General features: G+C 43.1%; 8 protein-coding genes, 1 long non-coding RNA gene, 2 other non-coding genes and 2 pseudogenes across 27 annotated transcripts; 4 read left to right on the top strand and 9 right to left on the bottom strand.

Annotated features, from left to right (window-relative positions):
• Positions 1–314: 314 nt before the first annotated feature.
• On the bottom strand, positions 315–12,695 carry MIP (major intrinsic protein of lens fiber). Its single transcript, XM_004312012.4, has 4 exons — positions 3,549–12,695; positions 2,901–3,065; positions 2,382–2,462; positions 315–638 (listed from the first exon to the last, which is right to left on the bottom strand). The coding sequence occupies exons 1-4, from the start codon at positions 3,906–3,908 to the stop codon at positions 453–455; spliced, it is 792 nt and encodes a 263-aa protein (XP_004312060.1). The 5' UTR covers positions 3,909–12,695; the 3' UTR covers positions 315–452.
• On the top strand, positions 12,684–14,778 carry SPRYD4 (SPRY domain containing 4). Its single transcript, XM_004312013.4, has 2 exons — positions 12,684–12,793; positions 13,161–14,778. Exons 1-2 carry the CDS (start codon positions 12,709–12,711, stop codon positions 13,697–13,699), a joined length of 624 nt encoding a protein of 207 aa, XP_004312061.3. The 5' UTR covers positions 12,684–12,708; the 3' UTR covers positions 13,700–14,778.
• GLS2 (glutaminase 2) lies at positions 14,011–28,079 on the bottom strand. 3 transcript variants are annotated; one of them, XM_033866455.2, is made up of 18 exons: positions 27,672–28,079; positions 23,095–23,194; positions 22,533–22,654; positions 21,786–21,915; positions 21,175–21,254; positions 20,927–21,090; positions 20,654–20,712; positions 19,327–19,359; positions 18,987–19,045; positions 18,385–18,451; positions 18,188–18,238; positions 17,790–17,966; positions 16,962–17,093; positions 16,756–16,848; positions 16,525–16,586; positions 15,926–16,002; positions 15,573–15,636; positions 14,011–15,426 (listed from the first exon to the last, which is right to left on the bottom strand). In XM_033866455.2, exons 1-18 carry the CDS (start codon positions 27,851–27,853, stop codon positions 15,270–15,272), a joined length of 1,809 nt encoding a protein of 602 aa, XP_033722346.1. In that variant the 5' UTR covers positions 27,854–28,079; the 3' UTR covers positions 14,011–15,269. The 3 variants fall into 3 exon arrangements, with proteins under 3 accessions (XP_033722346.1, XP_073644595.1, XP_033722347.1); XM_073788494.1 differs by lacking the exon at positions 27,672–28,079 and adding an exon at positions 26,673–27,412; XM_033866456.2 differs by lacking the exons at positions 20,927–21,090; positions 23,095–23,194; positions 27,672–28,079 and having other exon boundaries at positions 22,533–22,882.
• Positions 28,080–54,295: 26,216 nt separating this feature from the next.
• Positions 54,296–116,977, top strand: RBMS2 (RNA binding motif single stranded interacting protein 2). Of its 5 annotated transcripts, none has more exons than XM_073788495.1 (16): positions 54,296–54,311; positions 54,618–54,654; positions 54,782–54,847; positions 92,776–92,942; positions 97,484–97,542; positions 98,411–98,502; positions 99,576–99,733; positions 103,767–103,846; positions 103,980–104,089; positions 104,553–104,599; positions 105,139–105,232; positions 109,336–109,413; positions 109,753–109,863; positions 110,471–110,551; positions 110,995–111,080; positions 111,186–113,909. In XM_073788495.1, the coding sequence occupies exons 4-15, from the start codon at positions 92,800–92,802 to the stop codon at positions 111,073–111,075; spliced, it is 1,134 nt and encodes a 377-aa protein (XP_073644596.1). In that variant the 5' UTR covers positions 54,296–54,311; positions 54,618–54,654; positions 54,782–54,847; positions 92,776–92,799; the 3' UTR covers positions 111,076–111,080; positions 111,186–113,909. The 5 variants fall into 5 exon arrangements, with proteins under 5 accessions (XP_073644596.1, XP_004332751.1, XP_033722350.1 ...); XM_004332703.4 differs by lacking the exon at positions 54,296–54,311 and adding an exon at positions 55,747–55,833; XM_033866459.2 differs by lacking the exons at positions 54,296–54,311; positions 54,618–54,654; positions 54,782–54,847; positions 111,186–113,909 and adding exons at positions 55,637–55,833; positions 116,469–116,977.
• On the bottom strand, positions 68,701–81,391 carry LOC109552890 (RNA-binding protein 7 pseudogene; annotated as a pseudogene).
• Positions 116,702–150,945, bottom strand: BAZ2A (bromodomain adjacent to zinc finger domain 2A). 8 transcript variants are annotated; one of them, XM_073788487.1, is made up of 31 exons: positions 149,498–149,548; positions 145,922–146,007; positions 135,754–135,891; positions 133,782–134,170; positions 133,577–133,691; positions 132,517–132,702; positions 131,799–132,017; positions 130,856–131,368; positions 130,650–130,710; positions 129,488–129,596; positions 129,216–129,317; positions 128,836–129,046; positions 127,469–127,569; positions 127,128–127,193; positions 126,714–126,947; positions 126,322–126,576; positions 124,866–125,080; positions 124,502–124,576; positions 124,125–124,305; positions 123,961–124,020; positions 123,600–123,744; positions 122,413–123,071; positions 122,031–122,253; positions 121,757–121,912; positions 121,492–121,643; positions 121,015–121,304; positions 120,790–120,922; positions 120,529–120,675; positions 119,895–120,121; positions 119,637–119,780; positions 116,702–119,549 (listed from the first exon to the last, which is right to left on the bottom strand). In XM_073788487.1, exons 3-31 carry the CDS (start codon positions 135,887–135,889, stop codon positions 119,384–119,386), a joined length of 5,670 nt encoding a protein of 1,889 aa, XP_073644588.1. In that variant the 5' UTR covers positions 135,890–135,891; positions 145,922–146,007; positions 149,498–149,548; the 3' UTR covers positions 116,702–119,383. The 8 variants fall into 8 exon arrangements, with proteins under 8 accessions (XP_073644588.1, XP_073644589.1, XP_033722338.1 ...); XM_073788488.1 differs by having other exon boundaries at positions 130,856–131,344; positions 149,498–149,544; XM_033866447.2 differs by lacking the exon at positions 149,498–149,548 and adding an exon at positions 150,784–150,945 and having other exon boundaries at positions 133,577–134,170.
• On the top strand, positions 145,762–202,387 carry LOC141275862 (uncharacterized). The gene is made up of 3 exons (XR_012324347.1): positions 145,762–145,847; positions 148,514–148,615; positions 202,361–202,387. It is a non-coding gene; the product is annotated as an uncharacterized lncRNA (long non-coding RNA).
• ATP5F1B (ATP synthase F1 subunit beta) lies at positions 152,639–158,216 on the bottom strand. Its single transcript, XM_004316125.3, has 10 exons — positions 158,056–158,216; positions 157,410–157,592; positions 156,993–157,167; positions 156,327–156,448; positions 155,895–156,079; positions 155,221–155,379; positions 155,009–155,131; positions 154,101–154,313; positions 153,486–153,687; positions 152,639–152,907 (listed from the first exon to the last, which is right to left on the bottom strand). The coding sequence occupies exons 1-10, from the start codon at positions 158,180–158,182 to the stop codon at positions 152,810–152,812; spliced, it is 1,587 nt and encodes a 528-aa protein (XP_004316173.1). The 5' UTR covers positions 158,183–158,216; the 3' UTR covers positions 152,639–152,809.
• LOC117314355 (small nucleolar RNA SNORD59) lies at positions 156,171–156,241 on the bottom strand. Its single transcript, XR_004529102.1, has one exon. It is a non-coding gene; the product is annotated as a small nucleolar RNA SNORD59 (small nucleolar RNA).
• LOC117314354 (small nucleolar RNA SNORD59) lies at positions 157,265–157,339 on the bottom strand. Its single transcript, XR_004529101.1, has one exon. It is a non-coding gene; the product is annotated as a small nucleolar RNA SNORD59 (small nucleolar RNA).
• PTGES3 (prostaglandin E synthase 3) lies at positions 165,453–190,712 on the bottom strand. 2 transcript variants are annotated; one of them, XM_004316126.4, is made up of 8 exons: positions 190,580–190,712; positions 172,723–172,836; positions 172,500–172,569; positions 171,852–171,950; positions 169,555–169,644; positions 167,574–167,636; positions 166,660–166,684; positions 165,453–166,358 (listed from the first exon to the last, which is right to left on the bottom strand). In XM_004316126.4, coding segments are annotated over exons 1-8 (483 nt in total). In that variant the 5' UTR covers positions 190,582–190,712; the 3' UTR covers positions 165,453–166,338. The 2 variants fall into 2 exon arrangements, with proteins under 2 accessions (XP_004316174.1, XP_004316175.1); XM_004316127.4 differs by lacking the exon at positions 169,555–169,644.
• Positions 177,124–178,902, top strand: LOC117314213 (heterogeneous nuclear ribonucleoprotein A1-like; annotated as a pseudogene).
• A 14,474-nt stretch (positions 202,388–216,861) lies between the features above and the next one.
• NACA (nascent polypeptide associated complex subunit alpha) lies at positions 216,862–228,631 on the bottom strand. 3 transcript variants are annotated; one of them, XM_033866445.2, is made up of 9 exons: positions 228,489–228,631; positions 227,540–227,611; positions 220,338–224,831; positions 219,061–219,146; positions 218,428–218,505; positions 218,000–218,146; positions 217,519–217,647; positions 217,184–217,306; positions 216,862–216,991 (listed from the first exon to the last, which is right to left on the bottom strand). In XM_033866445.2, exons 2-9 carry the CDS (start codon positions 227,607–227,609, stop codon positions 216,977–216,979), a joined length of 5,142 nt encoding a protein of 1,713 aa, XP_033722336.1. In that variant the 5' UTR covers positions 227,610–227,611; positions 228,489–228,631; the 3' UTR covers positions 216,862–216,976. The 3 variants fall into 3 exon arrangements, with proteins under 3 accessions (XP_033722336.1, XP_019773853.1, XP_019773852.1); XM_019918294.3 differs by lacking the exon at positions 220,338–224,831 and having other exon boundaries at positions 228,489–228,555; XM_019918293.3 differs by lacking the exons at positions 216,862–216,991; positions 220,338–224,831 and having other exon boundaries at positions 217,142–217,306; positions 228,489–228,551.
• Between the last annotated feature and the right edge of the window lie 1,308 nt (positions 228,632–229,939).

Here is a 229,939-nt window from a genome sequence, read left to right as displayed (position 1 = left end):
AACTGCTTCCCTGCTCCCTCAGAAACCTAGAGCCATACACTTGACCAGCAGCAGGGTAAAGGCCAGAAACTTAAGGTCTTGGTTCCCTGTACTTACCACACTGGGTTGGGAGAGGAAGGTATAGGGTGACACCTCTTTTCCCTTCCCTACCTCTCTGCCATGCCCCAAAACTCAGACACGGTCACATTCACTCACAGTCATACGCACAATCATGCACACACAGCGGCGAAGAGAGGTGGGATGGGGAGGAAGGGAAGTTTGCACCAAACAGCTCATGAATGCAACTTGAAAGATTTCACACGGCAAAAGGCAAAAAAAATAAAACACACACATAAATTTAAAAATAAAGAAGTACATGCCCCTCCCCACAGTCTCTTTCTTTATCCAGGGGCTGGCTCAGCCCCTCCATGTAAACCCAGAAGCTTCCTATTCCCTCTATTCAGCTGGAGCTTTTACAGGGCCTGGGTCTTCAGTTCAACAGGTTCCCCTGTGCCCTCTGGTTGTCCGTTGGATTCACTGGGCCTGGCACCCTTGAGAATAGACAGTCTCTCAGAAACACTCTTGAGCCGGGGGAAGAGGAGAAAGTCATAAAGGAGACTGCCCAGGCCTGCTCCAATGATTGGGCCCACCCAGTACACCTGCAGGAAGAGGAAAGGAATAATCAGGTTTGGGGAGGGGACCAAGAGCAAGGCTGCTCTTTTTCCAACCCCATTGTTGTAAAACACACATCCTGCACTTGGCAATTACAGCTGGGCACTATTTAAGTAGAAATCAGTGTTTGTTTGTTTATTTTAAAACTTTAGACTCCTGCACTGCCTGCACCACAGAACTTACCATTTCTTTTCCGACTCATTAAATTATACCTTTATCCCACACATTCTTAGCACATGTATATTCTATTTTTTGCTATAAGTTTGTACTAGTTTCCATATTGCTTTGAGAATTTCTTTTTAATTGTGGTAAAATACACATAACATGAAATTTACCATCTTAACCATTTCTAACTGTACAGTTCAGTAGTGTTAAGTATATACATGTTGTTGTGCAGCCCATCTCCAGAACTTTTTCATCTTGCAAAACTGAAATTCTATACCTATTAAACAACTCCCCATTTCCCCCTCTCCCCAGCCCCTGTTACCTACCATTTTGCTTTGTTTCAATAAATTTGACTACTCTAAATACCTTGTATAGGTAGAATTATATAATATGTGTCTTTTTCTTTTCTTTTATCTTTTTTTTTGGCTGCTTCTGGGTCTTTTGCTGCCTGTGGGCTTTCTCTAGTTGCAGAACTTGTGGGACCTCTCTAGTTGCAGAGAGCGGGGGCTATTCTTCATTGCGGTGTGTGGGCTTCTCATCGTGGTGGCTTCTCTTGTTGTGGAGTATGGGCTCTGGGCGCACGGGCTTCAGTAGTTGTGGCTCGCAGGCTCTAGAGCGCAGGCTCAGCAGTTGTGGCGTATGGGCTTAGTTGCTCCGCGGCATGTGGGATCTTCCCGGACCAGGGCTCGAATCCGTGTTCCCTGCATGGCAGGCAGATTCTTAACCACTGCGCCACCAGGGAAGTCCCCAATATGTGTCTTTTTCTGATTGGATTATTTCACTGAGCATAATGTCCTGAAGGTTCCTTCATGTTGTATATAGCATGTATAGAATTTGCTTCTTTTTGAAGGCTGAATACTATTTTATTGTATGTATATACTACATTTTGTTTATCCATTCATCTGTGAGGGACACGTGGATTGCTTCCACATTTTGGCTCCTGTAAATAATGCTGCCATGAAAATGGGTGTACAACTCTGAAAAATTTTTTGAATTATTTCCATACGTTTAGCTGGTATATGGCCAAACAACACAAAAATAGCCAATTTTTATTGAGGACTTATTCCATATCAGATTCTGTGCTAAATATTTCACACATATAATTTTCACGTTTATTTCTCATAACATCCCATTTTGTAGTTAAGGAAACTGAGATGCAGAATGATTGAGTTATTTGTCATGGTCACACATGAAGCTAATAAAGTGCGAGAACTGGGGTGAAGCCCAGGCCCATTTGTGCTCATACATATCCTGGTCTCTGAGAGTAGAAGCTTCTGTCTTCCCGATCAGTATTCTGTCCTCTTAGCTCCTAGTTTGGAATCCAGTGAATACTTAGTAAAAATCCCTAACTAACTAGTGAAGGAACAATATGAACAAGAGCCTATCTTTCTAGCAAAATAATGAATCCTGCTCACACAGGCATGCAAACTCTGTGCAGCCCCCTTAGCTGAGTGTTGGTAGAGCAGTCAACACATCCAGATGGAAAGCAGGAACCAAACCTGGGAACCTGCAGTCCACACCCATGCAGGAGGGCCTCAGGATCTTGCCCTTCTCCTCTCACTCACCCAGTGGTTGGTGAAGTTTCTGGTAAGAATGGCAGGAGCAAAGGAGCGGGCAGGGTTCATGCCTGCACCAGTATAATACATCTGCAAAAGACACAGTTGTAACTGAGACACTTCCCGCCCACTCCACCCTGGCTTCTCTCCCACCACCCACCTGCCCACCAAGGGTTGGCACCTTGCCTCCAGCCAGCAGCAAGTAGGGGAGAACAACCTGCATGGAAGTCCCACAGTGGGGTGAAGTCACTAATGCCCCATCTGGGGACAGACTATGGATCCCCCGGCAAAACCCACATCTACCCATGACGCATGCCTTTCCTCCTTGGGGTCAAGAAGGACTAGATAAAGCCATCACAAGAGAGGAGAATAGGGACTTCCCTGGCAGTCCAGTGGTTAAGACTCCGCGCTCTCAATGCAGGGGCACGGGTTTGATCCTTGGTGTGGGCAAGAAGAATGCTTAAAAGTCGACAAAGGCTTGGGGGACCGGGAATCCTTAAACAAGAGTTGCTCCCCTCTCCTGCTTACCCCAAAGAGGTGCCCCAGGGTGAGGGAGAAGCCAACGGCCAGGGCCACGGAGCCCAGGCGGCCATTCCGCCTCTCGTCGTATGTGGCAAAGATGCAGAGCACGAACTGGAGCGTCAGGAAGATCTCCACTATGGTGGCCTGGCCCACACTCACCCCAGGGTGCAACTGGGCAAAGGAAGAAGAAGGGGGGCAGTGCATTAGGGCTGCCACAGCCTTACCTACTCAAGGCTTCCCCGGCAGGTACCCCCTTACGGCATCCATTCCATGGAGAGGAAGGATAATACAACCTCTTTCATAGTAATTGTATTTGCTCCTTAATTTCTCCTAATAATACTCCTTCATAGTAGAAATAAATGTACCCACTAATATGGATGAGGAAACTGAGGCCCCATAAGGTAAAATAAGTTTCTTCAAGAACCTGCAGGAGTTGGAAGAAAAGCTGGGACCTGAACTCAGGTCCAGGGCTCTATGACTTCCTTATCCCTCCACAGCACCTGTGATCCTCCCCACCCTGAACACACACACACACACACACACACACACACACACACACACACTGTCCCAGACCCCTGGGGAACTGATCTACCTGCACTTCAGGAAGGAAGTCAGGGCACCAGGTTCCCCCAGCCCCACTCAGCCAACCATTACCGTGTTAAGTGCTAGGTTTCCTCGGACGGCAGTCGGGGTAACACTGTACAGCACGGCAGCCCCAGCCACGGCCCCCAGGAGTTGGGCTGCCATGTAGCAGAAGGCACGGAGCAGGGACATCTGGGAGCCCACAAGGAAGGCAAAAGTGACTGCAGGATTGACATGGGCTCCACTGATGTGGCCCACAGCCTGCACCAGTGTAGCCAGGGCCAGGCCAAAGGCCAAAGCCACCTGCAAGATATGCAGTGGTCCAGGGGCCCAACGCAGTGAGGCCCCTAGCCCGAAGAAGACATAGAAGAGGGTGGCAAAGAACTCAGCAGATATGGCCCTCCAGAAGGAGGCTGACCGCAGTTCCCACATGGCACGGGGGATAGGCACAATGCCTGGGTCCCTGATACCCCCCTGGCCTGATCTGGATGGACAGCCCCCTTTATAGAGGACTTTTAATCCCTGGGAGGGGCAGGCTGAGGTGGCTGGCCCAGCCTCTTAACCCCTTCACAGCTGCAGGGGGCTGGGACCACTCTTGTGCATCCGATAAAGCTGCTGCATTTTCCCCTCCCTCCTCAATTGGGAGATGAGCACAGCCATGGGTGTGAGGGTGGGGATAGGGTCAGGGCTTATGTCAGGCTCTGAGAGAAAAGGACTAAGAACAGGGAAACTGGAGGAATCTGTCTTTCTCAAGTCAAAGTTGGGGTTCATAGTCCTGACTGACATCTATATTAGAACATTCCTCAACTCTGCTTGGGAGGTTAGTGAAGCTGAGTTCACTTCATGGAGTATTTGACTGCTCCTGGGGGCCTCCAGGTTCCTCTGAACAAGCCGGGGTAAGGGTGGGGGTGGGGATCAAGAGTGGGGTCCAGCAGGGAAGTTGGATAGTTGAAGAGAATCCTTTAGTTCTCTGGGATTAGAGGGCCTTCTCCCATTGGCTGGTTTGGGCTGGAATCTGTGGACCCTGCAGCTCTGGGACAGAATAGTTCTGCTGCGTCTGGCTTTCTCTGAGCCCGGGTTCCCTCCCCCTGACCCATGCCAGCACCTCCCTTTCCAAACCCTCAGCCTGGCCTTTTATTTTTATTATCTGTCTATCTATCTATCCATTTATTTTTACCACACCGCACAGCTTGCAGGGTCTTAGTTCCCAGACCAGGAATTGAACCTATGCCCCCTGCAGTGGAAGCTTGGAATCCTAACCACTGGACCGGACTGCCAGGGAATTCCCAGGCTGGCCTTTTAAACCACAGGGTAGAGAGCAGGAAAATGCTATCTTCCATGGATAGGCTGAGAGTGGGGTTGGGGAGCTGGGGAGGGGAAAAGGGGTGAGTAGTTAAATCTCAGACTCAGTTTGTACTTCATCTTTCCTAACTCTAAGATCGTAGCAGGAAGTACTGAGAGGAAGGAAACTGAGTCATGCCTATGAAGCAATGGGAGTGTCTAATTCCTCCTAAACTGGCTGTGATCAGGACACTGGAGTCCTAAACCTCTATGCCTAGGGAAAGGTCTGGGGGTGTGGGTATCTGGGGAAGCAGGCTGGTCAAGGAGAGAGGAAAGGACAAGATGAGGAAGAAAAGCTTGGGGAAAGAGGTTCAGTTGTGGACAGGCTTAGTGAGGGACTTGGGATGTAGAGATGGGGGCTATGTGGTGGCGGAGAAGGCAGAATGGGACACACTGATAGGCTCCACCATCTCCACATCGTGGCAAGTCACAGAGATCACAAGCTGTTCCCGTGTGAAACACCGGAATTGGGAGTCACATATAGGCTATTGAGAAGGGGATGTCATGAACAAAGGACTATTCTGTGCACTTGAAATCCATAAAGAATAGCAGTAACAACAAAAATCCTGGCTTTACCACTTTCTAGGTGGGGAAGTTACCCCACTAGATACAAACTCCAGGAGGGCAGGGACTTGTCGATTTGCATGCAAACCCCATGCTTGACACACAGTATGCAGTAAATAAGTATTTGTTGAATAAATTAATGTAAGCTCTCTGAGCCTCAGTTTTCTCTGGATCAAATAAGGTAATGTAGGTACAAGCCCAGGATGGTGCCTGGCACAGAACAAAGCACTTAATAAATTGGAGCCATTTGATGAGGGTTTTATCAACAGGAACCATTAACCCTATAGCCTCTTATAGTAAGGAATAGAAGGGCAAAGAGCAGCTAATTTGGTGCCCTTGTAGACACCAAATAAAATGGTTAAATTTCCTTATTTGGAGCTACCAACCTCTCTCCTTCACTCTTTTAAAAAATTAATTAATTAATTAATTTTGGCTGTGTCAGGTCTTCGTTGCTGTGCAACAGGCTTTCTCTAGTTGCTGCGAGTGGGGGCTACTCCTTGTTACGGTGCGCGGGCTTCTCATTGCGGTGGCTTCTCTTGTTGCGGAGCACGGGCCCTAGGCACCCAGGCTCAGTAGTTGTGGCACGTGTGCTCCATAGTTGTGGCTCACGGGCTCTAGAGCACAGGCTCAGTAGTTGTGGCACACGGGCTTAGTTGCTCCATGGCATGTGGCATCTTCCCAGACCAGGGCTCAAACCTCTGTCCCCTGCATTGGCAGGCAGATTCTTAACCACTGCGCCACCAGGGAAGTCTGTCCCCTTTACTCTTTATCAGATGTTGATAAGAACCCCATGGAGAACTGAACCCCAGCCCATTTCCCTTCACATCAGCCTCCCTACTTAGCTGAATGCCAAACTTTCAAACTAGGGATGAGCTCTCAAAAGTGCACATGAATTTTTGCATATCTTTACATGTAATTAGCATACACAATGTTTTCTATTAGCCTAGCCTCCTGAAGGAAAAAAAAAAAAAAGCTGTGTCTCCTTTGAGGAATGGAACCCAGCCTTCCCCAAGACTGCTGCTTGGTATGGGTGGGGTTCTTATCTATGCCAGTACTCCAGAAGTCACTGAGAAACCCACTGCCAGACTGCCTGGTCTACCTGCTGGTGAGCCACGGCAAACTGGAAAGTGGAGAAGAACTTCATGCCTTGGCCCTGGCCTATATAGCTCCTCTTGCTCATCTGGAAGGGACCAGAGATGCTAAGACCAGGGGTGGAGGACACATACATCCCTCCCACTGGCCCACAGCTCCCACCATCTATCCACAAAGGCAGCTTTGAGCAGAATCTGCAGCAAGTCACCCAAATTCCTGAGCTGCTGAACCTGACTCGTTGGCCTATTGCATCGTATTGAGTGGCTTAATGAGAGGATGCACAGAGCAGGGCTGCCCCCTCTTTTGTTCATTCCGTAAAGTCCTAGCCATCCACCCTCCTTAACTACCTAATGTCGTCCTACTCAGGGAGAGGGGCTGCTGCTTACCTGAGAGACCAGCTAGGCTGCAGTCACCCATGGCAGTACCAGGTAGAGGAGGACTGAGGCCAGGATGGCTGCTGTGTCTGGGCCAGAACATAGGATACCCGCTGGAAAGGGTCAAGCCATTGGGCCCAGAACAGTGCCAGTGGCAGGGCCGGATTTGTCTGGGCCCCACTGACCTCATCAAAAACCTGTGCCAGGCTCACCACTACCAGCCCTCCAGGCAGGGGGTGAGAGACTGTGCCTGACACGGAGCTCCCACTGGGGCATGATGCCCTAAGGACAAACCCCATAAAGATCAGGGTATCCAGGCCTTCAGCCAATACCTCTCTCCAAAACCGCCGGCTCTGTAGGTCTTGGGGGAGAGGAAGAAGGGAAGGCGGCAAGATCATGCTGTCTTCTCCCCACTGTTCTCCCACCCCTCTCCTCCTTAACCTCTCTCTGTCCCCATCCCCTTTAACAAACTCTCCCAACCAGGCCTCAGCCTCTTCATTCTGTACCTACTGACCCCCAACCACCTGTTGTGAAAGGAAGGAAGAAGGACTAAGAGACAGAATAAGGAAGTGATCAGAGAATAAGGCCCCCTTGGTTGGACTGGGATTTATTTTATTTTTTGTTTTACTATTTTTTAAAATTATGAGGCAAAATATTTTTATATTTATTTATTTCCTTTATTTTCTTGGTTGCGTTGGGTCTTACTTGTGGCACGCGGGATCTTCATTGCAGCATGAGGGATCTTTTGTTGTGTCGCGTGGGCTTCTCTCTAGTTGTGGCATGCGGGCTCCAGGGCCCGTGGGCTCTGTAGTTTGAGGCACGTGGGCTCTCTCGCTGAGGCTTGCGAGCTCAGTAGTTGTGGCGCGGACTTAGTTGCCCTGCGGCATATGGGATCTTAGTTTCCCAACCAGGGATCAAACAAGCGTCCCCTGCATTGGAAGGCGGATTCTTTACCACTGGACCACCAGGGAAGTCCCTGGATTGGAATTTAATGGCAGAGAAGATGAAATGTCTTGGCTTCAATGGGAGAAGGATGGAGTCTATAGAAAAAGATGGTGGTTCCTCCTCTCTCCAGGAATCTGACCTCCCAGGTCACCATTTTGCCAGCCTGGTCTGGAGTCTCTGTTGGGTGTCCTGCTCCAGTTTGGAGACTGCTATTCTAGGCCTAGGTGGGTGGAGTTGGGAGATGAGGAACAGTTGTTTCAGGTACTGGAGAAAGAGGCAGCCAGAGAGATGAGAGCTCTGCTCCTGTGTCAGGGAACATCCCTCATCTCCTTCCTTCAGCCAATACAGAGGAGCCTCATCCCTCAACCTGCTACCCCTAACCCCAGTCACTGCCCTTCCCAAGGCAGCCTTCGACATTTGTACTCACACATTCTCACACCTAGGCATCCACTCTCCCCAACCTCGGCGCTTCTCTCTCCTACCAAGCTTTTCTTCCTCCTTAGCCCTTCAACCCCAGCCTCACTGAGTGAGGGGCTGGAGCTTGTAATGGCTTCAGTCAACCAGAGGTACTCACAGTGAAAGGAGAGACTCATTCTTTCACTCCCTAATCATCTCTATGAACCTGGGTTTCAGGAGCCAGAGAGGTAAAGAGGAAAGCTAATGTGTGGATCTGGAAGACAATGAAAAGAATTCCGGGGAAGGGGAGGTAAGGCCATTCCCATCCCTCACCAGAAACAAAGTCAACCAGTGAGAAAGTACCAATGCTGAAAGAGCACTTGGGCCACTGGAATGGGCAACGGAAAGCACCTGTGAGGAATTGCCTGGGAGTGCAGGGGATTCTTGGGGTCAGCACTCGGGATCACCCAGGACACACCCTAGTTCATCTTTGGCTTCTTTTCTGGCTAGTTCGTTCACTTTTTTGCTACCACTCTACTCTACTCTTGTATTTGGGGCTCTTTTCAAGGATTGCCAACGAAGTTTACTTCTAGATTCTCCACCTTTCTCTCTCTGGCCTTAAGTAAACATATAAACATTTTTGAAGTTTTTTCCACTAGGAACTGCAGAAATGGATAAAAGGGATTTGTAAAGTAAGAAACTTGGGGTAGTTACAGAGTTATTTTAAGTCTTACTGGCTTGTGGTAGTAAACATCCTGGAGTCTCATCTAGCTCTACACTTGATTTATCTCTTGGTTACTAACCATCAGCCTTTCAACCTATTTATATTCCTGGAGCTAGTGATCCTAAGTTTACTCCCCTCTTCAATAAAGAAGGCCCGATTTCTGTCCCATAGAGGTGCCATAGGAAGCATAATCCACACTACTAGGGATCAAGTGAGTCTATAAAGCTTAGGGACTCTTCAGGCAGAGCTACTGGTCTTGCTTCATTTCTCCACAGTGGGTCCCATGTGATTACCCACTACCTTTCTGAAGCTACTCCCTAGCCAGCCTGTAACACCAGGACCTAAAGAATAACCCAAGTTTGAGTTCCATAAAAACATCTACTGACCATACAGGATTGTACGAGGATCAGATGAGATATGCCCAAGCAATATACACAAGTTGGCTGCCTTAAAGTATAAATGAACTGATTCATGAACTAATCTGATATAAACATGATTTATGATTTAGTATCGACCACCCTAACAATTACAACGTGGTTGAACAGCGATATGGTCCTGAGGGGCTGGGTGGCCATCCATCTCTGCTTCTACCATGTGGAATCTCTATCCCAGCCTCATATTTAGAGTGCCAGGTCAGCATGTAACCCAACTCCATTGTGTGGACAGTTTCACTAGGACAAAGGCTGCAGCATAGCACAAGCTAGCAGCCCCTTTGGCTAGCTCCTGATGGCCCCCCTTCTCTCACTTTCTCTGGTTATGCTTTGCTGACTGCTGACTCCTGGCAAAGCCCAGAACAATCACCAAGCTCTGAGTGCATCATCCCTCTCCCACTCATAGCACTTAGAAAAGACCAGGGCCCCCACATGTTAGAAATGGGGTAATCCAAGAAATAAAGAGTAAACACACTGGCCTATCCTGTCCTTTCCTCCTTCACTACTTTCTTTCCTGTGGAGTCAGATACAACTCCAAGCCAGGCAGACCAATGCTCACTATGGGTCAGGTCCTGTTCCAAGCACTTTATATGTGTTATCTCAGATACTGGTATTCCCTTGGATTGCACCTTCAGTTTATTCCCTAATTACTCTAGTTTACATCCTCTCCTTGGATGACTTCATCTAAGTCATCTCCTCCCTTGAAATTTATATCCATATATCTATGGAATGGTTTACCTACTTGGGTATCCCACTGACCACAAATTCAGCCTGTCCAAAACTGAACTAATTATTTTCCCCCATCCAAACATGCTTTTCCTTCTGTATCCCCTCATTAAGTCAGAAACCTATGTATCAATTTTCCTTCCCCCATCCTCTCACTCCCATCTAACAGTCACCAAAGTTCTATCAGTTCTACCTCTTGGATAGCTGAACCCACACCATGTCCCACCTAACTCTAGTGGCCTTGGACCCTGCTTAACAGTTTCTAGTCTCATCCCCTCCAATTCATTCTCCATGCTGCTGCCAGCCTGACGTTTGTAAAAGTACCTGTAATTTGTCACTTCCCTGTGTTCCCTTCAACAGCTTGTGAATGTCTGAAAGACACTCTTATCAGGGCATACATGACTCTTCATCATCCAGCCTCAACTTTTCTAACTGCTCTCCTCATCTCCTTAGCATGAAACTCCAGCAATACTGTGCTCCTTGTTGTTCCTCAAACACCCACTCTGCTTCATAACCCAGTGCTTTAGTCTAAGCTGTTCCCTGTAACTTGAATGTCTCTTCCTCTTTCTTCTGTCAGGTAAAATTCTATCACTTCCTAATTATTATGCATGGAAATGTTAAAGAGCTAATTACTTGTTCATTAGCAACGAGGCAGGTAAATCATCAGAATGAGGGTGAGTTTATCAGATGGATAGTCAGTCTGTTAAAGTGAAATAATGCAAGCGATGACAGTTAAGACACTATACCCTGAGCAGGGAATAAAGTAATAGAGTTGTGTCTAAGTGACAGTGTAAGGAATGTGCAGTGATTGCTTCAGCTCTCAGGACCAAGTGGAACCGAGGGAGAAATCCTACAGAAACAGTCCTGGAACTCTTCTCTCATTACTACCAAAATGCAAAGTATTGACAGAGCAGGACTTTACTGAAGGAAATGTCATCTTCACGCCTTTCCTCCCAGGATTGAAAAGAATAGAAACCTCTCTTCTCACATACTAAGTAGGATGAAAAGGCTGGACCAGGCTGACCCCTGGTGGAAGGAATGAGCTATTGCATGCAAGAATCAGCACAAAACTTCCTTTTTAAAATTTTTAAATTATTTTTAAAATATTTATTTATTTGGCAGCATCGGCTCTTAGCTGCGGCATGCAGGATCTTAGTTGCGGCCTGCGGAATCTTTCGTTGTGGCACGTGGGCTCTCTAGCTGCGGCACACGGTCTTAGTTGCCGCATGGCATGTGGGATCTTAGTTCCTTGACCAAGGATTACTCCCGTGTCCCCTGCATTGGAAGGCAGATTCTTAACCCCTGGACCACCAGGGAAGTCCCAAAACTGCTTCATTTATTCATTCAAAAATAGTGGACTTCCATGGTGGCGCAGTGGTTAAGAATCTACCTGCCAAAGCAGGGGACACGGGTTCGAGCTCTGGTCCGGGAAGATCCCACATGCCGCGGAGCCTGCTCGGCAACAAGAGAAGCCACTAAAAAGAGAAGCCCGCGCACCGCAACGAAGAGTAGCCCCCATTCACCACAACTAGATAATGCCCAAGCGTCCAGCAACGAAGACCCAACGCAGCCCAAAATAAATAAATTTATTAAAAAGAAAAAAAAATTCACAACCTAATGATGAGGTAGGTAGCTACCTCTTTAAATGTTCCCACAGCAGCACTGGGGAGAAGGTAAGACCAGTTAGAAAGCCAGTGCAGCAGTCCAGGGTAAAAATAATGTGATAGGGATTTAATAACAATCAGATATGTGAAGTGAGGGAAACAAAGAAGTGAAGGGCTTCCAGGTTTCTGGCCTGGGCAAAGGGCTGGTTGTGGGTTGCAGTTCACCAGTCTGTGTAGAAAAACGAAATTAGCTTTAGACATGTTAAATTTGAGGTGAATGGAGGACATTCAGGTAGAAATGTCCAATAAGCTTTTGGATATACAGATCTGGAACTCAGGAGAGAAATATGGAGTAAAGATTTTGAGAGTTCTCCAATAGGTGATAGTGGATTCTGCCTTCGGGGAGAAGGCATTAGATGAAATCTTAAGCAAACTCGGGTTCCTCCACCTGAGAAAACCAAATATTGAGTTAAACCTTCCATTGCCAGTCCTGAAAACACAAAACCAACACTTATTTATTAGAACAACTGCCACTTACCCAGTGACTGCTATTTGTCAAGATGTATCCTAGGTAATTCTCTCGTTTAATTTTTACTACGGTCTGACGGCTAGACATTTTTGTTTTACAAATAAGAACATTAAGGCTCACAGAAGTTAAGTGATTTGCCCAGTCACACAGAGGAGCCGGGTTCGAATAATACAATTATTGTTTAATTCTGAAATCTATACCTTTAACCATCTTGTTACCCCATCTTTCTAAACGTCCTATTTAGTTAAAACGTGAACAGCATTCCTCTCCGCGGAAAAATTGAATAAACTGTTCCGAACGCAACCAGAACAGAATTCACTAAAATGGCGGCTCCCTGCGGGGCGCTGGCTCTCTTACGTCATCACACTGCGCTGCTGCCTCTCGCGCACAAAGTGCCAGGAGAGCAGGCGGGCAGATGGAGGGGTCTCAGCCAGTGCGGAGGGGGGCGGGGCGGGGCGGGGGGCGGGGCGGGGCGGGGGGCGTGCCCTGTTCATCCGTGGCGTAAGATGGCGCTGCCCTTTGGTCGTTCGCTGTGCTTGAGCCGTTGGGGAGCCAAACGATTGGGGGTTGCCGCCGTAGATGCCCGCAGAGGTAGGATTATATCATTTTACTCTCTTTTACTTCCAAAATAGTTTCCGTCTGTTATTCCTGGAGCCCGCTCGGAGAAACAACTCCAGCCCCTTCGACTCATTCCTCCTCCCCCACCGCGTTGGTCTTGAGATTCCAAACCTGGGACACTCTCTGGTTTCTTTAAATTCCAGGGCTTCCCCAGTCCGAGTTTTTCGGATCCTTGGGCTGCCCATACTAAAGCGCCCCCATTCTCTTACCCGCTTGACGTTCCGACTCTTCCGTGTTTCCTCGTGATCTCTTGACTGCCTGTTTCAGATCGGAATATGTACGTCACTGGTTCTAGAGTTCTAGCGTACGTCATTATCCAGCCTCTTTGCTCTGCCCGCAGGCGTCAGTTTCAAACTGGAAGAAAAGACCGCTCACAGCAGCCTGGCACTCTTCAAAGGTGACACAGGTGTCAAATACGGCATGGTGGGATTGGAGCCCACAAAATTGGCCCCGAATGTGGAGCGCTTCCGGGAGTGGGCAGTGGTGCTGGCAGACACAGCGGTTACCAGTGGCAGGCACTACTGGGAGGTGACAGTGAAGCGCTCCCAGCAATTCCGGATAGGAGTGGCAGACGTGGATATTTCCCGGGATAGCTGCATCGGTGTTGACGATCGTTCCTGGGTGTTCATCTATGCTCAGCGCAAGTGGCACACCATGTTGGCCAACGAGAAAGCCCCTATTGAGGGCATTGGGCAGCCAGAGAAGGTGGGGCTGCTGCTGGAGTATGAGGCCCAGAAGCTGAGTCTGGTGGATGTGAGCCGGGTTGCTGTGGTCCACACACTACAGACAGATTTCCAGGGTCCAGTGGTGCCTGCTTTTGCCCTTTGGGATGGAGAGCTGCTGACCCATTCGGGGCTTGAGGTGCCTGAAGGCCTCTAGTATGTCCATCACTGGAGTCCCTAATCACGCTCTTGGCCAGCCTCCTGATCCAAGTGTCTGAAACCTTTTAACTGTGCCCCAAGCAACTGCTAGCTCCCACAATTCAGTGATGGATCCTCTGTGCAATATCTGTCAGCTTCCTCTCCCCTACCTTGTGAAAGCTAGGCATACAGCTACCCTCTCCCCTCCCCCAGACTATTGCCAATTTCCTAGGCTACCATGAATGTACTTTCTCTGACTTGCTTCCTTCAGTCTCTCTGCCTCCCTGTGCCCAGGACTTTCTCAGACTGTATTCAGTCCTAGGGTCTTACTTTTCAGCTTTGTTTGAATTTATTCATCACTGTGCTACTTCTCCTTCCCTTTGCCCACATGTAACCTGTTTGTTTTGGGGGCTCTACCGAATCTCTCCAGAGTAAATCCTTTCTACCTCTGGCTGGAGGAGTGGTGCAGTGAATGACTTTGCCCTTTCTGTACAGCACGTACAGAGTCTGGGCTCTGGCTCCCTCAGGTAGTGCTTTATTGACTGTGTCAGAAGGAGAACAGAGCCCTCCTTGCCTAATACCTCAGTGTTACAGACTCTCAGCCCCAGACAGCTGCAGCTCTCCTCACCCTGAGTCCATCTGCCTTAATTTGCACACCTCTGACACTTGGTCAATCTGTTGCAATCATTGGACCAGTTACAACCATGACCAAAGGGGAAGAGACATGTGGGGATTAGTACTAGAAACTTTATTCTTGAGAGGTTCCATCTTCATTTCTGCTATAGTTGTAACTTGCAGAGGGAGGAGGGAGGCCTGAAGTCTTGCACAATCCATTTTGGGGCCTGTTCAGACCCAAGCACTTGTCCCCACTTAGAGCAGAATACACTTAGCCTAAAGCAGTATTTGGGATTGAAGAGAACCTAGTGGCGTGAGTATATATGTGAAATATGTATTCTTTGGGCTCTGTATGACCCTGTGGTTCCATCTTACTCTACCTTTATGATGGTGATGCAGCTGGATGGCCCTGGGGGAGAAAGAGAAGGACTGGGTCTAGCAAAAATAATAATTTGTGTAATTAAAGTTTATTTGAGCACAAAATACTTCCTCTGTCTATAAAATTGCTGTTAGCAGTAGCAGCACCTCCTGGTCAAGGGGGGCAGATCTCTCCAGACGACTAAAGCCTGGTGCATAGCTCCTCTCTTTCTCTGTGGATATATACATGTGCGTGGTGGCTAGAGCCCCTTACCAGAGTATCTCTCTCTCATAATGGCTTCTTCAGAGAGAGGAAGAGGGGACCTGCGTGAAGACCTGGGATGATCTGGAGTGGGCTAAGCCATTAGGCTGTCCCTTAAAGAAGCCCACAATCTTCATGGATAGCTCTACTGCAGGAGTCCACAAAGGCACTTCTCTATACTCTGTCTGCCAAGGGAATGGGGTATTTTGACTCTCACTGAAAGCACTGCCCCCCCCGCCCCCCCCCCCCACCACCACTGAAGCAGTGCGGCCCTCTGTAGCATGTTTGGTGGTTATATGTTAAGTGTGTGGCCAGCTCGTGCTTCTCTTATGCAGGGACTGTGCATGCCCCATGCTCACACCATGCTCTCTAAGTTCTCTTTGGACAGGGCCTCAGCTGTTGCTTCAGCCTGAGTCTCAGATGGTGTGTATGAGTCCTGGTAATCTTGGAGCAGTTTAACCACCTCCAGGTGGTTGAACTGCACAGCATCATCCAGGGGGATGTTGCCCCACCTGAGAGGAGGAACAAAGACCATGATCAGGCAAAGAAGACATCAAGAGTGCCCTGGTTATATACATAACTGTGGTGGCTGGAGGGCCGTGGTGGAGAAGCTGCTGCCCACCTCCCTTCCCCCCACTTTCAGCTTAATCCTACTCACCTGTCCTTGACAAAAGGATTCACTTTGCAAGCCTCAATAAGGAATTTAACAACTTCAGTGTGTCCTAGGAATACAGGCAGAAGGAAAATGAGAGGGTATAGATCCTGACCCTTTTGGTGTTAACGTTAGTACAGACCCTTGGCAGCTGGAGTCTGAACTAAAAGGGGAGGGGGGAAAGGCCTCTTCCCATTTTCGCTCCCTGCAGCACCCAATAAGAGCCTGCAAACTGAAGCACAGCTGGACAAAACTAGTTGCTGCCCTTGTAACCTTGAGGGCACATACAATGGGGGGTACTCTTGGTAGAAAAGAAAGGTCTTAGGATCTGCTTCCTCTCTTATTTAACCTTCAGATACCTTCAGCTGCAGCAACATGCAGGGCTGTGCGGGAGTCATAGTCTTTCTGTTCCATGTCCATGGCTGACAAGGCAAACCTGAGAGGAGTGGAAAGTAGCTGGAGTTACCCAGATCAGCCTAGAATCACTGGTATCCTTTCTGAAGTGGGGTCAGACTGGATGAGTTCCAGAAAAAGCAAAACAGAGCTTATACCAAGATCTGTAGACCGTGTACAGTCTGTGTTCTCTATCCAGATGAGACTGTTACTCCTACGTCAGAGAGATGGGAGTGTGATGGTTCCAGAAACATCACTGCCTACCTGTAGTAGGTGCCCAGTACATATTTGTTGATGTTGGTAATCCATTTGAGGCAGGGTCCTTACCAGCCTCCTAGGACTCTGCTTTTAACACCCAGGTTAATCATAACGGTGGCTACCATTAATTAAGTTCTTATCACATGGCAGTCACTGTACTTTTTTAAAAAAACTCATTTAAATGTAGTCTCTGACCATTCAGTCTGACTCTAAGGCTGAAGCACTTAACTATATTGCTATGTTGACGGCTAATGAGATCTCTGACCAGGAGTATTTTATTGTGTTTATTTGGTCAGAGTAGAAGTACCTTCGAAGAGCTGAGACATCTCCACTATAGGCAGCAAATAACAGGTTCACCACAGTTTTGTTCTGGAAAACAAATCATACCCACCTGAGATTAACTGTGACTTTGAACCCACCCATGCCTAGCTCTACCCTGTCGCCCTCCCCCATGGATGCTTAGCCAAGGGTTTTACTGAAGTGTTACGGAATATTGTCTTCTGAAATAGTCTTACAAGCCACCTGGGGTTTTCCTTACCCGAACTTCTCCTCCTTCACGCCGTGGGTCTAATTTCCGAGCGCAGTGCCTCAGGTTGTCATAGTTGTGGAAATTGAAGAGAGATACCAACTTCTAGGATTGTAAGGCAAAAAGATTGTTTACTTCCTCCCTGCACTTAGTAGGAGCTCAAAATTGCTTTATTTTCTCATTCAAAAATATTAAGTACTATATGCAAAGTGACTTACTTGGCAGAAGCTGACACCCCTATAGCTGTTCCCCAGCTTGTCCAGGGGAGGTGATAGACACATCATTCCCATGATATTGGGCACCACCAGGAGGATGGCTCCTGACACAGCTGACTTGGCTGGCAGGCCCACCTTGGGGACAAAGTTGGAACTGTGGATGAGCAAGAGGTGCCCCAAGTCTGTGTTAACAAGTTAGTCTATCCCAAATGACTTCATGGGCAAGGCCACAGCCATCTCAACCTATTGGCTTGTTAATTAGCTTTTCTTACTCCTGTCCTCCCCTGCCCCCTCTTAAATTTATGGCTTCAGTAAGGAAATATTTACTGAGTATCTACTCTGTGCCTGATGATGTGCTAGGACTAGGACAAGGTCTCTCAGTTAACTTACATTCTGGTGGTAGGACAGAGACAATAAATAGGTAAACAAACAAATAGACAAAAATAATCACAACTTATAATAACATGTTAGGAAAAAAGGAGGGTGCTGTGATAGAGAATGATGTGGGAGGGAGAGCCCAGTGGAGAGAGGGTGGTCAGAAAAGCCTCTCTTTGGAAGTGACATCCTGTATGAGACCTGGAAGAGAATCACCAGCCATGTGAGGGGCGGCAGAGGAGTGGTTCTGAAGTTGCACTGTCATGTGTTTATGTGTTTGAGGGACTTACTGTGTTTGACAAACTCCCCTAAGGATTCTTGGCCTAATTGCCCGGCTGGAAGTTAGTGAGTGAGAGGCAGGAACAGGTGTCCACCTCTCCACCTTCAGAGACTCGGTGTCCCCTTTTCTTGGCTCTGGGCTCATGGCAAATGGATGGCAGGGCCAGAAGCACTCACATGGAAAGCAAACTGGCCCGAGAGGTCATACATGCCGCAGGAGTGCATGAGGCTGAGGGTGTTGCGCACTGCTTCAGCGCTCAGCACGCTCTCGCCTGTGATGGGGCAGATCCCGCCATTGGCCAGGGTGGCTGCCATGACACTGCCTGATTCACAGGTCACCTCCACGGAGCACAGCTGTGGAGACGAGGCAGAGGTGAGGGTCCGGTGTGGACCTGAATGCTGTGCTCTGAGGTGTAGAGCAATGTTCTTGACATCCTGATCCTTCAGTAAGTTCCCCTGGTGTTTCTGAAGGATGCCAGAACCACTGGAGATGAGTATCCCTCTTGTGGGTCAGAGCAAGGAAGGCAGTGTGTCCCATTCCCTTGGCGCTGGGCTGAAGGGCGGCATCTGCTTACCTGGAAGTAGAGATCCAGGGCAGCCATCATGTCCACCCCTTTAGGAAAGCACTGCAAGGAAGAAGAGGGGAGAGCGTTTCTCAGGCCATCAGCAGCCCCTGTCACACTGCCAGGACCTCAGCCGAAGTCCCCAGCCCCCATCGCCCTTCCACCAGCCACAGAATTCCCAGGGACTGGGACCGGCCTCTCCCAGTTACCTTCTTTTCCTTTAGATAATAGCCGATGGCATAATTCCGATCCCCTGTTTCCTTCTCTGACTGGAATCTGAAGCAAACACCCAATTTAGTACTTGACATTTGAGGGGTGGGTGTGAGGAGAAGGGGGAAAAATACCTTCCCTGAGAGAGACAGAACTAGATCACACATGTCAAACTAAATCAGCCCCTTTATTAATTCTCACACTTACAATGGAGAAAACTTCTGAACCTGAGAAAGCACTGGGTCCAGCTTTATTGTAAAGTGTGAAAAACAAAACCAAACCCAAAATGATCTAGTCATTTAGTCTAGGAAAATGAGGTTTTTGGCTTTGAGAGACTTGGCAAGAGAGGGCCCAGGTGCAAACTCTCACACTGTCTTTCTCATTAAGTACCAAATAGAAATGGAACAGATCCTTTTACAAAGCAAACAAATGTCCATGAAGGGGCTCAGAGGAAGCTGAAAGGCCAAGGTTCCCCTGGGATTTCTTCTTCCTAAGATTCTATCCTCCTCCTCCATTCCCCGCCCCCCACATACGTATACACACACACACTCAAACACACATCCCCACACACATTCAGCCAATCCCGTGAACAGGGCCTTACGTGGCATTGCTGAAACCCATGTATTCATTCCCAGCCATTTTATTCAGATACTGCAAGACCTGGAAGAGAAAAAGGGGCATGGGAGGCACCCCATGCGTAAGGACCCCTAGTAAACACATAGGCTGATTAACCCTTCTGCACTCCTCAGTCCTTATCCCAGCAGGGACTTCAGGAGGCTTTCTTCCCTCATGCCAGCAGATTCCTACACCTCTGGAAATAAGGCTTCTAGTATGGGCTGGTACACCATCAAAGTGGGGTTAGAGCCAGGCACTGGGGCAGCTGGAATGGACAACATGCCATGGAGAAAAGCAGCCAGGGGCTGAGCAGTGAGGGAACTTACAAAATCAAACTTCTCTGCTTTGTTACAGTCCATCTGCAAGGAGACAAAAAGAGATATCAGTATTCTAAGCCTAGGAGGATGACAGGGAGGGTCAGAAGGATGTAGTGGAGATAAAGTGTTAGACCGGTTTTGCTACTGGGTGTGTGTTGCATTTTACAATTTTTTTTTTTTTAACAACTGAGACTTTTTTATATCCATGCATACCTAGTGATCTTAAAAAACAAATCATTTAGATTTTATTATCAGGTAATGAGTACAGATAAGCTCACCCCAGCTATGAGTCTCACCCATCCCTGAGTCTCACTCTCATTTCCATTCTCAATGCCAACCATCATCCCTGACTCCCACTTTCATTTTCCTGATTCCAATCCTGTTCCCAAGCCCCACCCCTATTCCTGGTCCCCATCCTCATTCCTTACACCCCAGGCTGGAGGCTTCCTCTATCCTACCCCTGACTCCCATGGCCATTTCCAAGACTGGAGTGAGTGATGGGAATGGGAGGACGGTGTGTGTTGCATACATTATAATATTCAATTATATCAATTATATTGATAACTGAAATAAAGCTAAAGATTTTAGCTAAGAGTCAAGTCAGTAGGGCCTGTTTAGATGGGAATGGGATGAGGCAGGCCCCAGATACAGGGCTGTAGATAGAGCTATCCCGGAGCAAGGGGAGAGCCTGAGCCTGGTCCATCCCCCTCCCCCCACCCCACAATTGCTTCCTGTACTCGTCAGCTATAGTGTCAACACCACAGGGACTCTGACACTTGGGTCCCTGGGGGGAGGGTTCCTAACACCACCTTCCCCAGGAAGGTTTGTGATTGGCTCTGGATTGTTGCTGCCCACACTGCTCTCAGGTTCTTGCTCAAGCCCTGGGAGACCTACAGCTGACAGGCTGGCCAGACACCCTTGCTCAAGGCCAACTCACAGCTCCAGGTGACGTGAATAGCTGCCCTGTTCTGGCCATTCACCCTTCTTTCCATGTGTCCCTCACCCACAAGTGGCCAATCAGTACCTAACAGAGCTGTCCTCCCCCTGTGTGTGGCATTTGGTCCTTCGTGCTAGGCTGGGGTCAGGACCTGCTCACTTCCCTCAGAGCCAGGAAGCTCTGGGCTCCAGACTCATGGGTAGGAGCTGGGATACAGTTCCATTTACTAACATCCTCAGCATAATTTGTGAGTCCCTGCTGTGTCTTCACTGCCTCCTGGGCACCCTCAAAGGAATCAAGTCCCCACCAATCTCCCTGGAGAGACAGGCAGATACGAGGGATATAGGAACAAGGGGGTTTAGAGAACAGTACCTTCCAGAAGGCTAGGGTGGCACTGACCTTGATCAGGGAGCTCACAACAATGGCACCAGCATTGACCATGGGGTTATGGGGGATTCCTGGGGAAATACAAACCACCCAGAGTCTTACCAGCCACTGAGCAAAACCTTTACCGCCTGCCCACTCTGTAGGGTAAATGGGAAAGATCTCTTTGCTGGGGAGGATGGAGTGACAGAGCTGATCAGGAAGGGCAGAGAAACACACACCCTTGGGAGGAGGGTAGGGTAAGAAGGGGGCATCTGTGAGTCTGGTCTGAGCCCAGGGAGTGCTCACCTTCCTCATTGAGGGAGAGCTTATTGTAGCGCAGGCCGCTGGGCTCCTTGCCCACGAACTTGTGCACGTAGTCAGTGCCTAGGGTGCTTATGGAGATGGCATAGGTGAGGGGCTTCACACAGGACTGCAGGCAGAAGGGGATCTTTGTGTGGCCCACGGAGTGCCTGGAGGCAAGCAGGTGCCATGAAAGGGGTCGGACTATGCTCTGCCCGTGTGCCCTGCCTCCCCTTCCTCACCCAGCATCTCACCGCTGACCGTCCACAGTGCACAGGGAGACGCCCCACAGATCTGGATTTGACTTGGCCAGCTGAGGGATGTAGGCCGCCACCTGGGTATGAGTGGGTAGAGAAAACAGACAGGATGAAGACATGGATGTGGAGAGGGGGAACAGAGCTGAGGTTCGGGTCAGGAGAATCTTTTAGATAAAAGCTAAAATTCTGTCTTCTGCAAGACAAACAGGGTTCCCTCCTGCCTGTTGTTCCTAGAGACACCCAAGCCTTAAGTCCTAGAAGGCCTTGTATTTCTGCAGCCCCACTCCTATAGAGATGGCAGTAAAGCCCATAGAAGGTATAAAGAGAATTCTGGGGTCAGCTTCCCTTTTCTGCTCTTAGGCTTAATTACCCTGTAGGTCTCTTTCAAAGTTCTATTGAATCCTTATGTCAGCTGTCTCCATAAAAACTTCAGATTCCCTCACCTGTTCTAGAAATCACAGGTAAAATACATAAAGCCCTTGTCCCCATTTTTAGAGGTTCTGCTTCTCATCACTCATCCACTGGATTCCCAGCCCCAGGAAATCTCTGAGAAGCAAGGTATATCTGGTCCAGAGCCCTTGCCCATCCCTCAGTCCCCTGGCCCTCACTTTGCCTCCAGTGAGCTCTTTGGCATCCTCAAAGATGCGGTCCACATGGCTCGTGAACTCCTCAAAATCAGGAATGACGAACTTCTTTCGGAATGCCTGGGTCAGGAGCACAATGTTCCTGCTCACACACCTGGATCCCAGACACGATTGGGTTAGGGGGCTGGAGAGATGCAGCTGTGACTCACTCTGGAGCCATGGAAGTTGGGAATGAAGAAAGTGTGAGTGGTCATTGGGTTTGGGACCAACAGCTGTGTAACCTTTGGCATATCACTTGATCTTTCTGGGTCTTAAGTTTCTATGCCTCTAAAATGAGGGGTTGTAATGATATGTAAAGATATTCCAAGACACAGTGTCTTGGGATAGGAGAAAAAATAAATACCTGAATAATATGTATGGTAGGTCATCTTTATATTTTAAATCTTAAATTATACAAGTATGTTTACATATATTCCTATATATATATGTAAATGCTTAGGACATTATCTAGAAGATATCTACTAATCTGTTAACAACGTTTACTTCTGGGAAAAGGGACAGGGATGGGGAGAGAGGGAAAGGAGAACATGTATTTCTCTGTTGCTTGAACTTTTACAATATGTATAGGCATATATATGTGTTACTTGTGTAATAAATAAGTAATAAAGTTGAGGGGTTGAATTATCCAATCCCCAGTATCCCTTCCTGCTGTCAAAGTCTGTGTCCAAAGAACTGCTTTGAGAGCAGTGCCCTTGTTTCCGGGGCCCTCACTTTCGGAAGAGATCTCGGTCCAAGAGGCCACCACTGCTGGTCTCTCGAACCATGCGGCGCATCTGGCTCATGCAGTCCCGGAGCCGGGGATCTGACGTCTGCAGTCCAGTGGCCTTCAGTGCCTTCAGGGGAAAGGAGCCTGGTAAGGTCAGCTACAAGGACAATAATCTAATCCTAATCATTTTTCCCAATGGATAACAATTAACTCAACCCCAACTACTACAACAGGTGGAAGAAATGGGTTTGCAGACCAAGAAAGGATGGAATATAACAGTTTTGAAGGCTAATAGGGGTTTCCTGCCCTTTTTCATCAAGGCAGCTGGTTTCTGAACCCCTTGGGTCAAAGTCGCAAACCAAAAAGATGGGCTGAGTCAGAGGGTTGAATCATCCCACCTGGGGCAGGGATGGGATTGCCTCATCAGCCTAGGTATCTGCTATCATCAGCTATTCTTCATCCTCATGAAGCAACCCATTAGCTGCCCTGTACTTGTCCTACCTTCCTTTCCCCAGTTTCCAGAGATCCTAAGGGATCAGTGTTCTGAGCAGGTAGAGAGGAACTTACAGTAGTGAACTTGTGGATAGGGATTCGTTCCTGTCCCTCAGCAATAGTGTAGAAGAGCAGATCACCCAGACGGGACAGCATGCCACTCTCTGACGAATCACTGTTTGGGGGCAAACACAGGGGAGGAGGACAGGAACCTGAGAACTCCTCCCTGCTCCTCCTCCTAGAACAAGGGCTTAGCAGCAGGTAGGTGTCCTCAGTCTACACCTTCTCCCTGAACCATCTGATCTACCCCTATAATTCCAACCTTCACATCGGTCCTGAGAAGTCTTAAATCCTATTCTCTTTCTTTTGTTCCTAAACTTCAGACATTTATTTCTAGTTGCCTTCTAAATACTTCCATTTCTAGATATCCCATAGGCACTGCAGACTCAACATGTCCAAGCCTGAGATCATCTTGCCTCCCTCCCTCTGCTCCTCCTCTTGTGATTCCCATTTGGATTAATAGTGTTACCACTTACCCGGGGGCGGGGGCAAGCCGGAAATGTGGAATCATTTGGATAATTCCCATACCTTACATTCATAACCAACATTGGATGAATCTACCTCCATAATGTCTCTCAAATCCACCCTCTTTTCTTCTCTTCCCCTGTGCTAGCATGGTGTTGTAGAAAGAACCAGTTTGCCTTTAATAGCTGTGATCTTAATATGGATAGTAAGTCAGGTTATTTAATAAAGCTGAACCTGTTTCCTCATCCCTAAAATGAGGGTTTAACATCTGCTTCACATGGGTGATGTGAGGTTTAATTTAAATGCCATTCCATGAAAAACCATCTTTCACAAAGTAGATGCTCAGTAGCTCCTTGTTGTCTGTTACCTATCTGCTCCTACACTCTCTTGACTTGCAACCCACCTTCCACAATGTGCCAGTTATCTTTCTAAAACTCAAATATCATTTCTCTACTCAAAAACCTTTGATAGCTCCCCAGTGCCTACAAAATAAGTTCTTATTCCTTGGTATGGCATTCAAGGCTCTTTAAAACCTGTCAATATTCCTTTCCTATTCTCCACTATGCCCCCATACTCCAGTTATGCCAGGTAATAAATAGGTGGCCTAGGCACTGTCAGGCTTCCTGGCCCTTGTTGTTTACACTGAAACTTCTGCATGGAAAGACCTTTTCCTCCTTCACCTGCACAGTCCTGCTTATCCCTCAAGGTCCAGATCAAATGTTACTAACTCTGTAAAGCCTTTCCCAAACTTCTTGATTTTGCTTATGCTGCTGGTATGACACAACATACCATCTTATTGACAGAAGACAATCTCCCTTGCTCCACTGTTATGTCTTCGTGTTTTATACATCTTTGTCTTCCTAGAACTGAGCAAAGTCCCTAGCACACTACGGATCTTCAATAAAGAATCACCAAGTTACATTTCTAGGAATACCCCTGTTCCCTAAAGTATCTCTCTCACTGGATTATAGCACCTAAAAATACAGGTACTAAAGATTTTTGATCTTCAAGATTTCTTCTATTAATATGTTAACAGATTTAGAGGAATTATTTTATCAGCTCATTCCAAATATGATAACTATGAGATTAGACCCTTCAAAACCCTTAGATCCAACAATTTGACTTCCAGGTATTTACCATATAAGTGTATTCACGTACCTACAAGGTAACATATTCACAGTCATTCATTGCATTGTTAGTAATAGTAACACTGGAAACAACCTAAATGTGCATCAACAGGGAACTGGTTAGGTAAATTAGGGTATATTCATATGATGGAATATTATGCAATGTAGAAAAAAGAAATGAGGGCGTGCTTTAAGTATTGATATGGAATGATCTTTAAGATGTAATATTAACTAAAAGAAGAAAGCTGTAGAACAGCGTTTATAGTATATGGTACTATTTATGCTTAAAAGGGAACATATATATGTATGTTTTTTCAGGCACAAAATATTTCTGGAAGGATATATAAGAAACCGGTAAGACTGATTTAGCTCCCTCTAGGGAGATGAAGCAGGTGCTGGGCAAAAGAAGCAAGAGGGATGCTTCCCACTACATATCTTTTTATATATTTTGAATTTTGAATCATACAAATATGTACATTTTACCTAATGGATATGATATATTGATATATGATGAATATATTATCTATTGAAACAATGCATTTAAAAATAAAAAGCCTCTCAAGGAACTTGGTATAGACTAGGCATGTGTGTGTTTTGGGCCAGGAGGAATACCAGGAGAGGGGGAAGTTCTTCTGTTTCTGAAGAAATCCAGTTGTTATAATGAGGCTGGTGCCTATAGGGAGGAAAGGATCCATGTGGTGGCAGAGGAAGGGAGGAAAAAGCTATCTGAGGAATAACTCAAGAAGGAAAGTACGCAGGAATATTTTGAGGCCAGGTCTCCTTGCCTGGAAAATGAAGGAAGACAGGAAACAATGCCACACGGCTGAATGTATCACAAGCATTTAAAAAAAAATTGCATACCCTTTGACCAAGATATGGATTGATCTGCAAGATAATGTTGGGGGTGGGGTAAGGTGCAGAATAATATGTATAGTATGATACCATTTGTAAAAAGTGGAAATAATATCATCATATATTTGCTGATATATGCATAAAATATCTCTAGAAGGTTATACAAAATATCAGTGACATGTCTCTGGGGAGCAAAATTTCCTAGGAATTTAAGAAATAATTGAACAAGTGCATAAGAATATGGAGTAACCAAATTGAAGACTGGTTAAATAAACTGATACCTCATACAATGGAATCTTAAAATGGCAAAATGGCATTAAGATGACATTAAGATGACATCATGCATGCCCACATTAAATCATATTAACAGCTGTTCATAAATGGGAAATATAGGCTACCAAAGAATAAGAATACTATGATCCTATTTTTGTTCAATTTTATATATACATATAGAGTATATATATGGGTTTAAATCATGGATAGATATTAAATATGGATATATGGTTCCCTCTAATATTGGGATCTTGATTTTCTTCTTGATACTCTATTTACCTGGTTCTTTAATAATTAGAAATAAAGTTAAATATTAAAGAAACAAAACAGTAACCTAAATAACAGGGCATTTTCTCTTTGCTGCCCTCCTTATCCACCAAGAACACTTCCCCTCATGGTGTCACACTCCCAGAACCCATCCCCCTCCATGCCCTCAACTCCTGCCCAAAGGAGCATTGGTCCAAGGCCTTTACCAAGAAGTCCCTGGGAGCACAGGCAGCAATAGGCAAGAGGATTAAGGTTCCTAAAAACAATTCCAATTGTAAATCAACTATAGGCCAATTAAAACAGCAACAACAAAACAAACCACTTCCATCACCTGACACTACAGGGTAAGGAAGGGTGTGTGTGGAGGAACCAGGGATGCTTCTTGCTCCCCATCCCACAGAAGGTGTGAGGGTGAGGGAGGTTAAGCCTTTTCTCTAACCCACCACCATTTCTCCCAAGGTGATTATTTGGGAAAAGTCAGGATGGAGAGTAGACCAGGAGAGAGAGGGTTTATTCTTTAAAATTTAAACATTTTGTGTCTCCTTGAGAAGAGGCTGATGGAAAAGTACAGCATAATAATAATTCTCATTAATAATAAATAGATAATACCTTATTGGATGTTACCTATCCAGGACAGGGACTCCAGTGGTGGTGAGGTAGAGGACAGAGCAGTCTGTCTGGCTACTTTAATTATGGTGTGCATGTCTTTCTGAATGTCATCAGTAGATATCAATGACAAGGGAGATGGTCCATTTCCTGTTCCTGCTATAAAAAAGCAGGGGCTACTTGGATAGTGTCTATGTTGGCTTCTGGAGAGGACAAAATTCCCTGCTCAGCTCCGTTTCTGCGTCTCGAAGAAGCTCAGCCACCAAGTGTTCCAGGGTGGTGGGGGAGAGAGGTGCAGCCTCTCGGGCAGAGTAAGAACGCAAGGGAAGAGAACCCCTTAAATCAGGGAGCCGCCTGAGCAGCACATAAAACGGCTCTGACTGGCTCTGGTTTGGGAGATCTGCGTCTTATGATTCTCCCCCCCCCCATTATAAAGATTTTCCTCCTTCAAAAACCAATCGGAGAACCACCCTTATTCTACAGATTAGGGAGCCCTGATAACGTACACACCCAACACATACGCAAGTATCTGCGCACCAGTAACACACGAGCATCACACACGCCGAAACACAGATCGACCACACACAGACCCAAGAACACTGGGACTCTAGGCAGGCTGTTCTATACCCACGCATCCCCTAATATACACACGAGGACAGGGGAGAGAAGGAGGATTAGGATGGGCGGTGCGCACACAGCCCTGCACTCAGACACGCGCACCAAGCAACACTCCGCACCCACCTGCGCTCCCAATTAAGTACGCACCTTGGACAGGCACCATCCCGAGGACCGACCTGCCCAAACGCCTTGCCGGGCGGACGGCACGTTACCGCCCGAGCGCGGCGGACCCAAAGCCCCAAATCTAAAGGAAAAGGCATCGCAGGCCAGTAAGCGAGGAGAGGAGAAGGGAGATGCGAAGCGCTCCTTGAGGAAGGGGACTCGGAAGCTAGTGGGAACGACAGTGAGAGTGCCTGTCCTCTGCCCCTGTCCCGCGAGCCTTACTGATCCTGATGCTGCGGCTGGTGGCTGTGTGGCGTCTCCCTGCCCTGCGCCGCGGCCTCACTGAGGTGGTGCCAGACGCCCCCGCCAAGGAGGGGGCTCCGGCTCAGGTGACCCCAGCCTCCCCGCCGGCAGTAACTGCCGGCCCCGCTCAGCGCATTCTGCAGAGCCTTGATGGAGCGCATCCCCCCAGCGCGCCGCCCGCTCGGCCAGAGCTCCCAGGGCTTCTGAGCGGTGGTCGGAGGGAGGGGCGGAGGAAACGCGGACCACGTGGGGCGAGCTAAGCAACGGAATGCCGGACCTGCGGGGTGGAGAGGTGAGACCCGGTAGGTGGGGTTGGAGCAGGAGGAGGGGCCGGTCCCTACAAGGCTCGGTACACTGCCAGGTGCACCCAATCCTCGCCTAGACAAGGCGTCGATGTGGAGTGCACGCGATAGGGAACACAGAGCGCAGGGTGTCTAGTGGCTGGTGAGAAGTGGGCGGTGCCTGAGAGTTGGGATGGACAATGCCCAGGCCCAATCATTGAGAAAGTAAAAAACTTGGGGGCGGAGATTAAACGAGGCTACCCAATGAAAGCAAGGCGGTGGGCCGTCTACAAAAATCCGGCGGATTCCTCCGCGTTCCGGCTCGCTGCGGCCCGCCGTGCGTGCAAGCGCCGAGGGCGGGAAAGCTGAGGTGGGGCAGTTGTGAAGGCGGAGGACGCGGCGGCGTCAGAACGATGGAATTCTCGGAAAGAGGGGAAAGCGGTACCTCTCTACACTCGGATAAGAGTGAGCCCTGCTCAAGAGGCCTCTTAGTGACCTCCGATATTCGAAGTCCAAAACCGGCCTTCAGTATCCGGCCTTGTAGCGCGGCGTGGAGGCCCAACGAATGCCTTGTTTCCAGCACGCGGTGTTGGTGAGTGAGGAGTCATGTGGCAGGAAATTACCCCGACCAGAAACAGCGCCCAGGAACTTCAGTGAGATCATGAGGCGGAGGAAAGGTCATCCTGGGCTGCTAGGGTGCCTGGGTTCTCGTTTTACCTCTGCCAATTATTTGGTGTCTGTTTAAGACTTAGGTGTCCTTAACTCTGAGCCCTTAAACATTTTATAAGCCGTTAGGTGTCCCCTAAATTTTAGCTAATTTAATTGCTTGCCTCTGTATTCCTCACAGGCAGAAAAGATGTACAAAAAGAATTTTGAAAACTAAGCACATTCGGGAATTTTATCATTTGCAACTAGGAGAACATTCACCTATATCTTCACAGCATCCGTATTTAGTAGGAGCTCATGGAAATAATAGCTGTTATGGTTTGTCAACCACTTTATATAGTGTGTCTCTCCCTCTTACCAGAGACCTAAAGAATAGTTATTACTAGTCCCATTTTGAAGATGAGGAAACTAAGACTCAGAAATTAAGACTTTTTCTTTTTTTTAATATTTATTTATTTATTGGATGCATCAGGTCTTAGTTGCAGCATGTGGGATCTTTTGTTGCAGTGCGTGGGCTTCTCTCTAGTTGTGGCGCAGGGGCTCAGTTGTCCCCCGGCATGTGGGATCTTAGTTTCGCCACCAGGGATCCAACCAGCGTCCTCTGCACTGCAAGATGGATTCTTAACCAGTGGATGACCGGGGAAGTCCCAAGACTTTTTTGAATAAGATAACCCATCTAATAAGTACCAGAGTCAGGAATCAGACCCAAGTCTCTGACTACAAGGCTCTCTCCATCATGCAGCTCATCCCAAAATTAACCACTGAATTATTCCAGTTGCTCCTAAAGGAAGCATTTACGTCGAAGCAGTATAATACGGTACTGAGAATTGGCTAGAGGCTGGCTGTATCACAAAATGTCACTTGCTTTTCTTTTTGTTTTTGGATTAAAATGAGCATCAAGGGTAACTGTGGGAAAAGAAATATCAAAACGATACTCTGGTGTGTTCTGTGGAAAGGCAGTTCTCCTTTGGCTTGGTTAAGGTCAGAGGGTTTATTTAGTTTGAAACCAGGTAGGGTGACCTTCCTTTTGTTTTTGTTTGTTTGTTTTTCCCTTCTGTAGTTATTCCTTATCTGCCCTATCCATTCTCCTATAGGTAGGACTCTAATTCAGGGACTCCAGCTTACCCTGGCTGCCTTATTAATGGCTTTGCCCATTACTTCTTTAAGAAAGTTCTGGGTCTTAATACTTAGTATAAATGTGAGCCAGCATTAACTTTTCCAAATGTAGTAGGCTAATCTTATCCTTGTTTCATAGGAATGTTATATCTCTGAAGTTTTTTGAGCTGTCACGAGAAAGATAACATGTGTTAGGGAATTTCTAAACATTACCCAGGTGTTTGCTTCCTTTTATTTCCTACCCCTGCTTTTTTGAATTAGCTTTAATTATAATCAGTAACAAGTTCCTCACTCTTTTTCTTCCCAGGTCTCTCTGATAGTAGGAACTGGTTGGGCAGTGAAGAAAGTCTGCCTGTAGAAGGGGAGGTTCTTTGCATAGAGATCTAGCACTTTGACCTTTGGACTGATTCTTCTTCCACTATAACATTGCTACTTTTGTATGAGGATGGAGGGTGAACCGGTGACTTGGGAGGCCCACAGCATTGTGTAAAGTATAAGATATTTAAGAACAAGTTTGTCATCCCAGGTGGTTAGAGTTTGGCAATGTTAAGTTCTTTTTTTTATTTCTGATTTGAAAAGGTCCTATCCAGTTAAATCTTTGCAAAAGTACTAGCCAGCTGTGACATGGCCAGCTAAACCTGAAGCTTTTCATAAGCTTTCAGGTATCTCTAATAGTAGGTTTTTAGGCCAGTCCCTTGTTGTGCTAGAGTTTTGTGGTGTATGGGGAAGGATTTTGAATTTTTAAATCAGAAAAGCTATATCCTCTGTGGTACAAAATTGGAAACTTGATGCTTATGTTTGGAGGATGTATGTTTGTTATGATTTACAGACTGTCATTTGTTCTCTTTAGATTGTAGTTAGAATCTTAATTAGTCAGAGTGAAAGATTATTTCACATAAGTTATTTTTTTCATTAGCGTTTGTTCTGCAGAAGTTACTCTTGGTGCACATTCCTTCCTGCCTTAGTTTCTCCATTTGTAAAAGATAATCTTGTCTTTTACTGGGTAAAATATAAGTACTGGGAGCTCTGACATAATCATCTTCAGTTCATTCAATGAATATTTATTCATTGGCCTATAGTGTGCCAGGCCCAGTGCTAGGAAATACAGAAATTAAAAACAAAAAACCAGTTTCTGATTATTGGAAGAAATGAGAAAGCCAGTGTTTAAAATTCCTAATGAAAAATGCTGAGGTGAAGAGATATGAAAAAGGAAGTAGAAAGAAGGGGCATCTAACTAGGCTCGGGGTGAAGGGTAGCTAAGATAAAGGAGGAGGGGCATCAAGGGAGGTTGGGGGATTGGAGCCAACTCTTTTTCTTTTTCCCATTCATGGATGGGTTTTTTAAACCCACTTTTTAAAAAAAATTTATTTTATTTATTTATTTTTGGCAGCATTGGGTCTTCGTTGCTGCACGCGGGCTTTCTCTAGCTGCGGTGGGTGGGGGCTACTCTTTGTTGTGGTGCTCAGGCTTCTCATTGCGGTGGCTTCTCTTGTTGCGGAGCACGAGCTCTAGGCGTGCGGGCTTCAGTAGTTGTGGCGCACAGGCTTAGTTGCTCCGCAGCATGTGGGATCCTCCCGGACTAGGGCTCGAACCCGTGTCCCCTGCATTGGCAGGCGGATTCTTAACCACTGCGCCACCAGGGAAGCCCTAAACCCACTTTTATTCGTTAATTGTAAGTAGTACAGATATTCCAAAAATATAAACAGACACTTAATGGCGTCCTACATTTCAAGTGTTGGTTTTTTTAAAATTTTTATTTATTATTTATTTTTAGTTTTGGCTGCGTTGGGTCTTTGTTGCTGTGCGCGGGCTTCTCACTGCAGTGACTTCTCTTGTTGCAGAGCACGAGCTCTAGGCGTGCGGGCTTCAGTAGTTGTGGCCCGCGGGCTCAGTAGTTGTGGCCCACGAGCTCTTGAGCGCAAGCTCAGTAGTTGTGGTGCACGGGCTTAGTTGCTCCGCGGCATGTGGGATCTTCCCTGGGCCAGGGCTTGAACCCGTGCCCCTGCATTGGCAGGCGGATGCTTAACCACTGCGCCACCAGGGAAGCCCCTCAAGTTTTTGAATACAACAGGTTTATCAAACCATGAACCTGTGAGCAAGGTAGTCAGAACCCCACAGCCCAGTCACGTTGGGAAGCAGATCTCCCCCACCCTCCAAACGGTATCTTGAAGGGGGTTACGTGGCACGACATGGAACATGTAAAATCTGAGATACTACAAGCAAAGAAGCTCACGGGGCGCAAAGAGGAGGGTCTGCTCCAGGGGCAAACCCCACAGCAGTACAGGAATGGTGCAGGGGGCCAGACCCCTGCCTTCCCTCCCCTGCTTGAATGCAAGTATTTACCAGTATTAAAATAAAAGGACAAAACTAAAACCCCATTTTACAAAAAAGGCGACTGAGGGGCAGTAGTGGCAAGTAACCGACTGAAGACCTGAAGGGGAAAACAGGCTTACTTTCCACAGACACTTGACCTTTCTGGGACATGGGATACAGGACAGCCTTACGGGGGGGTTGCCTTATTGAATGAGGCCTCATGAACAGGGTAGGGGTAGCAAAACAGGACGGGATCCCTTTCCCAGGGAATGACTGCCTTTAGACTTCCCATGCTTTTAGCACAGAGAAGTTTCTGCGCCACTGTTAACAGAGGTGAATTTGTAAAATGGTCAAAATCTTTGGGAGGCAGGAGGGAATTAAACAGAAGGTCCCAGGTTAACTGAAGGCAAATTTACTCAACCTCGCTATAGTAAGGGACCCATGGACCTACAGTGTCCCCTCTACAATGTGCAGAGTGGAAACTCTGACCCTTTCCAAATTGGTCCTGTGTCCAAAGCTCCCCCTATGAGAGGGACACGAACATCAGGCTTTTGATTTAGAAGCCCAATCAGAGAGACACACTGTGTCCCTGAAGAGGCACCTTAAAGAACTGAACCTGGCAGGTGGGCAGATTCCTGGCACGGTGTGAACTGGGGTCGACCAGGCCTGGTGGCCTATTGCTTCCCGAAGACCAGCCTCAAACAGGAAGGGCTGGTAGGAAACCCCGGAAGAGATCCTGGGGTGAACTGGCTCTCTCTCAATCTTGCCTTCCTCCAAAACTGAGTCTGGCCTGATTCCTCTAAGGAGCACGTCTTGCAGTCATCTCTTGCCCCTAACACACTGTGAAACTGGAGACCAGAAGGTGCATAATGACTTCAGGCTGGCTCTGGTCCACACTGATGGACCCTGCTTAGACCTATTTGGCTGAGCTGCCTCTCCAGGGAAGGGAGGAGAGGGTGAGTGGGGGTGTGGCATTTACGGTGAGGAACTGCGTGGGGGCAGGGCAGGGCTCTGGCGAGAACGAGGCCTATGGAGCCAGGCTTCATGCAGAAGCAGCGGGGACACTCCCACCAAGCCATGCTGGGCTCTGGTCATGAGTCCCTTGGAACACTTGGACAAGTCTGATAGGAAAGCGGGTGGCACCAGCTCTTCCTTCACCTGGAGGCAAGGAGACCCAAAGCAGGGCAGAAAGGGGCCTCGGAACTGGATCAGCTTAGAGCCTCTTATTGCTTATTTAGTCAGAAAAGCATAGCTGGACCCCATGGCAGATTTGGCCCAAGGGCTAATCCTTAGGATGGGGCTTGGGAGAGAGGTCCCTCCTGCAATATTAGGATAGAGGCCTAGGCCAGGGCCTTAGAATCAGAAGCTCCCACTTTCCTTCAGGAGGTGTCGCTCCTGGCCAGCCCTGGAGCCCTCTTCCCCTACCTGCATGAAGCAGGATCCCACAGGCACCAGGGAATGATGCCTGGGAAATGACCACATGGGCTTTGGGGACCCTGTTCTACTCATGTGACACCAAAGGGAAAGACAAAGCCTCACAACCTTGGGACAAGGAGGGGAGGTGGCATCACAATGCTAGAGAAGGATGCTAGGCGCTCAGAACGCCACGCTGCTGCTCCACCACCTGGTCCCGGCTAGCTCCTCACACTGCCCTAGTGTGTGGCCAGTCTGAAAAGGATAATGGGGGTAAGTCCTGAGTGGGCGGTGTTCTTGCACCTGAAGCAACTTACAAATGCTTTGTGACATCTGCCTCCAGGGAAAACAGAGAGGGGGATAGGAACCCCTTCCCACCCAAGGGAGGGAGGGGAAGCCATGGTTAAGGCAGTGATGCTGAAGTGAGGCTTCCTCTGGGGGATCCCTTGTGTGGAGCCAACTCATAAAGGTTGAGAGATGTTTGCAGGCACATAAGGAGAAAGGTGTTCCAGACAGAGAGCTCTGCAAGAACAAACATCATGAGAGGAACAGTTGAGGGACTCTAGATGAGTTTGGTTGGAGTGAGTTTGGTTGGGAGTGAGAATATGTGGACCAGTGAAGCTGAGGATATACTGGGGGCTGCATTATGAAGAGTTTTGAATACTGTGATAAGAATATTCAGCCACAGCCTAAAGGCAACTCCATAGTAAACCTTCTTTTAAAGCTCCTTTCATTTAAACTTACCATCCCATTGCTTCATAAAGAAGCCCTCAATTTGCCTGCCATTACACTCATAACCAACATCTATCTCTTCAGATACTATTTAAGAGGACTCCTTCCTCCACTCTCAGGTTAATCTCTCTACTTACTTTGCTCTATTTTTCAACTTCTTCTGATGACTCCATCATTCAGCATTTAAATATGCTCAAGACTCTGCCATCTTAAGAAACAGCCACTATATTTTGACTCTTTTTGTGTGTGATTAAATTAAAATATATTTCAGTTAAGTAGCTTTATGCAATTCAGATTTTCCATCAATATTGCTTTTTTTTCTTTTTTTAAAATTTGAGATATAATTGATATATTTTTACTCTTATCTGTATTCCTTCCATCACCAAGTTTTTTGAAAAAGTTGTTACACTTACCACTTCTTTATGCTCAGTTATTATTTATTATGGTGAAACTAAGCTGATGCTGCCATTGTGTTGCTTTAGGCTCATAGGCTTTAAGGGATTCAGTGGAGTTGAAAGTTTAAATAATAATTCATCAAGGTCAGCAAATAGATTAATATGTTTAAAAACTCCTAAGACATCATTAGTTAAGCACGTGTATTGGAATAAGATTTTTTTTTTTTTTTTTTTTTTTTTGCGGTACGAGGGCCTCTCACTGTTGTGGCCTCTCCCGTTGCGGAGCACAGGCTCCGGACGCGCAGGCTCAGCAGCCATGGCTCACGGGCCCAGCCGCTCCGCGACATGTGGGATCTTCTCGGACCGGGGCACGAACCCATGTCCCCTGCATCGGCAGGCGGACTCTCAACCACTGCGCCACCAGGGAAGCCCTAAAAATTTTTTTTTTTAACTTTTTATTTTATATTGGGGTATAGCCGATTAACAATGTTGTGATTGTTTCAACAGAATTTTTATTATTCAGCATATAAGCTCAAGCAGGGAAAAAATATAGGTCATAAAACTTATCAATTAGCCAACTCATTAATAGGACCATTTTCTTTTAAAATTTTATTTATTCATCTGGTTCAAAGTTCAAAAGGTACAAATGGGCATATGGTGAAGTCACCCTCCTGTTTCTGTTTCCTAGCTACCCACTTCCCCTTTCCAGTGGCAAACGTTGTTATTGGTTTTCTATATATCCTTCCAGATATATTTTATTCATGTCTAAGCAATTATATTTTTCCTCTTTTACACAAATGGTAACATAATATAAGCACTGTTTTATATTTTTCCTTAAAATTTTTTTTTTTTACTATACATCTTAGAGAACCTTCCAAATCAGTGTATAATGTGCTTCCTTTTATGGCTATGTAGTATTCCATTGTCTGGATGTATCATTATTATTTAAAAAATCCCCTATTGGTGAATATTTGTATTGTTTTCCATCTTTTGTTATTATTAGAATGACTTCATTTCCTGGTTTGTTTAGGACAGTCTCAGCTATGCCAATTGTCCCAGCTTAAATTTTTTTTTTCTTTATTGGAGTATAATTGCTTTACAATGATGTGTTAGTTTCTGCTTTGTAACATAGCGAATCAGCTATACATATACATATATCCCCATATCTCCTCCCTCTTGTGTCTCCCTCCCACCCTCCCTATCCCACCCCTCTAGGTGGTCACAAAACACCAAGCTAATCTCCTTGTGCTATGCTGCTGCTTCCCACTAGCTATCTGTTTTACATTTGGTAGTGTATATATGTCCAGCTTAAATATTAATAGTGTCCCTTTCTCTTATAAAAGTGTCCCGATTTGGACAAAACAAAACAATTTATTTTATGGTTACCTTAGCTAATACAGTGCTGCAGTGAATAAGATTATATATCCTTTTATTTTGCAAGTTTGCAAATATAACTGTAAGTTGAATCCTAGAAGTAGAATTGCTGAGTCCAAGAGCCCGCATGCAACAACGAAGACCCAACGCAGCCAAAAATAAATAAATAAATTTATTAAAATAAAAAGGTCTATACATTTGTAATTTTGATAGATGTTGCCATATTGCCTTCCATATTGGTCATACCATTTTCCAGTCTCACCAACAATCAGAAGAGTACTTGTTTTTCCACCCTTACCTCAGTTCATTATCACTTTGGTTTATTTATTTATTTATTTATTTATTTATCTATTTATTTATTTATTTATTTATTTATTTATTTATTTATTTATGGCTGTGTTGGGTCTTCGTTTCTGTGCGAGGGCTTTTTCTAGTTGCGGCAAGTGGGGGCCACTCTTCATCGCGGTGCGCGGGCCTCTCACTATCGCGGCCTCTCTTGTTGCGGAGCGCAGGCTCCAGACGCGCAGGCTCAGTAGTTGTGGCTCACGGGCCTAGTTGCTCCGCGGCATGTGGGATCCTCCCAGACCAGGGCTCGAACCCGTGTCCCCTGCATTGGCAGGCAGATTCTCAACCACTGCGCCACCAGGGAAGCCCATCACTTTGTTTTTTAATGTTTGTTTTTCCAATAGGTATAAAATGCTATCTCAGTGTTTGTTTTTTTTTTTAGTGTTGTTTTTATTTTACTTTTTAAAAATTACCAATGAGGTTGAGCATCTTTTTATGTGTTTAAGAACCATTTGTGTTTCCGTTTTTATGAATTATTCATGTATTTTCCTATGTTTTTGTTGGATATTAGCCTTTTGTGAAATGAGTTGCATACATTCCTCCTCCTCCCAGTTTATCATTTGACTTTTGGTTTTCCTTTTGCAGTTTTGCCATGTAGGAATTTTTTATCTTTACGTAGTCAGATTTCTTCATCTGTATTTTCTATTCAATGAATATCAAAATCCATTATTCAGCAGGAATCACATGTAATCTTTGATTTCCTCATCCTTCAGATCCTATAATAGGTCTCAAATCCATCTACTTCTCCCCATTCTTACTATTCTAGTTAAGCTTCTTAATTCAGTTCTCCCTCCCATCAGTTTCACTCACTTCTATTCTTAACAGCATAGCCACAAGTGATCTTTCAGAAATGCAAATCTGGTTACGTTGTGTTTTTATGGAACCCATTGATGATTTCCCAAATCTACCATAACTTAAAATATAGAGAAAAATGAATGGGGAAAAAAACAAATGAGAGATGAGGACACTTAGCAAATGTAGATTACTCTTTTTTTAAAAAAAGATTTATTTATTCATTTTATAATTTTTTATTTTTGCTGCGTTGGGTCTTTGTTGCTGTGCGCAGGCTTTCTCTAGTTGTGACGAGTGGAGGCTACTCTTCACTGCAGTGCGCGGACCTCTCACTGCGGTGGCTTCTCGTAGCGGAGCACGGGCTCTGGGTGCATGGGCTTTAGTAGTTGTGGCGCACGGGCTCAGTAGTTGTGGTTTGTGGGCTCTAGAGCACAGGCTTAGTAGTTGTGGCACATGGGCTTAGTTGCTCCGTGGCATGTGGGATCTTCCTGGGCCAGGGGTCAAACCTGTGTCCCCTGCATTGGCAGGCAGATTCTTAACCACTGTGCCACCAGGGAAGTCCAGATTACTCTTGACTATGGGGAAAATTAAAAGAACAGGAATAGCTAGAGAAGAATCTGTAGTTCAGGGAAGGGGATTTTGTTTGTTTTGCATGTTTGTTTTTGTTTTGTCTTTTTAAGAAAATCATCATCTCAGTATGCTGAGGAGGAAAGCCAGTAGAGATGAAAAGGTTGAAGATAGCAGGTGAATATTATATGCTAAGATTATAGGGAGAAAAAGTGAGGTAGAAAGCTTGAGAATGGTAAATATTTAGAATAGCTTTTGTAGAAGTAAGAGAAGGCACTAACTAGAATCTTGTAGGAGTGTTGGGAAATATCTAAGAGCCTGTTTGAGATGAGAAGTTTGTAGTTTAAACATTTACGCAGAAAAAAAAATACAGATAGTTTTATGTGGGAGTGCTGTGAAACTTTCAATGGACAGATAATCCCAATCTTATGCACTTTGTTCCATGAAATAGAAAAAGAAGAAAAACTTTACAACTTGTTTTGTTAAATTACTGTATATTTTAAAACCAAAACCAGACAAGGACAGTTTAGGAAAGATAATTATAAAGACATAGGTGCAAAAATCATAAAACATACGTTTTATGATCAAGGAATTTTTATCTCAAGGATGCTAGAATGGTTAACATTAGAAAATGTGCATAATTACCAAATCAACAGATTAAGAGAGAAAATCTATTTGATCCTCCTGGTCACTGCAGAAGAAGTATTTGATAAAATTAAATACCTATTCATCTTCAAAGTTCTTAGCAAACTAGACAAGGAAAGGAATATCCTGATAAACCTGACAAAGGGTTTTTCAGGTAACAGGCCTGGTATCACAACTTCTGTTAAATATTTTATTGGAGGTCTTATTATTGTCCAGTAAGACAAGAAAAATAAACAAAAGATATAAAGGTTACAAGAAAAGATACAAAATTGTCATTATTCACAAGTGATATTTATGAGGAAAATCCAAGTGACAGGTAAATTGTTGGGGCTAATAAGAGAGTTAAACAAGGTTGCTAGATAAAAGATCAGTATCCAGAATTCAATAGCATTCCTATATTGAAGTAATAATTATACCTATTTCTTATGGCATTACAAACTGAGAAGTGCACATGAATAAACCTATTATAGGATGCGTAAGAATTTTAGGGAGAAATTAGTTAATGGAAAGGTATACCGTATATTGCAAATTCTAAGCTGGCTCCCATGATCCCCGCCTCCTGATATTCATGCCTTGTGTAAACCCTTCCTCTTGAGTATGAATGGGAGCTGTGATTTGCTTTTTTAAATTTATTTTTATTTATTTTTGCTGTGTTGGGTCTTCGTTTCTGTGCAAGGGCTTTCCCTAGTTGTGGCAAGCGGGGGCCACTCTTCATCGCGGTGCACGGGCCTCTCACTATCGCAGCCTCTCTTGTTGCGGAGCGCAGGCTCCAGACGCGCAGGCTCAGTAGTTGTGGCTCACGGGCCTAGTTGCTCCGCGGCATGTGGGATCCTCCCAGACCAGTGCTCGAACCCGTGTCCCCTGCATTAGCAGGCAGATTCTCAACCACTGCGCCACCAGGGAAGCCCTGATTTGCTTTTAAGAAATAAAATCTGGCAAAGGTTACTCTCCCTTGTTGGCATTCAAGAAGCAAACTGCCATTTTGTGAGCTGTCCTAAGGAGAAGGCCACATGATAAGGAACTGAAGGCAGCCCCTAGCCAACACGCAGCAAGAAATTGAGGCCCTCATCCAACAGCCTGCAAGGAACTGAATGCTGCCAAAAATCATGTGACAGAAGTGGATCCTTCCCAACTTGAGCCTTAGATGAGAACTCAGCCCTGGCCAACGCTGACTGTAGCCTAGCTAAGCCATGCCCAGACAACTGACCCATAGAAACTGTGAGATAATAAATATGTGTTGTTATATACTACTAAGTTAATGATAATATTTTATGCAGCAATAGACAACTAATATACTGTGTTAAATGGAGGGAAACAATCAAAAATATGGAGGCTCTCCCCAAAGTAACTTATAAACTTAATACAATTCCAATTAAAATCTCAACAGGGTTTTGCACAGAATTTTCATGAATCCTAAAATTTTATTGATAGTAGAAGACAAAACAGAAGCCAAGATAATTTTGTAAAAGAGTGAAGAAGGGTCTGGACTTCTCTACAGGATATCAAAACTTTATAAAGCTATGTGGTAAAGATGTGATTAACTTTTTAAGAAACTGCCAGTTTTCCAAAGTGGCTTACCATTTTAAATTCCCACCAGCAATGTATGAGAGTTTTGGTTTCTCTGCAGCCTCATCAACACTTACTATTGTCTGTCTTTTTTATTATAGCCATTCTAATGGGCATATAGTAGTATCTCATTGTGGTTTTAATTTGCATTTCCCTAAAACCCAATGATTCTGAACAGCTTTTTATGTGCTTATTAGTCATTTGGGTGTCTTTGGTGAAGTGTCTATTCAAGTCTTCTGTACATTTTTAAATTGGGTTATTGCCTTATTATTGAGTTATAAGAGTTCTTTGTATATTCTAGATACAAGTCTTTTATCAGATATGTGATTTGCAATATTTTCTTCCAGCCAGCGGCTTGTTTTTTCATTTTGTTAATTGTATCTCTTAAAAGTCAAAAGTTTTAAATTTTATTGAAGTCTAATTTATCATATTTTTCTTTTATGCCTCATGCTTTTGGTGTTGTCTCTGGGAATTCTGCTAGCCCAGAGTCATGAAGATTTTCTCCTGTTTTCTTCTAGAAGACTATAGTTTTAGCTTTTTCATTAATTCTGTGATCCATTTTGAATTAATTTTTGTGTATGGTATGAGGTAAGGGTCTAAGTTTTTCTTTTTTGCATGTGGATATCCAATTATTCCAGCACTATTTGTGGAAAAATTCTTTCCTCATTGAATTGTCTTGACACCTTTGTTGAAAATCAGTTGACCATTAATATAAGGGTTTCTTTCTGGTCTCAAAATTCTGTTCCATTGATCTACATTCCTATCTTTATAATAATACCACATTCTCTTGAGTACTTTAGCTTTCTCATAAGCTTTGAAATCAATTACAGTTAGTGTAAATCTTTCAATTGTTCTTTTTCAAAATTGTTTTGGTTCTCCTAGGTCTTTTGCACTTTCATCAGCTTATCAACTTCTACAAAGAACCCTACTAGGATTTTGAGAGGAATTGCATTGAAACTATATATCAATTTGGGGGAAATTACCATCTTAACAATTACTTCTTTAGTTTCTCTCAGCAATGTTTTATACTTTTTGGTGTATAAATTTTACATTTGTTTTGTTAAATTTATTCCTATTTAATTCCTTTTGATATTATTATGAATGGAATTGTTTTCTTAATTTCATTTCAGTCTGTTTATTGCCAGTGTATAGAAATATAGTTGATTTCTGTATATTGATCTTGTATCCTGTGACCTCCCTGGACTCATTTACTAATTCTAGTAGTTTTATTGTGGGATTTTCTACATAGACTGTCATGTCTTGAATAAGGACAGTCTTATTTCTTCCTTTCCAATCTGGATTCCTTTAAGCTATTTGTTTTTGTTTTTGTTGTTTGTCTGCTTTTTCTTAGGGCATTGTCTAGAACTTCCAGCATAATGTTGAATAGAAATGGTGAGAGCAGACACCTTTGCCTTGTTCCTGATTTTACAGGGAATGCATTCAGCCTTTTAGTGTTAGGTATGAAGTTAGCTGTAGGGTTTTTATAACTTTTTTTCTATCAAAATGAGGAAATTTCCTCCTATTATTAGCTAGGAGATTTTATCATGAATGAGTATCAGATTTTGTCAAATGCTAGTTCTGCATTTACTGAGATGATCATGGGGATTTTGCCTTTATTCTTTTAATATGCCAAATTACATTACTTGATTTTTGAACATTTAACCAGCCTTGGGTTCCTGGCACTAACTGCAGTTGATCATGGTGTTTACACCTTTTTTATATGTTCCTGAATTCAGTTTGCTAATATTTTTTAAAATAAATTTAGTTATTTAATTTATTTATTTTTGGCTCTATTGGGTCTTTGTTGCTGCGCGTGGGCTTTCTCTAGTTGCGGTGAGTGGGCTTCTCATTGCTGTGGCTTCTCTAGTTGCGGAGCATGGGCTCTAGGCATGTGGGCTTCAGTAGTTGTAGCATGTGGGCTCGGTAGTTGTGGCTTGCGGACTCTAGAGCACAATCTCAGTAGTTGAGGCACAAGGGCTTAGTTGTTCCGCGGCATGTGGGATCTTCCTGGACTAGGGCTCGAACCTGTGTCCCCTGCATTGGCAGGTGGATTCTTAACCACTGCGCCACCAGGGAAGTCCCTTGGTTTGCTAATAATTTTGTTGAGGTTTTTTACATCTACATTCATAAGGGATATTTGTATATAGTTTTTTTCCTTATGATACCCAATCAGATTTTAACCTAATGATTTTTAATAACCTTTGATAATCATTACCCAAATGAACGGTTTCACTAGGGGTTGCAAAGTGTTGCTATTCTATCATTCCTTATTTATTATTTTAAATTCTTCTATAAATAAGGACTTTGCTTTGTCAACTATTTGGTCATTCAGGGATACAGTTCATATAGAAAAGGTAGGCTGTATATTTGATCTGTTTCTCTTTATTTGCTAAGTTATAGAATAATAAGTTGGTTCTGTAATATCCTCCAAAGGTTATCAGAGTTTTCAAAATTATTATGATTTTGAACAACTATGATATGTTTACATTCTTTGCAGTTGTTATTCTTTTTGATGCTCAAATGTCCCATCTCTGGACAGTGGGAGTCCCCTCAAGTTGACTCTTGAATTCTTTGACACAACCCCAAGTAGTTTTGTTTTGTTTTTTTGATGGTTGACAGATCTTTTATTAACAGTCGAAAGACTTCACACTTGTTACAATAGGAGAATAAGTGTTTCTTTAATGAATAATTAAATGAAAACTACCTAGGACCTTATAGGATTTTTAATGTGTACTAGGTTTGATACATATCTTAGAAGATAGGACTAGCTTGCTGGAATCATGAGGGTATGACCGAAAATTAGGAACAGTAATTTATAAAACATTCACCTAGATGCACCAGAGGGCAGACAGCAGAAGCAAGAAGAACTACAATCCTGCAGCCTGTGGATCAAAAACCACATTCACAGAAAGATAGACAAGATGAAAAGTCAGAGGGCTATGTACCAGATGAAGGAACAAGATAAAACCCCAGAAAAACAACTAAATGAAGTGGAGATAGGCAACCTTCCAGAAAAAGAATTCAGAATAATGATAGTGAAGATGACCCCGGACCTCGGAAAAAGGATGGAGGCAAAGATTGAGAAGATGCAATAAATGTTTAACAAAGACCTAGAAGAATTAAAGAACAAACAAACAGAGATGAACAATACAATAACTGACATGAAAACTACACTAGAAGGGATCAATAGCAGAATAACTGAGGCAGAAGAATGGATAAGTGACCTGGAAGACAGAATGGTGGAATTCACTGCTACAGAACAGAATAAAGAAAAAAGAATGAAAAGAAATGAAGACAGCCTAAGAGATCTCTGGGACAATATTAAACGCAACAACATTCGCATTATAGGGGTCCCAGAAGGGGGAGAGAGAGAGCAAGGACCCGAGAAAATATTTGAAGGGATTATAGACGAAAACTTCCCTAACATGGGAAAGGAAATAGCCACCCAAGTCCAGGAAGCACAGCGAGTCCCATACAGGATAAACCCAAGGAGAAACACACCGAGACACATAGTAATCAAATTGGTAAAAATTAAAGACAAAGAAAAATTATTGAAAGCAGCAAGGGAAAAACGACAAATAACATACAAGGGAACTCCCATAAAGTTAACAGCTGATTTCTCAGCAGAAACTCTACAAGCCAGAAAGGAGTGGCATGATATACTTAAAGTGATGAAAGGGAAGAACCTACAACCAAGATTACTCTACCTGGCAAGGATCTCATTCATATTCAATGGAGAAATCAAAAGCTTTACAGACAAACAAAAGCTAAGAGAATTCAGCACCACCAAACCAGCTCTACAACAAATGCTAAAGGAACTTCTCTAACTGGGAAACACAAGAGAAGAAAAGGACCTACAAAACCAAACCCAAAACAATTAAGAAAATGGTAATAGGAACATACATATTGATAATTACCTTAAACATAAATGGCTTAAATGCTCCAACCAAAAGACACAGTTGCTGAATGGATACAAAAACAAGACCCATATTTATGCTGTCTACAGGAGACCCACTTCAGACTTAGGGACACATACAGGCTGAAAGTGAGAGGATGGAAAAAGATATTCCATGCAAATGGAAATCAAAAGAAAGCTGATTTTATCATATCAGATAAAATAGACTTTAAAATAAAGACTGTTACAAGAGACAAGGAAGGACACTACATAATGATCAAGGGATCAATCCAAGAAGAAGATGTAACAATTATAAATATATGTGCACCCAACATAGGAGTACCTCAATACATAAGGCAACTGCTAACAGCTATAAAAGAGGAAATCGACAGTAACACAATAATAGCGGGGGACTTTAACACCTCACTTACACCAATGGACAGATCATCCAAAATGAAAATAAATACGGAAACAGAAGCTTTAAATGATACAATAGACCAGATAGGTTTAATTGATATTTATAGGACATTCCATCCAAAACCAGCAGATTACACTTTCTTCTCAAGTGTGCACGGAACATTCTCCAGGATAGATCACATCTTGGGTCACAAATCAAGCCTCAGTAAATTTAAGAAAATTGAAATCATATCAAGCATCTTTTCTGACCACAATGCTATGAGATTAGAAATCAGTTACAGGGAAAAAAACGTAAAAAACACAAACACATGAAGGCTAAACAATACGTTACTAAATAACCAAGAGATCACTGAAGAAATCAAAGAGGAAATCAAAAAATACCTAGAGACAAATGACAATGAAAACACAATGATCCAAAACCTATGGGATGGGCTTCCCTGGTGGCGCAGTGGTTGAACGTCCGCCTGCTGATGCAGGGACACGGGTTCGTGCCCCGGTCCGGGAAGATCCCACATGCCGTGGAGCAGCTGGGCCCATGAGCCATGGCCGCTGAGCCTGCGCGTCCGGAGCCTGTGCTCCACAACGGGAGAGGCCACAACAGTGAGAGGCCCGCGTACCGCAAAAAAACAAAACAAAACAAAACAAAACCTATGGGATACAGCAAAAACAGTTCTAAGAGGGAAGTTTATAGCTATACAAGCCTACCTCAAGAAACAAGAAAAATCTCAAATAAATAATCTAACCTTACACCTAAAGGAACTAGAGAAAGAAGAACAAACAAAACCTAAGGTTAGCAGAAAGAAAGAAATCATAAAGATCAGAGCAGAAATAAATGAAATGGAAGCAAAGAAAGCAATAGCAAAGATCAATAAAACTAAAAGCTGGTTCTTTGAGAAGATAAACAAGATTGATAAACCATTAGCCAGACTCATCAAGAAAAAGAGGGAGAGGACTCAAATCAATAAAATTAGAAATGAAAAAGGAGAAGTTACAACAGACACCGCAGAAATACAAAGCATCCTAAGAGACTACAACAAGCAGCTCTATGCCAATTAAATGGACAACTGGAAGAAATGGACAAATTCTTAGAAAGGTATAAGCTTCCAAGACTGAACCAGGAAGAAATAGAAAGTATGAACAGACCAATCACAAGTAATGAAATTGAAACTGTGATTAAAAATCTTCCAACAAAAGTCCAGGACCAGATGACTTCACAGGTGAATTCTATCAAACATTTAGAGAAGAGCTAACACCCATCCTTCTCAAACTCTTCCAAAAAATTGCAGAGGAAGGAACACTCCCAAACTCATTCTATGAGGCCACCATCACCCTGATACCAAAACCAGACAAAGATACTACAAAAAAACAAAATTACAGACCAATATCACTGATGAATATATGCAAAATCCTCAGCATGCAAAAATCCTCAGCAAAATACTAGCAAACAGAATCCAACAGCACATTAAAAGGGTCATACACCATGATCAAGTGGGATTTATCCCAGGGATGCAAGGATTCTTCAGTATACGCAAATCATCAGTGTGATACACCATATTAACAAATTGAAGAATAAAAACCATATGATCATCTCAATAGATGCAGAAAAAGCTTTTGACAAAATTTGACACCCATTTAGGATAAAAACTCTTCAGAAAGTGGGCATAGAGGGAACCTACCTCAACATAATAAAGGCCACACATGACAAACCCACAGCAAACAATGGTGAAAAACTGAAAGCATTTCCTCTAAGATCAGGAACAAGACAAGGATGTCCGCTCTCACCACTATTATTCAACTTAGTTTTGGAAGTCCTAGCCATGGCAATCAGAGAAGAAAAAGAAATAAAAAGAATACAAATTGGAAAAGAAGAAGTAAAATTGTCACTGTTTGCAGATGACATGATACTATACATAGAGAATCCTAAAAATGCCACCAGAAAACTACTAGAGCTAATCAATGAATTTGGTAAAGTTGCAGGATACAAAATTAATGCACAGAAATCTCTTGCATTCCTATACACTAATGATGAAAAATCTGAAAGAGAAATTAAGGAAACACTTCCATTTACCATTGCAACAAAAAGAATAAAATACCTAGGAATAAACCTACCTAGGGAGACAAAAAACCTGTATGCAGAAAACTATAAGACACTGATGAAAGAAATTAAAGATGATACCAACAGATGGAGAGATATACCATGTTCTTGGATTGGAAGAATCAATATTGTGAAAATGACTATACTACTCAAAGCAATCTACAGATTCAATGCAATCCCTATTGAATTACCAATGGCATTTTTTACGGAACTGGAACAAAAAATCTTAAAATTTGTATGGAGACACAAAAGACCCCGAATAGCCAAAGCAGTCTTGAGGGGAAAAAATGGAGCTGGAGGAATCAGACTCCCTGACTTCAGACTATACTACAAAGCTACAGTAATCAAGAGAATATGGTACTGGCACAAAAACAGAAACATAGATCAATGGAACAAGATAGAAAGCCCAGAGATAAACCCACGCACCTATGGTCAACTAATCTATGACAAAGGAGGCAAGGATATACAATGGAGAAAAGACAGTCTCTTCAATAAGTGGTGCTGGGGGGCTTCTCTGGTGGCACAGTGGTTGAGATGCAGGGGACACGGGTTCGTGCCCCGGTCCAGGAAGATCCCACATGCCGCGGAGCGGCTGGGCCCGTGAGCCATGGCCGCTGAGCCTGTGTGTCCGGAGCCTGTGCTCTGCAACGAGAGGCCACAGCAGTGGGAGGCCCGCGTACTGCAAAAAAAAAAAAAATGGTGCTGGGAAAACTGGACAGCTACGTGTAAAAGAATGAAATTAGAACACTCCCTAACGCCATACACAAAAATAAACTCAAAATGGGTTAGAGACCTAAATGTAAGACCGGACACTATAAAACTCTTAGAGGAAAACATAGGAAGAACACTCTTTGACATAAATCACAGCAAGATCTTTTTTGATCCACCTCCTAGAGTAATGGAAATAAAAACCAAAATAAACAAATGAGACCTAATGAAACTTAAAAGCTTTTACACAGCAAAGGAAACCATAAGCAAGATGAAAAGACAACCCTCAGAATGGGAGAAAATATTTGCAAACGAATCAACGGACAAAGGATTAATCTCCAAAATATATAAACAACTCATGCAGCTCAATATCAAAGAAACAAACAACCCAATCCAAAAATGGGCACAAGACCTAAATAGACATTTCTCCAAAGAAGACATACAGATGGCCAAGAAGCACTTGAAAAGCTGCTCAACATCACTAATTATTAGAGAAATGCAAATCAAAACTACAATGAGGTATCACCTCACACCAGTTAGAATGGACATCATCAGAAAATCTACAGACAACAAATGCTGGAGAGGGTGTGGAGAAAAGGGAATCCTCTTGCACTGTTGGTGGGAATGTAAATTGATACAGCCACTATGGAGAACAGTATGGAGGTTCCTTAAAAAACTAAAAATAGAATTACCAAATGATCCAGCAATCACACTACTGGGCATATACCCCGAGAAAACCATAATTCAAAAAGACACATGCACCCCAGTGTTCACTGCAGCACTATTTACAATAGCCAGGTCATGGAAGCAACCTAATGCCCATCGACAGACAAATGGATAAAGAAGATGTGGTACATATATACAATGGAATATTACTCATCCATAAAAAGGAACAAAATTGGGTCATTTGTTGAGCCGTGGATGGATCTAGAGACTGTCATACAGAGTGAAGTAAGTCAGAAAGAGAAAAACAAATATCGTATATTAACGCATATATGTGGAACCTAGAAAAATGGTACAGATGAACTGGTTTGCAGGGCAGAAGTTGAGACACAGATGTAGAGGACAATTGTATGGACACCAAGGTGGGAAAGCCGCGGGGGGGTGGGGATGGTGGTGTGATGAATTGGGCGATTGGAATTGACAGGTATACACTGATGTGTATAAAATGGATGAGTAATAAGAACCTGCTGTATTAAAATAAATAAATAAACAAACATTCACCTAATAGCTTTCCTAAACATTAGTTCCCCTGAAATTAAATCAGGAAATAAAATTTCTGTTTATACCCAGTTTTAGATATGATTCATAACAGATGTTAATTTTATAATTTTTTTTTTTTTTTGCGTGCACGGGCCTCTCACTGTTGCGGCCTCTCCCGTTGCAGAGCACAGGCTCCGGACGTGCAGGCTCCGGACGCGCAGGCTCAGTGGCCATGGCTCACGGGCCTAGCCGCTCTGCGGCATGTGGGATCTTCCCGGACCGGAGCACGAACCTGTGTACCTTGCATCGGCAGGCAGACTCTCAACCACTGTGCCACCAGGGAAGCCCTAATTTTATAATTTTGATGCTACCTTTTTTTTTTTTTTTTTTTTGCTGTACACGGGCCTCTCACTGCTGTGGCCTCTCCCGCTGCGGAGCACAGGCTCTGGACGCGCAGGGTCAGCGGCCATGGCTCACGGGCCCAGCCGCTCCGCGGCATGTGGGATCTTCCCGGACCGGGGCATGAACCCGCGTCCCCTGCATCGGCAGGCGGATTCTCAACCACTGCGCCACCAGGGAAGCCCCTGATGCTACCTTTTTAAAGGTACTCAATAAAAATTCAAATCTCATTTTTTAAGATTACGAATTTAAAGTGTGCAGTAAAACAACCCCAGTATTCTTTGATAGCTTCCTTGCTTACTGGTCTGGATATGCATTGTACATATTGTTTTCTCTTATTTTTGCCATTATATCTTTGGAATATATTCCTAGAAGTAGAACTGTTAGGTTGAAGGGTAAAATGATATGTAATTTTGCTAAATAGTGCAAAAGGAGTTATGCTATTCTCTATTTCCACGAACAATATATGACAGCCTTTTTACTACAGTCTCTCCCACTTGTTTGACTACTCAGATTGTTGTCAAGCTTTTGGATTTTTGCCAGTCTGGTAGGTGAGAAATGGTATCTCCAAGTAGTTTTAATTTTAACATATTTTTCTGTTCAACAACACATTTCAATAAGTTAATGATAGTGAGTCCACATTAACATATAAAGAAAGAAATTTGCCATTAGGCATCTAAAACTTTATGAGTTGGCTCTGATTCTCAAGCTGAAGGTTATTTACTTAGATTTGCGGTAAGGAATAAGATGGATTTGTCTAGACAACTATTATGTTAATAAAATATTCAATAAAAAAAAGATGGATTTGTTATACTCAACATGGCATAGTAAATATCAACTCTGGTCTCACACTTGGAAAATGCTTTGTAATCAATAGAGTACTTTTACAGTCATTATCTAATTTGACTGTCATGATTATCCCTGAGAAATAGAACAGATACTATGCCCATTTTGTAGAAGGGGAAACTGATGTTTTAAAAGATTGAGATTTTCCAATTTAACACAGCAAATGATAGAGCTGGGTTTAAATTTCAAAGTTCTGATCTACTTACAAATTCTGTGCTTTCTCTTCCTGGTATTTGCTAAAGGGTGCATGACCTATATAATCCAGGCGGTGGCAGTGTTCTCTTAATGTTCATTGAGATTCACTTTCCCATTGGAGATACTTAAAAGAAATTGGGGCTTCCCTGGTGGTGCAGTGGTTGAGAGTCCGCCTGCCGATGCAGGGCACCCGGGTTCGTGCCCTGGTCGGGGAAGATCCCACATGCCGCGGAGCGGCTGGGTCTGTGAGTCATGGCCGCTGAGCCTGCGCGTGCGGAGCCTGTGCTCCACAACGGTAGAGGCCACAACAGTGAGAGGCCCGTGTACTGCAAAAAAAAAAAAAAAAAAGAATAGGCCAAAATATTAGGTATCACTGCTTTAACACTTAAGATAAAAAGCTGATTTGAGGAAAATGGTTGAACTTTCACCTCTGAAATCCTAGGATTATTTCTTTATTATTTCTGACCCCGAAAGATATATATATCAGAATTCTAAATTTTACAGTCAAATCAGATTAGTATGGGAACAATGTTGAATTGAGACAGAAAGTCTGGATTCTGGTTTCCGATATTTGACCCCTATGACCTTATGCAAGTGAGTTTACCTTTCCGGGTTTTTTTATTTTCAATCTGAAAATAAGAGAGGACAAAGGAAAGGAACTATCCAATTCATCAGTATTCTGACTCATCATCTCCACAGTCTCACCTTTCTTGCAGTGTTAGATTTAACCATATGAAATTACCAGTATTTGACTATTTGAAAAGATTTATATTTAACCTACATAAGCAGCCATTTCATTTGGTTCTAATTGTTCAGTTCAGTTGTGGACGCTTATGGGGATCATCTGAGCTATTTATTTTAGGGATAGCTGAAGCCAAACAAAATTAATGTCTCAAGTGTAAAGGAAACATACATTTGGAGACTATAATATTACCCATCAATGCAGTCCATTCTGGGTATGCATAGAAACCAGTCTAGTCTTTTCTTTCTGCATTATACTAATTTTCTGGTCCAGTGATTCTAGAAGATTTGATTCCTGTATTTCTTTAGTGTCTGGCAAAGGAAAAGTCTACTTGAAAATTTTGTTAGGATATTCTCTGTAGTAAGTTTTGGCCAGAAATATCTGTTGTTATAGAAGAGGAGAATATACTATTAGCACTGATATCCAGGGTATGAGATAAATAATTCTTCAGAGTTGCCTGTCTTTTCCCCTGTTTTCCAATGAGTTAAGTCAAGGAGTCGAGAGGCCAAACTTTCCCAGTTTCTAGTTTTAGACCAATTTTGTCATTCCATCCTACATTCGAAGGGGACAGGGCTAAGCTTTTCTAGTTGTTTGATTCAGATCCTTAAATTTTCCTACTTAAGGAAGCTGATGTGTTAAACTTTTTTTTTTTTACTTCTTCTTAAGGCATTACCTCATCTCTTTACCATTAAATAAATTGAACTTTTTGGTTTTTTTTCATGACCTAGACTTTTGGGCACAAAAGTTAATCAGTGGGAGGAAAGATAATCCACAGAGAATATATATATATATATATATATAAAACATATATTTATATAAATATAAATTTATATTATATATTTATTTGAAATATATATATGTATGTTTTTTGGCCACGATCTTAGTTCCCTGACCAGGGATCAAACCCGCACGCCCTGCAGTGGGAGCGCGGAGTCTTAACCGCTGGACTGCCAGGGAAATCCCCACAGAGAATATGAATAGCTGGGGAAAAAAAAAACCCTTGGCCTTAATATATTTATTCAGGTCTCTGAACCATATTCAGAGCTCCACTAACAAACTTGGTCCTGTCTCACTGCTGGCAGACACATGTGCTACATCAGCCTGGCTCTAGTCCTATAGTTAGGGTCTGGCATATCTGCAGGTAATACATTCCTTGAGTTCTCCACTCTGATGTGGAGGGCCCAATAGTTGCATGCAGTCATCTTTCAACATACAAGTAAGGGTTGATCTGACCCCAACTGCTCTGTACCTGAGACACATACTTAAACGTGTTGTTTTGTTACCAAGTCCAAGCTCGTGCTGCTTGCCAAAGGACAGGCCAGTAAACTGAGAGACAAGTTGTTGGGGCAAGGAATAGTGACTTTATTTGGAAAGACAGCAGACCGAGAAGTGGTGGACTAGTGTCCTAAAGAACCATCTTACCCAAGTTGGAATTTAGGCTTCTTTTTTACTCAAAGGGGAGGGGGTGTGGTTGGTTGCTGCAAACTTCTTCGGGTCAGAATCCTTTGTTCTTGCATCTGTCCAGGTAGGTCAGGTCATATTGTTCCTGTAAACCTCCAACATGACAAATGTTATTCTCTGTTCTGCAACTTTTTATCTCTGTAGGAATGGAAAAGTTTTATGCCTTTAAAGGTCAGAGCCTTGAGAATGGGCTATCGTGTATATTTCAGGCTATAGGCAACATTCTTAACTTGTAGCAAAAGCAATAGAATACAAAGGTTAAAGTAAAAGGAACAGGTCCAACATGGAGTCAGATTTGTTCTTCCCTGTTACAGTTTTTCTGGAGAAATCACAAACCAGTCTATATTGAATCTGAGGTATAAATGTCTCCGTCCAAGAGATGTTCCAAATAACTTATTTTACTTTTTCCCCTCAAAACAACTTTTGGGTGCTGGGCTCAAGAGAACCAAGAATTTGAGAGGCATTGACTAAATCTGGAAAAATGTAAGCAATATAACGGGCAAAGCAGATGGGGGGTGGTGATCAAAGTAAACACACTGGAAGAAATAGGATTCTTCCTCTTCTCATATACTTCCTGAATATAACCACAGAACTCCATTACCTTCTCTGTCACTTCCACAAGATTCCATCACCTCCTTTAAAAATATACTTACCATAGTAAAGGTTGTAGTTTCCAGTCCTGTTGGTGCTCTTTGACATAATTGACCTTTGGCATCAGTTCACCAATCTGGGTCATTTTACTTTTATGGCCCTAAACTTATAATCAGAGTATAAACATACAGGTTTTTGTATTAGTAAATACATATGGAATTTATTTATATAGAATTTATAAAATAGAATTTATTTAATTGGATCTTTTTTTTTAAATAAATTTATTTATTTATTTATGGCTGCGTTGGGTCTTCGTTGCTGCGCGCGGGCTTTCTCTAGTTGCGGCGAGCGGGGGCTACTCTTCGTTGTGGTGCGCGGGCTTCTCATTGCAGTGGCTTCTCTTGTTGTGGGGCACGGGCTCTAGGCATGAGAGCTTCAGTAGTTGTGGCATGTGGGCTCAGTAGTTGTGCCTCGCGGGCTCTAGAGTGCAGGCTCAGTAGTTGTGGCACGCGAGCTTAGTTGCTGCACGGCATGTGGGATCTTCCCGGACCAGGGCTCGAACTCATGTCCTCTGTATTGGCAGGCGAATTCTTAACCACTGCGCCACCAGGGAAGTCCCAATTGGATCGTTCTTTATCTCCCTTCTGATACTTTCTACTTTTTCTAGATCTATTTCAATTTCTTAGAGTAGTAGGACTCTAGAGAAATGGGAGCTGGGATGTCTTGTCTAGTGTACTTTGATTCTGTACTATTTTGTTTCCTTTTTTTCCTAGAGATAAGAGATGATCCACCAATTTCCAAGAGATTGGGAGTTATGAAAAGAATTTACAAATAATCGGATTGTTTGCTTCTAGAAGGCAGAGAAATGAAATTGGATTGGGTGATTTCTGAAATTTCTTATTCAGTATTTTCACTTATATAGTTTCGCCTGCCTAGTCCTAGTATGATCTTTTGAATGTAACTAAGATACTAGTTTTTGGAAATGTTCACTTCAGATCATAAAATCTGGGTTATACAATACCCAGAGGGATACACTGGGAGACAGTAGGGTAATTAATCAAAATGGAGCTAACATCTGTTGAATGTGTACCAAGTGCCAGATACCTGCCTAAGGGCTTTATATACATTGCCTTATTTCATTTCACTACAATTTAGGAAGCAGAGACTATTTATTTTGTATATTTTACAGAGGAGAGAAGGTTCAGACATGAGGTAATTCTCCCAGTGTCACTCAGCTTGTGAGTGACAGGACCAAATCAGAACTTAGATTTGATTCCAAAGGCAAATGAAGTAGGTATTATCTCCATTTTGGAAATGAGTAAATTAGAGATGTTAAGTAACTTGGCCTAAAGTTACATAAACAGTAACTAACAGTGGTGTCAGAATTTGAACTCATGTCTGCTTCTCTCTAAAACTTACGGTTTTAACTATATTAAATTCTAAGATATCATTGAGCGTTAAGGAATACAGTAAGAGAACACAACACGTTGAGAATATTAGAAGTTTTAAAAAATTAAATTAGGTTGACTGCTATTATAAATCCCATTATAAATCAGGCCTTAAAAATGAAGAGTTTTTACCACATTGTTAGGCTTAGGGAGAAGACATCAACCAAGGACCTAAATGGCAATGATAACTTGGCATATCATGAATGAGAATCTCTGAGGGCAGAAAAGGGACTTTAAAAAAATATGGTATCACTGAGAGATGCCTTTATTGATTTATTGACTGCATTTGGCTGCTGTGCTTCCAATCTCAGTTGCAGTTCCCACATTGAGGCTGTTCCCACCCTTCCTGTGTCCCTTGAGCTGAGCAGGAACTTCCTGTCCTATTGGAAATGAAAGTTAGAGATTGGGGGTATGGTATGTGTGTATTTACTCTGCAGACTGTTGGTACTGTCTGTCCCATTATTATAGCAAAAAGGTGACAGGAAAACTAGAATAGAGACTGGGACTTCATTTAAGGGACGGTTTGGGCTTAATGTTTTTTGTGGCAAAGCAGACAGCGTTAATTTATTATTTAGAATATCCACTATGGCTGTGAGGGGGCCTTAAGAAGTGATTTGAAGGCTTTCATTCTATATCCCTCTTCTACTTCGACTAGATTGGTAAATTACTGGGTATCATTCTTAAATTTTTGTTTTCCAACAAGTTTCTTTTATTGTTAAGGTACCTTCTACAGGACATTCCTTTGAAAGTATTAGAGGTGAGTGTTGCAACTGTGTTCAATTCTTGACTCTAAATTAATGTTCTTCTTTCCTAAGAACTTTGTATTTTTCTTCTCTGTGAAGCATATGTTTTTAAAATAGTTATTTATTTATTTTTTTCTACAGTTCACAGACAGCTTGAAGCAGACATCCCAACTCTGAACTTCAGCTTGGGCATAAATTTCAGGTTGGGTGAGTAACTAATTGTTCAGCTTCATAGACCTTGAAGACTAGGAAATAGTGGGATAAAGATTCAAATAAGATAGCTTACAATTGAAGAAATCACTAGGCAATTATATCTCAATAAAGCTGGGGGAAAGAAAAAAGAAAGCACTAGGCACCAAGTTTCATGACATAGTCCAGTTTGAAAATTCCTTCTCAAGTATTAAGTCATAGCTGGGAGAATCTGAAAAGGATTAAGAGACATCAGCCCATCAGCATAACCTAAGAGGAGTAAAACTATCCAAGGATCTGAAACTAGTTATTTCCCATCCTCTGTTTTGCTTGTTTCTGCTCTTTGGTGAGCTCTTCTGTTTGTTCTTTCTTTGTGTGTTAAGGTCGCTCTAAATATAAAGTGGGGGGTAAGTCCTGAGCTCACCTCACATATTCTTTTTCAGTACTGTGATTTTCTTCACATGTTCTCCAAAGCAGTGTCCCAGTGGCCCCTTTAAAATCAAGATTGGAATCTTCTTATAGCTGAGATCTAAGGAGAAAATACCCTCATTTTTTCATGGGAATCTGAACTTGTTCATATAGGAAAGGTGATGGAGTTGAAAGGGGTAGACTTAAGAACTTTTCTTTTGCTTTAACTGCTAAGCCTGTGGGGGAAAACAAAAAACTAAAAAACCAAAAAAACATCTTGGGCATTAGGACCCAGTGGAAGAGCCTCACTCAGACTCGGGGTTAAGTTCTATCAGTGACGTAAACAAGCAGCCCTAGCTCATTCTTTACTCCCCCCTCCTTCTCTCCCCCTTTCTCCTCCCCCTCCTTTCTCCCTCTCCCTTCTCTTCCTCCCTCCCTCCTTCCCTCCCTCTCCCTCTCTCTCTTTCCTCTCCCTTTCCCTCTCCTTCTTCCCCTCTTCTGTCTCTTAGCTTCCTAACATTAAAGAGAAAATGCTGCTATCAGTGACTTCCAGGCCTGGGATTTCGACTTTTGGCTATAACAAAAACAACAAGAAGGTAGGGAAAAGTGCTTTTTTGGAATCCAGCTACTTCCTTTTCTGGGGATCGGGAGTGCCCTTGGCTTTAACATTCTCCTTAAGAGGGGAACGGGATTCCTCTCCTCTCACCGCCTCTCTTTTTCCATCACTTTTTTTGGCATCTTTTCTCACCTGGTTCTGAAGTTTTAGGAATTTATAGTCCCTGATGTGAGGCCTGAAGGCAGTGGAATTAAAAACAAATTAAGCTTTGCAAGTTTGTATCTTTGTGAAAGGAAGTTAGTTTGACTTCCTGCTGATGTATCCAATTTTCACAGGGAAAATATGTCACCTCAAACCCTGGCCCCCAGCCTACCACCTCCAAGGTTATTTTGTCATTTTGATTAACTGTTTGCATTCTCCCCCCAGCCCACCTTCTTTCCTACCATTCCTCCAGCATTATCAGGTAGCTGAATACAGTCAGTGAAATCACAACAGCTTCATCTGAGGACTGAGTCTACTCTTCTAGCTTTGATAAAGACCCTACCCCACCCAGCCTGTAGGGAAGGAGTTTTAAGAGAAGACGTACCTTGGGAATTAAGGCAGAAAGTTCTGTGATTCTTTGGGGTCTGCTGCTGAGCTGGGCCTTTCTGCTCTGCAGATAGCCAGGCTCAGCAGAGATATCTGGAGTCTATGCTTGGGCACAGGGGCAGTCTGGGGAGAGGTGTACAGGCATCCCCACAGTTGCCAGGGAATATCTTGGGCAGTTTCTTGGCATTTCAGTGCACACTGTGCTGATTAGGAGGAACTGTATGCTGTAGCAGAAAGACCATTTACCCCGTCTCTTCTTTTTTTTTTTTTTTTTTTTTTTTGCGGTACGCGGGCCTCTCACTGTTGTGGCCTCTCCCGTTGCGGAGCACAGGCTCCGGACACACAGGCTCAGCGGCCATGGCTCATGGGCCCAGCCACTCCGCGGCATGTGGGATCTTCCCGGACCGGGGCACGAACCCGTGTCCCCTGCATCGGCAGGCAGACTCTCAACCACTGCGCCACCAGGGAAGCCCTATAGCTGTTTTTTGAAGAAAAAAGGTGCCTTAGACATTTAAGGATCTTTTGCTCATTTGATGGACTGTTGGGCAGTGGGTAAGAATTCCTGATGCTTTCTTATACACCTAGGGAGACTGTTATAGGTGAACAAAGTATCTGATCAAGGCATTGGTAAATGTTTAGACCCAAAACACCTAGTGTTAGTTTATGGGTGTTAGTTTATGGGCGTTAGTTTATGGGTGTTAGTTTATGGGTGTTAGTTTATGTGGTATTCATTCTGTTACATCCTTAAGAAATATGGGTTCATATTTGTTATCAATTTTATATGTACAGACACACACACATAAATCAATATGATTTTGATAGATATCTAATCTGTCTTTATTCTTTTCATATCTTGTATAGTACTGTATGAAATCTCCTTCCTAATTTTTTCCCTCCAAGTCTATCAGGTTACCCATTAAAATACAGTAAAATGAATTCCAGAAATTGGTTTTTTCCCTATTAGCGGCTTCATGTATTTGATGCTATCTAAAATATTCTCTTTTCTTAGCTCTCCACTCCCTTTCCCGCTTGTTGTATAGGAAACATTTAACCAGCTTCTAAATCTAGGATAGTGTAGGGGACAAGAGGTATGATTGCGGACTGGGATTCAAATCTCATATCTCTTTCTGATAACTTGTAAGGTTTGAGAAACACATTAGGAAACCTGGGGTAAGGGTAGATACATACTTACTAGTGTATTTGTCAAGTATTCTTTGAGTTCTTACAGGTCACTGCTATGATGACATCACTTTGTGACTATATCGATGACTCCTTGTGTGTATATATAGGTTTGTGGGTGTTGGGTATATTTAAACTAATTGATTACTACACTGCTCTTTGTCTTTTTGTTTATATGTATGGCCTAATGTGTTCATTCATCTTTTGGGAAGAATGTTTCGAGTGAATTTGCTCATGTAATTTGTCCATTTTTATACTGAAAATTAAATTTTTAAAATAACTTATTAGTTTATAGTAATAAATGTAAGACATGTCTATTTTTAAAATTTAAGCATAAAGAGGCATATAAAATAAAAAGTCAGGTCTTCCCTTCATGTCCTGAAGTTCCTTACCTAAATCCCACTCCTTAAGGGAAATAACTAGTAGCAGTTTGCTCTATCTATTCTACCAGACTTTTTTCTATGACAAAGTAAAGTTTTAATTTTGACATTGGCTTATTTGCTCAGTTCCTCAAGTAGGACAAGTCTGTGTAAAAAAGTTCTTAGACCTGTCTGGAACATTTAAAAAACTGAAATAAAAAACAAAATTCTTAACTTCTGAAAAAGTACACATAAATATGTGCTTTTATTGTCCATCATTTTGTTATACCAGAATCTGGAAATAATAGATTTGCAGAAATCTGCCTTCTTTAAGGAACATTTTTACATCATAATTTACTGTAGTCATCACTTCTGGTTGGTGGAATAAAAATAATTTCCAGTGAGCTCAGTTTGAAAAGACATTTGTACATTACTGTTGTGACTTCATTAGTTTTATTTACTTGTCCTTATTATTTATTTATTTATTTATGTCTGCATTGGGTCTTCGTTGCTGTGCGCAGGCTTTCTCTAGTTGCAGAGAGCAGGGGCTACTCTTGGTTGTGTGCACAAGCTTCTCACTGAGGTGGCTTCTCTTGTTGTGGAGCACGGGCTCTAGGCCCGCGGGCTTAAATAGTTGTGGCACGTGGGCTCAGTAGTTGTGGCACACGGGTTTAGTTGCTCTGCGGCATGTGGGATCTTTCCGGACCAGGGCTTGAACCCGTGTCCCCTGCATTGACAGGTAGATTCTTAACCACTGCGCCACCAGGGAAGTCCTGCTTGTCTTTAAAAAGTAGGATTGGGGCTTCCCTGGTTGTGCAGTGGTTGAGGGTCCGCCTGCCAATGCAGGGGACACGGGTTCGTGCCCCGGTCCGGGAAGATCCCACATGCTGTGGAGCGGCTAGGCCCGTGAGCCATGGCCGCTGAGGCTGCGCGTCCAGAGCCTGTGCTCCGCAACGGGAGAGGCCACAACAGTGAGAGGCCCGCGTACCGCAAAAAAAAAATAATAATAATAATAAAAATAAAAAGTAGGATTGTCTGGGGACTTCCCTGGCAGTCCAGTGGTTAGGACTCGGCGCTTTCACTGCCATGGCCAGGGGTTCAGTCCCTGGTCAGGGAACTAAGATCCTGCAAGCCCTGCGATGTGGCAAGAAAGATAAGTAGGATTGTTTTATTTTGAAACATATTTGTATACTTTATCAGGGAAGTTGTTAACTGAGGAGCCCAGGACAATTATCATTTTCTTATTCTTTTTTGGCTGTTGTAAATATAGGCATACAATCAGCAAATATATAATGCCTGATAAAGGCACATTCTTTCTCAGGATGTAGTGTTGAATATCCTTTCCTTTCTTTGGAATTAAAATAGTCACAGAAGGGGGAAAATGTGGATTTCAAAGAGAGATTCTGCAAAATTATGGTACATGAAAAAAAACACATCTATTTTAACGGCCTTCAATTATTCTTTGTTCTTAAAAAAAAAAAAGATCAGAGTTCTAGGGTCTCAACACTTCCTTCAGCTTTTGAAAGAGTTGCCTCAGTAGAGAGATTTGAGTATAGGTGAGATTGAAAGAGGAAGTGTTTGGGACTAAAGGAATTTCAGACTTGTAAAGAACCTAACCACGCCTTCCCTGACATCATCTTCCTGGCATGTGTTATTATAAGTTAACTCCTCAGAGCATCAGCAACCATTCCCTTTGGAAAAAAAGAAAAGGGACTGTGTTTAACTTGGGATAATTTGCCTTCCCCAACCTATTTTGCATAAATTTCTATTTCTTCTTGATTTTAACATATTGAAGACCATATTGGGGCTGGGAGTTGTGGGGAGTGGAGGCAATGATGAGAGTAGAAGTGACTGGTAGGCACTGCCAGACTTTCACTCTTTAAGAAGTTTGAGTTACCTGAAATTTTTGGAAGAATTTACTCAGGAGAGAAGAAAGTAGGAAGCAATACTAGAATTGTTTATACTTCTAACAGGGAGAGAGAATTTTTCTGTGTTTACTACATTTTCATCTAGTTTCCATCAAATCAAATTTAGTAGAACTTTTAAAGTCTAACATCTCTTGACTGGGGGCAGCTAATAGTTCTGTTATCAGTAATAAAGTTAACTCAGTTGGTTAAAGTTTAGTAGTAATGTCTTTCCATTGATTCCTCCTTTTTTTTTTTTTTAAGCTCTACTACACTAACTTATGCCCTCATTACCACAGCAATAAACATTCCGCATGATCTCCTTGTCTCCTATTTCTCCACTCCCTACCCCTTGACTCCAAGTAATTTTATACCTGCTACCAGAATAATCTTCCAACATTCCAGCAGTTTAGTGCTGAGCATTTCTTATATACAAACCTTTAATGGCTATGTATTACCTGCTAAACAAAGTCCAAATCCTTAGCCCAATACCCACTGTTTATCCAGCCTTTCCTTATCTTCCCCACCTCTCCTGTATGATTTCATCACATTGACTCTGCTCTAGCCAGTTGTGTTACCTGCAGTTCTCTGGATATAACCTTTGGTTGTCAGTTTACATTTCTCATCCCATAAGAAAATATGCTATATAATAAAACAGAAAAATATAGAAAAGAACAGGACAAAATAAAATATAGATTAGAATAGGAAGTCAGGGGCTTCCCTGGTGGTCCAGTGGTTAAGACTCTGTGTTTCCAGTGCAGGGGATGTGGGTTCGATCCCTGATCGGGGAACTAAGATCCCACGTTCCACGTGGTACGGCCAAAAAAAAAAAAAAAAAGTCAGCTGGAATTAAAATGCAGATGTGCAAACCATAGAATTAATCCTGGAAGATGAAGGCTGATGAATAGTCATTGATTTTGTCAGTGTAGAGGTGGTTGGTGACTTTGACATGCAATTTCAGAGCGGGGGAGCAAAAGCAGGGTTGGAGTGGGTTGTTGAGTGAAAGAAGGTAAGGAAGTATAGATGGTATATATAGACTAATCTTTTAAGAACTTTGATTAAGATGAAGAGCAGAACCCAATTTAAAAAATGGGCAAAAGGTCTGAATAGATATTTCTCCAGAGAAGATCTACAAATAGCCATGAAAAGATGTTCAGCATCATTAGCCATCAAGGAGTCAAAACCACAGTGAGATACCACTTCACACCCACAAGGATGACTGTAATCAAAAACACAGATAATAATGTGTGGTGTAATTGGACCCTTATACACTGCTGATGGGAATATAAAATGGTGCAGCTGCTTTGAAAAACAGTTTGGCGGTTCCTTAAAAGGTTAAACACACTCCTAGGTATATACCCAAGAGAAATTAAAACATGTCCACACAAGAGCCTGTACATCATTGTTCATAGCAGCATTATTCATAATAGCCGAAAGGTGGAAACAACCCAAATATCCATCAGCTGATGAAAGGATAAATAAAATATTATATATACCCATACAATGGAATTTTGGAATTTTATTCAGTGATAAAAAGTAATAGAGGGACTTCCCTGGTGGCACAGTGGTTAAGAATCCGCCTGCCAATGCAGGGGACACGGGTGCGAGAAGATCCCACATGCTGTGGAGCAACTAAGCCCGTGCGCCACAACTACTGAGCCCGCATGCCACAACTACTGAAGCCTACAGGCTCTGCAACAGGAGAAGCCACTGCAATGAGAAGCCTGTGCACAGCAACGAAGAGTAGCCCTTGCTTGCCGCAACTAGAGAAAGCTCGCGCAGCAATGAAGACACAACACAGCCAAAAAATAATAATAATAATAGAGTACTGATACATTCTACAAAATGGATGAACCTTGAAAACATTATGTAGTGAAAGAAGCCACTCACAAAAGAACACATACATTTGACTCTTGAACAATGCGGGGCTTGGGAAAATCTATGTGTAAGCTATAGTCGATCATCCATATATACATGACTCCTCTATATCCATGGTTCTGCATCCTAGGATTCAACCAACAGCAGGTCTTGCTGTAGTGTAGTATTTACTATTGAAGAAAATCCACATATAAGTGGACCTGTGCAGTTCAAACCTGTGTTGGTCAAGGGTCAACTGTATTTGATGCTTCCATTTATATGAAATATCCAGAATAGGCAAATCCAGAGAGACAGAAAGCAGATTAGTAGTTGCCTAGGGATGGAGTAGGAGATGGTTGGGGGGAAAAGAGGAGTGACTGGTAATGGGTATTGGGTTTCTTTCTGGGGTCATGAAAACGTTCTAAAATTGACTATGGTGATAGTTGCACAACTCTGTGGTCCAAATACCATTGAAATTATACTTTAAATGGGTTAATTACATGGTATATAAATTATATCTCATAAAGTTGTTATTTTAAAAAGATAGGGAGCAGAGAAATGAGATAAAGCCTGAAAGAGGATGGTGGTAGTGTTGAGAAAATTTCCTTAAAGATGGGAGATATGGGAGCCAAAATGTAAAAAGAATCATGATGAGTAACTTGATACTTACTTTCCAAATATATATGTTCATATTCATATCCCTCCTACTCTCTGATTCTTTTGTCATTGTGCCTCATGTAGTATTCAGCCTCTGATCCTTTTGTTGTTGTTGCTTCCTTTTGGAATGGCCTTTCTGTTCATTTGTTCACTCTGCCCACATTCGTTAAATAGCTCCAGAATGCTAGGACCTGGGGCTAAGGCATGATGGTGGCCATTCAAGAGCTCACAGTCAAAACTGTCTTTCAAAACCCTAACTACGCTTTAGAAGTTCAGCTGAAATGTTACCTCTTCTATAAAGCTTCTCCTAATCCCTCTACCTCCTAACCCCAAAGGGGACTTTTTTTCTTAGCCTCCATAATATTTTGTACTTCATATGTGGTATTTATATAATTTTGCATTGTATTGGAATCATTTAGGTGATTGTCGTATCTTCATTGCTGTAGTGTAAACTCTGTAAAGGTAAAGACAGTGTTGTTCAGTTTGTTATCCTCTGAAACACCTGATATAGCATCTTAAGCCTATCTAGTAGATACTTAAAATATATATCCTAATAAATGTAATTAAACTAATGTTAGGCATTAGATTAAGAAAAGGAAAGCAGCATTTTGTTCTATACAAATTGTGAAATTTCGAAGGGGGTGGGAGGGAGGGATAAATTGGAAGATTGGGATTGACATATACACACCACTATATATAAAATAGATTACTAATAAGGACCTACTGTATAGCACAGGGAACTCTACTCGATACTGTGTAATGACCTGTATGGGAAAAGAATCTAAAAAAGAGTGGATATATGTATATGTATAACTGATTCACTTTGCTGTACACCCGAACCTAACACAACATTGTAAGTAAACTAGACTCTAATAAAAATTTTAAAATAAAATAAAGTTGTGAAATTTGGAGTTAGATCTGAATTTAAATATGGCTTTTGTCACTTATTAGATGTGTGACCTAGTTCCAAGTTTCTTAGGCTCTCTGACCTTGAGTTCTTCATCTTAAAGTACTGATATACTTTATTGGGTTATTTTTGAGGATTGGTAATATTTGTTAATATTTATAATCATATATCAGTATGTAAATAGACTGTTTCATCAAAAAAAAACCCTTTTTCTTGATGCCATTTCTTCCTCCACCTGCTGCCCAATTTCTCTTTTTCCCTTTATATAAACTATCTGAAAGTGTTGTTTATTCAAGAGTTATATACTTGCTGTCTCCAATTTATTTCCTTCCATTACTTTTTCTTTTATTATCTTTAATATATTATTTGATAATACAAAAGGTTACATGTAACTCTAAAGCATAATCATAAGAGGAACACCTGTAAGCCCATCTTCCAACTCAAGAACTAGAATCATTGCTTGTAAATTGCATATATTCAGGAGTTTCTCCCCATCCCATCCCCTCCCTCCTTCCCTTCTAGAGGTAACCACTCTTTTAAATTTTATATTTATTATTCTATTGCTTTTTTAAAACATAGTTTAAAGTCATGTTTAATTTGCTTGTTTACATTGTTCTAAGTACTTTATGTATAATTATATATATCATTTAATCCTTATGACAATTTCATTATTATTTTCCCTGTTTCACAGATGAGAAAAAATGAACTACAGAGAGTTTAATAATCACTTTGCTAGTGAACGGCCCAGCTGGGATTTGAACCCACATAGTTTGGCTCCTAGTCTATGCTCTCAACCACTACTATATTGTCTTATTGCAATTAGACAAACAGTCTTCTGTTTGTTTCCATTCAGTATTACATCTTCATGATTAATTCATGTTGTATATAGCTGTTTTATTCATTTTTTCATGTTGTATAATATTTCATTTTGTGAATATACCATAATTTATCCATTCTCCTGCCAATGAGCTTTTGGATTAATCCAGGTTTGTTTTTGCTATTCCTAACATTGATGCTCAGAATATTATCATTTATGTGGTACATTTGTGTAAGAATTTCTTTTGGGTTTATACCTAGGAGTGGTATTGTGCAGTATAGGTATGTGAATGTTCACTTTTAAGAGATAATGCTATGGAATTCCCTGGCGGACTGGTGGTTAGGACTCTGCACTTCCACTTTAGGGGGCACGGGTTGGATCCCTGGTTGGGAACTGAGATCCTGCATGCTGCACAGCATGGCCAAAAAAATTAATTAATTAAAAAAGAGATAATGCTAAATTGCTTTCTAACTATACCACATTTGTTTCCATCAACAGTGTAAAATTTACTGTAGACTCACATCCTCTCTACTTGTTGATAGTGTCATACCTCTCAGTTTCTCCTAAACCTAATCCAGTTAGGCTTTTACTCCCACCACTCCACCAAAACTGCTCTTATGAAGGTCTGCAGTGACTTTCACGTTCTTCAGTGGTCAGTTCGTAGCCCTCATCTTACTTTTAATCTATTAATCTATTGTCAACACTTGACACGTTTGATCACACAATTCCTTGGAACACTTTCTTCTTTTGGTTTGCAGACCACCATACCCTCCTGTTCCTCTAGTATCTGTGGCCTTTCCTCTTCAGGCTCCTTTGCTGGTTCCTCCCAATTTTCCTGATCTCTAAACCTTGGAGATCCCCAGGACTCAGTCCTTGTTTCTTTTCTATCTACACTTCTTCCTTCATAATTTTATCTAGTCTCGTAGCTTTAAATATCACCCATATCTAATGGAAAATAGAAACCCTGCTGGATCCCATGTCTCCTGCCAGTTACTGTCCCATTTTTCTGATCCCTTTTATAATCCACCTTCTTGAAAAGTAGTTCCTACCTATAGAATCTCTACTTCATTACATCTTACTCTCTTTTACTTAGTATTTGGGGTTTTTTTAAAAAATAAATTTATTTATTTTTGGCTGCTTTGGGCCTTCGTTGCGGTGCGCGGGCTTCTCATTGCGATGGCTTCTCTTGTTGCAGAGCATGGGCTCTAGGCACATGGGCTTCAGTAGTTGCGGCATGCAGGCTCAGTAGTTGTGGCTCCCGGCTCTAGAGCGCAGGCTCCGTAGTTGTGGCGCACGGGCTTAGTTGCTCCACGTCATGTGAGATCTTCCAGGACCAGGGATCGAACCCGTGTCCCCTGCATCGGCAGGCGGACTCCCAACCACTGCGCCACCAGGGAAGCCCTCCATTTTTAAGTATACAGTATAATAGTGTTAAGTACGTTTACATTGTGCAACCAATCTCTAGTAGAACTCTTTTCATCTTGTGAAACTGAAAATCTACACCATTAAACTTCCCATTCTCCCCTCCCTGCAGCTTTTGGCAACCACTATTCTATGTTCTGTTTTTATTAATTCTCTAAGTACCTCATATAAGTGTAATCATACAGTATTTGTCTTTTTGTGATTGGCTTATATCACTTAGCATAATGTCCTCAAGGTTCATCCATGTTGTAACATATGTCAGAATTTCCTTGCTTTTTTTTCCTTTAATTATTATTTTATTTATTTATTTTTGGCTGCATTGGATCTTCGTTGCTGTGCATGGGCTTTCTCTAGTTGTGGTGAGCGGAGGCTACTCTTTCTTGCAATGCCGGGGCTTCTCATTGTGGTGGCTTCTCTTGTTGCGGAGCGCGGGCTCTAGGCTCGTGGGCTTCAGTAGTTGTGGCACATGGGCTCAGTAGTTGTGGCTTGCAGGCTCTAGAGCGCAGGCTCAGTTGTTGTGGCACACAGGCTTAGTTGCTCCGCGGCATGTGGGATCTTCCCGGACCAGGGCTCGAACCCGCGTCCCCTACATTGGCAGGCAGATTCTTAACCACTGCGCCACCAGGGAAGCCCCAGAATTTCCTTGCTTTTTAAGGCTGAATAATATTACATTGAATGTATTTACTTCTTTTTTTTTTGGCCACACCACATGTCTTATGGGATCTTAGTTCCCCAACCAGGGATTGAACCGGGGTCCACGGCAGTGAAAGCCCGAGTCTTAACCACTGGACTGCCAGGGAATTCCCGCATTGAATGTATATACCACATTTTGTTTATCCATTCATCTGTGAGAGATACTTGAGTTGCTTCCATCTTTTGGCTGTTGTGAATAATGTTGCTATGAACATGGGTGTATAAATATCTCTTCAGACTCTGCTTTCAATTCTTTTGGGTATATTCCCAGAAGTGGAATTGCTGGATCATATGGTAATTCTATTTTTAATTTTTTGAGGAATTACCACATTGTTTTCCTCAGCGGCTGTACCATTTTACATTCCCACCAACAGTGCACAAGTTCTGATTTCTCCAAATCCTTGCCAACACTTATTTTCTGTTTTTTTTTGATGGTAGCCATCCTAATGGGTATGACAGGGTATTTCATTATGGTTTTGATTTGCATTTGTCTAATGATTAGTGATGTTGAGCATCTTTTCATGTGCTTATTGGCCATTTGTATATTTTCTTTGGAAAAAATTTAAGTCCTTTGCCCATTTTTTAAAATGGGATTGTTTGTTTTTTTGTTACTGAGTTGTAGAGTTCTTTATATATTTTGGCTATTAACTCTTTATCAGGTATACGATTTGCAAGTATTTTCTTTTTTTTTCAAGGAATGAATTTTTTTTTCAATCTTTTTAAAAATTATTTATTTATTTATTTTTGGCTGCTTTGGGTCTTCGTTGCTGCGCGCCGGCATTCTCTAGTTGTGGCGAGCGGGGGCTACTCTTGGTTGCGGCGTGCGGGCTTCTCATTGAGGTGGCTTGTCTTATTGCAGAGCACAGGCTCTCGGCACGCAGGCTTCAGTAGTTGTGGCACGTGAGCTCAGTAGTTGTGGCTCGCGGGCTCTAGAGTGCAGGCTCAGTTGTTGTGGTGCACGGGCTTAGTTGCTCTGTGGCATGTGAGATCTTCCTGGACCAGGGCTTGAACCCGTGTCCACTGCATTGGCAGGCAGATTCTTAACTACTGGGCCACCAGGGAAGTCCCTAGGAATGAATTTTTATAAACAAGTTCTACAATGAAAAGTAAACAGCGTCTGTTTTTTAAAATTAACTAATTATTTTTAGTTTTGGCTGTGTTGGGTCTTTGTTGTTGCACGCGGGCTTTCTCTAGTTGTGGTGAGTGGGTCTACTCTTCGTTGCAGTGCGCAGGCTTCTCATTGTAGTGGCTTCTCTTGTTGTGGAGCATGTGCTCTAGGCGTGTGGGCTTCAGTAGTTGTGGCACACGGGCTTAGTAGTTGTGGCTCACGGGCTGTAGAGCACAGGCTCATTAGTTGTGGCAGACGGGCTTAGTTGCTCGGCGACATGTGGGATCTTCCCGGACCAGGGCTCAAACCCGTGTCCCCTGCATTGGCAGGTGGATTCTTAATCACCATGCCACCAGGGAAGTCCTGGAAACAGTATCTTGATACATAAAAGTTTTGTTAAACAAGGTTTTAAAGTTTTTAAATCAGAAAGTGTTTAAGACTAAATTCTCAAATGTTCAAATAAAAACAAAAAGCAACCTATACAATTTCAACAATAAAATGTGTCCTTGTGCACTTGTCTTGGGTACTTTGAACATGTTAAAATTTTAGAAGTTTGAGTTATAGAGGCAGCATTTAAAGGTTTTGTGAACCATTTTTTCCCCAAAAAAGTATACTTTTAGTAAAACATTTTACCATTTTATCTGACCATGCATTTACATTTTTATTCTTCCAGAATAAGGGGATTTACATTAACACTGTATTTTTACTGTAAAAAAATACATTTAGAGATATTTAACTTACTGAGTGGCTTCAGTCATACATCAAACATGATTTAATGAACAAATTCTAAAATTTTATAATGAAATAGCACATGTAGATATATACTTGTATGTTCAGTTATGGTAAAGTTCAAGATTATGTCACAGAACTTACACTTAAGTTCTCTAAGAAGTTAAATAATATGATTTATCCTGAAGCTTTACCAAACAGCTTTCTGAAATGTTAGTAAAATGAATCACTGAAGTTACATTTTCTCATTTATTAACAAAATATTGAGTCATTTCAGACTATCAACTTGAATGTTTTCTATTACACCAAAAATCTGATTCACTAACAAGAAACTTCTTGCAGTACAAAAAGATAACAGATAATTAAAATATTTGCTCCATAATACAGCTAATCCATATAATACATCCCTTCCTCAACTATCTAAAGTGATTAGGAATTGTGGCACCTTCGTTTGCATAAAACCCTTGCCTCCTCTTAAAACCCTGAGGTGAAAGGTTATTAATGTAATAAAACTAGAACCACAATTCTTCTCGTTTCTGTATTGGACTGCTGTTAGGTTTTAAAATTTTTATAAAGAAATGTGGCGACTTATAAAGCTGTTCTATACAGTTTTTTAAGAAAACAGTCCCAGACAAATTAACAAAAAGGGCCTAGAATGACCTTATGAAAACATCCTTTTATCACTTGTTAGTGTCGAGATGAGCACCATTTTCCTTCTCTACCACTGTCTCTTCTGTTATCATAGTCATGGCTCCAGCCATCGTGATTCCTATCTTCATAGAAGAAATCATCTCTGTTTTCTCTGTAATGATGGTCAGACCCATGATCAGTGGTGTAACACTGTTTACGGCTATAATGTCTATCTGCTATGTAGGAATGAGAATTCTGACTTTTCTCTGTGATAATGTGTATCTTGGCGCCACTGGGAACTTGAAGATTGGTTAAAAGTATGATTATGTGGGGGACTTCCCTGGTGGCGCAGTGGTTAAGAATACACCTGCCAATACAGGGGACACGGGTTCAATCCCTGGTCTGGGAAGATCCCACATGCCACAGAGCAACTAAGCCCGTCTGCCACAACTACTGAGCCCTCGTGCCACAACTACTAAATCCCGTGCGCCTAGAGCCTGTGCTGTGCAACAAGAGGAGCCACTGCAATGAGAAGCACGTGCACCACAAGGAAGAGTAGCCCCCACTCGCCACAACTAGAGAAAGCCCGTGCATAGCAATGAAGACCCAATGCAGACAAAAATAAATAAAAAAATTTTTTTTAAAGTATGATTATATGACCGAACTGATGGGGAAAATCCTGATTGATCCAGATATGGAGAACCAAATTTCCCTCCATGTGACATCTGTCTCAAAACACTGTTCATCACTGCTTGTCTCTGAAAATTTTCTGAAGAAGAGAAAGATCTTTGAATTATCTGTGCTGATCGAGTCATTTTAGCTCCTTTCCTACCTACTAGGAGATGTGGAAGTAGGGCTTGAATTTCCAACATGATGCTGGGGATATGACAAACTGACCTCCTGTGAGGCATGGTTACTTCCTAATCTAATCTGAATTTTGATGGGCCTTCCAAAAAGCTTGATTCCGTAAAGTAGATTCATGGCATAAGGAGCAGATACTTTATGTTCGAAATTCACAAACGCAAACTGCTTTGCTTTACCATCCTTATCTTTTGGAATTTTCACTTTTATTACTGGCCCAGCCTGGTGAAAAAGCTCAAAAAGGAGCTCCTCTGTGACTTTGTTTCAAGGTTGCCCACAAAGAGAGTGTGATTTGCTTTGGCTCGCAAATATTTTCTTACATTCTGTAGGCTGCCTTTTTACTCTGTTGATTGTGTCCTTTGAAGCATGGAAGTTTTAAATATGGATATAGTCCAATTTATCCGTTTTTTTCTTTTGTTACCTGTGCTTTTGGTGTCATATCCAAGAAATTGCCAAATCCAATCTCATGAAGTTTTTCCCCTATGTTTTCTTCCAAGATGTTTAGGTCTTTGATCCATTTTGAGTTAATTTTTGTATAAGGATAATTTTTTACCCTTACAGTGTAAGGTAAGGGTCCAATTTCATTCTTTTGCAGGTAGATATCCAGTTTTTCCAATACTATTTGTTGGAAAGGCTGTTCTTTTCTCATTGAGTGGTCTTGGCACCCTTGTCAAATCATTTGACCATATGTGCAAGGGTTTATTTCTGGCTCTCTACTGTGTCCCATTGGTTAGTATGTCTGTCTTTATGCCAGTACCACACTGTTTTGATTACTATAGCTTTGTAATAATTTTTGAAATGAGAAAGTTTGAGACTTCCAGCTTTGTTCTTCTTGTTCAAGATTTGGCTATTCAGGGTACATTGAGATTCCAAATGAGTTTTAGGATGGAACTTTTTATTTCTGTAAAAAACCCACAACATTGTTTTTCATTTACTTGTGTCTCCTTCCATTTCTTTCAGCAGTATTTTGTAGTTTTCAATGTACAGATCTATCACCTCCTTGTTTACTTTATTCCTATTTTATTTTTGATGCTATTGTAAATGGATTTTCTTTATTTCTCTTTCAGATAGTTTGTGTATAGAAATAAAACTGATTTCATTGTTGGTGTATAGAAATGGAACTGATTTTTGTATGTTCGATTTTTGTGTGTGTGTGTGGTACGCGGGCCTCTCACTGTTGTGGCCTCTCCTGTTGCGGAGCACAGGCTCCGTACGCGTAGGCTCAGTGGCCATGGCTCACGGGCCTAGCCGCTCCGCGGCATGTGGGATCTTCCCAGACCGGGGCGTGAACCTGTGTCCCCCGCACCGGCAGGTGGACTCTCAACCACTGCGCCACCAGGGAAGCCCTGTATGTTCGATTTTGTATCCTGAAACTTTTTTTAAAATTTTATTTTTGGCTGCATTGGGTATTTGTTGCTGCACATGTGCTTTCTCTAGTGTGGCGAGCAGGGGCTACTCTTCATTGAGGTGCACAGGCTTCTCATTGCAGTGGCTTCTCTTGTTGCAGAGCACGGGCTCTAGGTGCATGGGCTTCAGTAGTTGTGGCTCATGGGCTCTAGAGCACAGGCTCAGTAGTTGTGGCACACGGGCTTAGTTGCTCTGCGGCATGTGCGATCTTCCTGGACCAGGGCTTGAACCCGTGTCCCCTGCATTGGCAGGCAGATTCTTAACCACTGTGCCACCAGGGAAGTCCGTGTATCCTGAAACTTTATGGAACTTGTTTATTAGGCCTCACACTTTTTTGATGGAGTCTTTAGAATTTTCTGTATACAAAATCATGTCATCAGCAAACAGGCAATTTTACTTCTTCCTTTCCGATTTGGATGCCGTTATTTCTTTTTCTTGCCTAATTGCTCTGGCTAGGACTTCTAGTATTATGTTGAATAGGAGTGGTCAGAATGTTCACCCTTTTCTTGTTCTTGATCTTAAAGGAAAAGCTTTCAGACTTTCACTGTTGAATATGATATAAGCTGTGGGCGTGTCATATATGGCCTTTATTATGTTGAGGTATGTTCCTTCTGTACCCAATTTATTGAGTGTTTTTATCATGAAACGATGTTGAATTTTGTCAGTTGCCTTTTCTGCATCTATTGGGATTATCATGATTTTTGTTGTTCTGTTAATGTGCTATATCACATTTATTGATTTGTGTATATTGAACCATCCTTGCATCTCAGGGATAAGTCTCACTTGATCATGGTGTATGATGCTTTTAATGTGCTGTTGAATTTGTTTTGCTAGTATTTTTTTGAGAATTTTTGCACTTATGTTCATCATGGATGTTGATCTCTTGTTTTATTTTAATGTCATCATCTGGCTTTGGTATCAGGGTAATGCTGGTCTTGTTAAATGAGTTTGGAAGTGTTCCCTCCTCCATTTTTTTGGAAGAGTTTGAGAAGAATTGGTATTAATTCTTCTTTAAATGTTTGATAGAATTCACATGTGAAGCCATCTAGTCCTGGAGATTATCAGTCTCTTTACTTATTAGTCTGTTCAGATTTTCTGTATTTTTATTATTAAGACTTGGTAGATTGTATGTTTCTAGGAATTTATTCATTTCTTCTAGGTTGTCCAATTTGGTGGCATATGATTGTCCATAGCAGTGTCGTATGATCCTTTGTGTTTCTGTGGTATCAGTTGCAATGTCTCCTCTTTCATTTTTAGTTTTATTTCTTTGAGTCCTCTCTCTTTTTTTCTTGGTAAATCTAGCTAAAGGTTTGTCAATTTAATCTTTTAAAAAAAAACTAACAGTTTTCCATTGTTTATCTATTCCGGATTTCATTTATTTCTGCTCTGATCTTTGTTATCTCCTTCTTTCTGCTAACTTTGGGCTTAATTTATCCTTTGTCCAGTTCCTTGAGGTTGTTTATTTGAGATCTTTTTCTTTTTCTTCTTCTTAATGTAGGCAATTATCACTCTAGACTTCCCTCTGTGCTCTATTTTTGCTGCATGCCATAAGTTTTGGTATGTTGTGTGTCCATTTTTGTTTGTTTCAAGATATTTTTTGATTTTATCTTTGACCCATTGGTTGTTCAGGAATGTGTTGTTTAATTTCCACATATTTGTGAATTTTCCAGTTTTCCTTCTGTTATTGATTTCTAGTTTATATCATTTTGGTCAGAAAAGATACTTGGTATGATTACAGTATTTTTAAATTTACTGAGACTTGTTTTGTGACCTAATGTGCTCTATCCTGGAGAATGTTCCAGGTGCACTTGAGAAGAAGGTGTGTTATGTTGTTTTTATTTTTTTTATTATTTTTTAATTTTTTTTTTTTATTATTATTTTTTGCGATGCACAGGCCTCTCACTGTTGTGGCCTCTCCCGTTGCGGAGTACACGCTCTGGACGCACAGGCTCAGCGGCCATGACTCACAGGCCCAGCCGCTCCGCGGCATGTGGGATCTTCCCAGACCAGGGCACGAACCCGTGTCCCCTGCATTGGCAGGCGGACTCTCAATCACTGCACCACGAGGGAAGCCCTGTTATGTTGTTTTTAGGTGGAAGGTTCTGTATATGTCTGTTAGGTCCATTTGATGTAAAGTATAGTTCGAGTCCATTGTTTCTGTATTGATTTTCTGTCTGGGTGATCCATTCATTATTGAAAGTGGAGTATCGAAATCCTCTGCTATTACTGTATTGTCTGTTTCTCCCATCAGATCTGTTAATATTTGCTCAATATTTTAGGTGCTCTGATGTTGGGTATATACACATTTACAACTGTTAACATCCCCTTGATGAATTGACCCTTTCTTATCATTATATAATGACTTTCTTCATCTCTTGTTACAGTTTTTGACTTAAAGTTCTTTTTTCTGATATAAGTATAGTTATCCTTGCTTTCTTTTGGTTTCCATTTGTGTGGAATATCTTTTTCCAACCCTTCACTTTCTATACACGGGCCTCTCACTGTTGTGACCTCTCCCGTTGTGGAGCGCAGGCTCCGGACGCGCAGGCTCAGCAGCCATGGCTCACGGGCCCAGCCACTCCACGGCATGTGGGATCTTCCCGGACCGGGGCACGAACCCGCGTCCTCTGCATCGGCAGGCGGACTCCCAACCACTGCACCACCAGGGAAGCCCCCAACCCTTCACTTTGTTCTTATGTGTGTCCTTGTAGTAAATGAGTCTTCTGCAAACAGCATAAACGTTAGACCTTGTTTTTTATCCATTCAGCCACTCTGTGCCTTTTGATTGGAGAATTTAATCCATTTACATTTAAAGTAATTATAAGTAGGTAAGGACTTATTATTGCCATCTTGTTCATTGTTTTCTGGCTGTCTTGTAGTTCCTTTCTTCCTTTCTTCCTCTCTTACTGTCTTGCTTTATGAATTGATGATTTCTGATAGTGGTATACTTTGATTCCCTTCTCTTTATCTTATGTGTATCTGTTATAGGTTTTTGTTTTGTGGTTACCCTCAGGCTTACTTGAAACATCTTATAGATGTAACAGTCTATTTTAAGCTGATAACAACTTAACTTTGATTGCATACAAAATCTACCCTTTTACCCCCACCCCCATTTTATGTTTTTCATGTCACAATTTACATCTTTTTATATTGTGTGTCCATTAACAAATTATTGTAGCTATAGCTATTTTAATACTTTTGTCCTTTAACCTTTATACTAGAGTTAAGTGGTTAACACCACCACATTACAGTACTAGAGTATTCTGAATCTGACTGTATGTTTACCTTTACCAGTATGTTGTATATTTTCATATGTTTTTGTGTTACTAGTTAACATCCTTTCTTTTCAGATTGAAGAGCTCTTCAGCATTTCTTGTTAAGGCAGGTCAAGTGGTGGTGAACTCTCTCAGCTTTTGTTAGGGAAAGTCTTTATCTTACCTTCACTTCTGAAGGACAACTTTGCTGGGTAAAGTATTCTTGTTTTGCATTTTTTTTCTTTCAGCATTTTGAATATATCATCCCATTCTCTCCTGGCCTGCAGGATTTCTGCTGAGAAATCTGCTTATAGCCTTATGGAGGCTCTGTTGTATGAGAGACATTTTTTTTTTTCAAACTGACTTTTAATTTGTCTTTGATTTTAGATGATTTTACTATAATGCATCTTGGAGAAGGTCATTTTGGATTGAAACTTTGGAGTGAGCTATTAGCTTAATGAACTTGGATGTCCACATCTCTCCCCACATTTGGGGAGTTTTCAGCCGTTATTTCTTTGAATAAGCTTTCTACCCCTTTCTCTCTCTCTCCTTCTGCAGCTCCAGTAGTTCGTAGCTTGTTTCTGTTATTATGCCCCGTAAGTCCCATAGGCTTTCTTCATTCCCTTTCATTCTGGTTTTTGTTTGTTTGCTTGTTTTTTTGTTTTCCTTCTGGCTGGATAAATTCAAATGATCTCTCTTCAGGCTCACTGATTCTTTCTTCTGCTTGCTCTAGTCCATAGTACTTTTAAGTTGCCCAATCCAACTAGTGTTTTGTTTGTTTGTTTTTTAGTTTTTATCTTACATAACCTCTTAGTGGCATTGCTGGAGTTGACTATTCCCCATTTCTTGAAACTCTTGTCTTTTGTTGTCTCTGGTAACACAACCTTCTTGGGTCTTGCCCTTTTGCCCTCCTCTTTTGACCTCCTTGTCAGTTACTCCACTCAAATTCTGAGTGTTTATATTTCTTCAGGCTTTCTTGCCTTCTTTCTAAATATACTTTATTCCTAGATTTCACTTATTACTATGCTAACAGATTTACAGATAATTGCTAGATCAGACTTCTCCTCTGTGTATCCAACTGCTGAATTGATATTTTTTTCCTAGAAATCTCACAGGTTATTAAAATTGACATATTCAAAATGTAATGATTGCTTTGCAGTCCTCAAATTGGCTCTCCCCTCCATCTCTACAGCATTAGTGAATGATACCATCATCCAGCCAGTTACTCAAGCTAGACACTATACTTTCCTGCATCTAATTTATAAGCAAGTCCTTTGATTCTACCTATAAACTACACCTCAGATCTTTCCATTTCTCTCCACCTTTACAGCCATCTCTCCAATTATAGACTATATTGTCTCTTGTTTGGACTATTACAGTGGCCTCCTAATTGAGCTTGCCATTTCACCCCCTGCCTCACTCTTATTTATTCTTCCCATAGTAGCCAGAGTAATATTTTCAAAACATAGATCAGATCTTATAACTTCTCTCTTGCACAAAATCATTCACTGACTGTCTATTGTGTTGAATGAAAGCCAAGTACTTTAACACAGCCTGGAAGTCTCTGCCTACCCTTCCATCCTTCATTACACTCCAGCTTCACTGGCCTTCTGTTTCTTTCAGATTCAGTAGAAAATCTCACTTTGTGTCTTTTGCCCTTTTCTCTTTCTGGAATGATCCTTTATTTCATTCTCTGAGTGGCTAGTCTCTGCTTCTCCTTGAAATCTCACTTAAATGTCACCTTTCTGACTATACTAACTAAAGTAGGTCACAGCCTTCTGTTCTTTTTTTTTCCTAGCCCATTTATCACACTGGGTAATTATACAATTACTTTGTGATTATTTGATTAATGGCTATATCTCTACTAAACGCTGAATTCTGTTAGAACCATGACCATCTCTAGTCTTTGTCTTAGACCATCTTTAGCTTGGCATTGTGTCCTTGCTGTCAGACATAGTGCCTGGTGCTCTAAATCGGGCATTAAGTATTTATTGAATGAATGGATGTGAGCTCCTTTTATATTTCAGGCACTATAAGAGCTTTATATGTATTTATTTCAATCCCCACACTAATCCTATTACATAGTTGCTGTTACTGTCTGCATTTTGCAGGTAAGGTTAAGCAACTTACCCAAAGTCACAGACTAGTACATGGCAACACTAGAATTAAACTATAGTCTTTCATTTTTGAGCCCTTGTGTTTTAACCCCTTTCTGCTAGTTAATGGGCTCTATAGTCAAGAAATATACTTTTGAAAAAACATTTAGTAAACACTGATTCATTGCCTACTCAATTGCTAAATGAATAGTGAATAACTGAGTGCTTATATCAAAACTGAATCTGATTTTTCCTCATTTGTGAAATAAAGGTCTTACATTATAAATGAAAATGATTTTCTTTGTTGTCCCAAATTGAATTATTACTAAATCATTATTTTACAATTATAGGATTTGTAAACTGGTAGGGCCAGGCACACTAACATTTTACCCTGGCCTCCATTTCAACTACCAGAGGAAATACTTGCCTAGCCCTTAAAGACTGCTGGGGTTTGCGGGTTTCAAAGTGAAGCATCCTTCTTCCTCCACTCCAGTTGAGAAATAAGAAGAAAATTGACAAATGGAAATAAAAAGAACAACTTTATTACTGATAACACTAATATTCAAGAAGGTAGCTTGTATCTGTGGGCCACTGGATTTCCTACTACTGCCAGAATTAGACAGATTTCTCCATCTAGGTGCAAGCAGTGATCAAAACCAAACCAAAGAGAAACTACAGACTTCCCCTGTGGGGCAACCCCTGTGAAACCTCACCAGTGTGTAAGGTAGCAAAGCTGAGTGTGTGCTCCCTTCAGGCAGTTGAACCCCCAGAGCGAAAGAGGACACAGCTGTGCTGCTGCTTCTAGAGCTGCCTGCACAGCAGGAGCGATATGCTGATGTCTGTCCCTCTACACTGAAGGGAGCAGTGGAGTGGGCAGTAAGTGTTTTCTCCAGGGAAAATGATGATCAGATTCCTCAGTTTAGTTCCATTTTCACATATCAGACCAGTACTTAAATCTAGTAGATATTTTGATTATTGAGGTAAAATGATAAGCTAAGTTTCTTTATCTGTTTTTTTGTTTTTTTTCTTTTTGACCACACTGAGTGTCCTGTGGGATCTTAGTTCCCTGACCAGGGATGGAACTCACGCCCCCTGCAGTGGAAGCGCAGAGTCTTAACCACTGGACCACCAGGGAAGTCCCTCTTTACCTGTTTTCTGGTGTCATTTTAGACTGTTGATTTGAACACATTTTAGAAATTGATCTCTTAAAAAAATAATTGGAGCTAATTGTTGACCTTGCTTATAGTTCGTGAAAGCCATTGCTGTTCCTGTGTTTAGACAAACAGCAATGGAAAGGATGCGGACTTGGGAACCAGATGATCCTCAGTCAAAAATAAGATTCTACTACTTATTAATTATGTAAACTTGGGAAAGAAAGAACTCCTCTGAACCTTAATTTCCATATCAGTAAAAATGAAAACGGAGGGAATTCCCTGGTGGTCAGTCCAGTGGTTAGGGCTCAGTGGCACTTTCACTGCCGTTGGCCTGAGTTTGATCCCTGGTCAGGGAACTAAGATCCCACAAGCCGTGCAGTGTGGATAAAAAAAAAAGAGAAAAGAAAAGAAAATGGAAATTATACCTATCCCATTATCTCATTATCATTTTTTTTAAACAAACCTCCACCTTCCTACTTTCTAAATTTCTCTTCTACTGTCTCTTTTATTTATTTATTTTAATTTTTAAATTTTTGGCTGCATTGGGTCTTCGTTGCTGTGTGCGGGCTTTCTCTAGTTGTGGCAAGTGGGGGCTACTCTTTGTTGTGGTGCGCGGGCTTCTCATTGCAGTGGCTGCTCTTGTTGTGGAGCATGGGCTCTAGGCGCGTGAGCTCAGTAGTTGTGACTTGCCAGCTCTAGAGTGCAGGCTCAGTAGTTGTGGCACATGGGCTCAGTTGCTCCGTGGCATGTGGGATCTTCCCGGACCAGGGCTTGAACCCGTGTCCCCTGCATTGGCAGGTGGATTCTTAACCACTGTGCCACCAGGGAAGCCCTCATTATCTTCTTTGTAATGATTATATTAGATAACAAAATCCTATGGGGCCTGGAATGTGGTAAATAGCCAACATTTGTTATTTTCCCTTCCCTTCGCCTGAGAAAAAGATAATAAAATAAAAGGTCAGTTGACTATTGAGATTAACATCAATAGTCACTAGAGAAGCTATGTTGTTACTAGGAAGTTTTGTTTTGATTTTATGTTTTTATGTCATTGTTCTGTTTTTGCATTCCATCTTGTGCCTTTTGAAGGCCAACCTTTTCTCTCATTTTGCATTTCTTCATAGCATCTCCACATGCTACATATTAGATACAATAGGTAATTGTTCAGTTATAGATTCTTTTTTCTATTCTCCAAATAGTACCTACTTAATAAATTTTTTTTCAAAAACAAACAACTTTTTATTGACATATAGTTGACTAGTAATGTTGTGTTAGTTTCAGGGGTACAGCACAGTGATTCAGTTATACATATATATGTATTCTTTTTCAGATTCTTTTCCATTATAGGTTATTACATGATACTGAATATAGTTCCCTGTGCTATACAGTAAGTCCTTATTGTTTTATTTTATATATAGTAGTGTGATTTATTTTATGTATAGTAGCATGTATCTGTTAATCACAGACTCCTAATTTATCCATCCCCCACCCCCTTTCCCCTTTGATAACCATAAGTTTGTTTTCTATGTCTCTGAGTCCATTTCTGTTTTGTAAATAAGTTCATTTGTATCATTTTTTTAGATTCCACTTATCAGTGATATCATATGATATTTGTCTTTCTCTGTCTGGCTTACTTAACTTAGTGTGACAATCTCCAGGTCCATCCAGATGGTTGCAAATGGCATTGTTTCATTTTGTTTTATGGCTGAATAATATTCCATTATACATTTATATACTGAATCTTCTTTATCCATTCATGTGTTGATGGACATTTAGGTTGCTTCCGTGTCCTGGCTATTGTAAATAGTTCTGCTGTGAACATTGGGGTGCATATATCTTTTTTTTTTTTTGGCCACGCTGCATGGCATGCAGAATCTTAATTCCCCAACAAGTGATCAAACCTGTGCCCCCTGCATTGGGAGCGTGGAGTCTTAACCACTGGACTGCCAGAGAAGTCCCCTATATCTTTTTTTTAAATAAAATTTGCCATCTAAACCATTGTTTAAAATATTTATTTATTTATTTTTGGCTGTGTTGGGTCTTCATTGCTGCGCGCGGGCTTTCTCTAGTTGCAGTGAGTGGGGGCTACTCTTCATTGTGGTGCGTGGGCTTCTCATTGTGGTGGCTTCTTTTGTTGTGGAGCACAGACTCTAGGAGCGTGGGCTTCAGTAGTTGTGGCACGTGGGCTCAGTAGTTGTGGCGCACGGGCTTAGTTGCTCTGCGGCATGTGGGATCTTCCTGGACCAGGGCTTGAACCCGTGTCCCCTGAATTGGCAGACAGATTCTTAACCAGTGTGCCACCAGGGAAGCCCCCTGCCAATATCGTTTTGAATTAGTTTTCTCTGGATATATGCCCAGCAGTGGGATTGCTGGATCATATGGTAACTCTAATTAAATGGTTTTTGAATGGGTTAATTTTTATGCTGGTACAAACATAAGAATTTCCTTCACAATAAATTGCAAGAAATAGGGGACTACCCTTGTGGTCCAGTGGTTAAAACTCCGCACTCCCAATGCAGGGGGCCTGGGTTCAATCCCTGTTCGGGGAACTGAGATCCCACATACCACAACTAAGCCCACTCGCCTCAACTACTGAGCCCATGAGCTCTAGAGCCCGTGTGCTGTAACTAGAGAGCCTGTGCAGTGCAAGGAAGATCCAGCACAGCCTAAATAAATAAATTTTAAAAGTTCTTAAAGAAAACTGCAAGAAATAGGAATGGATAGGGAACTTGTCGATTAAAAGATGTGTCAGCAACCAGTGACAGTATGTGGACCTTACTTGGATCCTATTTCAAACAAATAAACTGGCGAATTCCCTGGAGGTCCAGTGGTTAGCACTCCATGCTTTCACTGCCAAGGGCCTGGGTTCAATCCCTGGTCAGGGAACTAAGATCCCACAAGCCGCACAGTGTGGCCAAAAAAAAAAAAAAAAATTCAAATAAACTGTAAAACAAAACAAAACAATTCTGACATATATAAGACAATTGGAAATTTTAACTCTATTTTATAAAATTAAGGAATTATTAATTTTTAGATGATATAGTGTTGTTTGGGTTTATATTTTTTTAAAGAGATTTTTCAGAGCTACATGCTGAAATATTTTGTAATGAAATTATATATTTGCTTTGAAATAATATGGGAGGTAAGGAAATAGGTGGAGTTACAAACGAAGCAAGTTTGTCCATGAATAATTGTTAAAGCTAAGTGATAAATGTGTAGGGATTCATCATACTCTTCTTTTGCCTTTGTATGTTTTCCATAATTAATAGTAAAAAAAGTTATTCTTATTAAACTTTGCTTCTCATCCTCTGAACCAGGACTGTCTTTTTTTTTTTTTTTAATCGGTTAAGATATGAGCAACTTTAATACCACAGCCAGGCTAATTATTACTTAAGGATATCACTGAATGCAACTGTCAGGAGTAAGCCTAAGCAAAGATAGAGAAGAAGGGAAAAAATGGAGGAAGAATGGAAAAGAGCAAGAGAGAGGATGGAGACTAGAGAAAGGGAAAGAAGTGAAGGGGTAGTAGAGGGTTGCCTCTAAGCTATAAGTCTCTTATTCTCATTCTAAATTTTCTTCCAATTTCACCTCCAAAGGATACCAGAGGTAAGTAGGAACCTGAGATTCTGCTCTGTAAGTTCTGTCAAAACTTTTTGTAATAAGGAGAAAGAAAAATCGCTGTTTTGTTTTAATATGTCAGCCTAAAAGAACAGGGATTCCCTCTTTTCTATATTCTTTATGGATTAAGTATACTGTAGCTATTATATAAATAGTATATCTTTATGTGGCTATGGGTACTGGACCTTGCAAAAATTCTTACATAACCTTCCACATTACTATCCAGGAATTAGATAGAACTTATAGAACTTTCTCTTCCTCTTTTGGAGACCTTATCACTTTGTTTATAGTTGGCTTTTGGTATTCAGTTCTTCGGCAATCAGTCCTCACCTCCACCCCTTACCTCCGACTTCTGCCCCATTCCCAATTGTAGTTTAAGACCATGAGTTTGATAAACTAGGTTAACACTTTGCCAAGGACTAGTTCTGTTCAGATCACTGTCTTTTTTGAGATTCAGAGTATGTTAGGAACTATGAGAGCATGGGTCCAGGAGTCAGGCTGTATGGACTCAAGTGTTTTAACATTCTATCCTAGTTTTAAAAAATTAGTATGTTGGACCTTGAAACTTTTTCTTTTGTTTTTAAATAGATAATAGATGTATGGACTTGGTATAAAATATAAAAGGTTCAAAAAGTCTGTTTTCACTCCATCTTTCATATACCTAGTTCATCTTTTTAGCGGCCAACATTATTAACCGTTTCTTGTGAATCTTTCTGGACGTATTTTATGTATATTATATCAGACTTTGAAAAATTATATCTGCAGTTCTTTGTGACTTGTAAAAAGCAGACTAGAGGGACTTCCCTGGCGGTCCAGTGGTTAAAGACTCCACGCTTCCAGTGGAGGGGATGCGGGTTCGATCCCTGGTTGGGGAACTAAGATCCCACATGCCCTGTGGCGTGACCAAAAAAAGGCAGGCTAGAATAAGGATTAAACTTTATATACCTAACGTAATGCTAGGTGGTTGCATGTATACATTTTATTTTGATCTGAAAATAGACTAGGCATATATACCTTCCATATTCTTTGGTTAGGTTACTTTCTTCAGGTGTGTAGTATTGCCAGTGTTTATTGTTTGGTGAATCAAAAATATTTCTATAATGGTCACAGGAGCAGAATCTTTTCATGACTTTGAGATTTTAGGCCTTGATAAAACCAGATCCCTAATCTACCAATCTGGGAATTCTTTGTATAGGTAGTATAAGGGTGAAGAAGAGGAGTGCTGGTGTTTCCTCACTTCCTATGAGTTTGTGATCTCTGTATTTCTGACCACAATAAAATTGTGTCAGATGATGAAAATAGGGTAAATGACAAGGTAGGGCAAAATAAACTGTAGGCAGGCATTATCTTTTCCTATATATTTTCTCTATCTGAGGCAACTTGATTGTGGAAGAGAGGCACATATACTTCTCTGCAAACTCTGAAGCTCCAATGATGCCGTTATTCTTTTTCACTTTGCAACTCCTTCTCAGGCCATACGATGATCCACCAGCTAGGCTGAATAGTGGAGGGGTTGTGTAATTCAGAGTAGCACTCCATGGGGGCTCAGTTGTATCCTACCCGTGTTCTCCACAAGCAGTTGGTGGTCATGTTCAGACTTAAGCTACTTAACCTTCAAAGATCCTTTTTCTGTCCTGAGAATTAATTAAACTTTTTGCTTTATGGTTCCTGGTACATATGAGATATTGCTGACATGTACCCACAAACTGGTGGCATAGTTGGTTATTCCTTGGGATAGAGGCATGGGATTGTGCTGCCTAAAAACACTGTGCCTAAAAGGGCTCTGCCCCCCAATAGAATTGCCCATATATTTCAATTGAGGGCTCTTGCTCTAGTAAGTCTATGTAAGCACCAGTCTTATGTAGGTTTTCCTCTAATTTATTTGGTTCACAATTCAAATGCCTTTGTTCCTTAAATGTTCTACTTTGACTAGACATTACCTATGGCCAGGGAACTTAGAACTGTTTTCTTTCCAGAAGGGAGAGAAAGGATGTAGGGTCATGGAAAGGACTGCTTTACATGTTTACTCAGCTGGTTGACTTGGTTTGGATACTGTCAGTATTAAGGTTTCCATTACTTGGTTCTGCTTAACAAAAAGTGAAGCAACATAACAGAGGGAATGTTGAAATAAAACTGAACCTCAGTTTCTGAGTTTTAGAAGGGAAATAACACATCACCTGCTCTACTTCACAAAGTTGTCTGGAAGATGATATGAAATCATAAAGTTAAATCAACAGTTTAACTTAAGATACTGTTAAATTGTTGGACGAAAAGAATTCTGCATCAAACTGTGCCTTGAGGATTTTTGCCCAGTGAGGAGGTTCTTTATCCAATCTTAAAGAAAGCAGAGTTTCTCAAGAGTTTCTGGTACATACTCTCTTTTGTTTTTTGGTTTTTTTTTTGCGGTACGCGGGCCTCTCACTGTTGTGGCCTCTCCCGTTGCGGAGCACAGGCTCCGGACGCGCAGGCTCAGCGGCCATGGCTCACGGGCCCAGCCACTCCGCAGCATGTGGAATCTTCCTGGACCAGGGCACGAACCTGTGTCCCCTGCATCAGCAGGCAGAAGCTCAACCACTGCGCCACCAGGGAAGCCCTGGTACATATCCTCTTGCACCTGAATCTTTAAGGTAGAATGGTTTGTTCATTGTTTAGGGTCCTAAAAGGAAACAGATGCATACCCAAACGGAGTAATTTGAGAAAGATTTAATAAAGGGACTATTTACAAAGGGACTTAGGGAAACCAGTGAGAGGGAGTAGAGTACCCTATGGCCAGCAATTACAGAGCCTACGTACTCTATATCTAAAAGGTCAAAGAACTGAGAGAGATTACCGGAATCTAAGAGTGTATGGAGAGAACTATGGGCTTCAGTAGAGGTATGCAGCCAAATCACGGTATTCTGGCAGGGAAAGGAGCTAGGAAAAGAAATACTCTGGTCTCATTCTCCTCCTGCCCTTTGATATCCTACTGGTATATATCTGGTTAGCCAAACCCAACTGGAAGCCAGAGGGCAAGGGAGCCTGTTCATACACTCTATATGGTCAGCTTCCAAGGCATAAAGCAAGGTGGACAAGAGTGGCTAGTGCATCTGGAAGGGTGAATGGATTCTTGAGCAATGTGTTTGGCTGTATGCTTAACTGAGGATTCTTTAGTTATTTTGACTTAGGGTTTAAAAACATCAATTTTATACTTGAGAACTAGTTTGAGTATCACCTGGTATGAATGTAAAAACTCCCTCTGGTATTAAAGGGATGTAGACAACAGATTGCTACTGTAGTGGTAAGAGCCATGAAAGAGTAGGGGGGAGGAGATGAGGAGCTGGAGATGGTGTCAGGTTTACTTGAGCTAAGAGGAAGTAGTAGAAGTGCTGAGAGTCAGCTTTGAAAACCAGGTATGGGGGCTTGCCTGGTGGTCCAGGGGTTAAGACCCTGAGCTCCCACTGCAGGGGGCCCCGGTTCAATCCTGGTCAGGGAACTAAGATCCCGCATGCCATACCGCGTGGCCTAAATAAATAAATAAATAAAATAAAACCAGGTATGGTGGGCAGATCCGTGGTATGGGTTCTCTGGCTCAGGTGCTGCGTGTTCCAGAGATAACTTTCTGTTTTTGTTTTGTTTTTAATGTTATTTTTTTTTTCAGGGAGGAGGATTACAGAAAATATTCCTTTCTTGCTCTGATATGATTTAATGTCTAATTCATATTTCCACTTGAATTTCAATAAAATTTATTAATCTTATGAATTTTCTGTCTGGAAATGAAGTAGGGTGATGCCAACCTAGGCTGAATCCTGTGCTAGGTCATACTAGCCTGTGATAGCCTAACATATCAAGAAGTTTTCAATGGTTGGAATGTCCTCTTCTCGCTACCCATCTCTATCAAATTTTTATAACGGCTTTATTGAGATATAATTCACATACTATACAATTCACCCATTTAAAGAGTACAGTTCAGTGGCGTTTGTATATTCACAGAGTCCTGCAACCATTACCATACTTTTAGGACATTTTCATTACCCACCCCCCAAAGAAACTCTGCCCACTTAGCTATCACTTCCCAGTTCTTTCATTATCCCCCTCTCCCAGCCATAGGTAATCACTAATCTACTTCCTGTTTCTAAAGACTTGCCTATTATACACATTTCATATAAATGGAATTATGTAATCAGTGGTCCTTTGTGACTGCCTTCTTTCACTTAGCATATTTTCAAGGTTCATATTATAGCATGTATCTGTACTTCTTTCCTTCTTATGACTGAATAATAAGCTCATGTATAGATATACCACATTTTATGTATCCATTTATCAGTTGGTAGACATTTGTGTTGTTTCCACTTTGGGCTATTATAATGCTGCTGCGAAATTCGTGTACAGGTTTTGTGCAGACATATGTTTTCAGTTCTCTTGGGTACATACCTAGGAGTGGAATTGCTGAGTCATGTGATAACTCTGTGTTGAACCATTTTAGGAGCTGCCAAACTGTCTTCCAAAGCAGCTGCATCATTTTACATTCCCACCAGTAGTGTACAAGGGTTCCAGTTTCTTCACAGCCTCACCAACACTTGTTCTTTTAGCCGTCAAAGTTACTTTTGAGTAAAGTCATAGTCTTTTTATTACAGCCATCCTAGTGGATATGAAGTGGTATCTCATTATGATTTTTTTAAATAAATTTATTTATTTTATTTATTTATTTTTGGCTACATTGGGTCTTCCTTGCTGTGCATGGGCTTTCTCTAGTTGCAGTGAGCGGGGGCTACTCTTCCTTGAGGTGTGTATGCTTCTCATTGCGGTGGCTTCTCTTTGTTGAGGAGCATGGGCTCTGGTCGTGTGGGCTTCAGTAGTTGTAGCACGCGGACTCAGTAGTTGTGGCTCGCCGGCTCTGGAGCTCAGGCTCAGTAGTTATGGTGCATGGGCTTAGTTGCTCCGCAGCATGTGGGATCTTCCGGGACCAGGGATCGAATCCATGTCCCCTGCATTGGCAGACGGATTCTTAACCACTGAGCCACCAGGGAAGTCCCTCTCCTTATGATTTTGATTTGCATTTCCCTATGGCTCCCTATTAAAGGTTTAATATCCTACTCATCCTTCAAGGTACAACCCAAACATCTTACTTGAGAAACTTTTCCCTCAGGAATTGTTTCTTCTTTCATGTTCTTATACCATTTTGCTTGGATCCCTATTAGCACACATATTTTTTTCTGCTAGTTATCTAGATTGTACGCTCTGGTTTGTGAAGTACTTAATGGCTTCTTGTGAGTGTGTGTTTAAATTTATTATGAAATATTTCACTTACACTCTTACTCATCTGTGAGTCCCCACTGCATCAAGCAGGGCTTGGACATATTTGCATTCAGATATTTATTGAATGATTCAAATAATGCAAAGGGTCTCATGAGTGAATATTAGGAGGTCTGTTACTTTGCAGGGAAAGTGGACTTTCTCTTATTAGGAGACATTATGACAGAACTCAGAAAATAATGTATTTTTAGACAAAAATGTTCAGATGTGTTATATGTCCCAGAGACCACTGGCTTTAGGAACTTGTCTTGTGGATCATCAATATCCAGGTTGTAATAGGAATTTTGATGTCAGGCCACTGGATTGTGTATCTGTGAGACTTTCTTAGGCGTTTATTAAGATGATACACAATTAGCAAATCCCCTAAGTTTATTTTACTCCTTTTAGCAAATATCCATGCTTATACTCTATGCCAGGAACTTCACTGGGCACTAGACATGGGATGGAGTTTTCTCCTGCTCTGGTGACAGTAAGAGTTAAGGGCTTAGGATGGGGATAACTTTGATAGCAAATGAATGGATACAGGGTTTGTGAATTTTATTAAACCAGGCAAAATGAACACTTGATCAGAGAACCGTATTTTCAGAATAAAGACAGTGTTTCAGTTACATTAGTTTTTAAGTAGCTCATCTGACTAGATCATTCTTTTAAAGATCTGATGAAAACTTAGTGATTGGGAAGTAGGCCTTGTATCACTTCTACCATTATGATCTCTTGCAAGAGAGCAAAAGGAAGAATGCCCTCTTGTCTCCTAGTTTCCTGTAACTCAGCAAGACAGGAAACATAAAGTTCCTTGCTACAGGAAGACGGGAGTTTGATTTTTCTTTTTCTGGATGAAGATGAAGGAGTTATATATTTCTCTATCCCCATACTATAAGCCCTTCCCCGGATTATTATCCCAGAGATTCTTATGGGATATTTTATAGGACAGTTCTCTAACCATCCTTCAAATACCACCCCACCAATCTTTAGGAAATTAAAGTCTCTTCAGTATTTTATCTAAAAGGCCTCAGCCCTAGACAGTAAAAGAAGAACAAAACATAAGGAATCGTTTTATAATCTAGACATAAGTAACTTTCTGAGGAGGTCAGAGAGAGGTAGTTCTGAAGATGGTCAGGGCCTGCTTACTAAGTAGTTATCTCGCTGCCTGCCTCATAGGCTCAAATCTCTTCATGTGCTTTACATAAAAACATCTATCCAGAGTTTTCCTGGATCCTTAAGAACTTCTGGGGGGTGGGGGGACTTCCCTGGCAGCGCAGTGGTTAAGAATCCGCCTGCCAGTGTAGGGAACACGGGTTTGAGCCCTGGTCCAGGAAGATCCCACATGCTGTGGAGCAGCTAAGCCTGTGTGCCGCAACTACTGAGCCTGCGCTCTAGAGCCCGCGAGCTGCAACTACTGAGTCCATGTGCCACAGCTACTGAAGCCTACACACCTAGAGCCCATGCTCTGCAACAAGAGAAGCCACTGCAATGAGAAGCCCACACCGCAATGAAGAGTAGCCCCCGCTCGCTGCAACTAGAGAAAGCCCACGTGCAGCAACGAAGACCCAATGCAGCCAATAAATAAATAAATAAAAATTAAAAAAAAAAAAAGAACTGCTGGGGAAGCATCAAGTCTCTGCAGACAAATAACAGCTCAACTTGGGTGAGTTATCCATATTCTGCAAAGGAAGGAGAATTTTGTCCTTTAATTATAGAAGAACTCCATTTTTTAAAAGACTCCAAATTTTAAAATAATAACGGTTACTGACAGTTTATACTTGCTGTATGCCAAACACCATGTTAAGTACTTTATATCCATTAACTCATTTGTCCTACCTTTCTTTGCCTTCTTTCAGCTTTTATGTATGGCTGTTTACTATGCAAGGGGAGTGGCCCTTCTAGGAAACAGCCAAGTCCTCTCCCTGCTAGTGTTCTCACACACCTTTTATTGATAGATTCTAGTCTCCAACCAACCTCAAATTTGGTGTTCCCTAGCGTTTGCATTCAATCAATTCGTCTTTGCAATCCAGTGTTCCCTGTTCTGCCTTGGTAACGCATTGCCCATAGGCATCTGGGTTTCACTGGAAGATCCAAAGCCAAAAAGTCCTTGCCCTGAGATTGCTTCCCACCTTTAGCTATCATAACTGAGTTTACTCCACTTCCCAGAGAAGTAGTGCAATACTAGAACTTTCTAAAAGCATTAATACCGCCTTTATAAGCCTATATTTCTAAGGTGGTGTGTTAACTTTTAGCTAAGAAATCAAACTTCCAGGCTCTTCCATGCTAACTACCAGGCTTTTCACGCCTTCCCTGCATAGTATTTTAAAGGTATTTAAATGTTTACTAACTGAATAAATTAACCAGTATTTATTCTAAAAGTATTCAGCATATATCCATCAAGCAGATAACTTCAAATTCTGCCAGTCTGAATTTAACTTCTATACTTTTTCCTGACCTCCCTTCATGTCTAATATCTCCTAACTAGTCTTACCACCTCTGGTCTTCTACCCCTCCGAACCAGCTGGGATAATGCACCTAGTGTTAGCTTTCTCAGATATATGTTATCATGTCATTTCTCAGCTTATAAACCTGTTCATGTTTCCCAGTCAGAATTAAATCTCCTTCATGAGAAGACTCATACCTAGGGACTTCCCTAGTGGTCCAGTGGTTAAGAATCCACCTTGCAATGCAGGGGACGGGGTTTGATCCCAGTCAGGGAGCTAAGATCACACATGCCGCAGGGCAGCTAAGCCCCCATGCTGCAGCTACAGAGCCCTCGAGCTCTGGAACCCGCCCACCAGAACTAGAGAGAAGCCCACGCGCCACTATTAGAGAAGTCCGAGCGCCGCAAGGAAGAGCCCACGTGCTGCAGCTAAGACCCGACGCAGCCAAATAAATGAATAAATATTTTGTAAAAAAGACTCATACCTACCTTTTCTACTCGATAACTTTACATATTTCTTTGCTACGTGATAATATGCTACCATCCTTTATTTCTAAAGGCAAATCTAATACCATCCCAGGTGTCTAAGATTCTAGGACAAATATGAGGGCCTTGTTTTAAACAGTTCAAATCTTGCTCTTCATTTTTTAGCTTAGACTCGGACAGAGAACCAGTGGCCTCAGAGAACCATTACAGACCAACAGGAGTCAAGAGAGACAATACTGCCCCACCCTTCTCTCGCCCAGTAAGAATATCTCTCAGTCCTCTGAACTCTCATATATACTGCCCTGTTCTCTTTTATGTACATAGGTAAACAAGGATCATTAGTTTACATTAGTTATTATTGTCTCTCCAAATAGTTTCTTTCGGGAAGCCAGATAAGCTTTACTTAGAGGCTTTCTTGACCTTTTTTACTGAATTCTCTTGAAAAGAGAATATTTTTCTATTTTTTCTCTTTGGAGACTATATAGTAGTTTCAGAAGCTGTTTGGGAATAGCAAAAGAGAAAAGTTTTGGGTTTTTATTTTCTGAACTACATCTTTTTTTCTAGGAATTTTTCTGGCCTTGCAGCAAGTTTATCATTGACTAAGACATATTTTTAGATTATAACTAAGACATTAGTGTTAAAACCAAGGTTATAACCATGGTAGTAAACCAAAAGCTTCTTTTCAATTTATTTCTTTCCTCAGTTACCCTTGTGTTCTTATTTGGACAGTCGTAGCATCATTGATAACTTCCTCTTAGGAATATTCTCTCACATTAGGCAAGGGGATAGATGAACTCTAGCTGAGGCAGGTGATCTCATCTGCCAGTGCTTGGCACATGATATGATGCTGCTAGAGTTGCTTCTGCTATCATTGTTACTGTTGGCATCATCATCACCCACAGGCCTAGAATCTCTTATTTATTTATTTATTTATTTATTTAGGGGCGGGGTGGGGGTGTGGCACACTGTGCGGCTCGCAGTATCTTAGTTCCCAAAACCAGGGACTGAACCCAGGCCCCAGCAGTGGAAACGCCGAGTCCTAACCACTGGACCACCAGGGAATTCCCTAGACTCTCATATTAGAAGCAGCTTGGCTTTCTCAGCTAAGGATCAATAATGGCAATTCCTTAGAGATGAGGAAAGGCATATCTTAGTGAATGATCTCCAGCAGTGATCTTATTCTGAACTCAGGAACAGCCATGATTAGAATATAGTTGATAATCTTCTTGGCCTCTACTTTATTTATTTATTTTTTAAATATTTATTTATTTATTTGGCTGCGCCCAGTCTTAGTTGTGGCATGTGGGATCTTTGTTGCTGCATGCGGGATCTTTAGTTGTGACGTGTGAACTCTTAGTTTTGGGATGTGGGATCTAGTTCCCTGACTGGGGATTGAACCCGGGCCCCCTGCATTGGGAGCATAGTCTTAGCCACTGGACCACAAGGGAAGTCCCTTCTTGCCTCTACTTTAAATCAGATGGTGCACTTACAACAGTAGTGATAATGGAGGGGGCGTAGACCACTAGTATTTGATTATTATTACATGTCTACTAATTCAGTGGAGATTTCAACATCATTCTTAAAGTATGTACTGCCATTTCTAGCACTGAATGTATGACTTTTAGGTTTATTTGCCCTGTTTTTGTCTTGTTTTCTGAAAGTTGCTGAAAAACATGCATGTGCCCTACCCTGCACTTGTCGACTATCACTACCACCACAGAGGAATAATTCATATTCTTCTGGCACATGGATTGTTCTATATGGAAAATCCTAGTGTAAGTGCTGGCAAAGAGAGGGGGACAAGGATAGGAAATATAAAGGGTGTATCAAGAGCTACAATAGGTCATGAGGCTTTGGGCCATTCCAGAATGTGGTATTGGGTTTCTTCTTTGCTGCAGGATAGAGCTGAGGAATGAACTGTGTATTTGCAAATGGGTACACATTTGTGATTATGTATAGTGACAGAAATAGGTAGATACTTGCTTCAACATATTTATCTTGAGCAAAGATTTTTATTTTAAAGTTTGCTAAAGATCAGAGGCATGAAATGTAAGAGGCACATTTCACATTAAGATTCTTTGGGGGGAAGATTTCCCCTCTTTGATATTCATGTTTCCCTTTTTCTTCTGTTACCACTCTAATCCCTTACTACTACTACCAAAGAAGAGAGAGAGGGGGAAGACCTGGAGATGCATCTAGTATTTTATAGGGAAGTAATTCCAAACAGATTTACACTACACAGTGCTTTAAGCCAAGGGAGAACTGGAATATGAGTATGATATAGTAAAATGCACTATGTTATAGGTAATTATGCAAATTTAGATGATTATGAACCACATATATCTATATACACTAGAAGCCTGATTAGAGCATAAGGGTATAAAATATGCCATGAAAGAAATGGATCCATGTTCCAGTCAACCTGGTAATTTTTCTCTTAACAGAAGTACCCCCCTACAGAAGGGGCCCCAAAATGTAGCAGAGTCTGGTTGCCTGTCCTGGTATCAGTAGTGAAAAATTACAGATGTTTCACCCCAAATGCTGGATTTCCTTAACCATACTTTATCTATTATTCATTCATATTTAAACTTTTAAAAACTTGTAAATAACTTATGACTAAACCCCTATCAGCATAGTAACAAATTTCATTTTTTACTACCTGGCGTGGTAATTAGTATTTCATTTTGTTTGTCTAATCTTATAATAATTTTCAAGTTCCTGCAGGTATTTTGCAGTCTCATATTCTACAGTTTTATGAATAATCTATGTTCAACTTTTCTATACCTTCATCATTTAATAAATTTTTATTAGTTCCTCTGTGATTTTTGAATGGAACCTAGATTTTATTAGTCTTGTCTCATTACACAGTTTACTTAAGAGGCATACATTAATTGTGTCTCCAGCATCTGTATGATAAAAACGTTCCTCTATAACTAAGTACCTTTTTTCAAAACCTTTATCAAGCTTATTTTGGCCTCTCATTTCCCCTGAAAGTTAGGTAGGACAGTTAAATATTTTCTTATTTTATGGCAGAGAGGAATTCCTTTAGGTTTCTTTTTTAACTCTCTTTTTAAAAAATTAATTAAGGGCTGCATTGGGCCTTTGTTGCTGCCTGAGGGCTTTTCTCTAGTTGCGGCGAGCGGGGGCTACTCTTTGTTGCAGTGCACAGGCTTCTCATTGCGGTGGCTTCGCTTGTTGCAGAGCACGGGCTCTAGGCACATGGGCTTCATTAGTTGTGGCATGCAGGCTCAGTAGTTGTGGCTCACGGGCTCTACAGCGCAGGCTCAGTAGTTGTGGCGCACAGGCTTAGTTGCTCCGCAGCATGTGGGATCTTCCCAGACCAGGGCTCGAACCTGTGTCTCCTGCATTGGCAGGCAGATTCTTAACCACTGTGCCACCAGGGAAGCCCTTTTAACTCTTGTGATGACTTCATTGCTGTTAAAGTTTGGAATCATTCTTTCCAAGGGGCCAAGATCTTCCTCACTCTTCAGCATCTAAATGTATAATTCTTCTGACCTTCTGTTCTTCATGTCTCCCTGCAGCCATATGTGTCGTTGTCTCAGCCAATGGCACCACCTAGTCCAAGCAACAGCACCCCTAACAGCAGCAGCGGGAGCACTGTAAATGACCAGCTGAGTAAAACCAACCTCTACATCCGGGGATTGCAGCCAAGCACTACCGACCAGGACCTAGTCAAGTTGTGTCAGTCGTAAGTTGGGGTACATAGGGGTAGGTCTCCAGGGACAGTACAGATTTGGTGATACTGGCTTCTTACCAGATACTCTTATCCTGAAATGCAATATTATCAATATTTTGCTTCTACCCCTATAGTTGCAAGGTTTCTCAGCAGCCCCTCTTAGAGAAATTCTACCTACTACCAATATATAAAACTTTTATGTGTTTCTCTGAGGAAAGCTGGATAGGGCTGACCTTTGAAGCCTAGTTAGTATGTGACTTTGTTTCCAGCATGTACCCAGAACTGATGGTCTTAGTGGAAATATTCCTTTCCTTACACCTTGAATAGAAATGCTCAGTATCTCTGAAGATATTGATTAGTAGATAGTGAAAACCAGCAGTAGGGATAGAAGAAAGTGGGACTAGCCAATCGAATTATACACTTAGGAGAGTTTCTGCTGCTAGAGTTATTCTCAGTGACCCAGAGGAGCCCTCAAATTAGTGGATAAAGAAGAAAATGGAGAAAGAGTTGTCACTTGGCATCTACCCCCTAAAGATCTTTGGGGTTTCTTCAGCATAGATTTGAGTCATGAGGTGGAGACAACTACCATGGAATTAGCCCAATTAGGAAAGCTGGAAAAATTGCAAGAATGCAGAGAGGCCAGCTCAATTCCATTTGGCAGAAATATGTGTTTCAAATCATTTATATGGGGGACTGATTAGAGGCAGAAGTCTGGTGGGATGGTAATATTAATGGGGAAGGGGAAATCGAGTTTAGAAAGAAATAAAAATAGGAACCTTAGTCTGTGTAAATTTACCATCTTTTAAAACTCTATTGAAGTGCACAAATCAGAAGTGTTTATAGAACAGTGAATTTTCACAAGGTGAACACATCCTTGTAACAGTCCCTGGTAACCAGATCAAGAAATAGAACACTACCAGCTCTTCAGAAGCCCACCTCCCAGTGACAGTCTCTCTCCCACCCCCAAAGGTATCTACTGTTTGGCTTCTAAACGATTGATGTGGCTTGTTTGAACCTCATATAAATATAATGATATAGCACGTACCGTTTTATGTCTGGTTTCTTTTGTTCAGTGTTGTTTGTGAGATTCATCCACATTGTTGCATATAGCAAAAATTTGTTCATTCTTATTGCTTTATAGAATTCCATCATAGGAATATACCACAACTTATTTACTTGTTCTGCTGTTGCTGGACATTTGAGTTGTTCCCAGTATGTGACTATTATGGATACAGATAGTGCTGCTATGAACTTGTACATGTCTTTTGGTGCATGTGTATAAGTATATACATTTATGTTGGGTATATACCTAGGAGTAAAATTACTAAATCATAGGATATACATTTGTTCAGCTTTTGTAGATACTAGTAAACAATTTTCTAAAGTGGTCAAAGTAACTCAAACTCCCATAACAGTATGAGTATGTGGCAGCTGTTCCAAATCCTGAAGAGGGAGAACATTCTCCCCTCAAAATGTAGTTGTATGCGGCATCAGAGGTACTCTATAAATCCCTTACTCTACTGAGGTAGTGGCTTTTGGAAGTTTGCTAGCACCAGGCTGCACAAAATCAGTCTCTAAAGGCTAGATGTGTGTATAAAATCTGAATCTGTTACCTCGGCTTACCTTGCTTTAGAAGGCTATTTAAATGGAACTCAGGGAACTTAGTCTAGGACTAGTAATTTTTTTGAGGGAATGGGAATTGGCAAAAATGTTGTTTTATGAGGGAAAAGAGTATCATATCAGTCTAGTTCCTTGATTTCTGCACCCTGTATTTCTTTTTTTATTTTTTTTGCGGTACGCGGGCCTCTCACTGTTGTGGCCTCTCCCCTTGCGGAGCACAGGCTCCAGACGCGCAGGCTCAGCGGCCATGGCTCACGGGCCCAGCCGCTCCGCGGCATGTGGGATCTTCCCGGACTGGGGCACGAACCCGCATGCCCTGCATCGGCAGGCGGACTCTCAACCACTGCGCCACCAGGGAAGCCCCACCGTGTATTTCTTGTACTAAATATAATGTGCTGCAAAAATCAATCCTCTCACTCCACAAGACAGAGAAAAAACTCAATTCTACTTCACTATACTTTTAGACTTTCATTTTGCCCTTCCCAATAGTTGCCTTACCTTCTGCTATGTCTGAAGGGATGAGAATAGTCAGGGTCAGCATATACAATAAGATGGAAGTAAGGAGCCCAGTAGGGGACCATAGAGAAGTAGGAATGAGGAAGGGAAAGAATAGGTGCTAGATGAGTTATGATGAAAGGGAAGCTGTGAAGAACTGGTGGGTGGAATCCTCATGGGTGTGTGAGCTGGGAGGGACACCTTTCTGTGAAGGGTGTTTCCCATGCATAGGACTTCCTGCCTTTGTCCCAGTTATCTCTCTAGGTTGTACGGGAAGTAAATGTTGCTGGATCCTAAGCCCTGGTGGGCAGGAAGGAGAGGCGTGGAGTCTGGAACTGGAACTCCTGGTTCTCTTGGAGGGGCTCCTTCGGAGGAGGAAGCTGCACGATCCAGCTGTTGCCAGCTGAAGTGGAAATTCTGACTCAAAGTCTCAGGCTGCTCAGACCACAGCAAGCTCCACCCTGGGGCCTCGTTAGGGATAGCAGCGTGTGTGTCCTCTGGCTTACAGTCTCTTGCATCCCTTCCTTTCCTAAATTTGGGAAAGAATCCAAGTATGTAGCCCTGAAGGGTTAGGTTCGCCACATCCATTCTGGCCTCCAGGGCATCGCTTGGCTTATTCTGTCTGATCCAGTGGGTCACAGAGCTCCTCTACAACAGTCAGTGAGAGGCTGCCAAGGAGCGAAACAAATACATCAATCATCATATGTTCTTTAGGGATGGGGTGAGAGGAAAAGTAGAAAAAAATGCTTGTTTCAGGTATTCGTCTCAAATTCAGTCCCTGCCAACTGTTTTCAGTTAAATTTTATACTTCTGACTTTGTTAGTGATTTCTGTTCTGTCTCTCTAATATTTTCACCCTCCTGGGTGGAATGTAGAGACTTCTTTATAGTAGAACACTTCTAATATAATCCCTGACCTGTGATAGATACTCCACTGCTCAAGTTTGGGGAACTCCACATGAATCTGCTGCCAAAGTATAATTTTCAGAAGGTTGAGAAACATAACTCTGCTGCAGATACAGATGAACGCATGCCAGATATTTATTTTACTCATTAGTGAGCGAACTAGCAGGATGGTAAAATGGGTTCAAAGAGTATTTGAGGGACTGAAGAAAGAATGTTGGAATAAGATTACTAGGTTACAGAGAAAACTGGTTCATACCCTATAGGACTATAAAACAGTAACCTTTGGGATCATCTTTTCTAATGGACAGAAATTATTTGTATTTCTACTAGATAAAAATCTACAAATTAATATGTATCGTCACAAAATCTGGGCCCTCATCAGTAATAAATAGTAACTGAAACAAAGAAACATCCCCCTAGATAACAGAATATACTTTGAATGGGCCTTGTAGACAGTGTTCCAGAATGACATTGAAAGAATGTGCAATCCTCATTTTGCCTTATCGTCAAGTTTTGGATAATTTTCTTAACACAGCTGTTGCATTTGCTTTTATGCCCACTCTCCTCCCTAATACACTGAAATCTTGACAATAAGAAATAGAAATCAGGGAATTCCTTGGCAGTCCAGTGGTCAGGACTCGGTGCTTTCACTGCTGGGGCCCTGGGTTTGATCCCTGTTTGGGGAACTAAAATCTCATAAGCTGTGAGGTGCAGCCAAAAAAAAAAGAAAAGAAATAGAAGTCTTAGAGATTAAAGCAGGAAAGAGCCATTTGGTTAAATGTTGAGGTCCCATGAATATAATAATAATATAATATAACATATAATAATAATAATAATAGCAGTTAAGAGTGTTCAGGTGTTTACCATTTGGTAGACATTAATACTTCATATTCATGCACTCATTTCATATTTCCAACAATCCTATCTCCATTTTACAGATGGTGAGACTGAGGCACAGAAAGGTTAAATGACTTGTCCAAGATCACACATAGCTATAAAGTGGCAGAACCAGGATTTGAACAAAAGCAGTTTGGCTCAAGTTGACCTTCACTCAGGGGGCCAGTAGAAGGGTGAAGAGTGGGTGTCAGAGAAGAGAAACAGTTTTTCATGGGAGGAATGGTGTTTCTTCAAAGGAAAATAAATAACATCAAGGATTATTTTTAGTCCTCAAGGAATTCTAGCCAGAGCTCTGGCCTTACACACTGCTATGTGGACACCACCAAGCTTCTTTCCCAAAAAAAGACAGTAGTCTTTTTCTAACTAGTATCTGAGTCTTATTTGGGGAAGAAGAGAGAAATGTGTTGATAGTGTAGGGACTGCAGTTACCGTATTTCTTGTAGGTACCTTTGGGGAATAGGTTTATATGATAAGTGTGACGTTTTAAATTCATTTCTTCTTTGTTCTAAGGTTTGAGTAGGGACAGTTTTCCTAGTGGGAGTGAAGACAGGGCATGGATTCATCTAGATGTTTCAATCTCTGTCCTAGTCTAAATCCCTGTCCCCAGATTATCACTTTGCATTTTCTTCTCCCTTAGATATGGCAAGATTGTCTCCACTAAGGCCATACTGGACAAGACCACAAACAAATGCAAAGGTAAGAGAACAGCTGTTCTTGGTGGTGGAGAACAGCTGCTCTTGGTGGTGGAGAACAGCTGTAAGTGAGGCCATCCCTTGCCTTTGCCCTTTATTGCTGCAAGTCCCTGGTTTCCAGTGCCAGGGAGGAGTCTTCAGGGTTTTCAGGCTTAAAAGACTAGTAGGTATTTAGATTATTTGTGACCAGATAGCTAGAGCTGAAAATGCTGTTTTGGGGACTCAAGGCTAGAAGCCTGCACAGAGTGCCTTTGAGTCCCCTGGGCCTACTTTGGCTGTCATGTTTCCCTGGATTGGATGGTAGATATTCATTCATAGGTGAGTTTATTTCTACTTAGCAAAGCACTGTAAATGCTTTTTGTTTGTGGAGGTGGGTTGGGTTTGTTGGGGTTTTGAGCAATTCTAGGTGGGGATGGAAGAGTGGAAGGAGGGGAAAGGGCTGTACATTGGGGTGAGGAGGGGCTTCTTCCAGCAGGTGGCTGATGATCTGCTGTGGAGAGGCTGTATTTCCTACATGCCTAGCATTTCTGCGGGTGTGCCTAGAAAAGAGAAGGGGGTTCTTTTGGAAATAGAGGGGGCTGTGAATTATTAGAGGAGCCTAATTCTTGAAACCTAGGATTTCTTAGGGGAGAGGGAGGAAGGCAAGGATACCATAAAGACCTCATTGCCCTTGGCATTCTTAGCTATAAAGTAGCCCAAATCTCACAGGGTTTGAGGAGCACGTGGATAACCACCTGAAACCTCTTCATTTCTCTTCCTCCCTACCACTTCTATTGCGTGGATCGTAACTCCTCCTCTGTTTCCTGAAAAGCCTGGGCCTCCTACCTCCCTCACACCCCCCACCTCCCAGTGATGCTGTTTCCCTGTTCCAGGCTATGGCTTTGTGGACTTTGACAGTCCTTCAGCAGCACAGAAAGCTGTAACAGCACTGAAAGCCAGTGGTGTGCAAGCACAGATGGCAAAGGTAAGGGTACTACCCCGTGTCTGTTCCTCTGAGGGGTTGTAGTTAGCACCAAAGGCTTCCAGAGGTTTAAGAGCCATGCGGTTGATGGGCAAGGGCTATCTGCAGTGCTTTTTAATTTATTTAGTTAGTTAGTTAGTTATTTAGTTATGGCTGCATTGGCTCTTCGTTGCTGCGCGGGCTTTCTCTAGTTGTGTTGAGCGGGGGCTACTGTTTGTTGCGGTGCATGAGCTACTCATTTCAGTGGCTTCTCTTGTTGAGGAGCATGGGCTGTAGGCGCGCGGGCTTCAGTAGTTGTGGCTTCCGGGCCCTAGAGCACAGGTTCAGTAGTTGTGGCGCACGGGCTTCATTGCTCTGCGGCATGTGGGATCTTCCCCGACCAAGGCTCGAACCCGTGTCCCCTGCATTGGCAGGCGGATTCTTAACCACTGCGCCACCAGGGAGACCCTCTCCCACCTCTTCTTGAGGAAAGTCCTCTGACATTAGAGTGACTTTAGACTTCCTGTGAGACTAGAACTTTCAGGGCTCCGTGGTGACCCAGTGAGCTATACATCTGGCTCTTAGTGCAACCCTCAGCACATTGGCTTCCCTTTTCCCTTCTCTTCTCCTCCTGCTTTCCCTCCATCAGGGAGTGTACAGGCATTCCTACTAAGAGGAGTCTGCTGTGGCTGGAAGAGCGGAGTGGGGGGATTACCCAGAACAATGCAGCCCGGGAAGCAAAGGCAGTCCAAGAGAATCCAGCCTCTGGGACAGGCTGTTGGGCTGTTGGATAGGAGAGAAGAGCGCTGCTCTGCCTAGTTCTTAAAGAGACAGCCAAAAACTTCATTGATGGCTTGTATTGTGGGCTTGTACAGTACTAGAAATATTAAATCTGTGGGTTTTTTTTGGCCCGGACTCAGTTTATAACCCAAGACCCATGATAGTGGGACCAGGTGTTACAAATCATTAAGATCCTCTTTGTTTATGTGCATGCCTCCCTGCTCTCTCTTTTCTGAGATGTCATTTTGTGGCTGCCCACTGAGGGTGGGAGAGGGTTAAGAGATATGAAGTTCATTTTTTCACTTCTATTTCCATAGCAACAGGAGCAGGACCCCACAAATTTATACATCTCAAACCTCCCGCTGTCAATGGATGAGCAAGAACTGGAGGGAATGCTGAAGCCCTTTGGCCAGGTTATTTCCACTAGAATCCTTCGAGACACCAGTGGGACCAGCAGAGGGGTTGGCTTTGCAAGGTGAGGGATGCCAAGAATGGGAAATGATGAGGTTAATAAGGAATGTCACTTAGAAGGTCACCAGAAAGTCTGTGCCCTGCTCCCCCCAGGACCAAACGATTAGTCGAAAGTACTTGACAGTAAATCAAAAGTTCATTTAATTTTAGGTCACAATACTCACAAACCTATTTTCTCCCAAATCTTTATCCTTTCCCCATTACTTTCTGCTATTCTAGCCTTTGTTTCTTTGATTCAGACCTAACCAGAATAAAATAATTCCATACCTTCTTATAGTTTACTGAGTATTTATCATTCTATTATTTAATCTGCGAAATAAATATTAATTCTCCATTTTATAGAAAAGGAAACCAAAATTCCCAATATGAAGTGATTTGCCCAAAGGTCTCACAGGAGCAGAGCCCTTATCCTTCTGGCTTCAGGATCAGCAGGATGAAATGGAAGATTTGGTACCTTTTCAGATCTGTTGAGAGTCGTAGATTCTAGAACCAGCTCTGCGACTAACTGCCCATGCGATATCAGATCTTTATGAGCCTTGGTTTACTCTATGAAGTAGAGATTTAGATGAGTGATTTTCTTCAGGTGTTCCCTAGAGCGGCAGAGTTTTTCAGGGCACCTTCTTCTGAGCTTAGGGTCACTATTGTAGGGCTTCAGCCTCTTCTCGCCGACTTAGGAAATGGTTCTGCTTTTATTTAAGATTTTGCTTGAAAGGAGATTCTGTTGCCTTTCTAAAAAGTTTGAAAAGTATTGGAGTAAGTGATCTAAAAGTCCCTTTTTCTTTTATAATATCTTCTCTGGTCCAAGAACATTCCTTCACTCTAGAGTGTTTTAGACCTTGAGAACAAGGAATAGGACCTTTTCCCTATAGCCAACTCAATCTTGGTGGCACCACCTGCTGGCAATCCCAAGTATAACTAAAGGGGAGTTTCTAAAGTTTGTGATCATCAAACTTTTTTGCTCCATACTCTTAAAGCAAAAGCTCCAGTTCATGGCACCTTAGTTGTCTCGATAATTTTTTAGCCCTAGACAAAAGAAATACTTAACAATTTGCTTTATTAAGTAATTAAATGGTCTAGACAATTCAAAAAGTGTTTAATAAATATCTTAACAACTTTGTAGTTATTTGAAAAATACATTGAAAGAGAAAATATTTTTATTTCATTCTTAAATAACTATACTTTCTAGTGAATGTGTACCTGTTGGACACTACACAACTTCTCAAACCTTGGAATCAGATTGGACACTTACACCCTCATTTCCTGTTACACATTAGTTTTCTTATGGTACTTGCTTTTGTCATAGCAACCACTGAAAAACCAGCTTTGCAAAAATATGTTATCTAAAGGATTGTAGGGTGATCTAATGTTGAAATGATGAACTGTTTAGAGTTAGTCTTCTTTACAGTAGATATCCAATAGGTATTGCTGTATTTTCTTCAGAAAGTTAAAATATCCCTTGTTGTGCCTCTGTGAGCTCATCACAATGGCCCAGGGTGCCTCAAAGCCCAGTGTGGGAAATATGGCTTTGAAAACTTAAAAAACTATGAAATCTCTTGCATGTTTCTACATTAATACCTACAGATTTTCTTCATACATTTAGATTCTTGCAAAGTATAATTTCCAGCAATTTATAAATATTGACATTTTAAATAAAACTGTCATATCATTTAAAAATGTATCTAAATGAGATCTAAATGTCATAGCAATTTAATACACAAAATCATTTTAAAAATTCCTAGGGCATTTTTTTTAAAGTCATAACTCTTACACCATTCTTATAGTGTTCTGTTTTTCTTCTTGATCTTGTATTTCCATTGTATTTCCCTACAGAATTGTATTCTAGTGTAAAATACTTTTTTATAGTTGAAAGTCTTTGTATGAATCATTGTTATACTTCTCTGCAATGAAAATATGTATATAAATTTTTTTCCTGTGGCCCTGAGTCTATATGCATTAATCCATAAGAAAATTATCTTTATAATTAGTTCACAGTTGCCCCAAACAACATAAATATATTAAAATGTTGATACAAAATTGTTTCATATAAAGTAAATTTTATTGGAAATGCTCCTTTTAGATTTATATAATTAGATCATGTAGCCATCAGTGAATATTGTTTATTGCTGTAACAAGACAGAGTTTAGTACCAGCTCTGTTCCTGTGTTTTGTTTTCATGGTGAGGAACCTTGTTCACATAAATAAGTAAATGGGAATGGAAAGAGTTTTGCTAAAATAGGAATTCTTTGAATTCCTTCTGAATTATATGCCAAGACCAGGGTGATCTATCATCCAAAATGACTTTTTTATGTGTCAGTTGACAACTTGTTGAGTCCTCTAGCTTGTGGGAAGGAAGAATTGGAAACATCTGACTTAACAAAAAGATTTGTAACTTAGTCCTCCATGCCTTGTGTTGAGCTTTGGGATGAGTTCGAAGTATATTGAGAAGAGTGGTTGTAAGAGGGGACTTCAGCCTTGATCATTAGTGATCACAGGCTCTCCCTCAGGCACATCAGTTTTAGGAAAGAGTTTATGAGGAAGCTGAGGTCCTGAAAGTGATTCTCTTAAAACCCTCCATGCCTGCTCACCCTTTTGAAAGACTAAGGAGTAGGAGTAACCCAACTCAACACTTTTTGCTCTAGGACACCTAAGGTTATTTTCTCTAAAAGTTTCCATTTGAGGCCTTTTTTAGTAACTGCCTTCATAGGAATGGTTCATATCTTTAGTGGTTATTGGCATAGAAAATATACTGAGACTTACTTTAAATATGGAAAGAGGGGAAGATACTGTACCCTGTATTATATAGATCTTTATCATTTTAAAACACATTTATATGCATTATCTCATTTGATCTATACAGCCCTGTGTAATAAGGTAGATGGAGATTTGAAGCAGAAATGAGGAATGAGTCAGAAGGGTTTTTGTGCATTTTCTAACTCACAGAGACTTTGAGCGGTGAACGGGTGCTGGAATCTAGATTTTCTGATTTTTACTCAGTCCTCTTTCCCCAACAAGACACTTTAACTCAGTAGTTCCTAACATTGTTTTTTCTATCACTCTGGACCATAAACCCTGTCTTAATACTCTTTCCTCCCACAGACTCATGAAATCTTTTTTTTCTCCCATTTTTCAAAAAAAGTTGAAGTATAGTTGAATTACAATATTGTGTTAGTTTCTGGTATACAGCAAAGTGATTTATATATGTATCCTTTTTCATATATATGTATACATATGTGTTTATATGTATATATAGATAATATATGTATACATATACATATATATTCTTTTTCACGTTCTTTTCCATTATGATTTGTCACAGGATATTTAATATAGTTCCCTGTGCTATACAGTAGGACATTGTTGTTTATCTGTATTATATATATTAGTTTGTATCTGCTTACCCCAAACTCCTAATTTATCCCTCCCTGCCCCGACTCATGAAATCTTAATGATGTTATCAGTAGCTATTTAGACCTTGATAATTATAACCAGAAGCAAAAAATAAATATTGGCAAATTCTTAGCTTGTACAGTTTTATCAAAGTGAGGGAAGAGGGGAACCCCTGGTGGTCCAGTGGTTAGGACTCGGCACTTTCACTGCTGTGGTCTGGGTTCAGTCCCTGGTTGGGGAAGTAATATTCCACAAGCTGCACAGCGTGGCAAAAAAAAAAAAAAAAGTGAGGGAACAATTTCCATTAGGAATTTTGTAATAAAAAATAATGGTAACAGCATTGTATTCTTATTTAGGGACCCAGACACAACACTAGGTCCATCTATCAGTGTCTTCTTTGGAATATTCATGGTTTGAAGACCTCCATTATTCCTTTCAGGACCCCTATAGGAGCCAGTTGAGAAAACCTTCATTAGAAGCTGGGGTTGCCTCTTTAAGATACCTTGACTTTGTGTGGAGGAAACTCTGTATTTCTGTAGCGACAACTTTTGGAGCATTTGTGGGGCTGGGAACTTAGAGTTTTCTCTTCGAGTATAAGGAGAGTACAGATCCTGGAGAAGGTAGACCCTAACTCCTCTTGTGCTCCTTAGGATGGAGTCCACAGAGAAGTGTGAAGCCATCATCACCCACTTTAATGGAAAATATATTAAGACACCCCCTGGAGTACCAGGTGAGGCATCTGGGAATCAGGCTGAGAGGGCCACAGGTTATGACTTCCTGTGAAGATTCTGGAGGATTTTTGCATGAGTGAGTGGACTAAGTGAGGTGGGACTCAGCTGCCTGTCTGCTTTCTCTCTTGGCAGCCCCATCTGATCCCTTGCTTTGCAAATTTGCTGATGGGGGTCCAAAGAAACGACAGAACCAAGGAAAATTTATGCAAAATGGACGGGCCTGGCCAAGGAATGGAGACATGGTAAGAGGCCCTCTAGGAGACAGGAATACTAAGGACATTAAAATGTAATGGATGGGGCTTCCCTGGCGGTCCGGCGGTTGGGACTCCGTGCTTCCACTGCAGGGGGCACAGGTTCTATCCCTGGTTGGGGAACTAAGATCCTGCATGCCAAGCAAAGCGGCCAAAAAAAAAAAAAAAAAGAGAAAAGTGGAATGGAAATTTCCATGGCCTGATTTCTGTGGTAAACTTGAGAGCTACAGTATGTAACAGAGATGCTGGCTGCTTAACATGCTCTTCAGTGTGGATCTTGAATGGAATTTTGCATCCTGCACAACCAGAAAAACCCTGGAACAGTTGTAGTGGGATTAGTTCAGACTTCATTTTTAATCAGTTGAACCAAATACGTCCTCAGCCTTGAAATTCTGGGCTTGTTCCTGTTCTCACTAAGGGCTCACAATGTGCGTGCTGTGTTCTTTCTTTATAGGGTGGTATGGCCTTGACCTATGACCCCACCACAGCTCTTCAGAATGGGTAAGGGTGTTTTCTGTAAACAGGCCACCTGAAAATGACAGAGGCCTGTGTCCAGGCACTCGGATGTTTCATCTTGATATTTAAAGAGTAGTCAGTGGTGGGACTTCCCTGGTGGCACAGTGGTTAAGAATCCGCCTGCCAATGCAGGGGACACAGGTTCGATCCCTGGTCCGGGAAGATCCCATATGCTGCGGAGCAACTAAGCCCATGTGCCACAACTACTGAGCCTGCCCTCTACCGCCCACGAGCCACAACTGCTGAGTCTGCGTGCCACAACTACTGAAGCCCACACGACCAGACCCATGCTCCACAACAAAGAGAAGCCACCACAATGAGAAGCCCACACACCGCAACGAAGAGTAGCCCCTGCTCACAGCAACTAGAGCCCGCACACAGCAACAAAGACCCAACGCAGCCAAAAATTAAATAAACTTATTTAAAAAAAAAGAGTAGTTAGTGGGAAATGGCTGTGTCTATCAGTGGGGGCCCTTGCCTTGTAGTTTCCTGTGACTCCTTACTGATGAGGTCCCTTCCTACAGGTTTTACCCAGCTCCTTATAACATCACCCCCAACAGGATGCTTGCTCAGTCTGCACTGTCCCCGTATCTTCCATCTCCTGTGTCTTCATATCAGGTATGTTGTCTTCATATCAGGTACGTTCATGCCCAGAAAAGGGTGTGGTGGTTTCCCCTACCATTGTGTTTTAGGCTGGGAACTACTTGTTGTTCTTTTGTTTTTTCCTTTATACATACTATACACAAATAGTTTTACATAAAAGCATAACATGTGATCACACTACATGTATATAGACTGTTGTAGAAGCATCCTTTTACTCTCCACCACTCCACAAGCAAACCCATGTTAATTTCCTACTAGTTTCCATATTTTTTGTTATCTGCATATACACATAAGTATAGGGTTTTGGAAGTCATTGTTTATGTTACAAAAATTTTCCATATTAAATATATATTTTTACACTTTACTCTTCTCATTTAAACCAGTGATTCTCAAAGTGTGGTCCCTGGACCAGCAATATCAGCACTACCTGGGGATTTTTAGAAACACAAATTCTTGGACTCCACCCCAGATTCACAGGAACTCTGGGGACGGGTCCTACCAATCTGAGTTTTAACAAGCCCTCCAGGTAGTTCTTATGCAGCTCTGTTCTAATTATTTCCTTTTTAATAGTAACATATTTTATGCTGCACATATACCAGAATTCTTCCACTATACCCCAGTGAAAGGCATTCTTTGGATTTCAGTTTTTATCTGGTGCAAATAATGCTCTAGTAAACATCCTTTTGCCTATATCCTCACATATGAGTGCTTTTGTTTCTGGGGGCTAGAGTCTGAGGGGTGAGGTTGTTAGGTTGAATAATACACGGACTTTCAGTTTTATAGATGTTACCAGATTGCTTTCCACAGAGACTGTGCCAATTCACATTCCACTGGCAACATATGAGAGTACCCATTTCCCTCCAGCCAGAGGTGACATTGCCCTTTTAAAATTTTTTTCTATCCTGATAGATGTAAAGTACATTGTTACTTTAATTTGCACTTCCCTGACTGCAGCTGAGTTCAAGCATTTTTTTGGTCATATTTTTATTTGCTCTTCATATACTTGGTCCTTTTTCCTGTTTGACTATTTGTTCTTTTCCCATCAACTTATAAAAACTATCAGTATTATTGGGACTTCCCTGGTGGTCCAGTGGTTAAGATTCTGTGCTCCCAAAGCAGGGGGCATGGGTTTGATCCCTGGTCGGGGAACTAAGATCCCACAAGCCACACGGGGCAGCCAAAAAAAAAAAAAAAAACTGTCAATATTATAAGTACTGATCTTCTGAATGTTATCTTTGTTACAAGTTTTTTTTTCCAAATTTAATTGTTTTCCGTTGACTTTATGGTCCTCAAACTTCAGCTGTGCATCAGAATCACTTATTAAACCTAGGTTACTGGGCACCACAGCAAGAATTTCTGATTCAGCAAGTCTAGGGTGAGAGGCAAGAATTTGTATTTCTAACAAGTTCCCAGATGCTGCTCCTGCTTCTGCTGCTGATCTGGGGACCATACTTTGGGAATCACTAGTTTTTGCCATACAAAAGTTTTAAAATTTGTGTATAGTTAAATATGTCTGCTTTTTTACTTACAGCTTTTGCATTTCTTGTCTTAATTTAAAAGGTCTTTCCAGTCCCTATATTGTACATATGGTCCCCAAGATGTATTTCATTGTTTTACATTTAAATGTATAATAACCAGGAATTTATTTTTGTATATGACATAAGATAGGGGTTCTATTGTATTTCCTTCAAAATGTTCACCAGTTATCCTAGCACCAAATTATTAAATAATCCATCCTTTTCCCACTGAATTGAAATGCCACCTTTGTCATATAGTAAACACTGGAATCTTTTTCTGTATCCTTTATTCTCTTCCAGTGATCATTGTGTCTCTTCCTATTTCAATAATGTATTGATTTGATTACAGTGGCTTTCATAGTATGTTCTAATATTTGATAAGACAAAACCTTCTCCACTCTTTCATACTTTTCTTTGCTATGTTTTGGCATTTATTCTTCTGTATAAGTTTATGATCATTTTATCTAATTTTTAAAAATCTGTGAGGGAGAATTTTAATTGGAATTACATTAGATCTATATATTAAAGAGGATTGACTTCTTAAAAAGTACTAAGTCTTTTCACCTAAAATATGGTATTTCTTTTTATGTTCTCAAAGTTTTATGTCCTTCAATAAGATCTTAGTTTTATTTATGTAGGTCTTATGTTTTTCTTGTTAAATATACTTCTAAGTGTTCTGTAATTTTTATAAGCATTTCTAGATGCTTATTGATACACTGAGAAGTTACTAATTTATGTTCATCTATCTTGTATACTGCTCACTTACCAAATCCTCTTATTACTACTAGTTTTTTTTTTTTTACTTAAATCTCTTAGGTTTTCTAGGTATACAGTTATATCATTGATGCAAAATAATAGTTCTCTCCTCCTTTTCAATTTTATGCCAACTGTGTTCTTATCCAATTGTATTTATTTGACCCCACTACCTAATAGGTTACTATAATTGCAATGGTTTTAATATTTCTCTGTTTGGGTTAAGGTTTGCAGATAGTTTTTGGTAATAGCTTTTAATATATGTAAGTAGTTTCTTTCTAGTCTCTATTTTACTTTGTGGTTTTTTTTTTTTTTTTTTTTTTTACGGTACACGGGCCTCTCACTGTTGTGGCTTCTCCCATTGCGGAGCACAGGCTCTGGACACACAGGTTCAGTGGCCATGGCTCACGGGCCCAGCCGCTCCGCAGCATGTGGGATATTCCCGGACTGGGGCACGAACCCGTGTCCCCTGCATCGGCAGGCGGACTCTCAACCACTGCACCACCAGGGAAGCCCTGTGGTATTTTTTAAAATTTATTTTCTGGTCGCACCTCGGGGCTTGTGTGATCTTAGCTCCCCAATCAGGGATTGAACCCGGGCCGCGGCAGTGAAAGCGCTGAGTCATAACCACTGGACCGCCAGGGAATTCCCTACTTTGTGATTTTTTTAAAAAGTAAATGGCTGCTGAATTTTCTAAAATGTCTTTTCAGCATCTAATATTACACTATGTCTTTTTTCCTTCAATTTTGACTTATGTTTGTAGAGCTTCTGATCTTGAACAATCCTTATATTTGTGGAATAAACCTACTTGTCTATCAAGATGCATTTCTAGCTTCTCGTTGCTTTTTTTAATTTTAAAATTCAGATATAATTTACAGACGATAAAATTCATCCTCTTAAAGTGTACAAGTCAGTGTTTTTTAGTATATTTATAGAATTATGCAACTGTCCCCATTATCTAATTCCAGAACACTTTCATCACCTCAGAAAGAAACTGTGTACCCATTAGTATTTATTCCCCATTTGCCCTTACCCCTAGCCCGTGGCAATGACCAATATACTTTCTACGTCTATAGATGTGCCTGTTCTGAACATTGCATATAAATGGAAGCATACAGTCTATGTCTTTTGTGTCTGGCTTCTTTCACTTAGCATGTTTTCAAAGTTTATTCATGTGTAGCATGTATCAGTACTTCATTCTTTTTTATGACTGAATCACATTCCATTTTACGGATATGCCACATTTTGTTATCCAGTTATCAGTTGATGGCCGTTTGAGTTGTTTCCACCTTTTGGCTATTATGAATAATGCTGCTCTGAACTATTGTGCACAGTTTTGTGTGGACATATGTTTTCATTTCTCCAGGGTATATACCTAGGAGTGAAATTGCTGGGTTACATAGTAACTCTATGTTTAACTTTTTGAGGAACTGCTAAACTGTTTTCCAAAGCCCCTGTACCATTTTACATCCCCACCTGCAGTGTATAACATTTGTTATTGTGTCCTTTTTTAATTATAGCCATCCTGGTGGGTATGAAGTGGTGTCTCATTGTGGCTTTGATTTGCATTTCCCTAGTGACTAATGTTGAACCTGTTTCGTGTGCATGTTGGCCATTTGTGTATCTTAGAGAAATATCTACTCAAATTTGTAGCCCAGTTTAAAATTGGATTACTTGAAGTGTAAGAGTTGTTAATATTTTTTAAACAGTTTATTCTTAATATTTACAGTTTCTGGGGGGGCACACTCCAACCTTATGTGGGTTTTGCTGAACATTATCAGATCATTGGGCGAAATAATAGTCTCTAGGCAATTAACATTGTTGTTTGTTTATTTTCGCTTGCATTAGAGAGTAACTCAGACATCTCCTCTACAAGTACCTAACCTGTCTTGGATGCACCACCAGTCATACCTCATGCAGCCTTCAGTGAGTGTTCAGAAGTGGGCAAAAGCCAAAGAGGCAATTTGATGTAAAGAAAAACAGTGGGATTTGATGAAATGAGATAAGGGTGTGAGTTCTGGCTCAGTCGCTTGTGTAACCCAGGTGTTTGACCTTAAATTCTGTGAGTTTGCTATTCTTAGACAAGGATCCCTCCAGATTGATGGGCAGTGCCTGTTCCTGCTACATAGCTGGGTCGTTGCTCACCTATCGTTTCCCAGGATTTTTAAATGTCTGTCTTCAGTGGTTCTGGTAGCCATGAATCACCACTTCAGGCAGCCTCATAGGATGCTGCCAACTAACCCTGTCCTTTGTTGCTGCTTCTAGGGTTCAGTTCTGACACCAGGAATGGATCATCCTATTTCTCTCCAGCCTGCCTCCATGATGGGACCTCTTACCCAGCAACTGGGCCACCTCTCGCTCAGCAGCATGGGCACAGTAAAGCAGGATATTTTTTTATTATAAAGAATACCTATGTAGTACTCTTAGGTTTAAATACTCTTGAATAAGGATGGGAATCACTTCAGTGTCATCGAGGGCACACTCAGAAAAGGCGATAAACTAAAAAGATAATAATCCGTGAGCTAGGAATACAGCCATTCTGCGGTTTAGCTCATTCATTTTAACCGATTCCTACTCATGCAACTAAATAAATGGTGTTCCTACCTACATATTAGTTTATCTAGTTCATACACTTTCCTAGAAGTCTTTATCAAAGTAGTAACAGGAAGAACGGGTGAAGCTCATTAGTTTTCTTGTAGGTCGGATGCATTCTGATTTGTTCAGGAAGGCTTAAAGCAGAGAAGGCGTTGAGAAAAAGCAGAAGACAGGAAAGAGGAGGAAAAGGTAGTCATGTACGTAGAAGCCTCTCTAAGCCAGTGTACTTTAGAGTCACCTGAAGTGCTTTTAAAAAGCACAATTAGGACAATTAAATTAGAATCTCTGGGGACAGAACAATAGGCACTGGTAGTGTTTACAGCTCCCCAGGTGCTTTAAATGTAGCCAAGAATCACTGCTCTAAGCCTATTGATGTATCTCATTCCAGTATATGCCAACAGCTGCAGCTATGCAAGGAGCGTACATCTCCCAGTACACCCCTGTGCCTTCTTCCAGTGTTTCAGTTGAGGTAAGAGCTTTATAATCTCTTTGGATTGAAGATTGGAAAATGAACAGAGGCAGATTTTCCCCTGATCAAAATCTTCCTCTCACAGTGATGCTGATTCTGTGTTCACAAATAGCTGGTAGGGATGTGAAGGATGTAGGAAGGAAAGACTTAGTTTGTATCTTTGAATGAGGCCCTTCCTCTCATTTGGCAGACGGTAGTTAATCCCAGGATGCTGGCTTGTATCGACTAGTGGGTCCTGGGAAGAGGATGGGCTGCTCTAAACGTTGGGGAAGTGATGCTCTGAGTGTGCGTGTGTGTGTGTGTGTGTGTGTGTATGTATGTGCACTCACACAGGTGTGTGGGAATGGGTTGGTTGGGGAGGACATGCAACTTAGCTAGGCTGCTTCAGTGGGAGGTGAGGAAAGGATGCACAAGGTGACTCTCCTGCCTTGGCTGTGGTACAGGAGAGCGGCAGCCAGCAAAATCAAGTGACGGTGGATGCTCCCTCAGACCATGGGGTCTATTCTTTCCAGTTCAACAAGTAACAGTGGTAAGAATCACATACTGAGGGGCGGGGTGGGCTGAGCAGCCTGAAATCAGACTCTCATGTTTGTCATTCCCCCTCCCTACCCTCTCTGGCTTATGCCTCCTTTAGGATTTCCCTCCCCATCTTTGTTGAGTATATAAATGAATTCTTGGAGATGCTGATGCTCCAGACTCCAGAGGGCTGACCAGGAATACAGCCCCTCTGTGGGCCCAGCTGAGGACTAACACTTGGTCATCGGTTTTCACAGGCCTGGGCCTGGAAAAAGAAGTCTCTGCACTCCTGCCCTCTGCTCTTCCTCCACTCCTGGTGGAGTCTGGAGGAACTGTCACTTTTTGTGTGTGCTACAGTCGAGGAGACCAAAAAGACTTCTTTTATTTTGTGAAGAAAGTTTTATGTTTTGTTTTAAACTGCAATATACTCTTTCCCTACCCCAAAGAGACACGGTGCCTGGAGCTTGTTCTCATCTTTATGAAAAACAGTTTTTGATGTGTTGGACTTATTTGGGAAGGCTTTTTAAACAAATTATTTTCTTAAAAGAAAAGAAAAAGGTGTGGTGCTAGAACACGGATGGAGTCCTACTGCGGGCCCTACTTACTGAGTTTAGTTATGGACCTTTTGGTGGGGGTGTAAGAAAACATGCAGACTTTTAAAGTTTTGTTTTATAAAGCTCTTAGATCACACATCCCATCTCTTCTTCACATACATTTTATGCCTTCTTTCTCTCATCCAGAGTGTTCTTTTTCTCTTTTCCATACAGCAGAACCTGCCTACTTTGCCTCTTTAAGTTTTTAGTTTTGTGAATTTCTTTTTTGAATGAAATTTCATATGGAATTTTGGGGGGCTGGGCAAGGAACAAGGTAGAACACTAAGCAGGCAGTGGAAGTGGCTTTTCCTCCCTCTGACCTGCCACATCCTAGGAGGAAAGACTAGACTTTGCCCTCCGGAAGCAGAGATGTGACCTAGGCTCACTAAGGAGACAATCCCACAGCCTTAGGAAGCCATCCTTGATCCAAATTCGGATGAAGACTAGGTTTTCCCTGGCGAGTTCCAGAGGAGTGGACCTACTGACTTCTGACTAACTCTTCTCACTGCCGAGGCCAACACCACACCCTCTGAGAAAATGTCTTCCCCTGTTACAGCTTTTCAGGAATACCTGCTTTTCTGCTTCCTAGAGGATCTTTTCTGCCCTGGGGCTCAGGTCCCCTCTCTTCCCTCTCTCACATCGTTGCTGTGCTCAGGGCCTTTGCGTTTGTGACCTTGCTGAATCCATTTAGGTTCCTTCCCCACCACGGACAATCAGCTGCTTTACCTCTAGACCAGCGATTCTCAAAGAGGTGGTTTTGTCGCCTAGAGGCCGTTTGGCAATCTCTGGAGACATTTTTGGTTGTCACGCCTGGGGGTGGGGCTGTGTGCTACTGGCAGCTAGTGGCTGCAGACCAGGGATTCTGCTAAACACCCTGCAGGGCACAGCAGAGCCCCAACTCCCCCAGCAGAGAATTGTCTGGCTCAAAATGTCAGTAGTACCAAGGTTAGGAAACCTTGATGTAGACAGTGTCATCCCTGCCTCCTGTACCAGAGGACTTGGTAAATTCCCATCCCCACCCTGGACGCACGGTGCCTTTTGACACTCAGGCAGCTAGTCGAGAGGGACGGAACTGAGGTTCTTGAATTTTCCCCAGGCTTTGAGCTGTCCTTGAAAGGCTTGTGCCATGTGCACACACACATCCAGAGGGATAGAGGTGGGGACTGTTCCGCGTGTGTGTGCCGTGAAGGGGCGAGAAAGGACAAAGCTCTTTGTAACTGTCCAGAGCAACCTGCCCTAGTGTGTTTGGGCCCCTTTTCCAGGCAATCAGGACATCAGAAATAATCTTCCTGCTTGTGGAAGGACAGCAGGGAGCTGGGATAGAAAAGGGCCATAAACCCCATCTCACTATTTACAAGGTCAGGAGTCCTTCAAAAAAAGGCTATAATTTGCTCTTCAACTCCATCACCTTCTGCAAGACCTGACTGTGCACACGGAGACAGATAGGAGGAAGCCTTTGTCCATCTTCTAGGAAATAAGATCCTGCACCTGTCTCTTCCCAGTCACTCCCTTCTGCACTGAAAGGAGCGTTCTGCTCCCCTTCACTTCAAGGTCAGGTGCCTTTCCACCAATCAGACAGAAAGCCAAATGATGGAGAATGGAGAAACAGGTGTTCAGTAGGCTGGCTGTAGGGAGAGGAAGGAGATGCTGCTGGGCAGGAAGAAGCTGTATTATCAGTTGTTGTACCTAGAGCTTGGGCCTAGCTTTCCCTCCCCTCCACCCATCCCAGAGTTGAGAGTCCTAATGCTCCCTCCCCACAGAGTGTCCTTTTGTACATCCTGGGGTTAAGGGAGTAGGGGTAGGGGACAATAGGTAGGATGTGAAGTATAAAGGATAAAATTGCCACTATTCATTTTCTCACGGGTACTTCTCCAACCTCAGGAAGGGTTTATCTGATGTAAAACAGCCCCAAACCGAGTAACTTTGTAGAAGGTTTTGCCTGGGCAGGTATCTCTTGTTTCTGAGTCTCTACTCCTTAGTCAAGGAAAATACACCATATGTTTCTTGTCAGTGGCCTTGAAGAAAAGGAGAAAAATCTGGAATCCTGTTCATTTAATTAATAGTAGTTTAGGGGAGCCTTGCTTTGCTAGGAGGCTTAGTGAAATGAGGGCCTTTCATGTGTACAAACTGTTGATGTCACTGCTGCCCTCCTCTGCCTCCCAGAATTCCTGGTTCTGTCTACTTTCTCTGTATTTAAATGTTTAAATGGCTGTAATTTTGCTTTGTTTTGTTTTAAAATTCTGAAGTTACCTTTTGTGTGTTCTCATGTGAATCTGCTTAATGGATTTTATTAATGGGTGTTTCTGGTTTGGGAAGGTTTGGGCATGGGAAGTGACGGAGAGCCTGAAGTTATTTTTGTAATGGTTAATGGCATCTTGGAATTTTGTTTGGGCCTTTTTGGGTTACACTCATGATACTTTTTGCCTAATTGTTAGTTCATTTCTAACAGTTCATAACATGGGTGAGTGATTGGAAAAAGGAGACAAGGAATGAGGGATACTTTTTCTCCCATGAAATAGCCCCATTGGTGGCAGTGGTGGCAGAGGAATTGTAGGGGGAGCCTTCAAGCTCACAGCCTAGGGCTGGGCTCTTTAAACACTATGCTAGTGTTTTCTGAATCCTGTATTCATGGAGCCAGGTCATAACTCTCTCTGTACTTCATATCTCACCCCCACTCATTACAGATGCTCATAACATTCTTAAAATATTTTAGTACTTTGTATTTTTCTCTTTTCAGTCAAATGGAACATACTAGATCCCTTTCTCAGATGATACAATCCTTTACTAGCCTCAGAGCCTGCCCATCCCATCTCATGCGGTGTTATTACTGCTCCTCTCTCACTCTGAGATGATACTCAGCCCCGAGGCTGATTAGAGTTTTTGGAGGAGGGTGTGGGTCGAGGTTAGGGAAGATGTGGGAATGATGATGGGGAGAGATGTTATTTTTAAAGTGTGTTTTTAACCAAAGGATTTGAAGAGTTGTCTAGACTAGGAAACCTGGTGACTCTGAAGAGGTAATAAATAGCCCTTGTCAGTAATAGATGGGGGTAGTAGGGGGACATGACTAGCACTCGGTGTGAGGACTGTGCTGCTCTACTGACCATCCCTGGATTGGGCCACCTCAGCCCAGTTCGTCTTCTTTCCTAACTTACTGATCAGTGAGCTCATTCAGCCCCGTCGTGCCTGCCTGCATTGCTTATTCCCTGATGCTTCAGTGTCTACCGTTTGGGGACCTACATGTGGGTTGTTACTTTGCTCCACAAAGGTGAGGTGAGAGGCCTTGCTGGAATGGAATGTTGCAGGGATCCCCACAGAATCATCTTCTAGGGAAAAAAAAAAAAATCGTTGCTGTTCTCTTATGCACGTTCTCTTAGGGCAATAAACTTGGGTCAGTGATCAGATCTAAACTTGTCCTCAGGCTCTACTAGACCAGCTTCATTCAGAGAAGAGGGTGGGTATTATGAAAGCTAGTCTGTAAGGGCTAGGTCTTAAACCTTGGGCCTTGTCACACTGGTCCTTCCTGAGTCCCTCTTAAACCAACTACTACATTTCTACGCTACCTGCATTTTAGGTCTTTCCCAGCGTTAGCAGATCCCTCATTTACTCAGCTTTTACTCCTTCCTTTCGTAGGAGGGTCTTCCTCCAACAGCTGAGATGGGCCTGAGAGCTCTATCACCCTGCTCGTCTTTGCTGAATTCTGCTGCATCTCCCTAGGGGTGGTCCCCACATGACTGTAGTAATGAGAAAGCTAGGTGCCCTCTCACCCCAGTTACCACTGCTCCTTCTCCCTGGCATGTCCACGTCTGTTTTGAATGAATCTTCATTCTCCAGGTGTGTCCCAGAACTTTCTTGTCTTTGTTAAAGACCTACCTCACAGTTTCACAATTCAACAGGGGCACCTGGTTCACTTCTTTCCTTCCTTTACTCTGTCCTTGCCTTCATGAGGGTTAGGAAGATGGGGGCTACAAAGGTCTCGTGATCAATTGCAAAATCTCTTGGTTATTTGTTTCTGGAATGTCTTCTTTGAGATTTTGACCTCCTTTATCACCCTAGAATAGTGTGAACTCTTCAGTTAGGTCTTGCTGTGGTATGCCAGGAGGATAGGCTGAGTAATGAGTGCTTAGAATATTAATTAATGCTTGGGAGCCACCCCCAGGAACACCAACATGGGAGCAGAGCTCAGAACTTGAGAGGATAAGAGTTTGCCAGTGGCTGCCATGAGCTGAGAAGTAAACATGCACCAGAGAGGGCATCTGGGATTTTTATAGGGCTGAAAGCAGAGATGCTCCTTCTCCGCCTATTCCAGTTAGTTTAGAGGGTCACCAAAACAAAACTTCCAGCCTGGGGTGTGATAAGCTTTCCTAGCCTGAGTAAAGAAAAGTTCTTGCCCCATTACTGGTGTCCACATCCCCCAACACACACATTTTTTTTCGGGTGGCAAGTGCTCTCTAGCATGCACTTATCACCTTGGACAGGAAATAAGTTTAATTTATACTCAAAACACATTTTTTCTTTATCCAGAAGTTTCCAGTTTTATACTCTTGCCACGTCTGTGCCAATGCTACCCATTCTTCTGACTCTTGGTATTCACTTGGTCCTTCCCTACAATTGGGTAGAACTTTGTCTTATTTCAACTTTTGAAATAAAACACAGAAGTCTACTTCGTGGTGTCTTATCCATGATTGGAAGCTGGGAAGGTGGTGATGAGCACATATATTTGCTATAATGGGAACATAGGTGGCAGCTTAGGAAGCCAAGGCCATGTCTCACAAGGCAGGAACTAGGGACACTTGAATCCTTTGTTGCAGCCCCTCAGCCAGGAGCACCTGTTCCACCCACATGAGCACAAATTCTGCCTTGGATGCCTCTTGCACAGGAAGGGCCACGCCTGGAGGTTCAGAGATAAACGTTGAAGTTTAGAGGCATAGTTCTCCCCGGCCTGTGGTCTCCTACATCAAACCAGTCGTACTCACCCTAACACCCAGCCTTCACCTTTAGGCAAGTATGAAAACCTATGTTGAAGGAAGATGAATACAGACTCTTTTGAATCTCTATCAAATGTGGTTTTTATTCAACTGACAAGCACTTTTCTACAGCTGCACTTGTGGAACATCACATGGCAAAAACAGGAGTTTTTTTCTCTAGACTTTTTTTTCCTTTTTTTACCTTATTAAAAATGAGATTGGTCCTAAAAATATAGAAAGAAATAAATTTAAATTCACAAAAAACTGTACATTATCAAAAAGTCACTAAAACACCACATTTGGTTATATAAAAAGTCAAGTCCCTTTTGTTGTAAAAGGAACGTGGAAATTTGTTGGTGTTGATGGTGTGGTTTCTTCCTGTTACCAGACTGATAGGGGAGGGGAAACAAAGGGGTAGGGGTGGGTTTTATTTACTTTTTTAACTTGCCTTCCCTACCAAATACTCTTATTTGTCAAAAAGAGAAAATCCACCTAGCTCAAGGGGCAGTGAAGATGAGGAAAGAAAAGTGAGAAACGGCCCCTTTGGTCATGCCCTCCCCCCGCCCCCCATCAACCCTCACTTCAAATTGAGGCTAGGACTCCACCCACCCCACCTTAAGAGTGCCTGGTCCCTAGGGAAAGAGATGGAGCTGGGAGAGGAACACAGAACAGGAACAATCAAGATTTCACTCCCCCGTCCACCTAACCTCCAACAGTAGAATTAATCTGGAACATTTTATAGCAGGGTAAGACTGCCGTGGGGAAAAGAAGAGCCCCCAACTACAACAGTTCCAAATGTCTGACTAACACAAAGTTTGTTACAGCGCAGTTATTTAGATAAAATATAAATATTTATGCATAATATAAAGTCAATTCAAATATTCTTCAATCCACCTCTTATTTAAAAGCAAAAAAAAAAAAATCTCAAATAAAATTAAAAGTTCTGAGGTTTATCTGACAGAAAAGGCGACTTTAGAAATAGGCTATGGGGGAGAAGGGGCATAAAGGAATAAGAAAGGGGCTGCCCCGGGACCTGTACTGCCCCCTCACCCCCTTCAGTGGCTATTCAGTGCTGCCAGAAGCACAAGGAATGCTCCCCTCACCTGGCACCCCTCTCCCACCAATGGAACACTTCTTGGATGCCTCAGCGCTCTGCTTGGGCCAGCCAGCAGCCACCTCCCCAGTGCAAGTACCCGTAATCTCTGATGGGAGGGGCTCTGCTGAGCAGGAAAGCAGGGGCCAGGGGCCCATGGCTATAGCTGGGAGTTAGCAGCTTTCCTCTCACAGGTTGGGGCTTAACTTGGGCACAGTCACATGTAGGGCAGTGGTGGACCCAGAACCTCTCCTCCCTACTCTCCTGTGTTCTGGGGTCTCTGCTACTGGGGAAGGGGTCCCAGGATATGAAGTAGATAAGGGAAGGAAAGCACTACTAAACCCACAGAAGCTCATGGGATTAGGAAGAGATCCAGTTCTACTCCTCTCCCTGCAAAAGCTTAAGACTCAGAGCTACTGAAAGGAGAGGGAGTTCCTGCTGAAAGATTGCACAGTTTGAAGAGGCTGGAACAGAAATGACTGGGAGAGAGGGGAGAGACACAGCCTTGTACCCAGAAAAACTGTTCCTGTGGTTTCCCAAAGACAAAGTGATGGTGTGAAACAATGGGAAAGGTGTTTCAATGGTTGGAAACAATGGGAAACAGATACTTGGGGGAAAAACTGAATGGATGCCACCAAACAAAACAGGGGCACAATCACAGCATCCTCTCACTCACTCACTCTCTCACACACACACACACCTCTCTCTCTCTCAGGCCAGTCGATTGCTACCTGGCCTCCATCTTGGGGGTGTGCCCAAACTCAGCAGTAGTTGTCCCTGAGGAGTTCCCAAGAAGGAGGTTTGGGTAAGAGGTGGGGAAGGAGGCTGGAAGGCCCAGGGTTCAGGGTGCCTCCCTGCCGTCTCCCCAGTTTGCTAAGTTTCAGAAAAGGCTAGAAACTCAGCATTTGAGGAGTATCCAACATTATAGAGGGACTAGCTATTGGCAGGAAGATGAGGACAGAGAGAAAGACAGGGACCTCTGAACTTCTTTTTCCTTTGAAGGGAAAAAAGATTTGGGGGAAAAGGATGGAGGAACCCGTACACAACAGTTTTACATTATTGGATGAGAGAAAATCTGAAAAGGGGGCGGGGGGGAGGGATTGAGAGAGAGAAAGTGAAAAGCAGGGGAGGGACTGAACATGGAAGCAGCATGTTCAGGGCCCGGTGTCCGGCTCGACACACTTGGGAGTTAAGTCCACTTTACTGGCCGTCACTGCGGGTCCACACACAGTACAGAGTGTTTCTTGGTTTCACACATTCACTAGAACTATTGCTATTGTTAAATAGCCCCAGAATGCTGGGGCACGAACAGGGAAGGTGAGAAAGCTGGGAGGAGGAAGTAGGGGCTTCTTTCATCCTCCTCCTCTTTTTTAATTAGGAAATAAAACAGAAAGGAAAAATTATTTTTTCTTTTTTTTTTTTTTGGCTTTCAGTCCAGAAGGACCTCATCTCTGCCCCTCTTATGTGAGGAACAAGAGGAGGAAAGGAAGAAAGGGGTGTAGGGATAAGAAGATGTAGGGCGCTGCCAAAGGTAGGGTCAAAAATCAGGGTTCTACCTCTGACTCAAGTCTGGACCCAGGGCAGCATCAGCAGGTGAGAATGGCAGGGTCTGTCTGTTTGGAGGGCAGAGAGCAATGCCACAAGGTGACTCCCCACCTCCCTTGCCTCACAGATTGGCCTGTTTTCCCTGATAAAACTCCTCCCAGCGGCTCTCGAAGAAGCGACGCATGATGTGCCCAGCCTTGCCCACTTCAGAGTCATCCTCATTGAATGTCTGGCAGTTGTCAAAGACCAGAAGTGCATCAGCCGCAAACTCCTCTGAGCTGGTGTACCTGGGCAGGGGTGGAGACAGACCTGTGAGCTGGGTACAAGTTACGGCCGTAACAGAAGAGCCGGGACAGTTACTGAAGTCTACTTACCCTCCCCGGAGCAGCCGCTCCCGCATGGTGGAAAAGTCCATAGGGTTTTTGATGATGCGCCGGTACCCACTCACCAATCGTGGGTTCACAGGCTCCAGGAAAGGCCAGGCTGCATCATGGGACTCCATCTCCATCAAGATAATCCTATTAAGAAAGACAGTGATGACTGCACTCTCAGGAAGCAAACACACTGACCCCTCCCAGCCCTTTACCGTGGCAAAGATAGAGCCAGTTGTCCCCAGAATTCACTCAACTCACTCGCAAAACGTGAGATCACTGTGGTGGTTCCGCATGGAGAGCCGCCGCCGCTTTGAGGGGGACTGTCCTCCTTCTGAGCACCGAGGCACTGCCGGGCTTTCTCGGCCCCTCGACAGCAGCCGGCGCCGGCAGCTATCACCCTCTGGGAAGTTCAGCACATAACTACTTTTCCGCTTCTGGCCTCGTTTTGGGAAACCTGGCCTCTGAGTCAATTCTCCCTCTACCTGCTGAAGATAAGAAAAAGGTAAGATCAGCAACAGCTGGAGATGTACTCTGCTTGCCCTTCACTTTATTACAATCCCAACTTGTCTAAGTGTGACTGAGGCTTCACAATACTTTCATGCATGAGCCAGCATGTGAATTTATTCACATAACCCAATACGGCAGGTGAAAGGGAAAGTATAATCATTCCCATTTTATAAGGAAAGTAAAAACAAGTAAGGTTATAGAATTTAAGTGACTTGTCCAAAGAAGGATCAGAACTCAGGTCTCCTAGCACTTAGTCTGGAGCCCTTTCCCAGGAGAGACTGAGGCATGGTAAGAATGATATCTGTAGGACTGGTGGTAAATGGGATGAGAAAGAAAATCTCTGACTTTTGCTTGGGAGTGGAATGAGAGGGAGCAGAAGCCTTACCTGGGCCAAACAGACAGCACAGAACCAGTCTCCTTCTGGGACAGCCTCCATCTTGGGCCGAAGGCAGTAAATATGGCAGCCACGGTCACACCCATCACAAAGTAGAAGAAACTCATCGTTGTCACCCTTCCGACAGACTAGACAGGTCTGGACCAAGGTTGTGAGGAGGCAGAGTGAGCCCTCAAGCCTCTGCCTGCCACTTACCCCACCCACGCCAGCTGGCCATCTTGTCAGCTCCCCCAGGCTCTCCAGGCCTCTTACCACTTTGTTGACAGACTTCTCCCAGGCAATGGACCTCTCCAGCTGGCCCAGGCACAAGCAGACCTGGGCCGCGCTCCAGCACCGCTCTAGCGTTTGGCGCCAGGCTCTAATGCGAGGGGTGATCTCATATGATCTGGAGGGAGAAAGTGGTGATCTGGGGATGAGGAGCAGGGTCCATTAAATTTATCCCTTCTCCGCAAGACCAAGAAGGGGGGAGCCACTCACATCTCTGTAGTGGCACACTGTGGGGCACTGCTGGGCGTGCCGATCAGGGCCTTCTCCAGCACAACCTCATGAGCTGGCCATAGGGGCTCCCGCAGGTACCGCCGCTCCACATTCTGCTCCAGGGCAGCAAGTCGCATCACTGCCAGGTCCAGGGGGTTGGTAGTTTTACGCTGGGGTGCCAGTCCTTCCTTGCCTCGACCCCGCCAGGTGATATCCTCCTGGGAGTCAGGTAGATGCTCACAGTAGGCCAAGTCTTCACGAGTAGAGTCTGGGCTGGGACGTGTCCAGCCCTGCAGGTGGGAGAGAGGAATAAAACTCATTATAAAGAAAGAACATCAAGCATAGAAAATGATGTGAACCATTTAGGGTCACGGGAGGTCACTTGTGAAGTGGGAACCCCAAGTTTTCCCTAACAGGGTACAGGAGATTAACACCCTCTCGTCAACAACCCCCTACCCAGTGCCAGCTCAAGTGTACCCGAATCTGCAGATCAGACAGGATAACCCGCTGTTCCAGCTCCTCTACCCACTGAAGCACGGCCAAGTCTGTCTCATATGTCTTCTCTTTGGGGGACCAGCTCATGATCCCTTCTTGAAAGGCAAGTAGCTGACTAGGCTCAAAGATAGGGTCTGAGAAGACAGAAGGCAGAGGGAAAAGCCCATCAGGCTATTTCGTTGTCCACAGCAGCAGCTCAACGTTTACCTGGGCTCTGCAGCTCAGGCTGGTTACGCATCTACCTTACCAGTTGAGGGCCGTAGGCAGACTTCCTGTAAGAAGTCCCTGTGCTTGTTTAGGTGTTTGTGAAGTGCCTTCTCTCGGATGCCTCGGGGGTGCAGGGCCTTGAGCATGGCATCCAATGTCTCAGGATCTCGGATCCACCACCAGCCCGAGCGCATCTCTGTGAAGACAGTTTATGTGTGTGGGGTGGGGAGTGGGAACCAGCTGTGAATCACATGGTCCACATCTGATGCCACTCCTACCTATATCTCACCCCATTCCACCCCAAAGTCACTCACCAGGGGGGACGGGCTGGGCTGTCAGCTGGGTTAGGTAACGCTGCTCCATCTGTTTGAAGAACTTACTGGGAGGTCTCCCTCTCCGTTTTGGCTGTCCCATCCCTGTGGGGCTCTGTGGTGTTTCTCTAGGGTCTCCTCCTCGCCTTTTAGGAGCCACGCCCAGCAAGGGGGTGGAAGAGAGCTGCACTGGAGAATAGGGGTTGGCAGCACTGGGTCTACTCACCTGTGAATGACGAAACATAAGGTGATGAGGGTGTTTTCATGTTGACAGGACCCCAGTGGCCCCATCCCTTCCCCCCAACTTAAGCAACAGCCCACAGCCAGGCAACAGGGCCTGTGGCAAGATGAAGATAAGTGCATACCACTAATTCTGGCTACTTACTGGCTTGGAGGAGGCAGGTAGCTGAGGGGAAGGAGTGGGCTGGTCCTCAGAAACTGCAGGGGGTGGTGTAGGGGCAGCACTGCAGGGCATCTGGGCTGAGAAGTTAAACCAGGGAGCTTGAGAATCGGGGCTGGCTTCTCTCTCGTCAGGTTCTGGCTCCTCCGGGGGCCGTGATGGCATTGGGTCCAGTTTTCCGGGGCTGCTATCAGGTGTGAGGACTGAGCTACTGAGCAGGGAGCCATGGCTCTGAGTCTGGCTCAGCCAAGACAGGAAGGCTGACTGGCTGAGGTCGTGCTGGCTCTGACCCAGAGACAAAGGGGAGCCCTCTGGCTCTAGGAACCCATTATGGGAGTGAGGATGGGACTGAAGCTGGGGCTGGGGCTGGGCATGAGCCTGAAGCTGAGGATGGGGCTGAGTCTCGGGCTGAAGCTGGACCTGCAGCTGTTCTGAACCTTGACTCTTGACAGGAGATTTCAAGTGCCTAGGTTGCACAGATCCAGGCTTAGTTTTCCGAGGTCGGCCTCGGGCCCGGGCAGGAGAACTGGCAGAGGTGCTGGAGCCAGCTAACTCCCTCTTCAGAGAGAAGGAGGCTGGGCTGGGTGTTGAATGGGTTGCCACTTTTAAGGAGTCAGTTTCCTGCTTTATCACATCCTCAGGAACTGTAAAGAAAAATGAAGAGCATAACACATACACAGATATAAGGGGAAAGAAAGAGGGTGTACAAACACAGGACATATACTTTCTTTTTCTCTTGGACTTCATACCCCCCTTTTGGAGACTGCACTGGGAAAAGCTTATATGCCAATGAGCATAGTATCTGGAAAAGAAACACTATGCTCCCAAGTAATCATCATCAGCATAATCATAAGCTAACATTTATTGAGAACCAGCTATAAGTTAAGCATTATTCTAAGAGCATTAACTCATTTTAATCCTCTCAATAGCCCTATGACGTATACATTCTATTATTAACTCCATTTTACAAATGAAAAGACTAAAGCATACAGCTGGTAAGTGGCAGAGCAGGTAGGTATAGGCAGTCCTACTCCAGAGCCTGTGCTCTTAACCACACTGTGCTATACTGATTCTCATACAATGAAAGAAGCCCAAGACAACTAGGTAGAGGAAAAGGAATCGTTTAACTTTTGTTAGACAGGACTCAATTCAGGGTCCTACAACACACCTACCTAAGCTCCCCTCTGTTCCTTCCACAAAGATACCAGTCAAATAGGGCAACACCCAGTAGTTGCGTCTGTAGCGGTCCTGACCCAAGGAGACTGCCCGAAGCATCTGGGATGAGTGAAGCAGCTTTTTGCGAAAGAAGAGCTGACGCTGGGTAGGCAGTGGAAAAGGAAGATGAATGAAAAACACACTTCCAGGGACTGGAAGTCCAGCTTCAGTCCCAGTGGTGACTTCATCCAGTATATGGGAGAAGGGCAATGGCTCTCAGCTTCCCTATAAAATTGATACCATCTGGGCCCTACTCATAAGGAATCAATTCTCACCCAGCCCCTATCTCCAGCTCCTGGGAGGTTAGAAGCACAATACCTTGCTGAGTTTTTCTATCTGGCGCTCTAGCTCTGGGATGCTAGATGCTATGACATCAACCTGGAGAAGAAACAAGTAGACACCAAGAGAAAGGGAATCATCAGATTCAAGCAAAAGAAATAATCTGTTTTCCAACTCCCACTTTCCTTGGTCTGGGCTAGTACCTCTCCATCTCTTCGACCCCTACGGCCATGGACAGCAGCTGTAGTCTCCTCCTCTTCTTCCTCTTCCATGCCACTGGTCTCCTCCATGATCCGAGAACTGCGCCTCCGCCCCAGGCCTTCCTCCGGCCCCTGCAGCTCTACCTCAGGTCGCCCAGTTCGCTTGGCCAAAGCAGTTTTCAATCTTGACGTAGACAGATTAAGGGAAACCGTGGTGAGGAACATGATACCACCACAAAAGGAACACCGTGAATCTAAGCAATCCCAGGCCCTGGGGTAAGGTCCCAACCCCAGAGGAGGGGCTGAGGACACTGAGTTCCAAGCAAAAGTCCTGGCTACGCTTCACTCTTTCCCCCTTCTCTCCTCTGTCCTGTCCATACCTCCGGAGCCGGCCTTCAACAATCCACTTGTTTTTCCTGTAGCTGGACATACTCTCCAGAGTCTTGTCAATCTCACTGCAGGGGAACAGGGAATGGGATTTTGAGGGAGAAGTGGCAGCACATACACAAAAGAAGGGAGGCTCAAGGGTAAAGGGAGTTTCATCCTAGAGCCTAGATTGGATGAATGGCAGAGGAAGGCTTGGATTCTCCCAGGGAAGAAAATTAGATTCAGTCCTAAGTCACACCAGCACGTCCAGAGCATGGCAGTGGACACACATCGCCGAGGATTTCTAAATGGCTAACCCCCTCCCCCATCCCATTCTGACCAAGGCACACAATAACCATCCCCACCCCTGCCCCTCACTTGATGATGAGGGTGGAGCCATTGAGCTCATGCACAAGGAAGGCCAGGACAGCAGCCTTCTGCTGGGGCGGCTGGGCTTGAAAAGGCTGGGTGCGCAGGCTGTCGCAGAGGGCTGGCTCCACTCCATACGCCATGAGGAAGCAGCGCAGGATCTCAGACACATTGTCTCTTGTTAGTGGGATCTCGGACACCTTCTCCCCCAAGATCTTTAAGGACTGTTTGGAGGAGAGCATGATAGGAGTTAAGAGAGATAGAGGAACAACTCAAGTTGGGTGAATCTGGAGCAGGAAAATACAATAGAACTACGGGGTTAAGATAGGAAAAGAAGAAAAGAATGAAAGTTGATAGGACAGATGAGAGAAGGAAAAGGACAGGTGCAAAAGAAAAGGAGCAAATTAAAGGAAAATGAACAAAGTAAGCAGAGGGAGGTCAGAAAGAAAAAGAAATAGAAGAGAAAAAAATATATGGAAAACAGAAACAGGAAGAAACTACAGATCTTCCTCCACTTGTCCCTGGAGAGAATGACAAGAGTCAGGACCTAAAACCTAAAGCAGTGAGTAGAAGTAACCTAGGAGAAGATGCAATAAATTACCAGAAGGGCTAGCATGTAGTATATAGATCTTCCTCAACTTATGATGAGGTAATGTCCCAATAAACCTATCGTAAATTGAAAATATTGTAAGTTGAAAATGCATTTAGGGCTTCCCTGGTGGCGCAGTGGTTGAGAGTCTGCCTGCCGATGCAGGGGACACGGGTTCATGCCCTGGTCCGGGAAGATCCCACATGCCGCGGAGCGGCTGGGCCCGTGAGCCATGGCCGCTGAGCCTGCGCGTCCGGAGCCTGTGCTCCACAACGGGAGAGGACACAACAGTGAGAGGCCCGCGTACCAAAAAAAAAAAAAAAAAAAAAAAATGCATTTAATACACCTCATCTACAGAACATGATCGCTTAGCCAACCCTACCTTAAACATGCGCAGAACATTTAAATTAGCCTAGAGTTGGGCAAAATCATCTAACGCAAAGCCATTTTATAATAAAATGTTGACTATCTCGTGTAATCTAATGAATACTGTACTGAAAGTGAGAAATAGAATGGCTGCATGGGTATAAAATGGTTGTAAGTGTATCAGTGAACACATGGCTGACTGGGAGGTGTGCCTTGCTGCCGCTGCCCAGCATCATGAGAGAGTATCGTACTGTGTTTCTCTAGCCCAGGAAAAGATCAAAATCAAAATGTGAAGTACAGTTTCCACTGAATGCGTAACACTTCTGAACCACTGTAAAGTCGAAAAATCGTAAGTCAAACCACTGTAAATTGGGGACCATTTGCATATCTCCCTTCACTTGTCCTGATCACTTTGGGAAGGGGCTTTCATGTGTTTAACTTAAACAGAAAGCAAAACTGAGAAAAGCACGGATTCCAGGCCCTCTGAACCTGCCCAGGAAAGGACCTCACCTGACAGTAGGAAGGCAAGCCAGGATCATAGAGCGCAGCTTTCAGGAGCCGCACCAGCAGATCTTGCACCTCGCCCAAGCTGTCGCCTTGACACAGGAGTCCCTCCTGCAGGACCCCCAGGCTAGGTACATCTTTGGCAGGGTCAAAGCCCAGCACCTTGCCGAAGCTGTGCAGGAACTCCACAATGGTCAAGCAGTCTGAGAAGGCCCCACTAGGCAGGATCAGACCAGGGATGCGTGAGAAGTCAGGCAGGGGCTGTAGAGAGAAAAAGAGGTAGGGTGTTCTGTCAAACATATGGGAAGGCAACAGTCTGGATATCTAGGAGGCTCTTCCTTTCACAGAAGTGTCTTCATGGATGGCCCCTCCAGGACCTGTTACTCTCCCCTCACTACCTGGTGGTCAGTCAGACACATGTCCTCTGTGGGCTTCTTCATCTCCTCCAAGATCATCTGCTGCCTCTGTCGCTCCTCAAAGCGCCTCTGTGTGGCCAGCGCTTTATCTGCTTTACAGGCTGGCTTGGCTTTGGCCACCTCCTCCTTTTCCTTCATTTTTACCTTCTCCTTCTTCTCCCTCTTGACTTTTTCCTTCAGTTTTTCCTGCTTTGTTTTTACTTTCTCCTTCTCAGCCTAGCCACCCAAGGGAGAGAGGAATCAAGAGTGCCATAAAGATTCAAGTCACCACCCTTTCCAGGTCCCCGTCCTCCCCACCTTACACCCAAAAACATGACTATAAAACGACACCAACTCACACGTCTTGCAAAATCAGTTTGGTGACTTCAAAGTTATGCTTGTGGTACATGCACCTACCTTCGATTTCTTCTTGGCTTCCTTCTGCTTTAAGCTCTTGGTCTCTTGTTTCCTCTTGCTCTTGGCCTGTAAACCATAAGGGAAGTCATTTCTCCTCAAACTCCGAAAGCATCACTGCTTTGACTAGCACTCAAAAACAGACAAGGGTACTGGGGAAGAGAGGTGAGACATGGGATGAAAGGTTGGCAATGGATCAATTCTCTCACCCTGGAGATGCTCACATTATTCCTGAATAAGCCCAATTCTCTAAATGGCGAGTGGCAGACGTGGGAGAAGGAAGAGAAAACAGAGCAGCTGTAGGAAAAGTTAACCTACTGTGTGATCTCTCTGATGTCCCTCACCTGCCCTTGGTTAGTAGTCTGACACTCTCCCCGTTGTACCTTCTGCTTCATCTTCTTCTTGATTTTACTCATCTTTGCTTTATCTTCCTCATTCAGTGTTTCTGTGAGGGCAGAAAGGAAAATGAAGAGGCAGGCAGGCCAATCTCCAGCACCCAGAGCAGCACACGCCTGTCACAAAGCTGGCCTCCGAAGCAGCTCCCTGAAGAATCCAGAAGTTTGTGGGGTTGTTTTTAAGTATACATAAGATGTTGTTGGAGGAAAAATGTAGGAGAGGCACCTGCTACAGAGGCGGCACAAAGAACTCCAATGGTATCTCCTGCCCAGAAGCACCAGCCCCTGGAACACTAGACTGCTTTAGAAGGGGTCCTAGAGGCCAAAACAGCAAAGTAGCCTTATAGCCTGTCTCTCCTCCAGGCTATCTGACAGATTGATTTTAGAACAAAGAAAGGAAACAGAAAAACTGCCAGGGAAAGCAGGTGGTCTTGAGTGGGAAGCACCAATTAAGCAAGAATGTGCCAGAAAGAAAGGGCCCAGATAATGGACACTTTAGCAGAATCATATCAAACTGGCATAGCTATTGCTTACGCTCAGCCCTTATGTCTTGCTCTACTAAAAGGTCTGAATTTCTTCCCTTTTGGAAGACAATATTGAAGTGTGATTCTGCAAACAATAGTGTTTCAGAATTGGTGTTTTTGATATGACAGTACCTATCCTATTCTGGCATATAAACACTACCACCACCACATCTGTACAGCAACCCTCTAAGTTAGACAGGTATTACCTGCAGATGAACCACTATAGGCTTTTATTAAAATATAAGTGACTTGCTCCAGGTCATATAGTCAGAATCTGCCAGAGCTGGAACTCTGAATAGGAGACCGATGACTCCAAATTATTTCAAATTTATACTATATCAGGGCAAGTGCAATATTTACTGAAAAATTAGACATTTCCAATCTGTCCATCCCACTAAAACAGTGCCAATTATCTTTTGGATTCAGATGTGAATTCTGAACCTCCATGATGGTGGCAATGAGTAAGGTAAGAGTATATGTACGAGACAGCCAAAACCAGTAAGATAAGTAAGAAGCTGAAAGATGGAAAGAAAGGACATGAAAGCCCTCTCCTCTCGTAACTATTTTTGGGAACCACCCAGGCTCCACTAGTAAGAGAGTAACTCAGGAAAGAAACTTATTGTAAAAGAAGTACCACAAAAGTGCTGGGACCCTGATGCTGCTTTCCAGAGAGGGGAAGGTGATTCAGATTCATTTCTTCCAGATGTCAGTCATACTCCTGGGAAACCCAGGCATTAGCAATTCATCAACATTTCAGATACCTCAGAGAGTGAGCAGAATCCCCAATCGTACCTTGGGCCTCCAGTTTCTTTAGGAGGCGGTTGTCTGTCTTATTCAACAGCTCAGTGATTTTGACCTTGGGTGGCCGACCTCGGCCCCGTTTCACCTTGGGGACATCCTTGGTCTTGGCCTTCTCAGTGTTTCGAGGTCGGCCCCGTTTCCCAGTAATTGCCTGAATCCTGGATGGGATCTCCTCTGCTGAGAGCTGTACCCACTGCAAGCCCTGAGGTAATAAGGAAGACTCTGTTACAATGGGAGGGAGTCTGTGCAAGCCACCAGGCCCTCTGAACCATTCAATGCCCAAGAATCTCCAAACCCCATGAGAGGAAGCTGCAGCTTGTCCATCAACCCTTTCTCAGACACAAAAGCATATTTAACCCTTGGGTGTGCACCTCTGGTGTGTCTCTCTCTTCAAAGAAATCACCAACAGGCATACGGGGACTGAAGCTGAAGTGCTCACGGCGGACGTTGTGTACCACATTGCGGCTCAGGTACTATGAGGAGGAGGTAGAGTGGCATCAGTGAAGTTACAGCCCTACCACACCTTTGGCCAGCAATAGCACAAGCAGAACAAGCCCCAGAGCAGACAATGCCAGCTTGTTGCCACTGGGCCCCAAAAACGGAGTCTGTGCTTTCCTAAAAAAGTCCACGAAAGCTACATTACCTTGATCACTTCCGGGAACTGTTTCATCCTCTTCCCACAGGGGCCATAATACCAGGTCTCCCCCTGCCATCGGTGGCTGCCCTTCTTGATGCGCACCTCTCTCCGCCACCTGCCAGAGAAGCACACGGGCCCTGCCGCCAGGTCACACCCCTACCCACTCTCAAGCCACCCAGAAGCCAAGCCCAGTGAGCAGATGGCCCGCCCCGCACCTGTCTCACTAGAACTGCATGTAGATGCAGAGGTTCCTGAGATACAAGCTTGGCCAGAAGGCAGGCCTGGGCCACAAGCCCCTCAGCACCACAGGGGAAAGCAACACACCAAACTGCACAAGCCCAGAAAGACCTCCACCCCTCCCTTCACAAAGTCAGTGAGATGAGCAGCCAGAAACCCCCTCCCTAATGCCATTCAGGGCAAATTACTGGGTTTCCACTAAAGAGGATAAAAGACCTAAGAGAATAAAGGCAGAAGAGACAGAGGGTGGGGAGGCAAGCAGAAGAGTAAACTCACTGCTGACTCCATGAAATGACTCTGGAGAGGCCAGGGTTTAGTGAGGAACTCTGTGTTCTGAGCAACAGATTATTCTAAGACTAAGCCTCATCTTTCTCTCAAAACTTAAAGCAGAACTCAGACTTGGTGATCACAAGTAGCCTACAGGGGCGGAGGTGGGGAAGGTCAGGAAGGCAGTTATTCCTATAAAGCCCTTGGTGTGCTGGCTTGTTCATTCTGGTCTCATACTGTTCCTGCCCTTAAAGTGCATTAAAAAAAAAAAAAAAATCCCAATTCATGGGGACTAAGACACTCCCCATTCACTGCTATTCCTTCTCTAAGCATACAGGACAAGGTAACTCATTTGGACATCTGAACCCTAGACCCACCAGCTGAATTTGGAAAAGATAACAGCAGTAGCCCCTTGAGGAAAAAACTGAGTGGTCACAAAATGAGGAAAGAATGGGTGAGGGGAGGAAGACCGTGAGAGAGGAAGAAAGGTAGCCTAAGAATCTCATGCCCAGAAACATTATCACTGCAGGTAACTATCCTTTAACCCATTCTTGTCTAGCCCATTTCTCCCCATCTCAGATGAGAGGAGCTCCCTTCCCTTTTTCCTAGAGTCATTCATTAAATGTGTCAAAGGTCGATGCATGTAGCAAACTAGAGCATTTACCCATGTTGGAGGGGAAGACGGACTTCTTCTGGGGTAGCAATACGTCTCCTCAGGACATCACCTTGGGGAAGAAAACGGGGGATACCCAAGTTAAGAGTTCAAGCAAAATACTGAGACGACAGGCCAGTGAGGAAGGGCTAAATGCCACATGAGACAGAAACTTTTCCTGGAACCAGCTAGGGGTGGAACAGAATCTAGACACTCACCACTACCAGAGGGAGTGACTCCTTCTCCAGTGATCTCTTCCAGGTCAGCAGTTGTCTCAAGGAAGCTGCTGACATTCTTATCTGCTGGGGAGGCTGCTGGGAAGACAGCTGCTGGGGAAGGTGCGGGGGAGGCTTTTGGGGAGGTCACTGGGGAGGCCGTCAAGGAGACTTCTGAGGAGACGGGTGGGAGGGCTGCTGAGGAAGTTGGAGAGACTGTTGGGAAGGCTGCCGGGGAGATGGCTGGGGAAATTTCTGGGGAGGCTGCTGGAGAGACTTCTGGAGAGATTTCCGGGGAGGCTGCTGGAGAAACCGCCAGGGAGACTGCTGGCGAGGCTGTTGGTGAGACCGCTGGCGAGGCTGCTGTACGGAGCTGAAGAGTGGATGACTGGTCAGGGGCTGGCTGGGTCAGAGATGGTGGGAAGTCTGAAGCCTGAGTCTCCATCTCTTCCTGTTCTGCATCACTGCCATTATTCAGGTCAAAGCTAGTATCTAGAATCCAAAGGGACAGGACGGCTAAAGGAAGAACGATCATATAAAACAAGAGAATCTACTCAGACAAACCTGGACGAAGCTAAACAAGGTTACTTCAAGGGCTTTCCCCTAGGGTTGGAAAAAGAGAAATGGCCTCTGGCTCTCTTCCCCTACCATTCATGAAGGTTAAAGGGCAAAACTGCTGCTGCTGTCACTGTGTGAAGAAATACCTTTCACCTGGAGCCAGTAAAGGCCTCTGGCCTCCTGTTCCCCACAAACTCCAAGTCTCACCCCACAAGTTCTTTTGGGCACAGGGCAGAAGTCAGAGTGCCTTTTTTAGTCCCACCATACACTGTTCCATGGCCTCCTCAGCTCCCAGGAAGGTGTTCTCACAGATTTCCCACCCCTAAGGCCTGTTCTCTCACCTTTGCCCAGGTCAAGGACTTTCTCTGTCCTAGCTCTCCTCACTTACCTTGCAGAACAGACTCCCCAAGGACAGGGGGAGAGGTGGGGCTGGCAAATATAGAGGCTGAAGTTTGACTGTCATCTGCCAGGAGACTGAAGGCAGTGGCATTATTGAGGGAAGGACAATCGAGGGCAGAGATCACAGGGCTGTCCTCAAGAGGCAGCTTGTCCTCTGCACCCATCAGCTCCGTGTCATCTATACCATAGAGTCCTCCAGTCACTGGCTCTTCAGGGGCGGAAAAATCAGAAAGCAAGAGTTAAGAAATACTAGTCTGAATATATCCAGTTTTAGTTCCTATAGTGTGAAGCTTCCTTCTAATATTAGGGAAAGGCAAGGCAATGGTTTCTACCCACAGACCAACACAAAATTCTAGCATCTATCATAAAATAGGCCTTTCTTATATTTCAGTGGGGTAAAAGGTAATCGTTCAATGGCAAGTTAGTGAGAACCCAAATAGCCCATCTGTGTGGTAATAAGTCCCTATCCAGGGCTCTTGGCCAAAAGGAACACTGGGAGAGAACCTGGGAAATGAACCAATTCAGCTCAGAGTGCAGTTGGCCCAGTCAGGCCTGTGGCATGAAACTGTGGTCTGCCACAGGATCATCTAGAGACCCCAGTGTCCCAGATTCCCAAATACTTTCCCTGGCTTACTATCTCTTCCAGGTGGTATAAAGTGGCTACCCTCTGCATGGATACGTTGAAGGGAGCTAATCTCCAAGCCTACCCGGTGCCAAAGTGTTGAAGGGCTCCAGAGAGACTTCACTGAGGATTGGAGTGTCTTCCAGTTGATCAGGAAGATGTGAAGGATCATCTAAGCAGCTCACTGTGGGATCAGGGACCAAGACTGAGACCTCTTGGTGTAATGATTCCACAGAAGGGACAGAGCCGTTGTAACCACACATCTTTAGTTCTAGGAAATCCCAGGAGAGGGCAAAAGTCAAAATCAGTGCCGTCAACGGGTTCAGTTAGCTATTAGTAGGCAATCTTTGCTAGAGGGATGGATGTTCATTCTTTCAACATTTATGGGTCCCAGTTCTATGTTGGGTACCGATCATACCGAGAACTTTTGAGTATGCAAAGATGTGCGAGGAAGATCCTGCAGCAGGTAAAGAGGGGAAAGAAGAGTGGGGTCTGAGACAAGAACCCCATCATGTTCTCAACTGTTTCCCCCATCCAGTTAAACAGAGAAAACATCCTGTGATTTCACAGGGTGGTCACCTTTATACTTGGAATCAATAGCAAACTAAGCATTTATCTATTCTGAGGGGGAAGGTGAGAGGGACTGCACATGTACCTATGCTAACAACAACAAAAAAGAAAGGAAACTGTGAGTAGACAAGCAATGGTGTGCTCTGCCTGTTCCTTCCCTCCTGCACGTGCCAATCACTACTTAGGGCTCAGCCCACTTTAGCAGCCAGTCTGGCCCTGCCACAGTCAAATCAAATTGGCCTCTTTGCCTCCTGCTGATGCCCCAACCCCTTCCTATAACTTAGAAGAAGGCTTTCTTGATGCAGGGTGTCTGTTGGGGCTGTTTCGGGCTCGCCCACCTGCCCTCTCCAGGCCAGCAGCTCTGCATGAGCTTGAAATAATTTGCACTCCCACTCTCGAGCTGGTGCTGCTGCCACAAAAACACCAGCCACTTGGCTCTGCTAATCACCAACATGCAAATCAGCCTCCACTGCAGAGAGCTGGAAAGACAAGTTTTCCTCACCTCAAAAAGCCACTGCGCCCCCCAGAGCCCCATTTTCCCTCTCCCAACCCAGCTCACAGACCCACAGTTATACCTGGCTGCTCCTCTTCCAGCTCCAGGCTGCCTACCAAGCCAGTGCCATTCTCCGCCACAACTGAAGTCAGCTCCTTTTCTGCTGCCTCATCAGGATGGATACCACTGCCCACCTCCTGCGAGGGTGCAAAGGTCTGGATGCTGGATCCCAACATAGGAGAAGTCTGTGGGGAGGTGAAAAAACTAGGGGGTCCATTGGGCATCACCTCAAAATTCTGGTCAGGAAAGGAATCATATAGTTCCTGTGAATCGAAGTTAAGCCCCATGGGACTCTGGGTACCGTTGGCCCAGAACTCTTGGCTCCCAGCCCGAAGGTTAGTGTTGTGACTTGGGGATGAAGGTTGCCGGCTGCCCCCAAGGATGCCGTTGAGTGGGTATTGTCCCCCCGAGAACTGGGAGAGAAGGGGTGGGTCCTTGAGGTTGCTGCCAGGATTGGCAGGTGGGTACTGTGAGTAGTTCCAGAGACAGTCATAGGCCACGTTGGGGTGATGGAGGTGTGAGGTGCTGGAGGAGTGGGGAGCAGAGTTCAAAATCCCTGAAGTAGTAGTGTGAGATACAGTAGATAAGCCATTAACATTCACATCCCCATTCAAACCTGGCAGAGAAGGAGGGAAAAGGGTCAGTTACAGCTATGTATGCAAGTAACACTATAAATTCTACTAAAGCAACAGCACTGACTAGAAAAAGGGAAGGTGAAGGGGTGGGGGATTCCCCCTCTACTGTATTTATAGTTTTTTGGTCTCCAGGGAACACCAAACCCAGATGCTCCTGGGTGGAAGCTTAGCAATCGCTGCTGAGGCTGCTGAGTAGGGGGCTGGGGAGCTCTCCCAGCCTACCACAAGAGCGACCAGCAGAGAGCCGGCTGCTCTGGATGCTCAGGGCTTTTCAAATTTTTTTTTTTAATGAAACTGTTCGCAGACGCCCTACAGTGACTTGCATTCTTCCCCACCCTCATTCCCTGGAGGAATTCTTCCCTTGGAGTGGCATGACTGAACTCTCTGCCCCCCCCAGCCCCCGCCGCCTTCCCCAGTGCCTGTTTGCCCCACAGTGGCACCAGAAGAGACAGCCTCCACCTCACTGGCACATGCAGATCCAGCACTTTGTGCTGGGCTAAGAATAGAATTTGCAGTCACCACAGCAGAAAGATCCCAGCTCGGAAGGCTGGCCTTGGCCCCTCCCCATAGGCACTGGAGGGTAATACACGGGGTGGGGGGGGGGGGGGGGGACACTCTGCATGAGCAGTATGCAGACTTCAGTTCTCAACACCAATGGCGGCCTCTGGATTGGAGGGCAGTCAAATAAAAGGAACCAAGATACTAAGGAAGCTTCAGGGGACATGGGAGCAGTCCTCCAGCGAAATAAGGGAGTTTCTATCTATCTGCAACCCCCTTGTGAAAGACAGGAGGGAGTGGTGGTTAAGTATAAGCCTGTGGCAGTATTTTTCTGCTGCAAGGAAGGAGGCAAACATTTGTGCCTCACTCTGCTTCCAAGCATAAAGTACCTGAAACCAAGGCAAGATTAGAGAGGTACTTGGCAGGGCCATGGTACAGAGCAACTGATAAGCCAAATCCAGGAAAAGACCTGATCCTGGCAGCAACACTTCCGTCTGGAATTATAGATGTTTCTCTCTGGGGAACTAGGTAAGAATTATAACGCTCCCTGTCCCTATCTTCTATCCACAAGGACAGGAGGTGGCACAAGCACTTCAAGCATCTGCTCTCTTCTCTGCTGCACAAACTAAAAGGCAAACACATCCCAACCTTCACCCAACCCCTCCACCCCCAGTCCTAAGGGAGGGCTACTCCAGCCTCTAAAAACAGCTTCTCAGAGGGCTGGCCCTTTATCTCTTTCTCACGGGTCCAACCTGGTTATCAGAAGCAGCAGCCAGGGAACAGGGCTGACAGAAGAGCAAGCTAAGATGAAAAGGCCAGTATGTTTTTCTAATCCCTTCCAGCCTTAAAATGAAAAGTGTTGTTTCCATAAATCCCTAGAACTTGTTCTTAGAAGTTTGACTTCTCTCCAGCAGCTGGAGTTCTGAGGATTCACTTCCTCCCTTCCCACCTGGCATAAAAGAGAGTTGTTGTGAAGTAGCTAGTCCAGAGCCAAACCTTATCCCATCAACCTGCTCTCAAGGAGCGATGCCCACTCCCTCCCAGGCCATGTGGCCCTCACACTCACTTTTCCCTTGCTGGGGGAAGTTCATGGGAGACCCGTTAGTGTAGAGCCCCTCCCCTGAGGAGGGAGAGGGTTTCAGTCCTGAGGCAGCAGGTGCAGGGGGAAGGCCAGTAAAGTTAAAATGGTCGTTTGCCTCCATTTCTGTAGGAGGGGAGAGAGAGGGGAAAAAAAATACTGGCGGTTAAACAAGGTTATGTCACCTGGAATCTTCTAGAGGGAATGCCCCCTCCCCTCCATCTACTTTACTTACCCTTCTCCTACCCAGGTACTGGATTGGGAGGGAGGGGAGTTGCAGGGGGAGTGGGGAAGGAGAGAAGAGAAGAGGAAGTGGAAATATACTCCTAACCTGGGCAATGACCTTATAGAAACAGTGTTTTAAAAAGTCAGAATTGTAGAGATAAGAAGAGTTAGGGAGAAAACCAAGATACACACCTAGAGGAGTCTTCCCCCTGTATAAGCCCCACCCTCTTAACTCCCAGCCCAGGTTACCCCTCTATGTTAGATATTAGCCCTCAGCTGCAACATTTAACATTCTCCATCCTTCCCGCCCCCCGGCCCCCCGCCCCCACCGCCAAGGTAAGGCCAGAGTCCCACTCTGGGACTTCTGTATACAGAAGGTTCTCAAAGCCATCTTTCTGACAGAAAAGCATGGACGTGTTGGCAGAAAAAGCATGTTTAATACATATACTGTTTTATTATTATAGTTGAGTTAAGCAATTACCACGTTATCCTATCCATAGCCCTAGACATCTGAAGAAGATAGTATAGTTAACTGAGGTAAAGGAATTTGAAAAGAATACACTTCAGGAAAGGTGACCATAATAGCAAAAGTCAAATCATCCAGTAACACGTCTACTCCTTTTTCATGGGAAATACCATGCTCTCTAAGAACATAGCTCACAAAAGTGTCAGAGCTGGAAAACTGGTTAAATAAGAGAGTGTCCCAAGGAACAGTATTCTGTTATGTCTACTGTGATTACTTCCCCATGTTTTGGTTTTGTGGCTTAAATGTAAATGGTCACTGAGAGGATAGCTAGGTACTTAAAGTTGTAAAGTACAGTGGCTCATTGGGGAGTAGTATGGTTAAAAAGCTCTTTACCCTCTCCTGAATATGATGAGGTGATATACTACTAGGAATGATGATGAGAATAAATTTACCTTCGATAGAGCAAAGGGAAGAAGGAAGAAGACAGAAAGCAGAAGCTAGAATTACTGGCAAAGCCTGACACATCAATCAGATACTTATGATGTACTAGCGCATACTAATTTGTTATATGAGAGACATGATCTGTCTTGATATAGAAAAAGCAACTCCTTTGGTTACCACAGAAGAGTAAAGGACAGAAGAGTTCAGGTATAAAGATTTTTTTATCAAGCTCCCAAGATGAGATAATAAGCAGACCTAGGTGGTGTTTTAAATAACCTCTTAAAAAAAAAAAAACTATAAGTAAAGCTTTTAAAAGAATGAATAAATCAGTTAAGGACACATAAGGCCACTGCCCAAGGTTTGCAAGAATCATATTCTTGAACATGCTAGATAATGCAAATTAGCCACCATTAGGTGAATCTAACATAATTCTGAGCATGAAATATAAACCCTGTACAGTATATAGCATGACAGCTGTAAGATTTTCCATGCTTGGGACTTCCTTGGTGGCAGTGGTTAAGAATCCACCTGCCAGTGCAAGGGACACAGGTTTGATACCTGGTCCGGGAAGATCCCACCATGCCGTGGAGCAACTAAGCCCATGCGCTCTAGAGCCCGTGCTCCACAACAAGAGAAGCCACCGCAATGAGAAGTCCGCGCACTGGCAACGAAGAGTACACCCCTCCCTGCCCCGCTCACGACTACAGAAAGCCCATGTGCAGCAACAAAGACCCAACGTAGTCAAAAATAAATAAATTTAAAAAATAAAAAAAAAAGATTTTCCATGCCTAATACTATAATTGTCTCTACCTTTATCAATTTTAACTGGAATTTAAAAAATAAAAGCAGGGGCTTCCCAGGTGGCCCAGTGGTTAAGAATCTGTCTGCCAGTGCAGGGAACACAGGTTCGAGCCCTGGTCCAGGAAGGTCCCACATGCTGCGGTAGTGCACCACAACTACTGAGTCTGTGTGCCACAGCTACTGAAGCCCGCGCAGCTACAGCCCGTGCTCCACAACAAGAGAAGCCATTGCAATGAGAAGGACGTGTGCTGCAAGGAACAGTAGCTCCTGCTCGCCGCAACCAGAGAAAGCCCGAGCTCAGCAAAGAAGACCCAACGCAGCCAAAAATAAATAAAGTAAATAAATTAAAATAAATAAATAAATAATAAAAGCAATTTGCATTTTGTCAGTTTAAGAGGGGAAAAGTTTTTAGGATAAACTCATTTCCCATAAAGGATTTCCCATCTTCACTCTAAAATAAGCAGCAGACCCAGACTTGCTATGCATCAGTGAAGAAACTTGGTCTCTACAGAAGACCTCAGGGGCCCCTAGGATTTCCTTATAGTTAAAGACCATCCTCAGCACTAAGGGATCTGAAAAATAAGCATCATGAGATTAGTGACCCTTCCGAAATGAAAGACACCAAGGAGGAAAGTTCATTCCCTATACTCTAGGTTAGGTTCCTTCCAAAGCTTACATCACAGGGAGGACTTCCCTGGAGGTCCAGTGGTTAAGATTTCGCCTTCCAATGCATGAGGTGCGGGTTCAATCCCTGTTGTGGGAGCTAAGATCCCACTTGCCTCTCAGCCAAAAAACCAAAACATAAAACAGGAGCAGTATAGCAACAAACTCAATAAAGACTTTAAAAATGGTCCACATCAAAAAAAAAAATCTTTAAAAAACAAAACAAAACAAAGCTTACATCACAGGGAATTCCCTGGCAGGCCAGTGGTTAGGACTTGGTGCTTTCACTGCCAGGGCCCAGGTTCGATCCCTGGTGGGGAAACTACATGCCGCCAAAAAAAAAAAAAAAAAAGAGGACATTCAGGGATTCATTTCGCAAGTCTAGAAATGCTATGCCTGGAGAGCCAATCTCATCTGATCCCCACATCTCCTCTCCCCCAGTTTTATGCACAGCCACACCTCTGCTGTGCGCTGGACTATATTCTCCCACTCAATGATAGGCCACAGTTCGTTTTTCCTTTTTCTGTTTGAATCCATGAGGAAACTAGTGACCTTCTCATCTCTGCTACTCTGGGACAGCATAGCATTTCCTGTCTCATAAATTACATACTAATAAGCATAAATGGATGGCTTACAGAAATCAGATAAGTAAAAGGAATGGGAAGTTATCTAGTATCTGAGGTCTGTTTCCCCAGGAGCCTCTACTGAGGGGTCATCAGGACCACAATCACTTCATTTATAAGAAGCTTCCTAGAAACATAAAATACTCTGTGCTGTGCAGTGAGATCAGCGCAACAACAGTGAGCTCTAGGTGCAAATCCCAGCTCTATTGCCACTAGCTGTGTGACCCTGAACAAGTTACTTAATGTTGCTGAGCCTCTGCTTCATCATTAGTAAAAATTTTAGTACTCACCTCCAGGGCTTGTGAGGATTAAATGAGAAAATCTATATAAAGGACCTGGCACAGCATCTGTCACCCAGTAAGCACTCAATAAATTTTAGCTATTATTATTAGACAAAAAAGAGTAAAAACTATTTTTTGTTTTTAGTTTTTAAAAAGATAATCATATCCAAAGAGTCAAAATATAATTTAAAACCATTACGATTTTTACTAGTATGGGAGATACTACCAAACCAGGGATGATCCTCCCAGCCAGACTTCCTTGTATGCAACTAGACTCTTGATTTCAAGAGAAGTTTTGCATGTGGGATCTTAGTTCCCCAATCAGGGATCGAACCCAAGCCCCTTGCATTAGCAGCGAGGAGTCTTAACCATTGGATGGCTAGGGAAGTCCCTACACTCTTGATTTCAGATGTCACTTAAATATGGGATCGCATTATAGGAACGCAAAGAAAATGTGGGCAGCTCCTCTCAGCAATAAAACCAGGGTTATTTTATTTTAACCTTCCTACCCAAGATGCTTTTCACAATAAAGCCTGAAGGTAAATTATGTCCTCCCATCTAGAGCTAATAAGAAGAACAGTAAAGCAAAGGAGAGTGTCTCCCTTTGAACTAATGGGATTTTGGCCAAATGAAAAGAGAAATCAGTCAGTGCCCAACCCCCAGAATAGTAGACAGCTCTCCTGACCAGGAAGTACAATCAGGCCAGCACGCAGCCCAGTCCCAGTAGTATGTAAATGGATCTCTTAAGGACCTCTAAGCTTCCTTTATAAGAGTTAAGGGACATTGCCCCTTAAGCTTGAGGTAGTAAAGCTCTTGCCACAAGGCCAAATAGGCTGCTCTTTCTCTCAGTTGCTACTGAAGAGTTACTACTCTGTGGACCTGTGACATGGTTTTGACAGAAAAGGGCTGACAATGCAGTGTTGAAATAAATGTTACAAATTTCAACACTGTTGCAGGTGCCCTGACCAACCCTAACACTCAGACCTCTGAGGCTACCCCCAGAAAGACAAGACACATTAACACCATCTAGCTGGACACTTGAGTCCCTGCAGCTCCTTGGTTCATTCTTCCCATATAGAATACTAAAATTCCACAAATAGAGAGGTTTCTAATTTTGTGGGGTGGGCAGAGATTTCAAATGTCTATCTTTACTAAACAGTGAATTTAAATCTTGCAGTATAGTAAGTAAATCATACTACATTTTAGATTTGTAATTGTGAATGTTATGAAGGATACTTCTGAACTCTACACATCTCTGGAATCATCCACCATACTCTAATACAGTGGTTTCCAACCAGGGTGATTTTGCCCCCAGGGGACATTTAGTCATTTAGAAAGGTATACGCTACTGGCATTTAGGAAATCAAAGCTGGGGATGCTCCTAATGATCTTGTAATACACAAGACAGCCCACTACAACAAAGGATTATTTGGTTCTTGCTCAATCAAGAGCAAGGTTGAAAAACCCTGCTCTACCACAAAAGCTGCCTCATTTCCCATTTCTACCCTATACCCTGGGGAAGATCCCAAAGTTTTCACTACTCCCAATTCCTGATGCTGCAAACAAGCATGCCTTCACTTTCAAATCTAAAAACTCCTTCCTGGCTAAGCTGTCTTCCTCCACCAAAAGAGTTCCAAGTGCCAAGCCACAAAATCAACATGCCTTCTTCTCCAGGAGGGTAGCCCATTCAGACAGCTCTCGTAACAATCTTCCCTTGGAACCCAGACTCAGACTACAGCCATACTGACTGAGGCTCATTCTCTCAAAATGTCCTTTCCTAACCCCCTTTTCCTAGTCAGGACAGTAGGCAGAAGGAAGATGAGGAAAGAAGGAAGATTATTATCCTAAGGGAGGCTACTCAAAGACAACTGCCACGTCCAGGCTGCACAGAAAAACACAAAGATGATTGTTCTCTGTTCTTATTTCTTCTATACTGTGTAGGTTCTACAGCATCAACCAGAAATTAAGTTCTACCATTGTATCTCCAGCACTTAATTTAGTGCTAAGTACATTAAAAAAAATGAAAGGAAATACTTGTTGAACTCATAGATTGAGCAAATGAATGAGTAAATCTGTCTTTTCTGTCACTACCAACTTACTCATCCAATAAAGTTTGTGATTTTTGCTCCCACCATTCTCAAGAGAACCAAAAAATTCAGCTTCATTCTTCACAGAGATAATTTCTAGAGGGAAGAAAGGCCCCAAATCTTGACATATTTTAGACATATGTCTCATGCAGAAAATAAGGCCTGGAAACAGGGAAGCGTGATTTAACTGAACACTGAAGGTATATAGCAGGTTTTAAAGTATTTGGCGACTGAATAAAGGAGCCATATACTAACAATCTAGGCTAGGTTTTCTGCCACAGCTCTGGTCACTTCACTGTCAGAGGACTGGAAATGCCTTTAAATTGCAGGACACTAAAAACCACACTCCAGAGGTGGAAACAAGGTTATTTCCCTTTCAAGCTCTGACTGTTTCTCAGAATTTCAGCTCTAACAGTTAATGACTTCACCCCTTCCTTCAAAAATCTATCCCCCTTCCCCCTAAAAAAAAAACTGAGCTGAGAAGGCAGGTTATACAGTGCCCAAGCCCAAGAGACCAAAAGTAGCAGTACCACTTGTCTCTTAAGAATCCTCACGGTTTTTGTTTTTTTCTGACCGCACCTCGCAGCTTGTGGGATTTTAGTTCCCCGATCAGGGATCGAACCCAGGCCCTTGGCATTGAGAACGTGGAGTCCTAACCACAGGACCACCTGGGAACTCCCAAGAACCCTCATGCTTTAGTTTTTGATGAATATTTGCTAAACTGTTTGGTAATATTTTCATTATGTAAAATGCCCCTTTAATTATTCTCTTTAACTAGGAGAAGGACAGAACACCACGTAACAATAACACAATGCTACTTCTACTGCCAGTGACCCAACCCGAGAACAATCTCCAGAACTCTTCAAAGAAGACAGGTTTTTTGTTTTGCACAATTTTATAAATCTCAAAATTATGAAGACCAAAAAGTTGGTGAAAAATGGTCCCTCTGACCCATGTGCAGCAATGCTGAGAAAGTATTAATCTTAGGCTATAAGGTATATGAGGACATCCATATCCTAAGAAATAAATCAGGAAGATTATCTGCCCCAGGAAATCCTCAAGAGTTTTATACTTCACTCTATGTCCTAGGAAATAAAAACTTTGGCATTACTGCCTCACTGTACACATCTCACACAAGGTCAAACATCATACCGGTTATTGGACTAACTTCCACACTATTTTAACTGTATTTTATTCTTTTAGTAAAAGAATATAGCAGACCTCTTCAGAGGTGATAAGAAAGGTCAACATCAGCAAGACACAGTAACCCTAACAAGCTTTGCTTCTCTCTTGGCAACACCTGATTCCAGAACCACAAGACTGCAAGATGAGCCTCTCAGGGCATTCTAGATTTCTGACTGGCTCTGAGGTCGGCCCACATAGTTCTCCCTACACCTCAAATTTTTTCCTTTACGGAGAGGCTTAAAAAAAAAAAAAAAAAGTCAATATTAAGAAATCCACTTCTCTGAGAGAAAAATGCATCCACTTTACAAAAAGGCCATGAAAGGTTTACTGCACTCAGCTTTCTGATCAGTCGTGTATCAAATGAAGCCATAGCTATCTACTTTCTCAAAATCAACTTTTATTTCTCTTAAAGAGTCCAAAGAAATAAGAGTAGTCTTTCTCCTTCCTTCATTCTTTTAACTTCCACCAGGGAAAATCAATTTACTATTCTGTCAGGCCCCAATCTAGGTAAACAAAGGTTGAAGAATGGGGAACTTAAAATCACTGTCAAGAAAGCAACTCAAAGGAACCAATCAGTCAAGCAGAAGGGCAAGAAAAAGGACAGTGACACTGAACTCGTTTTTACTGTTTCCAGACTATCAACCCCAACAGCCCCAGTAAAAGGAGAAATGATGCTATCTTACCAGTGCCACATAATCATATATGTCTATCTGGTCCTATCCTGGACCTTTAATCTAAGAATCTACAATTCAGGTGGAAAATAGAAAAGATTATTTAAATGTTAGACTTAAGCAGTTTTCAGGATAGTCCAAATGATCTCACCTCTCAAAACAGAAAATCCTGTGGCCAGCTCACCTCAAACCAAACCCAGGGTCTAACCAAGTGCCTGGGGGCACAGTACACACAGTCCATCACTATATGCTATAGTAGAAATCTCCTGGAGTTATCAGGTGGGAAAAAGAGAAAATCTGGACACATGACTTTGCACAGAACAAGGGAAAAGCTTAGCCCTCTCCACGAATGGTAATAAGAGAGATGTCCTTTATGGACTGAAGCATAAGTCATATGATAACTAATTCTCCTAATTACTTGGTACTGCAGAAGGTAAACCCCCCCCCCCCCCATGTCAACTAACAGGCTTCCCACAGGGACTTATCTTTAGGCTAGAATCACCAGTGAGGAACAAGCCCACCACACTCACTCTGCAAATCAGTCCCTACCCGCCCCCCCACAAACCCCACTCAGTTTAATCTTCCCCATTCTCCCCTCTTCTTCCACCTCTCGGAATCAACTTCATCACGTCACAAGCTCACTTACTCAAGTGCTCTGCAATACAGAAACTGTCATACTTAAGAATATATTTAATATTCGTATGTATATAAGAATATATATTAAGCAGGATCCCAAAAAGCCACTCTCTTGACACAAAAGATCCCAAGTCTTCCTGACAGCTCTCTACACCGAGGGAATTTGCATCACTTGTGTAGCCCTGCTGGTGGATGAGTGAGTTTGATTTTTCTATGACCTCTAGCTCAGGGGAAAAAAATCCAGACAGGGAGACAGAGATGCTTTGGAGGGGGGATTGGGATCAGGGAGTCAACTGCAGTGACTACTTCCAGTTGACAAATTAAGTTTACAAAAAAAAAAAAAAAAGTCGAACGAAGGACTCTCAGACCACATGGTTGGCAGGATCCAAGCTTGCCCGAAGGCCTCAGAAAATGAAACCAAATCTGATTAAAATGGACATTTCAAAACAACGAGAGACGCAGCAGCAAACGCACAGCTGCCATTTCCCGGCCACTTCCTGCGGGAGGTTTGGGGGAGGGGCTGTTTGTGTACAGATGGAGGTGGAAGCTATCCCCCCCGCATCGCCCCCCGAAGGATGCAAATCTCCCACTCCAATAAATCCTACAAAGGATGACTGCTGTTGGCATTGCATTCCCCTGAAAATTGGGAACACCAGGAAAGAAAGGGATGATGCGGGATCATCTTTTCTGCCACGGAAATGGGGATCCCCTTAGTGAGGGATCCCCCTTGGAAAGGGCTCCCTCTTCATTCTTCCCTCCGGCCCCTAAGGCCGGCTCAAATCCGTACGCCTCAGCACCGGCCCTATCAACCCCCATCCCTGGAGTGGCGGATTCTCCCGGGACTCGGGGGCCCCAGGCCAAGCACAGCTCCACTCCAGCAAGGCCCTCTCCTGTTCGCCAAGCTCAAGAGAACGTGCACCCCACACCCCCACCCCGCCGAGCGGACACCCCGAGACCCCTGGAAACCCCTCTGACCTCCACTCACCGTTGCCAAAACGCCCCAATCCCCACAAACGGAGTGTTCAACCCGTCCAGGGAACCCCCTCACCTACCCTTCGCACTCGGGCAATCCCCACCCCATCTGAAGAGGTGGAGCCCCTCCCGGGGATTCCACCCCGAGTCCCCCACAGGAGTCATCTCCACCAGCCAGGCGGCTTCTCCGCCTCCTCCTCGCAGCCGCCGCCGTCGCCGGGAACCTCCACAGCTCCTCCCGCTGCCGCCCCCGCCGCCCCATCCCGATCTTCTGCAGACCGACCAGCCCCCTTCTCCTCCCACCCCCCAGTGCAGGAAGACCCCCGCCCGGGGCTGGGTTCTAACTGGAAATAAACTCGAGTTGGCGTCTCCTCCCCCCACCCCCCGGCAAGGCTCTAGGCGGCTCCAGAGCTTCGGTTCCCAGAGGGAAGCCTCGGATGAAAGCGGGGCTCCCTCCCGTCAGGCCCCCAGCCACAGACCCAACAGACCTGAGGCGGCGGCGTCCAGCCAGGCTCGGGGCTTGTCTCTCCCCGGGGGACGGGCGGTTCACATGGCCTCGCTCCGGGCGCCAGGAGGGGAGGGGAACGCGGGGGAGGGGGTCTGGGGTCCGGGAGGGGGGAGGGGGACGCGGCTCAACCGCGGGGCCCGAGCGGAGCCAACATGGCCGGCGGGGAGGAGTGAGCCGGAGCCGGAGGGGGCGGGGAAGCTGCGGCCGAGAGAGAGCCGCCCTCCGCGGCCTCCGCCGCCGGGTCCTAGCGCCGGCCATCCCGGCTCCCCGACCCGGATCTGGGTCCTAGCGCCGCAGTGTCTCCCTAGCCTACCGGGAAGCTCCCTCTGCACTGTGTCTCATTGTGAGCGGTAGTCCTGCATCACACTGAGCAAACTGAAAGGCGTGTCCTGATCCCAAGGTTAACCTAAAAGACTAAACCAAATTTCTAGGACCGAGGCATGTGCCACTCCCCTAAGATCATTTCGGGGGCAGTTATTTCCCAGGCTGGGTAGTGGAAAAGTGGAAGTGTAGAAGCAGAAAGGTAAGTCAGGAAAATTCAGTCCTGGTAAAGGGGTGGAAAAAGGCAAGCTCCTGCTGCTTCTGCTGCCCACTCACCTCTGTCCCGTGGGTGGCAGCCTGGTCCTGCCTGGATCACCACTTTCCCGGCGACATCCACAGGGCTCTGGGGGTCGGGAAGATTCCTGTGGGTAGGAAAAGGAAGCTTGGCTCAGAGACCAGACAGGGAAGGCCTGAGTCTAGCCTAAACCTGGTCAGAGGGACAGGGGAGAAGCAGGAAAACTGACCAGCAAATGAGGTGCCCCAAATGTCCACCTATTCTATAGTTCCAGTATACTTTTTCTGATAGGGCTATATAACTAAGTGAAACCTTCTGAGAAGAGGAAAGAAAAATCTAGCAGAGGACTAGAGTTTAGCTATCACCTAAAACGTCTATTGCAGGGACCCAGAATGAAGAACAGTGTCATACATGATGTTAGAATTTAGAGAATTTCTAGTTCAACATTCTCTTGTTTGGTAGATGAAGCAATTATGGCCTGAAGAGGTTAACCGACTTGTTCAAGGTCAAACTGTGGATAAAATGTGACTAGAAACCAGGTTTCTTTTCCTTGCAACTCAACAGACTTTGCAGGCTTCAAGATAATTCCCATTCAATTCATTGCAATGCAGTTGTACAAACAGTTGCCTAACTGTGCAAAACTCAAGCTGAATATTCTGGAAGAGGAACAGACAGAGTGGGGATGATGAAACTCTGGCAGGTTGGGGGGTCAACAAATACTTTTTCCTTTGGGAGTCTGGGGAGGAAGGAGACCTGAAAACTGGGTGGGGCCAGAGTAAGGCAGGATCAAATACATTAGTGTAGATTGGATTTCCTTACTCCACAGGGGAGTGAGTTCTTCCTAAATTTGGGGGACAGACTTCACTCCCCACTGCAAATGGCTCAGAGAAGCTTAGAAGGAAGTGAGCTTCAGCAAAGCCTCAAAGTGTGTGGGCCAGAGAGAGAGGGGCTAAGAGGGTTGGGAGGGTTTCTGTCCCTTTCCTGAAAAAAGTAGATTGTCAGTGGGAAGGAGTAGACAGAAATCAAAATCCTTTTCTCCACCATGACTCAGTAACAGATTTATAGGGTCACCTAGTATAAAAAATAAGGACCCCCAACAGCCTAGTGACCTCAAGCCCCTGGGTAAATAGAGGCCACACTCAGGGTAGAGGGGGGTCCTTCTTTCTGGAGAAAGCAGGGATCCAGCAAATTTCTGCTAAGGAATGCTTCCCCCATTCCCAAAATAAAGACAGGTGAAGAAGAGAGCTCAGGGCATGGAACTGGCTTCCTAAAGGCCCGAGGAAGAGAGCTAGGTATCTCTTTTTTATTTTCCTTTTCCTCCTTCCTTTTCCAGGGCAGATGAGGGAGAATCTTCCTACCTCCCGCCCCCAATCATAGGGCTGGCCAGTCGGAGGCGGGCGGCAGGGGAGGAGCCTGGGCCAGTCAGACGGGTGTAGCCACGCCCCTTCCCCCACCACCACACACCCACACACACCCACCCGCTGGCTCCACTCGGCTCCGGAAGAGCCGGTTACTCCTGTGCCCCACTGACTGCTCCCACCCCTTCCGAGCCCCAGGCCTAGTCTCCAGGGCAACCCCTAGGACTATCCCGGCCAGGAGCGATTGGGAAGAGGGGTGTTGGATAGGAGAGGGCCACCTGGGATTAGAAAAGAAAGTGGGGCAGGATCCATTCTTTCCCATCTGGTGCGGAAAGACTACAATCACCTTCCTCCTTGAATGAGATCCCTCCTCATCCCATCTAATCAGAGGTCTTCCTTGCTCTTTGAGGAAGGATGAGGGTGGGGTGTCAATATGCCAACAGCTGGGTGTTTACTTCTTGCCAGAAGCCACCCCAAGCAGCAGCTGTGCTTCTCCCCCCCATCCAGATGACAGAGGGCAGACTGACCCTTTCTGTCCCCAAACATTCCTCAACCCCATCAGATGTGGCCAATCACCCACCCACCCCACCTCCCTTTAGGAAGCTACTAGAAAAAGGAAGGGGCAAATGGTCTTTTTTTCAGCAACTTGTGAGAAAGGTACCTAGGGAATACTCTGAACCTTTCACAAGCCAGGCCAGTGGGCGGGTAATAAAGAGAATGGGGAGGGAGAAATTAGCACCTGCTCCCCCTTTCTCACCCTCCCTGTGTTCCTGCTGCACCACCCTGACTGGGGTCAGCTGCCACAGTGCGTGGCTCCACGCAGAAGCCAGATGGCTGGGGCTGGGAGGGGGAAGAGACAGAAAGGGAGAGAGAGGGGATTCGTCTGCATCCCTCTACCTCTCCCTCTCCCTGTCCAGGTACTACTGGAATTCAACCCCAAACACCACTGCTGACCACCCTCTCCTCCCGCCAGCTCCCTCCCAGCCTGTGAAACATGACTCAGAAGAGTCTGAAGCAAATCCAGACACCCTGTCCCCTCGTTCTGGAGTGTGTTGTGTTGGGGTTAGCAGGGAATGAGAGCGCAAGAAGGGAAGGGGCAGGGCTAGGGTCGCAGCTGGATTTGCAGGGAGGGGGAATTCCCCAGTGGAGGTGGGGTAATTATTAAAGACCTCCCTTGTGCTCACTGGCTGAAGGGTTCACAGTGTTAATAGGGTCTAGTAGGGAGATGGCCCTCAACCTTGTAACCATTCCAACTTGTCCCCCTTCCCTGTCCAGGTTAATGGAAAACAGTCTCCTCCCCCTCTGTATTTTGGGGAGGCCAGATTCTTCTATAACACATCAAAAGGACCACAACTCATCCCTCTTCTCTCCAAATTGGTATGTGTCCCCTCAGATTCAGCACAGTCTTTTTTTAAACTCCCCAACGAGCTTCTCCATGCTGGTCTCAGAAGAGGATGGAGAAAGACCTAATTTCCTTAGGACTCCCTTTGCATCTGAATAGAGAAGGCTGGGCTTCCCAGGCTTTCCCCACCACCCCACTGCCCTTAGAGACTTAGTCCAAGAACCTCATCCACCGTCCCCCAACAGCCCCTTAAGCCCAGAATCACAAGATTCTGGATGCGCCCTCCCCCATTCCCTGACTCTGGGGCAGGAGCGTTCTTAGGCTGGACCGGCCCACCCCAAGTCCAAGAGGGTCGTTCCCACCTGGGCTGGTGCTGAGGTCGCACCCCGAAAGTCCGGGAGAGATGGAGTGGGGTGAAGGCTACAGAAAAGCTTTAGATGGGAGTTAGTTGAACTTGAAGGGCTAAACGGAGCAGGGCCTGAAAGTGACTCTAGTCTATGATAGCCCCCAACCCCCCTTACTACGGGTAAGGAGAGTAGTTGGGGTGGCGGTTGTTCCCCCTCCCACTGGAGGTTAGGATGGCGTGGGAAAGCGATGGTTCCAGAGGGGAGGAGGAGAAACCCGGACCGCGGGAGATTTTTCTGGCGAGGAAGGAGCGGGGGAGGGGGAGATCCTGGGTCCGGAATAGGAGGGGTACCCGGGAGAGGTTGGCCGAGAGGCGTGAGAAGCCTCCGGATTCCGGTCGCAGAGGACAGGGGAGAAATGGACGAGTAGATAGTGCGGGGGAGAGAGGAAGGGCAGCTCCCGCAGGGGGAGGGTCAGATCCCGAGTCCAGGGCAGCGGGGATCCCGGGGCAGGGGATCGCAGGGGCGGTCCGCCCGGGGGCTCTGGGACCAGACGTGGGTTCCGGGCCTCACCTGGAGCAGGGCCGGGCGGCGGCGGCGGCGGCGGCGGCGCAGGTGGCCGAGCCGGGCGGCGGCGGCGCCTCCTCCCCCAGCCCTGGCCGGCGGCGGCGGTGGCGGGGGGGTGGCTGGGGTGGGGAGGTAGCACTTAAAGGGACAGGAGCTACTGGGGTAGGGACGAGCGCTCGGGTAGGGCTGTCGCGAAGAATCCGCTGAGGGAGGGGGAAACGGGTGGCGTCTCCTAGGGGCCCGAACCAGGAAGGATCCCAGATGGAGGAAGAGAACAGATCCCAGGAAAAAGAGACAGAAACTTCTGCGGTCAAGTGGGGGATGGTGATGGGTCCGAACTGGAGGACCTGGGAGAGCTCCACCCGCTCTCCGGAGGCACCGGCAAAGATCTCTTCACAAAGGAGGGCCAGGAAGGCAGTGAGAGTCGCAAGGACTCCGGAGGAATGGAGGTGTCGGAGAGGGAACTCAAGGCCGAGCGTGCTGGGGGTAACACACAGCGGCCCTACTAAATGAACAGGTTCCCTGTGTTTCAGCTCCTCAGGGGCTCAAGCCCTACAGCCGTGGAGAGACGCAGCCTCCTTCCCCCAGCACGACCCAAGTTTAAAAACTTCTGCAATCAGGAAGCCAGGAGGGCAAAGACCTCCTAGGCCTTTCAACCTCAGTCCTGCCTCTCTCTGTCTTCTCAGTGACTGAAGCATGGGGATCGCCAGTAGCAGCCCTAGTGAGGCTGGTGTGGGGCCGTGAGAATCGGCTTTCTTCTAGTTCAGTTCTCCCCCAGCCGCCACCACCCTTGCGGCAACCTCTGGGGCAACAGGAAGCAGCTGCTCAGTGCAGCCCCCCACCTGGTGGTGGGTCAGGGTCAGGGAGGGAAGAGGGCAGGGACTTGAAAGGCTGGGGAGAAAACAGGGGGAGAAGCACCTTAAAAATCATCCAGTGCGACCAAAAGTGGGCTTTACTTTTGTGGGGGTAAAGCCAGCAGTGAGTGCTGTGAAATATTTCTTGAATCTCAGCAGCTTAAGTGGGAGGCGCAAGGGGCTGAGGCGAGGGTGGTGAGGTGGGGAAAGCCCCAACCTAAGGTACACTCTTAGGCTCTTCCCCAGAGCTGGAGCTGGCCAGTGCTCATGACCCCTTGGTCGGCAGCCTCAACAGCTGAGCCCCTGTGCCCCTATAGTCTGGTTTCCCCTCCTTCACCCCCCAAAAGAGCAAAGGTTAGGCCCCACCCCTGCTGAGTCAGCCAGGGAGGGAGGTAGGCATCCCTCAGGCCTTCCCGGGGGGCTGGTCCTCATACTTACCCATGTCGGGCTGGCAGGGCTCCAGGGCTGGGACCACCCAGCTCCTCACTGTCCTTGGTTCCCCCTTCACGTGCAGGCTGGTGTTAGATCCTCCCAAACTGTGAGGTGGGAACTAGCACGAATCAAAAAGCCAATGTATGCTTCCTGCGAACCACAGCCTGAACTGCTGTAGGGTGATGTCCCTGTGTGACAGACTAGGGTGGGGAGGGAGGAGGGAAGGGCGTGGCTTTCTCTGGGTGGAGAGGGAGGAGGCGGTGAGGACAGGGCAGAACCAGGAGAAATATGGAGGAAGGTTAGATCTGTGTTGACACCCCAGTGGCGTGGTACAAGAAGAGAGCGGTGAAGGGGGAAGGAAATAAATAGTTGCAGCTAGTGAGAGGGAGAAGGTTCTCGATGAATGCTAAGAGACATAAATGTATGGGGGGAAGGGTGGAGGTATGACAGAAACAACCTTTAGGTTCACAGTTCCTAGGTCTGCATCTGGATAACATGGGAAAACAGAGCAGAAAGGGCGGACCCATACCCTGGGGGCTTCTGCACCAGCTTCTTACCCACTCCAGAGTAAGGACCTAGAGGATGTGCCCCCAACCCCCATAACTCAGCATTTCCCCAAATCCAGGCTTTTCTAGGAGCAAACTACTGGACACAGGCAGCTCAGGGGCTCCACCTAATGTCCAAATCATGACACAGGAGAGACGTGCCAAGGACGTCAGAGGCAGATGGGGGGAAACTCAGAGGCCCCTACTCCACCCCTGGCACCTCTCCCAAGGCTCCTCCCCAGCCTTCAGCCCCCAAGGGCCTCTGAATTGGGATCTGTTTGTCCTGCCCTGCTTCTACCCGACTTGAATGCCTCGGGGTGGAGCTTATAGATTCAGGCTCCTCCTTAGGACAAAAGCCCCAGCTGGTTTGTAAACAGTCATTAGCAAAGAACCACATCCCAGCAAATGGCCTTCATGGATTTCAAAATGGTGAGATCAGAGTTCTTGCAGAGCCTCCAGTCCTACCACCACCAGAGGGCAGTAGGAGATGGGTCTGGGCCCAGAAAAGAATGTTTTAAGGGGCATCAAATCCAACCCTGCACTTGTTTGAAAAGGTGGGTGTACTTTTGAGTAATCCTTGCAATCCTGCATGTTTTGGTGGGCTAAGATGAAGGGAAAATTGTCTAATTCCATTATTTAGTTCAGAAACCCAAGCCCAACACCACTGAAAATTACTATTCTCCTGTAAGATTCTTTCCCCAATTTTCTTAAGGGATTTTAGCAGACCTCAGAATAGGCCCCATGGTACTTTATATTCTGCATTGCCTCAAGGAATCACAAACATACTAGTCTTGCCCAAAATATAAGTTAGGAGGCAGTAGTTAGGAACACCTTCTGAAAAAAAGGAAGGTAGAAGATAGAAAAGAGGGCTGTTTTGACTCAATTTTAATCCTTCAGAACATGTTATCATTTCCAAAAAATTTCATTCACTGATTAACCCCTGCCTTCTCTTAGAATAGCAGTTATTTCTAAACCCAACCCATTTTTCCCAAAATGCTCTTCTAAAAAGTCCTTTGGCTTTTTAAAAAGCAGAAATGCACTATATACAAGAGGCAAAAAATCAACTTCCTTTGAACAATGACATAAAAGGGCAAAAGATGAGGCCCTACTATTAAGATCACATCATCCCCAGGAAACCCATTCACAAGACTCACAGCTGTTCATCAATCCAAGACAATGGCTTTTCTTTTTTGATGACCCCATTTCAAATATATATGGCCTACTTTGTGCTGTTTCTTGTGTGTGGTTATTCTAAAATTACTATTAAAAACGTCAGTGTTGGCTGTGTTGTCAAGACCAAGAAAAACAGACAGATGCTGAGAGATGTACTTTTTATTGGAAACCTTAAATAGTCTTCAGACAGAACACTATGTCTTCAATCAAGGCTCTCAGGAATGTGGCCTACAGAGAAAACTGCAATTTCTGGATTAGGAGCAAGGAGACGGACAGCACGGAGGATGAGTGCTTAGTTTGCCAAAAAGACCCTCTCAGGAGTGCTCTTCAGCCAGCTTATCAGCTTTTGCCACAGCTTCTTCAATGGGTCCCACCATATAGAAGGCCTGTTCTGGGAGATGGTCATATTCACCTACATGGAAAAAAATCCAACTGGTGAGAAGTGAAAGATATTATCAACTTTCTGCAGTGGGTACATACCTCACCACTTGAGGCCACCAGTCAGAATGTGGTGAAATCGTGTCATCTTAGGTATCTTTTCTTAAACTTCCCTCACAAATCCAATTTACAAGACATGACGCTACAGTACAGCTTAAGAACAAATGGTCCATAGTCATATAACCTGGGTTCAAATTCTTACTACTTTGGCCGTATGATATTGGGACTGGTTATTTTAAACTTTCCATGCTTCAAGTTTCCTAATTTGTAAAACAGGATAATAATGCCTTCCTTATAAGGATGCTGTAATTCACTTAGAAGAGTAGCTAGCATGAAAGCACTCAGTAAGTCTAAGTCTTACTCTCAGACATTGAGTATTTCCAAAGAAAACTGATGGGAAATAACTTACTTTTATATAAAAATTATGTAATTAGGCACAATATATTTATATATTGCTTGATGGTTCCTGGAATGGGAACACAGCACAGCAAGCATTCAAGGGATTGCAGTTTCTTTGCCATTTTACGTTCAGCCTTATACTTGAAATCTCACCTGCCAAAATCTGCTGGAATCCTTTGATGGTCTCCTTCAGGGGTACCAGTTTCCCCATATGACCGGTAAAGACCTCAGCCACCTGGAATGGCTGAGACAAGAAACGCTGTATTTTCCGTGCACGGGACACAGTTAATTTGTCTTCCTCAGAAAGTTCATCCATACCCAGGATGGCAATGATGTCCTGGAGGGATTTGTAGTCCTATGAGAAAACAAGATTAAGAGAGGCCTAGTAAACATTTACATTCCTCTAATTTGGACAAAAACCTAAGGATTAACACAACTTTATATTCACACTGAGCTCTCTATACAGCATTTTAGCACTTTACTGCACTTCTTAACTGAAACAAATTAGTTACTTGGGGGTCATGAGAGCCCTCAGCTAAGATCAGTGTCTTGTTTCCCTTACTCCGAGTCTATTAGGTGGTGTTAGAAAATATTGGATTCCAAACGTGGAGTACCTGGAAACTCAAGAGACCTCATTAACACTCACTAGGAACTGCTGGTCTCATCTTTTCTTGCTCTAAAGCAAATCACAAATCACCAGGAGAGATACGGTCCTAATACAGTCCCCAAATTCCCTTTATGGCCACTGATCTCACCTGCAGTACTCACCTGTAGGATCTTTTGTACCCCACGGGCAACATCATAATGCTCATTGCCAACAATGTTGGGATCCATGATGCGAGAGGTGGAGTCCAGAGGATCCACAGCTGGATAGATGCCCAGCTCAGCAATAGCACGGGACAGCACAGTGGTAGCATCCAAATGGGCAAAGGTAGTGGCAGGGGCAGGGTCAGTCAAGTCATCAGCAGGCACGTAGATAGCCTAAAGTCAAGAACCCATGAAGAGCAGCAGGAAGCCAAGTAATTCTACTTAAGCCATCCCCTTTTCTGACCTCTCCTCATTATGTCACTCTTATCTTCTCAGCATTCAAGAGTCCACCTCAAAAAATGTGGACTCTTATCACCCCTAATAGTGGCTGAGTAAGCTTATAGATTATCTAGTCCCTCCAAGACGTGATGAAAGAATTTTCATTGTTATTCCTTTTGTTCTTCATCCTACTTTTTAACTCTATTGTAGTGATACCCACTTTAATAGTAAAAAACAAAAACCCTTGCACTATTATACTAATTCATCAGGAAAATGAACCATGAAAGTTAATAAAATTTAGACAAACTTCTAGATAATTTTTACTATATACCATCTACATACATTTGAAAATTTGTAGTAGTTAGTGTAGTCCATATTCAACGCTCAGTTTCCATGTAGCTTCAAACTCCCCTTCAGGATGGAAACCACTACTTTGTGATCTACATTTACATGTACACCTTCAATTAGTTTAGATGAGTGGTTTCTTAATCTTTTAGGGTCTTTAACATGCACACGCAGAATTTTACACATTATTTCAGGGAGCTCAGGTACCTACTTAAAAGCCTTTTGAGATATAAGTAACTAGATTTTGTACCTTTCTGTACATGCCTTTAAACAAATTAGACTTTCATCCATTTAACTGTTCTCACCTGTACAGAGGTGATAGATCCCTTTTTGGTGGTAGTGATTCTTTCCTGCATGGTACCCATGTCAGTGGCCAGGGTAGGCTGATAACCCACAGCAGAAGGGATTCTGCCCAATAAAGCAGACACCTTAAAAAAAAAAAAAAATCTTTAGCCTTATCTGCATCATTCCATAGAAAGGTCAAATGAACCAGGTTCTCTCAAGCCTTCTCTCTTACCTCTGAGCCAGCCTGGGTGAAGCGAAAGATGTTATCAATAAACAGTAATACATCTTGACCTTCTTGGTCTCTGAAGTATTCAGCTACAGTCAGTCCAGTCAGAGCTACCCGGGCCCGAGCACCAGGCGGTTCATTCATTTGACCGTACACCAGCGCTACCTGCAGTAATCATACAAATTCAGAAATTGTGGCAGAGGAGTGGGAAAGCCATATACCCAAGGTCCCCAAATCAGAGAAACTACCAAAAAACCCTCCTTAGATGTCTATGTTTTTGTTCACAATTTTCCCTTTTAGAGATGTAGTTCAAAACAACATGAAAGGTAATTTCTTATAATTACGGAGGCAATATTCTTACAGTAGAAAGGAAATAAATTGTAAGTAAGTGAAAGGCACAAAATAGGGTAATCTGAGATATAAGAACCACCTTCAACTCCTCCCAAAGTTAGCTTTCAAATGATGGGTCTATGTACCAAAAACAAAGACTAGAAATATCAAAGAAGAAAACAAAATGTACATTAGTGTATTAGAAGCTGGGGGAAAAACACTGACAAATTTCATTTGTAGGTCCTGGGACAATAAAATGAAAATATAGAACATGGCTTCACCTAGCAATGCAGTCAACTGCAGCAGTTTCCTGGCACTACTTTGTGGACATCAATCAGCTCAGTGCTCACCTTGGAGGTGGCATCTTTTAAGTTGATAACACCAGACTCAATCATTTCATGGTATAAGTCATTGCCCTCACGAGTCCTCTCACCAACACCAGCAAACACAGAGTAACCACCATGGGCTTTGGCAACGTTGTTGATTAACTCCATGATCAGTACTGTCTTGCCAACTCCAGCACCACCAAAGAGCCCTAGGAGAGGTTGAGAAAAAAAGAATAAGAGTTTTGTTTCCAAATAAGCAAACTTCAAAAAAAAATTTTGTTTGTTTCTTTCCATCTTTTCCCTTCTCAGAAATGGCATCTGGCATCAGCAAACTCAGAAGAACGAAAGTCAGAAGCTACTCATCAGTGAGGGATAGATCTCAGTACCCACTTTTAACACGGTAGGATTTTTTCCCACACATTAGGTTTGTAAAATATCTACCCACCACTAACATACCAATTTTGCCACCCTTGGCATAGGGAGCCAGCAGATCCACAACCTTGATACCGGTAACCAGAATTTCCTGCTCAACACTCATCTCCATGAATTCAGGAGCCTCAGCATGAATAGCAGCAAATCTGTAAAGGCAGAAGATCAGTGTCTATTCTTCTTATTAAACAGTTCCTCTCAATTCTCAAGCCTAACTCTGTACTCATAATCTCATCTCTTAAGTAACATTCTAGACAAAACTGTCACCCACCATCAAGCCCAAATATTCTGCAATAAAGAGGATTTCATCACCTCAGGAAGCAATAATCCCATTCCCTGACAACCTTAACTGCCATAAGGTTTTCCTTTTACAGAGCCCTAACTTAACAGCACTTCTTCACATACCAACAAGAAATACAAAGGCCACTGGTATTAAAATGAACTGAAATAATCAACTTGGGCCCTAAGTAGCAATTTGATTTTTTCTCTCTTTTTTTTACCATCAGAACTTCTGCATCATTAATTTTCTTCAGAAGAAGCTGCATTGTGTGGTTTTAATAAATGAATATATTGGTACTTTAAGTATTCTCTGCAAGAAAATTCTGCTATAGTAGAGGCTGTCACCTTAATGTATAAAACTGCTAGGAAAAACAGTTCCTTTCTGTGTAGATGCAACAAGAGGGGGATACTTACTGTTTGGTTTTTATGGGACCTCTCTCATCAATAGGTTCTCCAATGACGTTCATGATTCTACCCAAGGTCTCAGGGCCAACAGGAATTTTGATTGGTGCACCAGAATCCAGGACTTTCTGGCCTCTAACCAAGCCTTCTGTACCATCCATGGCAATGGTTCTTACTGTGCTCTCACCTGTCAGATAAGGCATTGCAGGGTTATACAGGACATACTGGCTTCATGATATTTAATGAAGTGTAACTGGCATTGAACACCTAAGTCAACCAAGACTCCTTCTCAGTACGTAAATGTGGCTTCAGCAAACTCAGAAGAACGAAAGTCATTTTGATAAAATCATCATAGAAGGAAAACAGCTTAGTTTTGGGGGATATTTCGGTCAAACAAGATCTTTACTATTCCTAACACATTCTACTTACCCAAATGCTGGGCCACCTCCAAAACCAGCCTGGTCTCCCTGCCTTGCACTTCCAGGGCATTTAGGATGGGTGGCAGTCCCTCATCAAATTGGACGTCCACCACTGCACCAATGACCGCCACGATGCGCCCAGTGGCGGTGCCTGCCTTTGGCGACGGAGATGTTTGAGCGGCATAGTCTCTGGCTAACAGACAAAAAAGATATGGAAGCAGCTGGGGTTAGGACAGTTAAAGGTCATCGGAAACCCCGACATAACTTGCAAGTACTGGTTAATACAGCCCAGGCCCGACCTCCTTCCGCTTGCACGGAAGGCGGGTCCAGAGGGAGGGCCGCACTGGAAGCGGAGAAAGAGCCTGCACCATCTTCCCATCCTCCTGCACAAAACCCCATTATTCGAGGGCTCGGTGCCCCCATTCCACGGGAAGGTCAATGCACCTGCCCACACTTTTCCGTCACACAACGCCCCCTTCCAAAATGAGACGGAATTAGATCGGTCCTGTTCTTGTTTTCCCGCCGTTAGAGGGCAGGGCGCTGGCCCTGGCGTCCTTCTAGCACCACAGATCCCTTAGGCCCAAGCGACTACCGGCCCCAGGCTCAAGGTCATGGGACGGCAGAAACGAACCCAGCCCCTAAAGCACGGCACTTACCAGGATGCAGCGCTGCCGGAGCGGCCCGCAGTAAGAGCTGGACTTGAGGTAGCGGCGCTGAAGGGCTGAGTCCCCGAAAGGCCCCAGAGGCCGTGGAAGCGGCCACACGACCCACGAGTCCCAACATGGCGGAGCCCGGGTGGCGACTGATCCCTGCAGCAGTCTAGCCTCCAACTCCCCACAGTTGGGGGGCGAGGCCCACCCTGCAGTAGGCATGGCCACTGGATGATCTTGCTGCTCATCACTCTCAGCGCTGCTCCTATAGGCTAATAACCTCTCATCTTCTCAACCATTGGCCAAAATTGGTGCTAATCTGAATTGCTTTTTTTTATTGGACAGTGTCTGGTTAGGTGCAACCCTCAGAGCCTCGAAACATAATTGGACAACAGGGATGTCAATTGGAGAGAGTACTTGGCGGAACTGCGTTTAGGAAAGGGACCGAGTTCCTGTGGGGAAGCCCTTTGGCTGTAACTGGCTGTCCTTGAGCTCTCTCCTTAGATAGGACCTTGAGCTAGGTGACAGTCTCAAGGGCGGGGTTAGGGAAGTGGTGGTGTCGTGAAGCACCACTGACTGACCTTGTCTGTTAGGATCCTTCTCTAGGGGCAAACGGTTTTTCTAATTAGCGAGATTGGAAGCTTTCAGATAGGTCAGGAATCCAGACAGAATTAAAGCTACAAAGAAACTCATGTAACCAGTCGTTTAACAAATGTGTGCTAGGCATTGAGGAGGCAAAGATAAGTAAGACTTAGGACCTCTTTTAATGAAAGACAGATGAGTAAAAAATGCAATCAAGTGTGATGGGTCCTGGTTAGTATAGGGTAAAATGTATGGAGGAAGAAGGAGGGGATAAATTTGGGTCATCTAGAAATGTAGGAGGAATTGTCTCTAGGTGGAGGAGGCTGATAGATTGGTCGCAAAACATCAGTAGAATTCCTAGGGTAAAGTAGGAAGGAAGAATATTCCAAGCACACATTTGCATTAAACAGCATGTTCCTTTTGTGGAACTGTAGGTGAGGAAGGTCAGAGGTGAGGAAGGGAAAAAAGATAGTAAAGAGATGAGTATAGAGAGAAGCCAGAACCAGTTCTCAGGGTCTTGGATGGGAGCGGAGGCTGGGCAGTGGTAGGTGTGTGGTCCTTGAGCATGAAAAATGGTAAAATAAACAGGACATCCTTTTCTATAGTATTGACTTTATTCAAGGTATTTGGGGGCAGGGTGGGGGAGACCCTTAATCTATTAGAACAAACATAGCTAAATGGAGTAGTTCAGCATGAAGCTAGTTCCCCAGACTTTCTCTGGCCAGCACACATTAGTTCTCATTTTTATGCGTGATAGTGAAAGTTTCCTATTTGACAGCAAGAACTATCAGAGAATTTAAAGGAGAAAGCAGGAATAGAAGAGAATGTTAAATTTCAAGTGTCTTTGGTAATCTTGCCTAGTAAGAGGGAAAGAACCCAAGAAAACAGCAACATGTATGGGGCAGGTAGAAAAAAATAAACTATGTAAGGAAGCAGCAGAGGAATAAGGAAAAGACCAAAGAACATAGTATAAGAATCAAAAATAGAGAATGTTAAAGAGAAAGTGGTCAATAGTATAAATCACATAACCATTCTATAAAATAAGGGCTGTAAAGAACTGGGTTTGGCAACTAGGAATTCATTCCACGGTAATGTGGGGTCAAAGGTACTTTCAATGGATGCAGGATATACATTTTTGTTTTGCAATTTGTGCTCTTCCCATTATGCTGGGCAGCATCCCAGTTAATAGGGACCTATATATTTCACTTGCCTCCCTCGACTATTAGAGTTGAAGTTTCTATAGATAGGATAAGATACTTAAAAGAGTATTGCTACTGGAGCCATATTGTGTTTTTTTTTAATTTTAAAAAATATTTATTTCGCTGTGCTGGGCCTTAGTTGCAGCACACGGGAGTTTTTTTGGTTACAGAATGAGGGATTTACAGCATGCGAACTCTTACTTGTGGCACGTGGGATCTATTTCCCTGACCAGGGATCAAACCCAGGCGCCCTGCATTGGTATCACAGAATCTTAGCCACTGGACCACCAGGGAAGTCCCAGACTGGGTTTAAAATCTTGTTTTTGCCACTTACTAAACTCACTAAGTTTAAAATCTCTGTATATCACTTTCCTCATTATGAGATAATCTCATAAGGGCGTCTCAAAAATTAAGTAGATTACAATGTGAAAAGAAGCATTTAGAACAATGTCTGGCGTCTGGCACATAGTTAGCACTGTCTTTGTGTTGGCTAGTATTTTTACTTACTATTGACATAGTGTTAAGATCCTTTGGTTTTGTATCACCAATTTTGGTCGTGGCCAAAATTTTATTAACCGTTAAACATTTAAACTGACAATCGAAGTTTCAAAGTGAAGATTTCGACCTAAATTTCCAGGTTAACTGAGGCTCATCACTTTTTGAAATGTATTTACACATTTGTCTTTTTAGCAGATTATCAGGAAATTTAACTGTTCTTTGGGCAGCTGGGTTATAATTAAATCTTTGTACCAAAATGCAACGCTAAATGCTTTCAATGTTACCGAGGCATATTTCTCCACTATGCTCAACTTTGTAAATTGATTTTTCTAACTTCTTTGCTGTCAGTTTGGCCCCAGCAACCTCAAGTCCTCTTCTGAAATCAGATAACCTGCTAAATTTATAAGTAATACTGTCTAAAATAAAAGTAAATAAACTTGATTAGCTTGGTTTGAGATAGGCCTTAACAACAGTACTTCTGAATAATGTCATCTATTTTAGAGTTCTGACATGTTTTGGTCCTACTGGTTTCTTACCTGAAGTTAATTCCAAATGACTGACCCCACAATTCATGGCTGAAAACCTTATGAATTTTATCTTAAGGTGAAGATGGCATTTTCCAACTTTCTTTTGGCTGCGCCACATGGCTTGCGGGATCGTAGTTCCCCGACCAGGGATTGAACCCTCGGCAGTGAAAGCACAGAGTCCTAACCACTGCACCGCCAGGGAATTCCCTACCAATTTTACTGCCATCCATAATGGTCATGTTCCACATTCTTTCACTACTCTGCGAAATAGTAAAATGTCTTTGTCTCTACCGTATTTCTTGACAATCATCTTGAGTGATTTCAAATTCCAGGAAAATAATCCAATCAATACCCTAGCTTCAGAGTTCTTTAATCTCTTCAATTCCAACTAGCTTAGCACTGACATTTCATGTAAGTATCCTACTCAAGTTCTACCTCAAAATTTCAATATTCTCTTGTCAAACCACTTTTTTTTTAACACAAGTAAAACATGAACAAATTCTAAGTATACAGGATTAGAATAAATCCTTTCACAACCCAAATCTCATTCCCAGAAATAACCACTAAAAACGTTTTGCACACATCCATTACTTTCTATCCATCCATGTACATAAAACATGTGCACTTCCAATTTTTAGAAACTTCAGTGGAAGCACACTACAGAAAGCTTAAGTTTTCTAATCTTTATGTTTTGGAGAACTTTCTGTGTCAGTACATTTAACTTTATTGACTGCAGCTACACCTCATGCCATAAAAATGTGTAATAACTTATTTTACTCCATTAATGGTTATTTGGATTGTTTCAAATGGCTATTACATGCAGTACTGAATGAAAAAAAGGATATCTTGTAAACATCTGAGTACACCATCTACTACTACCTTTAGATTCCTAGAAATAAAATGCTGGCATAAAATTATGTTCGTTTAATTTATTTTTGGGCCATGCCACAAGTCTTGTGGGATGTGGGGTTTAGTTCCCCAACCAGGGATCTAACCCGGGCCCTATGCAGTTAAAGTTCAGAATCATAACCACAGGACCGCCAGGGAATTTCCTAAAATTATATTCATTTAAATGAGATTCTGCCAAATGCCTTCTAAAACATTTTGCTAATTTCCCAGGTTCCCAGAATCCTTGCCGAAACTTTTTTTTAAAAATGTGCCTAAAAATTTAAAAAAAAGGGCCTAATACTAAATGTATGAAATTACTTTATTGACGCAAGTTGCATTTCCCTAATTTCTAAGACAATACTTTGTCATTTTTATTTCTTCAGTGAATTACCTATCTCTACCTTTTGCCCATTCTTTTCTATTGACTTGTCATGATTAGTGCTCTTCAAATGCTTTGTTCAATGTTGTAAATATTTTATTCAAGTATATCACTTATTTTTTAACCTAAGTTACCTTTTGATGTCTTTTTTTTTTTTTTGGCCACACCACGCGGCTTGTGGGATCTTAGTTCCCCGACCAGGTAATGAACCTGGGCCCTAAGCAGTGAGCATGCGGAGTCCTAGCCACTTGGCCAGCCAGGGAACTCCTGACCCATGTTACTTTTAATATTAGATTTTCTTTTTAAACTTTCCTTTGTAGCTTTTACATTCTGTATCATTCTTGGAGGATTTCCCCCTATCATTAATAAGAATTTGAATTTTTTTTTCAGTGAGTGGGCCAGGAACCACCAGCATCAGAATCACCTAGCTCTGCTTTATCTATGGTAATCACTAGCTATACGGGATTAAATTTAGTATAAAATTAAATATTCAGTTTTCAGTCACACTAGCCACATTCCAGATCCCTACCAGCTCTAAGCAGCTGGCAGCTACTTTATCAGACAATGGAGAGGTACAGAACATTGCATCACAAAAAGTCACATTGGATGGAGCTGATACCTCAGCAGGACTAATTCAGAATCTGCCTTTTAGATCTAAAAGAGAAGATGTCAAACTTCAGCACACATCAGAATCACCTAGAGGGCTTAAGGCAGATCACTGGACTCTACTGTCTCATTTCTCATTTAGTAGGTCTGTGCGCGTGCCCGAAATTTATGTATCTAACAAGTTCCTAGGGGAGACTCATGCTGGTAGCCGGGATCATACTTCAATCGTTGTCAAGTATCAGTTAAATTGCAAATTCCTGGGCCCCACATCACCTACTATACGAAAGCCCATCTGAGGGCTGGGACTGATGAATCCACATAGTCCCATGATTTTGATTGTCCGAGAACCACCAAGGTCTAGTTCTACGGAAAAAACTAGAGCTATGAGGCTAATTAGTTGTGAGAACAAAAAAAAAAAACCAATGGTTGAGGGAGGGAGGTATACTCCTCATGGAGGGTGTTAACTGTATTGGAAGCAGCTTTACAGCTATCACCCCTAAACTTGTGATGAGGTACAGCCACAGGAATGTGGTGCTAAGGAGAGTATGGAAGTCAGGGTCACTGGATTTGAGGCTAAGAAATTTAAGCTAGAGTTCTGGATAAGTTCTTCACGTAAACAATGAAGTTATCCAGGCTGACACTATAACTTGTAAGCAAATATTTGGTTTCCAGTTTAGAAAACATTTAAGTGTTCAGAGCAAAGCATGACAGGCAGTATATATACAAGTTATCATCAAATCCTATTTGACATATCTCTGGAATCTCTCTCCAGTTCTCAATGCCAGAGCCTAAATTTACCCTTTTACATTTCACCGTTTCAATTCCTGCACTAACTTGTTTCCTTACGTCCAGGCCCACCTGCAATACATTACCCATGCAAAATGTAGTAGTAAGTATGTACTGAGTGTTCAACATACCAGGTGCTGTCATCAGGCTGGAGATTTAGTTATACATCTTTCACTCTCCTAGTAGAGGAAACTACCAACTAATAATCAAGTGTGGTTAACGTTTCAGTTAAGTCCACAGGCCTTACAAGCCTACCAGGATAGAATAAATAATTTAGGAGCTAAGAGTAGGCCTTAGACAAGGTACCTGCCTCCCCTCTTCCAAGCCTTTATGTTCTCAAGGTTGGTATAATGCTGGGTGAGCCACGCAGAACAGCATTTGATGTTAGAATACGAGTGAAGTTCATTATCACTCATTTCTTGTCAAAAGAATTCTTGCTAAATAGAAAAAACAAAAACTTGCACAAAACTGAATGGGTAAATAAAACCTTCATGCTACTTGTAACAACTAATCACCTTGCCCTCTTCCTTGGAGGTAATTTAACAGTTCAGGAAGTTGAATATAGCATCTTTATCACCACATGTCAAAATAGACAAACTGTAAGAATAGATGCTGTCTCTCACTCAAACTTAAAAACTCACCAAATGATCCTCTCCCCAGTGACTCTCTTTAAAGCAAAAGTAATTACAGTTTAGATTTTCGATACAAGGCCAAATAAATAGTTCTCCTTCAGTTTTGGCCTGTCAATTCACCTTTTGGCATGAAGTACTTTAACTTAGAGGGATCAGACACCATTCACAAGACTTTGTACCTGACAGCAATAAGGGTTAGTGAAATCCCATTCAAGTGTCTGAGCACAAAATAGGTTTTAAAAATTGTAAGAATCTTAAGATATAGGATGAAATCAGAAACCCATCATGCTATACTTTCTTAATGCTATAGCCTAATGGCTGGCATTAAGAAAATCCTTAATGAATCTTTTAACTTCCAGAACTGACATACAAAAATAGTTCGAGAAAATAAAACTAAAAATAGAAGGGTTTTTTAAATTTTAAAGTTTTTCCCTGAAGCTAAGCAGTACACTATCAGGCATACTGATACCTTTGGTATGCTCCAGAGAAAGGAGACCAAGCTTAAAGTAATTTTTGAGAAGTACGTAAGTCCAAACATACCTCCGAATGTGGAAAAACCTAAGGCTCTGAGGAAACTGCATTTCCTTAACAGGACCAGAACCCAAGTTATACTTCTGTAACATAACAAAACAGAGTTGACTGCCAAGTGTTGTTATGCCCACAGTCCCCAAAAAGTTAAGATTTTCTAGTTGTGGCATTTCAAGAAAATGGTCTTGAATATTATTTGGAACACTCATATACTTAACAAGGGAAGAAAAAAGGTTGTGTTTTCCCTTCAATCTAAATACTCTATCCATATCTATTACTACACTTCCCATCTCCCAAGTTTTTGTTCCCTATTTGTCCTGAGGCCAGCCTATGATGTGAGCTCCCTGAGTTCACAATTACCTGAAGGGTTAATCTTTGTATCCCCCCCAGCACTTTAACACTGCCTGTAACACAGGTCCAGAATGACTGACATAAGGAAGTACTGAAATATGAAGCAGTTCTATGCTATGACAAATACGCAGTAGCTGGAAGGAATAAAAAGTGCCAAAATGCGGAAGCTCAAAGATTTAGAGGAGGACAACACAGTTAGTTTTATTTCAATCAAATCACAACACTTTCTTTTCCAACTGTTGCAAAGTGCAGCTACAATTTCCTGTTACAGATCCACTTTTAAAAGGTTTTCTGTGACATTACAGCAAGCCTCATTTTTTTTTCCCCAGAGGAATATTCCCAAATTCTTCCTCAAGCAAAAATAAAAACTCCATTCCAGTAAATGGCAATACATGAAATTACAGTAAACCAGACACTTGAAAGGATAGCCAAGAAGTCTTCCAACAGTTTATTAGAAAGAATGTAGACATTAAAAAAACTCCCCACTGTCATGAACATAAATTGAGGTTTTCAGCCCAGGTACAAGCTGAATCAAAAAAAAAATAATAAAATAAAAAATCCAATAGTGTATTAACATTTTTTTCACTCATTTGCCATACTGACAGTGCAAATACAAATTTGGTCTAAATGTACAGACTCAAGCAACAATGTACAGCCTTTCTTCGTCCTCCATGCTAAGAGATGTAAAAGTTTAAGGGTCAAACAATACCAAATGTACAGGCTTCAAAACCATCTAAGTTAGGGCATTCACTAGTTTTAGCTAAGATACATCTGGAACACTGACAAGTGATCACTTACGAACAATAATGTGAAGTAAATTTTTTGAAAAATAAAACTTTAGTGGAACAATCCTGAAGGATATACCAGAGGAACAACATGTTACCAGTTTAAAGTATCAACCAATTTGTTTCAGCCACTTTTGAGTCCATGTTCTAAAATCTAAAATTTACTTTCCCTAAGCCGAAAGCTTCCGATCATGTCAGTATCTATGTTATGAAGTAAAGGAGACTTAGGTGAAATGTTTTTTATTTATCACAACTGCTTTATCAATTGCCTAGGACCTCAACAGCATCATGGGAATCTGGGAAATGTTCATGCATAAGGTTATTGCCTTAGCTGACTTAAAATTGCCCCATACAATGGTACATATCAACCCTTAGTGAAGCCTTTAAAAAAACAAACAGGTTGAAAAATGGGTTAAAGGAGGCAAATACAGAATCTGCCTTTAGAGCTATCAACTTAGGAATTCTCTCAATTATGAAATCTTGCAGAAGTTATTTTTCTTTCTCAAAATCCAGCGATGACAACATTCCTTACTCCAGATCTGGCATTTCTGAAAGGATTTTTAAAAGATTAGTATAAATTACAAGGGAATAACCTAACAACTTCAAAGTTTTACAATAGGAAAAAGCAGCCACCAAGAGTTGTTTCCTAGAGAATTGTCTTTTTTAAAAAATTTGAATCTCAAATCATTCAAATTTCTGCTTTAGCTATTTTTTAGAGGCCATAAAGAAACAATCATGTATCTTCCAAGAATTTTAAACAGGTTAATTAACTTTACTTCTCTATTTTGAGAGTTTGGTCTCTGATGTGAAATATCACTGCGTAAACATACTTTTTACAAAGATACTTACTTTCATCATCACTGTCTTGTGAATCCTGCAGAAAGGAAAATTTAAAAAGTTACCAAGTTGATCAAACATTCCTCTGCTAACTGAACAGTTTGCACCGTAAAAAGCTGAAGCACTGCACTTTTGACTAAGGTAGCAGATATATCAATCTTTGGTTAGATATAATCTTTGGTTTGGTGGTTATATCCATCTTTGAACTTAGCAATGGACTTAAGAACAGGTTTACTTAAGACAAACAGACATACAGCTGAGGATCTATCTTCCTATAAGATATATGCCTTTTCGGGGGAATTGAGCCCACCCTTTAAATCCCTTCCTATCAACCAGACTGAATCCTGGTATAAAATAGTTTCTCTTCTCTCTTGGCATTCAATGGAAGAGGAAAATGGCTCAATATGAAGACCCCTGGAATGACAGAAGACAATGAACTCTAATCCTAGCTGGTGAATTGTCTAAGTATCTTCCAAACTACACTGAACAACTTTCTTAAAGATGTTAACAGGATGCCAGGTGGGGAAATGTTGAGAAGAGTGGTCTAGTATATCCTTATAGATTCACAACATCCATCTGTTTACTATACGTCTCTCTGACCAATCCTGATGTTAAAACCTGTTCAACTTTCTTTGTCAAAATAATCCCTAAACTGTTAACTGAGTAAGGCATATGTCTCTATAAAATAGTAATTTTGAATTATAAATCTGGTGCCTTGAAGAATGATTCAGGGGACACCTGTTTCCTAGTAGGCATCCATCCCTCAAAAATGGGCACATTTAAAAAACTGGTTTTCCTTGTAATATTTTTTAGACCATTAAGTGGCAAAAAAAAAAAGGGAGCAATTTTGAATCTACATAAAACAACCTGAAAATACATTGTTTCTTAGTATTTAAGTAAACATAGAAAAGAACTTATAGACTTACATCATCTGCTCCATCTACTTCTGGTAAATCTACATCCTCATCACCACCCATGTTGTTCATCATCTATTTGAAGTGTAAAAATTAGTTTTTAAAATGATGTTAAATTAAGCCCTAAGTATTAGGTTGCACGCTCCAGAATAAACCTTAAGTCTGTCATAGGTTTCCACCAATTTAAAAAAAGAAAAAGAAAAAATAAATCAAACTATATATTAGGTACCTTCCTTTCTGGAAAAGGTAGATTATAGGTAATTACATAAAATCCTGAAACCTTGTAGGAAGTTAAGAGTAAGTTCTCATTGAAGAAAAATTATTAAAATTCATTCAACAAGATATATATGTATAATGTAGAAATTAAACACCACAATCCTGAATAGCAGTCACCTCTGGTGGCTAAGAATGAGATTATTTGTACTGAATAGTTGTAAAGTTTTGTATCTTCAACTAAGTGGCATGTGTATTATGGTATTTTCATTGTAGTTTTAAAATATTGTGAAGAACCAATAAATAATTTAAAATAAAGTCCTCTCGGCTGATTAGCTGGCATAAAAGGCCTGAATACTGAATCAAAGGCTAAACACCAGTAACTAAGTTACAAACAGAAAATAAACATAAACCTTGAAAGAAAAGATACACACTGTGGAAAACACCGTTGTATACTTACAATAAACTGGGACCAAAAGAGCATACTTATACATAAGGTACTAATTTCCCAAATTTAGTTCTTTCTGATCATAAAGCAAGCAGTATATTATTTAAAGAGGAACAAATAAGCAGACTAAATAATATGAGATGGGGACTTCAAAAATACATGCTTACCTGGACTTCAGAGTTAGAAGGGGCCTTAAAATGATACCTACTCAAATCTCTCAGTATAAAAATTCTGAGCATCAACTCTCGAATAATATGAGCAAGTAGTAAAGAGTTTTCCTACATCTGAAAGCACTAAATACTGGTTAAGTTTCTTTGAGCAGGAAAAATGCTCAAAAGGTGCCAAGCTCAATGCTAGGTACCGAGATGCAATGGCAATAGACACAGAACTGAATACATTTGAGAGCTACTTAGGAAATATAAACAAAATACAGACAGCAAAGACAGCAGTTAATGTTATACTGGATAGAGAGAATCAGTGAAAGAGAACATTGTTAAGAAGTTATGACTTGCACAGCTGGGTAAATGGTGGCATCAATTACTACAGTAAGGAGTAGCATGGTTTAGGAGAATCACATGAATACCATTATCTCCCTTCTCTGTTTTGAAATCAAGGTGCCAGAGCCATATGAGGAGAGATGTTAAATAAGCAGTTGCATACATGAAGCTGGGCACTTACTCCTTTTAATTCTTTGTTGTCAAAGAAGAAACATAAAAGTATAGTCAAGATTTCAAATCACAATGAGAGTATCTTCAACTTACAATCTACCATTTTCTTTTCTGATCAGCTTTACTGCAACACATTTAATAAGGTCTAGTCTACCTAAGAGAATCTCAATGATTTTTTTCCCTTTGGCCACGGCAATATGTATTTCAGTGACGTCCTGGAAAAATAGGCTTACTTAAAATCCTTTCCCTGATTTTGCAACTAAAATATCCCTACACACCACTCATTGTACATATCTCATCGTGATTCTTGTGTTTAAAGGTTTATATTCATATTACATGGCTCCAAAATGCAAGCCAATTACTACATTCATGCTCCTTAAAAAAAAAAAATCTGTTCCAATGCTGGAATAAAAACTAACTGTGCTGCACTGATTGTATGGTTTATTTTTTTGTCATTATACATCAACTTTAGAACACTAATTTTTAAAAATTCATAAAGGAAGGTTAAATGACCATTGTTAAAATCTTATTTGGTTTTCTGCAGAACAGTCTTGAAAGTAAAATAATGCATGTCCTAAATATCACTGTCTTTAAAACCAAATTAAATTGATTACACAGAAATACACTGGGAGGGAGGTGGAAGAATGCATTTAAAAGAACTTACCTCAGAGAAACGATCAAAATTAGACATGTCTTCATCTGAATCATCTTCCCAGTCTTTCCAATTATTGAAGTCCACACTAAGCCAATTAAGCTATAGATCAATACAAATATCACCCTATGATTAGGTTACCTTGTACTCTTTTAGTGTGTACCTAAAGACTGTATTTTTTGAGCTGTGGGTTCATACTAGTGAGGCATGGCATCAGCACACACACACACACACAAAAAAAAAACTAGAAAAACGTAATAATGGTAAGTATAGTTTCATGAAGCTGCTTTCACAGTTGTCAGAAACAAACCTACTTTTGGCACTTCCCTGGTGGTGCAGTGGTTAAGATTAAGAATCCGCCTGCCACTGCAGGGGACACAGGTTCGAGCCCTGGCCCGGGAAGATCTCACATGCCTCAGAGCAACTAACCCCATGCGCCACAACTACTGAAGCCCGCAAGCTCCAGGGCCCGTAAGCCACAACTACTGAGCCCACGTGCCACAACTATTGAAGCTGGCGGGCCTAGAGCCCATGCTCCCCAACAAGAGAAGCCACTGGAACAAGATGCCCGCGCACTGCAATGAAGACCCAACGCAGCCAAAAAAACAAAAAGAACAAAAGAAGCTACATTTTAAAACAAAAATTCACTGGTAGGAACTATTCAAATTCAGATACTTGATTAATTTATTATTTTTTAAATGTCACCATGATATGCTCCAAAGCAGCATCTGAGTAATTTATACTTCTAAGCAAAGTCTGCCTCTTGAATGCAGAAGAGTCTGCATCTATTAGTGACTATCTTATTCTGACCACACTTGGTATTAAGTTAAAGCTAATAAACCTCAAAGTAGAGGAAAATATATAGAACACAAGGCCTTAATATTAATAGTACCTAGCTATGAAACAAAAACACTATATTCCTTGTACCAATTTTTTTAAAAAATGTAAGTTTCAGGTGTATAACACTGTAACTCAACACCTGTATACAACTACAGAGTGATCACCCTCCAAGTCCACCTATCGTCTATCACTATACAATTGACTCCTTGTACCCCTTTCACCCACCCCTCCAACCCTTTCCCTACTGGTAACCATCAATCTGTTCTCTGTATCTGTGAGTTTTCATTTCCTTATGCTTTTTAAAATTAGGTTTGTCTTTTTCCTTCTGACTCATTTCACTTAACTTATTACCCTCAAGGTCCAACCATGTTGCTGCAAATGGCAAGATTTCATTCTTTTTTAATGGCTGAGTAGTAATCCACTGAATACACACACACCACAGTTTATCCAATCATCCATCAGTGGATACTTTGGTTGCTTCCATGTTTTGGTTACTGTAAATAATGCTGCAATGAACACAGGGGTGGCATACATCCTTTCCAATTAGTGTTTTCATATTCTTCAAATAAATACCCAGAAGTGAAATAGCTGGATCATATGGTAGTTATACCCTTAATTTTTTGAGAAATCTCCATACTGAGTCCATAGTGGCTACACCAATTTGTAATCCCAACAACAGTGTACAAGAGCTCCCTTTTCTCTGTATCTTCTTCAGCATTTGTTATTTCTATTTTTCATATTAGCCATTCTAACAGTTAGGACATGATTATCTCACTGTGTTGTTTTTTTTTTAAATAAATTTATTTATTTTTGGCTGCGTGGGGTCTTCGTTGCTGCGTGCGGGCTTTCTCTAGTTGTGGCGAGCGGGCGCTATTCTTTGTTGTGGTGCACAGGCTTCTCATTGCAGTGGCTTCTCTTGTTGCGGAGTACAGGCTCTAGGCGTGTGGGCTTCAGTAGCTGTGGCACGTGGGCTCAGTAGTTGTGGCTCACGGGCTCTAGAGCACAGGCTCAGTAGTTGTGGTGCATGGGCTTAGTTGCTCCGAGGCATGTGGGATCTTCCTGGACCAGGGCTCGAACCCATGTCTCCTGAATTGGCAGGCAGATTCTTAACCACTGTGCCACTAGGGAAGTCTCTCACTGTGGCTTTGATTGGCATTTCTCTGATAATCAGTGATGAACTTGGGCCATGGCAGTGAAAGCTTAAAATCCTAACCAGTAGGCCACCAGGCAACTGCTCTGCCCATTTTTAAATCAGGTTTTTGTTGTTGAGTTGTGTGAGTTCTTCATATATTTTGCATATTAACCTCTTATCAGATACGTGACTTACAAATATACTTTCCCATTAAGTAGGCTGTCTTTTCATTTTGTTGATGGTTTCCTTTGCTGGACAGATACTTTTCAGTCTGATGTCAATGTATCTTTAATTACTTAAAAATACCAAACTTTCAAAAAAAGAAAAAGGAACCTACCTTTGCCCTTTCTTTCGTTAACCTTGGCCATGACTGGCCAGATTCTCCTTTTCGTAAACAACATAAAATTGATCTGTCCGTTCTTTTATGCTTCGAATCCTAAAAACAAAAATAAGCGCTATCACACCGTTTATATCTCTGGTGTTACTACAGGACACAAAGTAGCTGGTTATTTGTCATTTCTCCTAATTTCTTTCCCTACACTTTCTCTAAACCCTGAAACAATCCCTAGACTACTGAAGATTTCATAAGCTATCCAATTGCAAAAAACATTTTTCCTCCCCTGCACAAGGTGAATAAAATAAAACGTTAAAAAAATTAACTAAATATGGTACAATCATAGAACATACTTAGATGTATCTATGCTTAAATAAGACAAGCCTTAAGAGTACAGCCCTTACATCAACTACACAATTTAATTTTAAAAAGATAAAAAATAAAAATTAAAAAAGTATTGCCCTGAGTCCAAACAATAACAAGAACAAAAAGAGTATCCAGAAAAGTAGTTACAAGAGGGAAAATAATGCAAAATATATACTTATTAGCCTCTGAACTGTTAAGAATTAGTGCTTATCTCTAAAATGAGTACTTAAAGTATGTCCATTTCCTTACAATTTAAATTGGGATTAAAGCATCAAGACTACTTACATTTGGATCAATACAGTGAAAAAGATCAATTTCATTTAAATGTTTAAAATTATCACTTCCTCCAAGACAACTGTACCAAAAAAGAAAAAGGGAAAAAAAATGAGTCTCTTCAAAGAGGTAAAGATTAGTAGTATCTTCAATGAAAACACAAAACAATCAAGCAAAAGTTATTCAAGCTGCCTGAAACAAGTCTTTTACCCAATGATGTAAAATGGTAATTTACCTGAATGTAAGTTTGGATTTTTCAAAATTTACATTAACATCTTTACTGTCTTCAACACAAAATTCAATGAAGACATAGTCCCTTCGATCGTACCACTTTGCAGAAGCAGGCTGCCTACAAAAAGATAAAATTAGACAAAGTTAAGCTGAAATTCACTAACTATTTACAAACCTCCAAAGCTTAGCATGTAAGTAACATACTTCTGTTCTCCCTCAGAGCATTAATTATTTTGAGGCAGTTTACTGCAATTTCAAACATAAACTACATCTTTTTCCCTAACAGCTGCAGTACAAGTTAAAACGCAATGATACGGACTCCCCTGGTGGTACAGTGGTTAAGAATCCTCCTGCCAATGCAGGGGACACCAGTTCGATCCCTGGTCCGGGAAGATCCCACATGCCGTGGAGCAACTAAGCCCGTGCTCCACAACTACTGAGCCTGCGCTCTAGATCCCGCGAGCCACAGCTACTGAAGCCCGCGCACCTAGACCTCATGCTCTGCAACAAGAGAAGGTACTGCAATGAGGAGCCTGCGCACCGACGAAGACACAGCACAGCCAAAAATAAACTAAACAAACAAACAAAATGCAATGATACAAATTTCATCATAGAAAAGATTTAAAAAATGAAACAAAATGCTCACTGGAGTTAAGCATTTACGTAGCCCTGTCAAAATTTGTGCTACTCCTTTATAGCCCTGCTCTTAAGAATTCAACTCCACAGAATTTTAAAAACCAGAACTAGGGGACTTCCCTGGTGGCGCAGTGGTTAAGACTCTGTGCTCCCAGTGCAGGGGCCCCGGGTTCCATCCCTGGTCAGGAAACTAGATCCCACATGCATGCCACAACCAAGGAGCCCGCCTGCCGCAACTAAGACCCAGTGCAACTAAAATAAACAAACACATATATATTTTTAAAAAATAAAAATAAAAATCTGAACTAATCCATTGTCAACTCAAATACAGTATTCAACATTTCTACTTACCATGTTAGGAACTGTGGGGGGAATTTTTTTTAAGTATGAGAAATGACAGTATTTGTCCTCAAAAGAGTTCTCATTTGGACTGTTCTGGCAGTCCAGTGGTTAAGACTCCAAGCTTCCACTGCAAGGGGCAGGGGTTCAATCCCTAACTGGGGAACTAAGATCCCGCATGCTGTGCAGCACAGCCAAAAAAAAAAAAAGTTCTCATTTGCAGCTGACTATATAAAGCAAAGCAACCATTTTTTTTTTCCTGGGCAAAAATATCTTCCTTATGATTCTAAATAATGACACTAGATAAAAAATTAAACTTTATAGTCCCAACTGTTAATCTGTATCTGTATCCAATATATACTTATACTAGAAACAACTTGGAATATTTGCTTTTTCCTTATTATTCACCAGCTCCTATCCCTTGCAATAGACTCCTGTCTTCTTCAATGTTAGCTGCCTAAAGCTCTATTCATCCATTAAAATTATGTTTTAGAATATAGCTAAAAATCTAATAGAAGCAAATACAGTCAAATGTGGTTAATTAACAGGCAATAAAGATTATACATGGTAAATACTTTGAAAAATTTCCTTTGTCATCTTTAAAACAAGTTACTTAGATAAATATTTACATATGCATAAAAATTCCAAGAAGAATTCACACGCACACAAATGAACAGCATCTGCCTCTAAAGAATGAACCAGAAAGATGAGACAAAGTAGAGCCACCTCATTCTCAACTATTTCAATTATTAAAAAAAAAATAAGCATGTAGGGCTTCCCTGGTGGCGCAGTGGTTGAGAGTCCACCTGCCGATGCAGGGGACACGGGTTCGTGCCCCAGTTCGGGAAGATCCCACATGCCGCGGAGCGGCTGGGCCCGTGAGCCATGGCCGCTGAGCCTGCGCGTCCGGAGCCTGTGCTCCACAACGGGAGAGGCCACAACAGTGAGAGGCCCGCCTACAGCAAAAAAAAAAAAAAAAAAAAGCATGTGCTGCTTTGATAATCTAAAAATCAAAGTTACAGGAATTCTTTGTATTTTTGAAACTTTTCTGTAAACCTAAAACTTCAAAATAAAATTTAAAACCAATTGGTTATTATATGTTCAAACACTACTCATAAATCAACTTAAAGGAACTGTTTTGCTTCCAACCTCTGAACTTCCCAACCCTGAGGAGTAGCAGTTTAAAGTTCTAAAGTTACAGCCAACTGCTCATCAACATTTTCACACAACTGTTAAACCTGACTAGTCATACTCTACTCCAAAACACTGATACCAGATGTGAAATTAAAAATTACAGATGGGGCTTCCCTGGTGGGGCAGTGGTTGAGAGCCCGCCTGCCGATGCAGGGGACACGGCTTCGTGCCCCGGTCCGGGAAGATCCCACATGCTGCGGAGCGGCTGGGCCCGTGAGCCATGGCCCCTGAGCCTGCGCGTCCGGAGCCTGTACTCTGCAACGGGAGAGGCCACAACAGTGAGAGGCCCGCGTACCGCAAAAAAAAAACAAAAAACCAGGAGGAAACAATTAGAGTCTCTCTCTCCTTGGCCAATGACAATTTGAAAGGATGACTGCAAACTGATCCAAATACACAAAATATAAATACTCCAGTTTATATTTATTAAAGAAATGTAAAACAAACTACCCACAATTCTAGATCACCAGAAGATGCTACAACTCCAATTCTTTACAAAAAGGCAATTAAAGAGAAAGAATAGGCATTTATCCTTCTTTCCCTTTATGAATCTTTATTCATGATACCTGAATAGGGCCAGTTCATGAAGATCAGCTTTGTGTGGAATAAAACGTGAGGAGGAAAAAAAAAAAATCACCATTTTGCAAACTTTAAGCTGATTTGGCAGTGTTCATCAATGAATGGGACCATTAACAATGATTAGATGAACAGCAGATAAAGAACTTATGATCTTAGCATCACTAAAAGTGGGACGAGATATTCACTTCCTGATTTGATCAACATGATATATTCCATAGTAAACGTAATTCCAGTCTATAGGAAATATGAGGAAAAGAAACAAGTTAAATCATATCACAAGAAGTGAAAAATTCAGAATACTGTTTCTTAAACCAATGGCAGAAAAGAGGGGGGTACTGCTCTAGATTAAAAGAAACCTAAGAGTTATCAAAGAAGTGCAATTTGTAAATCTGGTATGCATCTTGATTCAAACAAACTAAACATAAAAAAGATTACTGAAACGGTGGAGACCTAGATATGGACAGAGTATTAGATAATGTGAAAACCGTTAGTTTTGTTAGGTGTGAAAGGCACTGTTTTATGGAAAACAAATGTCCATTCAAGATTAAAAGGGAAGTACATGGAGTCTGCTTTAAAATAACTAAGGAAAAAGGGCGAGATAAAGCAGTGTGGCAAAGGCCTGTTGAATCTGGTAGATGGGTAGATGGGGATTTATTACATTCATAATACTTTTCAAAAAATGATATTAAATGGTTTCGGCATGGAATGCTTTCTTCCTTTAGAGCAACCCAGTCTAACTGTGAAATTGTGTTATTTAAAAATTTAAAAAGAGGGACTTCGCCTGGTGGTCCAGGGGTTAAGACTCCGTGCTCCCAATGCAGGGAGCCCGGGTTCAATCCCTGGTCAGGGAACTAGATCCCACATGCCGCAACTAAAGATCTGGTGCAGCCAAATAAATAAATATATATATTTTAAATCCATTGGGCAGAAGAGGAGGGGAGTAGATAAAATAAGAATGACCCTGTACTGATAATGGTTGTGACTGAATAATGGGTACATGAGGAATTCATTGTAGTATTCTACCTTTCCTGTTTGAACAAAAAAGGTAATAAAGCTGAGAACAATTACCCTGATTTTTTTCAAATTAATTTTTATTGGAGTACAGTTGACTCACAATGTTGAGTTAACCTGATTATAGTGAGCAGATTCTTCTCTCAATATGTTTACAAATGGCTATTTCAATAAACTCTGTTAAAAATGCTTTTCTAGCCGAATTTAACAACATAATCTGAATACTTGATAGTACCGTTTACCTTGTTAAAATCAAGTTACACATTAAGAACCTATAGTAGGGCTTCCCTGGTGGTGCAGTGGTTAGGAATCCACCTGCCAATGCAGCGGACAAGGTTCGAGCCCTGGTCCAGGAGGATCCCACACGCTGCGGAGCAACTAAACCCGTGCGCCACAACTACTGAGCCTGTGCTCTAGAGCCCGCGAGCCACAACTACTGAGCCCACATGCCACAACTACTGAAGCCCACGAGCCTAGAGCCCACACTTCGCAACCAGAGAAGCCACCGCAATGAGAAGCCCACGCACCACAACAAAGAGTAGCCTCTGCTCACCGCAACCAGAGAAAAGCTTGCGCGCAGCAACGAAGACCCAATGCAGCCAAAAGTAAAATAAATTAAATAAATAAAAAAAAAAAAGAACCTACAGTAATGGAGAAGGAGCACGTTAATGGCGATCTGGTATATAAGCTCTTTAGTTTCTGTTCGTATCAAGGACACTGGAACCAGGGAAGAATCTTTCCTTTCCTTGAATTCACATTAAGTAATCTAGATTTATATCACTGTCATGGCCTGAAATCACATCCTAAATTCATATGTTGAATTCCTAAACCGCCAGTACCTTAGGATGTGACTGTATTTGTAGAGAGGATCTTTAAAAAAGTAAGGTAGGGCTTCCCTGGTGGCGCAGTGGTTGAGAGTCCGCCTGCCGATGCAGGGGACACGGGTTCGTGCCCCGGTCCGGGAAGATCCCACATGCCGCAGAGCGGCTGCGCCTGTGAGCCACGGCCGCTGAGCCTGTGCGTCCGGAGCCTGTGCTCCACAACGGGAGAGGCCACAACAGTCAGAGGCCCGCGTACAGCAAAAAAAAAATAAAAATAAAAAAGTAAGGTAAACTTAGATCTTAGGGTGGGCTATAATCCAGTATGACTGGTGTCCTCATAAGAGATTAGGACAGTTACACGGACCCAGAAGCAACCTAAATGTCCACTGACTTTCTGCACGTGGACGCCGCCAAGTAAGCACCATTGACATCTCCTCCCTCCACTGCAGTCAAGTCTAAGTCAGTTACCCAAAGAGCCCCAACATCTGCGGAAGCTCTTCACTGGAGGTTTGAGCTTGAAGCAACCAATGAGAGTCTGAGGAGCCATTTTGAGCAGTGGGGAACGCTCAGAGATTGTGTGGTAATGAGGGATCCAAACACCAAGCGCTCCAGAGGCTTCAGGTTTGTCACATATGCCACTGTGGAGGAGGTGGATGCAGCCATGAATGCAAGGCCACACAAGGTGGATGGAAGAGTTGGGGAACCAAAGAGGGCCGTCTCAAGAGAAGATTCTCAAAGACCTGGTGCCCACTTAACTGTGAAAAAGATTTTTGTTGCTGGCATTAAAGAAGACACTGAAGAACATCACCTAAGAGATTATTTTGAACAGTATGGGAAAATTGAAGTGACTGAAATCATGACTGACCGAGGCAGTGGCAAAACGAGAGGCTTTGCTTTTGTAACCTTTGATGACCATGACTCCGTAGACAAGACTGTCATTCAGAAATACCATACTGTGAATGGCCACAACCGTGAAGTAAGAAAAGCCCCATCTAAGCAAGAGATGGCTGGTGCTTCATCCAGCCAAAGAGGTTGAAGTGGTTCTAGAAACTTTGGTGGTGGTCGTGGAGGTGGTTTTGGTGGGAATGACAACTTTGGTCATGGAGGAAACTTCAGTGGTCGAGGTGGCTTTGGTGGCAGCCATGGTAGTAGTGGATATGGTGGCAGTGGGGATGGCTGCAATGGATTTGGTGGAATCCAAATTGGTGGAAGCAATTTTGGAGGTGGTGGAAGCTACAATGATTTTGGAAATTACAACAATCAATCTTCAGATTTTGGGCCCATGAAAGGAGGAAACTTTGGAGGCAGAAGTTCTGGCCCCTATGGTGGTGGAGGCTAAAACTTTGCCAAACCACGAAAGCAAGGTGGCTATGGTGGTTCCAGCAGCAGCAGTAACTATGGCAGTGGCAGAAGGTTTTAATTACTGCCAGGAAACAAAGCTTAGGAGGAGAGGAGAGCCAGAGAAGTGACAGGGAAGCTACAGGTTACAACAGATTTGTGAACTCAGCCAAGCACAGTGGTGGCAGGGCCTAGCTGCTACAAAGACGACATGTTTTAGACAATACTCATGTGTATGGGCAAAAAAACTCGAGGACTGTATTTGTGACTACCTGTATAACAAGTTATTGCAGTTTCTGTTCTGTGGAAAGTGTAAAGCATTCCAACAAAGGGTTTTAATGTAGATTTCTTTTTTTTTTGCACCCATGCTGTTGATTGCTAAATTTAATAATCTGATCACGATGCTGAATAAATGTGTCTTTTTAAAAAATGAGCTGTGTAAAGTTAGTCTACTCTGAAACCATTTTGGTAAACTACCTCAACAGTGTGAAGTTAGAGCTCCTTCAGGGTGATGCCAGGTTCCATTCAAAATTTATTTACAATCTGCTTTGGTGGAAAAGCTATTGCCTTCAGAAACCTTGGTGTAGTTGAACTGACAGTTACTGCGTTGTGACCTGGAGTTCACCGTGAAAAGGGTCACCCAAGCAAAGTCATGGAGTTTTTTGGTTACTAATATGATTGTTGGCACATCCTATGCAATATATCTAAATTGAATTACAGTACCAGATAAAGTTATAGATGGGAATGAAGCTTGTGTATCATCCATTATCATGTGTATTCAATAAATGATTTAATACCCTCTTGGGGGAAAAAAAAGGTCCATCGACAGGAATGGATAAAGATATGGTACATATATACAATGAAATATTACTCAGCCATAAAAAGGAACGAAATGCTATTTGCAGAGATGTGGATGGACCTACAGACTGTCATACAAAGTGAAATCAAAGAGAATAATATCATACAATATCGCTTATATGTGGAATCTCGAAAAACGGTACAGATGAACTTACCTGCAAAGCAGAAACGGACTCACAGATGCAGTGAACAAACTTATGGTTACCAAGAGGAGGAGATGGGACGAATTGGGAAACTAGGATTGACATATATACACTACTATGTATAAAATAGATAACAAATGAGAACCTACTGTATAGCACATAGAACTCTACTCAATGTTCTGTGGTGACCTAAATAAGAAATCTAAAAGAGTGGATATACCGTATACGTATAACTGATTCAATCTGCTGTAGAGCAGAAACTAACGCGTTGTACAGCAACTATAATCCAATAAAAATTAATTGAAAAATAAATTAATTAAAAAGAGAGAGAGGGCTTCCCTGGTGGCGCAGTGGTTGGGAGTCCGCCTGCCGATGCAGGGGGTGTGGGTTAGCGCCGCAGAGCGGCTGGGCCCGTGAGCTGTGGCCGTGAGCTGTGGCCGCTGAGCCTGCGCGTCCGGAGCGCTCCGCAGCAGGAGGGGCCGCAGCAGCGAGGCCCGCATACCGCAAAAGAAAAAAAAAAAAAAAGAGAGAGAGAGATTAGTACAGTTACAGAGGAAAGACCCTGTGAAGAAGACAGAAGCCGGCCATCTGCAAGCCAAGCAGAGGCCTCAGAAGAAACCAACCCTTCTGACACCTCGATCTTGGACTAACACCCTCCAGAATTGTGAGGAAATAAATTTCTACTGTTTAAATCACCCAGTCTCTGGTACTTTGCTATGGCAGCCCTAGCCAACTAATAAAATCATTTACCAGACAATAAAAACAAAATTAAATGATCCTAACCTGGAGCCAAAAATGGTTTTTATATTTTTAAAGTTGTGAAAACAAAAATGTGAGACAGATATTTGTGGCCTGTAAAGCCTAATATTTACCAAGTGCCCCTGATCTAAACTGTCTAAAAATACAAGGGGGGGAAATCCTACACTTAACCTGAACGGTAATAAACACATATATTCACTCATTTGAAAGGAAAACCAAGTGTTTATGAAATCTTTTCTCCTATTAACTCAGAGAAAGGGTGATTTTAAACTCTAGCTCCTAAACTATGTTGGATTCGTGTCTATAGTCTTATACAAACACTGGCAAAATCCCAAACTACTGTTCAAGTCTGTTAATTCATTTTAATAGTAACCTACCTATAAACGCAAAAACTTTTTCACCTCTGCATACATTATGTGAATAAGCCACTACTTATAACAAAATAATACCCAAAATCTCTGAAGTGGGACATTCCAAGTTCTTCTGACAAGTTCTTCCAAGCTCAATGTTAGGGCTATGTCAATTAGAGCAACTAAACTTTGCATAACCTAAAATTCTCCTCTGTAGTTTTGACTAAAATTTCTTAGTTTGTCTTAAAATGACAGAGTGGAAACCACATTTGTTCCCAAATACCATTTTTAATATACTAGAATCTCGTGCATTTTAATTCTCATTTGTAGAAAATTACAAGCACCTCTCCCTTAAAAAAAATGAATGCACCATGGACTTCCCTGTTGGTCCAGCAGTTAAGACTCCGTACTTCCACTGCAGGTGGCACAGGTTTGATCCCTGGTCGAGGGAAGTTCCACATGCTGTGAGGTGTGCACCGCCCCCCAGAAAGGATGCACCAGTGCAATGACCTTAATGCATGCCCTCCAAATTCATATATTGAAATCCTAATGCTCTACGGGATGATATTTGAAGGTGGGACCTGAGAGGTGTTTACTACTAGATCATGAGGGTAGAACCCTCATAAATTAAAGTCATGCCTTAGGGGCTTCCGTGGTGGTGCAATGGTTAAGAATCCACCTGCCAATGCAGGAGACATGGGCTCGAGCCCTGGTCCAGAAAGATCCCATATGCCGTGGAACAACTAAGCCCGTGTGCCACAACTACTGAGCCCACGTGCCACAACTACTAAAGCCCGCGTGCCTAGAGCCCATGCTCTGCAACAAGAGAAGCCACCGCACCGCACCAAAGAGTAGCCCCTGCTCGCTGCAACTAGAAAAAGCCCGTGCACAACAACGAAGACCCAATGCAGCCAAAATAAATAAATAAAATAAATTTATTTAAAAAATAAATAAAGTCATGCCTTATATATAAAGAGGCTCCAGAGAGGCCCCTAGCCCTTTCACTGCTCCAGAGGGGCCCCTCACCCCTTCCACTACTATGAGGACACAGCAAGAAGCTATGAACCAGAAAGTGGGCCCCTTCACCAGAAGGTGACCATATTGGTGCCTAAATCTTGAACTTCCAGACTGCAGAATAGTAGACAATAAGTTTCTACTGTTGATGAACTACCCAGTCTGTGGTATTCTGTTACAGCAGCCCAGACTAAACCAACCAGCAAAGCTACATGGAAAAAATTTGCTAAAGAACATTTCCAGGTTATTGCAGTTCTTTTGATAGTTTACTATGTGCAGGACAGATTAAATTATTAAAAGACAATTAGGACACATCAAGCCTTCTATGAACTGGTAGGACAAACATATCATACATAATTCCAGGTAAGTTCATAAAGCTTAAGGTTAAAAACCAAGGTCACAGACGTCCCTGGAGACCATGGAAAAGAGTTTATTCTGTATCTGGGTAGTTTAAAAAAAAATTAATTATAGCTATCATCGCTTTAGAAGTTTGAATATCTTGAGAGAGAAAAATTCTGTATCTAATAGAATTCTACAGCATATGTCTTGTCTCTATAACCAATACTACTGTCAAAGCTCCAACATCTTTATTTTCTTTGTCTCTCAGAATTTCCAATGTTCAGAAGTTTTTGTAAGGGGAATTCCCCTGGTGGTCCAGTGGTTAAGACTCTGAGCTTCCACTGCAAGGGGGCGAGACTTGGATCCCTGGTCAGGAAACTAAGATCCCCACATGCTGCAGAGCGCAGCCAATCAATCAATCAATAGAAGTTTTTGTAAGCAGGTACTCTGGACCATTATACAGCAAACATGGAAAATTATGAGGTCTGCGTGCCACAACTACTGAAGCCTGCATGCCACAACTACTGAAGGCCGCGCGCCTAGAGCCCGTGCTCTGCAACAAGAGAAGCCACCGCAATGAGAAGCCCCCACACTGCAGTGAAGAGTAGCCCCTGCTCGCAGCAACTAGAGAAAGCCCATGGGCAGCAACAAAGACCCAATGCAGCCAAAAATGAATTAATTTGTATTAAAAGTTAAAAAAATTTTGTGAGCTCTGTGAGAATTTAGTGAAAGAAAACATTTTTACTATTCAAGTGAGAGGCCTACAAATCTTAGTTAGTACCATAATAATTCAAATTTGGCTTCCTGAAATGCACAGTTTAGCTCAACCTCATGGGATACGTATATATTACATGCTCGTCCCATAGAATCACACAGGATTCCACATCATTTTGGTGTTTTCCCCCCAGAAATCATTAAGAACTGTCATGGGACTGTTCGATCAAATTAATTTTTTTATAAAAAAGTTTTAACATACACAAATGAGACATATGATCAATATCTCAATTCTTACTCTGAATCATTGAGAAAAAATTAGAATACTATTATTTGGTCACTAAACATTAGGCTCTTCAACATATACAGACAGGGAATTCCCTGGTGGCTCAGTGGTTAATAATCTGCCTGCCAATGTAGCGGACGGGTTCGATCCCTGGTCCTGGAAGATCCCACATACCATGGAGAAACTAAGCCCATGTGCCGCAACTACTGAGCCTGCGAGCCACAACTACTGAAGCCCGCATGCCTAGAGCCCGTGTTCTGCAACAAGAGAAGCCACTGCAATGAGAAGCCCGCGCACTGCAACGAAGAGTAACCCCCATTTGCCGCAATTAGAGAAAGCCCGCGCACAGCACCGAAGACCCAACGCAGCCAAAAATAAATATTTTTTTAAAAACCCCAAAAAACAGACAAATATACTGGGGAAAATAGCAATAACAACCTTTTAATAAAAATGCTCTACTTTTGGGACTTCCCTGGTGGTCCAGTGGTTAAGACTCCACACTCCCAATGCAGGGGACACGGGTTCGATCCCTGGTCGGGGAACTAAGGTCCTGCATGCCGCACAGCGCAGCCAAAAACTAAACACAAAAAATGCTCTACTTTTGTAAAAATATTTAAGACTGCAAAATGTGATACAAGGATGCACTAAATGACAATCTTTATGATAAAGCAAACATTCTTAAATCTATTAGGTTTTATCTTCAACTAATGGCCTCATACAGAAATTAATCAAGCAGAAAAAGTGTAAGTATTAATTTTTGATTGGAAGGCCAATTTCTTTAGATTTAAAAAAAATGGAGGGGAAAGAGAAAGAAGGGTAGAATCTCTTAAAGGAGAATTTATGGTAATCATCAGTTAATTAAGAGAAAAAATCAGTCTGACCAAATTGTAACTAATAAGCTAAATATTCCCAAAATAAACATTCTCAAAATAAAGGGCTCACAAACAAGTCAAATGTATTTTGAGGGTATATACTGATTTGGTGGTCCTTCTTTTCCAGATTTCCCAAAATATAGCAAAGCCTCAATTAATAGAATCTAAAGTTATAAATGACTCTCACCAACTTTATCTTTCACCTACTGACCACCAAACTACTCGCCCAATTTGGTTTTTTTTTGTTTGTTTTTTTGCGGTACGTGGGCCTCTCACTGTTGTGGCCTCTCCCGTTGCGGAGCACAGGCTCCGGACGCGCAGGCTCAGCGGCCATGGCTCACGGGCCCAGCCGCTCCGCGCGGCATGTGGGATCTTCCCAGACTGGGGCACGAACGCATGTCCCCTGCATTGGCAGGCGGACTCTCAACCACTGTGCCACCAGGGAAGCCCCTACTCGCCCAATTTGCATGAGATAGGGACTTCCCTTGTGGCCCAGTGGTTAAGACTCCGCGCTTCCAATGCAGGGGACATGGGTTCGATTGGTGGTTGGGGAACTAAGATCCCACATGGTGTGGAGTGCGGCCAAAAAAAAAGAAGCCAATCTATATTGAGATATAGCTGAATTTGACTGAAGATGCGATACAGCAAAATAAAGGACCAACTGTAAAAGATCCCAGTTAGTTCCAAACATCACTCTCAAGCACCTCATATAGCCAAGTCTTATAGCTGAAAGAGATTCAGTCTAAATATTATTCAATAAACAAATTATTTATTAAACATGATACCGGGAATTGTTCCGGAGATACAGCTGTCAGCAAAGCAGATAAAAATCTCTGCCCTTAAGAAGCTCACATTCAAGTTGGATGAAATTTAGCCCAAAATTATTCTTCTAAGAAACATGGGGGTAGAGGGATCCATTACTAGCTATGGTTTACCTTTCTTAAAGTATAAGTAAGTGATACACTATAAGACAATGTTTTTTGTTTGTACTCTTAAAAGTAACTCATCTATATATTTAATTATATTTGTAAGATACATTACATCACAATCTATAACCTCACATACTTTATTCAGAAGTAATGATAATCCCCATACAAATTTATTTATTTATTTATTTTTTTTTTTCGCATTACGTGGGCCTCTCACTGTTGTGGCCTCTCCCGTTGCGGAGCACAGGCTCCGGACGCGCAGGCCCAGCAGCCATGGCTCACGGGCCCAGCCGCTCCGCGGCATGTGGGATCCTCCCGGACCGGGGCACGAACCCACGTCCCATGCATCGGCAGGCGGACCCCCAACCACTGCGCCACCAGGGAAGCCCTACAAATTTATTTTTAATGGAACATGATGTTTGTCTGAATTAAAACATCACTTTGAATTCTAAGATAAAACAATAATAATCAGAAGACTAGCTTTTTACTAGAACTTGATAATGGAGAAAGTATCCTCTATGTTTATCCTCTATGAACTAAACATTTCCAGTAAATGAAAAGCTTCTTAAAAACCAGATTCACTCGCCTTCTATGTATCCCAGAGTATTTTTAAACATCAAGAAGGGTTACAGGGACTTCCCTGGTGTCACAGTGGTTGGGAGTCCACCTGCCAGTGCAGGGGACAGGGGTTCGATCCCCAGTCCAGGAGGATCCCACATGCCGCGGAGCAGCTGGGCCCAGGCACAACTACTGAGCCTGTGCACTGCAACTACTGAAGCCCGAGCATTCCAGGGCCCGCCTGCCACAACTAGTGAGCCCACGTGCTGCAACTACTGAAGCCCGCGTGCCTAGAGCCCGTGCTCCACGAGAAGCCCACACACCACAACGAAGAGTAGCCCCTGCTCACTGCAACTAGAGAAAGCCTGCGCACAGCGATGAAGACCCAACGCAGCCAAGGGAAAAAAAAGGGGGTTATGGAAGAAAACAAACTCATTATAACCAAGGGAGAAAAAAAAAAGTTTAAAAGATGTTACAAAGTTCAGAATAATTGATATTTTAAAACCAAGTCTATCAACTGGTCTATTATTTACAAAAGAGAATCGAGAAAGTGGTAAATCTATTTCAGTTTGTACTAAGTGAGGAATGATATGGAAACATGAAAATTCTGCTAAAAAAAAAAAAGTTCCAGTTTCAGACTGAGCAGTTTTTCCTTGTTAAGTATTATCAAAAGCCCTGCCTAAAAAAAAAAAAAAAGCCCTGCCTGTAAACATCTAAAACCAAACTCTCTCACACATATTCTTTGCTCAGAGAAACCCTGATACACTTCTCATATTTTCAGATCTTCTGTATGCCAGTTGTACTACTATGTAAAACTTCCTGGAAAGTTAATCTGAATATACATGCAAGTCCAGTGATCCCCAAATTACATGCCAAGGTGCATCAAGGCACTACGGAAGAATTTACAGGGCTGCCACAGGATATTTCAAATTTAAGAGAAATTCAGTGATACTCAACTTCAGTCAAGACACTAAGTGGTTCAGTTTCAACAGCAGACTGCACTGTAACCCTCTCCACTAAGTTTCATCTTTGCAAAGCTGGATTTTTGGTGGTTACGATTAAAAAAAAAAAAAGACCTACAAAAAACTCAACAGGGAACAGGAATTGAGATGGAAGTATCCAATCTGATTTCAAGGTATAACAAGTTATACAGTTCCCAAAAGGCATACACCTTTCATCAGTAACTGTGCTTATACAAGAAACTACGTTTTTCTTTCAATTTATGTGTGTTAGCTTTCTGAAAAGCTAACAGGCTATAAGGACGAAGTACTTAAGTTGTTTGGACCCAACTATCTAATAAACAGAACGTCTAGGTTACTCCTTATGGCCTAGCAGCACCATTAAAAAACCAACCAACAAATAAAAAAAATACAAAATAGTAACAAAAAATACTACTAAGACACCAAGGGGTGAACCAAGAAAGTTTGTGAACCTCTGTGCTACTTCCTTTCTTTGATAATTCCCACTCTAAAATATAAAGGTGTGGGACTTCCCTGGTGGTCCAGTAAAGACTCCACACTCCCAATGCACAGGGCCCGGGTTCCATTCCTGGTCCAAGAACTAGATCCCACATGGATGCCACAACTAAGTTTGCATGCCACAACTAAGGAGCCCTCGAGCCACAACTAAGGAGCCCGCCTGCCACAACTAAGACCAAACACAACCAATTAAATAAATAAATATTTCAGGGGAGAAAAGAAAAACTGAACTACAGGCAATTTTTTTTTGTGTGTGTGGTACGCGGGCCTCTCACTGTTGTGGCCTCTCCTGTTGCGGAGCACAGGCTCCGGACGCGCAGGCTCAGCGGCCATGATCTTCCCGGACCCGGGCACGAACCCGTGTCCCCTGCATCGGCAGGCGGACTCTCAACCACTGTGCCACCAGGGAAGCCCCAGGCATGGTTATGTATTGGAAATAAAAGGACAACCTGGAAAATTATTCTCCCTTTTTTTAAAGTGAAAAAAATGTCTTTGTGAGAAATTCTGGGTTCCAATCCTATTTGGGACAGTTGTTTATACTGATCAGCAGTGCTGTGAATTGATATTTGAAGAACTAAATCCTGTAATGTAATAAAATTAAAAGTTAAAAAAAACACCTCTGTGGCTTAGATCCTTTCAGTACACAAAGATAATTAAGCATGCTGAGTTGCAAAGAGCCCTGATACAAACACTCTTCAGCAATAAAGTACGACTACATGAGAAGATCAACTACGGCACAGAAAATCCACAACAGCACATTTTATTTGGTTTTGGAGTACAACACGGGTGAGGGCATATTACTCAAGGTAAGATTTAAAGTAATTGGCATCTTCCTGGAAAACCAAAAGTTCTAAGGTGTTCTGTGGAAGTCATCAGCCTCAATTTAAAATCTATCCCTAACCTACACAGTAAATAATAAAGTTTACTAAAACACACTTTGTATTTCTGTAGTAAAATACACTAGATGCAGCAATTCTTAATAACTCAAATAAAATATGATTATTAATGTTTCAGAGCTAGATTGATTCTAAACAGTTTATTACGAAGGTGTTTTTTCCTGAAAAGCAATCATCACTAACCACCTATGACTCTAAAATGATAAAGCTTCTAGAAGATCTTAAAACTGAGAGAAAACAATTAAACAGGAGAATCTTAACAATACATACTGGTCTGCCTCAAGTGATTTGTCACTTCGTTTCTACTGCCTTCCGGTTAAAGTCTAACTAAGCACAGAAAAAAAGAAAATCCAGTTGCTAGGTTACAGTGGCTAGGAAATCAACACTGAACAAAAGCCTTCATCAGTTACTCTTCCTCAACTTATAGAAATTAACCATATGCTCTATGGTCACTATTACCATTTGTTTTGGAGGTTAAAGACTGATGATTTTATTTTGGGGACTCAATCGTACAAAGTTGAACGATGGCAAAGTTAAGATTTTAACCAACGCTAGCAATGGTCGCAGTGTTTCTGGACAATTTATTAATTTGACTACAAGACACTGGAAAGAATGATTTCAAACTGCTCAAAACTGAATGTTTTACTTCATACCTATTGTTAATACGTCCAACTTAAAACCTAGAACCAATTACAACAGCTTAAAAAAAAAAAAAAAAGTAAAGTAGCACCCCCTACAGGGGATTTGTGCAGGTCTTAAATGGAGGAGAGAGGTCCTAAACTCCCAGCCTCCTCCAAGGTAGGTGAGAAATTGAGAGCTTTTATGCAAACTACTAGACAAAACTTGATTAGAAAAAATTTATCTAGGAAATGACGACTGAAGAGCAATCAAATGATAAAAAAACAGACCTTAAAACCCTTGAGATGTCCAGCGTAAATGTCTCTCTCTACAGCTAAAAAAAGTCTACAGCACACATCAACAAAACGAATGCTCATCAGCCAGATTCTTCCTAGGACTCATTAAAAGTCTTTTCCAACTCAAATAACTGACTCATAATATTCATCTTACAAATTCAGTCATTAATAAGATCCCCTAAAGAATTTGCAAGATGGCATATACTGAATACCTTAAACACAATGAAATTTACCTGGTCCCTTCAAAACACTCATTTTGAAAATAGCATTCTTCTGACAGACTGCTTTTTGGAATAACGCTACACTTTTCATCCGAGTTTTTAACCTATTTACATAACTTAATATTTCTTACCTATTTAACTATTTCATGTGACCTGTGAAAGTGTTTCTATCTCATACTATTTCTTCATGAAAAAATTTGCTTGGCTACATTAATCTATTAAAAGTTGGTAATGCCTTATCTGAGGATTAATTTTCTCCTCACAGATGTTTTAAGACTGACAATCCTGCTACATTATTTGGAATAAATGTCAAAGAGAAAAAGCACAAGCTATTTTTCACAGATTAAAATCTTCTATTACATACCACTTTTGGGAGTGGGAGAATCCTTCCAAAATTCTAATATGTCACTTTACAATAATACATGCATTCTTCTCAAGGCTTCTTTTCCATCAAGTGACTATAGTGTTTTCTTTACTTATCTAAATAAAACGTCTAGACGTTTTATTAAGTAAACCCTTGCAAGTGCATTACTTTTTACAGGAATAAAACTTGTTCCCCTCAATTGCTCTCCATACATAACTTTTAGGGAGCGATTAGAACCAAAAAACTACTAAATCGGCAGTTCTTGTATCTGAAAAGGTAAAGCTTTCCCTGAGAAAAATCTAAAGGCTGAAAGTGGCGATGCCAAGAATTCTCATTCGGTTAAAATCACCAAGGTTTTCCTGTATCATAAAGCTTCTAAACAATCTGTAGTCACTTCAGTAAAGAAAATTAAACGAAGGCAACAAAAAGGTGACGACATACCTGTTTCATCCTTAAACTAAGATAGGATGATGAAACCTCGCCTAAAGTTTAATATGAACACTGAAAACGTCCACAAATATCTTTCGACTCCAACACGTGCAGAACGCCCTGCTCACTGGTAATTCCTCGCTGCCAGGGACACAGCTGAGTTTTGGCAACTTTCACTCCGTCAGCGAGACTGGAGTTAGGAGGAAGCCTGGAAAGACCATACTCAAGCAATCACGACACCCGAGAGCGAAGTTAAGTTGCGGCGACGGTATGGCCTCCCTCCAGTCGCCTAGCAGTACCTGTCGCTCGCGGCGCACGGCCGCGTGGTGCTCTACGAGCACCAGCAGCCTTGTGGTAGCACCCACCGCAGGTGCACTTGGCCCCGGGCCTGGTCACAGCATCACAGAGCGACAGGAGCAGACCACCCCAGGAGCGGAGCGGTAGCCCACGAGGGTCCACGCCTCCAGGGCGCCCGGACGGCGAAAAGCTCACGGGAGACTAAGGCCTACGGCTAAGTTACGGAGAGTTAGGAGCAGCCGGCACTGCCTAAGGGGGAAGGTGGGATTTCCGGCACGGGGAAGCCGAGGGCCGGTTTAGAGGTGGGGGAAGCGGACATCGGAGGAAATATGTCCTCCACCCGCCAATGGTAATCATAACAAGGATACTGAACCTCCCACTCCCAAGCAAGAACGATTTCCACCGAGGGGGAAAAGCCGAGGGGGCCTAAAGCGGGGGAGGGGAAGGGACGGCTTCCCGGCAGCCCCCCGCGCGGCCTCGGCCTCCCTCACGGGCGACCTTCCCTCGGCGGGGTGTCGCACTCACATCGTGAACGGGGCAGGGGGACGGGCGAACGGGTGGCGGGCGTCTCCGGCGGCAGCTCCTGGGGAGGCGACTCCTCTCCGGTGGCGACTCCGGCGTCTTCTGCCCGGTAGCGGCCTCTTTTCGTTTCCCTCAAGCGACGGCGGCGGCGGCGGCGGGCTCGACCTGGGTCCCCAGAATGCACCGCGCGGAGTGAGCGACTCCTCCGGTCGGAGAGAAGAGGAAAGTGTAGGAAAAGGGGCGCGAGGACGGAGAACGAACGTGCGTGCGTGCGAGCGAGGGGTGGTGAGGCCGGGCGGCGGCTGGTGACGCAGCAAAATGCCCGGGCCTAGCCGCCGCGCGTGCGCACTCTTTGTTTTCGGGCTCCTGCGCGGCTTTCTAGAGATATCTACGGAAAGGGCGGGGCCTCCCAGCTCCTTCGCGATCCTTCCTAGCGCTGGCCCCGCCCTACGTCCGTTTCCTCTGGCCCGTCTGGTTCCCGCCGCTCCTCCCGCGCTCTCCTCTTGTGGTGGAAAACCGTTGGCCGCCTAACCTCCCGGCCACCCGACTCGGGCGATCTCCCCGAGAAACGGCCGCGTTGATCCCGGGAGGAAGGCCGAGGCAGAGGGACGCAGAGTCCTGAGGCTTGAAAAGTGAAATGAGGGTTCAGTTACTTTTAAGAGCGTAAAGCGGCCCACTGAGGAAACATTCCACCGCAGAAGGAGGGGAAAAGCCTCTGCTGGTGATATAATATTTGCGGAGAAGGGCTGACTTCCGAATGCAGGGCCTTGGTCCACCTCGCCATTTTTTATGAGAATTGGAGACCCTGTACAGGGTCAGCGGAAATTTGAGGTCTTTGGCTGAGGAGGAACGTTTACCCTTGGGGGCCGGCGTTTGCACCTGCTTTGAGATATTAATGCTGTAGGTGAAACAGGAATGCTGTTAGGGTCTAAGTTTGTGGGAATGGAGAGACTAGGACTTTCCTGTCTCCAGGCACATCAATTGGTGGAGGTACCCCATCTTTTTTCTGCGGTCGAACTGCCGCTTTGTGCAAGGCACTGGGTTAGGCTCTTGGGGGATGGTAACCAAGAGAATCAAAACAGTACCTGTCTACTGTAGAAGGTCACTTAACGGTGCAGTAAGGGAGAAATACAATGCGCCGCTCGTTAGAAGACAGAAGGTTTAAGGAAGTGCGGTAAGACATTTTGGGAAGTGTTTGGGGGCTTCATATTAAGCATTGAGGACTTGGTATCTATACTGTGCAAGGCAGATGTTGGGAACTACGGACATTGGACCCAATGCTCAAATCCCTTTGAAAGGGGAGATTAAACCCCAGCTCTCAATACCGTGATTCTAAGGAGCTTAGTGCTTGTTGGGGAAAACAAAATAAAGCACACAAATCCAGATATTTGAGTCCTATAATGGAAGTACAAAAAATAACGGGAGCATAAAAGGAGAGGTCGATATTGACTGGAAGGATTAAGAGAGGCCTTGTTAAGAAAAACTACCCAAAACATGGAAATAAGGCAAGGAGTGGAGGGATGACCTTCAGTTCACGCTGGGACATGGTTTAACTTGTCTGCCCAAGGATGATTCTCTAGGAGAAGGTACCTGTGTTTGACTTGCTATTTGTTATATGATAAGAGCTCAGACATTGTGAAGTTACTTGAGTTGCAGATTGCTGTCTGATAGAAAAGCTAACTCGAAAGTTCATGGTTTTATTGCTCTGTAGGAGCTAACCAGTTTTGTTTAACCTGCAACCTTATTCTAATTCTTATTTTTATGCCTGTAAATATCTAGTTCCTTAAATGCTCCTGGAACCAGCTTTACCGTCTTACTGGTTCCCTCGGTGAGTTAAATAAATGAATGCTTGGCTCACGTTAATTTTATATTGGCGGGAGAATCATGTTTTGAAATTTTTTGAAAATTTTACTTTGATAGCCTCAGAGGTGACAACAGGAATGAGTGGGAACAGTACATTCCAGGCAAGGATCTTGATAGGTGAAGAGACAGGAATAAGTATATCTAGGTGGAGTTGGCAAACTTTCTGTAAAGGGTCAGATAAGGCCACAAGGTCTCTACTGCAGCTTTTGAACTCTGCTATTGTAGCATGAAATCAACCATAGATAATGTGTAAGCAAATGAGAGTGTGTTGGGAAAAAAAACTAAGAATGCTGAAATTGGAATTTTTTTATGTCCGCATGTCATATGATTTTCTTTTCCAACCTTTAAAAATGTAAAAATCATTCTTACCTTGAAGGCCATACAAAAAATTAGCAGCCTGCAGGCTGTAGTTTGCCAATCCCTGGCCTAGGAAGTCCAGAGTGTAGGGAGAGGGTAGGTCACACTGAGTATCAGGATAATTGTTTTCAACTTATTTCTCTGACAGTGGGAAGCTATTGAAGTTTTTTTGAAGGAGAGTAACACTCTTATGTTCTAGAAAGATTAATTTGGCAACAACATATAAGATGAACTGAAAATGGAGGAACTGAATTGAAGATAGCATTTAGAAGTCTGCAACCCGAAATAACTGGCATTTTCCCTTATCAAAAGAAGTGCTATGGGAAAAACCATCACACAAGAAATTTTTGAAAATTCAAATCCATTGCATTGTAATTTATAGTTTATTTACTACCCCCATTGGACATATTTCAAGGGATTTCATGTTAGTGTAGCTCTGGAAATGGCGTCTCACCCAGAAGTTTCACAGATAGCTTATAATCAGGTTTATCCATGTCTTTACATTTTATCTCATCCATTAGCTGATGGGGACCCAAGTTGTACCAGATCTCTTTTTCAAATTCACTGAAAAGTTCTGTATCTAGTAGGGGGCAAAATCTAGATTCAAAGATGTATAGTTAGTAGTGTCAGGGCTTTGGGGAGAGAAATATGCAACCCGAATTGGCAAAAACTAGAAAATACTTGGTATTAGATGCCATTTCACACGTTTGATCCTAACAGTCTCCTAAGAGAAAAGAAGTACCCAGGCCAATTTAAAACACTAGTAAAAAGGAACACAGAATTTGTCAGTTTTAATTGTAGCATCCACCTTCTCCCTGATATTTTACTGAGGACTGAATTTCAATGTGTCCACAGTCACTAATAGCAAAAGAGAACTTTATAGGCTGATATGAGAAATTTTAAAAATTAAAAAAAAATTATAACAGGTGAGAAAAGTCCAGTTTTATGAGGGGGTTTTCTAAAACGATAAGAACTTAGAGGTTGTTACTTTTGTATTTGTAAGGTAAATAAAAGGAAAGGGGGCAAAGTAGTAACCTGTTCTAGGTATAGGAAATAAGAAATTGGTCATAAAGTTTAAAGGAGACATCATGACCTAGCTAAATGTAAACATCACATATACCAACTTAAATTACTTTATGTTCTCTGATATCATTATCTTCCTACAATTTAGAAGCATACCTTACCAGTCTGGTTTAGCAGTAATAGAAAGGGTTAAGAAATGACTGTGTCTTGTGTTGAGCTTTTTCATATTTTGAGTTTTGCTGCTAGTCTCTCACTGTAGGATGACAAAAGCATGAACAGCTCTCAGTGTAGGAAGCAGCTTTAAAAAGCTAATTTATTTTTAAATAAAATACATTGAAATGTTCTAAAAATGGTCTTCTACCCCAAACATCACCTTACAGCTGTTCATGTTGTAGAAAATAAGACAATAAATAGAGTGATATATGCTTGTTTCTATGTAAATTAGCAGTACTCTCTGGGATCAGAAAAAATCAGATAATTTTAATTTCATGGTTTTCATGAGAGAGAATGTATTACAGTTCTCGGGTAACTCTGTTTGCCATAAGCAAATACTTCATTGTGCTCTTTCCATTGTGTAAGGTAGGAAGTGACCAGAAAAAGGTTACATATACATTCAGACATTAGATTTTGGGGGAATATTAACATCATTTTGTTCAGCACCTTGCAGGATAACTGAGTATATAATGGGATGATGGAGAAATAGGATTGCTTTCAAAGTTAAGGGAGGCTTCTTTTTTTCTGATATTTTAGTTGTTCACCTGAAATTTTTTTAATGCTCCCTTTTCTAGGAAATAAGGGCTAGGTAATTCCATTTGGAGGAAAATAAGAGAAGACCAAGTGCTAAGAGATTTCATTTAAAAAATATTTGGAGGGAATTCCCTGGGAGTCCAGTGGTTAGGACTCCATGCTTTCACTGCTGTGGGCCAGGTTTCAATCCCTGGTTGGGGAACTAAGATCCCACAAGCCATCCAATGTGGCAAAAAAAAATTTTTTTAATTTTTTAAAAATTTGGAATTTAGGGCTTCCCTGGTGGCGCAGTGGTTGAGAGTCCGCCTGCCGATGCAGGGGATGCGGGTTCGTGCCCCGGTCCGGGAAGATCCCACATGCTGTGGAGCGGCTGGGCCCGTGAGCCATGGCTGCTGAGCCTGCGCTCCGCAGTGGGAAAGGCCACAACAGTGAGAGGCCCGCGTACTGCAAAAAAAAAAAAAAAAATTGGAATTTAGAGCCTACCATATGTCTGATACAGCAAAGCAATATTGTTCCTGACCTCCAGGAATTCTAGAAAAGGTAAATAAGTAAATAGATAAATTATAATGCATGTGACAAGTACTATATTAGAGCTGTAAACAGAGTACTGTGGGAACAGCAACCCAAAGAACTAAGTAGGGGCATCTGGGAAAGCATCAAAGAGGGGTAATGATCAAAGCTGAGTTTCAAAGGCTGAATGAATTTCTCCCAGGCCAATGGTGAGAGGTAGAAGAGGGTATTCCGGGAGAAGAATATGGAGAATATAGCATATGTAAAGCAGAGGCAATGGAATTATCAGGGATCTGTGCAAGGTTCAGTGTGGCCAGAGCCTAAGAGAGACTATAGGTAAAGGAGAGTGATGAGAGATAAGGCAGGAAGTTCAGTGGGTTCAGGCCAGATGGTAAAGGGCCCTATATGTCTGCTTAAAAGTTTGTACTTAATTCTATTGGCAACAAGTTTTTAATAGGAATGATGCTATAGCGTGAGTGGACAAGCTTCTTGCGTATAGGTACTGGTGTCATATTTGTTTGTTTCCAGTGCCAGACACATAATAGATGCTCAAAAGTTTGTGGAATATAATTTGCTGTAAAAAGACTGCAGACAGGCCAGCTATGGTAGTTTAGGCAAGAGAGTAGAGCCAGAACTAAAGCAGTTGCTGAAGGGCTGAAGAGAAATGCTCACCCAGAATTTTGATACATTTCTGCCCTTGAAGACCAGTTAGAGAAGTGGGGAAGAGATAAAGAGGCTTCTAGTTTGGGAGAGGGGGTGAAATGTGACACCATTAGCTGAGACTGAAAGGGACAGATGGAGGAGTAAAAAGAGATAGTTTAATATTGTATATATTTAGTACTTGAGGGAAGGATTTTTATTTTTGTAGCTTGTTTAGGAATGAGGAGTGGTTTTTGTTTGTTTTTATCATGTTTGAAGAGTAAGAGAAGCAGCTAGTAGAAAGGGAGGGGTTGAAGACAGGATAACAGAGAACAAGGTCTGGTATGAAGCAGGAGAGGATAAAACACAGAGGAAAGAGGGAAGGAGATGAAAGCCTAAGGGCTTTTAAACTAGTATGTAAACAGGTTCTAAACTCCTTCACATACAAAAACTCAAGGCTTGGCTTGTAAGGAGGATCTCTTATGTAGTGTATATAGATAGAACTATTTTGGTACTCTAATCCTGGAATGTTAAAGTTTTGGCTTTGTGTGATAGACTGTATGCTTGTGTCCCCCGCAAAATTCATTGGTTGAAATCCTAACCTCCAGTGTGATGGTATTAGGAGGTGGGGACTTTGAGAGGTAATTAGGTCATGAGGGTGAACCATCATAAATGGGATTAGTGCCCATTTAGAAGGGACCCCAGAGACCTCTCTCTTCCCGTCATTCCACCATGTGAGGATACAATGAAAAGTCACAGTCTGCAACTGGGAAGAGAGCTTTCAGCAGAACCCAACCGTGCTAGTACCCTGATCTCAAACTTCTAGCCTCCAAAACTGTGAGAAATAAAGTTCAATTGTTTATAAGCTACCTAGTATATGGTACTTTGTTAGAGCAGCTTATCCTAAGACAATTTGCCAAAGACGATCAAGCATATATCAAAGTGATGATTTCATACAGATCTGATCACCTCTGTATAAACATTAATGATAACCAATAACAGGAATGGGGTATTATTGATAGAGTCCAGACACAGATACAAGAATATTTTGTACTGGACTTCCCTGGTGGTCCAGTGGTTGAGAATCTGCCTTCCAATGCAGGGGACGTGGGTTTGATTCCTGGTCGGGGAACTAAGATCCCACATGCCACCGGGCAACTAAGGCTACATGCTGCAACTACTGAGCACACACGCTCTGGAGCCCACACGCCACAACTAGAGAGCCCACTTGCCACAACTAAGACCCGACACAGCCGAATAAATATTTTAAAAAAAAATAGTGTGGTACTGGCTTAAAGGCAGACATGTAGACCAATGGAACAAAACAGAGAGACCAGAAACAAACCTTTGCATAATGGCCGAATAATTTTAAAAAAAGATTTTGTACTGAAACTAATATAATGTTATGTGTCAATTATATCTCAATAAAAAATAATTTTAAAAGGTACTTTGTTATCTAAATAGTGAAGTTTTACCACTTTTTTTTTTTTACCACTTTAATATTTTTATTTTCACTATAAAATTGTAGTTTTCTTGGGACTTCCCTGGTGGTGCAGTGGATAAGACTCCATACTCCCAATGGAGGGGGCCCGGGTTTGATCGCTGGTCAGGGAGCTAGATCCCACATGCATGCCGCAACTAAGAGTTCACATGCCACAACTAAGGAGCTTGTGAGCCGCAACTAAGACCCAGCGCAACCAAATAAATATTTTTAAAAATTGTAGTTTCTATAAAGTCAGAGATTTTGTTTTGTTTGTTGTACTCCTAGGGCCTGATATGTAATAGGCATTTCCTCCATTTATTCAACACATATTTATTGAGCACCTACTATGGCCCAGGTGTTGTTGTAGATGCTGAAGATATAACAATGAACAAAACAAAAGTCCTTACCGTCATACATCTTACATTTTAATGAGGGAGACAATAAAGAAGCAAGAAATATGCTGAGATGCATTATTCAATGTCTTTACAAAAAGATTTAAGAAATTACAATCACCTCCAAATTATCTAATATATATTAAAATTACACATTCTCAAGTATGTGGCCAAAGAAGGTTGCAAGGAAATGAATTGGTGATGACAAGGTTGCAGTTATTGGTGATGCAGTTATTTGGTGATGACAAGGTCATATAATCATTGAAATGGTGGCTCAGGTATGGTGAAGGAGAATATCATTGGAGGAGAAGAGGTCAAGGAACTTGAAACGCCAAAGTATTGAAGGGTTATTGATATCACCAAGAATTCTGATGGCTGTCCCTGGAGAGGGTGATAGAGAGCCAGGATCTAAAGCCTTAAAGGAATGAGTAGAAGTAACCTAGGGAAAGAGGCAATAAATTACAAGAAGAGCTAGTGTGTAGTATACAGATCTTCCTCAATTTACGATGGGGTTATGTCAAACCCATGGTAAGTTGAAAATACTGTAAGTCAGGACTTCCCTGGTGGCACAGTGGTTGAGAATCCACCTGCCAATGCAGGGGACACATGGTTTTGAGCCCTGGTCTGGGAAGATCCCATATGCCGCGGAGCAACTAAGCCCGTGCACCACAACTGCTGAGCCTGCGCTCTGGAGCCCGCAAGCCACAACTACTGCAGCCCGCAGGCCTAGAGCCTGTGCTCCGCAACAAGAGAAGCCACCGCAATGAAAGGCCAGCACACCGCAAAGAAGAGTAGCCACCACTTGCCACAACTAGAGGAAGCCTGCATGCAGCAACAAAGACCCAATGCAGCCAAAAATACAAAACAAACAAACAAACAAAACCAGTATGGAGGTTCCTCAGAAAACTAAAAATAGAACTACCATATGATCTAGCAATCCCACTCCTGGGCATATACCCAGACAAAACTATAATTCAAAAAGTTACATGCACCCCTATGTTCATAGCAGTACTATATTCATAGCAGTACTATTCACAATAGCCAAGTCATGGAAACAACCTAAATGTCCATCGACAGATGAATGGATAAAGAAGATGTGGGACATAATATACAATGGAATACTACTCAGCCATAAAAAAGAACAAAATAATGCCATTTGCAGCAACATGGATGTAACTAGAGATTATCATACTAAGTGAAATCAGAAAAAAAGGCAAAATACCATATGATATCATTTATATGTGGAATCTAAAATATGGCACAAATGAACCTATCCACAAAACAGAAACAGACTCACAGATGTAGAGAACAGACTTGTGGTTGCCAAGGGGGAGGGAGGAGGGAGAGGGATGGACTGTGAGTTTAGGATTAGTAGATGTAAACTATTACATTTAGAATGGATAAATAACAAGGTCTTACTGTATAGCACAGGGAACTATATCCAATCTCCTGGGATAAACCGTAATGGAAAAAATATTTTTAAAAGAATGTAAAAATAAACGAATAAATAAGGGAGTTCCCTGGCAGTCCAGTGATTAGGACTCAGTGCTTTCACTGCCATAGCCCCGGGTTCAATCTCTGGATCTCTGGTCGGGGAATTAAGATCCCAGAAGCCACATGGCATGGCCAAAAAACAAACAAAGCAAAACTTTGAATAAATAAATATAGTAAAGTCTTGAACATCTCATGTAACTTACTGAATACAGGCATGCCTTGGAGATATTACAGGTTTGGTTCCAGACAACCACAATAAAGCAAATGTCAAAATGAGTCAGGCTTCCCTGGTGGCGCAGTGGTTGAGAGTCTGCCTGCCGATGCAGGGAACACGGGTTCGTGCCCCGGTCCGGGAGGATCCCACGTGCCGCGGAGCGGCTGGGCCCGTGAGCCATGGCCACTGAGCCTGCGCGTCCGGAGCCTGTGCTCCGCAGCGGGAGAGGCCACAGCGGTGAGGCCCACGTACCGCAAAAATAAATAAATAAATAAAGTGAGTCACACAAATCTTTTGGTTTCCCAGTGCATATAAAAGTTATGGTTACACTATACTATAGCCTAAGTGTGCAACAGCATTATGTCTAAAAAAACAATGTACATACCTTAATTAAAAAATACTTTATTGGTAATTCCCTGGCGGTCCAGTGGTTAGGACTGTGTTTCCACTGCAGGGGGTACAGGTTCGATCCCTGGTTGGGGATCTAAGATCCTGCACGCTGCGTGGCATGGCCAAAAAACCCCAAACCAAACCAAAACAACAACAAAACTTTATTGCTAAAAAATGCTAACCATTATCTGAGCCTTCAGTGAATCATAATCTTTTTGCAGTAGTAGCATTAAAAATCAGTGATCACAGATCACTATAACAAATATGATAATAATGCAAAAGTTTGAAATATTGCAAGAATTACCAATATGTGACATGGAAACAAAGTGCTGTTGGAAATAATAGCACCAATAGACACGCTAGATGCAGGGTTGCTACAAACCTTTAATTTGTAAAAAATGTAAAGTGAAGCACAATAAAACAAGGTATGCCTGTACTGTACTAAAAGCGAAAAACAGAATAGTTGTATGGGTACAGAATTGTTGTCAGTGTATGGCTTGTTTACCCTTGTGATCGAGTGGCTGACTGGGAGCTGTGGGTCACTGCACTGCCCCGCAACACAAGAGAGTATTGTACCACATATTGCTAGCCCAGGAAAAGATCAAAATTCAAAATTTGAAAGTATGGTTTCTTCTATATGCATATACTTTTGCACCATTGTAAAGCTGAAAAATCACCATGTCCAACAATTCTAAGTTGGAGGCTGTCTGTAGTCTGATAACTTATGATTTAAAGAGGACACTTACCCCACCTCTAGGCCCAATAGTAACAGAGTGTAGGAGAATAGCTACATTCAAGAGGGCTGCAGGGGAAACATTGCCATCAAAGGAGAGCCAGGTTACACTTAGAGCAAGAAGGTGAAGGAAATGTTCAGAGAAGAGATTGAGGATATAAGGGATTTTGCAGATATTTGATCTTGAGTTCAGTTGTGAAAGGATTTCAAAATGTGGGAAGGCATGTAAAATGGAGTTAGAAGCAATGATATACAGACTGTAGGAATTTTAGAGTCCAGGGCATAAGGCATGGCTGGGGACTCCTGGATTCTAATGATAACTGACTGCACAGGGATAAAGGGCATAATGATCTCAAGGGAGATGGTGGTAGAGAGGCTGTGAATATTGAGTACAGTGGGGAATCTTTTTTAAAAAATTAATTAATTAAGGCTGTGCCGGGTCTTAGTTGCAGGATGCAGGATCTTTTAGTTGCAGCATGCAGGATCTTTTATTTGTGGCATGCAGGGTCTTTTAGTTGTGGCATTTGGGCTCATAGTTGTGGCATGAATGCAGGATCTATTTCCTCGACCAGGGATAGAACCCAGGCCCCCTCCATTGAGAGCATGGAGTCTTACCCACTGGACCACCAGGGAAGTCCCACAGTGGGGAATCTTGCCAGGACATGAAGAGTTCTGGGGTTCCCACTTGACCTCTGCTGATAGAGGTCAGTAGGGAGACATGCAGAAGGGCTGTTCTCACCCTGAGGATACTGACTCCCTCACTTTTTTAAAAATAAGAATTTGGGAATTCCCTGGTGACCTAGTGGTTAGGCTTCCGGGCTTTCACTGCTGTGGCCCTGGTTCAGTCCGTGGTCGGGGAACTGACACCCTGCAAGCCACACCGCACGGCAAAAAAAAAAAAAAAAAAAATTGTATTAAAGTGTACAAATCTGAGTCCCCCTTGACTTCTCAGGAACCTCCACTCCAGGCTTATAGAGGGACATTCTTAATTCCTAGCCCATGGGTCACTCTCTTTTATTTTATTTTTAATTTTTAAAAATTTATTTAAAATTTTAAGATCCTGGCATGAGGGATCTTAGATCCCTGACGAGGGATCGAACCCGTGCCCCCTGCATGGAAGCAGGGAGTCTTAACCACTGCACCGCCAGGGAAGTCCCCATGGGTTACTCTCTTGACCCCTGCAGATGCCAACAGCAGTCTTTACAGGACTGGTTTCATTTCTAGTAGCTTTTTTTTTTCTTCTTTTTTTTTGCCACATCGAGCAGCAAGCGGGATCTTAGTTCCCCAATCAGGGATTGAATCCATGCTGCCTGCAGTGGAAGCGCGGAGTCCTAACCACTGGACCACCAGGGAAGTCTCTATTTCTAGCAGCTTTCTCTTGATTCCTGCTCAATAAATAATTTGTTGAAGGAGTGCATCAGGTGCCAGATCTGTGATAGAAATCACTTTTTACCTCAGAGGACCTCAGATCACTTGAGTTCTGTGTTTCCAGATTTGCAACATGGAAATAAAACTAATATCTAACTCCCACACAATATCTAAGATATATTTCTATATGGGTAACTTTAAGGGCTTCGAAATCCTCAGGAAAATGCCAAAGAAGCCCTTATGTTTTTTGATCCTCTGTTCAGCATGTATGGCTTATTGCCTGATGCTCATGAATAGAACACTGATTAAGTACTAACAGATATTTATAGCATTCATCAATATGAGGAAAGAGTAAAGGGATAGATATGATAATTGCTAAATTATTTCTATATCTAGATTGATTTTCTATCATAACTTCTTATCAGCTATATTCCCATCCAAGCTTCATATGTTTAATTCCCCACATTAGAGAAATGATCCTGAAGTGATATTAAATTTCAACTATTTCAGTTTTTAAACACCACATCTTAAGAAGAGCATACTAATATTGCGCCAATCTTTATTTTTCTAGGGCAACCCGAGGTTTATGAAATGTGAGGGTGAAGAAAGAAATATTTGAATGCGAGAATAGTGCAGGGCTATCTTCATCTTCACTGAAACTGAGGACAACCCTAAGTGCCATTTAAAAATTGTGAAGTACACACACACAGGATTCTGGAAATGGTATGGAGAGTTTGAGATATCATCAGAGATCCAGATTCTTTAAGTTTTCCACTCCTTGATCCCTAGGGCCCTTGTCCTTATGGTCTAAGATATCTGTTGGATTTCCAGCCATCACATTCATGTTCCAGGCAGTAGGATGGAGGATTGGAGAAAAAGAGAGAGAAAGAAGACATCCCAGCATTCTTTTATTTTTATTTATTTATTTATTGGCTGCGTTAGGTCTTCATTGCTGCGTAGTTGCGGCGAGCCGGGGCTGCTCTTTGTTGAAGTGCTCGGGCGTCTTATCGCGGTGGCTTCTTTTGTTGCGAAGCACGGCTTCTAGGCACGCGGGCTTCAGTAGTTGCAGCACATGGGCTCAGTAGTTGTGGCACAGGGGCTTAGTTGCTCCGTGGCGTGTAGGATCTTCTCTGACCGGGGATCGAGCCCGTGTCCCCTGCATTGGCAGGTGGATTCTTTTTTTTTTTTTTTTTTTGCGGTACTTGGGCGTCTCACTGTTGTGGCCTCTCCCGCTGCGGAGCGCAGGCTCAGCGGCCATGGCTCACGAGCCCAGCCGCTCCGCGGCACGTGGGATCTTCCCGGACCGGGGCACGAACCCGTGTCCCCTGCATCGGCAGGCGGACTCTCAACCACTGCGCCACCAGGGAAGCCCGGCAGGTGGATTCTTAACCACTGTGCCACCAGGGAAGTTCCCCAGCAATCTTTTATTATTTTTTAAATTTATTTTTTACATTTTTTTTTTTTTTTTTTTTTTTGTGGCTGTGTTGGGTCTTCGTTGCTGTGTGCAGGCTTTCTCTAGTTGCGGCGAGCGGGGGCTACTCTTCGTTGCGGTGTCTGGGCTTCTCATTGCCCAGCAATCTTTTAAATCAATCTGCCAAAAGCTGGCACAGAACCTTTCTATTTGCAACTCACTGGCAAGAACTTACGTGGCTACATCTAGTTGCAAGGGAGACTGGGAGAATGGGATTGTTTACCCAGGTGATTATGTGCCAAGCTAATATCAGAGATTGTATGATTTAGGAAGATAAAGAGATGTTGGAATAGGTGTTTAACAGTTTCTGTTTCAGATATTTCACATATTATATTCTTATTTATTTATTTTTATTATTTAAAAAAAAATTTTTTTTTGGCCACGCCGCTCAGCTGGTGGTTTCTTAGTTCCCCGGCCAGGGATTGAACCCAGGCCCTCAGCAGTGAGAGCACAGAGTCCTAACCACTGGACCGCCAGGGAATTCCCTATACTGTTTTTTAAAAGGTGGTGGAAAAGTGCAGTTCTCAGAAACTTAAGAAATTGGTTAACAGGGGTGGTTGGAAAAGGGGTAAAAAGAGGAGAATGGGAAGGGGTAGTACAGATGAGGATAGGGTTAACACTTCTTTGAGAAAACCTTTTTGTATAGCACCATGGTAATTCTTTACATGCCCTTCATATTCCCCCAAAATAAATAAAGCAAACAAATGAGGGCTTCCCTGGTGGTGCAGTGGTTAAGAATCCGCCTGCCAATGCAGGGGACATGGGTTCGAGCCCTGGTCCGGGACGATCCCACATGCCGCGGAGCAACTAAGCCAGTGCGCCACAACTACTGAGCCTGCGCTCTAGAGCCCGCGAGCCACAACTACTGAGCCCGCGTGCCACAACTACTGAAGCCCGCACGCCTAGAGCCTGTCCTCTGCAACAAGGGAAGCCACCGCAATGAGAAGCCCGCGCACTGCGACAAAGAGTAGCCCCCGCTCTCCACAACTACAGAAAGCCGCATGCAGCAACGAAGACCCAACGCAGCCAAAAATAAATAAATAAATATATTTTTTTTTAAAAAAAGAGAGAGAATGTGGAAGGAACCCAAAATGGTATACAAACAGTAACATATGGGTCTAACTGTATTTTACATAAAAAAACACAGTCACACTGAAAGAGTGATGAAGAAAAGAACTACCCTGAAGTAACTTTGGGAAACAGTATCTTGTCTAGATACTGCGAGGTTAAAGACAAAAATAACTATACATAAATTATGTAATAGAATTAGGAAGACGGGCTAGCAGTTCTGACACTACTTTATGGGCATGCTAGAGCTGAATAATTAAGTAAAAACACTATTAAAAAATAAACAAAAATTGTGGGCTTCCCTGGTGGTGCAGTGGTTTAGAATCCGCCCGCCAATGCCGGGGACAAGGGTTCAAGCCCTGGTCCGGGAAGATCCCACATGCCACGGAGCAACTAAGCCCGTGTGCCACAACTACTGAGCCTGTGCTCTAGAGCCCACGAGCCACAACTACTGAGCCAACAAAGACTGAAGCCTGGACGCTTAGAGCCCCTGCTCCGCAACAAGAGACGCCAACGCAATGAGAAGCCCGCGCACCGCAGGGAAGAGTAGCCCCCGCTCGCCGCAACTAGAGAAAGCCTGCACGCAGCAACGAAGACCCAATGCAGCCCAAAATAAATAAATAAAATTTAAAATAAAATAAATAAACAAAAATTGTGACATCTACTTTTGCTTCCATAGCTAAAGAAGTGTCTTCCTTCAAGCCCAGGATGACCCTTCTCCCTTTCTTCTTTTTTTTTCCCTCTCCCTTTGCTCTTAATCTCAGTGTCTTTTGCCTTTTTCCAAGACTATGCATTTTCAGCTTGTTCCTTTAATCTTTCCATTCTGCCTACAAATATGCTTAGGTCCTCCATCTTAAAAAGCAAGACAAAAACATAAATCTTTCCTCAGGCCTCCCTTTCATGCTGTGGTCTACTAGACTTTTTCCAGATTTCTGAGGATAATATGCAATCATTTTCACAAAAATGGATACGTTGAAGGTCACTCAGCTGCCACGTTCAAAGACCTTTTTAAGTCCCCGTTCTTGACCTCTTTGAAGCATTTGACATAACTGATCAATCATTTCTTTTTCTTGAAACGGCTCTCTTCTAGTTCTTATCAGTCTCTGTGACTGATGACTGACTGGCCTTTCTCCATCCTTCACTGACTCTCTGCTGTCCTCTAAGCGTAGGTGATCTCCCAAATTTTACTCTGGAGCTCTCCTCTCCATCACTAGTGGTTGCCAAACTTTCTCGATCACAGTACCTTATTGAGATATATATATTATACATATATATTATATATATATCTCTCAAAACAATATATATATTGATCTGTACATGTCTGTAGATGACCATGAATTCACAAACATGTAATTGTGAATAATAAGGATTGACTTTATATGCACATATATATGTATATTTATAAATTAAAAACTTGTGCTGCCAGTTATTCAGGTACTTGTCTTTGGCACCTACCTCCCTCCAAAAAACACACAAATTCCTTGAGGCAAGGCTACAAACTGATCTTTATATCTCCATCCCAGCAGCACACTATTGACATTTTGGGGGTTCTTTCACCTATGCCCCTTGTATCCAAAGATTCCTGAAAAGATGCAACAGCAGGGACCTACCAGTTAAATGCACAATATTCTTTTTTTTGGCTGTGCTGCGCTGCATATGGGATCTTAGTTCGCTGACCAAGGATCACCTGTGGCCCCTGCAGTGGAATCTCAGAGTCCTAACCACTGGACCGCCAGGGAAGTCCCTAAATGCACAATATTCTTGAAAGAATGAATCTTGATTTCCTTTCTTACCCTAATGATCTGGGTTGACTATATAGAAAACTTCATCTACCCTTACCTCAGCTTCTTAAATCCTAGACATAGTCCTAAGTAGTCAGGTCCCTATTCCTCTTCTCTGGGCCCCACCCAGAGTTCTCCATTGAGCACAGAAGCTTCCAAGAAACTTGGAGATCCAAAGCTTCAATGTTCCCTCCTATTTTAGCAGCCTTTTCCCTTCTGAATTTCTTAAAGGTGAAATTATTCTCCCCTGCTTGCCTAAGCAAGAGAATATTGGAGGGGCAGGGCACAGGAGGATGGGCAGTATTGTTTGACTTTCCATTGTAAGTTACCTCCTAACTAATTTCCTGCATTTCTGTGGTAGCTTTAATACAGACTATACTGTAATTCCTGGGTGGTTCCCATGGCCCTTCCCTAAGGTGGAGGCTGAGAGAACTACTTTACAACTTCAACATTTGATTATATATATATATTTTTTCTTAAATTAATTAATTAATTTTTGGCTGCGTTGGGTTTTCGTGGCTGTGCGCGGGCTTTCCCTAGTTGCGGCTAGCGGGGGCTACTCGACACTGTGGTGCACGGGCTTCTCATTGCGGTGGCTTCTCTTGTTGCGGAGCACAGGCTCTAGGCGCGCAGGCTTCAGTAGTGTTAGCTCACAGGCTTAGTTGCTCCGCGGCATGTGAGATCTTCCCGGACTAGGGCTTGAACCCATGTCCTCTACATTGGTAGGCAGATTCTTAACCACTGTGCCACCAAGGAAGTCCTTGATTATATTTTTTTGCAGGGATTTCCAGGAATTGGGTCACCACCCACTTTTTGGGCTTTTTTGGTCATCCTCAGAACTGTCATGGCACCTGGTGGGTGTGTCATGTAGCATATGCTAAAGTATTACAATGAGCATATAATGAGGCTCAAGGTCCACTGCAAGTTGAATCTTCCGCCATCTTGGGCCTGATAGGTTCTAACCAGTTTTTGTCATGTCTTCTGGCTATGTCATTCTTTTAAAGGTTGTGCCCTGCTCTCTTCCCTCCTGTTTCATAATTTTCTTTAAAATTGTTCAGCAAATAAATAAATATGGCAAAATATTAATTGTTAAAAAACAAAACAAAACAAATATTAATTGTTGAATTTGGAAGGGAATATAGCTATTCACTATACTAATCTTTCTACTTTTCTCTATGTGTGAAAGTTTTCATATTAAGAACCCCCACCTTGGACTTCCCTGGTGGCACAGTGGTTAAGAATCCGCCTGCCAACGCAGGGGACATGGGTTCGATCCCTGGTCTGGGAAGATCCCACATGCTGCGGAGCAACTAAGCCTGTGTGCCACAACTACTGAGCCTGCGCTCTAGAGCCCGTGAGCCACAACTACTGAGCCTGTGCGCCACAACTACTGAAGCCCATGTGCCTAGAACCTGTGCTCTGCAGCAAGAGAAGCCACCACAATGAGAAGCTGGCACACCACAACAAAGAGTAGCCCCAGCTCACCACAACTAGAGAAAGCCCACACACAGCAATGAAGACCCAACGCAGCCAAATAAATAAATAATATACACAACATAAAAATTTTTTTTAAAAAAAAGCACTGAAAAATAAAAAGAACCCCCACCAAAAATATATATATATGGAAAAATGCTTATACATAAAGAAATCAAGAAAGTAATCTCATCTATTTTCCTATGCTTACTTTAACTCCCTCAGAGAATTGATAATCCATTCCTCAAAAAGAACCCTACCTACTTCAATTGCCATTTCTCCCCTTCACATTCTGTATTTGGAAGCAAAACTGATGACTCTCCTTTGTATTTGAAGATCACCTTTAGGTTTTTCCTTCAGCCTCCTGTCCTCTACTTCATGAGAAACAACTTTCAATTCCTTACATCCCTTCTCTCTGCATAACTGGGGGCAGGGAAGAGGAAGAGAGATATTTTGTGCCTTGATTTTGCCACATTCCAAATTATGAGATAACTGGTAATGTTGGAGCTGTCTACTAAATGCTTAAAATTTATTGTTGAAACAAAGTTTAACTTTAAAATGGTTTCTTCTAGGGAACTCCCTGGTGGTCCTGTGGTTAGGACTCAGCGCTTTCACTATGCAGTTCGGCCAAAAATAAATAAAATAAAATAAAATAAAATGCTTTCTTCTAATACTTTAGGGCTTCCTTTCCCTGTTGGGCTTGGGGGTGGAATGAGATGTCATATATTTTTTGGCTGCTTCTCGCAGATTGTGGGATTTTAGTTCCCTCACCAAGGATTGAACCTGGGCCCTCGGCAGTGGGAGTGCAGGGTCTTAACCACCGGACTGCCAGGAAATTCCTGAGATGTCATTTTAATAACATGTCATGGGTAAAATATAATGAGAAAAGTGAAACTCAGTATATTCCAAAAAAGAAAAACAAAACAAAAATAAAAATATTTTTCCTCAGGTAAGTTTTAAATTATATTTTACTGGCTTTAACTTCCATTACATGGACAATTGGAAATTGACTTCAATTTCAAGTGCAACTCCTAAGAAGCTTGATATTTTGATATATTCTCCATCCAGTAAGTGTAGGTTTCTTACTCTAGGAGAGGGAAGCCCCCTCCTTGCACCTTAAAGCCAAATTCAAGGAGTAAGATGTTTAAGTCTGAGAACCTGTTCTCTTGTTTGGCTCAGGTCCAACAGATGGAGTATTGGACAAAATGAGATACATTCATGTTTTCTTATATGTGGTCAGAAAAAAAGATCTTTGTATCTGGTTTTCTTTATGCTAGTTTTTGGTGGAAAATCTATAATTGGATAAGACAAACTCAAATCAGCCACATATTTTACTTTATTGCCTCAAGCTTTTTTTTTTTTTTTTTTTTCCGTGCTGCGCAACTTGTGGGATCTTAGTTCCCCAACCAGGGATTGAACCTGGGCAGTGAAAGCACAGAGTCCTAACCACTGGACCGCCAGGGAATTCCCTCAAGCTCTTTTGTAGACATCTCAAGAATAGTCATCTCTTTATCTGAGGACAACTCCCAAGGATGTGCCCATTCTATCTAAATGTATCTGGCCCATCACAATTCAGTCAGCCATTTCTGCATAACAACCACCACAAAATCTAGTAGCTTAAAGCAAAAACTTATTTCTTACTATTTTGTGGGTTGGATGGGCACAGCTGGTTTTTCTGCTCCATGTCATATCAGCTGGGGTCAGTCATGTGACAGTCTTCTGGAGGCTTGGCTGAGTCTGGGTGATCCAAGATGGCCTAATACATCGGTTAGTTGGTGCCTGCTGTTGGCCAGAGCTTTTCTCTTCACATAAACTCTCAAGCAGGATAGCTGGACTCCAAGGCTCCAAGAGTGAAAAGTGGAAGTTGCCAAGTCTCTTGCGTCCTAAGCCTCAAATTGTCACAGCTTTATTTCCAACACATTCTTATGGTTAAAGCAAGTAGCAAGGCCAGTCCAGATTCAAGGTGTGGGGAAATAGATGACACCTCTTGAAGAGAAGAGCAGCATGTATATATAGAAATGAGAGGAACTATTGGTAGCCATCCTTGCAGACAGTCTACCACACATGGGGAAGGAGAAAACTAAAAAGAGGGAAAAAGATTTTAGTTCAGAAAAGAGGAGAAACATGAGACGAGACAGGGAGTAAAACAATAGAGGTACACTTCTACAATGCTTTTGTGAGTTACTATTCTAGAACTCCCCCAGGAAAACTAGCTGAAGGTTTATGTATGTTTGTTTTAATAAGGGAAGGCAACGTCATTCATTTCGTCTGCCCTCTTATTATTATTATTATTTTTTGCGGTATGCAGGCCTCTCACTGTTGTGGCCTCTCCCGTTGTGGAGCACAGGCTCTGGACGCGCAGGCTCAGCGGCCATGGCTCACGGGCCCAGCCGCTCCGTGGCATGTGGGATCTTCCCAGACCAGGGCACGAACCCGTGTCCTCTACATCGGCAGGCGGACTCTCAACCACTGCGCCACCAGGGAAGCCCACCCCTATGTTTTCTTATGAGAGTTTTATGATTTTAGGTCTTAACATTTAGGTCTTTGATCCATTTGTAGTTTTTTATTTTTTATTTATTTATTTTTTGGCTACACTGCGAGGCTTGTGGGAACTTAATTCCCCGACCAGGGATCGAACCTAGGCCCACAGCAGTGAAAGCACCGAGTCTTAACCACTGGACTGCCAGGGAATTCCCTGTAGTTAATTTTTGTACAGTAAGTCCCCTACATATGAATTAGTTCTGTTCTGAAAGTGCGTTCATAAGTCCAACAAAGTTAGTCTAGGTACCCAACTAACACAATCTGCTATATAGTACTGTACTGTAATAGATTTATAATACTTTTCACACACATAATACATAAAAAACAAACACAAAAACTAAAGAAAACATTTTTAATCTTACAGTACATTACCTTGGACAACAGCTGGCATACAGGGGCTGGCATCAAGTGAACAGGAAAGAAGGGTTACTGACTGGAGGAGGGAGAGGAGGTGGGAAATGGTAGAGCTGAAGGATTGTCAGCAATAGGAGACGGAGGGCAAGCTACAATTTCACTCACACCTGACGCTGATGGAACGCACATTTGCCTCTTTGAAAGTTTGTACGTAGGGGACTTACTGTATATGGTGTAAGATAAGGGTCTAACTTCATTCTTTTGCATGTGGATATTTAGTTTTCCCAACACAATTTGTTGCAAAGACCAAGTTCCTTTTTTTAAAGAAAAAGTAAAAAAAAATTATTTATATTTATTTATAATTTTTAAAAATATTTATTTATTTGGCTGTGCTGGGTCTTAGTTGCGGCCTTAGTTCGATCCTGACCAGGGATCGAACCCGGGCCCCCAGCATTGGGAGTGTGGACTCTTAACCACTGGACCACCAGGGAAATCCCTATTTATTTATTTTTGGCTGTACCACGTAGCTTGCAGGATGTTAGTTCCCCAGCCAGGGATTGAACCCGGGCTCTCGGCAGTGAGGGTGCAGAGTCCTAAGCACTGGACCCAGGGAATTCCATTTTTTTTTTTTTTTTAATGTGAATGAATGGATAGCTGTGTCGTTCATTAGCTGTGTTAGCAGGAAATACATATGGGAAATTTTTGACAGGATAGATAACAGAACTAATTTTGGGTATCTTGAAACTGAAGATGAACTTGCTAAGTCAGAAAACTAATTTGAAGAAAGACAAATGCGGCCATGCATGAAGAGTATCCACGGGTATTAGCAACTAGGTGAACTGGACAAGAAACATTTGCTGGAGAGGTAGAGTTAAACAGCAGACTACAGGGACTTCTCGGGTGGCACAGTGGTTAAAAATCCACCTGCCAATGCAGGGGAAATGGGTTCGAGCCCTGGTTGGGGAAGATCCCACATGCTGTGGAGCAACTAAGCCCATGCACCACAACTACTGAGCCTGTGATCTAGAGCCTGCGAGCCACAACTGAGACCATATGCCACAACTACTGAAGCCCGTGTGCCTAGAGCCTGTGCTCCACAGCAACAGAAGCCACTGCAATGAGAAGCCTGCACACCGCAACGAAGAGTAGCCCCTGCTCACTGCAACTAGAAAAAGCCCATGTGCAGCAACGAAGACCCAACGCAGCCAAATAAATAAATAAATAAAACCCTTTTTAAAAAAAAAGAAAAATAGGGAATATTAAAAAAAAAAGGCAGACTACAATGGACCAGGAAGAGAATGAATAGAACTACATCTATCATCATAGATAAATCTTGGAAAGTAAGTTGAAATGAAAGGCAATTTGCATGAAGATATGTAATGCACAATATAATTTTATTTAAAGTTTTAAAACTTGCAGAACACGAACTTTTTTGGGTATATTATAACTATGTATTAAGAGTAGGAACTCATGTACAGGAATTATAAAACATCAGTTTTTAAAAAATTAATTTATTTATTGGCTGTGTTGGGTCATCGTTGCTGCGCGCTGGCTTTTCTCTAGTTGCAGTAAGCAGGGGCTTCTCTTCGTTGCGGTGCGTGGGCTTCTCATTGCGGCGGCTTCTCTTGTTGTGGAGAACGGGCTCCAGGCGCGTGGGCTTCAGTAGTTGTGGCTCATGGACTCTAGAGCGCAGGCTCAGTAGTTGTGGCGCACGGGCTTAGTTGCTCCGCGGCATGTGGGATCTTCCCGGACCAGGGCTCGAACCCGTGTCCCCTGCACTGGCAGGCGGATATCTTAACCACTGCACCACCAGGGAAGCCCACATCTCTTTTTTTAAATCAAGAGCTAGAAATGATTAAACTTAGTGAGGAAGCCATGTCAAAAGCAGAGATAGGTTGAAAGCTAGGCCTAAATTACACCAAACAGTTGGCCAAGTTGTGAATGCAATGAAAAAGTTCTTAAAGTAAATTAGTGCTGCTCCAGTAACACACAAAAGAAAGCAAAACTGTCTTATTGCTGATATGGAGAATTTTTAGTGGTTTGGACAGAAGATCAAACCAGCCACAACATTCCCTTAAACCAAAGCCTAATCCAGAGCAAGGCCCCAACTCTCTTAGATTTGATGAAGGTGCAGAGGTGAGGAAGCTGCAGAAGAAAAATGTGACGTTGGTGGAGGTTGGTTCATGAGGTTTAAGGAAGTAAGCCATCTCCATGACACAGAAGGGCAAGGTGAAGAAGCATGTGCTGATGTAGAAGCTGCAGAAAGTTATCCAGAAGATCTAGCTCAGGTAATTAATGAAGGTGGCTATACTAAACAGATTTTCAGTGTAGACAAAACAGCTTTATATTGGAAGAAGATACCATGCAGGACTTTCACAGGTAGAGAGAAATCAATGCCCGGCTTCAAAGTTTCAAAGGACAGGCTGACTCTCGTTAGGGGATAATGCAGCTGGTGACTTTTAAGTTGAAGCCAATGCTCATTTATCATCCATTCCAGAAATCCTAGGGCTCTTAAAAATTATGCTAAGTCTACTCTGCCTGTGCTCTGTAACTGGGACAACAGAGCCTGGATGACAGCACATCTGTTTACAACATGGTTTACTGAATATTTTAAACCCACTGTTGACTTACTGCCAGAAAAAAGATTCCTTTCAAAATACTCATTGTGCTCATTGACAATGCACCTGGTCACCCAAGAGCTCTGACAGATGTAGTGAAGTTAATGTTGTTTTCACACCTAACACATCCATTCTGCAGTCCAGGAATCAAGGGGTAATTTCAACTCTTATGACTTAAGAAATACATTTTGTAAGGCTTATAGCTGCCATAGTGATTCCTCTGGGAATCTGGGCAAAGTAAATTGAAAACCTTCTGGAAAAGATTCACCATTCCAGATGCCATGAAGAACATTAGTGACTCATGAGAAGAGGTCAAAACATCAATATTAAACAAGAGTTTGGAAGTTCATTCCAACACTCATGAATGACTTTAAGGGGTTCAAGATTTCAGTGGAGGAAGTAACTGCCGATGTGGAAACAGCAAGAGAACTAGAATAAGAAGTGGAGCCTGAAGATGTACCTGAATTGCTACAATCTCATGATAGAACGTGAATGGATGAGTTGCTTCTTATGGATGAGCAAAGTAGTTTCTTGAGATGGAATCTACTCTTGCTGAAGACACTGTGAAGATTTTGAAATGACAACAAAGAATTTAGACTACTACATAAACTTAGTTGATATAGCAGCGGCAGGGTTTGAGAAGATTGACTCCAATTTTGACATAAGTGCTGTGGGTGAAAATGCTATCAAAACAGCATTGCAGAGAAATCGTTCGTGAAGGGAAAAGTCAATCGATGTGGCAAACTTCATTGTTGTCTTATTTAAGAAAGTTACCCCAGGGAGTTCCCTGGTGGTCCAGTGGTTAGGACTCCACACTCTCACTGCTGAGGACCGGGGTTCTATCCCTGGTCAGGGAACTAAGATCCTGCAAGTCATGTGGTGTGGCCAAGAAAATAGTTACCCCAACCTTCAGAAATCCCCACCTGATCAGTCAGTGGCCTTCAACAAGACCCTCCACCAGTAAAATGAAGAATTATGACTCGAAGGCTCAGATGATAGAATTTTTTAGCAATATTCTTTAAGTAAGGTATGTACACTATTTTAATTATTTTTTTGTCCATGCTGCACGGCATGTGGGATCTTAGTTCCCTGACCAGGGATCGAACATGCGCCCCCTGCAGTGGAAGCGTGGAGTCTTAACCACTTGCCTGTACAGTAAGTCCCCTACATACGAACCTTCAAGTTGAGAACTTTCAAAGATGCAAACACGCGTTCGTTTGTCCAGTCACGTAAGTTAGTTCCTGTGTCTGGTGTACGTTGTCACGTGCGTTCATCCAGAAGTGGTTGTGCTTCTGTGTACTTTACTGTACAGTACTATATACAGTACAGTAGTACAGTATCTTTACCAAGCCCAGGATGTCCAGAAGCAAGGTTAAAGCAGTGGTGATGTAGCTGGTACTGCTAACAAGCACCAAGTGGTAACAATGGAATTGGAGGCCCAGAGAAAGGACGAAGAGACAAGAGGAAGAAGTAACTGAAGAACCGAAGAGATTCACAACACAGCAAATGGTAAGGGGATTTTCTTTACTTGAGGCAGCACTGTTAGTTTTTGAGGCACAGGACCTGAACATAGAACGGTACATGAAGGCTGCAGCAGCCGTTCAGAAAGCAATCCAGTGCTACCGTGTCATCTATGACTAGAAAAAAAGAGCTATTACCCAGACATCACTGGATTGTTTTCTCAAGGGGATAGATGGAATTGAAACCAGCAAGGAACCAGAACCTGTGCCATCAATGTCAGGCGAGTGAAATTGCAGCTTGCCCTCTGTCTCCTACTGCTGACGGTCCTTCAGCTCTACCATCTCCCACCTCCTCTCCGTCCTCCAGTAACTCTTCTTACCCGATCACTCGATGCCAGCCCCTGTATGCCAGCTGTTGTCCAAGGTAATGTACTGTAAGATTAAAAATGTTTGCTTTTTATGTATTGTGTGAAAAATATTATAAACCTGTTATAGTACAGTACTATACTACATAGCCGATTGTTAGTTGGGTACCTAGGCTAATTATTGGACTTACGAACAAACTGGACTTACGAATGTGCTCTCAGAACTCATTCATATGTAGGGGACTTGCTGTACACTGTTTTTTAGACATAATGGTATCACACACTAATAGACTACAATGTAGTGTATACATAACTTCTATATGCACTGGAAAACCAAAAAAAATTCATGACTCACTGTACTGTGATATTTGTTTATTGTGGTGGTCTGCAACCGAAGCCACATCTCTGAGGTTTGCCAGTAATACATGGTAGAAGGGGTAGCAACAGCAAGGTCTTTGAGGTGGAAATAAAGAGCATTACAGTTACCAGTGGCAGTAGTAGCCTTCAACAAGATACTTCTCTAAAAATGTAACCAAGAATTGGCAGTTTGTGAACTCTGTAGAGGGAAGGGTGAGGAAATGAGTTAATATCCCTAATTTCTTCCTGAAATGAGAATTACTAGGCTGACTCAGACTTGGCAGACTTTAGCCTCATGAGACTTTGTTCATTTAATGATCTAATTTGTTCTACTCCAGTGAAATGGAAGCAGATCATCATCCTCCCCCAGACACCCATCTGTGCTTCTCCAGAGTAGCCTACCACAGCGAAAGGGCTCTGGTCTTTGTGGAAGTCATTTAACCTCTTTGGTCCTCAGCTTTTAATCACAACTGCTAAAATAATGCCTACTTTCTCAGAGATTGAGAAAATAATAAAAAAAGATCTAAACTTTAGTTCCAAAAGCCTTCAGCAATGTTAGTCTGATTTATTCTTATCCTAATATTCATTCTAAGTGTCTTACCACTTATTCATTTTAGGATTCTTGACTCTACATTTACTTGTAGGCTTCCTATTTCCAAATTTTAAGCCCTCCACTTTTCCCCAAACCATTTCCTAACAACCTAAACGCAGAACTTTCATTCTTCTTAGGACTTCTATAGAGCTATCTATATTTATCACAAACTGGCTAATTATATGTACCAGTTTGCCTGGTACAGTTCTGGTTTTCATTTATTATCCTAGCATAACTATGGCTACCCTAATCATAATTTACTTTGTAGATTAATATATACCTGTACAGTGTATGTCTAAGAGCAGAGTGCTTGTACTGTATATCAATAGTCAAAATCTCTCCTTCGTGAGGTACCTTTTCATTTGCTACAAAGTACTGTCATTTCACCCCCACCCACTATGCATTCTCTCCAACTTTGTCCCAAGCTCTTACATGACAAGATGTAACCAACATGAAATGCTTGCCACAGAAGCCAGACGGGGCCCAATATGTATTCAGAAAGATCGCAGGTCAGAGAAGGGGATAATTATTAAATAAAGAAGAATCAGGGACTTCCCTGGTGGCGCAGTGGTTAAGAATCCGCCTGCCAACGCAGGGGACACAGGTTTGAGCCCTGGTCTGGGAAGATCCCACATGCCGCGGAGCAACTAAGCCCGCGTGCCTCCATGCTCTGCAACGAGAAGCCACTGCAATGAGAAGCCTGCGCACCGCAACGAAGACCCAACGCAGCCAAAAGTAAATAATAAAAAGTAAATAAATTTATTTAAAAAAATGAATAAGAATAATCAGGATTTGCTACTAGTTAACATCTGGGAAAGAAATGAGAAACTTTCAGTTGTCTCTGAGAACAAGAAGTTCCTAATAGATAGCCTGAACAGTTATCATCTCACAAGAGGTGAAAAGGCTAGGTTTTAAGAGGGGAACCTGAAGTACTAAACCTTTTCATTTCTAGGGCTTTCATGTTTTTTGGGGGGAAGAGATCAAGCACCAACTGAGTTCATCCAACAAGAAGCCATAACTTTATTAATGATAGAAACAGTACAAATTTCAAACCCAGCTGCAGTTACTCTTTTGAAACACCAAAAAAAGGTCCTCTTTTCAAGATGGTTACATTGTTAATTCCTGTAAGAGAAAAGAGATCATCAGAGGTGGTTACAGGCAAATTGAGAGAATTCAGGTCACTAAAACCTGAGGCAACTCAGAAAAGGCTTTGGAAAGAGGCTTCCTAATTGGCTGATATTAAGCACAGAAAATAAAGTCACCCACGACTGGTTAGGGCAGAGGGAGTCAAGGAATAAAGGCTTGGACACTTACCATAATAGCATTTACAATATCATTACTGTTGTTCTTCAGGGCTCGGACTGCCTTTGCTCTCGACACATTTGCTTGTGACATGACCAATTCTATGTCCTTAACTTCCACACCTGTTTCATCAACCTAAAAGAGAGAGAAAAAACACTTAATAAACTAAAGGCAAGAACAACTTCAGTAGTTCTGTCAGGCATCTCCTGAATCTAGCTCTTAATATAACTCAAAAGCTACTTAACTCTATGGAGTTCAAGAGCCTAAAATAATATAGAATCCACCCATCAATACAAACATAATATTATCTTGTGAGGATTAAAAGCACAAAAGATTTCCTTATATACCTCTTCCTCTTCACTCTCCTCTTGTACAGTTGGAGTCTGTGTGTTTTCTTGAATGTTTGAGACAGCTTCACCCTGAACTTTGAATTTCTCAGCAGCTGCTAACTGTGCTTGCTGAGATAAATCCTCGATCTATAAGGCAGAAAATAGAGAGATTCATGTGAGTAGATTGATCAGCAGCAAACCAAAGAAATCATTTATATCTTTTCCAAACTCCCGCTCTTAAACCCACTTCACATTAACTTACTACGTATCTTTAAATCACGCGGCCTCACTTGGATTATATATTACTGCAAAGAAATAACTTAGGTCTAAAGCAGTGGTTCTCCACTGGGGGTGGTGGTGATTTTGTTCCCCATCACACTGCAAGTGATGTTGCTAAACAGACAGCCCTTCCACAACAAAGAATTATTTGACCCAAAATGTCAATAGCGCTGAGGTTGAGAAACCCCGGTCTAGAGCAACTCCCAAGAACTTTCCTTACCTTGGCTTCCCCAAAAACTATGTAGGTATCTGAAGCTGGGCTCTTGTATACATCTGGTTTTGTGATGACAAAAAGGATATTCTTAGATTTCCGGATAGTGACTCTAGTAACCCCTGTAACCTGTCGAAGACCCAGTTTGGACATAGCCTAAAGAATAAAAAAGAACATCAGGTTTTCAACTTCTTTAGAAGCAGCTTCAGGAAGTAAGGAACATAATAAAACTACATTCTAAGCAAAGACTTTCTGTGGGCTAAGAAAAGGAAAAATACAGAATTGATTTCCAGGCCTCCTGGGCTTTCTGCCATAGTTAACTTCTGTTAGTTTAACTAAACGTGTTTATACCACTACCAAGAGTTCCACCACAGTTTCCCCTCTCGAAAGGTGCTTCATCAGCACCTTTAATCCTTCTTTATAACTTAAACTCTTACCTTCCGTGCCTTCTTTTCACTCCGGCTCTGTTTTGCTTTACTGACTGGTTCTTCATCGATTTCAGCTGCCGCTGCCAGCTAAGAAGATCAAACAGCTATGAGTAAACTGGAATGTAAGACCTCGATACCACAATCCCTATGTGGTTTTCCCTTTATGAAGATTCACAGCTCCAAATACGTAAGTCAGCTTCTCTGATCAACACTGGTCCTCCAATGCTTCCTTGACCTCCTTAACTTACTAGTACTTACACTAGTAAGTTAAGAGAATACCCACCTGGTGCAGTGGTTAAGAATCCGCCTGCCAATGCAGGGGACACAGGTTTGAGCCCTGGTCCGGCAAAATCCCACATGCCGCGGAGCAACTAAGCCCGTGCGCCACAACTACTAAGCCTGTGCTCTAGAGCCTGTGAGCCACAACTACTGAGCCCATGTGCCACAACTACTGAAGCCCATGTGCCTAGAGCCCACGCTCCACAACAGAAGCCACCGCAATGAGGAGCCCACGCACCTCAACAAAGAGTAAACCTCGCCCGCCGCAACTAGAGAAAGCCCACACGCAACAATGAAGACCCAATTCAGCCAAAAATAAATAAGTAAATTTATTAAAAAAAAAAAAAAAATGAGAATACCTACCTGGGCTTGTTGTGTGGTTGCCTGTGTAGAATCCTGTTCCTCAAGCTCTGGTACTGATTCATCACTATCAGATTCTGTTCCAGACCCTAAGAAGACAAGTAACTTTTACTATTTTATAGTAAAGATTACAAGGAAGAGGCACCTCACCATGGCCTCCCCAGACTAGAGGTCACTGGCTTATGCTAGACCTCGCAAAATTAAGTGTAAACCAACTGACTTGTATGAAGCCAGCTCGTACTGATACGATAGCCTCCAACTCAGTCACAAACTAGTGTGTACACATCTATTAAAGACCCAGCCCCAGAAACGAGAGATAATTACTAGATACAGCCGAGCAGTTTATGTAACTGCTTCCTTTCCCTCAAGGTCTTCACTTATGGCACAGGTAAACACCAATGACTTATGTAACGCCAAATTCTACCCAAGAGCCCAACCGTCTTAGAAAGGTTCTGGTAAACAAGGTGCCTCCAGATATACTTAAGTGAAAAAAAAGTAAGATCACATTGTGGAGGCAGACTGGGGGTGGGGTGGGGGACGATTTCCCCTCATCCTTTAAACTGGGTTGGGGGAGGCCAAAAGCAGTTGTGTACACACATTTAGCCTTATTTTCAAACCACTCACCCTAGCAGTTTGATCTAATCAACACAGCTTGAAGATTCTCAAAAATGCTGATCTACAGTTCTGTAGCCACCTCTACTAGATACTCTCTTGTGACCTCTTCCATTTCTTCCAAAAATAATTCACATATTTAAGTTTCCCTCAATTCAAAGGCCAAGCATCAATAGACTACTAAGGGAAAAAGCATACACCTGCACCATTCCCAGGCTAGGAAAAATAGGTCTTTTAAGAAAAGGGAGTCCCTGGGCACTGGTTATTACTAAGTCTAAGATGTGAAAAGAAATTCAAGTAGTTCTAGATTTCCCAATATTTTAGCAAATCCCAGGCCCAGGGACAAAGTTAGTGATATAGTAGAGTTTAGAGCAAATTAAAGGTCTAGAAGGTCTTGGTTTTCAATGTCAGATCAGTTAGGTAAAAAAGATGACAGATCCAGAGTTAGTCTGAACCACATTACACAGGATGGTACACAACAGACCATCTGAGGTGAAAACCAAGATTGTTTCATATTCCTAGAGCTTTGGCATTTAAACTTATCGTTCTACGTCCAAACACAAGCAGATATACTGGAGAAAGCGGCGCATCCTACGGTTAGTATCGGTGGGTAGCCCCCAGAGGGTTGTGGGCAACACACCATGCACACGGCAAACCAAGGCAAATACCCTTATTATTCTTCAGAACAGGCTGCTTGGCAGAGGGGGTTGGGGCAGGGATCCCAGCAGGTTTGGGGGTGGGCATGTTGACGAGGACCGGCTGGAAAGGCACTCCCCCCGAGATTGGCTCCGGGGGAATCAGAGGCGGCAGCTCATCCTCATCAGCAGGGGCTGAGGGCTTACGGGGTGATTCCAGCACCAGCCCAGGTGAGGACGGCAGAGATTGCTGTTTAGGGAGCAGAGGGGGAACTGGGGAGGGAGCAAGAGGCAGAGAGACTGATGGGGTAGGTGCTGGAGAGACAGATGCAGATCCAGCTTTAGGAAGGACCTTCTCTGGGGCAGCTGCTGCTGAAGGGGTAGACGTCTCAGACTCAGGAGGAGCCAAGGGGCCCTTTGGGGAATGGAAAGAGTCTTTGCCCTTTAAGAGAGAAGTAGGGAGGGCTTTTGGAGCCTTTGGAGAAGAACCTTTCTGAGTGCAGACTGTCAGTAGAGGAGCTGGAGCCACTGCAGGAAGGGATCCTTTAGTACCATTCTGAGCTGAGGGATCTGGGCACACAGGAGGTGAAACAGAACTCTTCTTCTGAGTGGGAGCTGTGACGACTGGTGCACTTTCTAGAGCTGGAGCATCAAGCACTGCTTTGAGAGCTGTGGGGCCTTTCTTTATTGGGGGCCCTTTAGATGCCTGAGGTGCAGTGGACCCCAAGGGACATGTGACTGAAACTGGGGAAGTACAGGGCTCTTTGGGGGAGGGAGGAATCACAGCTGGGGGAGTGGGAGCCCCTTTGGAGGATGAGGTTGCTGGCCCCCCTTTCGGGGCTAGAGACTTTTGGGGGGAGGAAGGAGTTACAGCTGAGGGAGTAGGGACCTCTTTGAGAGCTGGAGTTGCTGAGGCTCTTTTTGGGGAGGGAGGAGTCACAGATGGCGGAGTAGGGTCTCCTCTGAGAGGTGGGGCAGCTGGGGCTCTTCTGGGAGATGGAGTTGCTGGGCCCCCTTTGGGGGAGGAAGGAGCCATGGCTGGGGAAGTGGGGACTTCTTTGGGGTCTGGGGTTGCTGGAGACTCTTTGGGGACCAGAGTTGCTGAGGCTTTTTTGGGGGAGGGAGGAGCCACAGATGGGGGAGTAGGGTCTCCTTTGAGAGGTGAAGTAGCTGGGGCTCTTTTGGGAGATGGAGTTGCTGGGCCCCCTTTGGGGGAGGGAGGAGCCACAGCTGAGGGAGTGGGGATTCCTTTGAGTGATGGAGTTGCTGGGGCCTTTTTTGGAGAGGGAGGAGCCACAGCTGAGGGAGTGGAGGCTCCTTTGAGTGGAGTTGCTGGGGCCTCTTTGGGGGTGTGAGGAACCATAACTGGGGGAGTGGAATCTCTTTTGGGAGGTGGGGCAGCTGAGGCTCTTTTGGGAGACGGAGTTGCTGGGCCTCCTTTGGGGGAGGGAGGAACCACAGCTGGGGGAGTGGAATCCTCTATGGGAGGTGGGATAGCTGGAGCTCTTATGGGGGCTGGAGTCCCTTTGAGGGAGGAAGGAGTCAGAGCTGAGGGAACAGGAGCCTCTTTGGGAGATGGAGTTGCTGGGCCTCCTTTGGGGGAGGGAGGAGCCACAGCTGGGGGAGTGGAGCCCCCCTTTGGAGGTGGGGTAGCTGGGGCTCTTTTGGGAGATGTGGTTGCTGGGCCCCCTTTGGGAGAGGGAGGAGCTGCAGCTGATGGAGTGAGGGGCTCTCTGGGAGATGGGGTTGCTGGGCCCCCTTTGGGGGAAGTAAGGGCTCCTTTGGGAGGTGGGGTAGTTGGGGCTCCTTTGGGGGAGGAAGGAGTCACAGCTGGAGGAGTGGGGGTCTCTTTAGGTAATGAGGTTGCTGGTCCCCCTTTGGGGGAAGGAGGAGCCACAACTGAGGGACTGGGGGCCTCTTTGGGAGATGGGGTAGCTGGGGACTCTCTGGGAGACAGAGTTGCTGGGGCTCCTTTGGGGGAGGAAGGAGTCACAGCTGGAGGAGTTAGGGTTTCTTTAGGGGATGGGGTTGCTGGCCCTGCTTTGGGGGAAGGAGAAGACATAGGTAGGGGAATGGGAGCCTCTTTGGGGGATGGGGGAGTAGGGGAATGCTTCTTGGCTAGTGATCCTTTACGGACATGAAAAGAAAGATTGGCCTCTGGAAGAGAGGAAGGTTCAACTGGAGAAACAGTGAATGACAGATTTCCAGCAGGAGTATCAGGGATAGCAGGTACACTTTTAGAAACAGAAGGAGCAAGACTTAAGGTAGTAGTAGCTGAACCCTTCTTGGTTGGAGTTCTTTTGGTTTGAGGAGACACACTAGTCCCTAAAGGAGATGGGGAGTCAGTTAGGTAAGTTCCTTTGGAAGATGCAGTAACAGAAGCACCAGAATCCTCAGTTGGGTACCCTTCAGGAGAGGAAGCCACAGGTGCCAATGCTGAAGTTTGAGAAATACCATGAACTTTCTTTGCACCTTGAGGAGTACCAGCTGGAGGAAGAGGGGGAAAAGACTCAGACTTGGGAATTTCAGGGACCTGTGCCACAGCAGCTGGAGAAGCAGAAACATTCTGGGGAGATAAAGTCACAGCTGGAGCCAGAGGGCAACTTTCAGAGGTTGGAGGGACCAAAGGTAAAGTAGTAAGAGTGGAAGTACTCTTCTTGGCAGGGTGGCTTTTAGAATCTAAAGAGACAGCTCCTTCTAGAAAAGGACTGGCTACAGGTATAGGAGTGGAGGTACCTTTGGCAGTTGTAGGAGCCATCCCATCAATGGCAGTGCTTTCCAAAGGAAATGTACTTACGATTGGGGTAGTGAGAGAACTTTTGAGAAGCAGACTAGTTGGATCTGGGCTTGCATAAGAATCTGTCTTGATTATAGAGGTTGGGGAGTTGACCCCCAGAGAAGAGGTAGTAGTACTGGCTGGCTTAACTAGAGGGAGAGGCTCTAGGAAGCTTTTCTTTGCTAAGGTGGCTTCAGGAGAAAGAGCTATCTCCAGAGAAGATGATGTACTTTGGAGAGAAGGGAGATTTTTAGGGGCTGCCAGGGCTGGTGAAACAGGGAGACTTTTGGGGTTCTCGGGGGCTGGCAGAGGTTGAGAGACAGGTATCCCCAGAGTGGTGGTTACTTGAGGAGTAGGAAGCTCTTTGGGAGCCACAGGCGCCATAACCAAGGCAGTTTGGGAAACTGAGTCCTTACTGCTCATGGGACCTGATGAAACTGGAAGAGAGACACAAGTAGCTACCTCAAAGGTAATAGATGCTGCAGAAACTGTAGAGGAGTTAGCCATCCCAAGTGGGGTGGTTCCAACAGAAGAAACAGGAGCTTCTTTCAAGCCTGGCCTCCCTGGAGAAGAACCAAGAATCTGGGCCACCAAAGGTTGATGAGCAGCACTAGGAGAGTCTTTGAGAATCAGAGAGGCTGTAGGAGATATCAGAGAAGAGGTAGCTACATTGGAAGAGGCTATGTCAGTGATAGTAGAGAGGCCTTTGTCAGCAGACAGAGCCAGAGGGGAAGTTGGAGCTCCCCCTGGAAAAGCAGCCTCAGCAGTAGGAACCACCTCATTTTTGGAAAGAAGGGGAGAAATTAGAGATCTCTGAGAAGGGTAAGAGGTACCCGTGGAAGAATGATCTACAGAAACAGTATCCTCTATGGGATCTGACAGAATATTAGAACCTGAAGGTTGAACAGGAGAACCAAGAGAAGTGAGGAAAACTGGGGGGGCATGAGGAGCCACAGGAATAGACTGAGTTGAAAGAGATAAAGCAGCAGGTGGACTAAGGGGTCCCTTTAGGCTGAGGCTTGCAGGGTTTTGTGGAGAAGTCAGAGCTGAGGAAATAGGGATGCCTTTGACCTGAGGGGAAGGAATGGCTAAGGGAGTGGCAGGTGGCGTCTGAGGACATGAGGCTAGTCCAGACTGAAGAGAAACCAAAGGAGTTACAAGATGGGAAGAAACAGCACTGACTATACCTGGAGGGCTGGGGGTACCTTTTGGATTAGGGACTACTTGAGAGGGAGCTTGAAGAGGAGAGGGCTTTGGTTCTGAGGAAGCAACTGGAGCTGATAGAGACGTCACTGACCCTGACTCAATCACAGCAACCGAAGGAGGTGAACTAGGAGGGTTAGGTGGATAGCCAGAGCTCTTCTGAACTGAGTGGGGAGCCAAGGCCACCAGAGCCAAGGGAGCTGAAGAGGAATGAACACCTTTCAGAGTTGGAGTTATTATGGGAGAGGCCAGAGCTAAGGCAGCTGGGGAGATGGGAGGCCCTATTAGGTTTGGTAGGAAAGCTGGGGTGCCAGTGGGGGGAGGGGCAGCTCCCAAAGGCAGGGCTGTCCCAGTGGATGACTCAGGAAAAGGAGCTTCAAAAGGGGTTGAGGCAATAGTAGAGGGAGAAAGGAATGAGGAAGGCTGGTTAGGGGTTGCCAGAGGGCATTGCTGGGAGGCCAGGGAACAAGGAGGGGTAGGGGTAGGGGTAGGTTTAGGCTGCCCTAAAGCAGCAGTGACACTCAAGGCTGAAGACACAGGAAGCAAAGCTGGAGGAGAAAAGCAAAAAAAAAAACAAACAAAAAACAAAAAACAAAAAGAGGATAAAGGAGGAAAGGGAAGGAAAAAAACAAAGGTGAGTTATACAGCCCAACTTGGTACAACATGCCTCACAGAAAACATTGGAATTTTAAATCTGAGAATGAAAGTCACCATACAGGATTAGACAAAGGTGACAAGCAACAGCAATCTTCCCCAAACATACTTCAGTGGTCAAGTAAGAATACATCCCTCTCCTCATCTCCCACATTTCCCAAGTTCTACTAAAGTAAGTGAAATATTTTAGGGTGAAAAACAGTCTAAGAGCAGCCTATTAGTCTCTAAATGGGGAGCACAGGCCCAGGAGTAAGTTGGGAACAGCATGCTTTCTACCCTTTCCCAGCTGTGCTCTTCCCTTCCCCCCTCAAACAAACCCTAAGTCTTTCTCACAGGCCATAGAATCACCACTAGAACAGTTCTACCCTGTCTACCCAAGGAGCATGAACTAACTGAAACAAATACTTAAAACTGGAACAAGGAAGACAGTCAGTGGCAATAATGATGGGGAATCAGAGCTGAATGATAAAAAACAGGCCTTTTAATGCTCAGGCTTCCACTAAGTCAGGAAAAATCTGACCCTTAATACTGTGTATTAAATACTACTTCACTTAGCCTCCCTACACTTCATTTTCCTTACCCAAGTCAAACAAAAAACCAACCACAAATGGGTGGACTCTACAGTCTCTAAGTAATGTTAAGTCTCCAAACATCAATCTAAGATGAATTAGACCACGAGAGACAGCTTAGTCACAAGGGTAGGAACTGTATTATGAAACTGTAACTCAACTTAATAAACCAGACTGTGGTTCTATTTTGAAAGTAGGGAACTGGAGTGGAGAAAATACATTGGATCCCCACCCCTTAATCCGGATGAGTATGCCATTCTGCCAAAATAGGCACTATCTGCACTAGAGTAAACCTAAGCAAAAGGTTTTCGAAATGATGAAAAAATACCATGCTTACTAATCAGGAGGTAACACAGGATTAGACCAACAAATGCTCAACACCTAGAAGGGAGTATTATTTAAAAAAAAAAAAAAAAAAAAGCTTATAGCATCCAAATTCACTCAACCAAAAGTACCCCAACTACAGAAAAGACAGGTGGCTCAAGCAGTTTTTCCTCAAGAGCTGGTAGGTGAAAATCTTATGATTACAGTGCAAATGTTCTCAAACATATTAATCAGAATTTGAAACTTAGAATGTTTTAATCTCACTGGACCTCAAGATGGGATTAAGGCCCAAATTACTTGCTTTAGACACCATAACGAATCCCGAGTCAGTTTCCTCATTCATTCTAATAATTATTTAATTATAGTTATGTATTAAAAATACTCCAAGTGTTCATCACGGGTGCTTACTTAATATTATCATCTAACCTACTGTGCAATCTCAAAATATTCCGGAATAAGTTTAACAGCACTAAGGATTGCTTCAGAAGCAAATAGCATTAATTTTGAAGCTTGATCCAGATTATTCTAAATTCATCTGAATTTCAGTCTCCACATTTGTAAAATCAAGTTGAGATTCTCTAAAGTTTTGTTAGCACTGAAACTACAGAATCTTTTAGAGACCATCCTTTATTTTTACCTTCCTTAAGTCCCTTGCAGTTCAAGGATTTCATATAGTTTACTTCCCAGCTCAGAGGCCCCCTCCTTTTTGTTTGCTAGCAGCTGTATTAATCCCTTCAGCTGCTAAAATCAGACAGGTGGGGAGGGAGAACCTTAATGCTTTCAACTATAAACAACTCTATTTTAATTCCAGAAGGAGACAAAAATTGCCGTTAAGTCACAGGTGGAGTTTAAAAGACAATAATGCATTTACCATAAAGGGGGAATAAAAAAGGTGAGGATGGAGGTCACAGCCTGAAAATTCCCTTCATTTAGCTCTGCACAACTAATCAGCAAGAAGACTACCATAAAAAAATTTTTTCCCTACCCCTTCTCAAGTTTTATAGAAATGTACTTTAATCAGAATTCAAAACTTGCCTTACACTATGTTCTACATTCATTAATTCCAAAGCCGAAGAGCAGTCAAAGGAAGGCTCTATTTCAATTCTGGGTTCCAGATAAGCTGTTGATGCAGGCACTGTTCCAGCACGCTAGAAACGTCTCAGCACCAATCCATAAAACAAGTTAACCAATCTAGGAGGGCCTGGGGCCCAGTAGGACACATTTACCATCAGCAAACATCTTATCCAGGCATGTGATGATGGCACAATGCCAAGCACTGCCATCTAAAACCTTGCAACCTGCTGGCTGGAACTTCACAAAAGCTCAGGTCTCCTGGACCTGCCAGTGTGTCACCTAGTTCCAACAGGTAAGAATCAGAGTCCCTTTCCTGCTCAGTTTTCCTATGTGAGGGGAGGCTTCCACAACAGAGCTACCTTTGAAGCAGCTCTCATAACCTACAAAGCAAGCCATGGAGCTTTTAATGTTCCCGAATCTTAAATATACGGTTTTTATTCCACTCTCTAAGCAAGTCCTTTCAGGAAAGCTACTATTGTGGACTCTACTCCCTGGTAAAGCTACAGCCCTATCTTCTTTAATGAGAGTCAACACTGAAATACACAAGTATATTCTATTTGTCACTTAACCCACCAAATAGTTTTAGGGTCGATCTTACTATCTTAATCAAGGGCAAGGGGTCTAGGGGAACCTACCTGTCTCAGCCTGGGGCTGTGGCAACTCCTGCTCTGTAGCAGGGACGGTTTCTGTGGCTTCACCGGGCATTTCTGAAGGGAATAAAAAGGAGGCCTGAAATGACTCGGATCCGTTCTGCTGCCCAACCCACAGTGAAGCTTCAAACTGCGGAGGGCTGTTAGAAAACCATAAGCGTGGGACAACCCTCCCCAAAGCAGCTGGAATAGGTGAAAACCACGACGTAACCCTCCCATTTTTGATCAGCAGAACCACCACCTTTTACCGCTCCTCTACACTCTGCAGAGAGCGGATTTCCCAGTGCCCAGGGATTCGTTTTATTCCACACTCCAAATCCCACACAGAAGCAATTACCACTGCGTTCTCCACCCGAGGGAGAGGCTCGCGGTCTGGCTCCTGAGCACGGGATGGGAGACTTCAGACGCTACCTTGAACAGTCGTCTCCCCTCGCCGCCCCGCCCCCCCGCCCCGCTTCCTGGGCTAGGACCTCAAGGACTGCCGTTTTCCGACTTTCAGGACCCAGGAGAAGAAACAGGGTGTCCTAGGTCCCAACACTCGCTTGTCACAATAAGAAGAGTGTGTGTGTGTGAGCGCGCGCGCGCGTGCGGAGGAGCTGTTCCAAGGCTGTGACCCCTTAACCTCCTCTAGGTTCTCGTGAAGCGGTTCCCAACACCAGACGCAACCCACTTCCATCCCCGACGCCGCAACGGCTCCTATCTCCCCAGCCCTGGACTCGCGGCCTACGGCCTTTCTGCCCTGCTTTTGCCAGGACACCAACAGCAGACCCCATTTTGTCCGGAGGCCCCAAGGCCACACTGCCCAGGGCTAAGCAGGAACCCGGTGGCCCCATAAAACCTCCAATTCTCCTTAGTTCCCAGTCCTCGGGGCGGCTCAGCCCGCAAGAAAGACGGATGGCTACGGATAAAAAGTCGTGACGAAGACAGCACTTACTGTGCGGGGAACGCGGAACCAAGATGGCGGCAGAAAGAAAGCTGGCGAGAGCGTGACCCACGCCTGTTGCAGAACGAAGCCTGGCGGAGGGGGCGGGACCAGGATCCGATTCCGGGTCAGGAGCTGCCGGCAGTCACTTCCTTTAACCAGTGAGCCGTTCGGGTATTTCCAGTCTGGGGTGGTGACGAGGTCTAAATAAGGGTATGAATTTAGAACAGGACTCGCTGGCCTGGCAGGAACTCTCTTCTCTGAGCCATGCAGTCCTAAGATAGCCGACCCCTTCCCGTCCCCCAAGTCGAGGCATTTTTGATACGCGAAGGGCAATTGTAGGAGAAGCAAACTCTGCTCCCCCGTCGGTAAAGTAGCCACAGCAGTATTACTGCTACTTTCTGACTTCCTTTTCTCAAATAATTCAGGAAAATATGGTGTTAAGTAATGCTGAATGCCACAGAGATTGTATTCACACCATTGGAAGATAGCTGTGACCTAGGTTAATCCTCAATTTTATTTTTGGAATACATAATTTAGACTGAGATTATTATAAAGGTGTAAATTCCCCTATTCAGAAAAAAGAACATAGGCGCATATACAATTCTTTTTGCTTGTTTTGGACATTATATCCTGAAACTCATCCGTTCTAGAGGCCCAGGATCCCACGCTTTATACAGTAGGATTTTTGAAAAGTAGAATGTAACAGTGTTTTCTTAATGAAAAGGCTAGGGATCCTGACTCCCATATCCTCTCTCCAAAAGGACTCAACACATACATTACCTAAACCAGCTAACACTATTTGAGCCAGTGGCTTTAAGACAATGGTGGCTGCCTTTTAAGATAAGCAATGCTTTGAAAGCTACTTTAAAATTTCTGATATTTTACCATAGTGAAGTGAAGATTAGGATTAGTGAATTAGGATTAAATGAGTGGAGTTTACTAGGAATGAAAAATTCTGAAATTCTCTTTAGATAGGAGTGGCAATATTATGGAGTGAATAAGAACATGGATTTTGAAGCCAGACTCCTTTGTTTGAATCTCAGCTAGGTTACCTAATGGCGGCCTTCGGCAATTTAATTAACACATATATGCCTCAGTTTCCTTATCTATGAAATGGGGATAACAGTAGCTGCTTCATAGGATTGTTAGGAAGATTAAATTATGTACATTACTTAAAAAGTGTTAAAATTGTTAATAGAATTTCTACCTAATAGTGATCTGGGAGACTTGTCAATGCAGTCCATTTACCTTCAGAAGGGCCAGCAATAGCCATCTCCTTAGACAAACAAAACTACATTTTGACCATTCCCCTTTCTTTCCCAGCAAGCCCACTGACTTTTCTAACTCTGTTAATGATTAGCTAAGGAAGGACGTATTTTCTTTCTTTGGGTTTCTTTATAAACTGGGCAAGTTTGCAGACGGAAACCAGTTCTGTGCCCTTTGTTTCTACAATTCTCATA

This window comes from Tursiops truncatus, chromosome 11, assembly GCF_011762595.2.
Source record: "Tursiops truncatus isolate mTurTru1 chromosome 11, mTurTru1.mat.Y, whole genome shotgun sequence".
NCBI classification, from domain to species: Eukaryota; Metazoa; Chordata; class Mammalia; order Artiodactyla; family Delphinidae; genus Tursiops; species Tursiops truncatus.
The sequence above is the reverse complement of the archived record's forward strand: the minus strand, read 5'-3'. Positions and strand labels throughout refer to the sequence as shown.

Bases quoted from the DNA above. Each gene is read 5' to 3' on its own strand.
- MIP (XM_004312012.4), bottom strand. From the start codon at position 3,908: ATGTGGGAACTGCGGTCAGCCTCCTTCTGGAGGGCCATATCTGCTGAG. The intron at 2,463-2,900 runs GTAAGCAGGAGA...TGTCTTTTGCAG, and splicing joins CCCTGGGGCACCTCTTTGGG to ATGTATTATACTGGTGCAGG. The intron at 639-2,381 runs GTGAGTGAGAGG...CTCTTCCTGCAG, and splicing joins GAAACTTCACCAACCACTGG to GTGTACTGGGTGGGCCCAAT.
- SPRYD4 (XM_004312013.4), top strand. From the start codon at position 12,709: ATGGCGCTGCCCTTTGGTCGTTCGCTGTGCTTGAGCCGTTGGGGAGCC. The intron at 12,794-13,160 runs GTAGGATTATAT...CTCTGCCCGCAG, and splicing joins CGCCGTAGATGCCCGCAGAG to GCGTCAGTTTCAAACTGGAA.
- GLS2 (XM_033866455.2), bottom strand. From the start codon at position 27,853: ATGCGCTCCATCAAGGCTCTGCAGAATGCGCTGAGCGGGGCCGGCAGT. The intron at 18,239-18,384 runs GTAACTGGGAGA...TCTTCCTTGCAG, and splicing joins ATTATCTAAAGGAAAAGAAG to TGCTTTCCTAAAGGGGTGGA. The intron at 16,587-16,755 runs GTAAGGAAAACC...TTTGTTTTCCAG, and splicing joins GTGAAGGAGGAGAAGTTCGG to AACAAAACTGTGGTGAACCT.
- RBMS2 (XM_033866459.2), top strand. From the start codon at position 55,768: ATGCTGCTATCAGTGACTTCCAGGCCTGGGATTTCGACTTTTGGCTAT. The intron at 105,233-109,335 runs GTATGTTGTCTT...CGCTTGCATTAG, and splicing joins CTCCTGTGTCTTCATATCAG to AGAGTAACTCAGACATCTCC. The intron at 109,864-110,470 runs GTAAAGCAGGAT...ATCTCATTCCAG, and splicing joins CGCTCAGCAGCATGGGCACA to TATATGCCAACAGCTGCAGC.
- BAZ2A (XM_033866447.2), bottom strand. From the start codon at position 135,889: ATGGAGGCAAACGACCATTTTAACTTTACTGGCCTTCCCCCTGCACCT. The intron at 134,171-135,753 runs GTGAGTGTGAGG...CTTCTCTGCCAG, and splicing joins CTTCCCCCAGCAAGGGAAAA to GTTTGAATGGGGATGTGAAT. The intron at 121,305-121,491 runs GTACACTTGAGC...TCCCACCTGCAG, and splicing joins TGTCTGATCTGCAGATTCGG to GGCTGGACACGTCCCAGCCC.
- ATP5F1B (XM_004316125.3), bottom strand. From the start codon at position 158,182: ATGTTGGGACTCGTGGGTCGTGTGGCCGCTTCCACGGCCTCTGGGGCC. The intron at 157,168-157,409 runs GTAAGTAGAATG...CTTATCTGACAG, and splicing joins GGAGGTGGCCCAGCATTTGG to GTGAGAGCACAGTAAGAACC. The intron at 154,314-155,008 runs GTGAGAACAGTT...TCTTGACTTTAG, and splicing joins GATCTATCACCTCTGTACAG to GCTATCTACGTGCCTGCTGA.
- PTGES3 (XM_004316126.4), bottom strand. The intron at 172,570-172,722 runs GTAAATTACCAT...TTTTTGGTACAG, and splicing joins AAATCCAAACTTACATTCAG to TTGTCTTGGAGGAAGTGATA. The intron at 166,359-166,659 runs GTAAGTATCTTT...AAATCCTTTCAG, and splicing joins ACAAGACAGTGATGATGAAA to AAATGCCAGATCTGGAGTAA.
- NACA (XM_033866445.2), bottom strand. From the start codon at position 227,609: ATGCCCGGTGAAGCCACAGAAACCGTCCCTGCTACAGAGCAGGAGTTG. The intron at 224,832-227,539 runs GTAGGTTCCCCT...TTTCTCCTCCAG, and splicing joins ACAGCCCCAGGCTGAGACAG to CTTTGCTTCCTGTGTCTTCA. The intron at 218,147-218,427 runs GTAAGAGTTTAA...TTTATTCTTTAG, and splicing joins GTGAAAAGAAGGCACGGAAG to GCTATGTCCAAACTGGGTCT.